This window comes from Podarcis bocagei (genome assembly GCF_964188305.1).
Source record: "Podarcis bocagei genome assembly, chromosome: 2".
Taxonomy (NCBI): domain Eukaryota; kingdom Metazoa; phylum Chordata; class Lepidosauria; order Squamata; family Lacertidae; genus Podarcis; species Podarcis bocagei.
This window is the reverse complement of record NC_138126.1, coordinates 56199743-56415187: the sequence shown is the minus strand read 5'-3', so window position 1 is coordinate 56415187 and position 215445 is coordinate 56199743. Positions and strand designations below refer to the sequence as shown.

Here is a 215445-nt window from a genome sequence, read left to right as displayed (position 1 = left end):
AACAGCCAATAGGGCAGTGATTTACAACAGAAGCATAATTATGTTCTACTGTCGGAAAAGTGGTTTCCAGGGTTTTTTGGTGAGTAATTCAGGAGAACCCTCATATTAGTGCATGGGGGAGGAGAGGGGGATCATTTCATCTGGAAGCTGAAAAGCTTGTGTGGATTAAAATACTGTCATAGCGCTATTTATGAGTCATTCTATAAATGAATGTGAAAATGATAGAATGCATATAATTTCAAGAATACATTCATACGCACACTGTCCTAGGAATAATTGCCAATTAAGTGGAATTTACTAATGAGAAGTGTGGGTTAAACCACAGAGCCTAGGACTTGCCGATCAGAAGGTCGGCGGTTCGAATCCCCGCGGCGGGGTGAGCTCCCATTGCTCAGTGCTGGCTCCTGCCAACCTAGCAGTTCAAAAGCATGTCAAAGTGCAAGTAGATAAATAGGTACCACTTTGGTGGGAAGGTAAACAGTGTTTCCGTACGCTGCTCTGGCTCGCCAGAAGCAGCTTAGTCATGCTGCCCACATGACCTGGAAGCTGTATGCCGGCTCCCTCGGCCAATAAAGCGAGATGAGTGCCGCAACCTCAGAGTCGGTCACGACTGGACTTAAATGGTCAGGGGTCCCTTTACCTTTACCTTACTAATGAGAAAGCGTGCATAGATCAGTCTGCATAGCTCTTTATCATTTGAGTTTTGAATGTTTATTGCACAGGGTCAAGTTGTGTACAAGAAAGATATGAAACCCAGTTGGTTTCATTAGCTACTCTCCATATAGGTTGATTAATCAATCTTATCAATTTTTTACATTTTCTAGGATCAACCACTCCTTTGCAAGGATTATAAGTTCCTATGTAAAATGCTTGTCAAACATAAAATAAAACTACTCTTGAACATGGTGCCTGGAAAGCAACGCTTTGGAGTATATCGATTTCTCCCTTTCTTTTTTATCCTTGGAGGTGCTATGGAATGGTTTATGATCAGAGTCCGAATTGGGCAAGAGACTTTTTGTAAGTATTTTCATAACGTTTTCTGGTATTTATCTCTTAGCAGATATATCTACAGTCATTGTTAAAAGCCTAGACTTAACAGATATTTCCTAGTTTGTGTAACCCATTACCTCTAAAATAAGTTCATAATTGCTTAATCATACCTGAAGATTTGCTTTGCTTTATGTTCAGCTTTTATTAAATGGAGAAATAGCCCAATAAGATCTCAAACAGGTAACCACAATATGGATAACTTAAGACTTTATGGCTAATGGTATTAAAGGTCTCAGAACTCTTTAATGGGATGCAGTTGCCCTTGCTGCTCTTCTAAGAGACAAGTGACATATTTCACAAAGTGCAATTTCAGTGCTATGCCCAATTCGATACCTAGACTGGTCATTTAAGAAGTTGATGGTTTAGTCAGCTACTGTATATGCTCAGTGATCTTCCCCCTCCCTTGAAAAAGTTAGAATGAATGATTCTCAGCCACAGCCACCAAGGAAGCCTGTTTTTCTTAAAATGGTTTTACCTGCTGTCAACCATTGGCTGTCATCTTACATGCATGAAAAGCAACCCTTCACGGGTAAGTACCAGCAGTATCATCTCATGAAATAGGTAGCAGACTTAAGTCAGCAGTAACCTGGCTAGTTTCTCCCATGAGGCTATTTTGGTTAAACCATATTCACCTGTTTTATGATGCCTGGTTATATAATTTCTGGTATTCTGAATTGGAACATGGCTGGATCTGTTATCTTTGATCTAACCTTGGAGATGAGGGATCTCTTCTCTCTAGTCTTTGAAGGTTAGTGCTAAGATCAGATAAGCCTCTGCCTGCTCTTTGACAGTAAACTGCCAGAGCAGGCAGCCGTTCTCTGATCATAGTGCTATGGAATTACAGCACAAGATCAGAGATAAATAAGACTCTACTGTTTTCTACCATAAAAGAACAAGCAGAGGCTTGTCTCTTCTCTTGGTTCTCGTCCTACTGCACTAGGAGATGTGCCTCTACTTGCTGCTTGATAGTGAAAGGCAGTGGGAGAGGCTTATCTCCAAATTTTAGTGCTGTGGGACAAAAAGTATTAAGATCGGAGATAAGCCTAACACTTCTGCCACAGCTTAAACTTTGATTCACCATATATGTATCAGGTGATTGATAAGTGGATCGTCCCACTCGCCTATTAAAAAGGGTCTACTCGTGGGTCAGTTCTAGATCCAGTGCTTTGGTCAGATCACATTCCCCATCCTTGCTCTAACAAGCTTTGCTTCTATAAATCATTCACTCATTGCCATGGTATATTCTTCAAAATACGGTATTTGGTGCTGTGATCTGGTTTGGCATGAATCAGCCCATTCAGCTGATTGTTTACATTGCGGGAGGCGGGGGATAGCTGTCTAACGAAGTGACGTAATGAATGTAAGATGCATTTAAAGGATGTTTCCACCACAGTATTTTGAGAAATAAATATTTTACAGATGACGTTTACCGTAGAAAAAGGTCTGAGAGACAGCATGAGCAAAATTTGGAAGGAAGATGACTTTGACACTGAATAATTTAGATGAAGTGAAATCTGAACTTCTAAATCCTACTTGCCTTTCACATCTAAATTAAGAAAATTACAAGTGTTCAGACTGAACAATGACTGTTTCGAGTCCCATGAAGTTTTTGCTACCCAGGTTGCTGGAAGAAGATGCTGTAGTTGTCTTATTGTAGTCACAGCTACCCAGGAACTGAACAGTAAAGACCGGTTACAATACTTATATTTATTTCAGAAGCTGTAATTAATTGTACATCTAAAACATTTCATCATTGGTTTATTGATTAATCACCTGTTTTTTATAAACCCTTCCACAAATACAACTTGTAGTACTGCTTCTCTTTTCATTTTAGGGAACCTGTTTGGCATGACACTGGGCTGGTTCAGATGTAGCAAGCAATCATGAGCCTTGTCCATGCATGGCCGCAGAGAATTCTGGAAGCTTTGCTCTGGAAAACTTTAGTACATTTCCCCCTTTTCAGCTTGTTCCAGTCGCTCTAAACAGCTGCTGAATCAAGGGAAGCAGTGAGTGGTTCATCTGTTATTAGCCTTTGCAGGGTTGGCTAATGTTTCTTGAGCCAACGACCACATTGATCCAGGGTCAGTCTTCAGAGGGCCGCATGTCATGGCCAAGTATAGAAGTGGCTTTATTATTTAAATAATAAAATGTGTGTGTCATTGTCATGCACCCACCGTCTCTTGGAACTGGACGCAGCCTGCACATTAGCCACACCTGCTTTAATGGCTTGAAATTGTACTGTATAGTCTTTGGTATTTAGTACAAATTACTTTTGGGGGTAATTTAACCTAAGTTAACCACAATATGCCCCAAGAAATAGACCTCAAGCTTGTATAAACTTACGCGTTACTCACATCAGAGTCCTAATGCATGAACACACAGGTGCCTATAATTTGTAAAAATAATGTTTTGAGATGTAGAGTGCACTTTGCTGGTATTGATTATGGTACAAGTAGATCTAATGAAATTAAGGACGTTTAACATTCCTTCTATAGGTCACATACTATATAAGCCGTACATGTATGTAGGAATTAAGCATTAAGTGAATTCAACAGTGATTTTCCAGACAGGCAAAATGTGTGACCACCATCATACACCTAAGATTCAGTGGATCTGTGTATTGATTTGATACAGCTCTATATTAGGACAGTTCAGATAGTTTCATATTATCCTAGGATTGCTTTTTGGGGGAACTGTGACAGTATGTATAGCTTGCTTATCCCTGTGGTTTTTTATAGGACACGTCTAGATTTCCAGGAAAACTAAGAATAAGACATCAAACCTGGCTAATCCAAACTGCAAGCTATTTTTATTCAAATTAAAAAGCCTCAGACAAACTGATAGTACATGCACATTGACTAGTTATCACTTTACTCAATGGAGTATACAACCAGGAGTAAAAAATGAGGCATGGATTAACCAGGTCCAAAAAGCATATATGCTGAAAAGTATATTATAAAACATCAACTTGAATTATTACATAAACACATTTGCTCTAAGGGAAGAGTGGGGAATATGGAATAGGAGATGAACTGCTGATCACTTCCAAACTGGTTCACTGAAACATGTTTTCCACTCAAGCCAACCATTTCCCAGACTCTTATTTGAATAGTCAATGTCCTTTTATTCTAATACAGTGCATGGCTGTAGGAAAAAAAAATAATGGGTCCAAATGGTCAAAAAAAGACATGGTTTGCTCTTCTTCTCAACAATTTATAGTTAGAAAAGTTTAGTTAGCTGGTTGTGCAATACTGGATTGTAGCCATCAAACTTTAATCCTACATGTTACTGAAATGCCCCCAGTAAACAGAGACATGATTTTGGAATAAATTAAATTTAAAATAATTAGGGCCAGCCTAATGGTCTAGGAGGAGTGCTCTGCACTGCCATAGAAAAGGCAAAGGTCTCATTTACAGTTCTAATTGTTTACTCCTGGATTATTAGAAATAGTGAAGCTGCCCTCTTCTTAAATGTATGGGAAAAACAATGCTGCATATTATTCAACACTGATCCTCCTGAATTATACAGCATTCAAAGGGTGTCTCCTGTTTATTTTTTAAATAAATAAAAATAAATAAATTCCAGGTTCTTTGGTGTAGTTTTTGCAATACCTAAAACAAAAAGTGATTGTATTAGTAAAAGTCTATGGTGTTTCCAAGTACTAAAGATCTAGGACTTGCTGCCTCCTTTTGACATTGAAACTGAAATGTGAGAGGTAATTTCAAACACACTGGCCACGATCCAGAAGAGCACCCATGCACTCGCCTCAGTAGCTCCCAGTGCTGAGCTGATTTGGCATTGGCAGCTTCTGCTAAGTCACCCAAGGAAAACTCCTGGGTGCATGCAGAGATCTGTGAGGTTTTTAAAAATTGCAAAGGCCATATACTAAGATGTGTGCCACATATGATATAATGATAAGGATACAAAAATCTCTGTAATATTAATATTGTATTTTGCATTAGTACCTCATCTGAAGAACCAAAACTTTAATAGTATATTTTTCACAGGCTACTTGCTGTCATCTTCATAATGCATTGTATCACTGAAACAGATCCAGAAACATCAACTAAATATACATTTTTCTGGATGTGTGTTAAAATAGGTAATGGAATGTAATTTTCATTGGGTGAACTAAAGTTGGTCCAATAAGACAGTTACTTATCCTGATGAACCACTCATTCTCTGAAGCCAGCATGGCAACAATTCTTCGTTAAAATCAACCTCGTAATTAAACATGACTTCTAACGTGCCTCCTAACTGATATTTGTGCAAGCTTTGTCAGGTGGTGGCCTCCTGAATTATTTCTTTGAATCCATGCTTGATAAGCATTCCTTTACTTGTCAACATTCAAAGCTGTTTTTTCTAAACTTATAAATCTAACTTTAAAGATGAAGAGGGAGATCTAATTGTGGCAGCCCATCTTTGCAACAAGGCTCCATCCTTCCCCTCCAGTCCCCCAACCCTCTGGAGCATATTTTGGGGGTGCACATGAAGGAGGTGCTCCTCTTTCTACAAGTGGATGCCCCCTTGTGCTATGATGGATGTCACCCAAAGAAGGAAGGCTGCTGAACTAGAAAATCCTAGTATCAGGGCTATACTATTACACATGATGTTTATCAGAGTTTATGTGCAAACCTCTCTGAAAAATGACTAGTATTGGGGACAGGGTTCTACCCTTGATTTGAGGGGCCCATGCCTACAATTTGCACGGGAGAAAAAGCTCTTGAATTCGCTACCCCTGCCCCCCCCTGTTTTATGGAAGAAAAAGTGTGCAGTGAAAAGCAGGCTATGCAATTAATGCCATTGGTAGTCTGGCCCTCAGGCAACAAAACAGAACTACACAACTAACAACTCCAACTGGTTTCACCTAGGACTTTTTACATGCCTTAAGGAACTCTCTGCTTTGTGACTACTGTTACTAGTAAAGACAAATGCTGTATTGTCCTATAACTGTGGGAACAAAAATTAGATTAACTTTCTAAATAAATTTATGTAGGTTCAGGACACCAATTCCTACATATGATGATCTGCTGTGTTAGGCTTATAAGCAGTGCTGTACAGCTAGGACTATGTGTATAAAAATTATCAACAGTAGGACTGCAGTGCTTTCATCAGAGCAACCTTTAAAGAAAAAGTGTCAAAATACCAAGTCCTGAATAGAGCACTTATTTTAAGCTGTTAAAATACATATGCTCCTTTTGCATGCTCTGTTACTTACCTTCCAATATTAGTTATAAACTGCATTAAATTTGCAGTGGGAACCTTAAACTACAAGAAACAAAACATCCAATTCTGATTTCGAAGTGAAGGTCTTGGAAACTAAAGCTTTGCACCTTTAAAAATACACATGTATAAATGTTCTGATCTGAGAATTCAAAGATATTATGCATCCTTCATATTAAGACAGCAAAGTAGAAATCCCTCCCCCTTTATACTTAAGCTTACTCAAGTATTTCCCAAGGAGGTGGTGCTGGTGGTGATGAGCACAGGTCTCATCCTGGAGAAATAAATTAGGTAGCACACTATCATCAGGCCAATGTCTACTGGCATCACATGCAAGCCTTCATGTCTGCAGATCTCTTAAAGCAGACTCATCAATACAAGCCCCACTTTGAACTTATATGTGCCAACAAAAGGTGGTCAAATCAAAAGATACAGTCTTGCTTATTTCCTTTTATCAAGTTCTGGGAACAAATAAAAAAGGCCTTACATTTACCAAGTTGATTCCATCTTCTCCCTACCCTAGTAGCTTTATTTAAAGGAAGGCTTTAAGTTCTTCTGATGTATCTGCCAAAAGTCACTACCACACAAGCACATGGATGCTCATGCTGCTAAGATGCAAACTGGGATTAACTTCACATTTCTCTTCGCTACACACTCTTGCTGCTTAAAAAAAAAAAAAGGCATGAGAACCTCCGTGTAAGGCCAAATGATGTAACCTTATTTTGCATTTATAACAAAAGTGTGAGATCATCTTCCAAGTTAAAGAACCATATGCACAAGTCTGTATATTTTTAAAAAAGTCAACATAATATAACAAAAAGTGAAATATGCTTATTAAAAGTGTCCTTATATAAAAAAACAATCTTGCAATGTACAGTAAGATGCAATAAAACCAGTTTGCCCTCCCCCACCAATAACAAACAGCTATTGTTCCACAAAAATTTTATATGTTGGTATCGAAAGAGGATTAAACATTTTCTATATTGTATGCTTGACGGATATTAAGAGTATCTCTCAGCATCAAGTCTCGAAGGCGCCATAAGGCATCTGCCATTGTGGTGTGGGCCCCTTTGCTTTTCAACCAGTGTGTAGGAAGACGGCTCTCTTGTTCTTTTGAGAGATGGACATCACGTCTTCGTGCTGAAGAAGGAAAAGGGCATTCAGTTACATTTCTGTACAGCTTGACAATATGAATGGAATAAAGTTCATAAGTAAAATCCACACCATGGACTTCAGCGGGAGAACGCACTCAATTATGAACACGAAATCACAGAAATCAAAAGGATTTGACAGAGCTAGCTGATAGAAACTTTTAAAAACTTTCTGCTGAAAAAAACATGCACACTTCTGATCAGTTTTTTAAATAATCACTTAACAGCCCAACTACATGAAATTTCAGATAAATCCATAAACTGAAATAAAAACTAATACAGTGGACCCTCTAGTTATGTCCCGCTCTGGATATGTATCTTTCGGGTTACGAACACGGCAGACCCAGAAGTGTATACTTCTGGGTTTCGCCACACAGGCGTGCACAGAAGCGCTCAATCGCACTGCATGCATGTGCAGAAGCAGCGCCTTTGCCTACGGACTTTTCAGCTTGCGGACGGACCCCTGGAACGAATTTAATTCGTATCTGGAGGGTCCACTGTATTCAAATATTCATACAAAGGGTTAAAAGCAATGGGTGGACTTCAACATTGCACTGAATTCAACACTGCCCCCCTTGCAATATTCTGGGATTCTCCTGCCCCACTGTAAGTTAATTTCGGGGAGCGTGTGGTAAGAGGAGAGTGGGGAGAAGCTCCATTTTATAAGCGGAAGCCCTTGTGCAGGGTAATAGTGAACCTCTCCTTAGTGATTTCAACAGATTGCTAAAAGGCACTGTGAATAACTTATCTGCATTAGTGACTACCAACAGGGGTGAAGGAGCTGTCTTCCCGCTCCCTGTGGACTTACTATACAGCATTTGCTGAAACAGGCTTACAATAGACGCTCCACAATTATAGAACTCCCATCTCATGGAGGAGTGCAGATTTCTGAATGCATAAAACATTCTCATTTCAGCTGTTTTAAAAGCTGGAGAAAGGAGAGTTGGCGATATCAGTCAACATGACCAATGGTTGGGAATGATGGATGAAGGGCTTTATACACAGATATGCTACTTCCACTTTAAGGGATGGGGAGGCACAAGCACAGGTCGGGGCTGCACAGCACACCAGCAAAGACAATCCAGCACCCCCACTTGTGTAACCCAATCTTATAGCTACTTTGCCCCTCCTCCCAGTAAATGGCAGCTACAGCTCTGCCACACTGGGCAAGCCACTCATACAGTATAGTACTGTACTGTACAGTAAGGGTAGAATTAAAAGGCCAGCCTCAAAAACATTTTTTTCTAGGGTCTCTGTGTTTACTGCAAGTAGACTTACCTGAAAGGGTCTGGTCCCACTTGCTAATACTACTTGAATCAGCACTTAGACCCTCAATGTATTTCAGATAAGCCTCAGAATGAAGAAGCCTTTGCGTCTTTGGTGGAGGGGAGACAAACATAGGAGTTGTTGGCTGCTGCATAACTTGCTGGGCTGCTGGATTTTGTCCAGGATAGGGAGGTGGGGCCTGCTGACCTGGTGGACCAAGGATACCCATCTGGAATAGTAAAGAACAATACCTTAAAAGGTCAAACATAGCCTGACGATTGTAGTATCTCATTGAACCAAAGATAAGTGGCGAACACTGTGTTTCTATAGACAGTTCCGTGAAAGGGAAGAATAAGAAAGGGTATAACAGCAAAAGCATCTGAAACATCCTTAAGGGAATAACGGTTACCCTCAGGTGTGGTGAGAAATGTGCCCGTGCCAAAAAAATAAATCTAAACAAAACCTGTTTCACGTTGTTATATCAAGACAGTCTGAAATCTCCAGAAAACAAATGGCTTTCACTTCCATGCACAACACATTCATACATATCACATTTTTAACTGTTTGGCTATCTGGAATCTTACTTATTGATTTTTGGCGAAGATTACAGGGAATGGTATTGAGAGCAAAAGGAAGAAAGCAGGGCAAGAAATCAATAGTCATGAAAAAAAAGAACAAGGAATTGTTTGGAGCAGCTTTCCCCAATGTGGTGTCTTCCATATGCTTTGAACATTGCTTAACATTGGTTGTAGTGCAAAGTATTTGGAGGGCTGGAGAAGGATGCGGTCTTCCCACCTGTTCTCCCTCACCAGCACCTGTTGCCTTACTTAGCTTTTCTTATAGCTGAGGGGATAGTTTATATCCTCTAACTCCTACATCATTAAATCACATGCCAGATGTAGTAAGGAAGCAATATCAGAAAATAAGAGGAACAATAAACTCACTAGGTTGTGGGAGGTCAATTTATTAAAAAACAAAGCCTTTGAGAGTATGATTTATAGGATTTTCCTATGCCTATCTAAGTCACTTACCTGCTGTCCAAAAGGACTTCCTGCTGAGGGGGCTCCTACCATGGAGGAAACGCTTTGACCTATAACACCTGTATTTCAAAATGTAAAAGAAAAAGAAAAAAAGGAGTATTACAGATATTAAAATATGATCCCCTAAGTATTCTTATTAGAAGTAGTAAATTGTGTTGACTGACAGTTAGCTGTGTTTGGGGGGCTTACATCCAAAATTATTTCATCTAGTAATAATCTCTTCTATAGTCTCTGAGAATAGCCTCACAAAGACTGCTGCTACATCACAAATGAACTTGTGAAGTTGTACAGGCCTGCTAGCTTATTTTGATGGTGGCTGGTTCTTCATGTTTACAATTTATTCAGCGCTAGCCTTCCTGGGGATTATAAGGATACAGTTTGGAATTTTGATCAGATATGCAGTCATTTCTATCCAACAATGACAGGCTTTCCTTGTTGAATAAATGGGTCTACTTTGTTGGGGTTTTAGTATTGCTTTTAAATGGATCTCGTTTTGTGCTTTTAACTATTTTAAAAATCTTTTACATGCAAATAGCCTTGAGATGGTTGCTTAGAAGGTGATTAATACATCCATGATAATCACTGTTTCTGCAGCTAAGGAGACAAGGTGTTTTTAAAATAGAGAAACCTGGCAATGATAGTGAACATCCACAAGCACTTTATGGCTGTTCAAAGTTCAACAGCACAACAAGCCATAAAGAAACTATGGCACACATCTATATTCCAAAGCTATAGTTCATTTCTCACTGCAAATCCTCAAATTCTTGATTGCTGGATGTTAACTGTATACCCTAGCAGGCTTGAAGAAAAAAAGGGATCTTAAAGGCAATTATTCATGTTCACAGATTTTAGGGGAACACTACTATGAAATACATACTTAGAAATAAAGAAGGCAAATCACATTAGTTTTTGCCCACAGATTAACAGCTGAGCTTATCCACTGCATGCAGAAAAGGAGTATGATGTACCATGTAAAAGTGAAAGAAAAATTAGCAGGAGCAAAAAGGAGAAGGGGGCAATGAACAAGGGTTCCATAACAGCCCCTGTCTCCCTATAAATAGAAGGTTAATAATTGGAAAGAAAATATCTGCTTCTCTTAGTTAATGTTTCATTCATGGTTTTGGATAAATATTGATCCACATCACAAGGGAGCATTTACTTTTAAGTATTTATCAAACCAGGATGAACTGTATGTTAAAGAACAAGCTTGTACCCACATTTCAACCTCTCCAGACACTAATATTCCCCTTGGCCGAAGCTTCAGTTTGGTTTGTTTAAAAATCAGGCTATAGGGTTTCATTTTTTAAAATGATCTGCTGTTAAATGAAGTTGTTTGAAATCAGAATGTGTATATTTGAACTAATGGTGCACAAAGAAATAAAAAACTAACAGTGTACTGGTTTAAGATCCATGCCTGGTAGTGAAATTGTCCAGTTCAACAAACAACATCACCTTCAACAGTTTCAGAAGGACTAGGAATTATGTGTCTTCAATACTTCAATATGTTCAAGCCAGATCTATTTGACACTTTTTAAAAAACTCATGCTAAAAATACAAGGGTATTTCCATGGTCAACTCCTTTGCTGCTGGATCAGTCACATTTGTTGCTCTGCCAACATGTATCATACATGCCAAGATGTTTGGCAAATATACTTTGTATATTTCTCAATGCACCTTGCACATCTAGAGAGCTAGACATACCTGGAGCATTCGACAGAAGTCAAGCAGTTAAGCTACAAATGCACAAGCTGCAAACATTTCCCACGGCAATTGGTTGAATGGGGTGAGAACAGAGAGGCGAGATAATGAATGAATGAGGTCATTCTTACCCGGTGGTGGGATGCCTGGCATGCCTGGTGGAAGTTGGTGGGGTGGAGGCACCCCAGGGTGAAGTGGCGGCATGCTGCCCATGCTAATAATGCCATCAACTGGGCCCTGTAAAGTTGGCAGCCCTGGTGGATAGCCACCTAGCATGCCTTGAAGGACACAACAAATTTCAAACATGCATCAATGACATGCAAAATGACCAAAATAATAATTACATGCACTACCCACATATATGCACCTTCGGTACTGCCATACAACACTACAATTAGTACCTTGCAAAAATGAACATTGTTACAATGCCAGATACCGTATTCGGAACAGATTAGTATTTAGCCTTTTGGCATATTCTTCAGGAGGAAACCAGCTGAGCATTTAGAATCATTAAGTGGTTATTATTACAAGCAAATGCAAAACGTTTTGTCAGTCATACGAAAGTATATCACATTGCGACATGCACATTCAAAAATTCACGGGACAGCAATGTAGCTTAACAGAAGATGTATGTATACCAGGCATTCAGGTTGTTTATGGATTTTTCACTTACACAGGATGTTAACCACTTACACATATGGGAAATTAATTTAACAATACTGCATAGATTGAGCTGCTTCCCATCTCTCACCTTCATTAAGGCCAAAAGACTACTAAAACAGAAGGTATATTAAAGAGAGAGAGACCTTATCTTTCATGTGCCATGACAGAAAAAACTTCATGGACGTTTTCATCAGAGAATATTCACTGCACAATCATCTTAAGTGCTCACATAGCTTATATATTGCTGCAAGTTACACTACTGGTAACTATAAAAAGCAATGTATTGCACAGTACAATTCTTCACCTTCAAGGCATGTTAATTTTAGCATACTATAGCAATGTAAACAAGGAATCATGTATTGTACTGAACAGAAGGCAAAATGGACAAGTCTCTTGACAGAAGAGAATCAAGGGCACCGGAAAAGAAAGTAAGGATTGCTGTGTTTGGGTGCCTTGAGAATAATCATGGAGAGTTAAGCGCGGGGGGGGGGGGTTAATATATGTAGGGTCTTCAACATAGAAAATTGGGAAAGGGAAGAGATAGGAGGTAATATTAGAGGTAGAATAAGAGGTAATATGAGAGATAAATGTTGGTGGGTGGTTAATGAGGGAAATGTGGGGGTTGTCTTTGACTGGAAATAATGGGGATTGTTGGGTGAGGGGGACAATGAAGGTGACTGAGAGAAGTATTCTGAGATATTATGGAGAGAGAAGAAAATAAGGATTGGTGGAGAGGAGTTCCGAGAGATATAGGTCAGTGCCCTGTGTGGGTGGGTTGGTGGGTTTTGGGGGAGAATAATGGAAGATCACTGAAAGTATTCTGAGAAAAATATGGCAGTTATGTCTGTGAGCTGCTTTGGGGGCTCTATATGAGGTCAAAGGTGGTGAAGAAATACTTTTTCAAGCATCACTTGATTATTTGCAAGGCTGGAACCAATATTGTGGATAATTTCAGGTAATGATTTATACATATTCAGACCTACCTACTGGAGGAAAGTTAAATTTGGAAGTAATAGCTCTAATTTTATGCCTGTGTAACCTCACTTAAGAAAATTTAAAATAAAATTAGTAAAATGAACAAGAATAATATCAACCCAAGTGGAGCTATGTCACAAATACAGGTTTATACTGTAAAAGCTCCAGATCTAGGAATGCTGCTGCCCTGTTATAGGAAAGAATGGGCATCTCCTTGAACCAACACCAGAGAGACAGATTTTCTTCTACAATGGTGCTGGCAATCCACCTGACAGCAAAGCGGAGGTCTGGCTTCTAAGGGAACCATTAAAAAATACAGATTGCTTTCTGAAAACTTTGAAATGGCTTAATATTCAATCTCTACACAACATATGCAACAAAAACTGAACTGAAAAGGAATTTATTTATTTTTTTACAAATGGAGCTGAGATAAAATGCAACATTTTTGGACTAGATTTTCAGCAGCCCTGACGAATCCAATTCACAGCAACAAATTAAAAACTAAGAACCAAGCTGTGTAAAATTTATTTATCTGGAAACATTCTACTGTAAATTGAGATTTCGTGTTGAACGGTCAGGTGAAAACAACACTGGCTGCCATTCAATCACAATGATACTAGTGACTATATTTAGCATTTATATCACACACTTCAAGCGTTCAAAGCATGTTGCAAACATTGTGCCAGTAATGTTTATAGCAGCCAAGTAAGTAGGATAGTATATGCAGAATGGGGCTGTGAGCAGAGGATGAGAGGGAGTGGTTTCCTTCTCCCATCCTTCCATGGTTGATGGGAGATTTGAAATGGGGACTTTGGCTCACAGCCAAAAGCTCACTAGACAAAATGCTGCTCCAGCTCTTTAACTGATATACTTCACTCAAGAAAACAAGAGGTGCAGTGAAACATGTTTAGCAAACTATTCGTCATATCATGTAAATCAGTGGGACAACTTTCTATTAAAGACGAATAGTTCCCTGCCACTTATTCTCCTTTCCTTTGCAGTCTCCTTACCACTTCTCAGTCTGTTTCAGGGGGTCCTTCAATCATCTGGAACAGGTTTTTGGGGAGTGCAAGGGAAAGTGGAACCAAAATCTTATAGATCCCTGTTTCATGAGCAGAATGAACCTCTGAGTGCGTCCCAAAGCTGCCCCCCCTTTTTGCTGCGCTTACATTACATTGCCCTGCAGAAATGTTGCAACTAATTACATTAGTTGCTGATATCTGAAGATCTTCCTCAGACAAAATAAGTGTTTCAAGAAAAGCTGTTTATAAACAGATCTGGATCAAAGTGAGGTATAAGTTAAGATCACGTGGTGAGAAAAACTGGATATAAAACGGCATATTGGGTTTTTTAATGAGATGGTGATACTAAAAGAAAAATAAATTATATGCTAGGTCCTATTAACAGACAATTCTGCCACATTAAATATCATCAGAATAAAATGCCTTGCAATTTGTTTGCTTATAATGAAATACAGAGTGCCTCAGAAAACACCTATTTAGATCCTGGTAAAGTTAATGTATTTATTTTCAAATACAGATTCAGAACATATGGAGACGTAAACTAAACCAAATCTACATACACCCTAATGCAAAATATTTATTCCTGTTCTTGTATCTGTTTTGCTCAGTTACAGAACTAGATAAGCTTGGATGCTTAATACAGGTAGAGCCTTGACAAATTTGAATACCCAAAACTAGGTTACATGGTTTGATAATCAAGTCCTATATGTAAAATTATCTAATAAAAACAGCTAGAGTTTAAGATGGAACCAAAAGCTTCCCAGCTCCTCCTCAAGGCTATGTCTTAGGAAGAGGAGGGGGGGGACAGCATAAGCTTGACACTCATGCACAAAATACTAAACTGTCTAGTTCAGCATTATGCCTGAACAATAGAATTGCTTTTGAAATATCACAGTTATGAAACTGGATTGAAGTGGCATGGAAGGGTTTGTTGCTCAATTCACACAAACCCAAAATCCTGCAAAAGAAAAGAAAACCGCTTTGAGGTTTTCTACAATCAAGCGGTATATGCATTTTATGAAATAAATAAATGTTTTCCGATTCTCACTAAACGCTGCTGCCAAGAACCCTAGCCAGTTCAACTGAGGGATAAAATCAGTTCTCAAGTTTACCCTCACGTTAAGGCATCATATTACATTTTCTCACAGTCGGAACGTGTCTAATGTTACTGATGACGTGCCACCTGAGAAAATCATCCACTCTTTCCCAAGTGTCCAGATTCTGCAGCGTTCAGAGGAAACAAAATAGAATTAACAGTACAAACCAGGAGCAAGTTTGCTGACCAGGGAATGAGCTGGCAGAGACTTCATCGGGGTAAGACGGCATGCTTAGGATTAAGGGGTGCTATTTCTACCAGTGAGGGAAACATCTGTGTTTGTTTTGAACTTAAGGTTTTATGAGGTAAAGTTTAATAGTTATTTTTTCTTTCTTTTTCACTACAAATAAAGTGACCCAAGAATAGCGTTCAGAGTTATGAAGGAGTTTGGTAAAGTGGATGAAGGGGAAAAAATGGTCAGAGCCCCTATTTGTTTTTTACCTGCAACAGGTGTCAACTGCGGATTGAGCATCCCCATTGGTGTTGGTGGCGGCACCACCCCCATTAGAGCCCCGACAGGAGTGCCTGCCCGGGGGGAGGAATTCTGCTGCTGTTGCTGTGCTGCGCGTTCTCTCTCCTGCTGCTCAGCAACCTTAGCTGCCCGCTCTGCAAAAGTTTTAGATTTTAGACTTTCAGTTCTGTTTTGTAACCCAGAATTTAAAAAAATAATAATTCTCTAATCACTGAAAAAGGACTAGTCAACATTGGCAACAAGTTTAGGCTTCAGTTGTGGGTGGGTGGGGGGGGAAATACAGGCTATTTTTGAAAATGCAATACATAATTTTGTCTTAGTTTGGCTGCCAACAAAAAGACAGTTAAAGAATCTATGATGAAAGGGCCTCAGAAGAGTCAACGAAATGTGGGCCTGGATCCCGAGAACCAAGGCTTCCTCCAGCCTGCAGTCCTCTGTGCCCCCTAAAAGCTTCTGCTGAGGGTCGGGGGACCCTCTGATTGGAACAGAATGTGATGCAGGGAGCTACAGGAGGAAGTTGCCCCCAAAGAGGTGAAGGTTTTCGAGGAGGACGCAAAGGAGGGGAGGGTGGAATGGGAAAGTCTCCTTCCATTGGTGGTTCTCAGAATCCAAGCTATGTGGTTTTAGAGCTGATGACCTTTTTAAAAGTCCCACCATCAATGGTACCATCAGATAGTAGCAGCTCAGAAGTAAGAAATACGCATGCCAGGACAGCTTGGCATAAGATACTACGCACCACATTTGCAATTCACAGCCTGTTAGGTCTAGATTCATTCTGTACATGCCAGTGGGCCTGTTCCAGAGTAGGTGAGCTACAGAGTACAGTACATGTCAACGGATTTGCTCTGATCCAAAACAAGTATCCAGTTAGACTTTACTAGGGCCAGTGTTGTCCCAATTTTTACCTCCGTATTTAACATAAAGCCCAGTGATTAGGAGGAGGGAAATTCTATTTTCCACCCATCTGGGTTCTTCCAAACAAGTGTCTTCAGCTACCATGAGAACAATTCATTTGCTAAACGTAAGAAAATCTGTTTGAAAGGCATTTTTTCCATCTATAAAGGAATTGTTCTAAATGTACACTCAAGGGGCTTGGCAAGCATAATGGTTTATCCTGAACTCCTGGGGGAAACTATCGAACAAATACAGCATCCCTTTCCAAGTTATTTCCCAGATCAAAAATGTAAATTTTGTTAGAAAACAACAAGAATGAGACAATTGCACAATTTGTCCCATCAAAAAACTAGTTTCCTAGCACAGCATTTCATATATCCCAGTTGCCCAACAGACTTAATATTTTATGTAGACAAACAAGAAAAGCATGATTCTTTTTGCACCTTCTTTGATTTAGGAACAGAAATAATGCATCCAAACTTATATTTGGGGGACGTGAAATTACAGGCATGATCAAAGAGCACAAGAGAAAATACACACAGATATGCAACTGCAGTAGACACAAATTATGTCTACTGTAGTATGTCTACTAGTAAGGAACAATCTAGATTACAAATGAAGGCTATGTCATAGATTCCTGTGTGTGTGCATATGTATAAAGTTTTAAGCATACAATATATGATTAATTTCATAACACAAATTCCTTAAAAGAGATCAAAAGGCAAGGAGTTACTATATCTTCTGTTTTAACTATGAAAAAGACATTTTGATTATCAAAATGAATTTTGATTATTCATAGTAAATTCAAAAAGAAAACATCACACTGAATTGGTTCTTAATATATACTCATTGGATTAATATTTCTTTTATCACGTAAATTCTAGAGACTTGAATTAGGACTACGTTCAGCAAAACAGCAGCCAATCTTTCAGCAATGGTTTTATTCTAAATGATTTGTGTCAGATGCTAGCAGACAAGAGAACAAAAACTTGTGATATTGACAGAGCAATTCAACAGTACCAAGCAGACACAGGAGCTGAGCTTTGGAATTTCACTGTCAAATCTAGCAAACCCAGCCCCCAAACCTTCAAACCTCACCTTGCAATCACTGGGTACAGTGAAATGTTAAGACACGAACCTTAATTTCTCATGTCAAAAAATTCTTGATTGTGCATATTTATTAATTACTTTGCTTATCAGGGAAGTTTGTCATGCACAGCTTTTGACTGTTTAGTGCTTAAACATTCTGTTTTGAATTTGTGGTGGTTTAAAGCTCAAAGTTCCATTAAAATCCATTTTCATTGCTTACTGAATGGCACTTATTCAGTACATAAACCCTGTATGAGTCTATTCTAAGATGCTCATTAAAAGCACTTAAGGAAAGAAAATTCCTTCTAATTTTTAATGCAGCTTCATACCAGATACTTTCCCTTTTGTCCATAAATCTATTTAAACAAAACATACAAAACAAAATAAACAACTTTGCTTTGTCTGCTATCTCCATCCATGCCCTCATCTACAAAGAAAGAAAAATCTGCCTTTTGACAAAAATGGCTGATAAAATGTAAGTCTGAGAACAGAAATTTGTAATCAAATTATAAAGGACCAAAGTAGAAATACTTAAGAAAACTTTAGCACAGATGTCAATACCAAAGTGTAGTCCCAAGCAAAATAAAAAGGGATATAATCATAATGGATAGGAGTGAACTTCAAAACGGCATGGTTTAAAGGGAAACTCAACATTATTGCTTTGAAAAATGTCAGAGACATTGCACTGGCTCAAAAAAATTGTATCTCAGCTTAATAAACTGAGGTATGAACAAGCTCATGGGTGCATAATCAGCTCCTTTGCAGTTTGAATGAACAAACAAAGAATTATTCCATTCACTGTAGGTTAAATGGGAAACAATGCTTAATAGCTTCAAAATGAACCATGGCTTTATCTTCTAGCTTGTTCTGAACCCATTAAACATAGTTCTCCAATACAAGCATGCTGTGAAACTTCAGTCAAGGAGACTTTCTGGCTTGCACATTCGTGGAAAGGGACTGCAGGAACAGCCAAACAACTTGTTCATATCTTGGCTTATTAAACTAAGATATGATTGCCTGAACGTGTCCACATTTCTATGTGTCAGTACATGTAGGAAGGAATGAGTTTGAAAAAAAGGAAATGAAATGGAACCATCTATCATTCTAGCTCTGCAAAGGAATGATACAGCAAGTCCAAAGTAAAGGAAAGTGAGATCCAATGACCAACAGCATTTAGTCTGAATATCAAACTTGCTTAAAAATGACTTCGCATCATCTTCAGAGCTTAATAATTATTCCTAAATTTTCTTTTCCAATGCTGCAATAAATACCTGAAAAACATTCTAGCCTACGAGTTTAGGATGATAAACATTTGGAAACATGCATCCCACAAAAGACATGCAGGCTTTAATGAAAACCTACCTGTGAGTACATGAAAGAGCTTGACTATTATAAGCTGGCTATATTATTATGCTGCTCAGGGAGCAGAATAACAATTTGAGGTAGGGAAACAAAAGCACATCTGTTTGGGTTAAGTAGGCAAAGACATTCTAATAAATGTATTTTAGTTGATTTATTAAGGACAAACTACATGTTTCTCTGCTCTGCTTTAAACTTCTTTCACTGCTTTAAACTCTCTGTAGTCCTTTCATTTTGCTTCTATGTATCTTCACTATGCAGCATGTACTAGTGCCCTGATGTTAAATGCTGGGCTAGTTATCTGAAACCAGTATTTGAACTTCACTCTTGCAGCTCCTGGCTATAGGAATCATAGAATTGGAAGGGCCCTTGGCGGTCATCTAGTGCAACTCCTTGGTTCAATCCAGGATGAAACTACAACTTTCCTGGCAGATGCCTGTCCAGCCTCTGCTTAAATACCTCCAGAAAGGGGAGAGCTGGTCACCCCTCCAGCAATCTGTTCCACTGTTGAGCAGCTTGCACTGGTAATATTAGTCAAAACCTGCTTCTCTACAATTCCCATCCATTGCTCAACTTTTCACTCTGCTACTTCTCCTTTCCAGTTTTTCTCCTTCTCCCTATTCCTCTCTCCTCTTTAAGCCCACTCGCTTCCTTTAGATCACTGGTCTTCAACTGGTGGGTTGGGACCCACTGGTGGGTCGCAGTCTGGTCCAAGGTAGGTTGCAAGCAGGAGCACTACTATCATTGAAACATATGGTAAAAGATTAAGAAGTGGGTCTCCAAATAAATGTTTGGGTTAGATGTGGGTCCTGGGTCTGAACAGGTTGAAGATACCTACCTTAGATGACTTTCTTCTTGGGCTCCTGGCTCCTCCCTAGCAGGCAGCTCAGTCGGTCTGTTTCAGAGGCATCATCACCACTACCAATTCCCTCAAGTACAGTGGTTCTCAAACCCCCCCACCCCCAATAACCACTTGAAAATTGTTGATGGACCACTTAATGATTTTACTGCCTCTTGCGGTAATTTCAATGTGGTGTGCTAAATGCCACAATGTAGCGTATCTTTATGCTGTATTTTACTGCCTTATAATTTGCATTCCATAGAACTTCAATGCAATGAAATAAAAGAAAAGAAAAAAGAAAAGAAGCAATAAAATACCATTAAAAATCAGTAGGAATATTTAGCGTCAACATGCCATGGGCCACCTGTATGGAACTTGCAGCCCACAGTTTGGGAACCCCTGTCTTATTGTATTATAAGTTTCTATGGGGTGAGCGCTTATATATTTAAAGACAGAAATATATAAAGACAGAAATATAAGTTGCCTGCCCTCAAAAGGACACGGAGCCTTTTCTGAAAGGGCAAAAAGGTTTCACATCATTACACCTTTAATTTACCTTCATATTCTGCTTTCTTGGTTGCTTCCAAGTTTCTCCACTCTGTTCCAACAAGTCTACTGAGCTCTCCAAATGAATAATCTGGGTGCTGAGCTTTAATAACTGCTCTCATCTCACTACTAAATAGAATGTAACCACTCATGTTGATCTTCCTCTTCGATCCTTCCTTCTTTACACTGCCCTTGGCAGACTTGGGAGTGGACTATGGATAAAAAAAACACACCTATGGTCATAAATGCGTAACAGAAAATTCTCAAGTTAGAAAGTGAAGGCTAGAGAATCTAATCCTCAATTTCTGACCTTTTTGTCTTCATGATCATATTTTTAAGCTGATAATGGTACAGTCGTACCTTGGTTTTTGAACAGAATGCGTTCTGGAAGTCCATTCAACTTCCGAAACGTTCGGAAACCAAGGCGCAGCTTCCTATTGGCTGCAAGAGCATCCTGCAGCCAATCGGAAGCCACAGAAGCTGTGCCGGATGTTCGGCTTCTGAGGCAAAGTTCGCAAACTGGAACACCTACTTCCGGGTTTGCGACGTTCAAGTTCTAAGTTGTTCGTGAACTAAGCTGTTCGAAAACCCAGGTATGACTGTATTGGATCACTGTCAATGAGGCAAGTGTATCTGGGTGGGCAAATCTGGGAAGATGGCTGCCATACCTAGGAATTGGTGGTTGCCTCTAGGGTTTACAAAACCTGGGCAGCACTGCAGTATATCTGCCATTAATTAATATTCTTCCAAATTACTTTTAGAACTTTCTAGAAACTGCAAACAATCCAAAAGCGACTTATTTCTTATTTGGTTACCCAAAAATTTTCATTTACATGAGTTGCTGCACCACAAATCACAATTTCCCCAGCGTTAGATGGCATTAAATGAAAGACATAACTTGAAATCACATGAGTTACAAAATTATTTGTTCTCAGTATATTTTAATTCATTTTACAAAAGTATATAATAATATGCATTTGATAGAAGATCTCCAAGCAGTTTTTTTAAAAAAAGAAAATAAATTTTATATTGGCAAAGTAACACTGAAAATTGCATTTCTGGTATATAGCTCACTACAGCCAAAGCACACATCTTTTCAGCAGAGGAGGAAGAGGAGGAGGGAAAGGTCTCAACTATGTGATTTTGTAAAAGACGTTACCTGTGGAGGAGTGTATGGCATTATATCCAACTCATTAGAAAGAGGACTCTGAAGTTGAGGCATCGTTGGCGCTTCTGTAACTTCACCTTCCTCTTCTGCAATCTCTTCAATCTCTTCATCACCTCCTTCCAGCTCAGCAAATTTGGCTTCTAGCTGCTGAATCTTCTTTTCCAGAAGGGGAGATGGCTCCTTCTGAGGAATTATGGGTTTCCTAAGAAAGTATTCCATATGAATAAAACCCCTCTCTGTACAACATAGGATAGAATTCAACGCCACACTAAGGGGGATCCATTTGAATGCCAAGCAAAAACACTTGTGCTGTTGGAACAAGCTCTCCTCTCCCCCCACTGTACCCTGTTCTGGGAGGGGGGGTCTCCTGACCCTGCTAGGATTTGGGGAGAGTGGTGGAGAGGAGAGGAAAGAATATCCTGTTGCACTAGTGGGACTCATGCTGGTTTCCGTTAGGGTGACAGCTTAGTTGAATCTGGCCCATAATTCCTAAATTCTGCTTTACAGTAAGTGTTGCATCAGGAAGAGGTAGGAACATATTAAAAAAATAAGTGGCATGTTTGAAAAAGGTAAGCAACTGTTGTTTGAACCCAATTTTGAAACTGCACAGAATAATTATTTAGAAATCTTCCATGCAGTAGGTGCACACCACAAAGAACAGAATGGCTTTGGTAGCCAACTCTAAAATGTTTGCTAATGTTAAACTTTTCTAGCAATGAAATCAATTTTTCTAATTGCAAATCCTTCAATGAAAAGGATGTCGTTCTCTACAGCCCTTATCTAAAATGATAATATGCCTATTTTTGTGCAGTGATATTTTAAGTAAGAAATACATATTGGCAGAAAATAAATGACTATATTCAAGTTCACCATTGCCTATTTAAAATACTGTTGTGAGCTGTTGCTTTGGCCGGAGGGAGGGGGATGGCAGGATGTACACCTGAGACCCTTCTAATTCCTGGACCCAATACAAATTGGATTTCTGGAATAGCCAAGCTAGCTTCCTGGTAAGGTAATGGCCCTCTATGTTCAATGGATCTGAAGATGCTTCAGTTTTTATAAAGGACATTTTTTCCTACAGTCAAATCAACTTAAAGATCTCTACCCCATTATCTCTGATAATACTTTAAAAGCAAAAACATCGTACCTAAAGTAGTAAATTTCATCATCTACTACTTTTGCTGAAAGGGAAAACCTTTTCAATCCCTTAAATTTCTTCATCTGTTTGTCACTTTCATTATAGCGGCTTTCACAGAGGAGAACATCATTTTCAGAAATCTCAGTTGGCCTACAGGAGAGGAAGTCCTTGAAAGACAACACAGCACACTTTCCTGAAAGAGAGAAAAATAAAGTAGCAGCGTTTTCCACACTAACAGTTTGAAAGCGAATTTTTGTTAACAGGCCTGCATATTTTTTAAACCACCAAAAAGTTCATGACAATATACTGACTCATCACACATAGCCTACAATGGAACACCTAAGCCTCATTCCAGTTCACATGTTGCATGTGACTCCTGCAGGGAATGCATCTCCTATGCACATTGACACATCCATGAAGTTAAATGGATGTGATGACAGCATTCATACATGGATCTCCTTTGCTGGACTGCGACAGTGCTTCCTTGCTGGATCTCTTCATGACAAATACAATCATACCTTGGTTTTCGAACAGCCTAGTTCTCCCGAATGATCGAAACCCAGAAGTGACTGTTCCAGTTTTCGAACGTTCTTTTGGAAGCCGAACGTCCCACGGGGGTTCCACGGCTTCCAATTGGCTGCAGGAGCTTCCTGCAGCCAATAAGAAGCCGTGATTTGATTTTCAAACGTTTTGGAAGTCGAACGGATTCTCCTCCACTTAACAGAGCCAATTTAATTTCACACGAACAAGAAAACCATTCACTTAAGAAAATTTAAAATAACTGTATGCATCATTCAAGACTAGTTAATTATTTTGTTCAAAGCCTTTATACTTCTAGTAAAGTAGGCAATAATGTGATACAGGTAGATTGAGTCAGCAGCAGCAGCTGCTGTTTAGGATGACCACAGTACTGCCAAGGGCCATACACAACACAATGAGAATGCCATTATCCAGTAAACAACTTACTGGATTTCAAAGCACATTTATTTTCCTCTGTTACTAGTTCTAGAAGAATGAAAAGGGCTTAAAAACCCCCAAATAAATTTATCACACAGAATTTATTATGTACTAGATACTCAGGTTTTATACCATAGCCTAACATGAAACATAGCAAAAACATGAAAAAGAAATGGAAATGATAGAATTGGAGTGATTCCCCCAGCCCCCAACTGTACTGTTCATTCAAAACACAAAAGTTATAGCAAAAAACATCAATACTATTTGGTTACCTAGAATGCATGTCATGGGGCAGGTCTCTTCTAAGTTACTCAAAAACACTTCCTTCTTGTAGAACATTTTAGTTGGCTCATGTTCAGTTTCCTCTGGGTGTATAAAGATCGGACCAAAGAAATAGGCAGCTCCATCTCTTACCCACATTTTTTCTATTCTGAAAAACAGAAAAAGATTTGCTTCTGAGTATCCCAAGATAATCGCCAAGTCAAAAAGTGAGCCATTTCCCCCAATTACTTTACGGTTTTATTCATCTTTTGCTTTTGTACATGAAAGACCTGAATCAGTTTTCAATGATGCAACTATATTTATAGAGAAAAAGGGTACCTGCCAACTCGCGGTCGGACTAGACCGTGTGATTTTATGAAGACGCAATCCCCAACCTTCAGCCACATGTCATTGTAACAAAGCTGTTCATAGTAGTGACACCCAGGTTCTCCATTTGCCATTTCTACTGGAACATCTTCTTTGTCCTGTAAAATAAAGGCAGACTTAAGAAATGGGGAAAGTTGTGCAACTCTTCTTAAATAAAATGGTACGTTAGGTACTCAGCCTCATCCAGAAGCTACTTGCATAAGCAGGGTCTGTGACATCCAGACCCCCGGATCTCCTTTAATATGCCATTCAGCATAGCAATATGGCCACTGTTTGATCAGTGGGTGCAAACTTTTCAGCTTGCCAGACAGAACAATCCTGACTCCTTTCCCTCCCTCACAGTTCTGGGGATTCTCCTGAATATGAGAGGTAGAGCTGAGTGTCATCCACATACCGGTGATGCTTTAGTCCAAACCTCCAAATGACCTCCTCATGTGATTTCATGTGGCTGTTAGATGTGTATATGGGAGACCCATGTACAAATCAGAACTGAAGCAGGTAAAAGCATCAGCTATTCACTCCTAAACTGATAAACCATTTAAAATACCTACAGACAAGCACAAAAGTCAAAGCATTTAATGGCCAGCTCTTCAAACATGCATACCTTTTCAAGGCTAAGGGTGTGGTCTCCCACTTTGATATCCTCAGACATTTCAGTGTGCTTTTCCTCATCAATTTTGTCTGTATTCGCAAATACCGAGGCAACACGAACCACAGGCAAGGGCACATCTCGAGGAACAAATCGTACAGAGCTAATTGGCATGGTCCATAATTTAATCTTCTTAAAGGACTTGGTCTTTGCAGAATAACGTGATTCGCAAACGTAAACGTCTTCATCTCTAAAGTTTTCTGGGCATAGCTTAAAATACTCCTAGTTAATGGGGAAAAATAATCATTCAGAAAAAAATAGCTCATCTTGCAGAAACACGTAAGTTCAAAAGCCATTGTTTGTGGTGTTTTCTGGAGCAGTGTCCAGGCTCAAATGGCCACCAATGTCCTGTAAATCTGGAAGCCCACAAGTTCCTACCAGGAACAAATGCCCTTCTTCTCTACTTTACATGCTCTATAGACCTGCAGACCTAGGTAGTCACCCAAGGGTACAGAAATCATTCCCTTATCTTTCAGTGGCCTCATTTTATTTCCCAACTGATAAGCATTTGACTACTTGAAGAGGGCATGATGGGGAGAAATTTAACAAAACAGAAAAACGATCTCTACCACAACAAAACGCTAATATTTGATCAGCATAGTGTTCATCCAGATACATAACAGAACATCTAGCCTATTCTCACCTTAACAAACATGACCACACATTTGCCAAGAATTTTGTTCACGGGGACTTTGTTGTAATAATCACTTTTAAATACTTCTTTCTCCAAAAACTTTCGGGTTGCAAGATGGAATGTTTCATTTGGTCGATAAAACCAGCAGCCATACAACCATTTTTCTCCTAAAAACAAGAAAGTTTTGTGATACAAAACAACTATAACAAGTTATAAACTGATCCGCGGATCTTCTGTGGCGATAAAATGGCTGAGATAGTACTAGTTTGTGTCTGAATCTTTGTTCAGGGAAAGTGCATTTCAAAGTCTAGACCTGCAAAACTGTGGGACAGTTTCTCTTTGCATATTGTGATTGCGCAAATCAAAGACAGACCGCAACCCTTAATTTTTTGAAAACTGAAGTTCACAAAATAAGACATTTGAGAAAGGATGAGATGCTGGTTGTCATTCATGCTGCACAGAACAGAATGGTGACTGTGCCACCAGTTAACATGGTAATCACAACAGCAGTGCTGTGGGGGGAGAGAAACGTGACTCTTTGTTCTTAGTGAGAGGTGTCGCACTATGCTTGGGGTGCAGATGTGGCCTTGAGGCATTTGGGCATAGCATGGCTCTGCGCTTGTAGCTCAGCCACAACCACCACCTGCGTTCCTCCCTCAGGTTTCCACTAGTTGTCCTGGGGGCGAAGCTAGTCAGAATGAAGCAGAGCTGTCTCCTCTCTAGTCCACTCGTACTGCTGTATCAGGCAGGAAAAAAACCTCAGGGAAATGGACCCGCTTTCTAAAAGTTTTACTCCCACCTGTGTCAGCTGACGACACGTGACCCGTGTCATTGGCTACAGTGTCCCACGAAATGAATTGTTAGGGATCACCCTACAATCAGCCAGTGATGTCCTTGCATTGAATTATTTCAATAATCTATCAGTTTGTTAGGGAAATCTCACGGTAGTGGTTCTATTACCAGTTATTGAAACATGTACTGTGTTTACAGGAGCTGGTATCTGGATATAAGACAGGGCATAGGACAGCTGCAACCACCGGCATTAAGAAGACAGTCTTTCTTACCAGCCGAATCCTCCCACAGTCGTTCAATGCAGACTATGTGAGGTTGCAAATTGGCTTCTGCGGGTTCAACATACACATAATCCCCAACATGATACATGCTGTTCTTAAAGCTGCAATCCTGGCTGTATGTCCTGTGTAAACTAGACAGTCCTGTTCCTCCAGAAGAATCTTCACTCTTTTCAGCTTCTTATTCAACATAAAAGAAAACAGTGGGAATGACTTACAGTCAGTTTAAAAACACAGGACTGCTCGCCTTGTAACACTTTACACACCAAGAATCTTTCCTGTAAAGAGTGACCATTTCCTTTTAGAAAGAATTCCTGGCACCAGCCATATCAAACAATATCCCCCATCATCATGCAATGCAAGGGAAAGGCGCTATTCTTGCCACACAAGGAGTAAGACAGATTCCATCCCCCCAAATAATAATAATAATAATAATAATAATAATAATAATAATAATAATAATAATAATAAAAATTTGTATTCTGTCCATCTGTAGCTCTCAGGGAAGTTCACATCACAAAAATACAAGATAGAAAACATAATAAAACAAAACAAAAACAAAAACCAACCAATAAACAACTCTCCCACAATGCATTTAAAAGGGTATTGGGTGTTAATTAGCCAAAGGCCTGGTTAAAGAGGAATGTATTTGCAAGAAGCATGCCCGCCCTGATCACTGAAATGGGCCTCCAAAGAGGGGTGAGGAGGGGAGAATGAGCAGGAAGAAAGCATTTCAGACTTGGCAGTGTATTCAAAATGGTGTGGCAAGGTGGGAAGGGGGCCTGTGGCCAGTTGTACCATCAGGACTTTGGGCAGAAGTCTAGGGCCCCACATAGCAACACAAGCGTAAAGGTCCCCAAGTGCAGCAGGTCTGGCTTACCACATTTTGAAATGAAGTAATGCATATTACTGTTTAAAAAGCTCCCAGCTCACATGCATATAATATCAAGAGTATATAAGTTACTAGTGCTTGTGATACTCCCCTATTACAGTGATCACTGTTGCCGGTGATACTAATACAATCACTACACTGACAATATATTTACCATGTGCAAGACTTGCGATTTACCAGCTAAGTTGGCAGCTTTGAGCTCTGCTGAACAGTACTTCCCTCATGAATGAATTACACGTAGGGGCAAGCACATCTGAATAGTTCAGTGATGGCTGTGTAGGAAATACACATGTTGGCAACCATCTGACCAATTACTTTTCTACATTTGATGGTATCTTGCTGGGGAAGATGACCTAGAAGGGTAGATTGTAAATTTTGCGATTTTCCTTGTCTTCCATCAGAGAGTGTCAAGGCGAACAAGAGAGCTGAATGACACAAATGTACAAATCAGCTCATTCACGAATTCATCCTTATACTGCCCATCCTCTCTCAAGCAATGCTGATAATGCTGGAGAAGATTCACCTATGTCTCCTTTCAGTGAGTATCTGCTAAATGAAGAGTGACAATGTGCAGCCATTTAAATTAAGTACAATTACCTCTCTTCTCTTCTTCTCTTTTGAGTTTGTCTTCTTCCATTTCCTTAGGAAGCTTTTCCTTCTTCTCTTTTTCGACATCGTTATGAAGATGCTTGGTAGTGTAGCTGAGGGCTGGTGACAACAGGATCTCGCCATTCTTGCAGAGTTCATCACGGATTTTGATAAAGAACTGTTGAAGTTCCACTGCATCCTCATAAATCTCCGAATCCGTCCTTTAAAGAAAAGAGAAACTGCATGAATTGACAACATACACAACGTAACTGTAGAAGAAGCATGAATGTGTCAGGGAAAAAAAAGAAATTTCATTGTTTGCAACTGATTTTTCCCCCCTGACCCTGGTTTGGATGTCATGGAAAAGTGTGATTTAGTAAGCCAGGGTAGAAGTGCAGAAGGGGAGGAGGGAAAGGCAAGCTGAAAGTGCAGGGGCACACGGCTCATTCTTAGGACAATAAACAATGGTTTAATTGGCTAGAGATTGTGACAATTCCACTGGGCCAAAGTCTTGCTATATCACAGGCAAACTCGGCCCTCCAGATGTTTTGGGACTACAACTCCCATCATCCCTAGCTAACAGGACAAGTGGTCAGGGATGATGGGAGTTGTAGTCCCAAAAACATCTGGAGGGCCGAGTTTGCCTATGCCTGCTATATCATCTCAAAATCTGCAGTTCTCATATCATGCAGTAATATAAGTTACTTTTTTACACTTCTCTACAACTTGTAGCGCTATTTAGTATATATATGTTACATAATCATCTGGCTTTTAACTAACTAAAAACATACTTACATATTGCAAAATCAATGAAGGTACCTTTCTGAAGAAATACCTTTCTGAGACATTAAAGGTACTAAACATTGAAGGTAACAAACAAAAGTTATTTATGAGGCTGTTAATGGAAAGTGATTTCATGCCCCTAGAATAAGAGTCCAATCCCACACTAGTAACTTACAGACTCTTGTATTAGTATCACTGGCAACAGTGATCACTGTAATAGGGGTGTGTCACAAGCACTAATAATAATAATAATAATAATAATAATAAGTCCAGTAGCACCTTAGAGACCAACTAAGTTTGTTCTGGTACAAGCTTTCGTGTGCATGCACACTTATCAGTTGGTCTCTAAGGTGCTACTGGACAATTTTTAAAAAAACAAATTCCCCCAACTGCGTCAGACCAGCACGGCTACCTACCTGAATCCAGCACTAGTAACTTAAGTTACTAGAGAGGTTGATAAAGGTAAAGTTTAACTCACCGGTTCATTCTCCTTGCCCGCTCCAGCACTTCAAACATATGCTCTTGGAACAAATCCAATCTCCGGTAGCGGTTATTTTCCACATTCTTTCGTATGATATCAAAAGTCAGGGGTGGCTTGTTTGGGAAATTAGGATCAACACCAGGAATTTCAGCTAAGGAGTCACTGTAGCACCTGCCTTCATCATCCTGATGACTCATTACAGAGACAAAAAGGTTATGTATAAGTTCCTGGATCAGCAGTGTTACATTTGGGACATGAGAATCTTCATCTCCTTCTATGTCTCTTCTAGTTTCTAGCAAAACTTTGTGCAGCACCAGAGCATCTTTGTAAATCAAGGATTCTGGCTCATTATAAGTGCAGGCATTATTGAACATCATTACAAAATCTTCAACCATGGCATCAATGTCCTGATACTTGTTGGCCATCATGTGACTTCTGATCTTCTCCATATCAACCGGCTTTTTAATTGTCAGGTAGTAGTCAGGAAGCTCCGATCGAGATGGAAGCCGCAGGAAAATTGCACTAAGCCTTCTCCCTCGCTTATCTGTATAGTTCTTCACCGCTTCGTATACTTCATTAAGTTTCTGTTGCATTGGAGTCATATATTTTGATTTTTTAGGGGAGATGCCAGTCTTTCTACCTAGAGGAACAACATTTAAAGCTAGACAAAAAAAGCCAACATTCTTGTGACTTCAGTTACTCAAATACTAATCTAGGTATCTCATGTAACATTAGACACATGCAATTTGGTGTCTATCACATCACAGCTCCTTCTCAAGACTTTTGTGCTTTTTATTTTCTCTCGTAACAATATGAGAGCATCAGAATTTCTCTGTCTGCTCCTCTCTCTCTCTCTCTCACGCGCGCACACACACACACACACCATGGAAAAGTGTTCTGCAGAAGGAATCTGGAGAGCAACAGTGGACTCAGAGCATCTGGAGCAGCCTTTCTCAACCTGTGGGTCCCCAGATGTTGTTGGACTACAACGCCCATCACCCCTAGCTAGCAAGGCCAGAGCTCAGGGATGATGGGAGTTGTAATCCAACAACATCTGGGGACCCACAGGTTGAGAACCACTGATGGAGAGTCACGTGAAATAAGGCTAGGCTACAGGTTCTCCCAAGCAGCACGTAACATATTCATATTGCTTATGTCAAAATCAAAAGGCACACTCTCAAAACTTTAACGAAGAGAACTGTTGTGTGTGCACCTGGAGATTCCTTATAATAACCTTACACAGAGCACCACACAGAAAAGAATGCTGAGGCCTCTTTTCCTCACTGCCCTGTAGATACACTGGAAACCCTGGATCATGGCCAGGAACTGCTAGTCCCAGCACAAAAAACTTCCCTGCATATAAAACAGTCTTCATTTATTTAAAGTAGTTTTCAAATCCCAGAATAAACATCTTGCACAGCAAAACCATTAAAGTTTTTAGCAAAACAGCCCCAGAAGCTAACAGGGCTACCAATTGCAAGAGGTTACGGTAATAGTGGTTTACAGTACATGTGCAGTGTTCGAAACTCCCATTGTTTTAGGTGTATTTTGTGACAGGGAATTTCATTAGCGCAAGCAGTTTCTGAGCTCTGAGTGCAGTACTGCGCTTAAGATTTCATATTAAAACTGCAGAGTGGAAGGAAAGGAAGACCTTTTTCTGCCTCCCCACTTCCAGCTACTCTGAAGACTGGAGAAGAAACCCTCTTAAGAATATTAGGGGTGGGCAAGGGAAGAATATGTGAAAAATGAACATAATATTTAAGCTGCAGTTCATTCATTTTCAGCTTTGCGTTCTTGTTATTAAAAAAGCGTGCCTAGACATTCCGTTTTTGCACCCATAACCTAGGTTTAAGGTACCATTCAGCTCCTAGCTTTCATATCTCAGTTTCAAACACTGTATATGTGCTGGTCTTAGATGCTTCTATACTTCTTACTATTCTTACAACCCATAGTCAACAATACATAGTATGCTAAGCATTCGCGGTTCTTTTTTCTTTGATATACAGTTTGCCTCTTAAAACAAGGAAGCACACAAAAAATCTGCAAAAAATAACCCCACCGACCATATGATCTCCAGCAGTGGAGTAATAAAACAGAATGATTTGGGCCTTGCACTGTGCAAAAATACAAAATGAAAACCTTCCTGTATAAAATCAGTGCTCCTTTAGTGGTAATGGTAAGGGCCATTACTCTATTGCTAGTTCTGTGTTGTTGTTGTTTTTAGAAAACAACATGATATTTCTGCAGCAACTTTTGCTGAGGATCACAAAGTACTTTACATCTATTAATATCACATGGCTCAGTACCAATCTAGAAACTGGGGAGAAAAAGAAGAAAGGTATGTTGCAAGAGGCATATGTGGGGAATATATATTAACTTCTCATGCTGTTCCCCAAATCTAACAACATTTCAGCTTTTACTGTTTCTCATGTTACAAAAGCTTAGAACAGTGCTTGAACACTTCTACCCTATTCAGGGCAGACTGTCTCTTTCTTGGCATAAATGCTCTGAGACAGTTCAGTTTAGGACACCTTTGCTCAGGACTCCATTATATTTTAAAATCTAAAAAATATTTTGGCAAATTCAGTCTGTATTTCAGAAGCAGATGAAATGTTGCAAACTACTCAGCTTAATAAGACTGCAATCTGTTAACATTTTATATTTCATTTATCAGGCTTGGGAATTTACAACAGTTCCTTACTTAATTTCAATTTAGGGGAAGCAACCTCATCATCTTCAAGCAGAGGTCCCAGCTCTTTCCTCTTTTCTTTAAGAATCTTCTCCAAGATATGAGCATCATTGTAAACCTATTCATCATGAAAATATTTATAAATAACAAACAGCAAATGGCTATTAGGATTTTACTTTTTGTTCTAATTAAGAATGAGGAAGTGCATTTGGTAATCTTGTTAACATGACCCAAAGCGCCTACCTAGAATGAGCTACAACATTCACATAGCAGCAGGGAAAGCTCTATCCCTGCACAAACAAGATGTAGGAACAGGGCCATCTTTGCCATTAGGCAGAAGGTCATCCATAAATGCACTGGATTCCGGAATATGTAATGAGCCACCTAAGTGGGGCACAACCCTCTCTTCCACACGCCTCTCTTCAAGGCAGGGGAAGCTCCATGGATTAACTATAAGGTTATATATGCAAAGGCAGGGAAGAGTTTATCTCTGGCATGCCAGGTCCCAGTATTGCTAGTTCATCAGTATAAGAAGTTATTTTATTAGCTCCTGGTGCTCCACTTTGTCAAGATTGTTTAGCATCCTGGCAAAACTACACACAAAATATCTCCAACCCACAATATGGAAACCACTAACTGATAGTTCGCAAATTATGCAAAGGCATTTCTCTGGACTCATAATCCACTCCATCTCAAGGTCTCATGTTGATCATGATATGTTTTCTATGATTTCCTTTGCCACCCAAAGGTGAGTCTGAATAATATTTGGAGGCTGCTTCACCCAAAGGCTAAGGACAGATATTCATTTTTGCTCTTTTGTATGTGGAGATGGACATATTCTACAAGGTAAGCAAGGAGCATGCATATAAACAGCTCATACTTTTAGAAATCCAAAACATACAGTACTGTGAAATTCATTTAATGAAATATCAGCATAAGCAGAGGAATGCATGAGTGACAGCTATACAAATCTGGTTTGAACTTTCTTGAGAACGTACCTGTGAGCCTTCTTCATTATAATGCCTTGCGTTTCGAAACATTAACCTCATATCTTCTATCATAGACTCTTCCCCGACGTACTTGTCACTGCGGATATTGTGCTCTATTGTTTTTAAATCCATTGGCTCCAAGATGATTTTGTAATAATCTGGATAGTCTTTTTTGGAAGGTTTCACCATGAACAGCTCACAAAGTCTTCGGCCAGTGCCAGGCTCTCGTGCCTCAAGAACAACATTGTACAAAATTTTCATTCGCTGCTTCTTTATGTTCTTTTTGCTGTTAGATTTGAAAGGGGGGGAGGGAATACTTATTTATTAATTTTACCACCAATGTTCTCTAGGGGTTCACAGCCTCTTAGATTCAAAACTGAATGAAGTTTACTAATAATAATAATAAGAAGAAATCCAATAATACCAACAACAATCCATTACAAAACATTTAAAACTGTATAGAACAGGCACATCCAACTCCCAAGAGACTGCGATCTACTCCCAGTATAAAAAAACTGGCAGTGATCTACCCTTTGTCATTGGGGGAGGAGGAGCATGCGTGAGGTGGGTGGATTGCCCAGAGTTGTGGAGCTTTTTTGGGATAGAATTGCACAGAGCTCTTCAGCTTTTATTTGGTAGCTTTTGGTAAACTTTATTTAATCCCACGATCGATAAGGGTCCCATGATCTACCAGGATCAGCTGAGGATCTACTGATAGGTTGTGATCTACTGGTTGGACATGCCTGGTATAGAACAACAGCTTAAACTTTACACCAGCACAAAGCCCGAAGGGGCAACTTGACTGAGAGAGCTAAATTACCACCAAAACTACCATTAAAAGGCTATTATAAAGGTATTGGTGGGAGGGAGGGACAGGAAGCTTTTCACCAAGTGCACAGCCACCAGGCAAGTGTCTTTGGGGAGGGCATGGAATATATGAAGTGCCACCACTGAAAAGGCCCTCTCCCCGGCAGACGCCTGCATTACCACATTAAGCAGGGGAACCTGGAGAAAGGTATCAGATGAAGATCTTAAAAGCCTTGGTGGGAATACCTGGGGAAAGGTGTTCCTTCAAGCAGCCTGGCTCCAAGCCATTACGCAGAGGCAGCTGGTGACACTCACATGACCTCCTATTCACTGGGAGGTAGAGGGGAAAGTGCAAGGTCAGCGCAGCGCAAACAGGAGCACGGGATTGGTTGCACAAGAGCGCTTGCACAACGTCAACATCACCCTTCCACCTCGCAGTAAGCAGCAGTGACACAGGCGACAGGAGGTCAGATGAGTGCCACCGCCTTCTCGTTGATCACTGCTGCTGTGAAACAGACCACTGCTCTCTTAAAAGGAGTGGCAGCAAGATGTAACATGGGGGAGAGGCACTTCACGGAGAGGTTTCCTAAATCACTCTGTGAAGTGCCTGCCTCCCCCCTGGTTATAGATGACTGCAGTGAGGTTTCGCAGAGCAATCTCTGAAGCTCTCCTCTCCTTTAAAAGGGGTTATGGCAAGCGGGGAGGGCACAAGTGATGAGGTGGGCGAGTTACAATTTCTCTGCTTCATGACCACCCAGGTACCAGGCTGGTTGGTGCTACAAATAGAAAAACTGTTAATACTGCAAAGATTAATATTGAACACTTTTAAAAATCATGCTCTGAAAGATTTAATACAGGCTTCCTCAGCCCTCCAGATGTTTTGAGACTACAGTTCCCCTCATCCCTGACCACTGGTCCTGCTAGCTAGGGATCATGAGAGTTGTAGGCCAAAAACATCTGGAGAGCCGAGGTTGAGGAAGCCTGATTTAATATAATGAATTTCCTCTCCCTCCCTCAAGCACAATGATCTGGTATAAGCAGTGCTTTTTTTCTAAAGAAAATGTTAAGGGGCACTCTCATTTTCCTACTCATATTGAAATACTGCCCTTCAATGTGGCCAAACTTAGATTCACAAAATGTTTAGGGTTATGCGTCCCCCTGCGTCCCCCCAGAAAAAGAAGCACTGGGTATAAGGAACTGCTAAGCTAACAAAGTCAAAGCAATGGTGGTGAAACTAATCTCAAAAGTGAACTGTGATGTTGCATTCACAGTCATATTATTCAGAGAACCTTTCCCAGTATTATCTGAAAAGAGAGTAAAATGGAAATATGAAGCCTCCCGTCCCACCTCCTAGGGTCTTCAAAGGATCCCAACATTTAGAGGTTTCCTGAACAATCAAGTAAAGAATTTTCCAACCACACCCTAACCCCTTAATAGGTACACCTTTCTTTCTGATTTAACAGTTTACTTGAAAGTAAGAACTGTGTTCAATGGGGCATATTCCCAGCTAAGTGCATATGATTGATTGCAGCCTTATCCATCTATATGGTATTGTACCTTTTAACAGAAAATAGGAATATTTAGATAAAATACCTATGTCAAATATCACATTTAAAATTTCTTATCACCTCAGCATATGGACCAGGGTATAATATTATTATTTTTTGGCAAACTGTATATTTACATATTTGATAGATCACCTTGTCAACAAAGACACAGCTCATAACTGGCTTTAAATAACTGAAGATTAAATCAAATAATTACTAATTATTATTAACAGCAAATGCATACCTTTTTCTTTTTGAACTTCCAGCATCAGATGTTGCAGAAGAGATCATACTGTCTCCATCCTCGATATCATCTCTTCTGGCTAGCTCCTTCTTCTTTGCCTGGAAGAAAACAAATCCCTAGAGTTAAATTCAATCCACTGAATGTCCCCTGAATGCATGAATATTTAACAGCTCCAGAGATAATGTTCATTCTGAAATGCAGTAATATAGTAGTAGCATCAATAGAAAGCAATAAGATTTTTTCCAGCCATTCAAGTTACATGTATAAAGCAAAACATTAAATACTGTACACAGAATATCTAAATAATCAAGCTTATTCCAGAACAGCAAGCCTTCCATCTAAGCTTCTATTGCAAAATGTCTTACTAGCTATCAGTTACTCTTAATACATATATCTTGAAAGCTGTATACAATGTCTTCTTCAAAAACCTGATTTCAGATTACCAGTGCAGAAAATTAGTTTAGCATGATTCATTTCTCATCCAGAATATTCATTTGTATTTCCAGCCATATGGCTATCAGTTAAAAACTCTCATTCGGAAACATATAGAATAATGCTTAGAGTTTAAACACAGAAATAGCACCAAGAAGAATTACTATCACAGCAGTGTGCCAATGCAGATATAAATGCAGCAAATGCTAGCTCCTACAAAAATAACCCCCGAGACGTAGCTATTTGAGTGTGAAGTTTTACCTGCATAACCTGCTGCATTTTCAGTACTCTCTTGTAAATGGCAGAATTTGGGACATTATAACGTTTGGCATTTTCAAACATCAAGTTTAAATCGCATTCCAAATGGTCCAGAGTTTCATATTCATGGTTCTTTAGTTTTGTTCTGTAGAAGAGATAATCAGTCCCATTTCACTGGTGCAACAATTCCTGTTACTTTTTTAATAAAACATAATCTACTAACTTAAAAGTGCTGAATTAATATCCTCCCCAGTCCCCCCCCCCTTCCCTCCTCAGCTAGTGCCAGAGGAGTTAGAAAAGAAAAAGAAATAATTCTAATGTTTCCCAAGCACATGACAAAATCAAGATACAGGAACATCTCTCATGACACTAGAAGGCTTGAAATGTGATTTTAAATGCCCTGCATGGGGGTGAGGGAACAACCTGTCATGAGGATGTACACACTGCCCCTGCCTCTCATGCTCCCATCCTGGATGTTTAGCCCCAATCTTCCCAAGTATATTTTGGAGGCGTATGCTTAGAAAACTTAGGGTGATCAGGAACCGGACAGTGCAGGGTTTCAGATCACACTGAGACTTCTAGCTGAGATCACTTGACCATGGTTCACAACTAGGCCTGGGCAATCTATCAACACATCACCCTGGACTGGTTTGAGGTCCAAAGCATGATGGCGCCTTCCCCCAGTGGTATATCATGGGTGAAACCACCGCTGCCCCTGAGTGAGCGGCGCTGGTTTCACCCCGGCACCTCGTGGGACAGGGCCTGATGAGGCTTGTTCCTCCCTCCACTTTTCAACATTGCAATGTTTCACTCTATCACAATGTTTGGTTGGTGATACACTGCGATGTTGAAAAGCTGGTATCGTCCAGCCCTATTCACAACCCCGCTGCCCTCTTCACATGCTTGCTCTGAACGTCTCATGAAAACTAAAGAATGGGCATGTTAACCATATGTGAACACTAGAGCTTTACTTGAAAATAAACAGTCAGATCCTTACTGTGATCAAACATGAACAAATGTATTAGAAAAAGAATCTGGTGAATTGTACTTCTAGAGATATTTCGGTTTATCAAATCTCAATCGTTCATATGTAGATTAAAGCATAATTAAGACTAAAGTGAAAGAAGGGTAATGTGATTACTGATGAATTAATCATCTACCTTTATTTGGATCACCTTAAAGCTTATATATGATATTATGCTGGCATTCCAAGGGTTTAATATGTAAAGAGACTCTTCACTCTCAACTGCTAAAACAAGGAGCTTAAAATCTTGTACATACACACATATAGGATTTAGGTAAAATCATACAATCTATCAAATACAGTACAGTCATTAGAAGAGCTGACTCATGGTTTAAGACTGGTAAATAAGCTGTATTTGAAACCATCAAACATTATGCCGCACCAGTTTTACCTGATTTGCTGCAATGAAATAGGCATTTTGATTTGTTGGTAATAGTCAGGATACTTTTTCTTCGAAGGCAAATGAAAAAAGGGTTCTGATATGAGCTGACCCTGGTTGTTCCTGCAGTTCCTAACTATATCATAAAGCTGATAGAGAGGGTTGGAAGTATCCATAAATGAAGTTATGCTCTCGGCTTCAGACTCCCCTTCTTCATAACGGGCAGCAGCTAGAAACGGGGAGAAACAATTACACAATTTCAGCATCATTTTATCTGTTTTAAATAGTAAATGAGGTAATACTGGATCGTTCAAAGAAGAATGCAACTACTTTCTGCTACCTGGCTGGTTTCATAGTTCTAATAAGAGACTGAGACCTTACAAGTTTTCTATGATATCTGCTGCTGATTCTCCAGCTTCAAAACAATTTTATCTGCAGTTGGCTGGAAGGATCAGGTAGTTACTTATTCATTCACTATCTACAGGTAGGATTGGACATTAAAGGACCAATACAGGCAAATCCAGGAAATGTGGAAACAACCTTAAATCTACGAATGTGGCAGCTTCAAGAAACCAGGCAGGAAACCATGATGAAAGAAATGCAAAAAGCACCTGCCACATTACCCACATTTGTCTTTGCTGGCCCTAATCAAAATTAAAAAACATAAACTCATGTGGAAGAAAAGGCTATGGCCATAAGAGAAGCAAAATATAAACAGCCACTGACCATCGATATGGGAATATCAATAATATAAGCAAATTAGGGAGGAGTTATTTTTGTGCTACGTTCTGTGAAAATTATATACCTCTCAGCTCCATAAAGCTGAAATACAGGAACCAAAATTATGAAACTGACAAAGAAGAATGAAAAGAGTCAGTACAGAGCAGTGCTGGATTTACGTATAAGCTAAACAAGCTATCGTTTAGGGCCCCACTCTCTTGAGGGGCCCAAAAAAATGTAAAGAAAAAAAACCTGGATGTACATTTCCAATATATAAGATAAAAAACAAATAAAATAAAATCCACATACAGCAACAGTGTATTGTGTTGTGTAAGCTCCTATGATGTAAGTAATGGGCCCTGCCTGTAGCCTGCTCCCTAAACTATCACTGGTTTGCTCATTTCTATATATATAGGGTGTCTACATTCTGCATGGACTTTTCAACAATTACTTTGATAAAAATACATACTTTGTTATGTGCAAATGGCTTTAGATACCTATTAGGTCCATAAATTACCGTATATTCAACACATCTATTCAACACAAAAGACAGCGACAATTTGTTGTTGACAAAGGACAGCTGGACCTATAAAGGGCCCTATTACCTTCAGTAGCTTAGGGCCTCATCAAACCTAAATCCGGCCCTGGCACAGAGACACTAGCAGAACAATTGGGTGAGAGGGGATAGTTTAGCATATTTACTCTAAAGAGAACAAGAGGCATGGTTAAATAAGTGCTCTCTCATTCCTGAGATGAGAAAGTCTAAACGTAGGTATTTCCTGCAAAGCAATGTAAGATTTAAATTTAATATGCACTAGATTGTTCAAAATAGACCTGGGATTAATGTAGTTTAGGGACAGCCAATGTAGTGCCCTCCACGTGTTACTGAACTACATCTCCCATCAGCCCCAGTCAGCATGACTAATGGTCAGGGATTATGGGAGTTCTAGTCCAACAACATGTGGAGGGCTGTCCAACATGCACTTTTATTAGATACTAACCTAAAAGGTTGTCACCCATTTTAATCTGAAAGGACAGGAGGGCTAGGAACTCCACAAATGACCTTTTCCTAAAGATATTGACCTACCAGCCAAAACAGCATCTTCATCGCTTTCAGATCCATATTGCAGTGCCATGGTTATTGCTGATAAACGATCTCCTTGGACAGCTCTTTTGTTACTGTGAATTTAAAACAAAACAGCTATTGAATGAAAAATTCCCTAGGGAGAGGAAGAATAAATCTACATTTAAAACACTTTTATCTAAGTGATACAATAAAAATAAGCATATAGAAGAAGGTGTGTGTGTGTGTGTGTGTGTGTGTGTGTGTGTGTGTGTGTTTTACATTATATGAATTTGGTGACAGAATTTAAATTTATGAACCAGCTTTCTTCCAGCTAATCTCTCAGATTTATCGCCCATGAGTTCTTCTGAAAATAAACTCAAGCTAATTTTAATTGTGATTAAAAGTGCAGTTGATAATTAAACTAGTAAAGCAGTTTTAATTATCATGCATTCGTGCTGCAGAACTAGGCTCAGCAGTAGGCAGATTACAAGACTGCAGCTTTGTAAGATGTCAACTTAATGAAACGCTTTATATGGGAAGAACTGTCTTGCTGATACACTGTTTTCTCAAGCTTATTATACATTCCATACGCTGTGACTTACGAATTATTTAATGTAAGAAAATATTCTGAAACTCAAATGTTTGAGATGTGCAATGCTGCTGTCTTACAACAATACTACAGTGGTACCTCGGGTTACATACGCTTCAGGTTACAGACTCCGCTAACGCAGAAATAGTACCTCAGGTTAAGTACTTTGTTTCAGGATGAGAACAGAAATCATTCTCCGGCGGCGCGGCGGCAGCAGGAAGCCCCATTAGCTAAAGTGGTGCTTCAGGTTAAGAACAATTTCAGGTTAAGAATGGACCTCCAGAACAAATTAAGTACTTAACCCGAGGTACCACTGTATTGGCATTAAATGCCCAGGACAGCAGTACCTCAAGGAGTGCCTCTCCCCATATAAGCCAACCTGGACTCTGAGTTCATCATCTGAGGCCCTTCTTCATATGCCTCCTCCCAGAGAGGTCTGGAGGGGGGCAACAGGAGAACAGGCCTTTTCTGCAATGGCTCCCCGTTTGTGGAATGCTCTCCCCGGGGAGGCTCACCTGGCACCTTCATTATATATTTTTAGGCACCAGGCGAAAACATTCGTCTTCAACCAGGCCTTTGGCCAATTAATGTTCTACAGGCTTTGAAATGCGTTTGGGGGTGTTCTTGTTTTGTTGCTTCTGTTTATACTATTTATTTGTGCCTTTATCTTGTGAACCAACCCCACATCTTTTGACAAAGGGTGGTATATAAATCTAATAAAATAAATAAAATGAAATTATGTAAAGGAAACCCCCTCTCCCTGCTCAAAATCATTCGAAAACATACACACACACACACACACACACACAGAGAGAGAGAGAGAGAGAGAGAGAGAGAGAGAGAAATTGAAACTATTAGGCTCTGCTGAGTTGCCAAGGTTCTCTACTACGAGTTTTACCCAAATAATGAAATCTTGTTTAATTGAAGAAAGAAATTTGCTTAACGTTGCATACAAATAAAACAATAATTCCTTAAGAATAAATCAGGAAAGGGCTCTTTGCCCCAAGTCCTGCTTATGGGTTAGTCACTGTGGGAGACAGAATGCTGGAATAGAAAGGTCTCTGGTCTGATAAAACAAAGCTCTTATGCACTTGGGTCATCAAATATCACTGCCTGTTGAGAAGGGTCACTGTACTTATTTTACAAACATTTTGCTTCTAATTCAGGGATGGGGAACCTTTGGCTCTCTGGGTGTTGTTGGCCTCTAACTCCCATCAGCTTCAGTCAGCATGGTCTATGGTCAGGCATGATGGGAGTTGTAGTTCAGAAACATCTGGAGAGAAACAGGTTCCCCATCCTTGCTTTAAATGAATTTGTCACTGAGAGTTCTTTTTGCATTTCACTGTACTCTCCTTCGCTGCTTACAACCACTACCACTAGTGTGTGTGTGTGTGTGTGTGCGTGCGCACACATGTACACACACACACCTGAGGATTACACTATATGTATTTGATGAATTGGGTGCTAGTCCATGAAAGTTTATGGCATGGTATATTTTGCTACACTTTTAAGGAGTCACAAAACTCTTTCTTGTTTTGACTTGTGGAAGTATATTTTGGCAACTGAGTATTTTCATCTACAGAACTATTCTACGTAATTCGATTTTAGGAAAACAAAGAGGTTGCTGCAATATTTCCAGGAACCAAACAAGCTCATTACTTATTTTTAATTTTTAAAATTTTCTTCCCCATGTAAGTTTCCTGCTTGGCAGGGGGTTGGACTCGATGGCCCTTGTGGTCTCTTCCAACTCTATGATTCTATGATTCTATGAAATGGACTGTTTTGATTTAGAGATTGGAGGAAAACAACCAACATAATCTATTATAAAAAGTGGATGAACTGAATAACATCCAAAGATAAGTACTCACCGATAATATTTATTAGCAGCATTTCTGTCATCGACAACACTGCCTTTACCCTGTGAGGAAGGACCTGTCAGCTTGGAAGCAGCCAAATTTGCAGTCCTTTATGAAGCATGAACAAGCCAGAGAAAGTGAAAAAAAGAAATCCACCAGACAGCCAAGATGATATACAGTTAGGATGAAGGTTTTTTTACAGAATAAGTATTGAAATATAAGTTAAAAAGGGTTGTGCCATTACATTTTAGTGAAAAGGGTTATGCTAAATGTTACTGAGCTTCATATCAAGGTGAGAGTAATGCATTTTAGGAGCCACTGTCTAATGCTAAAAGTGTTTCTTCATCTGTACTATGAGGTTATTCCCATTAATTTCGCACAAAGCAGATACAATGAAAACTGCAGCCTCCATTTTTAGTCCAACATACAGTAGAAGCAAAGTCGTCTAAAACTGTGCTATTTTCAAACTGGAAGGAATTACACATCCAAGTGCAATGTATTACCAAATAAAAGCACCTGTGTTAGAGGCAAAAGGCCATGTCAAGGTCAATTCTCAAGCAAACCGTGTTGCAGAAAAGCAACAAGAGAAGGTTTCTAGGTTCATAAACACAATAAGTAGTTAAAAAGTACAGTATTTTAAGCTCTGAAATATATGCAGGAGACACAAAGAAGAAAAATATACAAGAAAAACTGAAGAAAATTCCTGTCATTACCATATAATCAAAAACCAAGCAACTGCACAGCATTAATAAAGAGGGATGTTAAAGAATTTGAATGACAAGTTCTACTCTTGAGGTGCATGAGCTTTGGGGCCTTCATGCTCTCGCTTCAAAATTTTGCAACAAAAAGAAATTCATATTAAAAATTTCAAATGGACAGTTTTGAAGCAGAAGGGAATTACAAAAGTGAGCTATGTCAGAAATTTCTGCACCAGCAGCTTTGTAGCCCAATATTCTGTATGTTTTCTTGGAAGTCTTACCACTATCAATTGGATTTTCTACCACGTGTTTACAGGACATCACACTGTATTTGTGGAAACATGGAAATACGTCCTCTACTGTAATGCACCATGAAGATTTTGTCATGGTGGTCACCAAACTTCTGACTGAGATTAACTGAACTGACTTATCGCCACAAGGATGGAGGTCAGGCTAAACTGGCTCTAGATAGCACAGGCTGAATTTCTATGGTTGTGGAAAGTCTAGGCCTAGGCGAAAATATAATCCTTTGGAAAGAGGAGGCACAGATGTTCACCAGTAGCATCAACTGCAAACAAGGTTGAGATAAGATTCAGGTGGGTAGCCATGTTGGTCTGACGCAGTCTAAATAAATAAATAAATTGTCCAGTAGCACCTTAGAGACCAGCTTGTTTGTTCTGGGTATAAGCTTTTGTGTGCAGTAGGAGATGGGTGATTGACTCAATGGGTATGGTAAACCTGTTGAGGACTGTTAACTACTGCAATTAGTCCTACAGGAAAAAGCATGGGATAGTATGCAGATGACCAAAACACCACCCCACCTTCCCACTATATACTGTATAAGGGCCTGGTGACTTCTGTTTCAGTGTACAGTATCTGAAGAAGTGTGCATGCACACAAAAGCTTGTACCCAGAACAAACTTAGTTGATCTATAAGGTGCTACTGGACAATTTTTTTTATTTATAAGGTCAAGATAAGTTGATTATGGGGCATATGGTGTCTGGCCTGTTCAGCAGAGTCCCAACACAAACCTTTCCAATGACTCAGATGGTTGTGAAAATCTATGTTCATTAACAAATGAAGAAACTGGCTGTATGATTTCCAGATCCAGCTGCTTCTCCACAAGTTAGGGTCAGAGATATTTGAAACCAAATAGAATAATATATAACATGAGTTAATTTGAGCTAATATTTCTCTGTAGATTGTTTTTCTAAAGTAAAGAGAAAACTTGAGTAACTTTCATTCTGCCCACGGTACCTGATTCGGAGACTTGATTTGGTCAGTTCAGAATGCTCAATTTCTGCTTTCTTCATATTAAATATTTTCTTTATTGCATTTGCATCCTGTTAATAAATTGAAAATGTATTTTATTTATTTATTCTTAAAGGCTAAAGATGACATCATCAGTATTTACGGACGAATGCTCCTTGAAACTGTATTTAAACAATATGTAAGATAAATTCATTTAGCTAAAAACTTTTCATAAAGAAAGGAAAGGAAAAATATCAATATTTATGTTGCTTCTCTGTTGTGGGAAAGGCCACACCTACAGTACAGGCTCCTGTTAGGTCAACAGAAAATTCCACAGCATGATTCTTCCACGGCATGAATCTTCCACTGGCAGTATCCTTGCCAGCTATAGGTGACATTAACCCCCCTAAAATGGGGCAAGCCTTGGATCTGTCAGGCGCAACCCCTTCAATCTCCAGAGAACCCCCAGAAATGTCTCCCACATCCCTACAGACTTGAAATTGGCATTCAAAAATTTTCCCCTTTGGAACTAAGTTTTGGAGAGTGGAATGAGATAAAAAATTAAGTGGGGGCAAAAACAGAGGTAAAAATCCACCCCCTGCATTTCAGCCTGGCTGGTGCATGGCACCATGATTTTGGAAATGGCAGCGAATCCACCATTTCGTATCCTCCCCTGTCCCTAACTCAGAACTGCACTGATCATTACAGATCTTACTGTTCCAAAACCTGATAAATGCATTTGAATAAAACACTTCATATTAAAATGCTAAGTTACTTTACCTTGAATACTTGAGACCCAGGTTCGTTGTAAGTTTTGGCATTCTTAACTAACAGGTCTATGTCCTTGGCCATTGCATGAATGCTTTTATAACTTCCATTCTAAGAACAAAAAATGGAACATATTATGTATCCATTAATTTTATTTATTATTGTAAAAGGTTGCAGTTCAACCTCTTTGTGGTTCTGTCAAGTTTGTCGTCGTTATCACGTGGGAGCAACTACTGTGTGGGAAATCATGGTACACAAAGCAGCGCGTAGATTAGGTCCAATAAATCACATGAAATGACTACTGTCTGAAGCAGCCATAAATGAACTGTTGTACCAAAACCAGTTCAGATGTAATGACCTTGGCTTAATAAGTAATGGTTAATTTAACGAGAAAATGAGTGTCATGCTCGCAAACCTCATTCCGCTTGTGTACAATTTTCAGGGTGTCTACTGCAGCTTGTTTAAACCATAGTTTCCTACTCTGTGCGATGCCAAATACTGGGAAACTGTGGTTTAACACCAGCTATCCTGGTTAGTAAATAAAGATTAAATGAGTTAAAAAGGAATGCAAAACAGTGGTGTAAAAAAAAAAAGCTATGACAGAAGCACCAACTGCATAAGATGAGTAAAGGACAATGATCACGTGGACAAAACATTCCTTCTCAGCTTAAATAAACAATGGTCTATTAAACCTATACTGCTTAGTCTAAACCAGTCTACTTGATCAGTGATTGTCACTACTCTAGTGACATAAATGAATAATTTCAGTTAAGTCCCAAAATGCACAAGTAATACCATTAACCTAAACATACTTTTGCCCCCAGAAAACCAAAATATTGCTTTAACATTCATTTCCATATATATTTACTTTTAAATTTGCTAAATCGCTTTTATAAAAGTGACCCCAAAAGTTGTACGGCACCTGTATTCGCTGGGCAATAGTCTTCAGATCTATGGGCTCTTTAATTATTGCATAATAGTCAGGATATTGCTGAAAAACAAAATTAATTCCATCTGAAATAAGCATAAACAGTGATCTATCAACCATCCTATCACCAGTTTCAACAGAACCTTCCCAACTAGGGCTACTGTCAGGGAGTTGCTATCGGAACAGGGGAGTGAGGCATGGGAAAACAGAGAGCCGCCCACGCTTCTGAGAAGCATGGGGAAAGCCACATCTCCAGTGGAGCAGAGGCAGAATGGGAAAGCCAAGCGAGGGGAGGGCTCAAAGATGCTACTGAGAGCCCAAGCGCCTCACCTAGCCCAGCCGGCCACCGTCGCTCAGTTTACGCCGAGGGGTGAAACACAAGGAGGGAAGGTGGAGATTTGGGGTGCCTAAGTTCTTATGCTGGAGGGGAAACTGGAAGGGGCCACTCCCGGAATCTGCAAGTGATTGAGACGGACATGAACTTTCTGGTCCTGCACTGTAAATAGTTTGTACCAATAAAAACATGCCAGAGACAGGTCCGAGTCCTGCCTGGTTACTCGTCAGCAACCACTACACCGCCTGACAGCTACAATCCTAATGACATTTACTAGAAAGTAAATCACACTTAAACAGATTTTTTAAAAGCAAAATACTTAGTATTATATTGTAAGAAAGGGGCTTCCTAAAAACAGTGTAGGCACACAATCTGAACTACTATATGCGTGGATAATAGTTCTTGTACAGCATAGTGTATCATTTAAACAGTTTGTGTGTGCGATATGATTAGCCATCTTCACATATCTTAAGGGCTGCCCCATGGAAGAGGGAGCAAGCTTGTTTTCTCCTGCCCTTGAGGGTAGGACTCGAATCAATGGCTTCAAGTTACAAGAAAGGAGATTCCGACTAAACATTCGAAAAAACTTTATGACTGTAAGAGTTGTTCGGCAGTGAAATAGTCTCCTACGAGAGGTGGTGGACTCTCCTGGATTCCTCCATTGCAGGGGATTGGACAAGATTACCTTTGGGTCCCTTCCAACTCTAAGATTCTATGAATCTAAGATTATATATGTGTGTATACACATATACACAGTTTCTCATCTCTGATCCCAACACTTTTACTCGGCAGTCCCAGTGAAACCTCCTTGCAAGATCCTGTACCTGGGATGCACAGCCTCTGTACAGTAATGATTTCTTGAACTGGTATTATGAGTTGACAGTGTGTTATTCTGGTTTTGCTGGCATAGACTGCTTTACGACTAGTCTGTATCATTAAGTATATAAGACTCATGAGCTTGATGGTGCAGCCCAAACAGAACTACTGTCCAACTTTAATTTGAATGGGGAAAGCCTTCGGTTTACATTAAAAGTTCAGCATTATTACTCACCACTTTAGAGGGAAGCTTCTGAAAAAGCTCACTGATGAGATGGCCTGATGGGTTTGTGGCTACAACTACGGCTCCAAGAAGCTGTTCCAGAATTTCTTTTAAATAACCTGGAGAAGACTGGCACAAAAATGATATTGTAAAATGATTTAAAATGCTTAGGACCGGGTATTTGCTGCTGGCTTCTACTGGTACTGGTTGAAGAAATACAGGTTTTTTCTTTTACAAATTAAGGAAAAGCAGTAAAGACATAAACAGTTACTAATCTGCTGTTAGCTAGTCTGGCGGGGGCATACATTTTAGAAAAAATAAAACAAGATCGCAATGTGTTTTCAACCAGGTTTAATAATGTATTAATACTTAAATGTTTACAAAAAAAGTACCTTAATGTTTTAACTTATACTGTGCGTACAAAAGGAAACTATCTGGCAGCATGCTTTAATGTATGATTACATTTACAGCTGGTCACTGAAGAGCAGGATATAAATGGAAGAGATTAATAAAAATAAATATATAAACATATACTGTATAACATAATCCTTTTGGTAGACAATTTAGTAACTAAGGAAAAAACAATATGCTACTTATAGCATGGCTCTCTTATTACTGATGCAGTGCCACCAGTGTTCATAACAGATTACTGAATACCCAGTCAGGGAGTTTACAAACTAAAATACTGGCAGATTCAGGGGAATGGCAGGGGCAAACAGGGAAATAAGGGAAGCAATTTGTTATCATTTGAGTTATGCTACATTTAGGTATTGTTACAGGTTTAATTGCAATAGGGCAGGTGCACTTTTGCATTTGAAATGCTTATACGTAGCTGGTAAAGCTCACACTTACTATTTCAGAAATTGTCCCTTGATTGTCATGGCCCTCGTCGTCATCATCGTCATCGTCAGGATCTCCCTTCTGAACAAACTCGTTTTTTGTGCGTATATATAAATCCCACAATTTACAGGCAGCCTTATATTCAGGGGAGTCTGGCTGTGTTAAAAAACCCCAAAAGAACCTTTGTTAATCAATAATTTTTATGTCACTTTTAACATTTATCAAATGAAAGAACAATTCCATCAGTTAAAACTATGCTACAAATGAGAACAAAGGCAGAACTTAAAAATAATTTCCGTAAAGTATATATGGTATACACTATGAGGAAACTTCACAGAATCAGCAGTACAGTAGAGAAGGTAAATGAGTTTTGGACTCCATTAAAACACAACTGAGGGACACAATGTGCAAATGATGACTTTCAAAACAAAAGATTTTGTCACCTTATAATATGATTTTGCATTATTAAATAACAGCTGGAAGTCAGCAGTTAGCACGTTCACATCATCATATTCCTCCATTTTTAGCTTCTGTTGGATTTTCATTAAATCAATAGGCTGAGAAACCACTTCATAGTAATCTGGCTGGTTTCTATTGTAAGAACAGAGTTATTGAAAATGCAGTTAATGTAAGCAAATGTGCAGCATCTAGCAATACCCAAACTTTCATACACGCTACTGCAAATTGATAGTTAAATACACTATGAACACAATTTGAAAAACATTAAAATACAGTTAAACAAACACCACTTCACTCCAAGGTGGCTAACTTGTGGCTCTCCAGATGTTGTTGGTCTATAAACCCTGACCACTGCCCATGCATCCTGGGGCTGATAAGAGCTTTATTCTAAGCATATCTGGCCATTACCCTATATTTTTCACAGCAATGCAACTCCGTCATAATACACCTTAAGGTTTTATGCAAAAATTCAAAGTTAACACAGTCACAAAAGCCAACTTTTTCTCCAATGCAAGTATGGCTAATCTGAAGCCCTCCGCACGTTGTTGGACCACAACTCCTATCACCTCCAACCACTGACTATGCAGGCTGGGGAGTCCAACAGCATCTGGAGAGCCAGAGGTTAGCTGCCCATAATCCAATGAATTCTTCTGGGTAACAGCTATGTCGTTAATTTTTTGCTCCCCCCCAAAAAATTGCACTGTCAAAAAAGCTGAAACCACAAAAGAAACAAAATCTAAATTCAGCTGTACATCAGAAGCTTTGAAGCACATAGTACAAAGAGTTAAACGTATTACTATACAGTATGCTAAAGGATGACACAACACATAAAACTTTCCAATCTTTAAAGTGAGTAGTAAACTGAAAAGGAAAGGATATTTGCAAAAGGAAGTCCTCTGCCCTTTTCCGCATTGCAGACCCTGATACAGTACAACAAAACATGTTCTGGGAGCTAAGTTACACTCAGAAATGACCTGGGATGTGGAGTGGAGGCAGCTAGTGTAAAAGGTCTTCTGGGGAGCAGGGGGCGCACTGGGGAGGATGGGGTAGGCATTTCCACACTTCTAAGTATATGATTGTACTTGCACAAATTAAAACTCAATAGCTCTTGCAATGGCAGCCTTACCTTAGTTTTCTTATCAACAAATCTTACACGCTTACCTTCGTTTGGGGGCCCTAATGAAAAGCTCACATAGAAGCCTCCCTTGTTCATCTTTGTAATCTCTGATTGTGTTGTATAATTCATGGCATACAGCGATCTAAAACACAAAGCCAAGGAATAATAATAATAATAATAATAATAATAATAATAATAATAATAAAAATAATAATAAATTTATATGCTGCCCAATCGACTGGATTGCCACAGCCACTCTGGGCAGCTCTCAACAAGTAAGACCCAAATTGCGGTAAAACTAAATATTGATACAATGCTTTTTCCGAAGTGGTAAAAATGTTTAATACACATCCTTGGTCTCCTTACAAGAACCCTATACAGACTGCATTAGATTCTCCATATTATAGATGAGAGGCTGAGGATGAAGGGCAACAACTTGGATTAAACTACCTGGTGAATTCAAAACTGAGCTAAGATTTTAAGTGGTAACACTAGTCTTACAGCACATGTTCTTAGCCACTCTACTTGCTTTGGGCTATGGAAGCATTGAGAAAAATCTAGGAGATAAGTTATATTTCAACTTCTTTGTAAAAGAATAGCAGTCGTGTATTCAGTCTATTTCCATGGTAGCATGACATTTAAAAAATACTTACAGGATCAACGGTAGGGAGGTTGGAGAGTCTTCTCCTCTTCCTGCTTGGGCCTGGTGTAGTTGTGGAGTGGTGGCCATCATCAAAATCTCCACTGGCACTACTGGAAGGAGAGGTAGCCCTTCGCCTCTTGGAACCCATGGAATCCAACTTCTTCTATAATTAAAAAAAGCGCTCTTAAACATGAGGCTTTCTATCCTGTCACTCACAGGGTGACAAGAAGTGGAACCTAAAGTTCTTCTGAATTCTACATAATTGAGATAGTGACACTTTTTGATGCTACACAGCTAAACTCTTGACCAACATTCTGCAAGCTTGCCCAACAAAGCAATCCATTTAGTGTGGTTTTACTTAAGCCAAGTCATCACTGTAATATCAAGGTGTATGGATGACAAAAACATAATGAAGTAATGAGTCAAGACATATGTGAGAGTACCAATTCTGATGCAGCGTTCCTATATGTAATACAGATTTTATTGCATGTATCGCTGATACTCTAAGCAGAAGCAGAGATAACCATGAAAATCTATTTTTGTTTGCTTTTTTACTTAACGGTTCAGACAAGGCTGCAAAGTCAATTACAAATTTTACTGTGGCCTGCAGCCTTTGAGAATGCTAGAGAAGATGTGAAGGCCCAGAAAAAGTACAGAACACAGAGGGAAATCCAGCTCCCCTATTTCCCCCTGCCCCAACCGCTGGGCTTTCATATCTCTCTATACTAGAGAATGGTCCCAAGCTGCAGCAGGCAGTGTGCTGGGTCAAAGGCAGAGGCACTTACCTAACCTCCTGGCAAGTGAGTCACTACTGCTTATCTGGAGGGAGAGGGGCAAGGCAGCAAAATGATTGATTCACTTTGAATCATGCCATCTACTACTGGTCCCAAGACCAAATAGCTCATAGGGTAGCCACAACAAAACCTCTCTCTTCTTAGTTACTGATCCAATGACAGCATCAATTCTGAATGAAAAATGTCACACACCCCCAACTTAAAAAGAATGTAAGAAAAATGTGTAAAACCTATACAGTCGTACCTTGGTTCCTGAACGCCTTGATACGCATATGTTTTGGCTCCCAAACGCCGAAAACCCAGAAGTGTTCTGGTTTTCGAACGTTCTTTGGAACCCAAACGTCCAACGCAGCTTCTGATTGAGTGCAGGAAGCTCCTGCACCTATGTTCGAGAACCAAGGTACAACTATACTACCACAATTTTTAGTGCGAACATTTTTTTCTAAACAACTACATTATGGCCCACAATCATTAGTATAAACATTTTTTTTTCTAAACAACTACATTATGGCCCAATTCTGTTTAGACATTTTTTAATATTAATAATAATAGTAAAGTGAATATACACAGTTTGTGGGTCACTAGACATCATCTCAATCTGGCAAGAGCAATTAATCTATTTTTGCAGGTCCAGGCAGGTGTCTCTGACCACAGTACATGATGGTGACTTCAAGGACCACAACTTTTACAGCTAAAAGTGTTAAAAAATCAGAAAATTTACAATGAATTTAAAAAATACTGAGTGACATCCAACAATGTCGCCCTCCTCTCCACCCTCCTGCACCCCCCCGGCCTAAATCTGTTCTGGAGGGTTGGACATAATAATCCATTATCTAAACCTGGAATGTCCAACAGGTCAATCATGATGTGCTGTTCAATGGGGGGGGATGTTCTAGGTCAATCACGGGATCCGGTTTCTGTGGTTCTCCTGATTCCCCCCCAAATCTCAACAACTCTGACCTCCCTCCACAAAAAAGTTCAACAGCTCTTGGCAATGACAATGGGTAAATCACTGCCAGTTTTTTTATAGTGGGAGTAGATCGCAGTCTCTTTGGAGTTGGATGTGCCTGATCTAAACTAATCTAGTACTTACAAAAAGCTCTCTCAAGATCTTGAAAAGAAAATATTATTCAAAATCACCAGTATTGTTACCTTAGTTAGTGATAGTGGAATAACGCAGAATAAGATGACATACTACACCCAAACTGCATCCCCATGGCCTTTCCCATCCTTTCAGTAATATCTAAAGCGCTTACCACACGAAACCACATCAAACGGCACATTTACCTCACCCACCATATATAGTCAGCTATATGGACTTGGGGTAGAGAAACGTGAGAATGTGTCACATAGTAAGAACTTCTAAATGTTACTGCAGGAAGAAGGAGGTCTTACCAAGGTAAGCCCAAACAACATGTAACCCGTCCCTCAGGACTATTTTTCACATAAGTCCTGATCAGGACTATTTTTCACATAAGTCCTGATCTAGAAAAAGCACTTAAGATCCTATAAAATCAACAGAGGACAAGTGAGTCATAATTATCTCACACTATTGATTTCAACAAGATTTAGGCTGCAATTCTAATCCTGTTTACCTGGGATTAAGACCAGTGTTAGAAACTCAGATATATCAGCTAATTGCTAAATGGCACCTTAAACCTGGGTTACAGTCACTACAACAGAATAGCTAGGCACCTTTTTTGCGGTGGGATTTGTTGTTGTCGTTGTTGCTGTTGTTATTAATTTCATTTCTATAATACTTTATATTTTAAAGAAAGAATCTCAAAGTGTTTTACAACACCTCAAAACATCCAATAAAACAATCCAGGGGAAAAACCAATCCAGAATAAAACAAATTCAAGCTTCAAGGAAAATATTTCAGATCCTTCTCTAAGTGACATTTTGCTTTCCCTATACAGTGGTGCCTCGCAAGACGAAATTAATCCATTCCGCGAGTCTCTTCGTCTTGTGGTTTTTTCGTCTTGCGAAGCACGGCTATTAACGGCTTAGCGGCTTTAAGAAAAAGGAAACAAACTCGCAAGAACTTGCAAGACGTTTCGTCTTGCGAAGCAAGCCCATAGGGAAATTCGTCTTGCGGAACAACTCAAAAAACGGAAAACTCTTTCGTCTTGCGCGTTTCTCGTCTTGCGAGGCATTTGTCTTGCGAGGTACCACTGTACTTATTTACCTACTTAATTTATATAGCTGTCCCTTAGCAAAAGTAGAAGCCAGTGTGGTGTAGTGGTTAGTGTGTTGGACCTGGGAGATCAGGGTTCAAATCCCCACTCAGTCATGAAGCTCACTGGATAACCTTGGGCCATTCACAGCCTCTTACCCTACCTCACAGGGTTATTGTAGAGATTAACTGAGGAGGGAGGTGAACCATGTACTCCTTGGAGAAAAGGGTGGGATATAAATGCCATAAACAATCTCTTATGCTTACCTGCTTAATAAAGCTGGAGAAGCTAGCCAGATGGAGATGTCAGTCACCAACCTGGTATCCAGAGATCTCCATGTGGTTGGAACTGGACCCAGGCCTAGGGGATTTCTAACACTGATTAAGACCCACTGTATTCAACAGAACATACAGTACTTCTAAGAAGACATGGTTATGATTGTGCTGACAAGTATTACTAACTTTCTCTGGATTGGAATAATTATGTCAGACATGCCACAGAAAGCCACGTCAAATGGAAGTTTCCTGGAGAGTGCACCAGTCAGGAGAACCCTGCCTATTTAGTGCAAAATTTTGTTCTCACAGTGGCCAACCAAACAAAGCAGGACATGAGCACAGTAACACTATCCCACTTCTGACCACCAGCAACAGAAATTCAAAGGCCTATTTACTGCCTCCAATACTTAAAATAATATGCCTTCAAGACTTGTGGGCATGGCTAGCCTTATCCTCCACAAATTTGCCTAACAGACAAGGTTTTTAAAAATAGAAGCACTGTGGCTTTATGTTGAAAACAATGTTGGAAGGGTCTATCTATACATATTTCCTTCTTAACTTCCTCCAAATGCTAAAACAACTAATTTTTCAAAGAGTATTAATGGTTAACATGAAGAATGCACAGTTGAAACAGAAGGAACAACCTCCACGTTTAAAGAAAGCAAAATCTATTCTTTTGTAGTCTTTTGATCAAACTGCGGACGCAATACATATAGAACTAATTTCCCTGAACTGTTCAAAGAGTCTGAAGAACAGATAACATGAAAATCATTCAGACTACAATGAACTTAGCCCAATGTTTTTACTTCTGCAACGTATAAATGCTATTTTGATGCTCCATAAAATACCAAAACCAGCCTTAAACAAGCAATCAACAAAGGATCCAGAGGCATTATTCCATATTCATTCGTTAAAAAACAAATAGCAGCACTCTCAATGCACAGTGCTATTCTAACTCTAATCACTAATTTTGGAAATGACAAATAAAATAAAATAAAATAAAATTGGTTTCCAAAGTGGTAACTAACACAAAATAAACTGCACATTCAGACCTACAACATCCCCCTAACTACCGTATTTTTTGCACCATAACACTCACTTTTTCCCTCCTAGAAAGTAAGGGGAAAGGTCTGTGCGTGTTATGGAGGGAATGCCTACGGGTGGCATGCCTACAGATTTTCCTCCTCTAAAAACTACGTGCGTGTTATGGTCAGGTGCGTGTTATAGAGCGAAAAATACGGTACATTATCCATTCCTTTTAAAAAAGAAAAGAAAAAAAAAGATTGGGCTCTAGTCACGGTTAGTCCTACTCATAGTAGATCCATTGAAATTGATAGGCATGACTAACTTGTGTCCACTAGTTTCAATGGACAGGATTCAACTAACAAGTGCCACTAGCAAAAGCCCACACCAGGACTTCCATTAGCACACTGGGCCTCTGTGTCTTCTGCCAGAAATTTGTTTTGTGGTAGTTGAGAGAACCCCCAGAAAAGTGTGCAGGGAAAGGGCGACTGTTCTATCTGACAAGTAGAAAGACTTGCATTGAGAGAACTATTGCTGCAGCACAATGCTGAATTTCTCCCAATGAGTCTACTCTAATTAGAACTTAGTTGGATACCGCTCATGATCACTACTCTAGAGTAATTTTGTTAAACATTTGCATTCCCCCCCCTGAGAGCAAGGTTAATTAAAAACTCATGAACGAGGTAAATGAACAAGTATGATCTGTCATGCCAAATATGAAACAAAAATGCCTGAGATGTGTGAAAGAGACAAAATGGCACACACATTAGCAGTAAATTACCAGATTTACCAGAGTACAACCAGCACCACGAAAAGCCAGTCTCCTCATTATGTCTGATAGGCAAGTAAAGAAACTGAGAAAAGGCAAATCCTTAAAGCACCAATTCAGCAGTTGTATTAGTACAGGCAAAACTGAAAGAGAAGACAACAAAAGGAAAGAAAAACAAAGGGAAAACAAAGGGAAGAATAGGTAAATTAAGGAATCAAGAAGAATGGTTAAGGAAAGATATACCACAAAACAGAGAAAATGCAGTAGCTATATTAGGCTACTGCCATTTCACAAGGACCCCATTTACATAACATACCAGGGCTGGGGAAACTGTGGCCCTCTAGATATTGTTGCACTACAAATCCCATCATACCTACAAATTCAAGTTCAACATGGGTTCCTGAGCCCTATTTTAAGCTCAGAACTAAAAGTGCATTCTTTTAACAAGTAAACAAAGGGTGCGGTCCTATTCCCACGAAAACTGGAAGGGTCATATTCAATGCCACTGTTCCAATATCGCAACAGACTTCCACTAGCACCATGGAACTTCCCCCTCCTCTCCCCTGCAGCCCACCCTTCAAAATTTGAGCAAGAGGGTTGGGGGGTCCTCCAGAGAAAATTTGGATGGCACTCAAATGAGAGGAGAAAGGAGAACTCCTGTTGAGCAAGTGAAACTCCCCATGCGCAGTACAGTATTAGATTACGATCTTAAAACTCCTATTGTTTTTCATAGGGCAGAACTGCAATAATCAATTCACATAATTCCAAGAATGAGGCTATAATTGTATGGGATTCACTGCCCATATAGCATTAGCAGTTCACAAATCACAATAGTTTAAATATTTTTAAATACTTCATTATAAAGAATATGTTGATTGGTTTCCACAGCGCAGTGTGATCAAAAATAGAAAAGTCTAGTACTGTCCGCAGCATCAGAAACATGCACCTGTGTTTTATTACAAGGTCAATAATTGTATTTATTTTGAAAATGCAAAAACTATACAAACACGCCTACATATCAACCACTTAGCATCTATATGGAGTACTGAGACATATCACTCATAGTTTTGAATCATTACTATATTGGCAACACCCAACTTTGTTTTTATTGTACATCCAAGCCAGGTGTGGATTCCATGAGCCAATGCTCAGATGAAGTTATAAGCTGATACTGAAAAATGAAATGAACCCAGAGGAACTGATGCTTGAAGATTCAAATGATCTGGGATTTACCTGTTGTATCACACCTCCTGAGAGAGCAGGTATGCAGTATATAGGTACTCCAGGACCTGTTTTGTTCCTGGTTTTCTGAAGGGCAGCAGTAGTCAGGAATGCTATTTACCATCACACAGCATAATCCTATGTTTTTTCAGAAGTTCATCACACAAACTTAATGGGACTTTCAGTTTAATCCTATACCTGCTTATTCAGAAGTAGCTATCAATGAGTAGAAAGAACTGAAACCTGATTCTCTAAGTAGAGTTCAAGATTGGAAACTTAGGGCAGTATTAATTGGGGTTTCACCCACTTCTCCATCTATCCCACTCCAAATTATGTTCTAGAGTGTTGGTGAAACCTCCAGAACAGATTTAAAGGGCCTCTGGGAGAAGAGCAAGACAATGTTCTGTCACACAAGGAGAAATCCAAGCACTGATGAAACGTTTCCCTTAGTGTTGCTTTGAATGCCACCTTTAATTCTGTAAATCATCTACAATGTTTTCCCGGTATTACATATCTTCCTATTGTCAGTCATGAATTGGTAAACTGAATATAGGATTATTATAAGACAGTATATGTGCAACTTGCTCTGTATCCCTTCAGGTTAACTAGATGTTACCTTTATATCAATGAACCCCTTTTTTAGAATTCCCCACATTTTTTTAACCCAAAGCACATGAGCCCACTTCCCTAACCCAAATCAGAATGACCCGACCCAGATCAGGCTGGGAGAAATTCTTTCCTTTGTGTCATTTTCTTGCTTAACTTTCACACCTACCTGCAGATAGTTAAGGGATGAAAATTTTCAGCAGAAAAAAAGTGTCAGGGAAACAAAACAAAAACAAAAAAACCCTCATAGCGATTTTAAAAAAAAGCTAAAATAATAAAATTATACAACAATAGTTTAAACCATATCAAAAGTTAAAATACTAAAACAGATTAAAATTTATATCAGCTTTCTAATCATCTGGGTAGGCTTGTCTAATTAAGAATGTTTTCAGCAGCCTGCCAGCCCAGCCTGTCAACAAGAGATGCAGCCCATTTCAGATTTTGTCAATAAGTTAGATATGGAAATGCCACCTGATAGTAGCATCTCAAGGCTTTTACAGTTTGTTTCAAACAAATGCACCAAAGAATGCTTCCCTAGCAATGAGAAACATAGCACTTCTTGTGTAGGAAACACCGTATTGGATATCTTTCTAAAATACTGTATATGTTCCACCTAAATGTAAGCCTTTCTGAAATTTAAACACAGAAAACCAGCCCTTAGAAATGCAATAGCCTTTACATCAGATAGTAGCACTATCTATATTTGCTGAAGTACCATGTGCACAATTCCTACATTTTTCATTCATCCTGTTTGTCACTTTCTCAACAGTGTAACTCTTTGGAAAGGAGAAGAACTCCACTTTACGCTTTAAGTCATGGTCTTAAAGGACATGCAGTGACCACCCTAAGTACTAACATTATTTTTCTAGACGGTATTAATATGGGAAATGGGGGGCCAGCCACCTCCATATGCTTAAAATTCAAAGCGGGGTAGATCTCTCAGAGAAGAGACCGTGTCGCTTTTGACAAGTGCAGTGCGTCCTGCTCCCGTACCACTGTGAAAACTTCAGATCATTTTCTCACATGCGGAAGTTCATGCTTGCAATTTCGAGAGGGAAAAGTTAAAAGTTATCCAAAATCGCAGTTGAAAGAAAATAAAATAAAACAAATCAAGCCAATATATAAATTGGGGGGGGGGGGTAAGGTTTAAGAGGAGAAGGAAAACCAGCTGCGAACAAGAAACAAGCAAAGTGATGTCGCGTGTGAGAGAGGCGTGTGAATTCAGAGTGGGGGGAAAGGGGGTTAGGAAGTCAAGAGGAGTTCATTCAGGGTCTCCCGAGGGCCAAGCTCTTGTTCCATTTGGGGGGCGAATGGGGATGCGTGTGGGGAGCGAGCGGGTGGGTGGGTGGGCGAAGGGGGAAATGAGGAGGCGGTGAGGCAGGGCGGGCAGGGGGTCAGGGGCGAAAGCGACCCGCCAGCAGCTCCGCAGCCACACAAAGGGAAACCCGCCGCGGCCTCCTGCCTGCCCTGCCCTCCCCGCGAGCGCCCTGCTCAGCCCCGCCTCGCTCGCTCGCCCGCCGCCTCGCCTTACCCAGCCGCCGCTGCCGCTGCTCCCCCGCCTCCTGCAGCCGCGGCCGCGCTCAGCCCCCGTCGCCGCCACGGCCCCCCGCGCTGTCGGCGTCGCCGCCACTGTTGCCGCTCAGCCTCGCTCGCTCGCTCAAAGGGGAGCCCGCCGCTGTCGCAAAAGCAGCCAGCCTCGGCCGCCAAGCGCAGGCCGGGAGCGCGACAGGGGGGGGAGAGAGCGGGCGGCGCTTTACGGCCGAGCCTCGGGTTTTTCTCCTTTCCACGTGGAGCGCCGGGCAGACGAGGCGGAGGAAGGAGACGAGCGAGGAGTAGCTCCTGCGAGGCAGCCATGAGACGACCCAGTAAGCGCTGCTGGGGAGAGGGCGGGGGCGAGGGGAGAGGGTCGGCTGCTGCTTCTGCCGCTGCTCAAGGGCTTCGGGCTGGAGGCAGAAAGGTCGCCTCGCAGCCTCTCCCGTGGGCGGCCAGGCCAACGTGCGCCTTGGCGGGCCACTTCTTTGCAGCCCCTCTTGCGAATCGCGGCCTCCATGGAGGCGGGAAAGTGGCCTGGGCTCTTCGGCCGCGGCTTCGGGGGTCTCATGACTCGAGGTGCTTCCTGTATTGGAGAGGCGCTTCTGGGTCTAACTCAGGAACTTAGGTTTCCTAACTCAGAAAAGGCCTGCCTGGATCAGGCCAAAGGTCCATCCAGCCCCCCGCGATCTCCGCCTACAGTGACAGGCCACGTGCCCGCGCGGCGAAACTCGCCAGCGGGATTTGAGAACTGCGCCCAGTGGGGGACGCAGACCCCTGAACATTCTGTGAATCTAAGTTTGGCCCCATTGAGGGGCAGTATTTCAATATGAGTAGGAGAATAAGAGTGCCCCTAAACATTTATTTTTAAAGCACTGATGCGCCCATCCTCTTGCTCGGGGCTCTGAAAACCCCAAACCCGCTTTTGGCCTTACATTAAAAGCTCAAGCAACGTGAAGAGGAGCCCCTTTGCTGTTCTCTTGCTTCTCCTTCGTGTGCTTCCCACCTCGCTCCTCGGGCCGTTTTTCCACCTTTCTCCAGTCCACGGGCCCGTTTCTCTTGTAATATTTTGGTCTCCCGGTGTTTTTTCCCCTTGATCCCAATCTTTCCGTGTCCTTTTCGCCGTCTGAAACCTCACTCACTGCTAAGTTTTGCCCTCTCAAAACGGACTGTTGATGCTCCCCTATATAGAGCACCGAAACCCTCCCAGGTGTTTGGGAAAGACTGGGCAGAACTGATATCTCAGAGAATTTTTGGCCTACTTACACTGGCTGGAGCCAATGGGAGTTGAAGGCCGCAACATTTGGAGGCTATAGGGCTCCCTTCTAACAACCCTAACGACATGGCAAATTGTGGCTGCTACTGAAGATGAACTTGTCCGTCTGTCTTTGCTCTTAATCTGTAAGAGAGGGAGGGGTTAGCTGTCTTTCCACTTTTGGCGAAGACTTCCGGCTGTTTAAAATGTATGCTTGTAAACCCGGAAAGGTTCTCAACAGCAAGAAGCTGAACAGTGAAGGACAAAACCTTCCCATGCAAGGATTTCAAAATCTTGGGCATGTGCCATCCAAACACCTTTCCTGCTTTTACTTCAGCGTATGTTTAGCCTGCAGTCCTTTGCACACTTTAACTCCCAATGAACTCAACCAAACTTAGCATCTGAGTAAACATGCGCAGCAAAGGCTGTAGCCATAAATACAGCTTCCAGGAGGTAAGTTCTAGAGATGGAGGACCCTTTCATTGGCCTGCAGGTTGTTTAATTCTACCTAGGTATATCAGCCTTTCCCAGGCTGGGGTCTACAGATGTTGTTAGATTATAACCTCCCTCATCTCTAGCCAGCATGGCAGTCGGTCAGGGATGTTGGCATTTGTAGTCCAACAATATTTAGGGACCCAAGGTTGAGGAAGGCTGACGCTATTAGGCAGATGTCTCTGCTCTTCTGCATATGTACTGACTCATTTCATTGTATGATTATATTATTTCCATTAGTAGAAGACCCCCGGGCCTCCCCCCCCCCCCGGCCTATGCCCTTAGAACATGCACAGACAAACTCCAGCCCTCCAGATGTTTGGGACTGCAATGATGATCCCATGATCCCTGACCACTGGTCCTGTTAGGTAGGGATGGTGGGAATTGTAGTCCCAAACATCTGGAGGGCCGGAGTTTGCCTATGCCTGCCTTAGAAAGCATGTCTCATTGAACACTATAGAGATTGGCATAGGGTTGAATCAATACTGACAAAGCAGTCATGACAAAGCAGTTTCTGAGGATGCGATGGATATGGCAATGGAGGTTGAAGTCTTTAATTTCTGCTCCTGTAGTGCAATCTAAGGCTGTGCTATACATGCAGCACAGAACACTGAGTATATACTTAAGGCTGCAGGTGGAGATGCCACTTTTGAATGCACTTCCACCTTAAAAACAAAACTTGTGGATAGAATTGCATACCGGGAAGGAACAGCCCTTTGCCTGGCATGCTGGTTTCATATTCGGAATGATTTTTTGGAGGGTGGTGTTAGAAATGTAATGATGTCTATAAGTGGTATGATGTCTATATGTGGTATGATTTTATACTGTATTATGTATGTTGTATAGTGTTTCGGATTATATTTGTGGATGAAAAGGTTGCGGCATGCATTTAACCTGTTATTGTTGGCTTGGATCTGCAGACATTTATTTACCTTTGGACTTTTTATATTTCAGAGTTGAAGAAAGCTAGTAAGCGTATGACCTGCCACAAACGGTTTAAAATACAGAAAAAGGTGAGTTACTCAGCAGTGTGCAATCTACTACAGTCGTACCTTGTATCTCGAACGCCTTGCGAGTCGAACGTTTTGGCTCCTGAACGCCACAGCCCCGGAAGTGAGTGTTCCGGTTTGCAAAAGTTCTTTGGAACCCGAATGTCCGACGCAGCTTCTGGTTGGCTGTAGGAGTCTTTTTCCTGAACGCCTGCCCGTATTATTATTATTATTATTAACCAAGCGTATAAAGCTAAATGCATGTAAGTTGTGAATTACCTGTATACAAAACACAGATCACAGTGTAATGAAGAATCTATATGGGTGAACAGCTACAATGAACAAATGTTAGCATCTTTTAATAGCAAAATCTGCCCATTGTTGGTTACAGGTGCGAGAACACAACAGAAAAGTCCGGAAGGAAGCCAAGAAACGTGGGCACAAAAAGCCAAAGAAAGATCTCGGAGTTCCCAATGCAGCACCTTTCAAGGAGCAGGTTCTTCGGGAAGCAGAACAAAGGAAACAAAGGGTAAAACAACTTGCATATTCATGGCATATTGTCATGGAACTCTGGTGAATCACTGTCTACTTTCAGCAGTCAGTGGTTCACCTGTAACAGGATGAAGAGCCTTGGGTCCAGGGAACAAATACTGGCCTCCAGGCCTCTCTGTCCAGTTCTTGGAAAACTTCCCAGGCCACTTCCCTGACAAGCCCTGTTTCATACCCCTAGTGTTTTTGCCTGGCTGGGATGTGTCCTTGAACTCTGAGAATGCCTCTCTTTTCTGGGCAGAGGATAAAGAGAGGTATCTGTATGAACTATCCTACTGTACAAAGACACCGGTTGGGCTAAAACAGATTCCCCACTTCTGACCTACCTAGTACTTGCTAGCTTTGATTTCTTACTGTGTTTAATTAGTCCAGCAACATTTGTGGTTAATATTCTAATTTGAGTAATTAACCTGGGCTGCAGCACTGGCATTTCTGCTGCACTTTCAGCACAAAGTGTTGAAACGCTTCGGCATTTGCTTCTGTGTGACTTCACAAACTCTCAGAGGGAAAGTGGAACTTAGCAACTGGTTCAGCACTGACATGGCGTTCTCCCGCTGTCCTTTATTAATATGCTTCATTTGCAAGATTGTAAGGTGGTGTTTGCAACACAAAACACAGTCGAATTCTGGGTAGCTGTGGTGCTTTTCTGAATACAGTAGGAGATCCTGCATATAACTTGGTGCCTTTGTGTGTTTGTGCATGTGAGCAGCGTGAAGAACTAAAGAAACAACAGAAGCTTGATCGGCAAAAGGGGCTAGAAAAGAAACGCAAACAAGAAGCTAATAAAAAGGATGCTGCTAAAGTAAAGCTTTCTGAAAAGGTATGCATTTCACTTAAATCAGAAATACTCCACAAAACATGAAAAAAATCATTTGTGACATTTGGAATAATGGCATCCCAATACTGTGCCAAACATCTGTGCCAGTTGAGGCTTTTGCAGTTCCCTTGCTTTCCAGTTTGGCAACATTCCCCTCCATTTGCCTAAAATGGCCAGACGCCAAATCCATCCAGAGCCTTCCAATTGTGGGCCACCCCCCACCACAAGCACACCCTACATGGTATGCTTTGATACAGAGTAGATGGGGGAGGCCTCAGGAGGAGGGAAGGAAAGAGAAGTCCCACTGCATGAGCAGAAGTTTGTTTTATTCAGACAGATCCAACTGAACGTTTCCCCAAAATGTAGGCTAATACTTGGGAATTTATTTATTTATGTATAAATTTTAATTTTTTCCCCATTCCAATTATGACGTTTTGTGGGGCTGAAAGGAGTCTCTTCCAAATACATGCACAGAGCACTTACCATATTGGCCTGAATAAAAGCCGCACATCCCCCCCCCCCCAAAATGACTGTGAGAAGTAAAGTGCGGCTTATATTCGTGATCTTACACTGCCAGCAAACGGTGGGCTCCGCCCCCACCAGGAAACAGCCTGGGAGTGCAGGGCAATGGCGTGCTGCCCACCCGCTGCCAGCAAAGCGGTGTGGCTCCTCCACCCCCCGAGAGCAGCCCAGGTATTGTCTTTTTTTCTCTCTCCCCCCCCCCCACCCTTAAATTTTAAAGGTGTGGCTTATTTGCGGGTGCGGCTTATATTTGGGCCAGTGCGGTAATTGTCATGTCATTTTGTGTTCTTGTTGCTTTAAAAGATTGAAGTCCTGATGATCAGTTTTTCGGTTCTAAGTGATGTTAGGTTCCTGTATACTAAATTTTCATATCTGTATCTACTTTATCTTAGAAATCAGCAGCTAAACAAAAAGCAAAGGCAAGCCGGCAGGCAGAGAAAAAGACACCGAAATTCTTTTGCAAGGAGCTTATAAAGGTAATTTTTTTTACAGTCATGTGAAAAACACTTTCACTGTGGCCATTTACCATCCAGGGAACCTAACGCCTTCATTTCAGCTGTGTGACAGCTCTTTTACTGGGGACTCCAGCACTGCCCTGTTTTCCAAGTGATCCCAACTGGTTTTGAAAATGGTTGTGTTTCTCTCTTTGTATTTTGACCATCGCAAAAGAAAGATGTCATTAGTTTTGTACGGTTCTAAAAATAATGAGATGGTTGCTTTCAAACAGATGTTAAGATTCAGTTATATTAGAGAAAGTGCCCTTATCTTAACTACTCCTTACAAATGCACACGGTGACAACATTTCTGTGCAGATTTTGACTCTGGAATGTGCACCTTTCCCCTGTTGCTGTTTAGGTGATTGAAGCTTCTGACGTAGTGCTGGAAGTCTTAGATGCTAGAGACCCTCTAGGCAGCAGGTGCCCACAGGTGGAGCAACTTGTTAGTCAGATGGAAGGAGATAAAAAAATACTGCTGGTTTTAAATAAAATTGGTAAGTGGAAATAATATTTTTTTTAATTCTACAAATACATATTAGTTTAGTTAAGCCCAAATGATTAGTGGTTTCATTATAACGTGTGATGCCTAGGAATGGAAGTAAATGTTTGTGTTTACTTAGAAGTAAGTCCTCCTGTGTTTAATAATAAGCTATATTACAAGTAATGGCTTTTGTTTGGTATCAAGATACTTTTCATCTGGCATCAGTAGGGTGAAATTGACTTAAATCCAAGCATCCAAGTTTCACTACCAAGCAGACTTGTACAGTCAACCAGTTAAATAACATTCCAGTGGGATGTGAGCTATGAGGAAGATACAAAATGATACTGATGTACCTCTGATGACTGTCAGATCCAACTCTGAGCTCACTGTTCCGGTTGCAATAGGGTAGTTTTAGCAACAGCCACAGCAGCCACTTTCCCACATGTCAGCTGTTCGCCGGGAGCGTCAGCAAAGCTCCGCTGCGGTTTTCAAAGAGACCTTCCCTGCAGCCCAAAGAGGGCCTTTGCTGAGGCTCTTCAGGACTATCCCCCAACTTCTAGGTTTCCTGGGCGGTGCGTATGCACAGTCGCATGTGAATTAAACGTGCATAAATGGGGGGTGACTGTATTGGGGTTTTTTTAGCATTTGGATTTTCCTCTAAACCAAGGGAAATAAAGCAGTTCCTCACACCTAAAGGGGATGGGATACAGTCATCTTTGAATTTGCAAAGCATCTTGTGGCATGTTTTCATGGGTTGGAATATGCTTCATCCATTGCATCAGTACCTAACAAATCCACTGAACAGACTTAACGCAGCTGCCTTTCCTTGAAACCATTTTATCACCAGCAATGTGATCACTGCCTAATTTTTGCACATTGGGGTTTGTGGTGATGTTATCTTTCAGACCTAATACCGAAAGAGAACTTGGAGAAATGGCTGGATTATTTAAACCAGGAACTGCCAACCATTGCTTTTAAGTCTGCGATGCAGCAAAAGGACAAAACTGTGGTAAGAACAGCCCACCCTCTTTTCAACAGTGCTGAACTATGTGTTGATTGCATGGAATGTTATTGGGGGGGGGGAGAGAGAGAGAGAGAGAGAATCCTAATACAAAACTGCATTCCCTCCATTCTAACAGGTTGCAACAGTATATTTACCTGTATATGTATGCTTGGCCGAGACCCTTTAGCCAATCGGTGTTCTTGACGTGAGTGGGGGAATTCTGTGTGGGTGCAGATTTACATGCGCTGGGGCTATTCTTTTCCCGCAACAAACATGCTCCCATTAATACATCAGTGTGGGAACGGTGCTCCCACTGCCCTGGTTTTTGATTAGTTGTGGATAGCTTAACTCCATTGTTTTTGGTGGGTCTTTTGTTTTATTATTATTATTATTTTAAAAAATTGTGTTTTCCCCTCAATGAGAAGTCTGGTGGGCAGCAACTCGAGAAAGTGACTTTTCTGCAGTGGCTCCGATTGTGGAATGCTGTCTTCAAAGGAGGCTCGCCTGGCGCCTTCATTACATATCTTTAGGTGCCAGCCAAAAACATTCCTCTTCTTCCAGGCCTTTGCAAAATTCTGTGGCCTTTTAAACTTAGAGGGGTATTGCTCTTGTTTGTTACTGCGGTATGTGCTAATGTGTTTTTATATTGTAAAGTGATCCTCGGATGAAGGGTGGTATGAAAAATGTGTTTTCCCCCATTTGGTGCACAGGATCTGTGTTTTTTAAATGTGTTCCTGTTTTAAACACATTGCCTTATGAAATCATTTCCTCTGATGCTGACGTACCCGGTCTTAATTTAAATCTACAGCAACAGAAGAAGCACACAAAAAGACGTAGTGCATATATTGATTTATCGAGATCCAGCTTATGTTTTGGGAGTGAGTGCCTGCTAAAACTCCTTCGGGAGCACAGTGTAACTAAAGAGAGAGTTATTCAGGTTGGTGTGGTGGGTAAGTGCCCCATTTTTTGTCTACATGGAGTTCCTTGGGTTGCAATAATAATAATCTGTTTGAGCACTGCAGTTTTAGTGGCTATGTGGTATCACATGGTGGCAATTCAGAAGAGGCCCCCTATCTTTAGCTGTAGCCTTTCAGGGACGTGCTGTGGGAATGATGTGCTTGAAAAGCCCCAGCATGAGCTCGAAATACCGTGTGCATGCCCAGGAGATTATACTGTTGTTGTTGTCACTGGAGTGAGAAATGAGGATAATATGCTTTTGTCTTACATTATTGTGAAGACTTCAGATCCAACTCTGATCTCGCTCCGCAGGCAGCTTTAAAATGGGTGTATCTCACACGCCTATAGGTGAAATATTTTTAGAGAACAAATCAAGGCCAAAAATCAGAAGGTGGCAGTGCCACCTACAGACATTTCTCTTGCGGTCTGCATACCACGGCCCTCGTGGCTCCCTCAGCAATATTGCAAGGGATGGGCAAAGAAAACGAAGTGGAGATTGAATATATACCACAATATTCCTCCCAAGTAAGCAGTCTTCCTGGAGGATAATTTAACTTGAAGATGACGTTTCTACTCCTGGGTGTGTTTTGAACTTGGGATAGAATCCCACCTAAATAAACATCTCATTTGGGGGTGGGGGTGGGAGAGATCTATTGACACTCACTCTACCAAGAAGGGGAAGGAGCCATCTTTGCATGTAATCTTCCCAACTGCACTTTTTTGTGGGGGTGGAGATTGTCTGTGAAATGTTCTGGCTCACACTTGCTCTGGCCATTTCTTCTGGGGTCGATGAATGGAAAGGAAGGTTGCTCTTAGAATTATTTGTACTAACAGCATGAACAATCAATCTCTTCCCAAGATACTTACAATCCAAAGTTGGGTGGAAAGAGAACTGGTAGAGGAGAGGGCAAGGGATTCATGCGAGGAACTGCAGCTGAACCCACTTAGACTTCACTGGGAACAAAGAGCTTAAGAAATGTCTTCAGCAGATTTCTTTCCCAAAAAAATGAAAACTTTCCTCTTCAGATAGTACCTAGCATGCCAAATTTGGTTACTAATGCACCTTTGTTTTTATTTTGTATCTTGGCCTTCAGGTTTTCCTAACACAGGGAAAAGCAGCATAATCAATAGTCTGAAAGAGGTGCGTGCCTGCGACGTGGGACCAGTCAGAGGCCTCACTAAGTTAGTTTGCTTTCGTGGTACAACATTTTTCAAGCATTGCCATTCAACTTCACTAAGATCCCTCCTGTGGTTCGACTTCTTCTCTCTATTTACACAAAAGAGATCCCATTAGGGAGATGAATTGTAGGACAGGGTGGGGAACCATTCTAACAATGACATATTTCATTTTCAGCTTTCCCATTGCATAGCCGTTTTCAAATTGGCAATCAGATGGATATAATCTTCCATATTGTTAAGCAGAGTGCTATAAAATGTTTAATTAAATTGTGTCAGAATTGCTAGTTGTGAAACTAGACCAGTTGTTTTTACTTCATTGGACCAGGGCTGTCAGAAGAGATCATGGGAATTGAATCAAGAGTAAAAGGGCACATAGTGGAGAATAACCATGCATATCCCAGTAATTGCAACCTGACATGTTCAGATTTGTGTTGTCTTCAGTATTTAACATTTTGCTTTCTGGAAAGACTCCCATCTAGCCCAGATCTAATGCTTTGATTCTTTATGGCAAGGATGGGAAGCCTTTGGTTTTCCAGACATTGCTGAACTACAACTCCCATCATCCCTCACCATTGCTGGCTGATAATGATAGGGGTTTGGGAGTGCCACACCTTTTCCACTCCTGCTTTATGATTTGCTTATTTGTCAAATATTTCCTGGAGTTTGTTTTTTCTAAACAAAACCCTAATGCTCATTATGTGTGTGTTCTTTTAAAGGTGTCTACAAATAGTTCACATCAACAAACAGATCAAGATGTTAGATAGTCCATGTATCATTGCAGCACCTTCCAACTCTGCTCTTGCTTTGGCACTGAGAAGTACTGCAGACATTGATGCTGAAAACTTATTCGGTTCAGTAGGTGCTATTCTGAAGCATTGCAGCAAGCAGCAGGTAAAGCTATTGTATAGTTTCCCAGTAATTTATTGGCCTCGGGTGTGTTTAGCTTGCACACTTGTTGCACTTATGGGGAACCAGTGGCCCTCCTGGTGTAGTTGGACTAAAACTACCACCATCCCTGTTCATTGGCCATGCTAGCTGGAACTAATTGGAGTTGACATTCACTAGCACCCAAAGTGCCACAGGTTCTCCATCTGTTGTGTTGCTAAAATAGCTGTTGGTTTGCTTTCTGGCAAGGTTCAGTAGCAGTTGTGTAGCATCAAGTTCACACAGATAGAATCATCTATGTTTGCCCATCACGTCAGACTCTTTAGATTAAATCAGATAAGATTCAACAAGTTAATGCTCTTGTTTACTTTATTCCTTACCTGCTCTTCACTATGAGGTCCCAGCACATACTGTAATTATTGAAAAGTGCAGTCTTTAAAAAGTTTAAACAGATCACAACTGAGAATTTGGTTGGGTTATAAAATATGAATTTCAAGTTTTATATGCCCCATCATTGAACAGATTCATGCTTATTACTGTATTAGCCAAGTGAGAAATGAGGATATTTGTTATGTCTTACTGTTACAGTGAAGACATCAGATCCAACTCTGATCTTGCTTTGTGCTTAACGGTGCTTCCTAAGGAGTTCTGACCCACTTCTGCTTTCTGCCGTGGTCTAGATATGTAAATTGGAGCAAGAAAATGCTGCTCTTGCCGTTAAAAGGCTTGGGCTTACGAGTGATGTTGGAGAATCTTGTGTACACATATGAGGCTCTCTTTTTATTATTATTTCAGATTATGCTGCACTACAACGTCCCAGACTACAGAAACTCTCTGGAGTTCTTAACTCTGCTTGCTCAGAAGAGAGGAATGCTGAAGAAAGGAGGTCTTCCTGATACAGAAAGTGCGGCCAAACTATTTCTGTACGATTGGACAGGGTAAATATGTTCTCATTTGTCTGCATGAAAGATTTGCTGCTGAGAAATAGGTGCTGTGCTTAAAAGAACATGGTGTGGTGAAGGAGAACCGCTCTCTCACACCTCCTTGCCCAACTTCTGCACTTCCCTGAAATGCTGCTACTTGAGTCTTTCTCTCTGCTAGTTGCACCCCCCCTTTTTGGGTCAGCTACAGCCCCAGAAACAAGGTGGAAAATTGGGGGTGTACAATTAAATGCTAACTCCTGGGAGGCAGGACCAGAGTGCCTTGTCTGCTAGCCAGCCCCTTGCAATTTACACAAATTGTCCAGCCCTCTGCTGTCCAGCTCTCTGCTTCTCCTGAATAAATAGGGCAAATTCCTGGTTTTTAGATCCTTTGTAAACAATTTTCTTCCCCACCCCCCTCTTAGGGCCAAAGTGAGTTACTATTCACGGCCTCCTCCAGCATGGACTCTGTCGCCACACCTGTCCCGTGAAATTGTAGCAGCAGCACAACAGGCTTTTAATCTTCAGGATCTGGAAGAAGATAACAAAAGTACCATAAAAGGTGATGCTGGTGTACCAAATTATCTTGGGTCTTTAGGATGGGTTTCAGAGCAGTTGGGTAATTGTTGTTTTGCTATGTTATACCACTTAGTTTGTTAGTGGGCAGCATTACTTTATACATCTAAGAGCCATCTCCTGAAGCTTATTAAGCTTCTAGCATGAGTGGCCAGACAGAGCTATGCAGTTGGGAGGTGGCTCAGTTTTCAGGGGCTGCTACTGAGTTCTGTGGGTTCAAACAAGCAGTGGCATCACTGTGTTAGGTGCCATGGAATCTTGATTATAGCGAGAGATGTAAACTTAACGCTCCTGAGTGTGCTGTGCTGACAAATACATACAACTAAAACTAGAAAATGAATTGAGCATCTTGCACCTTTGATGTTTTCTGCTGCACAGTTCACTTAAAATGTGAAAGCATTTTGATAGAAATCGGACCAGAGTATTTGTCCTTTGGGAAAGCACTTTCAAGAGTTCTGCCCATATAGCATTAATGGACATTTCTTTTACAGGTAGCAAATATCCTAATGAGGCAAGCAGCATCGCCTTTCAATCTCTTGGCTTCACCGAGGGCATAATAGAAGAGAGTGAACTGCCAGAGGAAGTAGTGGACTTGGAGAAGACAGAAGCGAGTGAAGATGAGGAGGAATTAACCGAAGAAGAAGATGAAGAGGAGGATGAAATAGAAAGTGATATTGAAGAGGTACATCTGTGAGCACCAAGATTAATATATTGAGAGTCATCAGCAGAGTGGAGAGGGTGGAGTTCTTGGCCTCAGTCCTTATCCATGAATAAAAGGGTACACTGTCGAGACAGGACAACCTACACTTGCAGGTTATTTTTGAATTTGCATGTGTTGCCTAATAGCTTCCTGTTTGAAATACAGTGGAACCTCTGCTTATGAACTTAATTTGTTCCAGCGGTCCGTTCTTAAGCTGAAACTGTTCTTATCCTGAGGCGCACTTTCGCTAATGGGGCCTCCTGCTGCTGCCGCGCCGCCGGAGCATGATTTCTGTTCTCATCCTGGGGCAAAGTTTGCAACCAGGAGCAGCAACTTCTGGGTTAGCAGCGTTCGTAACCGGAGGTACCATTGTAATATGCAGTGCCTTTGGCTTTTAGAAAAATGTTTAATTACCATCAGTGCTGTCATGTTGACATTTTGCATTCCTGTCACCTTGTTTCAGGAAAGCAACAGAACAGCAAGCGGCAAAACAACCTCTGAAGAGCTAAAAGCAAATAATGCAGACTTGGGGAAGTTACCTACAGGTACATTTATTATGATTAATGAATTTCAAAAGACTAATGTCACCTTGAGCAAGCAGATGATTTCAGACTGACATTTTTTCCTCCCTTCTGCAGGTAAGCAACTCAACACAGAGAAGACTGGTGACCTGGATGATGCTTATGACTTCAATACAGATTATATGTGAAGAGAATATCAAAAGGACTTGAGTGCTGCTTTGATTTCTGGGACCAATACCAGGACTTTTGGAGCCCCTCAAGTTCAGGCCATGTGAATACTGTACAGGACTATTAAATAATTTAGTAAAAATAGTAAAGAAAAGAAAAGAATTTGTTTTCAACTGAGTAAATCGTATTGAATAATGATGATAATTTATTACTTATACCCTGTCCATTTTTCTTACTTACTTGGTCCCACTTGTCAGCTGAAAAGGCCCTTCCTTGCCTCTGTTATATATAAATGAACTAAAGCAAAGCACTGCAAGTGGCATGCTGAGGATAAAGGGTTATTTGCTGATTTACAATAATAGAATAATATGTTCCTTTTTTTGATGGAGCAGCAGTGGGCTACGTAGGAAGGGTGGTATTGAGAAAGATGTGCTGCTCTCACTTCAGTGCAGTGACCGCTAGGCTCACACAAAGCACCCCTTTAAGGAGAGATGCGATACATGAAGAATATGTCTCCTTAAGATTATGAATACCACCATTTCTCCAACCCTGATGTTAGGGGGGGGAAGCATACACATCATATACTTTTTACTGGTATTTGGACAACTGGGTAAAAGAGAGCACAGACGGGCTCAAAACACAGCTTATTAAATCTCCCCTTCATCTGAGTTTCCGGAGAATACCTTCCCTGGCCAGCAAAATAGTCCAGAAGAAGGTGGAAGGGCATACAGAGAAAGGATTAGTATCAAGAAAACTACAGACACACAGAAAACTTCACTTTTTAATATGCTTTTAACTGAGATGTGTGGTTCTTCAATTAGATACAAAAGCAGCAAGGGTTTTTTATTCAGCTTGTCCGCCAGGAAGGCATTATACAATTAGTAATGCTGTTCATAAACCTCCATGTTCTTTTTCATTCAGCGAAGCAAGCAGCTATCTTGCCATAACTTGTAATTGCACATACAACTGAACCAACGACAGAGGAACGATGATCATTTAGTCTCAGGCTCATGACCACCAAGCTCATGGGCTTCCAAGCTTAGAATGTGCACATACAGACCATAGGTTCGAAAAATAAGAAAATTTAAAAGGTCCAAGGACAAAGAAGGGATGCAGGTCCCGTAATACTTGCGGCCTTTTACACCAATGGGCCCTCGCTCAGTTTTCAAGAAGTTGAAACACTATGTTTGGGCTGTTCTCACCTGCTAAAGTGGGCAGCAAAATGACACAAGTTCCTATTGTTTAGTACAGTGGTATCTCGGGTTAAGAACTTAATTTGTTACGGAGGTCTGTTCTTAACCTGAAGCACCACTTTAGCTAATGGGGCCTCCTGCGCTGCCGGAGCACAATTTCTGTTCTCATCCTGAAGCAAAGTTCTTAACCTGACTATTTCTGGGTTAGCAGAGTCTGTAACCTGAAGCGTATGTAACCTGAGGTACCATTGTATTTAATATGAATGTGTTAAGATTTTTTGTATCTGTTGGCTCACTATCAACCTCAAGTCCTGGAAACTCACAGATCCTTAGCTTGGTGGCAGTGGGCATTCCCCCCCCCTTTTAGATGTACAGATGTTTATAGATCAGCATATGCGAGGAACTCATTGAACACATAAAAACCACTAACTTTTGCAGGGTGGGATTTTGCTTCCAAATTTATAGGAACTCAAGCACAATTAATTTATTAAAAGGTAAAGGGACCCCTGACCATTAGGTCCAGTCGTGACCGACTCTGGGGTTGTGGCGCTCATCTCGCTTTATTGGCCGAGGGAGCCGGCGTACAGCTTCCGGGTCATGTGGCCAGCATGACTAAGCCACTTCTGGTGAACCAGAGCAGCGCACGGAAACGCCGTTTACCTTCCCGCCGGAAGGGTACCTATTTATCTACTTGCACTTTGACATGCTTTCGAACTGCTAGGTGGGCACCGAGGGAGTGATATATTGTGAAGCACAAGTTACCATTCACATTTCAGTTGCCTGCACACAATCCATAAATCTGAATATAAATCAAATCATAAATTTCATTTTTTTAAGAAATAAGGGCTGCTTTACTGTTGATGGGTAGTTTTATTAAAAGAAACTTTACTATAAAAATAGTGTTTGGAACGCAGATTTTTTTTTAAATCCACAATCAAACTTCAAATTAGCTGTAAGAATCTGAATGGATCTTCAAGCAATAGGAGGGATCCACCAAAAAGCTTATATTCACAGGTTAAGTAACAGTAAAAAATGGTAGCAGCTTTTTAGTACATCAAGTTGCTGTGCAACACGAGACGCTCCCCCAGCACCAGCTGTGATAAAGTCTTGGGTGCAGTGTCTACTGAAACATTTTATCCCTAGAAGGTCATTCTTTAATATCCCATCTGGTTGAAAATGCTAGTTTCGTGGAGGTTCCTCTGCTTAAAGAGGCTTCCTCTCTTAAGCATGCATTTCAAGTACTTAAGTGTGTCTCCATTTTAAAACAATCTGAATGGACGTAGCATTACCAACTTCACTCTATGGTCTTGTCTGGTTCCTGAGAAGAATATGGGGTGTATCACTTCCGTCTTATTTTGCCTCATAAGTGTCAGTGTGCCTCCGAATCAAGTTGAATTTGCCACTAGGGTCAGGAATGTACCATTTTTCCCAAACATCTGCATAGGATGCGGTCCTTCCCCAGGGTTTGAAGTGTCCATTCCAATGGAGTAGTTTGGCAGCTTTCACAAACTGTGGAGAGTATCTTTTGCCAGCACTCGAACCTTTGAATTGAATAAAGAAACGTGAGTGGATTTAGATTCCTATCCTGTCTTCTCTCAAAAGGCTCTAGCTGGGTTCTATTAAAGGCTAGCAAGTCACATAATCAAAGTTCGCAGCAGACTCTTAATTTTTAACCATTGTTAAAACACTGATTTATCTTTCAAATATCCTTTCTTACCCCCATTGCAACTGGGATGGGTGGGAGAATGCAGCAAAGATACCTGAATAGCCACCACCAAAGTATACAGTCATACCTCGTGTTGCGTTAGGTTCATGTTGCGTCTTTTCAGTTTGCGAACGCGGGAAACCTGGAAGTGTATACTTGCGGGTTTCACCGTGTGCGCAGAAGCACCGCTCAGAACAGGTTGTGTCCACAACTAGAGGTACCACTGTATCTAGAAATCTTCCTGTGTCCACATTTAACTGACCACTGAATTCATATTCAAACACCAGAGCCATTTCACATCATGGTCAAACTTTTCAAAATGTAGTAAAGAGTTCAGAGACAGGAAAAGGAAGAAATTAAAGAATTTTGGGCAGACAAATCCACAGCTTCATTACCACACTTCAAAGGTCCTGTGAAGAAGAAAATGAGGCCTACAGAAGCAACCACTTCAACCAGCTTAAGTCTGGCAAAGGTATCACATCCTCTTCCATTATACTTACCAAGATGGCGCACATTCCACATAGGATCAAGGTTTGAATGTCTCTTGTAAAATGCAATGAGCAGAGGGGGTGTAGTGATACTGCCTGCAAGAGTCCGACTGTATATTTCCTCTCTAGTCAGGGATAAGAAAGAAAATTTAACCAGCTAAAGACAGAAGTGCAATTCTTAAATAGGGTAAATATTCATTAATCCAACTGAGTGTTTCTCTTTTCAAATCGTTAATCATCCTATTAAAGAACAGAACGCTTCTGTTTTTGTGCAATGTCTTATAAAACATTTTGTTTACAACCTTCCGTTAGGCACTATACAGCAACTGACATACTTTGCAATGAGCCAGAAAAATAAATGGAGAAATCATCTGAGTGTAGGTGTAGCCCAGCTAAGAAACGCAGCTGCAAATGCGTATGTACCTTCTCTCAGTCACTGTCCACCACTTGCAATATGAGGAAAACATTTGCAAGGCAATAGGAACAAGGATTTCAGAAAGTGTGTGACATGCTTTGGCTATTCAAAAAGCTCAGTATCGAGAGTACTGAATAGTATTTCCTACGCAAAAGCCTCAAAAAGTAACAGGCAGAATAGGAGCAGAAGGAAGAGCCTGAGAAAGAAATGTGGGTGGACCACCTAATAGCTGATGGTTAAGGTGATTGTTCAGGACAACCTTTGTAACAGTGTTGGTAGAAATAAATAAAGGTGGTTTCATGGTCTGAGATTGGGGCAGCGGCGTGTTAAAGAACAAGACAGGATTTTAACTGAAAGATGACAGACCTGAAAACAATATATATTCAGGGCTAGTAGGCTGAAGTAGATGCAGAAAGTAGCCTGGTGTCAGTGCAAAGATGATCCATGCATAGAGAAAGATTATCATCAACATGGTAGAAAGACCTGAGAAATACTTCTGGCAGTTCATCACTCTCCATCCCCACCGGCACACACAATGCTGTATGAGGCTCAGTCCCCCAAGGGGCAGTGTTAAGCAGAAATATGGGCACACTCACACCACATTAAGCGCCATCCATTTCTCCAGTTGCTGAGTGATGTTCTGTCGTTTCCATTCAGTTAGATTTGCAACAAAGACGCCCGGATTGAAAGAGCAGGTACTTGCTTTCATGGACAGCTTCCGAATTGCTTCTTTTTTATAATCGAGAAATCCAATGTAATTGTACTGAAAATTAATAGAAACTGGGTCTCTGTTTCAGTTACAAGAATCCCCGGAAGTCTTTACTGGTTACACACATCTCTCTCTACAGAAAGTTTCACTGCCCAACCCCTTTATTTGCAGAGGAAAAGATACCCCATATGGAGATGCTAGCTTCACCAAAATGTGATGATATTTAGCAGTTTTATTCGTTTTTGTTTATTAGCTATTACATTTCAAATAACTTAAAATAACTAGACTGTGGCAAGTTGAGTTAAATACAAAAAGCCATCTGCGCCTTTCTGAATCAGCCACATTTTGCTTATGGCCATTATGTTCCATTGCCCATTTGGGAGGGGGGGGGAATGGAGGCTCCCTATGCAGCATACAGATTCTGAGAAGTAAGGAACCATCTACATTTACTCAAAGATAGCCTCCTCTTCCTGGCTGTTCAGCATACCAGAGAGGACAACCTGCTCCTCCTCGGTGCTTAGAACAGGAAGTTGAAAGCGTTGCTTTGGATTACCATAAGGGAGAAGCAGGTCTCCTCAAGACATGAGGAAGAAGACCACAGTCCCTGGTATCCTAAGACCACTCCACCACATTCTGTAGCCTTCCCATGCAGACAGGTACAGGCATTTACCATTCCCTGAAAATTATACAGGCTACTGACTGCTAAGGGCCAGGAATATATAGCATGCCCAGGAAGAAGCTAAGGTTCCCAGTCCTATAATACAGGTAAAAAGGGGGGCACTTGGCTTCATTCAATGCTTTGGAAAACCCAAAGGCATAAAGCACTCCTGCAAAACAAACGCAACCACAAGGGTAGAGGCCACCTCTAAGAACTGGGGCCTGTAACATTCACTTTCTTCTTTTAGAATTATTTGCACCTGGTTTCCTGCTCCACGAACTGCAAACTTATTTGATGTAGAGTCGCAGTCATCTGAGAATGCAGCTGCGTGACCCTGTTGCAGTGGAGTGTTGTAAAGTTCAAAGATATCATCTGAAAAAGCAATCCAAGCAAAGAAGAAATAGCGGTTCAAAACAAATTTTAAAACCCCGCCTGCCATCCCGCCCCTGCCCCCCACAATCATTTTCAATAGCTGCAAATACTGGAAACAAGTGTTATCTTTCTGATTATGATGGTTATATGGGCATATGCCACACACAAAAAACTCATTTGATAAGAAAACCCCGAAACCTGCCTAAAGCAGCTCTTTAGATCCCAGATACAGTCTTGCCTCTGAGAACTTCATTTCATTAAAAACAGGGCTTTATTCTCATGTATGCACAGAAGTGAAGAGCAGTGTGGAGATTAAATACATATTTTGCAAATATAAACCATTTCATCTACAAATAAGTTATTACTTAAAATGCCAAATTCATTCCAACATGCTCTAGAGAAGCCTTACTTCAGTATCTAAAGCTGGGAAGAGTACAGATTTCATGGAAAGCTCAAATCAGGGTGCAGAGTTCATAAGTCAATTTCATATTTCAAGTTAAAAGAGCAGTTTTAATTGCACTAAGAAGATACTGCACTAATTAATTTTGCGATACTGTATTCCCCCCCCTAAAACCAGTATAACTCCCTTGGAATTCTAACGTAATGTGTTTCCTGCATTACAGGAGGTTGGACTAAATGATCCTTGGAGGTGCCTTCCAACTCTAGAATTCTATGACTTCATCCCATTTCTTTAGGTGGGCTAAAATCTGTCCCTCGCCCTGAGACAGGATAGGTCTACAGAAAGATGCTTCCATCTCTGAAAGTATTTGCAGGAAGAAAAGTACCTTGAACAACCACATCATCATCCAAGTAAATGGCCTTTTCTGCATTAGGGACCCAAGTAGGCAGATAGAATCTTGCAAAGGTTAGCTAGGTAGAAACAAAAGGGAAGAAGAAGAAGAAGAAGAAGATGATGAATGAATAAATGAATGAATGAATGAATGAACAAAAGAAAGAAAATCTGACATGCCAGACACTGGTTTCAAATAACCATAATCTCTCTTAACAATATATTTTGGTCGCTAACAAAGCTTATAGTAAATAAACAATTTATTGAAACTTCAGATGCTGGTAGAATTTTCAACCGTCCCAACTTAATTTGATGAATACAATCAAGTTCTTCTCAAGTTCTTCTATTAGAGTTCTTCTCTAATAGCATCAGTAGCTACAAGTCAGATTTTTCAAGACTGCCATATCTAAGTATATATTATCAGCAACCTAAAAGGAAGTTAAAATAATATAAATCAGTGCAAGTACTCACAGGTTTAATTGAGTCTGGCATTTCAGACTTAACCTGCACTTTTCCATCCAGCATACGAGGGTCAAAATCCAGTATTTGGTATTTCACATTTTTCAGACTAGTTTTACTAAGCCATGATCTGTACAGGGAAGAGAGCAGTAAAAATGTCACAGGTGGCTGCAGTGCCTATTTCCAGCTCAGGTTGGTTTGCCAGCTACAGACTGGGATAGCCTTTCCAGTGATTGTAATCTCACATCTAGACTGCTGTAATTTGTTTTACGCGAGGCCACCGTTGAAGACAGTACAGAAGCTTCAACTGGTACAAAATGCTACTGCCAGATTACAGTGGTACCTCGGGTTACATACGCTTCAGGTTACACACTCCGTTAACCCAGAAATAGTGCTTCAGGTTAAGAACTTTGCTTCAGGATAAGAACAGAAATCATCTCTGGCGGCGTGGCAGCAGCGGGAGGCCCCATTAGCTAAAGTAGTGCTTCAGGTTAAGAACAATTTCAGGTTAAGAACGGACCTCCGGAGTGAATTAAGTACTTAACCTGAGGTGTGTGGCATATCAAGTTGGAGTCACATTACACCTATGGTCCATTATCTCCACAGGCTGCCCGTAAGCTTCCAGCTCAGTTCAAACCATTGATGTTAAATTACAATTCCAAAAAATGATTTGGGGCCCAAATACTTGAAGGCAGTGCTTTTTTCTGGGGGTACGCAGGGGTATGCATACCCCTAAACATTTAAGAAAAAAGCACTCTTTGAACGACCACTTCTATTTTTCAGAGGAGCTAGATGAGGATCGTGAAAGAGGAATATTTAGTTTTCAATACCCTGCAAATCAGTTCTGAAACTGGTAATAGTGAGCAGCATCTGCAAGAGTAATTCTCTGAGATGTCTCTTCTTGGTCAATTCTATTTCAGTTTGGCTATATGAACGTTCTGCTTGGCTATACATAAGCAGTACTTTATTATCTATAGCTTCTTGCAGAGAATACAGGATTACAAAACAGAGGACGGAGTATGTTTGCTTCTTCAAAGTAATCATTACTAAGCCTGGAAACCTTTTGCAAACGAAAACCAAGGAAGAAAATTTCTCAAACATACTTTACCTCAGATGGTCCACTGTGTCATTCAAGGTGACAATATGGAAGGCCACATTGGACTTGGTGTTCTGCTGAATACTGTTCACAGCTGCAATTACCCCACCAAGCCTATCATCAGATGCTGTAATGACCACAGGAATCTCCTTGTCATTCCAGTCCTCTGTTAACCTTTGAGGTGCCTCAGGTATAAAATCTATCGGTTGGAGGCCTAATGGACTTGAATCTGCAGAATAAGGGTATGGTGTGCACAGGTTTATTATATAAACATCATTCTGGGCATGCTCAATCTAATGTCACTCACTCTTAAGTCCTGTTAAATATCAAGGACAAAGTCAATTGCACTCTTTGAAGAATTTAATTTTGGCTAGATACGCCTTATATAATTTTTACACATTTCTTTAATTCCTCCAGTTACTTCCATTAGCAGGGTATTTTATCAGACTTTAAATTGGGTGGCTAATCTGTGGCACTCCAGATGCAGCTGAATGTCAACTGTCATTAGCCCTAGTTACCATGGCTAAAGGTCAGGGATAATGTGAGCTGTAGTCTAATATCTCTAGGTGATCACTGGCAAGCCATCCCTTCAAATCAAACTTTTTATCTCTTCCTAATGATTGACCATGATATTACAATGAGATTAAAGTTACTTTCAAGTAAGATGACCCTTAAATTCTATGGCTTGATTTGTTTATTTGGGATATGCAGCTATGTTTTGATTTTAATCTACCTACAGGTATATTTTGAGTTATCGAATGTTGTTCTATTTATTGTTTTTAAGTAAATCACTTAGAGGTTTTTTTATTATATTAAGCAGTAAAAGTAAAGGTACCCCTGCCCGTACGGGCCAGTCTTGACAGACTCTGGGGTTGTGCGCTCATCTCACTCTAGAGGCCGGGAGGCAGCGCTGTCAGCAGACACTTCCGGGTCATGTGGCCAGCGTGATGAAGCTGCTCCGGCAAACTGGCACCAGAGCAGCACACGGAAACGCCGTTTACCTTCCCGCTATAAAGCGGTACCTATTTATTTATTTGCACTTAAGGGTGCTTTCGAACTGCTAGGTGGGAAGGAGCTGGGACCGAACGACGGGAGCTCACCCCGCCGCGGGGATTCGAACCGCCGACCATGCGATCGGCAAGCCCTAGGCGCTTAGGTTTTACCCACAGCGCCACCCGCGTCGCCTATATTAAGCAGTATATCTTTATAAAGAAATAAAATTACTCTTGACATGATAGCCGCACTTCAAATGGTTTGATATTTCTGTGAAATAACTGAGATGCAAGTGTATATTACAAAAACAACCTATGTGAAGGACATAATTTCACCAACGCAATGATTTGTTACCTCCCAAATAAACATTATTACTGAAGCCCAGACTCATAGAAATAAGAGAGAGACACCATACCTGATAATTCCCTTTTCAAGAGATCGCTGAGACCCAATATGTTGTGATGCAACACTAGCAAAAATATAACAACAGCAAGCACCAAAATGAAAATGTTTACTGAAAGGGAACAAAGAAAAACATGATTAGAATAATAATAATGGCCAAGTATGACTCAAGTATACCGATTTTTAAAATGTGCCATTTGGGGAAATAATACCTTTTCTGAACGTCATTTCTTCCTTTCACTCTGGATGAAGTGTTGAGCCTCTTCAAATGTCTACAAGAAAAACACACAACAGAGAATCATTCTGCAAACTTACAAAAAGGCATAACTGAGAGTGCCACATTCAAATATAAAAAGTATTGTTCTAAGGCGTGAATAAAGATTTCAAGTAAATATCCACCTAGGATTCCACCATGCACACAACAAGGAGCATCTTCAGATATAATTTCCCATACATCTTTGTCATGGCATTTTGCCACCTCATACCTTTTACCCAATATGCTGAAAGCTATTTATGGGGAGAGTAAAAGAGTAGACTTGCATGTGTTTTCCTTAGAAGAGTACCACACAATAAGCTAACATCTATACATAAGCTAACAGAATGCGGCAGCTAGACTGGTGACTGGAAGTGGCCGCTGAGACCATATAACACCAGTCCTGAAAGACCTACATTGGCTCCCAGTACGTTTCCGAGCACAATTCAAAGTGTTGGTGTTGACCTTTAAAGCCCTAAACGGCCTCGGTCCTGTATACCTGAAGGAGCGTCCACCCCCATCGTTCTACCTGGAAACTAAGGTCCAACACCGAGGGCCTTCTGGCGGTTCCCTCACTGCGAGAAGCGAAGTTACAGGGAACCAGGCAGAGGGCCTTCTCGGTGGTGGCGTCCGCCCTGTTGAATGCCCTCCTGTCAGATGTCAAGGAAATAAACAACTATCTGACTTTTAGAAGACATCTGAAGGCAGTCCTCTTTAGGAAAATTTTTAATGACCAATATTTTAATGTATTTTTAATCTTTTGTTGGAAGCCACCCAGAGTGGCTGGGGAAACTCAGCCAGATGGGCAGGGTAGAAATAAATTATTATTTTTTTTTTTATTATTATTATTATTATTATTATTATTATTATTATTATTATTAGAATTTTAGCAATTCAAAAACTGAAGTGACAGGGATAGGTTTGCTCACAGGGGCAAAACCAATGGCAGTGCTTAAAGCCACATCTCTCCCAGGTCTTAGACCCTCACTAAACCACCCATTTGCAAAGTGAGACAAATACAAAGCATTTTTGTCTACAAAGCAGGCTGCAATCCAGTTAAGGACAGATGACCTGGCATTCAGACAGTCCAGGTTTACTAAACCCATTCACCTCCTAGAATATTTTCACTGTGTGGTTTGTTCCACAGTCAGAAATTTTCATTGCTTGTCGCTACACTGTCTTCTTTAAAACATAAGCAACAATCTGTCAGTTTTCATGTGAGCTGAGCTCCACCTGCCTTCTAGTCATCTATACTCCTGCTTCTCCTACTTTTGCAAAAAGCAAAGAGATGCAAGCTGCTTAAGGTGTCAAAGAAGATTCCCGTGAACAGACTTCTTGATAATCAGAGTCAATCTGTTGTTCCACAGTAAAACTAGTAATTTAAAATCTAGTAATAATAATAAAAAGTTTTTAGCTATTCCTCTTCTATCTGTTGTCTTTGTCCATGGAGTTTGACAACAGACAGAAGCTACCAGCATGAGTTTGACCAAACTGCGGGAGGCAGTGGAAGACAGGATTGCCTGGCATGCTCTGGTCCATGGGGTCACGAAGAGTCGAACACGACTAAACGACTAAACAACAAAATTCTATCTGTAATCCATCTTAAGTCCCTGTCAGGGAAAAAGGTGGGGTTCAAATAAATAAATAAATTCATTTCATACTTCATCAATTATTGATATGTGTCCAGCAGACTTGAACATTTTTATACAACTTAACCATCCCTCAAATAATTGGTCCCCTTTTTGGATTTATCATCCAAGGATATCAAGACCAGGGCTGGGGAACTGCCAGTCCATGAGGCTTCCTCTCCCTTGTTCCTCATCCCTTCAACTCACAGTAACTAGGCTTGAAAATACTTCACAATGGAGTCAACAGGAGGATGTTTTCAAGCATAAAAAATCCACACAGAGAGTGCAATCATTCTTGAAACCCCATAAAGGGTTGTTTGCAAGCCTAACTGCCGGGGAGATGGGTTGCCAGGGTCCAGGCGTCCACATTTTCCCCAGGTGATGAAGCAGAGGACTCTGAAACAAAAAGGGGAAGTCACACAGGGCTTGCCCCACAAGCCTTGCCACCCAATAAGCCTTCAAGGGCTATGAAGTGGAGCTACCATATTTGGACTCCATGGAAGGCTCAGCACGGCCAGAGCTTTCCATCACAGGAAGATGGAAGAGGAGCTGGGTCCCTGTAAGAAAAACCCTCTACTCGGGTTGCGGACGTAATCCATGACAGAGGCATGTCCGCAACCTGCAGCGTTCGCATCCTGAAGCGCCGCATCTGCGCAGCCGCCGGTGCAATTTAGCACTTCTGTGCATGTGGCGAAGTAACCTGTTCTGGTACTTCTGGATTTCCCGTGGTCCGCAACCCGAAAACACGTAACCTGAAGCATCCGTAACATGAGGTATGACTGTAATGGAGAATGCTGGGTCCCTGTAAGAAAAACAGCACCTTCCAGTACAGTTCACATGTAGGAGACAGCAGTGTAGACTTTGCTTTCACAGAGCACAGCCTGAGTGCTTGTATTCAGGGTATACCCTTCTCTACCTACCTCCACTCTGCCCAGTTTGTAGCCAGAACTTCATAATACACATATGGAGCGAGGATCACAGCTGGCGAAGGAAGGGTTAACTCTCCCCTCCCTATGTACTGCAACCACCACCACCCTGCAGCAATTAGCCTTGAAACCACCTTCTATTGGTGCCAATCTTTGTTAGCCCTTTCCCTACACAGCTGCAAGTTCACCCCCTCCTCCATACGTCAAGCGAATGGGTGTGCATTAGGCAGCAAAACAGACAAGTACGAATGCGTAGGGTGTGCAAATGAGAATGAGTTTGCATGGGCTAGCAGTAGCCACATCCACCTCTAACATACGCCCTCAACATATGCTCCATGCAATGCGCGGCTCTGTCAATAACGCAGGAGACCCTGAATCTCAGGGTTGTGGATTCGAGCCCCACGCTGGGCAAAAGACCTCTGCATTGCAGGGGGTTGGACTAGATGACCCCCGTGGTCCCTTGCAACTCTATAATTCTATTATTCTATGGACCCTGGAAGATCAGCCATGAGGAGAGAATGTAGCCCTTGGCTTGAAAAGAGATTTTATTCTGAAGAATTAAAGGCAGGCAACTTCTTTTGCAGCGCTCCGTTGGCTGTTCGCTGTTCTGTCACCTACGTGCGTGGCCTGCAGCCTTTCCAGACCTTTTAAAGAAACTGACATTTAATTCGTTTTGTCTGGCTCGTTATTTCTAACCTTCGATCTGCTTGGTTCTGTCCATTGGCAACAACAACAACAACAACAACAACAACAACAACAACAACAACAACAACAATAATAATAATATTCTGCCCATTCGCTTTCTCACGGTGCAGTCCAGTGATGCCCCCCCGGCTCACACACCAGTTATTTTGCACCCTCCCAAACGGGAGCAGCCCGAATCCTCAGAATACCAGCGGAAAAGCGGCGCATCCGAGAGGATCTGCCCCTCCATGAAAGTGGACGGCCAGAAAGGATGGGGCGTGGGGGATTGCGCGGACGGGTTGATCGACGCAACCGAGACTGTTGTTACCGTACCTCTTTCCCTGCTTCTTCTCCAGAAAGCGAGCGACCTTCCCGCTCCTGCTTCCCTCCGCGCAGTCTGGCACCCGCGAGAGAAATGCCAACTCAACAGCGCAAAGTTGTCAGCGGCTCAAGTAGCTGCCCCACGCGGTGCCTGATCGGAAAACAAACAAATGCGCAAAATAGGCGCAGCCGCGCAGGGCAGCCTTATTCACCCGATGCGCTGAAACGACAAGTTCTGCCCTCGGTCGGGGGAAAAAAAGCGCGGCAGGCAGTCGGTTAAGACCCTTCGGAGCGCTCGAGGTCCCCTCCTCCGCGCGCGGGTGGGGAATGTTGGGGTCCTCGCGCGTCTGTTGCCATGGAGACGCGGCGTCGGCGGAGCGCTCTGTAGGCCGCGGAAAGCCTGCCGCTGTCATAAAGAGGTTGTCGCCGGACCAAGAGGCGGGTGGTTCGGGTCGCGGGGCGCGTTTATGTTGTGGTTGTTGGGTTTTTTAAGCGCGTTTGAGGGACCGGTCAACTGCGCGACGCGGTTCCCGCCCCGGAAGTCCGAGCAGGATGAGGCGGGGCAAGAAAGCGGAAATTCTGGTGAGCTCTGTGGCCCCCGCCTTACGGCGCAGAGCCTCCTCGTCTGAGGATCCGGAAGCGCCTTTTGCCGCCGCCGCCTCCTGCTCGCTGGGCTCTTCCGCTTCGCAGGGCGACCCTCTTCTGCTGCCCGAGAGCAAGGGGACACCCGGCTGTGCGAAGGAACCCCGCCTGCCCGGCGCGGACTCGGCCTCCTCGCCTGTGGTGCAGCCCGAAACCAGCGAGCCTCCTTTGCCCCGGGAGAGAGTCTGCGACGGCTGCGGAGCGCAGGACGTGGCCTTGCAGGCAGACATCATGTTCGGCGTATTCCGATCCATCCCGACACAGATGGTGGGTCAGGCGGGGAGGGAGGGGGCTTTGGGGGAGACTCTCCTGCGGACACCCCCCCCCCCCGCACCATTAGTGAGAGCTTTCCTCTCCGCTTCCAAGCCGGGCAGGAAGTGGGGATGGGGGAGCTGCTTGGCCGCCTGCCACAATAAAGCAGACGTGTCCTAAGCGGAGCGCGGATGGCTTTGATGCCCAGCGATAGGATGTTGGGGGGGGCACTCTTTTCTTCTTCGTCCCTGGGGGCTTGGAGAAAAAGAGAAGAGCCAGAACGCCTGAAAACACTTGGGGCTATTGAACCGAGATCTCGTGTTTACTTAAAAGCCTAGCCCCTTAGATTTCCGTGCGCCTTGACTTCCAAGTAAGCTAAAGCGTGCTGAGAATTGTAGTCTTGAGGTTGAAGTCGGAGCTTAATACAGTGGTACCTCGGGTTAAGTACTTAATTCGTTCCGGAGGTCCGCGCATTAGGCATAGTCAAAGCATATATTGAGTTTAGGGATCAGTAGGGGTTCATATTTGACCTAAGTACAGTAAAGTGCTAACAGCAGCCATGTGGAAGCTGCCCCATGAATGATTTTGCCTTGATTGCTGTGACGTGGATAATTGCTTCCCGCACGACTGTTCTGCACCTATTTAATGCAGAATCTCAGTGCCAGCACAACACGTTCACCCAACTGTGTGGAAACATTTTCTGATGCTTCCACGTTGTTAGGACATTTTTTTCAGAATATTCACAAAAGTGAAGCCATGGAAATATGACAGCAAACAAGACAATGAATATTCCTACAAAGCTGCTATGGCAGTGATGGCACAGGAAACTAAATCAGGATCTTCTTATATCTATATGCCATCATTACGGAAACTGTAAGCAGCATGGGGGGAAATACTGGTGCTCACAAATCTTTTTTCCATCCCCACAGGACTATAAAGGCCAAAAACTAGCAGAGCAGATTTTTCAGGGAATCATTCTTTTCTCTGCTGTAAGTATAAGTAAACAAAAATGCCATATATTTTAGTCTTATTTTTTAAAGTATTTGTTTTTGTGCTTTTAACAGTTAGAAGGCGATAAATACATGATACCTGAAATTAAAGCATACATATAGCAATAGTGCAACAATTGTGTTCATTTGGATTGCAGCCTGTATGTAGCATACTGAGGCTAAGTTAATGATTGTTCCTACAGAACTAAGTTCTACTGCGGTTAGTTGCCTTAGTATGTTTAGGGCTGCAGCCTTTTGTCTTAAGTACTGTAAAAAATAGCTCTTGAGTAACAAGGTCAGTATGTCGCAGTAACATTAATCTTGTTAAGTTATTGATTTATCTTGTATATGTTTATAGTATGTAAGTTGAATTAATAATAATATTGCAGTGGGCCAAGTCCAAATGAATGACAGCTAAGTGCCCAATGTTCTGCTGCTATCAGTTCCCTATATTAACCCCCTAAATGAGTTAAAATGTTTGCTAAAATGCTCATTTAAAATTCTCTCCATTCTGGGTTTGGAGAGTGACCTGGAATTCTCATTGACCTATTGTTTCTTGCAGGTAATTGGCTTTATTTATGGGTACATCACTGAACAGTTTGGCTGGACAGTTTACATTGTAATGGCTGGATTTGCTTTATCATGCTTGGTAAGAATATTACTTATTTTTGTGTGTGTAGCAAAACAGTGAATTCTGCAAAGCTTGTGATAGAATGGAGCTGTAAGGAAAGCTCATACCATGCAAAATAAGTAAAATATGTGTTTCTTTAGGACAATGTGTTAACATGATTCTAATCTTCAACAGTACCATTAGCTTGATACTCTTGTTTTATTTTGTGCTCTTTATGCTGCCCCCCCCTTATATTTGAAATAACTGCACTAGAATAGGACTGCTATACGCCCTGATTTTCTAGGACATGTCCTGGAATGTGCCTTTGAAAATGGCACCCTGGATTATTTTTTGGAAATTGTGCAGATGTCCTGGAAAACTGGCAACTGGGGTTAAATCATACCAAAAATGCCTTAAAAAGCTCCAAAACCCAAAACTTCTTGTAGTTTTTGGGGTCTTCCTAAAAAAACACCCTGGTTTTTACTTTTTGATATATGGCGCCCCTACTAGAAACAGAAACACTGCTCTTTTGCTTTGTATATACTCTAAAAGTTAATATAGGCAAAGCTCAAACTTTTACAAAAACGTTGTCAAGGAAGTTTGTATTTTTCGTTTCAGCTCACACTTCCTCCATGGCCCATTTACCGTCGCAATCCTCTGAAGTGGCTACCTGTCCAGGAATCAGCAATAGATGATAAGAAGCCAGCAGACAGAAAAGTTAAAAGGCACACTAAAAATTGAAAAAATACATATCTTGTATCATTTTCTGTCATTAAATTTGATTTAAAATCTCTTATTCCTCTTCCTTTACTTGGTTTGCTGTTTGAGAATACCTTGACAGTATTCTAAAATTGGCCTTGCACAGTTTGAGTTTTAATAATGTGATAGTGATTTACAGCAGCCTGGAAAAAAGATGTTTAAAACGGAGTTATTACTATTAAAATGCTAGAGTGGCCTATCTTTGATAGAGATGTTGATTAGATCATAAGATTCTAATCCAGCATTTTATTTTATCCATTGCCAGCCTGATGCTTTAGGAAGATCACAGCAGGGTGTGGCATAATTGTTTTTGCTTCCGGACCTAGTAATTTACAGACACTGCTTTTAAACATGGAAAACTTCAGGTTTTTATCTATTTTCACTGTGGCCCAAGATAAGTAGATTTAGCAGCCTGTTAGAGACAATGTAACATCCTGTAGTGTAATTCTGAGCCTGAAGTGGTGGTGGTATTGGAAATGTTAAACATTGAAACATGTCTTTATTTTTTTTCTATTTAACCCTTTAGCCATTGTACATACCTACAGCTCCCGAGGGTTAAAAGTACCATGGTTTCCAAATAGGTCTGAGGTACCGTATTGATTAAAATATCCAAAAGCAAAGGTTTTTTTTGTCTTTGAATGACTCTTTAACTGCTTGAGAAAACTCTTCCATCCTTTTTCCACATGGAGTCTTTTTATTGTCTTTTCCTAACCCCAATTTATTCCAGGTTTTGCAAACTCTATATTGAGTATACAAGTCAGTCATGTGAAAGGTTATTAAAAACTTTAGAAATGGACATTAAAAAGTAGACTATAGCACAAGCATGTACTGTGAATAGTGTGTGTATACTTAACTCCAGGGAAGAGGAGAAAAATGGAGCCAAAAGAAAAGCAAGCAACTGATTCGACTGTGTACAAAACAGCTATGTAATGTACTCAAGGTACATCTATCTTCCATGTCATACTAAGGTACTAAACAGGTAGCCAAATTATTAGCCCATGGCTTTATCTAGCCAGGAGTCCTTCAAGACACATTTGCTGTGTAATTATAGCTGAAGGAAAGTACCATATGAACCATTCTTTTTTTAATTGATAGCAGGATGAAAACCAGCTGGGTTTTTCCTAAGCAAGGAAAATATTTTGATAAAAGTACTTTATTTTACCAAAAGTTAGCCTCACTTTTTTAAAGTTAAACATTCACACATAAAGCAACAATACAGTAGCAGGAAAGGGTTATTTTCTGTCTTGTTGGTCCCAAGGGAGATTATCATTTTGTAAGACCCAATTTATGCTGTTGCAGCAAAAAGCAAGCGGGGCAGTGGATCAACCAGAGATAGCTTCCTAGACTTCATCAGAATTCCTGGGTTTCATCAGTTGTAGGACATTTTATGACAATTCATTCTACTTGAGTTCTCTGCAACTTAGAAGCTTGCTTATACCAGTCTAAATTGGGTTGTATCCAGAAATCTGCCCACATAAAATGAAGGGCAGGGCCGGTCCCTAAAGAAAGTTTGAATGGGGTGGGGAAGGGGCAGATCACAGAAAATTGGGCAAAGTCATCTTTTGTCAGGAAATTCTTTTGTGACCTACCAGGGAAAGGAGGTGGTGGTGAAGTCTTCTTATGCCTATCCCCCTTGGTGGGCAAATCTCTTGAGTATAGCCCATCATACAACATCCTTGAGGAAGGCCTGGAGCTCAGTGGTAGCACTTGTCTTTCAAGCAGAAGGTCCTAGGTTCATTCCCTAGCATCTCCAGATAGGGCTGGGTGAGACTTCCTGCCTGAAATGCTGGAGAGCCACTGCCAGCCAGTGTAGCCAATACGGAGCTAGATGGACCAATGGTCTGACTCTGTATAAAGCAGCTTCCTATGTTCCTCTCATAGATAAAAAAGTGAAAAGCAGCAAGAGTCTTCTCTTTCTTGGCCCTATTCTTTCAAATGAAAATCCTAACTCACTGCAGTTGAGCACTAAAAACGAGCAAAGAGGCCATTTTTAAGGACATTTTGCTTAGAGTGCATAGAAAATATTGTAGCTACAAAAGCTGGGTGTTTGTTTTTAATCTGAATTTTAATAATTACGGTTGCAACAATAGTAAATGCTTCCAGTATCTACATATAAAGAACCTGTTCCTTAGATGGCTTATTCAAAGTATGGGATACAACAGGCTTACTCTGGTGTTGACTAAACATTTTTGGCATTTTCCTAATCTTACTACACTTGCATCGAAAGCCGGGATTAACGACATGCAAGACCTGGTCAAATCAGTGGGGATGGCTATTTGTGATTCGGCAGGATTGCAACCTTAAAAAACATCATTGATGATGTTTGATATTTATAGTAATAATTTAATATGTAAAAAACTGAAAATATTAAGATGTACTACCTGTATAAAAAAATCCCTAAACGCTGTTACTCACTTACCTGGAAGAAACATGTTGCTATTTGTAAAGCTAAACAAGCTCTACAGCAGGTAACAAATCAGTAAAGTAAAAATTGTACCCCACAAATCAGTTGTGTACAGGAAAATAAAAATCCACTGGGGTAAAAATTGTTGAATAAAGTCTTACTCTTTTCTTCATAAAGAAATAGCTGAATTGAGGTTTCTGTCAAAGCTTCACATTTTCTTCCAAGAATTTTAAATGGCGGGCCTTTATGCTGTAAGAAGTATACTTTTCTCCCATGAGCTTCCGCAAATGCAGCTGTTCAGGGTAGGGGGGAAAAAAAAGGCTTTTCTGTGTTGTAATTCAAAACACAAATGATTCTAGTGTGAAATATTCAGGCTACAGTCTTATGTAAAGTTAAATACTGTATTTTTCGTTCTATAACACGCACCCGACCATAACACACACGTAGTTTTTAGAGGAGGAAAATCTGTAGGCATGCCACCCGAAGGCATTCCCTCCATAACACGCACAGACATTTCCCCTTACTTTTTAGGAGGAAAAAAGTGAGTGTTATGGTGCAAAAAATACGGTAACTTCCTAAACATTGATATCCATAGGTTCAGGAATTCCTAACACTGAAACAGGATCAGATAGTTAGGCAGAACATCCCAAAGTGAACTTTTGGAAATGGCACAAATTTAGAGTAACAGTCAATTCATGTTTGACATTCAGTTAGCTATGGGTACTTTAATCCATCAGTTACAGTGAAGTTAAACATGTTTAATTACATTGGTTTATGTATAGCATCTAATTTCAAGTAGTGGCACTTCTCTGAAGTGCACATAGATGGAAAGTATTCAAACTTTAAAATGGTGGCAGAGAGTGAAGCCTGTTCCAGAGGTTATCTGCAAAAGCCCCTTTGCAATAAATAGGACTCTGTCGCTATTAATTTGCAGTTTATTCAGAAGGAAGCTCCACTGAGTTACCGTAAATGGTAGGAGGAAATAAGATTACACTGTGTCCATTAATTTCATTCACTGGAATTTAATAATGACTAATGTTGTCTGGATTAGGAGTTGATCTGCATAAGAATTGTAGGACAAACAGGCTTGTTTTCAAAATAGTACATTATTTGGAGTTGTGCAAGGAAATATATGGTGGTTATTGGGAAATACCTGGACTAGCTGTTTTAAATGCTAGACGAGAAAAAAACAGTGTTGAAGAGAGTTGCCAAGTGTGCAATATGAAAGACATACTTCTCTTTTCTGTTCATCTTCCTCATCCATGACATCATACACCTTCTCTAGAAGCTTCACTCCAAGTCCTTGAACCACATCTGCTCTTAAGATCTCTACCAATCTCCTAACCTTTTCATGACCAGAGAGAACATCTAAAATAATAAGCAGAAACATATTAGATATCCTTAATTGTCTGTTTATTATTTTGTTTTAGTTGCCAGAAATCTAAATTGTAATTGTAGGAGTCCTGGTGAAGCACTTTTCCTTTTATTCTGGTGCAAACAAATATCCATCTGAAGGACTTCTCAGACTTCAAATCTCAAATTTCCTGCTTCACTATACAAACAACTTTGCCCAGTCCAGCATCAGTACCCTATTCTCACATGAGGCTTGGAGTTTATAGTCTTGCTAAAGAGGGCATAGCTTTTTGCGATTTAAAGTAAGGGGATGGATTAGAGGGCTCAATTGTGCACTTCTAGACAGAAGAGGTGGAGCAAACAGCCCTATATCCCCTCTTTATAAGCAAACATTTTTAATTGAAATAATGTTCCTGCAATTCAATGGTACAGCAGAATACCTAATCTGGGAATGATTCCTTTCAAACATGATACAGACCTGAAGGAAACTCCTGCAACTGGAATTCATCTGGTTCTTCTGTTGCTTTTCCATGTAATTTAAGGGTGTCTTTGTATTTCCTATTAAGCCGGAACTGCGATTCGGGAGCTAGTATTGCAGATTGTGAACAATTTTCTTTATTATCCATTTTTAGCGTTTGGGTCATTAGCTGCACCAAGTCATGCATCTCATTTGTTTTTCTGCAAAAGGTATAAAAATCTTAAGTTTTTAATGCACAATTTATAGGAACTTACAGTGGGTTTAAGGCTACACAAAGAACTCTTTAATACTGATGGGGTATTAGGTTATTGTAATGGACAATTCTTATAGGTTGCTTGTTTCCTTGATCTGTTTCTATTCTGGTCGTCCTCCTTTTTCCTTAATTTGTCCTTATTTCTTCTTCTCCCCACCTTAGAAAGCCCCTCCTTTAAGAAGCCCACATCAAACTTTGAGGATACCAGTCCCTCACCCCACCCCCAGTGAGCAGGAACAACATACCCTGATCATTGGTTTAGCATTACATCTGAAGTGGAATCTGTCATTGAAATTCTACTCAGTATTGATCCACAGCAGAACTCCAACGTATAGTTAGCAGAGTAAAAACTTAAACATGTTGCAGAATTTCCAGAAAACAGACCAAAGGCAATTACATTTCATCCAGCAGAGCTTTACTGCTACTGAAAGCAAATGAGCATAATGATCACTAATCCAATATATTCTGGATTGGCACTGTCCATAAGAAATCCAGTTGCAGCAGACTTAACTTAAACTTACAATAACTTATAAGTCTAAACCTTAACACTAAACATACTATGTACAGAACACCACACAAGAAGAAAACGAGATAAAGAGAGAAAGTGAGATAGAGAAAGGCTCCTTCTGGCCTCTTATTATAGTCAGCATGACCTTAAAGAAGAGATAACAGAACCAGTTTAAGCCAGCTGTACTCAGCTGCTCTGAAGGAATAACCCAAACATCATGAAGTTTCTTTCACACAGGGCAGCTGTTAATTAGAATAGGAAAGATCTCTACACATCAGAGCAAAACTTTCTGCACTAAGAAATGCAAACGGGCAGAATCATGGGTTATTTAACTCAACCAAACAACAGTTGGGAAGCCAAGTGCAAGCCTTGGCTCCAGTTTAGACATAACGCTAAGTCATACTTTGTTGCTCATATAAGGAGGAGTGAAATGGGAGCTATCTTCCCTTTGGCTTGCTGCAAACTTGCTGCTCTGCACACTTTTGCCTCAGGTCCCAGCCACCAATGGCATATGGCCCTCAAGCCGCAAAGTGTTCCCACCCCTGGTTTTACTGTGGCATGTAAATGGGGCCAGTATCTTAAAGAGAGGATATCTGCGGAAATGCAGAGTGTGTCAAACCCATGGGAAATTATTTGCTCAGTAAGCCTAGATGCAGAGAGTGTAACAGTTAAGTAGGACATGGAAAGAAAAAGGATACTGAATAAATGGAATGTACCAGAACATTATTTCTCTGAAAATAGATTTGGCTTGCATGAACTATGATAGCCTTTGTGAAAGGCTGTTTTTTTCTGACTGAAGAAGTACTACTTAACATTTCTCTAATGCTTTTTTAAAGTTCAAAGCACTTCACATACACTGCTAGTAATGCTTACAACCTTATATAAAGGTCAAACAATATAGCAGATGTAGGGAAAAGCAGATAAGGGGATAGGGAGTGTGGGCAGCAAAGAGGAAAGAATGACTTGCTTAAGGCTGCCTAATGACTTTATAGGGAAGATGAGATTCAAATCAGGAAATTCACAACTGCTTTAATAACACCAGTTTGAGCTGTCTAATCCTTAGATCCCAGCGATGCGTTTGATGGAGTGTCATACTGGGGAAAGGGTTTTCCCAGGATTAAGAGGGTTGTGTTTAAGGCAAAGATTACCAAAGCAGATTGAGTTAATAAAAATAATAATCTCAAAAACATTTTAATACTAATTTTTTTAAATTAATCAGCAGAAGAAAGTACATTGGCAAGAAGGGTCTTAATTCGACTAGCAATACGCAAAATTATGCTATTAAATCAGGGCATGTATTTTCTTTAATGTATGTATCTCACTTATACTGTACAACTTTTTTGTCCTTTTGTTTTAAAAAAACAACACTTGAAATGTGTTCAAAAGCATTTTTTGAGAAGTAGGTGAATGGCTGCAAGAAGTGGGTCAGTCCTTGTAAAACACTGACGTGCATGATCAGGAGCTGTGTGATAAGCATTGGAATTCTTATTTAAAGAACAGCAAAAAGAATGATCTAAAAATCTTTTTTAAAAACCATTTTATATCAAAGAATCTTTAATGCTTCCTGAAGCTAATTCAGAGAAACATTTCCCTGAGTCTTGAAGGGCAGGATGATCTGCCATCTGTGTAGCTGTGGTACGCAGATGCACAAATTGCCGTGAAATTCTACTCAATATTGATGCAGAGTAGCTTCCAATGTATAGTTAGCAGAGCAACAACTTAAACACATTGCAAGATTCCCAAAAAATAGACCAGAGGCAATTGTATTTCATCCAGCAGAGCTTTACTGCTATTGAAGGCAAATGTGCATAATCCAATACATTCAGGATTTGCACTGTCCATAAGAAATCTAGTTGCAGCAGACTTAAACTTACAATAACTTATAATAAGTCTAAACCAGGCTTCCTCAACTTCGGCCCTCCAGATGTTTTGAGACCACAGTTCCCATCATCCCTGACCACTTGTCCTGCTAGCTAGGGATCATGGGAGTTGTAGGCCAAAAACATCTGGAGGGCTGAGGATGAGGATGCCTGGTCTAAACCTTAACACTAAGCATACTATGGCCACACCAGAAGGAAAAGAGAGAAAGTGAAAATCCAGGCTCCTTCTGGCCTATTATGATAGTCAGCATGACCCTGACAGAAAGAGATAACAACTAGTTTAAGCCAGCTTTACTCAGTTTCTCTGAAGGTATAACCCAAACATGAACCTTCTGCTTGTTTCTTTCACACAGAGAAGTTTTCAGAACCCTCTTGAATTAATTAGAATAGGAAAGATCTCTACACATCAGATCAATATTTTTGGCACTGAGAAATACAAACTGGCACAAATACACTGAATGCCTACAGTTAAGGGAGAAGCCTTACCCTTCTTTACTGTCTCCATCTGATCTCTCTGTGGAACTGGTGGAAGAGCTTAGTTCATCTTCAGTAGAGCAACCAATTAAGCTCTTTGTCTGTTGAAGGCAAAACATGTATTTCAAGCACAAGAAACTATAGACAAAACAGTAGCACAGTCCCCCAATATCTCTTCTTGCAAAAGGGCATTGATTTCAGGGGGGTGTATACAATTCTTGCCATATTCCGTAAAGTAACACTGGCTTGGAACCTATTTAGATGCTAATAACAATATACATTTGTGGAAAGCTTTTCAAAGCAGGTGCACAAAATCATTGTGATAATGGAAAAGGCTTCTCATTTTTGTAGATGCTACTGCTACAAGAGCAAGTTTTCTTCTTTGAGCTGCATTGACATTTCCAAAACCGATTGGGCCAAACTGTGTCACAAGTCGCATGTGCCAAATCATCTAGTGTATTTTTCAGGATAAGGTTGTTTTGCACAGGTTTTTAAAAGTGAGTTTGACAGCAGTCAATGGCAATAGAATTCAACATTCCTAGCATGAAATGCTTTCTAATGCAATCCAGTCTGTTTGGAAATACCTCCGTGTGGAAGGACATTATAGTGCTGTGAAGCATGTGAGTGACAACTTTGAAAGCCAGCAACTTTGAATGTTGCAAATGCATGATTTCTGCTTACCTCACAGATTGCAAGATCTGATGGAAAGTGAGCAATTTGGACATGATCACCTTCTGGAACTTTTGTTTCTGTGGCTGCACTGTGAGAAGCTCTTCTTGCAGCAGGCCCTGAAAAGGGGTAAATTAAAAGCATTTAGAATCTACTCTTATTTTGATTGTTCACATTCATTCACATGCTATCTCTGCCAACACACTCAAAGTAGTTTATAACAAAAATGGAAAATAAAAAGTTAAAATAAGACAGCAGCATACTTGGAAAGCAAAATACACAGCACAAAGATGTTAACTTATGAAAACCTGGGAGGCTTTAAAGCAAATCAGCCCATTTCTTTAAAAAGAGGCAAGCAAGGTAGACCACTGGACTTCAAAAGGTAGGGAATTCCATACCTGAGTAGTTATGGCCAGTTATGTTAAATTCTGAGCTTGAACCTGCTTAATTATTACAGTCCCAGATCTTCACAGACATGTGCCTGGATTTCATATTGATGATATGCAACAGAGCCTAGTTCAGAGTCTTTCAAAATCACCACCATTCACTGATTTAAGAAGCTAAACTCTTGGATACACTTCCTGTATCTGACAAAGTGGTTCTAGTCCACCATGCCACAACAAATTTGCTAGTCTTTTAAAAATGCCACCAGACTCTTTTCTTCCTTCCTTTTCTGCTGCAAACAGACTAACATGGCTGCACCTCTGTCATTTATCCTTTGACCAAATGCAAATTTGGATGTTTGATCCCCATCCCTGCCAGTTATGACCTGACCTCTCTACCTTTAAAAACATACCGTACTTATAACTTTGAGCAGCCATGAAAATTTGGTGGGTGAGTGTTCTGTCTCAGTTACAGCCATTTGTTATTTGTGAAGATACATTTTGGGCAGTGATTGCAATGAAAATGTGTTATAGCTAAGAAATTGCACCATATGCTTAAAAGGGGCAAAGAAGTTAGTTACCAAAAGGAAGCATGTCTTCCTGAGATTGCTTTAGTCTCCTCCTCTCTCGTGCCGACAATGGTCGATCCTTTAAAATAAGTAACAGTGATATCAGAACCAAGATATGTGGCTTTGTAGTCTGTCATAATTGACCCGTCGATTGACCCGTTGAACAAAGACATTGGATTCTTATCTCATTATACATGACTAAGCCATTTTTCACCTTCTCACCCCTTGCCTTTTCCTGGAAGACCTATTGCAGTCGTTAAGAGTCGTCAACAGGCTCATCTCAGCTATCTGCCAATCTCCCATTCCCACCACCCTACTGAGTAATACCCCTCCCCACCTTCTCACTATATAGAAGGATCTGGCAACTTCTGTTTCAGTGTATCTGAAGAAATGTGCATGCACACGAAAGCTCATACCAAGAACTAACTTAGTTGGTCTTTAAGGTGCTACTGGAAGGAATTTTTTTATTTTGACCCGTCGATATGTAAAACATAACTGAAAACTGAAGTTTCCAAGACAGTCAATAGTTCGCTACCTTTTCTCCACTGACTTATTCTACAAGGTTGATAAAGCCTTTCAGGAAAAGAATCCCCCACCTTCTTTACTATAAAAGAAGTTTGCCAACCCTGTACTAAGCAGCTTTATAGATCTACGATGGCAAAGTAAGTACACTTTAGTCTATGCATTGAAACAATACTGAATCTGAGGCTTCAAAGAAAAACAGATAGCATTAATATGCCAGAAATGTGTCTGCAGCAAACCTTAGAAACAGCCACTTCGGTGCTTCCAGATCTGTTTATAGCCCTTGTAACTGCAGCATCCTGCTTGTCTGTGTTGTCTCTTCCTGTCTTTGCATTCATGTCAAGAGCAGCAGGCAATGGTCGAGGACCTGTATCCTTAAAGGGAGAAAAAGCAGCTATGTAAAAACATTTTTTTTGCTAAGAGGTTAGCTATAAAAGCACTCATCCTTCAATACTACTTCAATACAATCCTTCTATACTACAAACACCAAGTCAGTACAAATAATCAGGCAGGTAGTTCAGCTCCACTTTTTGTACACCAACAATCTAATTCTGTACATTGCAGAAAGCATAATATTATTTACTGTATATTATCAGCATGGGTATTCTGTTACTCAGTTGTCCATAGCAACACTTCTAAAAAAGTTCAGACACCTCTTTGCCCTTTGAAAAAGCATACTCTTTTAAAACATAATGAATCTAGAGGTGCCAATAGAAAATAAAAAGATGCTGCATTTTAATTAAGGAGTGTTTTCTCTTTTTCACCCTCTCTGAACATACCTCAAATTGCTCTCTTTTCTTCTGCCGTTGCTGTCGTGACAGGGAAGGCTCGTGAACAGATCCCTGGGGCTGAAAACGGGGGGCGCTTTCATTTTGAACTGCACTGTTAGCTCCTCCCAAACTTCTGAAGGAGGCTTCAGCCTAAGAATAAACCCAAAATTTTTTGTATATGCTTTCCAGATTCAAAGTGAGGACACAGCTATCAAGGACTACTAACTATGACAAGTATACTCTGGCTCCACTGCCAAATACAGCATGTATCTCTGAATACCAGTTGCTAGGAATTGCAAGAAGGGCGAGCGCTGTTGCACTCCTGTCCTGCTTGCAGGCTTCCCAGAGGCATTCAGTTGCCTACTGTGAGAACAGGGTGCTCGACCAGATGGGCAACTGACCTGACCCGGAAGGGTTCTTCTTACAATCCAAAGTATACACATGTTTGAAAAGTGCTATCATGGACCCATAACTATCACCTTTTTCTCATCCTCATCACCAAACCTACAAAATTCATTTATGTAGTCAACAGCATTTATGTAGCCACCCAGACATTTTACATTCATTTGTAGAACAATTTTCCAAAAGAAGCCACCAGTTTAACTCCACATGCCTTGCAGAACCAAAAAAAAAATGGACTACTTACCAGAACTTCTACAGGCACAAATGGTGCTAGAAGTTTGTCAGTAGAATCCAGACTCTGGAAAGAGAATTTACTTCATTTTCATTAACATCCTCAAACAATATAAACCATTTCACTTCATTGTTTTCCAATGGCCCAAGCCAAGACACTCTGGATCTCCAGTTCCAAGGGAAGTGTCTCCTCTCTCCTCCCTCCCCACATACATACATACATGCTTGAACCCCAGAAAGTGGGGATGAGCTGATGTTCAAGGGAGGACGACGAAGAGTAAAAAAAAAAAAGACCATATGAGGTATGGCCAAGCCCATAAAAGGTAAAGGGACCTGGGACCATTAGGTCCAGTCATGACCAACTCTAGGGTTGCGGCACTCATCTCGCTTTATTGGCTGAGGGAGCCGGTGTACAGCTTCTGGGTTATGTGGCCAGCATGAGTAAGCGGCTTCTGGCGAACCAGAGCAGCACACGAAAACGCCGTTTACCTTTCCGCCGGAGCGGTACCTATTTATCTACTTGCGCTTTGATGTGCTTTCGAACTGCTAGGTTGGCAGTACCAGGGACCAAGCAATGGGAGCTCACCCCGTTGCAGTGATTCAAACCGCCGACCTTCTGATCGGCAAGTCCTAGGCTCTGTGGTTTAACCCAAAGCGCCACTCGCATCCTCAATCCCGGTTCAAGCCCTTATGGTCACCTAAAAGAGCTATTTATAGCTTGGGTCATGTTGATTGGTTGTATCTGGTGCTGTTCCATCACAACGTGGGACTTCCTCCTCTCCCCATGCACCTTCAAAATCTGCCCTGGAGAGTTCCCCAACGCTCTGGAGCAAATTTTAGAATAGTGGCACTGGATACATCCCTACATGACTAAAAGAATAACAAACTAAACATAGCAACCTCTTTTCAGCTAGATCTGTACGTAAGGCTTTGGACTGAGGCCCAATATAAAGGTCACTCAGCCCTTGGATCTGAACCCTCAAGTCTGATGACACAGCTGGTTTGTATATCTGACGGCTTCAATCATTTTCAAAATAATGCCTAAGTATGTGTGACAATGAAATGTAAATAAACAGAACGGTGCACTGTATTGTGGGGGGGGTGTCTTGAAAAAAGCAATCGCCTTTTCAAAAGGCATCAGATTAGTGAGAAACGGTATATAAAATGATGATAATAAATGGTAGCACAAATGTAAAGTCATTCATGGTCACTAAAACATTTTGTCCTCAGTTCCACTTCCTCCAACCACCATTGTGCTCTGAAGTGCTTTCTGAAACAAAGAGCTAGTGTAGATCAATTACCGACAAAAACCCAGTGCCATTAGTTGCTGATCCTATTTCCAAAAACTTTGCAGCTTCTATTACATTCCTCTGTATTATAAGATAAAATAATTACTTTATCACTCGTGTCTGGAATCTCTGAAACAGGTTGCAGAAGTTTCATGGTATCATCACCATCAGCTGTGGTATCAATAACACCCTTTTTAATAGCTACAGTTTCCAGACATGGATTTGTAATGCTCTGCAACCTTTCTTCCTTACACTGTGGTGCGTTTATTCCTATTTCAGACTCTGCTTCACTGGGAATACTTGAGCTACGGGGCTTTTTATCCCCTGTGAACGTTCCTGCAAGCGTCTGTTTGCTTTCAGAGTTCCTCTTTTCCAACGGAACAATAACTATGTCCACTTTGCTCATTGTTGCCACTGACATGTCCGCGCTGTTCAACCCATTTGTGTTTGTGCTTTTTTCAGGCTCAGGTGCCAGTTTGTTCAAGGAAGAAACCTGAAAGGTTTTATTATGGATTAAACATTTCTCTTCATTCTGTAATTAAAATGAAGGGAGGGAAAAACAGAATTAATATACCAATCCCATTAACCATTTTACTCAAATGGAATTTCAAGAGCCCAATTTTTTTATTTTTATCCCATGCAAAATGGCTGGATTCAGAAATGCCTGAAGACGACAGGAGAGCCTGCTCCAGCTGCTGAAAGATGCCTTTGTCCAATTTTCAAGCTGTACCGCCCCCCTTATATTCAGCCCCCTGCACCATAACTCATCCCATCCAGCAGTGTCTCCATTTAACTCTGAATCCAGCCCTCCAAGTCGAGTTAAGAACTAAAACCTAACTCACCCTTTTAGATTTCCTGGAATGTTCATTAGGAAGCTTCTGGGGTGTTACATTTCCATTTTTCAATTCAGCATCTCCTGAGGAGCTCTGGGGTTTGACTTCAGACATTTTCTTATGATTTTTGGCTGTTTTCCTTCAAGGCAAAGGTAGGAAATGCAAACATTAAGGAAACTACAGAATTAAAAGATTTGAGGAAGTATTGTCTTGCAACAAATCAAGGTTGCCTCCGGTCCCTATGTATGCTTTTAATTTAGAGTACTTTCTGAAAGAACGACACATGCAACAAACGCCTATACTTCTTGCTGTATATCCATATCAATATATGGGTGTAGATAAGCTTTAGGTAGCCCACCTATAAGAATGAAAGAATTGCCTTGCTGGATCAAGACTGCAACCAGCCTAACACCCCAACAGTGGCCAAATAGATGCCATGCATCAAAGGACATGGCTTGTTTGTTCCTGACATCCAGCTATCAGAAGCAATCAGAACCAGTCACAAATACATTTGGCTTGTCATTTCTAATATCCTTTGACGCATCTATCATCTATGAATATTTCTGTTCATTTCAGCCACATTGCTACATATTACAGATTACACATTACCCTGTGCTACACATTACAGAAACCCAGTAATCAACAAAAAAACAGCTATTCCAACAACTGCACTGAACTCCTTGCACAACGTAATTTGTCATTTAAACATTTCTTACGCCTTTGTAGCTTCCAAAAACAGAGAGATTTGGTGCTTGATGTAGGGTTGCCTTAGGATGCTTCTCACACTGGGCCTCTCCTCTGGCTTTTTACTAAGCATCGTTCTTATTAGCTCTTTCAAGTGCATGCTGTAATCTTTTGGCATGGGTGGCAGCTGTTAAGAGAAGCAAAACTAACTTTATGGGACTTCTTTGGCTGGCTATAAAGTCATGATGGGAAAACCCCCATGATGAACGTCCATTCATGCCATTACATCAGTCATTCAGCCTTGGATATGCTTTTCTAAAAGGCAGCGTTTCTTCAGAAAATGCACGTCACATGCATCAGGCAGCCTGCAAAGCAGGGCTGGAACGCTCCAGCTGGCTGTAGCAACCATTCAATTTGTTTCTTAGGGTAGGAAACTTCAAAGTTCACTCACACATGCACATGGATTACTGCTGATTCTGTCACTGCCTGTAGGCTGCTCTTTCGTACTTTTCTGTCTACTGGGGCACAATGTGTACTGTATTATTGTGCTCATGTGGCACTTATCCTTTGCATGGTGTGGGCCACACCTTTTAGTGCGTCACATTACAAAAATATTGGAGCAGGGAGGAGCACATGCATTTGAAATATGCACTGCCAAGATGCAAGATCTGGGGAGCTGCATGGCAAAAGACCAGAGTAGCTCAAGGCAGCCGTTCAGCCTTCTAAAGCAGATCTGGCTGGCTATTCTCCACTATTCCTCAATGATATTTGATGATTAGAGTATGTATGAGAGAGAAAACAGCCAGTCTACGAGAAAACTGTGTTGTTGTTCTCCTAACAAAACTGCAGGCAAGCAAAATTCTGGATGGTTGTGCCTAGTGGAGATCAAGTTTTGAACACTTAGGATAGTATGCAGAGCATGAAGGCGAGGTCTAGAGTGTAAATGGGAATTTTTACAATGGTTCCAGTGAATATTCACCATGAAAACCAGAGTTGCTACACTCCTCTCTTGGTGCTGCTATGCTACCCAGGCTAAGCCATGGTTTGCATCATGTGCAAACCCATGCTCTTGGCTTGTCACATTTGATGCTTGTAGTTTGTTTGAGGGAGACAAACCAGGAACCTGGGCATGAACCTAATAATAAGCCAAACCATGGCTTAGCTCAGAGTAGCACAGCAGCACCAGGACCAGGAGACAAGTGAAGCAGCTACAATTTTTGTTCTGGGGACCTATGCACTTGCTTCTTCTCACTAAGCCACAATTTGACATGACACACATTTTAATGCACAGACTATTGCGTCTATTACTATTTATCATTAAAATCTTAAAAATTATGTTCTTATGCTTATCACTTTCATGCTAGCAAGGTAACTTGGGTATATGTGGGTTGCCTCAGGTGACTGGCATCACTTAAGAAAACCATCTGTGTTCTAAAAGGTTCAATCTTTCCTGCTTATTCACATGATCTGTGTCACACATGAATAGTTAGGCGAGTCACTGAAAAAGAATTATTACTGAATGTGGCTTAATAACAAGAGCTAGACTCCTTGTACAGCTTCCCTGAGAACATTCCTGCTCTTAGCAGACATTCTCATGGTACCACAGGCAGTGAGGGTGAGCAGAATCATTACTGTGCTGGCTGGACTCCTCAGTTACAGTCAAAGGCAGCTGGTATTGCAACAGAAGCAATAGTGCCTTTGCTCCTCTTTCTCTGCACTGCAGCCTGATAGAATGACTACCACTAAATTAATGTTTTAAAGCAGGGATGGGGAACCTGTAGCCATCTAGATGCTCTTGAAGACTACCGTATTTTGCGCCCCATAGGACGCTCCGGCCCATAGGACGCACCTAGTTTTTTTGGAGGGAAATAAAGAAAAAAAAATCCCCCCCCCAGGTGCAGGGCTGGAAAAACCAGGTCGGGGAACAGCGGGAAGGGCGGGACTTCGCGCCCCGCTCCCGATGGCCGCACAGAGCTGCGCTGATGCCGGGACTGCAGGCAGCTCTGCACGGCCATCGGGAACGGGGCGGGACTTCGCGCCCGGCTCCCGGTGGCCGCGCAGAGCTGCGCTGATCCCGGGACTGCAGGCAGCTCTGCGCGGCCATCGGGAGCGGGGCGGGACTTCACGCCCGGCTCCCGGTGGCCGCGCAGAGCTGCGCTGATCCCGGGACTGCAGGCAGCTCTGTGCGGCCATCGGGAGCGGGGCGGGACTTCGCGCCCGGCTCCCGGTGGCCGCGCAGAGCTACGCTGAGCCGGGGACTGCAGGCAGCTCTGCGCAGCCATCCGGAGCTGGGTGGGACTTCGCGCCCCGCTCCCGGTGGCCGCGGAGAGCTGCGCTGATCCCAGGACTGCAGGCAGCTCTGTGCAACCCTCGGAGCCGGTCTCCCAAGGGTTGCGCAGAGCTTCCTGAAACCTGGAGAGCGAGAGGGGTCGGTGCGCACCGACCCCTCTCGCTCTCCAGGCTTCAGCGAAAGCCTGCATTCGCCCCATAGGACGCACACATATTTCCCCTTCATTTTTGCAGGGGAAAAAGTGCATCCTATAGGGCAAAAAATACGGTATCATCAACCCCAGCCAGCATGGCCAACAGTCAAGCATGATGGGAACTGCAGGCTAACAATATCTAGAGAGCCACAGCTTCCATCCGCAGCATGTCTTAGAATAAGTTTAATAGACCCGTTAACATAGCACTACTGGTGTATTTAAAAAGACGTTAATTTTCAGGTTTCCTTAACAACAGCATGCATTCATATCACACACCAAACAACAAGAAAACACAGACACTCTATCCTTACACTTAAGACTGGGTTTTTAAATCAAAAGGGGTTTTTTGTTAAACATGCTGAGAACTTACTGCACATGTGGTGCTTGAGGATATCCCAGGGATTCTACACTGAAAAGGAAATCATTTTCCTTTCTTCAGCAGTACAGTTTATATCCATTATGTCCTTAGATAATAGCCTATTACCTAGTCTACACACAGTTTTTTGCAACATACAAGGCGACAGGGAAATTCTTGCACATATGGATACTTCAGCAAGTATGAATAATGGCCCACAATTAGCGTAACAAAAATGATAAAGGAATGTTACCTTTCCTTCAATAATTCGATATACTAAGGAGTTCATATCTTTAGCATTGAAGGCATGCTTCAGTGTGGCCATTTCATAGGCACAACAGCCCAAAGCCCAAACATCAGACTGAAAGCAAAAGCAGAGAAAACATGTGTTCTAAAGGTCCTTTAAAACAGAATCAGACAACACATTAGCAGGCCATTTCACAACTTGGAAAGGGAGCCACAAGCACATGTAGGCTTCTGGATTGTGGTCAATTTGTTTCACTAAGCTATCTTCTAACAGAGAGGTACAGTTTATGGACAAATGGAATCTTTGTTTTATCAAAGAAAATAGATAGTGGAGGAAGGAATTGCTTTTGCTTAGCTGGGAAAGGACACTGGATTCTTGTGAACACATGACGCATACATCAGCAATTTTTTAAATGGCATGTAAAAGTTTTAGACAGCTAAACGCTTTGCCTGAACTGTACAGTATTTCTCATACAAATATAAATGGCAATTAGTGTACTACCTTGAACATTAATTCAAGCTCACATTCATCAATTTAGATATGAAGACTTAGAATTCCTGTGGTTTTAATAGCCACTCAATAGAAGAACTAAGTTGGTTTTCAATTACATCTCTTAGCTTGCTGTCAATTCCAAAAGTAGAAGCAAGCATCATTGAATTCATTGGTCTACTTCTGAGCAAACTTAAAACCATGTTGCAGCTTGGAAAAGGAGTTCACAACACATAATATACTTTACCTTATAATTGTAAGGCTTGTTAGAGAACAGCTCAGGGCTCATGTAGTAAGGTGTGCCAATGAGAGTACTAGCCATGTCATACTGATTTTCCAACACTCTAGCTATTCCCAGATCTCCCACTTTGATGATATTTGAACGTGTCAGGAATACATTCTGAGTTTTGAGATCTCTGTGCAGAATGTGCCTTTCATGCAAATACTGAAAAAAAACATAACAGTATTTACAAATCTCTAACTCACAACCTAGGTTACCTCACAGAGTTACTGCATGCATAAAAAGAAATTCTCTTGTGCGTACCACTCTTGAGTTCTTCAGGGGGGAAGAGCAGCCTTCCCCAACTGGATGCCTCCAGATGCTTTAAACCACAACTCTTTCTTCAGCTGACCCCTGCAGGTCTGATAAGGAAGGAGTTATTGCCCCATTCTTTCTCATCCCCATCAGTGAGTGTGGCTCTCACCCCCTTCAGTAATGTGTCTACTAAAAAAAAGAGAAAAAGTGATGCCACGACCAATTTTTTTTGCATGGTCTAGATGACTGACCATGCTGGCTGAGGTTAATGGGAGTCCAACATCTGGAAAATAATTTAAAGTAGACGCAGCACTGAAGTGGGTGGAGAGGTTTCAACACCTTTGCACAACTCAGCTCCCTAATGTAGAGGCAAAATGCTTCCCCACTGGTCATCAGGCCCATCATTTGATGAGTGGGGAGGGAACAATAAGCTCCTTCCTCGGTTAATCTGCATGGATCAACTGAGAAGACACTGTGTGCATGTGACTGGGGGTGGCTCAACCTAATGATGGCTTGTGGCCCTCAGAGGGTTGACAAAGGCTGAATGTGGACCTCAAGTAAAAAAAAAGAGTTAGCTACGCCTGGTCTAACTGGATCAAGACTATCCAAGAATATTTGAAAGACTCCACACTTTTCTGTTCTACACACATACTACTAAAACAGCCAGGATGTTAGTTATTGCATGCATAGGTGGCAATAATACATTTACCTACTACGTTGCTATATCTTATTAAAGGATTACAGTCTAAAAGAGGTTCAAGTCATGCCAAAATTCTAGGAAAGGTTTATTTAAATTTAAGAGAGAAAGTAAGAATCAACTGTTTCATTGCAAAGTTACGTTACCTCTGAGGGTCTTCTGCTGGTTCCCTCACTTTGAGAAGCAAAGTTACAGGGAACCAGGCAGATGGCCTTCTCGGTAGTGACACCCTTCTTCAGATGCCAAGGAGATGAAGAATTACACAACTTTTTGAAGACATCTGAAGCATAGCTGTCAACTTTCAGATTTGAAAATAAGGGATCAGCAGCCTCACTTGTCCCGGGGACAGTCTATGGGATATCTAACAATCCAGGATAACAGTGGGAAATGGCGCTGGAATAAGGGAATTTCCCGCAAAAAAGGGAAGGTTGACAGCTATCATCTGAAGGCAGTCCTGTATCGAGAGGCTTTTAACGCTTGATGTTTTTATTAAGTTTTTAGATATGCTGTAAGCCACCCACAGTGCCTGGGGAAACCCAGCCAGAAGGGCGAGGTATAAATAATAAAATTATTATTATTACCTGCAAAGCCATAGCAATCTGAACAAACCATTCCACCACCTGACTTTCAGGCAAAAGCTTTCCTTTCTGTTCTTTCAGCTTATGATATAGGTCCCCTCCTTCACAGAAGCCCATGACAATGTATAGGAGGCCATCTTCCCCTTCCCAGGACTCCCTATAGGTGACTATATTAGGATGCTTTAGCTGAGACAGCAGCTGGGCCTCTTGTTCTGCTGATTTTCTCTCACGACTTGAGGCATGTTTAAGGTTCAGCCTTTTGATAACATACTGCAGAAATGAAAAAAAAGTTTTGAAGTTAAAAACAATCACAAGTATATTTAGTAGGTTTAAAAATCCAGCATGTAAGTCTACTCTGTAGAAGTCCAACTAATTTTAATTGAACCTTTATCCTCATACTGGCCTCAGTCCAGAAAATCTAATTACTTTTACTATTACAATCAATGGAGTTTAAGCTAACTGCAACTAAGTTGTCCAACTAACATCAACATAACTTGAAGCACTGCTAACATTTTCTGGATTGAGGCCAAAGTGTTTTGGATCAGAATGTTTAAAAATCTGTTTGTACCCTTTGATCCCAAAGTTATACTTGAAGGCAGTGGTCCCAATCCAGTTGCACTGACTCTAACATAGGCTGAAATCTCATACCCTTGTGATGAAGCCCCACTGAATACAGTCAGACTTGCCTCTGAACAGACATGCATAGGATCGCACTGTTAGAATCCGTGTAATTATTCCATAGGCTAGGCATTTCAGGAAAAAAATATATTTTTGTAACTGACTTAGAATATGTTTCCTGCTTGGCAGGGGGTTGGACTCGATGGCCCTTGTGGTCTATTCCAACTCTATGATTCTATGATTCTGTGATTCTATAAATGAATGCTACATTCATTTAATAAAGCCCTGTGGTATCATCAGATCCAAGAAGGTCCCCAAAAGCAGCTTATGCTGAGGAGACGTTTTTGCAACTTAACCAACAAGGTGCAAGATGGAAATGAAAGTATAAAAGAATATCAACGCAGCACCCTCAAAATGCAACTGTCAGATTTTCAGCTGCTTAACTCCTGCAAAATAATGAATCACAAACGCTCAATATCACCCTAACACAACAACCCTCTTCACTGGGGTTTCCCCTCCCTTACTGCCCCTCTTGTTCACCAACTATCTATTGCCTGATTGAGGAGCGAGGTTATTACCCCTCTACCAGGTCGCTCAAGCATTGCTACAGTGTTCTTTCTTTCAGCAGATCAAGATGACAGCAAAAACTGCAAGGTGTTGTTTTTTTTTAGCGGGGGCAATTAGAATAAGATCTAATGTATTTTCTATAGTTAAGCTTTTACCACTATCTTCACTGTACGTTTTATTTTATCTTATCTTATTGCTATGGCTAGTGGCTGATGCAAATAAAGATTCTTTTTCCATCAGTGCCTGACGGGTGGGAAACCTGCGGCCCTACAGGTGTGTTGGGCTCCCAACTCCCCTCAGTCCAGCCAGCATGGCGAGCGGGCACGGAGGGCGAGAGCGAGGCAGCCCGACACCTCCTGGGTGTTCACCTGCGCTGCTTTCGCAAAGTCATAGCAAAGGCTGCCCGACCCCATTTCAGACCCCCTCCTCTCCAAGCAAGCAGGCAGGCAGGCAGGGAGGCAGGCAGACCCTCCTCTCGCGCCGCCGCCCTCCGTACCTGTTTGTTGTCCTGCCGGTGCCTCACCAGGCTCACTTCCCCGTAGCTGCCCTTCCCCACGGCCCTCACGAAAGCGTACTCGCCGACGGGCATCCTCGCAGGGCCCCGCGGCCAACACGGGGGGGGGGCGCCTACGGAAGCCGCCCCCCGCCCTCCAACCGCAAGGACGCGGCAGCCGATGCCATAGAGATAGAGCTACAAAACCTCCGGAGACCATAGAGAGCACCCTCGTTCGGTGGGGAAGGGTAAGGAAAAGACAAAAAAGAGCGCCTTGCTGTCTATGGTAGTGATCCTGGTCGCTGCAGCGGCCATCTTGGACCCGGGCAATCTTCCTTGACTTGCGCATGTGCCCATGCTATGTACGGGTCTCTCGCTGCTCTTTTCAATTCGTTGGCGCCTGTCTCGCGCGGGTGGGTTGAACCCGCTTTCGACCCGCCAAAAGTCTGACGTGCCGCTGCTGTCTCTGATTCGGGCAGATCAGGGGTTCCCAAGCTTTTGTTTCTCACGGATCACTTGAAAGTAGCCGAGAGTCTTGGCTTCAGTTCTACTGAACTAATTTGTTTGACGTTGCTTTTTGTAGCGATGGAGTGTAACGATTTCTTCGATTGCAACGATTCTCAATTGTTTACATTGCTGCTTTTGCTGCTTATGTTATTTTATTGCATTACAACTTTAATTCCATAGAATTCAAATTGTAATGCAGTAAAAAGAAGCAATAAAAGTGTAGCTTTAAAAATCAATATGGATATATAACGTGGACGTGTCACAGACCACCACAATGAAATTTGAATATTAGTGCGGACCAGTTTGGGAACCACTGCCTTAACCTGAACCTTGGCAAGGGGGATGGGATTAATTTGGAGCATGGTTGTTTTTTTTAAGTTCAGGGCACATGTCTCCTTTGCTTTGAAAGGGTTGCTCTCTTGTTCTTTGACATCCTGTGTGCCTTTAGATTCTTGTGTGCATTGGATTACACTCCAATCCTGCATAATGTTTACTTCAAAGTAAATTTTGCTGCATTCAGTAGGACGTGCGTCCAAATACTTAGTAAATTTATTTGGGATTAACCCACAATTACATCAAAATTCTATGTCTTTACTAGGTGGGACTTGTAAGCAATAGTGTAAATTGGATTTACGACAAAATCCAGATGAGTTCACTGTTAGTATATCACAAGTACAAACCCAAGTGCTCTTGTTTGGAATGCTAGCTAGCCAGTGGTGCCATTTTCTAGAATACTCCACTGTACAGGCACGTTCGGTTTTAACTTACTGCTCCATGAGGAGGGGAATGTGATGCAGACATTGAGTCACTACTTTAATATGGATTTCTTTTAAATGATTTTTTTAAAGTATACCCAGGAACTTTGCTCCCCATGTGTTCTTGGGGAATCACCTAGTTTACCTCAGCATAAACCTTAGGTTCATAAATACTTTGAAAAAGGAATCATAATTCTCTGAGAGGAGATACAGAAGTCCAAACCAGTCAGAGCTAAACTGTACTAGAATATTAAATAATTTCTTTAGTTTAATTTTGTGTACAGTGACACTTATCCCTGGCTATATTCTCAGGTACTTCCTTAACTCATCAATGCCTCCAATAGTTTCCCTATAATGTGAATATCCAAATGGGGTATATTATACAAAAAACAGTATGTCTCATGTTCGTTAAGTATGCCTGAAAATGAGAGCTTCTTAACATGCTTTTGCACATACTTGTGAGAGTACTATATGATGAAGTATATGATGTAGTATGTAGTATATGTATGTAGTATATGATGCCAAAGGCACCATTGGGCATGCAAAAAACCAGCACTGAGGGTTGGTTAGGCCACTACAAGCTGAAAATCCAGGATCTTTTGACCTGGTATCACCTGAAAGGGATAAATGTGGAATCTGCTTCAGCTATTTGGTACATATATATTTTTACATGACGTACCAATCGCCTGACCAATAAACATACAACATGCTCAGCAGATAGAACATGCAGGAGTGCAACCTTCCATTTGTACCAAAAAAACCAAAAGTTTATGGGTTGTATCCAACACTGCCATTCCACTTGTGCAACAGATTTCCGTTTGTACAACAGATCTTTTCCCCTTCTCTCCAGCACCCCGTGCGCCTTCAGAGTCTGTTCCAGAGGGTTGGGGAACCCCCTGGAGCAATTTTTGGCAGAGGGGATTGCAAGCATGCTGTTATACTAGCTAGAGGCTAGAGAAAACACACATTCATTCATTCATAGCTTTAATGGTTTGCCACTTTTCCACAAAAAGAATCATGACCTTGAAACTGAAATTTTAATCACAGTTTTAATCACAGTTGGAATGATTATACAAAATGAAGTGCTTTGATACCTTTGCTTTGAACTTCTTCCTATCAACACTACATTTAAATGATGAAAATCATGGATGCATTTAATATGAAGAGAAGAAATCAGAATGAGTGCTCATAAAAGAAATGATTGTACTACCCACCAAAGCAGTCTCTGCTAATAAGAGAAAACAGCAGCCCCTAGCTTTGTAGAGTACACATCCTACTTCTGATAATATTTTGTAGCAATTTAGGGTGCCTGTGTTGTATGCAAGCAGGAATCACAAAAAACCTTGATCTGTGGTGACATTTTTGGGGTGTGGTTGGGGGTGGTAATTAGTGGTATAATACTGAAATATTCTGTCACTTCAAAGTGCTGCAGCCAAAGATGAATATATCTTGTTCTAAAACAAGCTAGGAACAATGTAGTCTGTGTATATGCCATCAAGTAGACCTTCTCCGTTGTTGTGAATAAACCAACAAGGGACATTTGTACCATGCTTTACATCTTCTGTGTAATCTTTCTGCCATCCCCTAAAAATAAAAGAAAAAATACATAGTATTAAAATTAAAAGCCAGAGCTTCATGCAGGCAAAATACTATTTCTCAGATACCTGAATTGCTGTTTACCTGGTTACTGTCAGCTGGTTATTTTTCACAATCATTGTAGCATCTGGTTTCTGAGGATCAGACCCAGGGTGGACTTCAAGTATATTAAAGTCAATTGGGTGGAAAAACTGCCCTAAAGGGTAAAAAAAGCAATAGCAATTATCACTATGGGTTTGAGTTGCTTCCACACTAAGATCTTTCAGCGGTGCTGAGGCAATTGTTCTTTCACAATCATCTAGAACTGGAATTAAAATAGTAGTTCCTCATGGCACTTAATGTAATACTAGATTCTGCACCAAAAATGTATTTAAATATGTGTTTTTAAATGCATTTTCTCTCAAAATATGCATTGTATATCTAGTGCATAGACAGATCTATCTATAGTGCAGTCCTATAACTCTATTCAGACGTCCCACTGAATACAGTGCAGCTTGATTCATCCAAAGTATGTGTGAATAGCATTGCTGCCTAAATACATTTTCTCTTAAAACATGGACTTTTAAACTCATTTTGTTAAAATAAAAATGCAAAATTGGGAACCATGTCAGGGACATTCAGAAAGCAGGAAAGCTGATGCATAACTAAATTCCAGTCTCCATTAGAGCTGGAGCTACAGATCAGGTCAATTTATATCAGAATCTACAAATAACAAATTTCTCAAACATCCCTAGTTAGGAACACGGTCTCTTTCTTAGTTTTATTTAGTTTGTAGACTGGTCAAATACAATTGCTCTAGTGGTAGCTGTAACATTATGGACTGTTAAGAGATATAGGTATCCACTGGGATATTTTTCATGGAATGAGGCCAAATATATGGATGTCCAGTGGTGCTGTTAGGGCAGGACCGGGAAGCAGAAGGCCAGGGTCCCGCTCTTTAGAATGAGTAGGAAGCCCCTAGCCATGGCGAAACTGAGTTACTACATTACATCTTAAAGAGTTTCTTCCAGACCATTATGTCCAACGTCTAAAATTGTGTAACTATCACTATGAATGGCATAATGATAGGAAAACCTGGTCATTATGCACATTTAAGCTCTTGTTTCCTAGCCTGCAAAATGAGGGCAAGGCAAAAATTTCCAATCCTTATAAGACACTTGAGAGGGGGGAAATTAAGGAAAAACACTGCACTGTTTACATTTTTAACGTTCAGAAGCTGCATCCACATAAGAGGCCCCAAACTTAAAAACAAACAAATATACAGCCTAATCTTATTAGGTTTACTGAAAAGGGTGCTTTATTTTGCTCAGCAGAACTTACTAAGAAGCAAATATCTTATTTCCCCCATCCTTCTCCCCCTCCCATCTATCAAACTTGTTACTTTCCTCCTTTGTTTAAATATTTGCACATTGTGGTTTACTCCTTGCCCCAAAGGTTTTCAACTCAAATAAGGTTTCCATACTTCTGGAAAACGAATATTGCTTTTCATGTTCAGCATATCAGTCATTTCACAAATTCATACCTAATAAACCATGGGTACGCCCAGACAACCTGTGACTATCCAACGTGTAAAATCCTAGAAAATTCGGATGTACTGCATGTTTGCTCCATGACTGATGCAAAACCACTATAAATGTCGCTCCTTCTCCCATTGAAAATTCCAGGCTCTTTTTGCGAATGATTTTCAAAGTCAAACTAGTTTGGATAAAGAAATAGAGTATGAACAGGTGCATTCAATGGTTAACACCACAAATCGCTACAGCAACTCGAATAAAAGACTTTGGGGAAGTGTATTTAAGAATAGGAAGCTGCCTTGTGTTGAGTCAGGCCTGTGGTCCATATAGCTCAGTATTGTCTACATCAGCCTTTCTTAACATTGGGTCCCCAGATGTTGTTGGACTACAACTCCCATCATCCTTCACCACTGGTCTTGCTAGCAAGGAATGGTGGGAGTTGTAGTCCAACAACATCTTGGGACCTGAGGTTGAAAAAGGCTGGTCAACACTGACTGGCAGCCTTTCTCCAGGATTTTAGGCAAGGATATTCTCTGCCCTACCCATACATACTGGGGCTTGAACCTGAGTCTGCGTGCCAAGCAGATGCTTTGCCACTGAGCTACAATCCTTCCTTATCTGTTACATCTTCTGTTATCTGTGTTTCTTTGCTTAAAAAAAAAATATATATTTTAAAACATGCTTGGTGTGTGAATTTTACCTAGGATGTAGTAAGGTGACTTCATCAAGCCATGTGAACATCATTTGCTTTGTGCCATTGTGAAGAGTGATACTCTCAGGAGTTATTTCAAGCTTTACATTCAACTGTGTATTTCGAATCCCAAGTCTTCCAATATAGGTATTGTGTATTGACCCTACATCATTACTTCTCTTCTTTTCACCAATAAGTTGCCCATTGACAGTAATACCTAAAAAGAGAAGGAGGGGCATAAGTTAATAAAAATTCTTCAGAAAAATAAGCCTTGGTAGCTAAAAGAGCAGTTTTCTATGGACAACTAAATATACAATATAAAAAATTGCCAGAGGGCTACCTCTCTAAGGAACTCCACCAGAAGGGGACAGGATAAAAGGCCTTAGCTGAACCCCAGATTGCTGTTGGAGAAAACTCTCAGTTTGAAACTATCGAAGATCCTTTTATTCTAGCCTGGCCTTACTGACTTCCCACCCAAGCCACCTTTAGGCATCTGTCAGATCCTGCAGGTTCCCTCTTGTAGTGAAAACAGAGATAACAGGCTCCAAGTGCATCTAGCTATTGGAAAGTAGAAGAAGAAGAGTCTGGATTTGATATCCCGCTTTATCACTACCCTAGGGAGTCTCTTTTCCCTTCCTCTCCCACAACAAACACTCTGTGAGGTGAGTGAGGCCGAGAGACTTCAAGAAGTGTGACTGGCCCAAGGTCACCCAGCAGCTGCATGTGGAGGAGCGGGGAAGCGAACTCAGTTCTCCAGATTACGAGTCCACCGCTCTTAACCACCACACTGCACTGGCTGAAAACAATGCTGGTGCATGTGTGTGTGAGGGTGGGTGGGTAGCTGTAGGTACCAGCTGGATGGGACTGCACAGCAACCAAGAGGTGAGGAGGAGCAGCCCATGTCCTTATGCAAGGGTGTTACTGAGGACTTTCATAGCTACATGGGGCTCAAGGCTGCAGGCTGTGCATTCCGAGAGTGGCAAGTGGTGCTCAGCATGTGTGATAAAAGCTTACCTGTAGTTGGGTCTCTGATTAGGTTTAACACAACGCCTGGCTCTTCATTAATGTTAAAGCAAAGAGCATCTTCTTTTGGGGGCACATCAATAATGAAGTGTGGATCTGCATCGACTGCAAATGGATATTTACAATTAGATCACTGATCATTTTCTGAAAGCACGAGTTCATTTCACATTTAAAGAATACAGAAGGAGTCCAGAAATGCGGAAAGAAATTATCTCTGCCTGTAATGCCCTTACTGTGCTCCAGAAAAAGTTCACAATCCATTACAAAGTTTGGATGACTAAGCCATTTCTCACCTTCTCACCCCTTGCCTTTTCCTGTAAGACCTATTACAGTCGTTAAGAGTCGTCAACAGGCTCATCTCAGCTATCTGCCAATCTCCCATTCCTTCCACCCTTCTGAGTAATACCCCTCCCCACCTTCTCACTATATAGAAGGATCTGGCAACTTCTGTTTCAGTGTATCTGAAGAAGTGTGCATGCACATGAAAGCTCATACCAAGAACTAACTTAGTTGGTCTTTAAGGTGCTACTGGAAGGAATTTTTTTATTTTGACTAAAGTTTGGATGGAACTACATGTTACTGCAGCAAATGTGGGTCCTCAACATGAACATTGGTGAGGCTGGGATTGAATCTTTGTAGGGCAGAAATGAACTGATATTCAGGTGCCTAACCTGAATAAATTCTCCTCCTAGGCTGTTTTCCTCTCAACTAGTCTTACTTCCAACCTCAGAACCTTGCAGAAGGGAAATAGTAGGAGTATGGAGTGGATTGTTGAGATTTGCAGGGATAAAGTAGTTCTGAAAGGGTTAGGTGCCACCCTCTCCCGCCTGCCAATTCTCCCTGACAAATGCTCCTCCCCAATTAGAGTTAGGAGGCAAACAGAGAGTTAGGAACCACCTGCTTGTTTCATAGTACAGTATGTAATTCTGCCTTAAGCATGCTAGAACCATCTATGCTCACAAAAAATAGCTTTACTAATTGGGATCAAACACATTCACACACACCCCAACATAGTCATAGCTTAAGAAAGAGAGTTGCATTTGACAATGATTTTAATGTGATGTAATAATGATTTAAGCGTTATTGATTTAATTATTACATGAATTATGAACTATTGTGTATGACACCTGAGTGTACAGGGTATGCAGGGATGATATCGGATGCCTATAACGACCCAAGCGTTAATGCCTATGGGGGTCTAACAGGGCTGATTATTTATTTATTTATTTATTAAATTTCTATCCTGCCCTTTATCCAAACTATGGCTTTATGGCAATGCTGTCCAATTTGAATGTCATGGCATACCAAGGTTAGAGAAAACCAGAAAGTAAAGAAGGAAACTTGAAGACGAGAGGAGAAGAGGGAGAGCAGGAGCCTTCCAGCACATTCCTAACTCTTCAAACCCTGGCTCATCATGAAATCTGAACTGGGAACTACCAATATGTCTCTGTGTTATGATGGAAATTGGTCACAATATGGAATGCTGTCGCGGAGACTGTAGAACTTAAGTGTTTTAGACCACAGATCTCACTATCCATTATCTGTAACAATTCAAAACAAAACTCACCGCTGGTATATCTGTGATAGTATTGTGGTGCACTATATGCTGGAATAACAGGACGTGATGCTATGTAGAAATAAGAAAATGTTACAGTAGAGGCAAAACAGAATGCATATATATAGAGAGAGTCAGAGAGAGAGAGAGATGAATTTTCATACCAATTTTAAATAAACTTAACTTGATTATATACTGTTCCTGATCAGAACAGACAAAAGTAAAGGTTCAGTGAATCTTATACTACTTCACAGTTTCATTGAAAAAATGTTGCTATTATTACGGAATAAACAAAAGAGGTGAAATAACCATGAAACAGGCAATAAAATAAACACAGATTATTATGGATTGTATTTTAGCACAATGGTAAATATTCCATTTCATGCAATGAGGGGTCATCCCCCTCTCAGCACCCATGTGTTGTGGGAGTTTCTCCAATCCTCCAGAGCAAATCTGGGTGGTACTCTACTAAGCTTTACTCAGAGTAGACCTATTGAAATCAATGGACCTAGCTTAATAGTGTTCATTAATTTCAGCATGTTTACTCTCAGTAAAACTTAGTGGCATACCACCCAGGAGAGCTGGTGCCAGCAAATGTTGTTGACAAGACTGAATTAGAAGGCCTGATGTTGTATAAAGCCAAGTCTATGTTCCTATGTACCACAGATGTCAGTCTTTGTAATGTGCAGTTGGTTAGATACAGGTCTTACTAGATTTCTGAATGGTAGCTGGAGTTCTTGGGGTCTATGGGGTCTATTAGGGGAAGGGTAGTACCTCTGGTGGGAGACATTTTCTACTCCTTCTGGGGTAGCTTGCCACCCTGCACACTGCTCTCTTGCTGGGCTCATGTTCTGGGGCTCTGAAACATTGCACCCTATTTTCCCTATGGTATCTTCTCTAATTGTCTTCTAAATGGTTATCAGAACATAGGGATGTTTACGTGACTTCCTATAATGTACTGAAATGACATTTTGGATCAATGTGCAGATCAAAAGATAGCTACCCTTGTTTTGCAGTTCTTTAAATGTTGTGACACAGTTTTTGCAGTTTAAACTTGTCAACTGTGCAATAGAATATGTATCCTGAATGAAAATAAATGTTTAAATGTGTGTTGTGAGAGAAAACATGCATTTAGATACATATTTTGAGCAAAATAAGTATTTTATATGTGTTTTTAGAGAAATGCACATTTAAAAATGTATTTCAACAAGCATTTAAATATGTATTTAAGAAGAATTCTTTCAAAAATTTTCATGGAAATGAAACATAAATATGGGGGAAATTGTGTCAGAGTGGCATGGACCATAATAGATATGTACTGCTGTCCAGTTAAAGTTATACCTATGAAAAAATGTTATTAGATTCATTCTGTTCTTAGGGTGGACAGATACAAAGGAGTGCATAGCTCCTGTACCTTTAACAGTTTTGTAGCAGAGTGATTTAAGCAAGTACACCTTATATTCGTCTGTTCAGCGCCTATATAGTAGCCCAGTTATCATTTGGCTATTGTATTTGCACACTATTATTATTATTATTATTATTTCTGAGATCTAGATCTGACATCACAAACATAACTAACATTTAAAATTGCAGTAGCAATATTAACCATATGTGTGCTCAGTTTAGACTACTAATTCCAAAAACCTTCCTTATAATCCTTACAGAGAAATCGGGGCACTTTTCTTTCCATCACCAAAGCATCCAAAGCAATGAACAGCATGATACACAAATTACTTGGTACACTGTGTGAAATCTGTCCCTGCCAGGGACAAAAGCCCCCACATGATAGCTATTTAGTATACACTTGCTCAATAATTAAAGTAAAATAATAATTAACAGTAAAATGATCAATGCAATAAAACTTACCATCAGCTGTTTTCAACATGAAAAGAAAAAAGGAAGAAGAAAAGGGAGAGTTAAACATTTAGAAACATTCATTCTGACATAGATTACTTCAGCCTAGGACATTTTGCCACTTGAGGCAAAACGGAAAATACCACATGCACCCTCCTCACCTGCCTCTTCCTCCTTCTTTTGCTCAGTGCCCCCTAGCACCGCTGCCGCCACCACCTCTTCTGCAGCCGCTGTCCAAGGTGATTGGAGGCAGCCTGAGGAAGCCCTGGCACAGCAAGGGAGTAAAAGGAGGCCATAGAGGAGCAGGAGCTGAGCAGGCAGCGGAGAAGAAGGTGGCGGCAGAGGCTGCTAAGCGCATGAGGCACCGAGTAGTGCACAAAGAGGCCAGATCTGCCACCTGAGGCAACTGCCTCACTCCACCTCATGGGTGGGCTCGCCCTGAAGTACTTTGAAAGCTAACGAACAGTAGAACATTCTCAACAGAATCTGGATACATCCAAAATATCAGATATATAAAGGATTGTGGAATAACCACTTGCAGTCCCAGGCGTTGTGCTCCCTAGCCCCCAATCCCAAGAAATCAAAGACTGATATTGGATCAAAACAGGCCACAATATATTGAATACAGATGAAAGAGGATTGGCTTGGGCATGGGGCAATTAAATACTTCCAGCCCGTCTGCCGGAAGTCACACTATGGTCAATCCAAGCAGGGGTTCCTAACAGGGTCATAGCTAAGGGGTGGTGAGGAAGGCCCGTGCCAGGGGCGCAGGCGAGGGGGGGGGGAGAAAACCAGCTAAAAATGTTTCCATAAATGTGTTCATAAATAAAAATATTGATTCTTGCCTCATAAGAAAAGGTTTTAAATAAAGGGTCTTTGTATGATATGTGGGGGAATTGAATGGGTGGAGGGGGTGGGTTGGAAGAGAGCTCTGTCCCCCGTCCCAGCCCACATTCGAGCTTGCACCCCCATTCGCCAATCCTGGGTGCAGGCTAGGATCCGTCTCCCAATAGGTGGTGTGGGCTTAGACCCACGCCACCCATCAGAACAGGAGGCCGATCCTGGGATTCCTTGCTGGGGCCTGGAAAGAGTCTCTGCCATCCACCAACGCCACCACACCACACGGGTGAGCAGACTTCTACTGCTACAGACTGAATCAAGCATGGTAATGACACCTGAGGTGTATATATGTATCAGCCGCCATATTCATTTGACACTGTGTTGTTTTCACTGATTTTAATATTGCATTTTGCTAGTGTCATGTAACTCACCCTGGAGCTTTATGCTGAAGGGTGGGTAAGAAATCTAATAAATCAAGAGGAGAGCGCAAAATATGGTCTGAAGCTCAACATAAAAAAAATTATAAGATCATGGCCACTGGTCCCATCACCTCCTAGCAAATAAAAGGGGAAGAAATGGAGGCAGTGAGAGATTTTACTTTCTTGGGCTTCATGATCACTGCAGATGGTGACAGCAGTCACGGAATTAAAAGACGCCTGTTTGGGAGAAAAGTGATGACAAACCTAGACAGCATCTTAAAAAGCAGAGACATCACCTTGCCAACAAAGGTCTGTATAGTTAAAGCTATGGTTTCCCCAGTAGTGATGTATGGAAGTGAGAGCTGGACCATAAAGAAGGCTGATCACCAAAGAATGGATGTTTTTGAATTATGGTGCTGGAGGAGACTCTTGGTCCGAGAGACTGCAAGAAGATCAAACCTATCCATTCTTAAGGAAATCAGCCCTGAGTGCTCCCTGGAAGGACAGATCGTGAAGCTGAGGCTCCAATACAGTGGTGCCCCGCAAGACGAATGCCTCGCAAGATGAAAAACTCGCTAGACGAAAGGGTTTTGCGTTTTTTGAGCTGCTTCGCAAGACGAATTTCCCTATGGGCTTGCTTTGCAAGAAGAAAACATCTTGCAAGTTTGTTTCCTTTTTCTTAAAACCGTTAATACCCAGGGTGCATTGCTTGAAGAGGTGCAGTTGCGACTTGACTTCGAGGAGCAACTCATAGCACGTGGTGTGGTAACCTTTTTTGAGGTTTTTGAAGACTTTGGTGATTTTTGAAGCTTTTCCATAACTTCTTTTGCAGCCATTTGGTAAGTTAAATTTTCAAAACTTTTTTGGGGGTTTTTGGATTTTGGGTTGGGGTGTTTGGAATTCAAGGACTTGGTGTTGGGGAGGGGTTTGCAAGAATCTGGAAGCTTGTGTGTTTTTTTCCTGCATTTTTATGATTTTCTGTGACCATTGGACCACTCTGCTGTTTTTTTTTTAAAAAAATCTGGGTTTGAATTTCTGTGTGGTGGGTGGCTGGGCGCTTTTGAATTTTTTGGATGTGAAGCACTGATTTTTTTGGGGGGGGGGGTTGCGAAGGTAGGAGCTGTGCTGCCATGGGACCCAAGAAGACTGCTGCTGCAGAGGCCGGCGAGGGGAAGAAGGCGAAGGTTACGCTGGAAATGAAGAAGGAGATCATCCGGAAGCACGACGGTGGGATGCGTGTGACAGACCTCGCCAGGGAGTACGGGAGGAATCCATCGACCATTGGGACCATCCTGAAGATGAGGAAGAAGATCCTTGTGACTGATGCAGCCAAGGGAGTCACCAGGATCGTGAAGAACTGCCCAGCTGTTCTGGAGGAGGTGGAGAAGTTGCTGCTCATCTGGTTAGAAGAGAAGCAGCGTGCAGGGGACACAGTGACTGAGGCCGTCATTTGTGAGAAGGCCAAGGCCTTGCACGCAGACCTCGTCCGGGAACAGCCAGGAACCTCAGGCAAGCCAGAAGTATTCAAGGCAAGCAGAGGCTGGTTTGACCGGTTCAAGACAAGATCTGGAATCCACAGCGTGGTCAGGCATGGAGAGGCTGCCAGTTCTGATGTTCCTGTGGCTGAAGACTTTGCAGCGGAGTTCCTGGAGGTTGTAACGACGGAGGGCTACGTTCCACAGCAGGTCTCCAAAGAACTGAGGGACATTTGCCAGAAGTGGAAAGATGTGCAGGCTTTTGCACAGCGGCACCACCCTGACAATGACCTGACACGTGACCTTGCGAACACTTTTGATACGAGGGTCATGTCGTCTTTCAGGGAGGTGCTGAAAAGGCGGATGAAGCAGCAGACCATGGACAGGTTCTCCAGCAAGAAGCAAAGAGTGGAAGGGGAACCTTCTTCGAGTTATCCCCCAGAGTCTTAGAAAATGTACTGTACACTTTGTTCATTTTTAAATGTTTTTCTGTCATGTTTAGAAACTTAATTTATTGTTCCTTCAATTTTTGAAATGCTCTTTACAGTATGTGTGACTTTAAAGAGCACTTAAACTCTTGTTGTACCAAATTTGGCTTTGTTTGGACTTTTTTTGACCATAGGAACGCATTAATTGAATTTCAATGCATTCCTATGGGATTTCGTGCTTCGCAAAACGAAAAATTCGCTAGACGAAAAAGCTCGCGGAACGAATTAATTTTGTCTTGCGAGGCACCACTGTACTTTGGCCACCTCATGAGAAGAGAAGACTCCCTGGAAAAGACCCTGATGTTGGGAAAGATGGAGGGCACAAGGAGAAGGGGACGACAGAGGACAAGATGGTAGCTTCTTGAAGCTACCAACTTGAGTTTGACCAAACTGTGGGAGGCAGTGGAAGACAGGAGTGCCTGGCATGCTCTGGTCCATGGGGTCACGAAGAGTCGGACACGACTAAACGACAATAACAATAAATCATTATCCTAATCTAATGGCCTTTGCTCTGAGGTAGATTTATTTCTTATTCAATGCTCTCTCCTTATTCCACTTAAGGCTTATACCCAATTGTGTTCTTCTGCAGATGGAGGCTACTTTGATCCAGCAGAAGATTCTGTAAGTAGAAAGTGGAGGTGCAATTTTTGCTGAACCCCCCCCCCCCATCTGCATCTCTTCTGCACACACACGGAACCTGTGGTTGGGAATAGGGAGTGTAAAAGCACCTCCTTCCCCTCTGCACTTATGGAAATCTCTGCTCTGGATCAAAGAGCCTTCTGCCAGCAGGAGTGAACCAGATGGATGCAACCCAATATTTTATAGTTATTCACCTAGGATGGATATGTTCTATACAAACAGCTGTTCTGACTATGAGGAGTCATGTCACCCAATCACCAGCTACTTAATGCAACCAGATGTAATCTCAGATTGTTGCCACAGGTTCTTTGTCACTCCTACTACTCTGCTTTCAAACAAGGTGTGAAGACAGACCTTCTACATCAGAACCTAGTCAAATACCAACACCAGTCTTAACTTTCCTTTTCTGGGTATCAGCAGAAATACTGCTGATATTCTTTCCACTGCCAGTTATTGGCCAGGAAACTTTAATTTGTGTGTGTGTGTGGACTTACAAATCTCTTTCCTTCGGAAAAAACAAGTCAATTTGCTATTTTTGTAGCGAATAAAATCTACACTGCAGTGCCATGTACTTTTCAAACTTTATCTTTACCTTCAACAATGAAATTGGGAGTCAGGATCACAACCCCCCGGGTAAAATAAAATAAATATGGTATAATATATCTCTACCTTCCAGAGGCTTGTCAGCAATTGCAGTCTCATTCACGGTGTCTTCTGGCTTTGTAACTACCATCGATGTTAAAGGAGTCACAAACTTGTATTTCAGAGACATGTCCAAGATTTCAGCAGTCAGATTAGTCTTTTCGTCTCCCGTTACTACATTGCTGGATGAAAGGACAGCATCAAGTAAATTGGTTGCCCCCATATGTTGTACTACATCAGAAGTGGCTAGGCTGGGGCCCTCCAGATGTCACTGGGACTCCAACTCCCATCAGCCCCATCTAGCACAGCCAGGGATTTTGGGAGCTGTGGTCCAAAACATTAGGAGGGCCACCCTTGAGCCACCTCAGTGTTGCAGTCAATGACACAGATGGTTAAAAAAGAATTAGAGTACTCCATGTAGGATAGGTCTGGCTATGGCTATTGACCATCATAATAGCTAAAAACAGAACCTCTGTGTTTTAAATGCAACATAACTGCATAGAAGTATTTGTTCCTTGATGGGAAATAAGATATAATTCTAGAAATGATAAAGGGTGTCTGCATTCACACTGCTTCTGCAATAAATCTCTGCTAGAGACAGAGGGCCTTTCATATGCGCAGCAGCTGAAAGTGCAAATCCTGCACCCAAGTCTGGCAACAATTTTGAAAAATTTGGTGGGCCAATAAAGGGGAATATATTTGACAACATCAGCTGAGGTTGGAGAACAGAGAAGGCAGAGTTCTTTGTTTGTTTGTTTGTTTGTTTGTTTGTTTGTTTGTTTGTTTTTTAGGGAACTGCCATGTAAGATGATTACATGGCATTAATTAGGGCAAACCATTCTGAAACATGCACAGTAGTACGGTTGAAAGAGAACACAATTCCAATGGCTTCAAGAGAACATTGGATATATAGGGTAGATTACAATCTTTAATCAGATGCCTCTTTGGTAGCTTGTTGGTCAAGACACTATTTCCTCCCACCTCGGAAAAGGAAGACTTTTAATCAAGTGAGGAGACCTCTCTGTGTCACAAGCATTTAAGTTTTCGGCTACAGGAAATGGCTGAAACTGAAGAGCTAGATTTAGGGTTTAAGGTTCATTGTACTTGAAATGCCTTCACAAAGCAGAAGACCAGTGCTATTTTTATAGAAAAGATAGGTGTCGGAACTCACCCTTGTTCGCTTATAATGGCAATGGTGCCCACCTGAGAGGTGCCAGAACTGAGTTCCGGCTGAAAAAAAGCCCTGCATAAGATTGATCCATTAGAAGGGTGCTTTTATCGCACTTAAGACAAATGCCCTTCTTGAAAAATTGCCCCTTCTAAAAAAATGGGGGCAATTCCAGAACAATCCTATGTATGTACAGTCCTACTATGTTCAATTGTCCACACTCTAGGAATTTTGCATTGGATTTCAGCCTTATTCAATTAGATGTGGGTTATTTCTCCAAATTTTTGATCTTATTCATGACATCAGAAAGCACCGCCCAATACCGTTTTTCCAGAAGCTGTTGAATGGTGAGATAAGCCCAAAGTCTCTCAATAAAATCCCCAAATATGTATTTCTGTTCTTCAGTAGCTTTAGCTGTTTCTTCAACATCTGCTTGTTCAGCGTAAGTCACGTCTTGTTCTGCCTGTTAGGCATTTTAAAGAAATACTTCATTTTATTCATTAGCTTGCTTGCAACATCTGTATACTACCTTTTTCCAAAGCAACCAAGGTAAATTACAGTTTAAAATAATAGCTTGCAAATAAAAGGCAAAAGACAAAAGGCAGCAAGAAGGGAAGCGAAAAATAAGCAAGGTTGGGTTCCAAATATTTCATACCTCTGCATAATATCTATGGGAAATGGCTGTTCATGAAGGCAGCTATGGGAGGTTGGTTAGCCAAGTGGCCTTTGGCTCTCGTTTTGGTAAGTTTTCAGACAGAAAGCTGAAGAATATGGATCTAAACGGCAGTGACTCACAGAGTGAAAATTCTGGACAAGTTCACTTCCATGTTGGTCAGGAATGGGTTAGGGGCAGGCATAATGGGAATCATAGGCAGCTACATGATCAGAAGCAATCATCTTTCTCTCACACACAAGGAAGCATGAACTCACACACAACAAGAAGCTCCTAACTTTATCTCCAGAGCTATAGTCCTACCGTTTAAAATGGCAAGCGCTGGCAGGAAAGAAAGTTTAACCACACACACACACACACACACACACACACACACACACACACACACTATAATTGCCTGACCTAACAAGGCACTTACCCCATGAGCTTTAACCTCTGCAGTAATACTGTTTAGGTCATTGTCTATAATACGTCCAGCCACAACAATTTCAGAACCAGCATAATAGTGCTTAAAATTATTTTGAGTCAAGTCAGAGATGGCATTTTCAGGGTACTTAAACTCTACTTCTGTAAGTAAGGGATTGGCCACCTCATTATAAAAGTCCTAGAAAATAAAAATATATAAACCAACACTTAAACACAGCCTCGTTTCAGTGCATATTTTTGTAAAGAGAAAAAGAATGCATATATACATATACAAACATGTAGATAATAAAATTATCTCCTGGTGATCTTGGTCCATCAAATGTTTTGTGCCTGCTTCAGAATAGTATCTGCTTTGTTTATTGTGCCCCACTTTGAGATTACTTACTGACAAAGGAAATGTTTAAAATGCACTTATATAAAAATAAACAAATTAACCGTAGGCTTAATCTGACTCATAGACTTGTGAGGGTTTTGCGATAAGGCCAAAATGCTGCTTTAATTTCCTTGGAGGAAAAGCAAAATGATAAAGAAATCCAAACACAGAACAAGGCAAGCTCTCCAGTACAAGATTGCTACTGATCAATCTCTGCACATTAGAAGTAGGAGAATTTCACCTCTGCATGCTGAACAAAGGCCATAAAACCATAAAATGTGGAGTCAGCTGGAATCTCAATGGTCATCTAGCTCAATCCACTATAGAAGGTCTGGGTAGCCTTTGGCCCTCCAGATGTTGCTGGCCTACAATTCCCATCAGCCTCAACCAGCATAGCCAAAGACCAGGGATGAAGGAAACTGTAGTTCAGCAACATCTGGAGGGCCAAAGGTTCTTCATACAGGCACTAGAGCATCCCTCTTAGGCAACCACCCTCTCTCTGCTTAAAAATCTCTACTGAATCGAAGGAAATACACAACATTATATTCTTGGTATTCCAAAGCACATGTTGTTCCTAACATTCTAGCTGAATTTTGCTTTTGTCCTTATGAACAGGAAGAGTTGAGGAGAGGTGGCCTTGCCAGGGCAGATTAGGGACAGTTATTCTCCTGTTTGGCCCCTTTCTATAGGGCTGAGCAAAGCAGAGCAGGGTTGTTGTTTTAGCAATACTGTTATGAATTTGCCGGGGGGCGGGGGGCGGTGCAGACTCCTCATAATTTCTGGATTTAGTAAAAGTTTGAATTAATCAAGGTTTGATTAAATTTTGCCAAACACAGAACCCCCCTGGTAATGAGTAATGAGCCAAGCCAGCTGGGAATAATAATAATAATAATAATAATAATAATAATAATAATAATAATAATAATAATAATAATATCTTATTTATACCCCACCCATCTGGCTGGGTTTCCCCAACCACTCAGTGAGGGAACCGCCAGAAGGCCCTCAGAGCTGGACCTCAGTGTCCGGGCTGAATGGTAGGAATAGAGATGCTCCTTCAGGTAAACTGGGCCGAGGCCATTTAGAGCTTTAAAGGTCAGCACCAACACTTTGAATTGTGCCCGGAAACGTACTGGGAGCCAATGTAGATCTTTCAGGACCAGTGTTATGTGGTCTCAGCAGCCACTCCCAATCATCAGTCTAGCTGGATGGTCCAGTAGCAGTCGACAAAGGCCAGGGATCACCCATCAAGGAAACCATCAGAGGGCAAGACTGCCAGGTAAAGAGAAGTGGGGGCCCTTATTTGCTGGGGTGCTAGTGGGCAGAGGCAAAGACCAGGTTTAGGGTTTCAACTTTGAATGACGTAGGCTGTGGGGTGGTCCTGGGAGTCAGTTAGCTGTGAGAGGGAGAAGGAAGGGCAGAACTCCATGTGAGATGGGGATGGCAGGGTGGAACTAAGGGACACAGTGGGTGGTTTTTTTGCTGTCCTTTAAATCTAGGGGAAGCCAGACCCTCATAGGATGCTCTGAATGCTCTGCCATCTTTCATTCTAAATGCAGGAATCCAGCCTCCAGCTTGACAACACAGGAAGCATACTTAAGTAGAGAGAATGATTTATTGATCAAGTACACAGATAATGCCGGACGGCATTAACCCAGCTGCCGCCCTCATGAATTACGATGACTCTTCTGCCGAGTCCCTCCCCTTCCTCCAGCTTAAATGTGATTTCTGCCCCTTACGTTTCTGCTTCCGCCTCCTATCACACACCTTCCCCCAGCGGCGACTCTGTGGGCTCATTGGATCCCCTCCAACTTCTTCCTGAGAAGACAGACTTGGCAACCTGCATTCCTGAGGGCGGGGAAGTTGGCCCTCGGCTAGGCACCTCTCTACTGTTAGTTAATCCTATTTCTCCCTGCCTACTTCCTCCACTGAAAGCTGGCTGGGCTGGCTCAGTCGTGACACAGGTTGTACACATGTCTAAATCAGTATCTGCTGTGCCTCATTGTCCCAAAAGGAAACATAGACCCTGGTTAAATATTCCTGCAACCCCTGGAATCTTGTACCATTTGTGGAGATTGGGGTGGTGTGTAACAATACCATGCTGAGGTACTAAAGTGGATGAGTCTTCATTCTGAAAATAACAGTAGCTTATTTGTTTTAACCTTTTTTTAAAAAAAAATCAATTGTCACCTAATGTTATCATATTTTACCTGTAACTGTAGGGCTGAATCGGAATCTTCATAGATACGACGAGCCACTCCATTGTTCTCCGTGGCCAACTTTTCTAAAAAGCCATAGTCAAGGTCATAACCAAACCCAAGATTATATATGGGGAATTTCCCTTGAGTTGCATTTTTGGTTCTGAGTAAAATTTCTTCGGTGCTACTCACTCCTGTATGAAAACACAGACAATAATTAATGTTCAATAGGTTTCTCATGGTTACACACATTTATAGAAAAAAAGCAACAAAAATCCTGTTATCCTTGTTTCTGTGATACCAGTATTAATGTTTTTCTCTTCCCAAATAGGAAAAAAGTTTAGAACACATTCAGCAGGATCATTCATCTTGTAGATAGGAATTCAAGGTGGCCACTTATAGAAACCATGTGACTATGTTTAATAAACGTACTTCTTGCCAACTCACATGATCTATACACTGAATTACTATTTTTATAATACATCACATAACTTGTATAGATAACAATGAGCAACTAAATGTGCCCATACACCAGGGAAGCAGTGGTTCCCAATTAGGGGTCTGAAGACCCCTGGGGGTCCGCGGCCCCATCCCTTGCCTAATTTTTTGTCATTTTTGCATGGTAATATCACAGATATATGGACTGTTTCAGCACTGTGAGGTTTTTCGATATATTGGCCAAGATCAGTTTTGAAATCACACCGCAATAACGATTTTGACCCAGCAATACGCAGCAATATATCGCTCCTCACATAAGGGAGAGCAGGGCAACCAATTTCAAGGTACTGCTGATATCGCACGATGACTTCAGCCAATAACACTGCTGATCTGAGCTGCCTTCCTCTTATGCTGATGCAGAACAGGCCATCAATTGCCCTCACTTCAAGGCACCGTGGCATTACCTTGCCTGGGCACTGAGGCAGAGCAGCTTTTCCCAGTCAGCAAGAAAGCAGCACCAGCCACAGTGGACGTGGATCTTCACTGGTTGCTCTGCTGATGCACCCCCCCCATCCCCATCCCCTCCCACTCAAACCATGCAGAGGAGGTGACTCCACTTCCTCTCCCCCCCACCCAATCTCTGTGACTGCTCTTTCCCTCATCCCCATGCCTGATCTCCAATTTAAGACATTGTGATATATCAGAATATTGCAATGTTTAGCTGCTGATATATCACAATGTTGAAAACCAGATATCGCTCAGCCCTAGTCTGTTTTTTTAGTATACTTAAAATCTTTTGCTTATTATGGGCTACCCCACATTTAGTTCAAAAAATTGCTTTCCAGAGGTAACTAGTGCAGAGTTGTCAAAATGTTCAAAAGTAGGGGGTCCATGGCTTTGCCTTTTTTATATAAATGCTTTTTATTAACTTATTATTACAGCAGATACACACACAACACTTAAAAAACAAACTACAAAAGAAAACACAAAATAAATGATAAACTGGATCAAAATAAATGATCCATAAATCCGCAAGTTTGTGCACACGGACTTATGTTATCCAAGCTTTAGTTCTTATTCTATTCTAATACTTCCTTCCTCCTTAACGCGGGTCTGATTTTAAACTTGATAAACTGTTTCTTTCTCATTTCATCTTTTCTACCCTTCTCCATATGTTGTATTCGTGAACCATACTTTGTTTTGCAAAAATTATTTGAAGCAATTTTTTAATTTTAATTTGAGGGCACTGGGTTTTTTTATCCGTCATTTTTGCAAATTCAAGGTAATCAAATAATCTCTCTTGCCACTCTTTTTTTGTTGGTACTGTTTCACTTCTCCAGTTTTTTGCGTGTCAGTCACTTCTTCCTGCCCGCCTCAGAGATGTCTCCAACAGATTCCAGTTTTCTGTACTTCAATATCCTTGATTCGCAAATTAGGAATTAAGTCCTTAAGTTCTTCTTTTCGCAATATTTTAGAGCACAGTGTCTTTTTAAACCATGTTTGAGGGTGACCTCCTTCCTCCCCCTTGTAACATTAGACTCCTTTTTTGCTAACAAATTGCCTGCCGATCATTGTACGTACCTTTTCTTTGTTTGCCAGCCAGCAGTCTTATTATTTTAGTCTCGGATTATGGAGAGATCTGTCGCTGAATCACTCAGGCTTTCGAGGCATCTCATAGAAAGGGAAGGCACTGTATTTAGTGCTGGAGTTCTCCCTCTCTCCCTGCCACTTTACTAATTGCAGGAGCTGTTGGGAAACCCCTTTTTGTGCAGCTTGGCTGGGTCAGAGCTCAGAACCCTTTTCTGAGCCTTTTTATGGGTATTGCGTTGCCTTCGCTCCCCTTTTACCCTTTTCTATGACTGAGTCGTCCCAACAAGCTTGCTGGATGAACTCATGACCTGAACGTGATTGCGACCGATCCGGAAATCCCATGGCTTTGCTTTTGAAAAATAGGGGGTCCTCAGTAATTAGCTAATTGGGAACCACTGCCCTAGAGAAAATCCCTTCAATGAAGAAAGGCTTACTTTTGGACTCACACTAATAATATTGACATAGCTTCAACAAAGTATCAGACAGAAAATAACTATTAAAAATCATTTTGAAATACACACATTTTCACAATGCAGTATTAAATGTATCAAAGAGCAGGCCTTTGAATGTTGTGAATCTTGACCTTTCTACTGAAAATTCCTTACTCCTCTGATCTGCAGCAATTGAAATTTGAAATAACACCTCTGCTATAAATTTCTGTGAAGATTTATCATTTTCCATAGCAATCTTATCACATGTCAAAGTTATTTGCTTGTCAGGAAACATACCTACATTGGGTCGGCCATCGGATAATATCATAATTAAAGAAGCACTTCTTTCGGGCAAAGTTCCAGCTTCCTGAGCTTCCTTCAGCATTTCAATTCCGGTTATTAATCCATCAAAAAGATTTGTCGCTGGAACATAGAGGAGCAAATTGTAAAAACAGAGTGTGACTAGAAAGCTCTTTTGATCACTAACTGTGGATTTTCTTCTGTAGGATGAAAGAGAAGCCACAGTAATATGCCAGAGCCAAATAGACTTTTAGAATGAATATTACATTAGCTGAAGGATCGCATTTCCTGTACCTGTCTACCTCTTCAGATAATCTGAATAGTGTAACATCTGAAATACACTTCTTTGGGAATATGGAGAGGACTTTTTCTGTGGCAGGCTGTGAAGCTCCACCCCAATGAGGCACAGCTCACTTCTTCTTGCCTTCCAGACATTATGCAAAACCTTACGTTTGGGTTGCAGGCAACTGTTTTATTAAATGGATTTCAAACTGCAGAATGGTTCTTTTTAATGTATTTTTTATTAAAGATTTCTTGTGCAACGTCTCTTTTTTCTTGTTACATTTTCTACAGGTCAGTTTCATTTGTTGAGACATTAGTATTACATTAGGAAGAAAAGGGGGGAAGAGGTGGAGAGGGCCATGGGAGTGTGGTGGGGTCGGGGGGCGATGTTTCTATTTTACTTAATGTATGTGTGGGGTTTTGTGTCAACGTCGCTTGTGCAGGTTCTCTTTGCTATTCGCTTGTGTTCCTTGTGCTTGTTTGTGATTGGCTGTGGTGAACTTTGTTTTCATGTTTGAGTGGGGTGGGTGAGTGTTTTTGAATCAGGTTAGCCATATTGATTTGTATGCTGTTGTTGGGTTCTTGTCGTCTTGTTGAGGTGTGTATGTGATAAAGGGGAGCCATAGCGGGGTGAAGGCATTTTCTATTTGTCCCTGTGTCAATTTCAGTTTATTGGTTAATTTTTCTAGTGAGGCTGTTTCCCATACTATTTGATACCGCTGGTCCATGCTTACTCCTGACAGGTCTCTCCAGTGTCTGGTTATGATGTTTCTGGCTGCTGAGAGTAGGTAATAATAGTAATAATAATAATAATAATAATAATAATAATAATAATAATAATAATAATAATAATAATAATTTATTTATACCCCGCCCATCTGGCTGGGTTTCCCCAGCCACTCTGGGCGGCTTCCAACAAGACACTAAAATGACCTATTAAACATTAAAAGCTTCCCTAAACAGGGCTGCCTTCAGATGTCTTCTAAAAGCTTGGTAGTTATTTTTCTCTTTCACATCTGGTGGGAGGGCGTTCCGCAGGGCGGCTGCTACTACTGAGAAGGCCCTCTGCCTGGTTCCCTGTAACTTGGCTTCTTGCATCGAGGGAACCACCAGAAGGCCCTAGGTGCTGGACCTCAGTGTCCGGGCAGAACGATGGAGGTGGAGACACTCCTTCAGGTATACTGGACAAAGGCCGGTTAGGGCTTTAAAGGTCAGCACCAACACTTTGAATTGTGCTCAGAAACGTACTGGGAGTTCTTTGTGGGGTAAGTGGGCATTGTTGTCTTGGAAGATGCTTATGGGGCCAGTATTTTATTTAGCCATTTGTTCCTTGCCTTTCTACAATGAAAATCAAACTCAGTACTCCAATAACTGCCTGAAATGTGGCATGTGTGTCACGTGCCAAGACCCCGTTACCCAGTCACTCCCTATGTAATGAAATAACCAGACGCTATAGAGTTTTGGGGTTCAAATAGGCCACAACTTTATTGGTTACCGTTGTGAAAGGTTTGGCATAGGCACTCGGTGAAGCCATTTATTTATGGCTCTAGCCCCTGTCTGGGGGTTGGGCAGAAGCAACATGGATACCATTAACCAAGGAGGGGCAGGCAGAAGCTACAACCTTCCCTCCAACCAAGACTAAGGCTTACTCAGTGCCCAAGCTCAGAAAGTTGTGGTGATTGTTATGAGGTAGGTGAAAATCAAGTGGCCAGTGCCAATTTGCCAAGTGGAAAAATTCCTGCCTGACCCCCAAATATGGAGGCCAACAATGTTCATAGCAAGGTCTCAGCATAAAAGAAGCAGCATTTGAAAAAAAAGGGTGGGAGACCCAATGGAGAAACAGAGGAGTGTTGGGCAGCCTTAATTTATTTTCCCCAGGGAAGGACCCAATGCCCATTGGCCGGTTGGGCCCACCCTGTGGGGAATCCCCAGACCTAGGCCTGCCTGCTGTTGGCAAATCTGCAGGCAGGCCTACAGTCCTCCCCAGCTGGCTGCCAAATCTCTCTGATGTGGGGCTAAGGCCAGGCCACAAAGCTGCCTGACTGTTTAAGGTAAGCAGACATCTCACAGGGATGGGTAGCAGAATACCTGAAAATGTTATGTAAATTGCAAGGAAAATGCATACATTACAGGCAGGGGAAGAGCAGCAGGGCCATTCACTGAAACAAATGGGAATAAAAACTTAAGAAAAGCCTACCCATCACTATTGTGTCAGTGACCTGCTTTTCAGCAGAGGGTGTGTTTTTTTAAGCAGTTCAGAGCCTCCATAACCCTTCTCTGTGCTGGCATAGATTAGGCAACTATAGGCAACTATAGACTTTTTGTTGTGGCAACCTATCTCTGGAATATTGTCAGCATGGAGGTTGATCTTACACCAAATATTACAACCTTTTAAACCATGTAATGATATTTTCATTTACTTAGGCTTTTTAAAAATGTTATATTTTTTATTATAATACAGCTAATAGAACTACTGATAGAAATATTAGAATCATAGAATCATAGAATCATAGAGTTGGAAGAGACCACAAGGGCCATCGAGTCCAACCCCCTGCCAAGCAGGAAACACCATCAGAGCACTCCTGACATATGGTTGTCAAGCCTCTGCTTAAAGAGGCTTTAAGAATAATTATTTTAGTGTTTTATTTCCGAATATTGTTTTATTTTTTTATTAACTACAAGCTGCTCTGAAGTTCTTCAAAGGGAAGGGCGGAATATTACATTTGTTAAATAAATAAAACCCCATTCCTCCTGCAACGTACCTCCAAAAGTACCAATACTCTGAACATAGCGTCTTGCTTTAGCCAGGTTTTCAGGAGTAGCTTGTATTAAGGTATCGTTCCATTTCTCTACATCACTCCCAAACAACACAATATTGAAGTAGTCTTCTTCCTTTATGTCTTCTAATATTTTTAACAATGCCTCCTTTGTCTAAAGTACAAATAATGAAGGGCAAACAATTAAAGCCAGAGCACTGATGAAGAAACAGAACCTAAAGGGGCTCAGAGTCAAAAGCCATTATAGGAATATAACTGGGACATACAGATGGATGACGAGCAGAAGAAAGGTCTGTGGGCCAAGTCTCCATTCAGCTCAAACTTGAGAGCTCTCTCAAAAGTTAGTACATGACAGGTACCCTACTCTGTGACTGCTCTGTTTTCTCTAGCCTGATACATCTTCACTGTGTTGGAGGGACTGTCATGTAGTTGGTACATATAAGCACATATGAAGGGACTGTTCAAAGGTGGCTGAATTTTGGTGTAAGCTGATTGCTGAGATCTCTTTGGTATCTAAACAAACTATTACTCCCTCTTCCCACCTGGCACTTTTGAACCTGTATACAGATATAGAATGGGACTCCCTCAACTGGAGGACTCAGGGTTGCCTCCCTCCTCTGAATCAGAAGAGGAGTCTCTCATGTTTCCCCAGCCCCCAAAGGCTGCATAACAAGCTAAGATCAGTTAGCTCTTTTGGAGAGGTGGCATTTATGGAACTCCAGGTCTAGAAAACATATAAGGCTTCATTTGGAGCTCAGTGCTTGCAGAGACAACAGCTTGCAAGGCATGACCCTGGGAGCTCTCAAGGGTTCTGTGGGAGCTCTGGATACCCAGGACTCTTATATAGAGTCCTTGATGGGAAACTGTGAGCATTGAGCTCTTGTAGAATAGGAGGATATCATCAATCAACTGTTTCATGGGCAAGGGAGAGTTGCAGTGGGGAACTCCCTTCTTTCCACCTCTACTGGACAATCAGTGATTTTTAAAAAATAAAAAAATGCTTATCACATCTTTAACAATAAGAACAACAAATATTTTTCCACAATAAGAGTTATAAAACACCAAGATTGGAATTTCCATAAGAGTAGCATGCTCAATAACTGATTTGGTGTTACACCAGTATAACATACAAAAAAGAAGAAGAATGCAACAAACTAATCAAACTACAACTAATATATAGTAAATCATGATTCACATAAAATGAAAAAAATCAACCCAAAATATAGTGCAAAATCTTAAAATAAATAATACTTTGAGATTAATGGAAGTAATAGAAACCTTAATTCAAAATAGTAATACGGCTAGAGCACCAGTAGTATAAGTGATGTTATGATAAAGAGGTTTTATAAAAGAAATTTTTCCCTTTCCCCCAGTTCACTAAAGGAAGGGGAGGTTCTACAATATGAAAAGCTGCTGCCATAAAATTACCAATTGTGGCTGTGCTCATAAAATCTATAAAGTCAACTCAAGTTGCAGTAAAATTGTCTTTTTAAATTTGTCCCCGTGGAAGTCTCAATCTATTTGTCAATTTTTTTCTAATAGTGCAGTCTGCCATACCTTTCTATACCAATTTATAACATTTACTCCTTCTAGGTTCTTCCAGTGTCTTACTATAATAGTACTCGCTGCTTGCATAAGCAATCATATCAGGTCATTATTAATGTGGACAAAGTGTTAAAGTAATTTTGCCAATTTCCACAAAGATGAAGAACCAAAATTGCTGTATTAAGGGGTAGTCTCCCTCCTAAAATGATAATAGGTACCAGCTAACTGACACCCTCTCCAACTTATTAGTGAGGGATGTTAGGATTCATTCACTGTGTTGCAGTCATGGGATTGTTTATATCACATGACGGTGTAGGTTTTCATTCCACATTGTGGGAAGTGACAGAGACAGGGTGTTTTTATTACTGTGTTTCCATGATGTAGGATTTTTGTCCTCTGTTCTTTCTCTTTGCTGTCTGATGCTGAAGAGGAAGGAGCTGAGTTATGATGCTCTGAGTGTATATATGTAAATAAACGTAGATTAGCCAAATTGCTGCGCTACTGAGTCTGAACACTGACTGCCTATACTCTGCTGATCCTGAAGTGTGCGGATGCCTCTTGGTGTTAGTCGCTGTGATGTTTGGACTGGAGAAAGCTTTTGAATCTCCCAGAAGACCAACCAGGAAGGAGAGAACATGCCAGTCGAGCATGTGCCTCTGCCGGACTCCTACTCATGTGTAGGACCTCCTGACAATTAGGTGCATCATCAGCAGTCTTCTGGGCATTAAATAAAATCTATGTAATTTTTAAAGAATATCTCCCAATTCCTTGCCAAAGTTGAATGGAAAGGAGGTTTTGTCCAAAGACTGTTCATCTTTCATAATGTTGTCCCACTGCTATTTCACAGTGTCTATAGGGGACAGTTAAAAGGGGACAGTAATAGTTTACAAATTAGTAATAGAATACCTTGTCTACGGTTTCTCCAGAAAACAATGGTTTCTCAAATAAGGTGAGTTGTCTACTAGCAATTTCCCTAATTGCCCTAATCACAAAACCTTAAATAATTGTGCAGCCAGGCTCTAAATGACTTAAGTATATACTCAGCAAAAGCACCCACTAAACTCTGCAGGCATTCTGTCTAAACTGCTTGGAGTAAATGATTATGAGACACCCTCTCTCCATTAACTTAAGTGTTGGTTACATTTCAAGTTCATTTTAGAGTATTTGGTTACCTGATCTAGTTTTCGTCCGGACATTGAGCCACTGATATCTATAATGAAAACAACATTCTTGGGCAAATGTGAAACATTTTGTGGTGCAAAGAAATGTACAAAGTACCCATTGACCATCTGCAAAACAAAAACAAAAACAAGTGTTGGATGACATTACAATCACATCCACTGGCACATCAGTTCACATCAGTTCTGTTTACCTGTAAATTGCCTGGGGTTTCTCTGTTCACATCGTATTTTATGACAAAATCTCCACTCAACAGTGTTGTTTGACAATCTACACAAGTTCGCTGTTGGTCCATAGTAGGCTTGAAAGAAACATGACCCTGAAAGCACAAGCATCCATCCATGTGAAATTTTAACAAACAGTTATGAAAGGTTTTTTGTTCTTCACCTGGCGTTACTGTTGAAAACATGAACAATAACATTGCAAGAGAGTAAGTACCTTGAAGATTAAATACCCTGAAATAAACATCTAGCCCACAAATAAACATCTAGCCCAGACCTCCCAATTAATTATTGCTGCCTCAAGTTTAGTGAACATTTTTAGTGCTGTGGAACTGTCCTTATGTATCATTGTAAAACATACCTTTTTCCCTGAGAAAGACTTATATATGACTGGTAACAAGTCATTGGTGATGAAAGATCCTTCTGCGTCCAGAAAGCTGATGCCCTGGGGCTCAAATATGTTTGCCTCAATCTGAAATGTTAATTTGAATAATGCTGAAATTGACAAAGTCACAGATACTACAGTTCGGATGGAGTTAAGCATCTTAACTCCAAACACCCTTGCAGCAAAGAGAAGTAACTCAGAACCAATCACCCATCTTCTTTAACAAGATGCATTCAGTTCTTTGAGCTTTCGTCACTCATTTAATACAATTTTGGCAAGCTTTTACAACAGTTCCATTTGATATAATAGGTACATTACCTCAAATTTATTGACAAGCTGCTTCGGGTTTACTTTTAGAAGCAATTCATATTTTCCAAAGGTTCTCTTCAATAGCTCCTCATATTGCAGCTCAAAAGTGACTTTGCTGGCTGCTGCAATGTTGACTGAAACACTGAATTTTTCAGTTTTTCTTCCAGAAGCCCTTCACAGGTTAAAAAGAAGTTTGTTACAAGATTAACAGCATTAATGTTACAAAAGTAACAATCCCATTGAAACCCTTAGATCTGTAAACTTTTTTTTAAAAAAATCCCAAATCTCCAGGGCCTGATGAGCTTCACTGAAGGAGCTTGTGGGTGTTAACACAGAGGCTCTGTCTATAATCTTCTTGGATAATTCTTGGAGCACAGGTGAGGTCCCTGCAGACTGGAGATGGACAAATGCGGGGGGAGGGGGAAGGGAGAAGACCCAGGTAACTATCAATCAGTCAGTTTGACATTAATATCAGGAAAGGTCCTGATAATTAAACAGTCAGTCTGTGATCACTTAGAAAAGGATGCAGTGATCGCTAAAGCCCAGCATGGGTTTCTCAAAAACAACTTGTGCCAGACAAATCCAATTCCTTTTTTTGAGTCGAGTTACAAGCTTAGTGGATTAGGAGAATGCTGTGGACATAGACCTCAAGGAGGTTCACAAAATAAGAATGAAAAATATAAACACAAAAACCACATAGATGACCCTCAGGGTCCTTCCCCACTCTATAATACTATGATTCTATGAGTGTCAATAAACTATCAGGATATGGAAGGGTCTCACTCTCACTTTACAAGACCTGCAGTCTGTCCTCTTGAAACTGCCTTTTGATACTGTTGCTGGGCAGCCTCTTTTTCCTTTATTGTTCCAGGGTAGGTGACACCATCAATAGTCCTAGAGAAGAAACAGCAGGTAAATATCTGACCTTCTATTCAGATATCTGAAAATAATTTCATTGGCCTTCTTCATGACTTATCAAGTAAATCACATTGCCTCCCTCCACATTACAGTTTACAGGACTTTGTCTTTTTCTGGGTACATTGTACATTTGTTTAAACAATGAATGTTTTCAACTGTCTTAAGCCAGGGGCGTCCAGTGTGGTGACTTTTCAATGTTGCTGGATGCCAACTGTCATCATCCCTGACCTTTGGCCATGTTGTTGAAGTCTGATTGGAAGCTGAGACCAACAACAATGCTATTAATACACCCAACACCCCTGGGTTTGGTGTATTAAATACCATGTAGTAGAATATCAATTGTTTTGCAGTCAAAGAGGAAGGGTCTGAGCTCACAGTACTTGCTTTCCATGCTTAAACCCCAGGCTCAATCCCTGCACTGAGACAGAGTTCTGTCTGAAACCCTAGAAAGCTCCTACCAGTTAGTAGACAACAGTGGGCTAGATGGAAAGAAGCTTCCTGGGTTCCTCTGAGAAGGAAGGGACGGCTATTACCCCAAAGAAGACTTTTGATAAACTCATGTGCCAATGCAGCTGAGCAGTAGCAGCTGGTGTGATGGGACAAACCCACAGATCCACCCTCCTAACACTGGCACAGCTCTCCTGAACAGTGCAAGGCAGCGCAGTGGCAGAGTTTTGCAGCTGAAACAATAAAATGCATTGTTCTGTTATTGTGCATAAGTGTCTTTGTTCACAGGAAGCTTGAGGTAGAGCAGCCTTCCCTTCAGAGGTTTTTTTGACTACAACTTCCATCATATTGGATCATTGTCCGTGCTGGCTGTAGCTCATGAGAATTGCAGTCCAAAACCTCTGGAAGGCACCAGGTTGGTAAATGTTAGGCTAAGTATTGTATGAGGAAACTGTAGTTTTTACAAAATATGCAGTCCTGAGGAAAACTCACTCCACAAAGAGGGCTCGTTGTTAAAACAGTGTTGGGTCAAGTATTGTTTTTTTTTTTAAAAAAAATGATATTTATTGAAAAAAGAATTTTTAAAATCACAAAGAAAAGAAAAAGACAAAATTACAGAAAAAAGACAAAAACAAGAATAAAAAATAAAAAAATAAAACCATCATTTTCAAATTCTCCACTTTCTTTACCTTCTTTCCATGACCTCCTCCTCCTCCCATCTCCTGTATCTTAATTAATAATTGTCACAGCAAATCCTTTCCATAATTCATAATATTCTGTCATTACATTACCTTGCTCTATTTTCATCTTATCTTATAAAAAAACCTTAAAACTTAAAACTTAAATCTTATTTTTACCAGCATCTCATAACTATTACCTTTTTACCTAATTCTTTAAACATTCGTACAAGAGCCAAGTAATTTCTTTTCAACATTTTTGCAACTTTCATAAAAACATTTCTGACGATAAAAAAAAAGAGAATAAAATCAGTCCAATCTTCTTCCAGTGTCCCCTCCCCCCGGGATTATCAGTCCTTTTTGTCCCATTAGTCTGGCCCATTTAACCTGGTGATCTTATATCTGAGGCCATCAAATCTCTTCCATGTCCCGTCCGCAGTTCTTCTTCATATCTTCCTTTCACTCGTGGGAACTCCAGCTTAGTAGTGTTTTTGACCCTTTTCGACAATCAGCCCCTTTCTCATAGTCCAGACTAAACTCCGTGTGGTCTTTTAAAACATGTTTCAAGCAGTAAACACGTTTCAAATTCCCTCCAAGATAAGTCCCAACAGCTCCAAACCTCTGACGGCCCATTTCCAGATTCTGAAGGTCCACACATCCCTGCATAGGGGGGTCAGTCCAACCCCCCATTTCCAGCCAAACTTTGTCTTTCCAAATCTGGTTTTTTCCAAGTTCATTTATCAAATCCAAAGACTCATTTTCTTGCTGGGCCAAAAGTCTCTCCATCCCTGGCGCCCAAGATTCAGCAAGGTCCTCTTCTTTCAGTTGTTCTGTCATGGCACGCTCCTGTTTTGGTTCCTGGGTGGGCTCCATATAATTTCCCACTACCTGTTCAAAGGTTCTGGCCGCATTAGTCATAAAATCCATCTTCTGACTTAACTGATCCAATAGGGCACTTATTTTACAGAAAGCACCCAATAGTGCTTCTGAAGGCATTGTCCTACAAGGTCACAAATCCTTTCCCACAGTTGTAATCAGTAACAGCTGCAAGTTCCCAGGATTTAGTTACAATCTCACAGTTCCCCTCTAGGGGGAAGACTTCTGGTAGTTCTTTTCCTTAGAAACAATAACAACAAAGTTTCTTTTTTAAGATATTTTGTTCATATTGGGTCAAGTGTTGGGTCAAGTATTGGACAAGTTGAAAGAAAAGTGCAGAGGAGGAAAATTTAACCCACCAGCTGAGCAACTGCAGACATTCACTCAACACATTTACTGCAACAATTTTCCTATCACATGTGAAATCCAAGTTGCAACATGCCTTGACCAGTCATTGTGAGGGGAGAAACATCACAGATATATTTTCAGGGCCACGGAGCCTATTTGTAAACTAACCATCACCCTTTAACTAAAGAAATCAGATGGAAAGCAAAGAAAATAATGAAACACCAAGTATTTTAAGTCTCTGAAGACTGAGTTGTATTGTGCTCAATTCCTCAAGACAGTTGTTTAGAAAGTAAGTTGTACTCACATGGTGAAGTTGGTGATGAAAGCCGTCTTTGGAAGCTCCACATCAAATAAGGCTTCCTTGGACACATTGGCACGATTGACAGCTCGACTAGTGATGACATTGTGGGAAAATCGGGAGGTAACGAAGCACTCAATTTTCAGGCTGTAAATATCTATTCCATCAGTGATCTGGAGAGACAGAGAAACTAAAAATCACCACCATTTGTTTGATGCAATAGTGAAACAATAACCAATCGGAATTTGAATGAGTAATATATGTATAAATCAAATACTTATTTCAGTACACCGTTTTAATCCCTCAACGTGGAACAGAAATGAAACAGTAGATAGAATTACCACTCATTTTCTTGATATTTTTGATACAAAAGATGGAATAACATTATCCTCACTACTATATTGGCAAAGTGCTACTGTTATATTTTATTTATTTATTTATTAAATTTGTATACCACCCTATACCCCTAGATCTCAGGGAGTCTTTAAACCTCCTTTGTTGACCACTAGCATTACGCTTTCCATTTTTATGTTCAGAATAGAGTAGTTGCTTTGGAAGATGATAATCAGGCAACCAAACAACATGACCAGTCCAACAAAGTTGATGCTGAAGAATCCTTGCTTCAAAACTAGTGATCTTTGCTTCTTCCAGTACACTGGCATTAGTTCACCTGTCTTCCCAAGCCAGTCTAGCCCCTCCCCCTTTTCAGGGTGAACAGAGTGGCTCCTGCTGAGGTACTCAACTGCCTCATGCCTTGAATCAGAACAACTGAATCTGTATCCACTGACCATGTGCTGGTTCATGACTAGGGGCTTCCAGATTTCATGGATTGGGGTTTAGGATGGATTTTTGGAAGACACCTGTGCGTGAATTTGTTTTATGTGTGTAGATCAGTTGACCAACACACAGTCTTTGCAGTGCCACAATGACAGGTAGATTCTTATCTGCTGCAGCCTTTATCCACCTTCACAGACATTGTAACATACCACTTGCTATCTTTCGCCTGTTCTGCCATTGAGGACTTCTTGGATCATTCTTTGTCTAGCTCTTTCCCTTTGACCTTACTGCCTTGGGTGACCCTGCTGGGAGTACAAGACTCTTGACAGCTTCACTCACAAGGGTCGTAGGAATGGGCAATCCCACTCACCACAACAAGTTGATGATCCAGTGAGTGAGTCATTATTGGTGCCTGTTATTGGACCCACCCAGAAACATTACAGTGTGAAGTAGCTCTGAGAAGGAGAGGTATTTCTTGATTGTCAATATTGCTAACTATTACTTCAGAGAGGAATTGTAGAGACTACCAGGAGTCAAGTGACAAGTTTAACCTTGCTCTTGAGTGCTTATTCTATCTAAGGAGAAAAACTCTCCTAGTATAGCAGATCCTTCATTTGATTCCCCCCACTCCACTCCACTCCATTTTATTTTTATTTTTGTTGCTTCAAAACCATTGTAGTGGCTCAGATTTTGATAAGAAAGGGGGGGTTGTTGTTAACCTTTCATCACTTCCCAGTTGCCCAATAGGCATAATACACATGTGTACTTTGGGTCCTGAACATGCAGCAAACCCCCAACCTATCCCCAAAAGAAAAAGGAACTTAGTGCTGATTTTTTGTTTGTTATTCCTGCTTGTTTATTTAACCCCTTATTTCTACATACCCTTTCCCCTGTCCTTGATTTATTAAGCAACTTAGGCAAATATGCTGAACAAAGTTTGATTGCAGCATTACATTTCAAAAACATGCATTCTTTCTACAATTCAGGGAAACCCAAATTGACTGAAGGCATTGATTCCCAATCTCTAGATACTGTTGGACTACAGCTGTCATCATCCTTGACCACTGACCACGAAACTTTCCTATCTTGCATTGCAAATTCCATATCTTGAAATAATTAGCAGGGCTAAGAGCATTAATATTTAAAACAGAACCAATGTAATAATAAAAGGTTTTGTCATTAATGGGATGTACCTATAACTAAGGGGTTAACTAGCCTTTCTTTGTTCAAGGGCCGCAATGCCAGCAGTGGGAGTATCTCCACATACATGCACGACACATGCCACATACATGCAGACCACAGACACTCAGCACACATACAACACACAAACTCAAGAGGCATGCAGGCATAGAGCACTCCACTCTCTCACAACACACACTTATACATATACTTGGCACACAAACATACATGCACATACAAACAAACAACCAGCATTTTCTGCCGTCCCTACTGGGGTGGAGATGGCTGAAAAATGCTGCCAAGGGCAAGCAGAGGGCTTGTCTCCAATATGAGTGCTGTGCTGCTTAGCACTGAGATCAGGAGACAAAATCCCACTGCTTGCTCTTTAAGAGTAAAAGGCAGCACCTCCCCCACTCTCAATGGGGTGGTGGTAAAGATCAAGCAGAGGGCTTCTCTCTGATCTAAGCGCTGTGGTGCTTAGTGCTGAGCTGGGAACCCCTTTGTTTGCTCTTTACAGAGGATTTCTAAGGAGTGTGCAGATGGATATTTTTATTTTTATTTTTAAAAAAACCTTTTATTGATTTTCAGACTTGCATCCTAGGACATTATCTCCCCTCAGGCTATCCTCCCCTATACGCCAAGAACAACCTAAGTTTAAAAATAAGATGAGTACTTACAGTATTTGCAACATTTCTTTTCTGTAAAGAAAAAACAAAATAATAGCTTTCATTATTACCATATTCATTTGGAAATGCTCACACTAATAGGCGCATTTCAGTTTATTAGCCCTCATCAAGCCCATCACTGACTCCAAGCATTTGTCCACTTTATTCTGAGGGTTTGTTCTGGTCATTCTGGAGACTAGGTGCAGAAGAGATGGGGAAAATAGGAAGCTGTCTTATACCAAGTCAGACCATTGGTCCATTTAGCTCAGTATCGTCTAACCTTACTGGGAACAGGTCTGCAGGGGTTCAGACAGCAGTGTCTCCCAAGCTTTCACCACTCAACATGGAACATGGGCATTACAAGACAAGCAGCGGGGCCTCTACTGATCTGACTTACCCAGTATCTGAATTGTAACCTACAGCGCAACCCTATCTTCTCAGAGGTAAGTCCCATTGAATTCAATGGGCCTTACTCGCACAGAAGTGTGTACAGTGGTACCTCGGGTTACATACGCTTCAGGTTACAGACTCTGCTAACCCAGAAATAGTTCCTCGGGTTAAGAACTTTGCTTCAGGATGAGAAAAGAAATCGTGCAGCGGCGGTGCAGCAGCAGTGGGAGGCCCCATTAGCAAAAGTGGTGCTTCAGGTTAAGAACAGTTTCAGGTTAAGAACAGACCTCCGGAACGAATTAAGTACTTAACCCGAGGTACCACTGTATAGCATTTCAGTCCTAGATGCTTATAATGCCAATGGACACACCTGGCATCTAGAGATCCTTTGAGTACAAGAGATAATATCTAGGATATCTAGGAGTCTACTTTGATACAAGGAGAAATAATTCATACATCACTCTGTTTTTGTCCTAGGGATATTCATGCACTGGAAGAAATACATTTACACTTGCAGAGCCCTGCCCCTGAAGCCTTTCGATGGCATTTCAATGCCAACATGGGATTGTTTGTATCAATCCTATTATTTCAATCGCTGCTTCTATGTATTCTTACCTTGATGTTTCTGATATTAGAGATTAAAAAATCAGATGTTCCAAGTGCAGGAATCAGTGCCAGCAGTGTAAAAAACAGGAGCTGGTTCCCCATGGTCAAAGAATGAATAAGAAAGCAGGAAGGATGAGCAGCCTTATAATCCATTTTGCAACAAGTTAATAGGTAACCAAAGCCGCAAATATTTATATACGGTTTTGTCAAGGATTGCTGGGTCTCCAGCATCGCAAGGTCAGAGGTTCATGTCCTGAAGGCAAAAATTTGAGTTGGTGCTGAGACAAAATTTAAGTGTAGGATCTTGAGGTGTCTTTTCAGTGCAGATTTTTGGGCTGTGCCCACACGTCTCAAAATTTGGCTGTCTTTCCAGCTCAACCCCACAGCCTCCTCATCTTCAAAAATGAAGCAGGGAAAATGAAGAAAAGCCAAAGGGGAGGCAAGTGCCTGTACCTTTGGTATTCTTGTTTGCTCCCAGGCTGAGGGAGGTAGTTGAACCTAGCTGCAGAGTGGGCTGTGGAGAGGACAGTGGGGCTCACTGGCTGATGACTTGGGCTGCATACACGATGCGCTCTTTGCCATAGGCCCACTGGACAAGGCTGTTTGACACATTTTCAACAGCTACCCTGGGATCTCACCTAGAAGTTCCCTTCCATAGGCAGCTAAGGGAGCTGAGGGCCACGTGGCTGTGTTTCTGGGTGTCTCTGGTTTACATTATTTACAACTCTGGAAGCAGGAGAGAAAGAAAGAGAAAAAAAGAGAAAGAGAGAGACTTGCAGCAGCTCTGCAACCACTTTGAATATGACAGGTCAGAGGGGTGGCTGAGACTAGCTTAGATTTCCCACCCTCACTAGTATCAGAAGGTCTCATACACCACTGATTTGCATTCAAATAGGTTCTGCTTTTCAGAATCTTCCCCCACATTGCCCCCATGTTTTGTTCGTTAAATGGACCAGTGGAACCTAGGAAGAGCAGAGGTCCCTCTCTCTGCTGCCGTTGTGGGGTGTGTGTGTTTTTAGGGGGGGAAATCTGTTGCCAAATCACAAAGTAAGAGAAATTTTAGATTTGTCCCTTGATTTCTATGGACAGCTTTTAAAAGGTCTATGGACAATGGACATTAAAGTGTGTGTGTGTGTGTGTGTGTGTGTGTGTGTGTGTGTGTGTGTGTGTGTGTTTTCTCTGGAAAAGAAAGGGGACAATGGGGAAGAAAGTTTGTGTGATAAAGAACACAAGATTGCTAGAAAGAAGAAAAAGAAAAGCCAGGAGGGGAAACCGTAGAGGCAGAACATAACCATTTTGGCTAGGTAAAGGTAAAGGGACCCTGACCATTAGGTCCAATCGTGGCCGACTCTGGGGTTGTGGCGCTCATCTCGCTTTATTGGCCGAGGGAGCCGGCATACAGCTTCTGGGTCATGTGGCCAGCATGACTAAGCCGCTTCTGGCGAACCAGAGCAGCGCATGGAAACACCGTTTACCTTCCCGCCAGAAGGTATCTACTTGCACTTTGACGTGCTTTTGAACTGCTAGGTTGGTAGGAGCAGGGACCGAGAAACGGGAGCTCACCCCGTCGCGGGGATTCGAACTGCCGACCTTCTGATCGGCTAGTCCTAGGCTCTGTGGCTTAACCCACAGTGCCGCCTGTGTCCCTACCATTTTGGCTAGTAGCCATTTATTGCTTTATCCTCCATGGGAGGATTTAAATATTGTTATTATTTGCCTGCAACAATGGGTTGACTTTATTTCATGGGGGGGGGGTAAAGTTGTTGAGCTTTTGCAGAGCCAACTAGCCAACCTTTCTTCGCGGGGGGGGGGGGGGAACACATCACGTGCCTTGTGGCGAGGAGCCTGCCGGCTGCCATACACCTAAGGGAGAGCTGCTGGGCAGACCGTTTTGGCAGCGGGAAGCCTGTGCGCTCCAAAGCAACAGCGTCTCTCACAACCGTTGACTGCCGCACAGCATTTTGTCACCCCCTCAGAGGTGGCACCCGGGGCACACCGCGCCCACCTTGCGATGACTCTGCTCCTGCAACCTAGCAGTTTGAAAGCACGCCAGTGCAAGTAGATAAATAGTTACTGCTGCAGCGGAAAAGTAAACTGCATTTCTGTGCGGTCTGGCTTCTGTCACGGTGTTCCGTTGCACCAGAAGCAGTTTAGTCATGATGGCCGCATGACCCGGAAAGCTGTCTGTGTCCATCCATGTTTATAGGCATCACTGCTTCCTGTGTGAGTGAGTCCATATGACTTTCAGCTGCATGAAGAAGTACTTTTAAAAATATCTGTCCTGAAGCTTTAAACGTTCTGCTTCATTGGATATCCACAAGATTTAGTGTTATGAGGGGGAAAAACTTTTCTCTAGCCACTTTCTCCAGGCCATGCATAATTATATAAAGGTCTACCATGTCACCTCTTACCTTTTCTATAGTCAAGTAAGTCCCAAATGTTGCAAACTTTCCTCATAGGGGACTCACTCCATCCCCACAATCTTTTTGGTTGCCCATTTCTGAACCTTTTCCAACTGCTTTGAGGTGAAATAACCAGAAGTGCACACAACATTTGGCAGGCAAACATCTTGCAAATGTATTATCTATTGGCTTTAGATAAACAGACATTTGACCTCCTCAATGTTCCTTTAAAAGAAGCACAAAGGTCTTCACGTGTAGCTTTTCAGAAATACCATTCATCAAAAGTGTGCTTCGGAAGAGGAGCTGTGTGGGGATTGTTTGGAACTCTATGTGAGTACAGTCTTGGATGAGGACGACTCTTTTGTATATGTAGTTTTGCAAGCCTAATGCTTTGAAGGTGTTCCAATGGGTTAGGGCAAAGTCTTTCTTAAATGTTGATTTAATGGCTCCTTTGGCACCCATGAATGACTGTAGCTTGGTGGCAGAGTGCCTGCTTTGTAGAATGTCCCAAGTCCAATCTCTGATACCTGCAACTAAATGGATCAGACCTTCTTCCAGAGACCCTGGAAAGACATTGCTAGCTGGAGTAGCCATTACAGAACTAGATGGATGAATATTATTATGACCTAATCTAAAAAACAGATTTCCATATTTCTAAGTCTATACTTTTGGAAATGAATGGACAATACTGGTAATGTGAATTTGAAGGCCCTTTGGGGTGAAATGGTATGGTAAAAATGAAGTTTAAGTCAACTGTTTCTTATCCTCTTTAAATACAGGGTGCTTGAAACTGGAACTTAGAAAGATTGTTGGGGTATTTCTGAGAGGTGTGTGTTGCAATACTGTTATTGAAGTGAGCTAGGCACCCTAATCACAAATTGGACTGTGAGTGTATTTGAGTTAATGGAGCAATGTTTAACCCCTCATAATGGAATAGGAATACAGGATTTCCTGGGACTGTCTGTAGTCCCCTTCTCATGTTACACTGGTGGTATGGGAGCTGATAGGACATGGCATCATCAGGATAGCATGGCCCATGCTAGTGAAAAAGCCCATTTCCCCCAGTGGTAGCAGGGTGACCCTCCTGCTGGAAACCTAAGGATTCTTGAAATGTTGTTTAAAAATAGCATTAATCATATATACATGGCAGGTGTTTACACTGTGATTTGTTTGTTCCAAAATCCATCTAGAATCTCTGTACCACCATAACTGTATTTAATACATGATATAATAGCACATTAAGGTGAAGGGGACTTTCTACAGCACTTTCTTCCTTAGGAGATGGTGTTTTTGTGTGAAATAAAAGTGAAAACAAGAGCCTGAACAGCAGATTTCAGAATATTTTTAGTAACTGTATTATAGATCGTATACAACCCCACCCCACACAGTGTCTTTGTCAAACTGGTTCCCTCCCTTTTAGTAACCATAAATGATAATTTTTTGTTCCTTGTCTGTGTTGCCAAATTAGCAAAAAACAAAACAAAAGCCTGCCCTGAAATTTGTCCAATTAGATGATTAGATTTAATGGCTCCACATTTAAAATTCTGCATTAAACATTTACAATTTTAATAGTTATCACTGAAATGAAATGTAATAGTTACACTTAATACAAAAGATGGACATTTTTACTGCTTTAAATGCTGTTCTTCAAAGAGTTATATCCAGTGACCAGCAGGTAAAATTGACATTGGCTCCCTGTTCAATCCTGTAATCTTTCTTGTTTTGCCTTAAAAATGAAAGAGAAAAGAACAATAAGTGTCCATTGAAAGTAAAAGCCCCATTGAAAGCTTCTCGGTTATCCCCCTGCAAAAGATTTTTGTTTTAACATGACTGCATTTATAGCCATTCCCCTGATTTTTGCTAGCAAACCCCTTTCCTTTGCAAATGGGATGAAAGGATCTGCCAATTTCACTTATCTCCATTTCTCATTTTTCCCATCTTAAATTCAGCCTTCCACATTTATGCAGCAATTCACAGTATAAAAACGAAAAATCCTCATGAAGATTCATCAACATTCAATGCAAATTTTTCCTAATAAACACATTTTGGGATGTGTTTTTTTACTAATGAACGCATTTTTGAAAGCAACTTCCTCTAATATAATGCATTCTGTATGTCATTTTCACTAACATTTGTATGCACATTTTCCCCTAATATATGTATTTTTGTAAACATTGGTTGGTTGGAGAACTGCATAGCAAAATTCATTTGCCCAGGCAGGCGCATTATGTGACCCATGAGAGCAGCAAAACAACAAGACTGTACAATGGTGATGGGATAAAATGAGGCCAAATCTTTCTTGACAGCAGCAGGCAGGGTAAGGGTTGGCATAACATTGGGTCCAAGGACTCAATAAGCCCTCCTCACTGATGTTAACCCCCCGCTCCTTCACAAAGTGTAACTTTTTTTTGTTGGCAAAGACTGGGGGAACTGGCCGAGGAAAGCTAGTAACAAGGGAGAGGTTAATGAATGTGCTGAAGACCTGAAAGGCATGGGGATGACTCAAAATTTTTGAGTGGGGGGAAAGTTGCATTTCAAGCATAAAATACCGTATATATTTTTATGTGCGTAGAAAAGGTGTGGGTTGTTCCTTGAGGTTCCTAAAGGGCCACAAATACTTTGCTGATATGAAAATTCATGACAACACTGTTTTGAGCTGCATTTGCAGAACAACACTTCCAATTTTAAGGTATGTGGTGAAAGAGAAGCTCAGGGTACCTGGGCATTTTTAGCTAGAGAAAAGAAGACAAAGTATGGATATCTTAACAAGTTTCTCATACACACATACATTCATATAGTCTACAACAAGTGTTTTTCTGTGGCTTTTACCTTGTGAAACTATACGATTGTCCTTGTACAGTCAACATCTTCTTTCTATTGCTGTGTCTTTGAAGACGTTTATTAGAGTAAAACTGACCTGGGGAGCACAAAGAAAAACACAGGAAAATAACTGCAGTTCTCAAAGCTATGCTGGAGCAGCTGCAATACGCGTCTCACCCCCCTTCCAATAAAGGCTAAATCCTGCTTGATTTTAGGATACATTTGACTACTGTCTAGTCTAGTATTTATCTTGATGGAAGTATTTGGGGGGGGGGCAGCTCACCATGGCCTTTGACAGGCCTATAGCAAACAAAATGTAAGGACTGAAGTACACTTGCGTCTACTATGAATAATAATCAATAATTCAACATGAGAAGGTAGTTTTACTCATAAAACAACAAGCTCAGTGTTTCTCCGAGTTTTCTCTAGACATTTATTCAACACTTGTCCCTTTTCTGAGGTGGAGCTGCCTTGTACGTGAGGAACGGTGAGCCCCAGGGAGGAGGCAGCCATGGCCAAGAGCCTGACATGGGTTCCCTCTCCAAAGATAGGAGTAAGAACATCAGGTTGGGCCTGGAAACTGAGGAAGATCTTCGGTGGCTCTCCTGACAATCATGTCAGCACCACCACCCCAACTCTCACAAGTATTGGTGTAGTGACGGAGAGATTGGGCTGTGAACCAGACAGTTGCCAGTTGAAACATAACTTAAGGTGTCATGAACTGACTAGGTGACTTAGGAAAGCCACTAAATCAGGGCTCCCCTTCTCATCCCCACCCCATCTGAAATGTAGAGGCAATCATGCTCATTTCTTTTTAGTGTTGTTCCAAGGATATAAGGTATACAGTGTTAAGTTATAGTGCTACATCAAAACCAAGCTTACTGGTAAATAGCATGAGGATTGCTACTTCATTGCAAAATCTGAATACATACCAAAAAGTCCAGCAATGTTGTTAGAAAAAAGTTCACTATTCTTGAAGTGCAATCCAAGGAAATTAAGAGGGTTGTTCATATAGTAAACTTGTATTGTGATACCGTCTGGTCCTGATAGTGAAAGACTCCTTTCCTTTTCAATAAGAAAGCTCAACCTAGGAAGGAAGTGATGCTGTTATTTCTAAATATATACATGTTGAAATAAATCAATAAATATTAATATATAGAAATATATACATTATTACTATAGAATACCAAATGTTTGTAGAGTTGTGGCACTATATGTATTGTAACAATTCAATATTCCCTGAATTACTGTATTTTTCGCCCTATAGGACGCACTTTTCCCCCTCCAAAAATGAAGGGGAAATGTGTGTGCGTCCTATGGGACGAATGCAGGCTTTTGCTGAAGCGAAGTCCCGCCCCGCTCCGGATGGCTGCGCAGAGCTGCAGGTGCGTTCTATGGGCCGGAGCGTCCTATGGGGCGCAAAATACGGTACCTCTTGATCTGCAATCCCAATTTCAAGGTGGCATAATTTAATAGGTATTTCTGCATTTGGTTCTTGTTGCATTTCTTATTTTTAAAAAATATTTACACTCCTCTTATGACACAATAGTTACCAGCAACAGGTAAAAATTATTACAATCAGAATAGAAAATGAACACCAAGGAAAAAGCAATAGACGCCTGTATTAGAGTGAGAGGCTTAAACATTGAAAGACAAAGTCATCATTAGGGAAAGCTTAGAAAACTAAAAAAAAATTAAGAGACCATGTAAAAACAACCAAAAAATGTGTCTTACAAAGATCTTTGAGGAGGAAATTCCATTGATGTGGGGCCACTACTGAAAAGATTCTGTCTCAGGTGGCTACCATCATGCTTTAGCAGGTTTGTAGGGTTCCTGCAAATAACTTGACCCTAAACTATTTAGGGCTTTACATTTAAAGGTAAAATCAGCTCCTGAAATTGAAATCATTTGATTTTGATTAGGACACTCTCCAGACACCAATTCAGGGTTCCACTGTCTTCCTAAGATTAGCTTCAGTTGTTTCGCATTGGTGTTAAAAAGTATGGGGGGTAAGATATAATCTCATGATCGGTGTCACTGTGACTCTATGCCCCCAACACCCCCTCCAGTAAGGCTGTCCAAAATGGCACCACTGCCAATTGTATCAAAAGCTGCTGTGACATCCAAGCCACAAAATACATCAGAACAAAGCTCAGTGGGCAGAATTCACTGAAACATTTCAGCTTGAGCTACTGAGTCAATTTCATTATTTTCTGGCCAATTAACTGCTAATCACCAGTCTAAGCTAACATATATTATGAAGCACCTACCTCAGTTCACAGGAAATTAAAATGCTTTGTTCAAAGAGAAAACCAATATTTTTTAAAGTCCCAAGGTAAGGGAATCCACTGAATTTCACATGAAAGCTGTTGTTTGGATGCATGAACAACAAAGGCTTGTGCTTTGAAAAATTATGTAAGTTTAGGAGTTCAAGAATGTAAAAGTAGCATTAAGTATAGCCTTAAAGTCAGACCAACCAACACTGAAAAGAAACTGAAAATATCAAATTTTACCCTCTAGTTGTTAAAGATGCATTCTTTGTCCATGGGAAAGAGTTCACATTGCCCTGATCATTCAGTATAATTTCTCCCATTGACACGTTGATTTGCACATTGGGTGTCTGATAGATTACATTGAACTCCACAAACTTTCTGTTTTCTCCAAGCTTACCAGTCACTTGGATCCCTGAAAATATAATAGTCAAAATAAATATGAGGATCATACGCAAGTGTCAGGGAACTGCCATCAGAGGGAAGAGGAGAGGAAAGTCGCTCCAGTGATGCAGGGGAGGGAACTAGCAAGGAGAGAGAGATGGTTCCCACAGGGGAAAGAAATCCAGGGGACACCAGGGAGAAAGGGGAAGCCGGGAGCAAGGCGGAGGGGAGGCTCAGAGACTCTTCCAGTGAAATCAGCGGAGAGAGCACAGGACCTCCGCTTGGCACGCCCACGCTGCGCAGAAGGCTTCCACGCAGGGAATCGAGGCGGAGACTTGGAGTCAAACAACTCCTATGTTGGCGCAAATTTAGGTCCCGCCCACTGACGGATTCTGCCAGTGACTAAGACAGTCGCGTTTCAAAGGCTGTCAGCCGGGGAAAGTTTTAGCTACACGGCTAGCTTGGAGCAGTTTGCAGTTTACACACAAGCAACCCCAATTCCCATTACAGCAAGAAACATATTGCTGTTTACTAAGCAACAATTTAATATAAATAAAACTGTGATATAAGCTCAAGAGCTACAAATTCCATGTGTTGCCACCACTTCTTGTCACCTTTTTTGAATGCCTCCTGGAATCACACAATTGGCCAGAACTGCAAGGGCTACAGCGAGAACCAGATGACGCAACTAGCTTGTATTTGTTGGTTAGTATTGACAAATGTACATAACTTACCAAAGTAAGCCATGTGATGACAGATAGAGAGAAGATACAGGCAGGTATAAAAGAAGTAAACTCTGAAATTGGACCCTCAACCTTTAAAACAAATAGTACTGATTAAGTACTATGTTGGCCTATGGACCATGAAATAATAACAATAAATAACAATATTAAAAAGTGAAACATGTGATTCAATGTTGCAGGAAGGATTTCTACAATAAATATGTGAAACACTTTTAACACCTGGAATGAGACATATAAAACCACGTATTCTGACAAATGCATGATATTAGCAACAGAAAACCATGTCACAACATTTTTTAGTGTAAGCTCTACAAGACCAATAGTGTTGAGATTTTCCGGGTCAGCGGTTTTAATATATTTCATTGTCAAATAAAATGCACTCACACAGATTTATGGAAGCAACCAAAATGCTTGACATGAAAGTTAGGGAGTTGACAGCAGCTTACATTAGAAGGCTTACCTTTGGCTGTATCAGTTAGCAGGATTATGGGTGTTTGCAGTTGTCCATTGATATTTAAACAAATGGGATTTTTTTCATGAGTCAGTTGAAGAATGAAACTTGGATACTCATTAACAGTGTCTGGGAGAGACTGAACGTTGCCTAGGAATCAGTAGAAACCAAAAAATATTGTCATTTTTAATAGTGCAATTTGTGAGTTTGGACCTGCCTTGCCAAACCTTCAGTGAAGTCATGTCAAAGCTATATTTGGGTCTTCCATATTGATTCCAAATGGTGGCTGGTGGCCTAAAGTCATCCTGCTCATATATGACAAAGCCCTCGTAGAGTGGACTTAAAATTAAGCGATAGAGACAGGACAAGCACTAAGGAAGGTGACACCTTGAGTTTTCTCAATTCCCAAATCACACATGCTGCATATTACACACACACTCTTAACAAACCTGAAAAGGTTGTGTGGGGGGGCTTTTTTATATAAAAAAGAATAGCAACCTCAGAAGGCTGCGGATTTAGGAAGAGAGGAGCTGCTTTATACTGAGTCAGGCCATTGATCTATCTGTCTCAGGACTGTCTACACTGACTGCAGGGTTCCAGGCAGAAGTCCTTCCAAGTCCCACCTGGGGATGTTGGGGGATTGAATTTGTTCTGAGGAGTGGCCTGGGTGCTGCATAACCTGTTCCTCACCAAACATTTCCCCACTTAGTCTTGAATGTTGCTCCCCTCCACCTTACCAATGGGATTCCAAATACATGTACCCATATCTGAAACACCTCATGGAGGGGAAAATATATTAATAGAGAACAAAGTGTGAATTACTCACCAGGGTGACTCCCCAGCAACCTGTATGAATAATCCTCATCATCTAAATAACCCAAAAATATATAAATTGTTAATTTGCTGCTGTTATACTACATAGGTATATACATAGGTAGATCAACCTTCCATAACCTGGTGTCCACCAGAGATTTTGGACTATGATTCCCATCATGTCTCATCGCTGGTCATATGGACTGGGGTTCTGTTTTTTCTTTTTCTTTTTCTTATTTTTTATTTAACAGGATTCGTATTTTTTATTTAGCAGGATTCTTATTTTTTATTTAACATGTCCCATTTAAGGTATAGGGACACATTGCTACCCCTAAAAATTTGTCCTAATATATTTTTTAAATCACAATCACTATGCAGCAAACAATATTGCCAAGTGGCTTTTAAATACTGTATATCAATTGCCAACTACATTTGGCTGAAAGATTCATCTAGGAGAAATGCCACTTGATGTCCCTGAAACAGGGCAAAATCTGCCAGGCAAAACACTCAGAAAGTGAACACTGGCAGCTTTGTGCATATTTATTCTCAAGGGGAAAAAATAAGCATTCCTCCTTTCCCAAGAACACTGAACTTAACATTTTGTGGGTGTCATGCAATTTCACACTGACAAATTCAGGTTGCACAACTAAAGCATATTTCATGCTCTTGCACACAGAGAGAGACTTTTTGCAGTAAAGAATGTGGCAGGAAAAAGCACTGGAAATTGCGAGATAACAAATGTTTGATGCAGCACTGTACAACCTCCCTGCAAACAAATCAGAGTAAATCTTCAATAAACCAGAGCCATTATATATAACCTCCCTGAAAACATTCTGCAGAAAAATGAGGATGAACGCTCAATAACTTATCACCTGGAAGCAACGCTAAGCCAATTATAAAGCAGCTATTCACAATCCCTTACCCATGAAGGGAAAGCAAAACCTGGAAGCTCTAGTTGGGAGCAAGGACCTCAGGACCCCATACAGAGACCCTCCCCACTTGCAATCCTTCCCAAGGCTATCTCTGCCTCAAGTTGCGACTAAGAAAATTACACAAAAACCAAAGTCTCACAAAACTGATTAATCATAGAATCATACAGTTGGAAGGGACCCCAAGGGTCATCTAGTCCAACTCTCTGCAAAGCAGGAATCTTTTGCCCAACACAGGGCTCAAACCCATGGCCATGAGATTAAGAAAGACAAAAGGGATTATTGAATTAGTGGTAGTTTTCCTCTGCCTCGCATACCCACCTGTGGGGAGCAGGGAGAGGAAAATGGTGAGTGTAGCACTCCTCCAAGAAAACAAAAAAACAAATAATCTTTAATTCTTAAATATTGTGCATTGAGTGTGCTAAGAGTGTTTACTCCATTGGTTTGAGAGGAAAGGTCCAATTCTTTGAAATCACCAAATTACAAGAACACTAATGTTGTCCTGTCTGCATACTTGGGGCCAACCCCATAGCACTGGCACAGAGAGGCTCATACATGCAAGTAGGAGGCTGGCCCAACCATCTGTGGAAACAGAAAGCTGTGATTTTTACGTCCATTATAATATGCCACCAATGGCTCCCAGGGACCAACTGTTTTACAATGGCTGCAGAAGAAGGAACACAGAGTGCAAGATAAGCCTAAACCATACAAGAATGTGATGGAGCATTACCGGTATCTTGAAAATCGGTTAGAAATTGTGGATGGAAATCGAAACTGGTATGTATTGGTGCTGACCAAGATGTTCTTCCTGAAAAAGAAGGAAATGTTTTAATATGTGTAAGTATGGAAGCAAAGCACATTGTACCCTAATACAATTTGTGTCCATACTACCCCTGACATAAATATAATCCTTCTAGTTCCCTCCCCTCCTTTTTCCACCTGCATACATTGTGTTTCCAACTTCACATGGCTGTGTCCAATGGCACACGAAGAGAAACCCTCCTTCAGGCTCCGAATCTCCAGAGAGAAACAGAGCCACTCTAACCCCATATGATTTCAACATTGATTTAGTGACACTGCAACTTCTGTATAGGAGAGAGATAAGTGCCTCAATTCTCAACACTCCAGAAAACAGACTGTGGAGCTGTAGCAGTAAATTCATGAAGATTTCATACCGTAACTCCCGGAGTTGTCAAGAGGATCGCTACCTCCTACGATTCTAGAAGCTTTCATCATGCCTATGAGAGAGTCTCATGGTTAGATCATTTTTCTCACAGTATAGAAATTCTTAGGAATAAGTTACTGGTATTTAATTGTTGAATCAGATTACATACCAAATGTTCGATCTGCAGCAGTGTTTAAATTCTCATTATCTGGTCAAAGAAACAAAGACAGCTTCAATGGACTGTAAGCTCCATCTCAATTTTTATTTCTCCTGTGTTTGCCCCCTCGAATTATGCCATAGCCTTTTGGTGCTATTGGGAAGTAATGTGTGCTAATCTGTCACCTTTCTCGATTGACCTTTTTGAGAAAACTATTTCACAACAATAGTACGATTTCACAGTTTTGGCGTACCTAAATTGCTCAGTGGAAACCAGAAAAGATATGTCACCAATGTTCCTCATACTCATTCTAGATTCATAGAAATCAATAGACTTAAGTTACTTATTACTGAAGTTATTGGATTTTAATGGGTCTCAGTATGACTTAACAGACAATCACTCACCAAATTCTATTGCTGAAAACCACAAACCAGATCAGGAATAATGCCAAAGAGTCTGCCTATTATATCATTCTAAGCATTTCACACTATTTTCTATTGTCAGACCAAGGGAAGTAATAAAGGTAAAGGGACCCCTGACCATTAGGTCCAGTTGTGTCCAACTTTGGGGTTGCCGCGCTCATCTCACTTTATTGGCCGAAGGAGCTGGTGTACAGCTTCCGGGTCATGTGGCCAGAATGACTAAGCCGCTTCTGGCGAACCAGAGCAGCGCACAGAAAAGCCCTTCACCTTCCCACCGGAGCGGTACCTATCTTTCTACTTGCACTTTGACGTGCTTTTTGATCTACTAGGTTCGCAGGAGCAGGGACTGAGCAACGGGAGCTCACTCCGTTGTGGGGATTCGAACCGTCGACCTTCTGATCGGCAAGTCCTAGGCTCTGTGGTTTAACCCACAGCACCAACCGCGTGCCCAAGGGGAAGTAATAGTCCTACTCTATTCTGCCTTCGTCAGACCACACCTGGAGTCCTGTGTCCAGTTCTGGGCATCACAGTTTAAGAAGGATGTTGACAAGCTGGAACATGAGCAGAGGAGGAGGGTAACCAAGATGATTAAGGGTCTGGCCACCAAGCCTTATGAGAAATGATTGAGGCTATTGGGTGTTAAGATGGGAGAAGAGAAGACTAAGAGGGGATTTGACAACCATTTTCAACTATCTGAAGGGCTGTCACGTGGAAGATGGAGCAAGCTTGTTTTCTGCAGCTCCAGAAACCAATGAACCAATGGATTCAAATGACAATAAAGGAGATTCCAAATAAACATCAGGAAGAACTTCTGACAGAAGTGGAATGGACTCCTTTCGAAAGTGGTTGACGTTCCTTCATTGGAAGTTTTTAAACATAGGTTAGATGTTTTGCTTTCTTTGTGCTTTCTGGCATCCCTTCCAACTCTACAGTTCTATGATTCTATGAAAGGTATATTCAGCACCAGTAACATACCAGTGCTATCACATCAGTGACTTCACCTTTCTTCACATAATTATAAGCTACATTTATCATTATCCTTGTCTCAATAGTTATCCTTCTATCTGACTGTTTTATCACTCTCCCAACACGCCCGCATAGCCAGAGCTCTCAACTCATTCTTCTAGCACTGAACTCAAGATTCAAAAGATAAATGCATGTGCAAACTGTTTTAATCACTTCAGTTTGACATGGGAGCAATTTGTTCTGATTTACCTGCCTCTGTAGGCTTGTTTGCCACCTCTTGAGCATCAGGTTTAGTGACTACCATGGAAGTGAGGGGTGTAACAAATCCAAACTTCAAGGAGATGTTCAAAACTTGAGCTTCCAGGTTTTCCCGCTGTTCTCCATCAGCTGAAGCACTAGGATACAGAGGCAAAATCTGCACTGTCTGCTTTCTACACATGATGCAGTGAAACAAAATACAGAGACTTACGTATATGCGTTGGGTTTTATGTTAGGAATGACCGCTCCCCGCTTAAAACGGGGGGGGGGGGCGGCCTTTGCGTGGACGCATGCAGCCCCTAGATCTGGAGCGGCCCCAACAGCATAGGCTTGGCTTTGCCTTCCCTCAGGTGGGATACCTGGAGGTCTCCGCCTACCTCAGTCAGTTGTCCAATCCCACCTGGGGGAAGCGTTGCCAAGGAGACCAGGCCAGGTAGGGGAGGGATTACCTGCCCACACAATAGAGGGAGGATCTTACCTAGGAATCCTCACTTGGCTCCAGAGCTTCTCCCACCCTACCCACCCTCAGTTAATGTCTTTTTTGCAGGTTAACTTTTCTTCACAGGTTTTGCAGGTTAACTTACGTATACGCATTGGGTTTTATGTTAGGAATGCTGGCTTGTATCCAACTAGATAACACCCACATTTATACAGTCATGGCTTCTCCCAAAGAATTCTGTGAATGTAATTTTCCTCACAATTCCCAGAAGTTATAACTAACTATATTCCTGGGATTCTGTTGAGGAACTTATGTGCTTTAAATATATATTTACATTAGTATTACGATAACAATATCAAATATATAAAAGAATGTATGGGTTAGAGTATTTTTGTAAATATTCGTATAATTTTTCCCTCTCCTTTACACAGTTGTGTGTTCTTTGTTCTTTTTTCCCTTTTCGCACCACTTTATTGCTTTGTGGTTGAAAAAATTTCAATAAAATATCAATTTTTAATATATGGTGTGGCTGTGACTACAATAATGAAAGCCAAGGAATTATCAGCATGAGCCTTGCAGAAGAAAGTGTTTCTCAAGTCACTAAGCAACTATTACTCACTTTACATTGTGTTATGAGTTGCGAGGGAGTAGGCTGTATGCCGAGACCCTTCTAATCCCTGGATCCAGCAAGTGTTAAAAATGAATCAAGGATTCAAATTCCTGGAATAGCCAGGCTAGCTTCCTGGTGAGGTCATGGACTGTTAAGGTAACAAAAGAAGTGGATACGTGCCAGATAGCAAATGGGTGCCCCCCCCCACTTGCTGGTAGTTAGAAAGATAAAGGCCAGGGTTGGGGGTTATGGGAGCTAGAATCTGGAAGCAAAGCTGTGGGCCGGGTAGCCAGAGAGAGAGAGAGCCATGCCTGATTTCTGTTGGGATCCAAGGTTGTGGCTATAGGAGAAGAATAATCCTCTTGAGGTGTTAATGCTGTGAACCCCTCCATCAGAGGCTGTGTTTGTATGTACGTGTAAATAAACCATATACAGTCATTCCTTGGATCCTGAACGCTTCTGAATAAACATAATATATTTGTTTCTAATTTGTTTCATTTTTTCATCATAACTTACTTTATCATTTACCTAAATAAATTGCAGAACGCTTCTGTAGCCGAATGTTTTGGCTCCTGAATGCTGCAAACCTGGAAGTGAGTGTTCCGGTTTGCGAACGTTCTTTGGACCCAGAACATCTGACGCGGCTTTTGATTGAGTGCAGGACGCTCCTGCAGCCAACTGGAAGCTGTACTTTGGTTGTTGAACGTTTTCAGAAGTCGAACAGATTTCTGGAACTGATTCCATTTGACAACTAAGGTATGACTGTATCATAAAGACACCATAGCCTCATTCCAAGGGGAACATGCACCCTAGATAGGCACATAGAACCCCTGTAATCTCACACTGCTTAGAGATTGGGGTAGCTTGCCACACTATTATTAGCTTACGATTTTTCTAGTAGCTGTTGAATTGTCAAGTAGGCCCATAATCTCTCAATGAAATTTCCGAAGATGTATTTCTGATGCTGAAATACTTGCTCCTTTTCTCTTATATTTGCCTCTTCTTTAAGAGTAATTTCACTGGCATGCTGGAAAGCAAGCGGGGAGTGCAAGTTATTCAAAGTAACACTCAATCTGAATACAGTGGTACCTTGGGTTACATACACTTCAGGTTACATATGCTTCGGGTTACAGACTCTGCTGACCCAGAAATAGTACCTTGGGTTAAGAACTTTGCTTCAGGATGAGAACAGAAATCGTGCTCCTGCGGCGCAGCAGCAGCAGGAGGCCCCATTAGCTAAAGTGGTGCTTCAGGTTAAGAACAGTTTCAGGTTAAGAACGGACCTCTGGAACGAATTAGGTACTTAACCCGAGGTACCACTGTATAAGCAACACATACTGTTTTCTACACAAACTGATGTTAGAGGGGAAAACCTATTTAAGCAAACTTTTAAAATTGGAGGGGAGAGAGAAGAGTAGGCACCTATTGCATTTATAAAATGAACAAATGATGAATAAAACAATAGAAACAAGACAATTGTGAGCTCATGTTTTTGTGTAGAGGCTGGGATTCAAGGGTGCATGACTGCAGTGTCCCCCTCATGCTGCCCTCCCTGAGGGGTCTTGCAAAGCAGTTCAGGGCTGGCTCAGGGAGGGTGGCTGGAGCAGCCCCCCCCCCAATGTGCCTGGAGTGATTGCCCCATCAGCCCCCTCCCTGCTACGCCCCTGGTTGCATATCTTTAGGCGCCAGGCAAAAATGTTTCTTTTCAACAGGCATTCGGCTGATTAACCTTCTATGGCTTCTTAAATGTGTTTGTGGGAGGGAGCGTTAATGGTTTGTTTTTATATCTGGTTTATTATGTATTTTGTATTCTCATTTTGTATTTTTCTATTGTGAGCTTCCCTGGGATATTTGGATGAAGGATTTTTTCCCTTTAAAGAATTTCAAATACTTTAAAAAAACATAAAAGGAAAAGAATAGAGCAGGGGTAGCCAACTCCTAAGAGACTCAGGTTCAGGTCAAAGTTGCTGAGCTTTTTTTTAGGGTAGACAAAATTGTTGATGAGCTTCTTTGAGGGGACATACCTCGCGCAGAGTTCTTAGTTTCAAAGCAGGATATACCACAGAATGTTGGGGACCCAACATTGTATGCAGCCCAAAGTTGTTCATACAAAAGAAGCCACCCCCCCGCTCAGTACTTACTCCTTTAGCCTTAATTTCCACAGGAAGATCGTCAACGTCATTGCTAAGCTTTCCAGCTACAACAATTTCAGAGCCATCAAAGAGCAACTTGAAATTATTCTGAGTTATTTCCAGTACGGCATTGTCTGGGTACTTCATTTCAATCTCTTCCAGGATAGGCGTAGCTACCTCTTGATAAAAGCCCTTGAATGAGACAGACAGAAAAGGTAACCACAGGAACAAATCCCATTGGCAGAAGCCTGCACAAATGCTTCTGTTAATGCAATGAGACTCTCCCCCACTCTCCTTCCTCCGTGTGCCCCACACCCTCCAAAATTGGCTCTGGGGTGGTCAGGAGAACCCCCAGAACAGCATGCATAGGAAGCAGAGAAGGGAAGGCTCCGTGTTGACGGAACGTTTTCCATAGCACAACAAGGGACACAGGTGGCGCCATGGTCTAAACCACTGAGCCTCTTGGGCTTGCCAATTAGAAGGTTGGCAGTCTGAATCCCTGCAACAGGGTGAGCTCCTGTTGCTCTGTTCGAGCTCCTGCCAACCTAGCAGTTCAAAAGCACACCAGTGCAAGTAGATAAATAGGTATCACTGCAGTGGGAAGGTAAACAGTGTTTTCGTGCGCTCTGGTTTCCGTCAGGGTGCTCTGTTGTGCCAGAAGCGGTTTAGTCATGCTGGCCACATGACCTGGAAAGCTGTCTGTGGACAAACCCACAGCCTGAAAGTGAGATGAGCGCTGTTCCCCATAGTCGCCTCTGATTGGACTTAACTATCTAGGGGTCCTTTACCTACCTTTTAACTTATAGTACAACACTGAATTCCTTTCCATAGAGAAAGATTTTGGCCTACCTGAAGACAGTTTTGAGATTCTTCATTTAAAATATATGTATATGTTTTGATTGTTGTTTCTCCCCTACCTGGAGCTGCAAGGCTGCATCTGAGTCCACGTATATTCGGCGAGCCACTCCCCCATTTTCTAAAGCCATCTTCTCCAAAAATGTGTAGCTGACGTCAAATCCAAAGCCAAGGCAGTAGATGAAGTACTTCCCCTTATTAGCTTCCCGTATGTTTCTTTGAATCCTATCAATTCTTGTTTCACCTGTCATATATGGGTATAAAATGTGAACACACCCCAGCCACTGATAAAATAATTAAATATGCTGCATTTTGAAAGAAACAAGCAGATGTTGGGAGTATAAAAAATATTAATGAGTTTACAAACACCCACTGACTTTTCAATTAAAGAAAAAACTTAGAAGCAAATATTGGATATTTGTGTTCAACTATAATACATATTTCTTCTGTACCAAGAAAAATGTTTTGTATTTAGGATTTCCTGTTTCTTATTGAGAAACGGCAGGAGTACTATATTGTAGCCAGATAAAGGCTATATTTCCCCCCATCTCACACTCATGAGTAGAACTTCAAACAATCTAGTGAGTCCGAAGTAAATAAAGTTATGAAAGAGAGTTATAAAACATGAGGAAAATTTGTAGACTTATACGGCAAGCCGATGTCTGGAGGATATTCTGTGTTTCCACTTAGGCTGTAACTGCTTGAAGAAAGTTCTGCTGAGGATCAGTCTGTGTGTGATTCTTCAGCTCCTCTCTGTTTAGCATCCTCCTCCCTCTGTTTAGCCTTTTTTGTTTATTTGATTATCTCTTTGTCAGTTGTATGGATATGTTGGATGTTTAAGAGGCTCGTAAAAACCAAATCCAAAGATACTGGGAGAATCTTTAGTGGAAGGTTTGAAATGGCAAATTGTTAAAGAGAAAGGGAAGTAGGAGCTTGAAAAGGGGGTCACACACACACACACACAGAAAATGTCTAATTAAAGTAATTGTTGATAACTATGCATTAAAAATAAAAATAAATAAATGAAAATAATAGCAGAATGTGTGGCTTTGCTGTTTCTAACTCACCAGTAGTAGGTTGACCATCTGTCAGCAGAATTATCATGGAAATGCTTTGGTCTGGTAATAGCTCAGCTGTGGTGTCTTTGTCCAGTGAGTGTATTGCCTTCTGAAGAGCACCATTAATATCTGTTGCTGTAATGGGAAAGAAAACAGGTCAGTGGATTTGAGCAGAGATTTATATTGTTCTTCAGAGATCTAGTGAGGAGGCTTCAAAGGTATGGAGGGAGAGAGACAGCCAGGGCCATCCCAACAGTTAGACAGTCTTGAAAAGGCAGCCAGTTACTGGTTATTTCATTTCTTATTTGCAATATTGTGAAATCCAGTCCATGAGTTTTGAACATACAAAGAAGACAAACACAAAAGAAATAAATGCAAAGTTACTGAAATCACTGGGTACAGTCAATAGTTTCACAACTGAATTAGGAGAAACAGGCAAATTAATTTCATTCAATCTTAATGTTGCTGTTATATTGTTTTTTATATATATAGGCTTTATTTTCACCCAGCCCATGTTTTATGTGTGTTCCAGTCTGCCAAGGTCTGGCGGAGTTTTAACCCAGGCCTTAGAAAAATGCTCTAGAAACTAGGCGCTAGGGTGGATAATGCTATGCAATGTTTAATTGCTGGGGTGGGAGGAGAGGCCCTTGTGGGATAGTCTATTTCTTGTGCCAAAATATCTTGACTTGACACCTTGGTGGGCATTTGCTCCTGCATCGAAGGCAAGATGTTGCCCTGGGGATATGGGGAAAGAAAGCAAAAAGACCTAGACTAGTAGAAATCTATGGCTTAAAGAAAATAAAATAGCACTAAGTCCACAAAGAAAAATCAAGAGACCAGCAAGTTTAGACATACAGTATGCAAATGGGAGTTAATACACTGAACAATTATAGAGGAGGAATATGGCCATATATCTGAGCATAAAAAATAAGAAGCTGTTGAATGGAAAACCGAACACCTGAGAATTAGGTATGGACTTTAAAAATATACTGCAGTGAGCATTTCTGATTAAAACTCTGCTGAAAAACTTGACAAGTCTGTTCAGTTGACAAACTTACTTCCTCCAGCAGAAATGGTCTCAACATGTCGTTTAGCCCGTTCCACGTTGTCCTCTGTAGCTTGCAACAAAGATGAAGTCCATAACCTCACAGTTCCACTAAAGAGAACTAAGCTAAAGTAATCTTCAGGATTAAGGTCTTCCAAAATCTTTTTCATTGCCTCTTTTGTCTATAAAAAGTAATAAAGCAATGTAATTTCCAGTCACAGAATCAGAAACTTAACATTAGACTTATATTTAAATAAATATTTCTGCAGAGTATGGGTCTAGCAGCCTAATCCTTGGCATGTCTTGGCATGCCTTGGCATATAGAAGTCCCCCTGTATTTAATGGAACCTATTCCCCAGTAAGTGGACACAGAACTGCAGCCAAACAACTATGTATTTTTCTTCCCCCCCCAATATGGAAGTGGTTTTGTGCAGGAAAAAATTTAGCCCATGAAGCTGGTTGAAGGACCTTGCATGTAGAAGTTGCTGTGGGCAAGGTGTGTCCCAGAACAACTGCTTTGGTCTGTGTTGTAACTGATTTGGTTCCCATTTTAAATTTCATTCTAGGCCATTAACATCCCTCTTTAATATCATTTGCTAAGGTCTAGAAAAAAAAGACAAGACAAGGGACCATGTCCTCTTTAAACAGCATGCTTGTAGCCTTCTCTTAAGTAAACTGACATGTCAGAAAGCAATTTATCTGGGAAATTTACTTGATGAGGTGGTACTGTGTGGCTGGTTTCAGACTGTAGTAGAATTTACATGCTCTGCTGCTGGTCTTCTAAAGTAAATTCAGTCAAGAGAAGGTGTGGCAATGTGTCGTTACACCTCATGCACTGCTGTACCTCTCTTGCCCCTTGAGATTCCTCCCAGAAAGGCAATTCTAGGGTTGTAGCAATAGGGGTGATGCATCTCCAGTGCTTTATGCACACGCAGACCCAACTGATTTCCAGAATGTGGCCTAGCTTTTCCTGGGAGTTGCTTGAGGTGCTACAAAAGCCAGCAAAACCTATTGTACCAGTGAGAGAACAACGGAATGTGTGGACCCTGGGAATTGGCAGTCCTACAATACTGCTTTCCTTACTTTAAAGGCTATCTTGCATAAACAGCCAAGGAGGCAGTGGGCTTGAAAAATAGGACAGGGACTAAGTCCAAACTACTGTAAATGAGCAAGGCTCTAAGGAGCTAAAACACTTGTTCTTATGTGCCTCAGCTCTCAAATCTCAAAGAGAGGAGCAGTTTGGTCCTGCTGTGGGATAGCAGACTCCATAAGGATTCATTGTGACTGTCAAAGAGATACTGCTATTGTCACTGGTAATTAACATACCGTTGGCATATGTCAGGGAACTGCCATCAGAGCATCAGGTGGTGGAGGGACTCAGGCAGGATGAAAGAGACTCAACTGCTGAAGCAGGGACCAGCAGGGGGAGGAGTGGGTCTCTGAGGGAATGCGAGCAGGAGGGAGGGCTCAGGGAGGCTTCCAGCGAGAACAGTGGCGAGGTATCGGAGTCTCCCATAGGGAGACCCATACCTCGCAGGAAACTGTCACGCCGTGAGTCCAGGAGACGCGTTTCCGTTAAGGAACTTCTTTGTTGGAAACGCTTCCGCAGACAGCCACTGTCGGACTCTACTAGTGACTAGAGCAGACATGTCTGAGGAGCTCCGTCACACACGGAGGTTTGTGGGGGCGCACAAACTCTGAGGGAGCACGTTTTCACGCACAAGCAGCTAATCAAACCCTCACAGCAGTCCGACAGTCTTTGTACGCTGCCTGTGCAAGAGAAGGCATCATGAGCGAACCAACCGGAACCGGAGGAGCAGGGGCTGGAGCTGGTCCAAGCTTGGAAGATAGATACCGAGCGTTGGAGGTTCAACTGGCCCTGCAGACGGCGAGGCTGGAGGAGAGAAGGGCTCAGGATGCAGACAAGAAGGGGAGAGCCACTCAATTCCCCAGAAAGGTACCAGGATTGGTGCAGAAATTTGGGGGGGACCCCAAGGACTACCATGCTTTTAGGACAGAGATGCAATATGCCCTTAATGTGCAGTTCGATGAGTTCCCTGATGAGGAATCGCGAGTTGCTTTTGTAATTGGGCATCTTGAGAAAGGGGCTAGAGACTGGGTGCGACCCCTAATGGCAACGCACAATGACATACTAAAGGACACAATGAAGTTCTTTCGTGCAATGGATATCATGTTTTCCAGCGATATTGAGGAAGGGGTGGTGCGCAGACAGCTAATGGCTTGTAAGCAGGGGAGTCGATCTGTCCGTGAATATTGGACTGAGTTTACCATGCTGATTCACAGACTGAGTTGGGATTTATCGGCGGCACCCGTTCAAATGCTATTTGAAGAAGGTCTTTCTTCGGGGGTGAAAGACGAGCTGGCACGGAGCCCCAGGGCGGAGTCTATGGATCAGCTGACCAAATCTGCGCTGACCATAGGAGCGCGGCAGGAGGCAAGAGCCTTGGAGAGGCGGGAAGGGAGAGGGGAACGTTGGAAGGAGTTCCGCATTCCAGACATTCCTGAGCCAGCTTTCCCGCCGGCAGAGCCGATGGAAATCGGAACAGCGCGCGCGCGCGCATTTTCAAAAACCAGCGAGGGAGCTAAGAAGGAGGGAAAGGGCCCCCGGAAATGCTATCTCTGCCAACAGCCAGGCCACTTTGCCAGAGTCTGCCCCCAGAGGAAGGAATGGCAAGGGATGGTGGGAGCTGTTGAGGGGGGAGAAGAAGGGGGAGCGGAGCAGGTAAAAGCCAACGCCTGGTTGCCACAATTGGGGCACTGCAGCCAGGCCAAAGAGCAGTGAAAGTGCCCGTGCCAGAAGCTCCTCGACCTGCTCTAGTGATTGAAGTGTCGCTAGAGCTGCAGAATGGGCACCCCCTAAAAATAAAGGCGCTATTGGACTCAGGCAGCTCCTGCAATTTTATGAGCAAGGAGTTTGCTGCTGAACACCAGATACAGACCATCCCTTTAAGCAACCCCCTGCAGGTGACCACGATTGATGGCAGGGAGTTGTTGGGAGGAGGAGTCCGCTTGCAGACTGTCCCAATGATAATGAGGGTGGCAAGGCACACAGAACTGATAGCGTTTAATGTGGCCACCCTGGGAGGCGCTCCCATTATTTTGGGAATGAGCTGGCTAGCTCTACATGATCCGCTGGTTGGCTGGCATCAAAGAGTGGTGTCCTTTGGTTCAGCACATTGCCTAGAACACTGCAAAGGGGAGAAGGGTTCAGTAGGGGCCCAAGCCACCCTAGCAGGGACTGAAGTAATGGGGAAGGTGAAGGTACCACCACAGTATGCAGATCTCAGCGACGTGTTCAGCGAGAAGGAAGCTGACCAACTACCACCTCATAGACCCTTTGATTGTCAGATCAATTTACTCCCTGGAGCACAGCGTCCCGTGGGCAAGTTGTATGCCATGTCAGACAGGGAAATGCAGGAGTTGCGAGGGTTCATTGACAAGAACCTGAAGAGAGGCTTCATCAGAGAGTCCAAAGCAGCAGGGGGGAGCCCAGTGTTCTTTGTGGACAAAAAAAATGCGGACAAGCCGAGACTTGTATGTGATTTTAGGCGGCTGAATGCAGTGACTGAACCGGTGGCGTTCCCTATGCCCAGAATTGATGATATTTTGACCATGGTGAGGAAGGGAAAGATTTTCACAAAGCTGGATCTAAGGGGGGCGTACAACCTGATACGCATAAGGAAAGGGGATGAATGGAAAACCACCATGTTTACCCCTTTGGGGGCGTTTGAATACCTCGTTATGCCATTTGGATTACAAGCAGGCTCCGCGTGTTTTCAATCTTTTATGAACCACGTGCTGGGCCCTTTGCTCTACAAGAATTGCGTTGCCTTTCTAGATGATGTGTTGGTGTATTCTGAGAATGAGGAGCAACATGTGAGAGACGTCAGAGAAGTGTTGAGCAGACTGCAAGCCAACAGGCTGTGGGTCAAACTGGAGAAGTGTCGGTTCCATACCAAGGAGGTGGAATTCCTGGGGTACCGCCTGTCAGACAAGGGATTGGCCATGGATCCCGGCAAGGTACAGGCAGTGCTGGAATGGAAAACACCCAAAACCAAGAAGGATGTGCAGAGGTTCCTAGGGTTTGGAAACTTTTATCGTAAGTTCATCCGCAACTTCGCCCATCTGACGGCGCCCATCACTGACTGTCTCAGCAGTAAGAAGAAGTTTGTATGGACGGCGGAGGCGGGGCGAGCGTTTGAGGAACTGAAAAGGGCCTACGCCTCTGAAGAACAACTTCTGCATGTGGATTTACGAAAGAAGCTAAGGGTTGAAACAGACGCATCTGACAGAGCCATAGGGGCGGTGCTTCTTCTGCAGCCGGGGAAGGAGGAGTCGGAGTGGCGTCCGTGTGCCTTCTTCTCGCGGAAGCTGAACAAATCCGAGAGGAACTACACGGTGTACGACCGAGAACTGCTTGCTATTCATGAGGCGTTCCGGAGATGGAGGCATCTGCTAGTTGGTGCACAACATAAAGTGCAAGTGTGCACGGACCATAAAAATCTAGAGTACTGGAGAACGGCGCGAGTGCTCAACCAAAGGCAGTTGAGATGGGCCCAAGAGTTCTCCAAATTTAACTTTGAGATTTGTTATGTGCCAGGCCCAGAGAATGTTAGGGCGGACGCTCTCTCACGCAAGCCTGAATATTTGGAGGGGGAGGGAGCACCCGAAGAAACCCATATCATTCCAGAGGACCGCTGGGTGTGTGGGGCGACTTTGGTGGGGCAAAGGGAATTGGTAGAGGGTACGGTGCAGGATGCATACGCCCAGGGGAAACTCAGGGATCTCAGAGGGGAGGAAGACAAACCCGGTGGTTTTGAGGAGAGAAATGGGGCATTGTATTATAAGGGAGCGTTATATATACCGGAAGGGGAATTGAGGGAGAAAGTACTCAAGCAGCTGCACGATAGCCCCACAGCAGGGCACTTTGGGCAACACAAAACCATGTGGCTGGTTACCAGGGAATTTTGGTGGCCCAAGGTCAGGGAAGATGTGCGGGAGTATGTGAGAGGGTGTGAACAATGCCAAAGAGCCAAGGGGGAGAGGCAGGCGCCGGCTGGTTTATTAGAACCACTGCCCACACCTGAGAGACCGTGGGAAGCAGTGGCAATAGATTTCATGACTGATCTGCCAAGGTCTAGAGGGAAAACAGCCATCATGGTTGTAGTAGACCTGTTAACTAAAATGGCCCACTTCATAGCCTGCTCACATGCGGTTACAGCAGAAGAAACCGCCAAATTGTTTGTAGAGAATGTGTTTAGGTTGCATGGCGCCCCCTTGAGGGTGGTTTCAGACCGAGGGAAACAATTTACTTCCAGGTTCTGGAGGAAGCTCATGAGCTTACTGCATGTAGAGGTTAATTTCTCGACGGCCCGTCATCCTGAAACCAACGGGCAGGCGGAAAGAGCAAATGGGGTTCTCCAACAATATTTGAGGTGTTATGTTAATGACAGAGAGAATGATTGGGTGGAGAAGCTGGCGTTGGCAGAATTTGCCTACAACAATGCAGAGAACGTGTCCACGGGGATGAGCCCCTTTTTGGCTAATCACGGGTGCCATCCCAGAGCCTTCCCAGGGGGGGAGGGGGAGAACTGGAGCGTTCCAGCTGCAGAACAGTTCGTGGAAGAAATGGAAGCGATCCATCGCCAGCTCCAACTCAACTTAAACAGGGCTAAGGAGGAATATAAGAGGCAAGCAGACAAAAACAGAAGGGAAGGTGAAAGCATCAGGGTGGGGGACCAGGTGTGGCTGTCAACCCAAGGGTTGCCATTCAAAGGAGGTTGTAAGAAATTAAGACCCAAAAGGCTGGGTCCGTTTGAAGTCATACAGCAGGTCAATCCAGTGGCTTTCAGGCTCCGGTTACCGAACCACATGAAGCTGCACCCAGTTTTTCACAGGTCGTTGCTGTCACCGTATAGAGGAGACAGTGAGGGGAGGGTCACTAGGGGACCAGCAATGGAGGAGAAGGAACACAGCTACCATGTAGCGGAGATCCTCGATTCCAGGTGGAAGGGAGATCAAGTAGAGTATTTGGTAATGTGGGAAGGGGAACCGGAGTCGGAAAACACCTGGGTTAGGGCAGAGGATGTCAATGACGAGGTTTTAATAGAGACTTTTCATCAGAGGTTCCCACGTAAACCTCAGCCTGTAGCGAGGTTCCGAAGGGAATACTTTGCCACCACCGACGAGGAAGAGGAGTTGGAGGGGTTCCCAGATTCTGAAGAGGAGGAGGATTCAGCTGGCCAGGACGACGATCGATGGAGAGAATTGTTCGAGACGTCAGAAGATGAGGAAGATTCGTTTCGGGGTTTTAGCCCTTCACCTCCCAGGGGGGAGGAATTGGGAGGGGGTGAGGGGGGCCCTGGAGGGGAGGTGGATGTCAGGGAACTGCCATCAGAGCATCAGGTGGTGGAGGGACTCAGGCAGGATGAAAGAGACTCAACTGCTGAAGCAGGGACCAGCAGGGGGAGGAGTGGGTCTCTGAGGGAATGCGAGCAGGAGGGAGGGCTCAGGGAGGCTTCCAGCGAGAACAGTGGCGAGGTATCGGAGTCTCCCATAGGGAGACCCATACCTCGCAGGAAACTGTCACGCCGTGAGTCCAGGAGACGCGTTTCCGTTAAGGAACTTCTTTGTTGGAAACGCTTCCGCAGACAGCCACTGTCGGACTCTACTAGTGACTAGAGCAGACATGTCTGAGGAGCTCCGTCACACACGGAGGTTTGTGGGGGCGCACAAACTCTGAGGGAGCACGTTTTCACGCACAAGCAGCTAATCAAACCCTCACAGCATAGCATGGCAGAAACACTAGAACATTTTCTAATTGGAAAAACATTACCTGCCGTATTTTCTTCCCCTCCATAGATCCACTCGTGTCTATGACAAAGACCACGTTTTTGGGAAATGCTGGCATTTGACTGGGTGCAAAATAATGCACAAAATATCCATTAACAATCTGAAAACAAAATAAGTGGTATTAAGGTATTACACATTCATATCACAACACAGCAGTGTATAAAATAACTCACACTATGGAACTTGCTCACACCGGTAGCCGTGATGGCCACCACCTTAGATGCTTTTAAAAGAGGATTTAAATTCATAGACAAGTTCATAGAGGATAAGGCTATTGATGGCCACAATGGCTATTTTCAGCCTCCACAGCTTCTGAATGCCAGAAACCACAGGAGGGAAGTGTGTTCTGCTCAAATCCTGCTTCCTGGTTTCCCGCAGGCAACTGTTCAGCCACTGTGAGAACAGAAAGCTAGGCTACATGGGCCATTGGCTTGCTCCACCAGGTTTTTCTTATGCTCTTGCTTTCTTATGACCACATGTCAATTCAACTATAGCATGCGCACAAAAACCCACTGTATGAGCAGTACAACCAGCCCTTTAAATGTAGGCTAATCCAGCCTCATATAACCAGCATGATTGAATCTAATTACCGTATTTTTCGCCCTATAGGACACACTTTCCCCCCTCCAAAAATGAAGGGGAAATGTGTGTGCGTCCTATGGGGCGAATGCAGGCTTTTGCTGAAGTCTGGAGAGGGAGGGGGGTCGGTGCACACCAACCCCTCTCGCTCTCCAGGCTTCAGGAAGCAGCCTGTTCTGGGGGCTGGAGTTGGGGGAAGCTCGGGCTTCCTCTGCCCCAGCCCCGCGCCTGGGGGGGAAATAACTTTTTTTCTTTATTTCCCCCCAAAAAACCTAGGTGCACCCTATGGGGCGAAAAATACAGTAATGCATGAAGGGGTTAAGGTCATAGAGTAACCTGTCCCAGCAGGTTTAGCCTTTGTAACTTCCCCTCACCCTGGAAGGAAATAGGTAAACAAGCTTTCGTTCCTTCAGTCTACATGTGAACAGGGGTGTGTGAGGAGCTTTGAGCTGCAGCCTCTTTTGTTTGAGACAAGTATGGAGTCTGAAACAAACGTTTTCCTATACCAATAGTTTAGGACAGGCATAGGCAAACTCGGCCCTCCAGATGTTTTTGGCCTACAACTCCCATGATCCCCAGCTAACAGGACCAGTGGTCAGGGATGATGGGAAATGTAGTCCCAAAACATTTGGAGGGCCAAGTATGCCTATGCCTGGTTAAGGAGCTTTTAGCATTTTGCAAACAAGCTACATTTTGCTGCCTCTGCAACTTTTCTGAATGCTTTATAGTAGGCACATTATCTGACCCAAGGAGAGTTTGTAAGTACAGTGGTACCTTGGGTTAAGAACTTAATTCGTTCTGGAGGTTTGTTCTTAACCTGAAACTGTTCTTAACCTGAGGTACCACTTTAGCTAATGGGGCCTCCCGTTGCCGCCGTGCTGCCGCCGAACGATTTCTGTTCTCATTCTGAAGCAAAATTCTTAACCCGAGGTACTATTTCTGGGTTCGCGGAGTCTGTAACTTGAAGCATCTGTAACCTGAAGCGTATGTAACCTGAAGCATCTGTAACCCGAGGTACCACTGTAAACCATTTTTATAATTTACCAGATGTGGTCTTTTTCTATGCCGGGGAAGTGGAAAAATTTGGGAGGACATTTTAAAGGGAGACATTTCGGAATTCGCTGAAAAGGGCACATTTTAAGGATTTACATCCTATATTTTTACACTTTGCTTTGCTGCATGTTTTGCCATGTTAAATCTCTGCTGGAGTTCTCTCTTGCCCCAAACTTGGATCTTGACTTCTAGAAATTTTTGAGCAGATGAACTGAAGACAAAGCATAGGTCTACTGAAACCTACATAGGTCTACTGAAAAGTAAGTCCCATTGAGTTCAACAGGACTTTCTCCCAGGTAAGTGAGCATAGGATTGCAGCTTAAACCAGCCTTTTAGATAAACACACCCACTTTACTGGTACGTCAACAGGGTTTGTGTTCCTAGAGATACAATATTTGTCTTTTAAACTGAGATTAGAGACCCTTTGCCTTTGCAGTTAGTTTTCTGTGGTGAAATTACTGTAGGGATGTCCTTAGACTACATGAAGACTAGGAAAATGAGAAGCCAACAACTGTTCATCTAAAGGAAGTTGCTGTTCTCTTTCTTACTAAAGAACCTGGAAAACTGACTGGAATATCTAAATCTCAGGAAGAAGATTATGCTACAATTCAGTTCTGGTTCTTTTTCAAACAAAAGTTTAGGGGTTGCTGCCTGAAACTAAGATTATACAATTTCTAAATAGGCCTTTTCCTATGCCCCCCCCCTTGAATTTAGCTAAGTGATGCCTCTTACTCTGAATTCTCAGTAATTTTTTACCTGTATATCACCTGCAGTCTCACTCCTTTTAACATCATAACGTATGAGAAAATCTCCATCGAGCAGTGTGTCATCCACTCCAGGGGTTTTCCTTTGTTGATCTATGGTTGGTTTAAATGAAATGTGGGCCTAAATAAGAGCCACAAAAGCCAACAATCAGTCAAGCTAGAATAGGAGGACCGGTGATTTTTCTTTTTTTTTTAAAGCATGCTAAGTCTTGTAGTCCCTATGATGCATACCTTTGTCTCATTCTGCACCTTTGTTAGAGCATTGTTCAGTTCATTGGTGATGAAAGTGCTCTCAGTTTCCAATGCACTTATACCTTGTGGTTCAAATATGTGGGTGTCAACCTGAAGAAAATAAAAAGATGCTTCAGAGTCATAACCTTCAGCTACAACATGGGGCCAGCAACTGGTGTCATTTATAGAAAGAGCCTCTTCCAAGAATTTACCTGAAAGTGTTTAACAAGTTGTTTGGGCTTGACCTTGATCAGCAGTTCGTACTTTCCCAGCTTTCGCTTTAGAAGTTCCTCGTATGTGAGTTCAAAGTTAACTTTGGCAGCTGCTGCAACATTGACTGAAACACGAAACTGTTCTAGTTTTCTTCCAGTTGATCTGAAGGGAAATGAGGAATTTAGGCTTTATGCAAGAATTTGGCAGCTCATCCTCAAGTGTGTCTGGGAAATGAACTCTTGAGTGATATTAAGTTGTGCCCATCCACTAGCAGAATGGACTTCCGTGTGCCACGAGATGTTTCCTTTATCTCCTTCCCCTGCAGATGCTGTTTGTGTCCCACAAATCTTTTCCAGAGGATATGGGGACACTCAAGAACAGATTTGGAAGGCAAAGGGGCCTGCAAGGGGGAGAAGAAGAATGAGATGTCCCACTACATGAGTAGAAGTCAACTCACGTGATACTGGATTTCGAAGTAGTGTAGTATACTTGCACTGATACTGGAGTGGAGATGTTGAAGGCAGGCCTCTTATACTTTTAATAGTTGTGTGTAAGAGGGAATTCTGACAGGTGTGGTTTGTCTTGTAGAGGAAAATGGCATCAATGGTGTCCTTCATTCATCCATGGAGTGCTGAAATAGCAGCAGCCAAAGCACCACGGTTTCATGGAAATTTGACTGTTCTAGAGCACCTAAATAGGGATGTTAAGAGCTCTGCAAGCTACCTGTCCCTGGTCTTCTTGTGGATAGGACGCTGCTGAACTTCCAAAAACTTGGGACATGACATTTCTAGAACATCTGGTGTCTTTTCTAAATGCTAAGAGCCTCTCAGAAGTGACAGTCTCCAAGAATCCTTGCTGGGGGGAAACTTCTCAGGGAAACAACAGTCAATTCATGATGCAGCTAAACATTATCATTTGTAAAGTTCATATTTGAAATACTTGAACTTCAGTGACATCACTATGCAATACCAGTGAGTGTTTGATATGGTGTCTATAACCCTTAGCGGGTTTACTTTATGAAAGCCACCAATAGCTCTTTTAGATCGATTATAATCTAGTCAAATCTACACTCTTTAGAATGTTATAATTTGGGCATACTGCTAGGACTGTAAAATGGAGATAGAGTGAATAGAGACTTAGGTTCTTAGAATATTGGGTTGGATCTGCAACTGTGTGAGCAAATTGCCACTTGCATGATGGAATCTTTCACCTCCTTTGCTCTGCAGCCCCTGAAAGCCCTTTCTGGGATGTGAGGAGACAGTTGTAAACAGTACAGCTGCTACACAGTAAACTGTAGTGGGAAATGGAGCCCTGTGATCGCAAGGTCCCTTCACTTCATTTCCATTGCTGCATTCTCAAGCCACAGCTTACACTGAGGGCACCTGACATTTAGGAGAGGCTTCTGAGCAGGTGCAAGGCAAGAGAGACAGAGGCAGAAGAGACCTAGTAAATCAGCAGAACTTTGGCTCCAACCCATCTTGTCCTTAATGTTTTGCTTAATGATCACAGTTGGCCTGCATTTAGGGACAATTTTTGCTCACAGCATCAGGTTTGGTGACTATTTCTTTTCGCCTTTCCCTTTGGTATTGTTGTGTGATTATTTGATCAACCCATTTGGTCTAGTGTGCATTTTCTTGACCCGCTTCAGCTTTGGGGAATGATGTCAGTGGTGCTAAGAAGTAGTGGCAATGTCTAGTAAAGTACTTGGTGTAAACCACTTTCCAAATATTCCTATACACTTCTATCCTCTCTATGGCTTTACCCATGACTGCAATGGCAGCAGCGGGGGGAGTTGCTTACTTGACCAGTCCAGCACTCTGTCCTTGTGAAACCGCAGCGTCATACTGATCTTGTGCAGATTTCTTCTCCTTGATTATTCCAGGATATGTTTTTCCATCTATTGTCCTTAAAAAACAGTGTTTTGAACAGTTAAAGTCATTAGAAAAAGGTAATATCCTCTTATGCCCCTGTCCTCTTCTGTAGCCCACCTATTCCTCCTCAAAAAACTGCTCTGAAGGGGGGACCCTTCAGAACCATGTGGGAGGTGATGTTGGGGGAAGGTGAATTCAGTTTCAGTAAGATTCTGCTTTTATAAATTAAAAGGTGAAAATTGCCTCCTCCCCCAACTCATTGGGACGTTCGGTTGATGGCACTGGAACAGCTTACTGGTTGCAACTCACTTCCTCAGCTGGAAGAAGCCCTTCCATTCACAGAATAGCTGGGCTGGAGTAAGTCCTCTATCTTTTAAGAGGCCCCAGACATGAGCTTACAAAGCCTTACATGCTAAAGTTTGTGATGAAAGCTGACTTGGGTAACTCCACTTCAAAAAGAGCCTCCTTGGATTCATTCGCTCTGTTGACAACTCTGCTGGTGATTACTGTGTGGGCATATCGTGAGGTAACTTTGCAGTCCACATGCAGGCTGTAGATTTCGATGGCATTCTGGAGAAGAAGAGGAAAAGATTCTCTGAATTCAGACAAACTTCTTCCACACCAAATGTATTATTATAAAGCAAGATTTCATCAGCTCATTTAGTTGTCAGAGCAAGGAGAGAGTGCATTCATTAGGCTTCCACTCTGGCAGATGATGTTCATGCTCCTGCCCTAAAAAATAAGTCCACCTAGCTCACTGTTGTCCTACACTGACTGGCAGGCTCTAGAAAACCTGGAACCCTTGGCATGCAAAGCAGATACTCTTATCACAGAGTTATGCATCCTCCCAGATTATAAATTAAATTAGTAGTTTATATACTCCCATCAGTATTTAAGACAACCAGTTCAATTGTAGTATTAACTAAATTAAGGTTAAAATCATACATGAATTAGATTCCCCTCCCCCTCTTTTTTCATGTTTCCGAACTGCATTCGGTAACATGATAAAAAGAGGGGGATGGGAATCTAATTCATGAGTAGTCTACTGATGTGAATAGTGTAAGGTCAGGGAAAGTAGTCATGGAAGTCTGCTGCCCAAGAATAAGGACTTCCCATTACGTGCCATCACCCTAAACCCCACATGAAAATAAGTTTTAAAAAATTGGATATTGCAAATTCATGTACATTTCCCCGATATTCTAAAGACAAATGAGACATGTCTAATTCAAAAAAAGGGACAATTACCTCAGGTGCCGCAGGTTCCACAAATACTTGTAGTGAAGAAAAAAACAGCCAAGCGACAAAAAAATGCCTGTCCATTTTGGATGTGACAAATCCACAGAAGTGAAGTCTTTTATACGAAAGAGTTAATGAACAACTAACGTCTGAGGGACTTTGTGGACTGATGAAGCCTAATATTTACCCACTGAATCAGAACAATATTCTTGAAACAGAACATCCCCCATCTTGCCGATGTCACCAATCTTGTCAAGCAAGTGAATGGAAAATCTGTGTTCTACCCAATATTTACCCACTGAATCAGAACAATATTCTTGCAACAGAACATCCCCCATCCTGCCAATGTCACCAATCTTGTCAAGCAAGTGAATGGAAAATCTGTGTTCTACCCAATATGTTTGCAATACCAAAAATATATGAGTGGCTTCCCCCTTTCCTGTGGTTTTAAGAAAGTCCTGTACTATAAAAAATTGCAAAAGGTAAGTCACAGTATATAATAATGTTGTTGTTTTTTTTAAAAAAAAATAATTCCATAAAGAAAATTTGATAACACATGTACAGTATACAGTCAAAGCTCGGTTCTCAAACGGCTCGATTTTCGAATGTTTCAGCTCCCGAATGTCAAAAACCCAGAAGTAAATGCTCCGGTTTTTAAATGTTTTTGGGAACACGAACATCCAACGCGGCTTCCGCTTGAATGTAAGAAGCTCTTGCAACCAATTGGAAGCTGCGCCTTGCTTGTCTAATGTTTTGGAAGTCGAACGGTCTTCCGGAACGGATTGTGTTCGACAACCGAGGTTTGACTATACAGGAAATTTGATCCTTGGATCTTGGCAAGATGTCTTTCACTGTGCTGCTGTGTGAGCTAAGTCAGTCTCCTATCCCAGACAACAATAGCACTGGCTACCAGGAAATCAAATCCAAAACCTACCAAGTCATGAAGCAATGTGGTGAGTGTCTACTGCTATCCTTTCAGTGATATAATGTAACCTTGAGCTGAGAGCTGAGAGAATGGGTGCTTGACCTTTAAACAGCAGATTGCCTGGGCCAGCTAGGGCCATCATATTACAAGGGGACTGGTTTCCTCTTGTATAGGCCCCAGTTTTGTAGACGGTTGAGACTCCCAGGCACAATGAACCCCTCAGTTCTATAACAATATAAGGGTATTTGATTAACTACATAGTGGAACATACAGTTCAGAATATTGTACTCTGTAAAGCAATTCAGAACAATTATCCTAACATTACTGTTTGTTGAGCACTTGACCTTCCTGTGACTTTTTTATGATTTCCCTTGCCTCCTTGCAACCCAACCCCACCTCCCAAGCTATTTTGAAGGATCTCCTGACCCTCCAGCGCAGACCAGGGGAGTGGGGTGGGGGCTGCAGGAGAGACTGCGTATTGGAGGGTGTTCCACTCTCAGAAGGCTCAAACAGTCTTCCATCAGTAGAGGGACGCTAACTGTATATAATTCTCTGCTTTCAAATGCAAGGGGTGAAAAAAGAGCATGGGGCCACAAAGGGATGATGTTGTCATGTTATTGACTTGTCATGTTACTGAACTCAGCAATGTTACTGAACTTGTAATGTTACTGAACTCCGGAGTTAGGTAATTCTGGGTCTTACATAATCGGAAATTGAGTAAGTTACACAGACACATTTAAGAAAGTCCTGCATGCTGCTACAACCTCCCACGCTTGTCAAGGGTCACTACATTTTGAAATATGATGAAACAGAGGACAAACATCCCTTGTAGTCAGTAAAAGTCAACCCTTCCCCAAAAATCATTTTTTTATCAGTGCAGGTTCTATCAGTGACCATGTTCAGTGTCTTGGGCAAAGGATGGGATCGGTCCTAGAGGATGTTAGACTTGCCAGCCACTATGTGTACCCAGACATCTCCTGCAACTTTATTTAGCAGATATATTTCTATCCTACCTTTCAACATTTTTTGGAGTTGCTTAGAAAACAAGCAAAGTGTTAGCAGAAATGAAACAGTGAAAGTTAGGGTTCCTTAAAAGGATGGGATGCACACACCCCAAATAAAAATGGTTTTGACATGGCACCTAAATCTCATAGGAAGGATGCACCTGGTAAACTGCCCTGGAGTGGGCATTCCAAAAGGAAGCCACTAGTAACAAGCATTTAGTCACTGCCAGCAAGACAACAGAAGAAGAGACTTGCCCTATGACTTCAATTACCTGGTGGGTCTTTATGTAAGCAAGTGGTCCTTGTGATGCAATGTCTTTCAAGGATGAAACTAGCACTTTCAAGTGTGCCCAGAAATATGCTAGGGATTCTATTTTGAAGCTGGTGATGTTCTGAGAACAACATATGCCCTTACATTTTTCTATTACAGAATAAACTTGTACATGGTGTGGATGTCAGTTGTTCACTGTCCTGAAATGTTGGTTGTGAGTTGAGGCTCCGCTCCCTGCTTTGTGATGAAATAAGACACATGGGATTTGATTTAGATTGTATGTTACCAACCCAGTGGTTTCTCCTACTTTCTTCAGTTTAAGCTTGAATTTTGCTATAAGAAGCTGATGATCTGAGCCACAGTCAGCTCCAGGTCTTGTTTTTGCTGACTGTATAGAGCTTCTCCATCTTTGGCTGCAGAGAATATAATCAATCTGATTTTGATGCTGCCCATCTGGTGATGTCCATGTGTAGAGTCGTCTCTTGTGTTGTTGGAAAAGAGTTACAGATAGGTAGCCGTGTTGGTCTGCCATAGTCAAAATAAAAAAATTCCTTCTAGTAGCACCTTAAAGACCAACTAAGTTAGTTCTTGGTATGAGCTTTCGTGTGCATGCACACTTCTTCAGATACACTGAAACAGAAGTTGCCAGATCCTTCTATATAGTGAGAAGGTGGGGAGGGGTATTACTCAGAAGGGTGGTGGGAATGGGAGATTGGCAGATAGCTGAGATGAGCCTGTTGACGACTCTTATTGCAGTCGTTAAGAGTCGTCAACAGGCTCATCTCAGCTATCTGCCAATCTCCCATTCCCACCACCCTTCTGAGTAATACCCCTCCCCACCTTCTCACTATATAGAAGGATCTGGCAACTTCTGTTTCAGTGTATCTGAAGAAGTGTGCATGCACACGAAAGCTCATACCAAGAACTAACTTAGTTGGTCTTTAAGGTGCTACTGGAAGGAATTTTTTTATTTTGGAAAAGAGTGTTTGTGATGACCAGCTTGTTCTCTTGGCAGAACTCTATTAGCCTTGGCCCTGCTTCTTTTTGAACTCCAAGGCCAAACTTGCCAGTAGTTCCTTTTATCTCTTGACTCTCTACTTTATCATTCCAATTTCCCATATTATGAGAAGAACATCCTTCTTTGGTGTCATTTCTACAAGGTGTTGTAAGTCTTCATAGAATTGGTCAATTTCAGTTTCTTCAGCACCAGTGTTTGGTGCATAAACTTGGATTACTGTGATGTTAAAAGGTCTGCCTTGGATTCGTATCGAGATCATTCTATCATTTTTGAGATTGCATCCCAGTACAGCTTTCGCCACTCTTTTGTTGACTATGAGGGCCACTCCATTTCTTTTATGGGTTTCTTGCCCACAGTAGTAGATATGATGGTCATCTGAACCGAATTCACCTATTCCTGTCCATTTTAGTTCACTGATGCCCAGGGTGTCAATATTTATTCTTGCCATCTCATTTTTGACCACCTCCAACTTACCAAGGTTCATGGTTCTTACATTCCAGGTTCCTATGCAATATTTTTCTTTTACAGCATTGGACTTTCCTTTCATTTCCAGGCATATGAACTTATGAATACACAGTGGAAGTGAGGAACAGGTTTAAGGATTTAGATTTGGTGGACAAAGTGCCTGAAGAACTATGGATGGAGGCTCGTAACATTATACAGGAGGCAGCAACTAAAACCATCCCAATGAAAAGGAAATGCCAGAAAGCAAAGTGGCTGTCCAATGAGGCCTTACAAATAGTGGGGGAGAGAAGGCAAGCAAAATGCAAGGGAGATAGTGAAAGATACAGGAAATCGAGTGCAGATTTCCAAAAAAGAGCAAGGAGAGACAAGAAGGCCTTCTTAAACGAGCAATGCAAAGAAATAGAGGAAAACAATAGAAGGGGAAAAACCAGAGATCTGTTCAAGAAAATTGGAGATATGAAAGATTACCATAATAAAGGACAAAAGTGGTAAGGACCTAACAGAAGCAGAAGACATCAAGAAGAGGTGGCAAGTATACACAGAGGAATTATACCAGAAAGATATGGATGTCTCATAGAATCATAGAGTTGGAAGAGACCACAAGGGCCATCGAGTCCAACCCCCTGCCAAGCAGGAAACACCATCAGAGCACTCCTGACATATGGTTGTCAAGCTTCTGCTTAAAGACCTCCAAAGAAGGAGACTCCACCTCACTCCTTGGCAGCAAATTCCACTGTCGAACAGCTCTTACTGTCAGGAAGTTCTTCCTAATGTTTAGGTGGAATCTTCTTTCTTGTAGTTTGAATCCATTGCTCCGTGTCCGCTTCTCTGGAGCAGCAGAAAACAACCTTTCTCCCTCCTCTATGTGACATCCTTTTATATATTTGAACATGGCTATCATATCACCCCTTAACCTCCTCTTCTCCAGGCTAAACATGCCCAGTCTCGTACACCCCAGGTAGTGTGGTTGCTGACCTTGAGCCAGAAATCCTGGAGAGTGAAGTCAAATGGGCCTTAGAAATCATTGCTAATAACAAGGCCAGTGGAAGTGATGATATTCCAGCTGAACTATTTAAAATTTTAAAAGATGATGTTGTTAAGGTGCTACACCCAATATGCCAGCAAATTTGGAAAACTCAGCAGTGGCCAGAGGATTGGAGAAGATCAGTCTACATCCCAATCCCAAAGAAGGACAGTGCCAAAGAATCCTCCAACCATCCCACAATTGCACTCATTTCACACACTAGCAAGGTTATGCTTAAAATTCTACAATGAAGCTTAAGCAGTAAGTGGACTGAGAACTCCCAAAAGTGCAAGCTGGATTTCGAAGGGGCAGAGGAACCAGAGACCAAATTGCAAACATGCGCTGGATTATGGAGAAAGCTAGAGAGTTCCAGAAACACATCTTCTTCTCTTTCATTGACTACGGAAATGCATTTCACTGCGTTGACCACAGCAAACTATGGCAAGTTCTTAAAGAAATGGGAGTGCCTGATCACCTCATCTGTCTCCTGAGAAATCTCTATGTGGGACAAGAAGCTATGGATATGGAACAACTGATTGGTTCAAAATTGAGAAAGGAGTACGACAAGGCTGTATATTGTCTCCCTGCTTATTTAATTTATATACAGAATTCATCATGCGATAGGCTGGACTGGATGAATCCCAAGCCGGAATTAAGATTGCCAGAAGAAATATCAACAACCTCAGATATGCAGATGACACAACCTTGATGGCAGAAAGTGAGGAGGAATTAAAGAACCTTTTAATGAGGGTGAAAGAGGAGAGCGCAAAATATGGCCTGAAGCTCAACATCAAAAAAACAAAGATCATGGCCACTGGCCCCATCACTTCCTGGCAAATAGAAGGGGAAGAAATGGAGGCAGTGAGAGATTTTACTTTCTTGTGCTCCATGATCACTGCAGATGGTGACAGCAGTTATGAAATTAAAAGACGCCTGCTTCTTGGGAGAAAAGCAATGACAAACCTAGACAGCATCTTAAAAAGCAGAGACATCACCTTGCCAACAAAGGTCATAGTTAAAGCCATGGTTTTCCCAGTAGTGATGTATGGAAGTGAGAGCTGGATCATAAAGAAGGCTGATCGCCGAATAATTGATGCTTTTGAATTATGGTGCTGGAGGAGACTCTTGAGAGTCCCATGGACTGCAAGAAGATCAAACCTATCCATTCTTAAGGAAATCAGCCCTGAGTGCTCACTGGAAGGACAGATCGTGAAGCTGAGGCTCCAATACTTTGGCCACCTCATGAGAAGAGAAGACTCCCTGGAAAAGACCCTGATGTTGGGAAAGATGGAGGGCACAAGGAGAAGGGGACAACAGAGGACGAGATGGTTGGACAGTGTTCTCGAAGCGACTAACATGAGTCTGACCAAACTGCGGGAGGCAGTGGAAGACAGGAGTGCCTGGCATGTTCTGGTTCATGAGGTCACAAAGAGTTGGACACGACTAAGCGACTAAACAACAACAAGAACAAGACACATGGGATAAGTATTTTAGGTTAATGGGCTAAAAAAGGCCACAACTTTATTGGTTACAGAATGTGACTGGTATTGGCTTAGGCACTGGGTCTGAACAGACTATACTTGACTCCTGTCCACCCTGCAGGGAGTCGCACAAGGGTTAAAAACCTGTAGGGGGAGCTTGTTGATGCAAATCAAGTGGAAGCTTTCCCCTAGAGTCACCAGAGGGTTGTTCCATGGCCCTAGCCACTACCTGGGCATCGGACAGGAACCACGACCACCAGATTCCTTTAACGGAATACCCTTCAAGGGATGGGTAGGTGATGGCCACAACCTCCCCTCCTGCTGTTCTTGAGTATTTTTGCTAGGAGATGTCCTTGACCTGTGTACCATGCCTCTTGCTTGCCTAGATGGAAAGATGTGGTTGGAACGTTGCCTTTGAGGGAATGTGGCCCGTGGCCTGCAAAAGGTTCTCCACCCCTGCTATACACATTTACCTGGGAGTATGTCACATGAGCTCAACAGGGCTTACTTCTGAGTAGACATGTATACAATTGGACTGTGACTGATGCAATCATGATGCGGTTGGTCACATGCTGCCTAGTGCTTCGTTTACTTCCTTGTTAGTCTGCTGGGTGAATGTTCTACAGATGGTGAGCAGATCTTCATTTAATGTGGACATTTGGACACACTTGTTAATTTGAGTGCTATTGTTGTCTGGGATAGGAGACTGACTTAGCCCACACAGGATCCAGGATCCAAGGATCAAATTTCCTGTACAGTCAAACCTCGGTTGTCGAACGTAATCCGTTCTGGAAGACCATTCGACTTCCAAAATGTTTGACAACCAAGGCGCAGCTTCCGATTGGTTACAAGTGATTCTTGCACTCAAGCGGAAGCCGCGTTGGATGTTGGATGTTTTTTGTTCCCAAAAAATGGAAAACCGGAGCATTTACTTCTGGGTTTTTGACGTTCGGGAGCTGAAACATTCAAAAATGGAGCCATTTGAGAACCGAGCTTTGACTGTATACTGTACATGTGTTATCAAATTTTCTTTATGGAATTATTATTTTTTTAAAAAAACATTATTATATACTGTGACTTACCTTTTGCAATTTTTTATAGTACAGGACTTTCTTAAAACCACAGGAAAGGGGGAAGCCACTCATATATTTTTGGTATTGCAAACATATTGGGTAGAACACAGATTTCCCATTCACTTGCTTGACAAGATTGGTGACATTGGCAGGATGGGGGATGTTCTGTTGCAAGAATATTGTTCTGATTCAGTGGGTAAATATTGGGTAGAACACAGATTTTCCATTCACTTGCTTGACAAGATTGGTGACATCGGCAAGATGGGGGATGTTCTGTTTCAAGAATATTGTTCTGATTCAGTGGGTAAATATTAGGCTTCATCAGTCCACAAAGTCCCTCAGACGTTAGTTGTTCATTAACTCTTTCGTATAAAAGACTTCACTTCTGTGGATTTGTCACATCCAAAATGGACAGGCATTTTTTTGTCGCTTGGCTGTTTTTTTCTTCACTACAAGTATTTGTGGAACCTGCGGCACCTGAGGTAATTGTCCCTTTTTTTGAATTAGACATGTCTCATTTGTCTTTAGAATATCGGGGAAATGTACATGAATTTGCAATATCCAATTTTTTAAAACTTATTTTCATGTGGGGTTTAGGGTGATGGCACGTAATGGGAAGTCCTTATTCTTGGGCAGCAGATTTCCATGACTACTTTCCCTGACCTTACACTATTCACATCAGTAGACTACTCATGAATTAGATTCCCATCCCCCTCTTTTTATCATGTTACCGAATGCAGTTCGGAAACATGAAAAAAGAGGGGGAGGGGAATCTAATTCATGTATGATTTTAACCTTAATTTAGTTAATACTACAATTGAACTGGTTGTCTTAAATACTGATGGGAGTATATAAACTACTAATTTAATTTATAATCTGGGAGGATGCATAACTCTGTGATAAGAGTATCTGCTTTGCATGCCAAGGGTTCCAGGTTTTCTAGAGCCTGCCAGTCAGTGTAGGACAACAGTGAGCTAGGTGGACTTATGATCTGACCAGTGGCGAAGTGGAGGGGGCAAATTTTTAGGGCAGGAGCATGAACATCATCTGCCAGAGTGGAAGCCTAATGAATGCACTCTCTCCTTGTCCTGACAACTAAATGAGCTGATGAAATCTTGCTTTATAATAATACATTTGGTGTGGAAGACGTTTGTCTGAATTCAGAGAATCTTTTCCTCTTCTTCTCCAGAATGCCATCGAAATCTACAGCCTGCATGTGGACTGCAAAGTTACCTCACGATATGCCCACACAGTAATCACCAGCAGAGTTGTCAACAGAGCGAATGAATCCAAGGAGGCTCTTTTTGAAGTGGAGTTACCCAAGTCAGCGTTCATCACAAACTTTAGCATGTAAGGCTTTGTAAGCTCAAGTCTGGGGCCTCTTAAAAGATAGAGGACTTACTCCAGCCCAGCTATTCTGTGAATGGAAGGGCTTCTTCCAGCTGAGGAAGTGAGTTGCAACCAGTAAGCTGTTCCAGTGCCATCAACCGAACGTCCCAATGAGTTGGGGGAGGAGGCAATTTTCACCTTTTAATTTATAAAAGCAGAATCTTACTGAAACTGAATTCACCTTCCCCCAACATCACCTCCCACATGGTTCTGAAGGGTCCCCCCAACTCCAGAGCAGTTCTCTGGGAGGAATAGGTGGGCTACAGAAGAGGACAGGGGCATAAGAGGACATTACCTTTTTCTAATGACTTTAACTGTTCAAAACACTGTTTTTTAAGGACAATAGATGGAAAAACATATCCCGGAATAATCAAGGAGAAGAAATCTGCACAAGATCAGTATGACGCTGCGGTTTCACAAGGACAGAGTGCTGGACTGGTCAAGTAAGCAACTCCCCCCGCTGCTGCCATTGCAGTCATGGGTAAAGCCATAGAGAGGATAGAAGTGTATAGGAATATTTGGAAAGTGGTTTACACCAAGTACTTTACTAGACATTGCCACTGCTTCTTAGCACCACTGACATCATTCCCCAAAGCTGAAGCAGGTCAAGAAAATGCACACTAGACCAAATGGGTTGATCAAATAATCACACAACAATACCAAAGGGAAAGGCGAAAAGAAATAGTCACCAAACCTGATGTTGTGAGCAAAAATTGTCCCTAAATGCAGGCCAACTGTGATCATTAAGCAAAACATTAAGGACAAGATGGGTTGGAGCCAAAGTTCTGTTGATTTACTAGGTCTCTTCTGCCTCTGTCTCTCTTGCCTTGCACCTGCTCAGAAGCCTCTCCTAAATGTCAGGTGCCCTCAGTGTAAGCTGTGGCTTGGGACAGCAGCAATGGAAATGAAGTGAAGGGACCTTGCGAGCACAGGGCTCCATTTCCCACTACAGTTTACTGTGTAGCCGCTGTACTGTTTACAACTGTCTCCTCACATCCCAGAAAGGGCTTTCAGGGGCTGCAGAGCAAAGGAGGTGAAAGATTCCATCATGCAAGTGGCAATTTGCTCACACAGTTGCAGATCCAACCCAATATTCTAAGAACCTAAGTCTCAATTCACTCTATCTCCATTTTACAGTCCTAGCAGTATGCCCAAATTATAACATTCTAAAGAGTGTAGATTTGACTAGATTATAATCAATCTTAAAGAGCTATTGGTGGCTTTCATAAAGTAAACCCGCTAAGGGTTATAGACACCATATCAAACACTGGTATTGCATAGTGATGTCACTGAAGTTCAAGTATTTCAAATATGAACTTTACAAATGATAATGTTCAGCTGCATCATGAATTGACTGTTGTTTCCCTGAGAAGTTTCCCCCCAGCAAGGATTCTTGGAGACTGTCACTTCTGAGTGGCTCTTAGCATTCAGAAAAGACACCAGATGTTCTAGAAATGTCATGTCCCAAGTTTTTGGAAGTTCAGCAGCGTCCTATCCACAAGAAGACCAGGGACAGGTAGCTTGCAGAGCTCTTAACATCCCTATTTAGGTGCTCTAGAACAGTCAAATTTCCATGAAACCGTGGTGCTTTGGCTGCTGCTATTTCAGCACTCCATGGATGAATGAAGGACACCATTGATGCCATTTTCCTCTACAAGACAAACCACACCTGTCAGAATTCCCTCTTACACACAACTATTAAAAGTATAAGAGGCCTGCCTTCAACATCTCCACTCCCATATCAGTACAAGTATACTACACTACTTCGAAATCCAGTATCACATGAGTTGACTTCTACTCATGTAGTGGGACATCTCATTCTTCTTCTCTACCTTGCAGGCCCCTTTTCCTTCCAAATCTGTTCTTGAGTGTCCCCATATCCCCTGGAAAAGATTTGTGGGACACAAACAGCATCTGCAGGGGAAGGAGATAAAGGAAACATCTCGTGGCACACGGAAGTCCGTTCTGCTAGTGGATGGGCACAACTTAATATCACTCAAGAGTTCATTTCCCAGACACACTTGAGGATGAGCTGCCAAATTCTTGCATAAAGCCTAAATTCCTCATTTCCCTTCAGATCAACTGGAAGAAAACTAGAACAGTTTCATGTTTCAGTCAATGTTGCAGCAGCTGCCAAAGTTAACTTTGAACTCACATACGAGGAACTTCTAAAGCGAAAGCTGGGAAAGTACGAACTGCTGATCAAGGTCAAGCCCAAACAACTTGTTAAACACTTTCAGGTAAATTCTTGGAAGAGGCTCTTTCTATAAATGGCACCAATTGCTGGCCCCATGTTGTAGCTGAAGGTTATGACTCTGAAGCATCTTTTTATTTTCTTCAGGTTGACACCCACATATTTGAACCACAAGGTATAAGTGCATTGGAAACTGAGAGCACTTTCATCACCAATGAACTGAACAATGCTCTAACAAAGGTGCAGAATGAGACAAAGGTATGCATCATAGGGACTACAAGACTTAGCATGCTTTAAAAAAAAAGAAAAATCACCGGCCCTCCTATTCCAGCTTGACTGATTGTTGGCTTTTGTGGCTCTTATTTAGGCCCACATTTCATTTAAACCAACCATAGATCAACAAAGGAAAACCCCTGGAGTGGATGACACACTGCTCGATGGAGATTTTCTCATACGTTATGATGTTAAAAGGAGTGAGACTGCAGGTGATATACAGGTAAAAAATTACTGAGAATTCAGAGTAATAGGCATCACTTAGCTAAATTCAAGGGGGGCATAGGAAAAGGCCTATTTACAAATTGTATAATCTTAGTTTCAGGCAGCAACCCCTAAACTTTTGTTTGAAAGAGAACCAGAACTGAATTGTAGCATAATCTTCTTCCTGAGATTTAGATATTCCAGTCAGTTTTCCAGGTTCTTTAGTAAGAAAGAGAACAGCAACTTCCTTTAGATGAACAGTTGTTGGCTTCTCATTTTCCTAGTCTTCATGTAGTCTAAGGACATCCCTACAGTAATTTCACCACAGAAAACTAACTGCAAAGGCAAAGGGTCTCTAATCTCAGTTTAAAAGACAAATATTGTATCTCTAGGAACACAAACCCTGTTGACATACCAGTAAAGTGGATGTGTTTATCTAAAAGGCTGGTTTAAGCTGCAATCCTATGCTCACTTACCTGGGAGAAAGTCCTGTTGAACTCAATGGGCCTTACTTTTCAGTAGACCTATGTAGGTTTCAGTAGACCTATGCTTTGTCTTCAGTTCATCTGCTCAAAAATTTCTAGAAGTCAAGATCCAAGTTTGGGGCAAGGGAGAACTCCAGCAGAGATTTACCATGGCAAAACATGCAGCAAAGCAAAGTGTAAAAATATAGGATGTAAATCCTTAAAATGTGCCCTTTTCAGCGAACTCCGAAATGTCTCCCTTTAAAATGTCCTTCCAAATTTTTACACTTCCCCTGGCATAGGAAAAGACCACATCTGGTAAATTATAAAAATGGTTTACAGTGGTACCTCGGGTTACAGGTGCTTCAGGTTACATACGCTTCAGGTTACAGATGCTTCAAGTTACAGACTCCGCGAACCCAGAAATAGTACCTCGGGTTAAGAACTTTGCTTCAGAATGAGAACAGAAATCGTGCGGCGGCGGCACGGCGGCAACAGGAGGCCCCATTAGCTAAAGTGGTACCTCAGGTTATGAACAGTTTCAGGTTAAGAACGAACCTCCAGAACGAATTAAGTTCTTAACCCAAGGTACCACTGTACTTACAAACTCTCCTTGGGTCATATAATGTGCCTACTATAAAGCATTCAGAAAAGTTGCAGGGCAGCAAAATGTAGCTTGATTACAAAATGCTAAAAGCTCCTTAACCAGGCATAGGCATACTTGGCCCTCCAAATGTTTTGGGACTACATTTCCCATCATCCCTGACCACTGGTCCTGTTAGCTGGGGATCATGGGAGTTGTAGGCCAAAAACATCTGGAGGGCCGAGTTTGCCTATGCCTGTCCTAAACTATTGGTATAGGAAAACGTTTGTTTCAGACTCCATACTTGTCTCAAACAAAAGAGGCTGCAGCTCAAAGCTCCTCAAACACCCATGTTCACATGTAGACTGAAGGAACGAAAGCTTGGTTACCTATTTCCTTCCAGGGTGAGGGGAAGTTACAAAGGCTAAACCTGCTGGGACAGGTTACTCTATGACCTTAACCCCTTCATGCATTACTGTATTTTTCGCCCCATAGGGTGCACCTAGGTTTTGGGGGGGGGAAATAAAGGGGGAAAAATTATTTTCCCCCAGGTGCAGGGCTGGGGCAGGGGAAGCCCGAGCTTCCCCCAACTCCAGCCCCCAGAACAGGCTGCTATCCGCAAGCGTGGGAGAGCTGCGCAACTTTGCGCAGTCGCGAAGTCGCGCAGCTCTCCCACGGCTAGTGGAGAGCTGCGTGAAGCCTGGTGTGTGCTGAGCTCAGGGCACCCCAAGCTTCTGGGTGCCGGCAAGCTCTCCGCTAGCTGTGGGAGAGCTGCGCGACTTTGCGCAGCTCTCCCAAGGATAGCTTCCTGAAGCCTGGGGAGCGAGAGGGGTCGGTGTGCACCGACCCCCCTCCCTCTCCAGACTTCAGCGAAAGCCTGCATTCGCCCCATAGGACGCACACACATTTCCCCTTCACTTTTGGAGGGGGGAAAGTGTGTCCTATAGGGCGAAAAATACGGTAATTAGATTCAATCATGCTGGTTATATGAGGCTGGATTAGCCTACATTTAAAGGGTTGGTTGTATTGCTCATACAGTGGGTTTTTGTGCGCATGCTATAGTTGAATTGACATGTGGTCATAAGAAAGCAAGAGCATAAGAAAAACCTGGTGGAGCATGCCAATGGCCCATGTAGCCTAGCTTTCTGTTCTCACAGTGGCTGAACAGTTGCCTGCGGGAAACCAGGAAGCAGGATTCGAGCAGAACACACTTCCCTCCTGTGGTTTCTGGCATTCAGAAGCTGTGGAGGCTGAAAATAGCCATTGTGGCCATCAATAGCCTTATCCTCTATGAATTTGTCTATGAATTTAAATCCTCTTTTAAAAGCATCTAAGGTGGTGGCCATCACGGCTACCGGTGTGAGCAAGTTCCATAGTGTGAGTTATTTTATACACTGCTGTGTTGTGATATGAATGTGTAATACCTTAATAACACTTATTTTGTTTTCAGATTGTTAATGGATATTTTGTGCATTATTTTGCACCCAGTCAAATGCCAGCATTTCCCAAAAATGTGGTCTTTGTCATAGACACGAGTGGATCTATGGAGGGGAAGAAAATACGGCAGGTAATGTTTTTCCAATTAGAAAATGTTCTAGTGTTTCTGCCATGCTATGCCAACGGTATGTTAATTACCAGTGACAATAGCAGTATCTCTTTGACAGTCACAATGAATCCTTATGGAGTCTGCTATCCCACAGCAGGACCAAACTGCTCCTCTCTTTGAGATTTGAGAGCTGAGGCACATAAGAACAAGTGTTTTAGCTCCTTAGAGCCTTGCTCATTTACAGTAGTTTGGACTTAGTCCCTGTCCTATTTTTCAAGCCCACTGCCTCCTTGGCTGTTTATGCAAGATAGCCTTTAAAGTAAGGAAAGCAGTATTGTAGGACTGCCAATTCCCAGGGTCCACACATTCCGTTGTTCTCTCACTGGTACAATAGGTTTTGCTGGCTTTTGTAGCACCTCAAGCAACTCCCAGGAAAAGCTAGGCCACATTCTGGAAATCAGTTGGGTCTGCGTGTGCATAAAGCACTGGAGATGCATCACCCCTATTGCTACAACCCTAGAATTGCCTTTCTGGGAGGAATCTCAAGGGGCAAGAGAGGTACAGCAGTGCATGAGGTGTAACGACACATTGCCACACCTTCTCTTGACTGAATTTACTTTAGAAGACCAGCAGCAGAGCATGTAAATTCTACTACAGTCTGAAACCAGCCACACAGTACCACCTCATCAAGTAAATTTCCCAGATAAATTGCTTTCTGACATGTCAGTTTACTTAAGAGAAGGCTACAAGCATGCTGTTTAAAGAGGACATGGTCCCTTGTCTTGTCTTTTTTTTCTAGACCTTAGCAAATGATATTAAAGAGGGATGTTAATGGCCTAGAATGAAATTTAAAATGGGAACCAAATCAGTTACAACACAGACCAAAGCAGTTGTTCTGGGACACACCTTGCCCACAGCAACTTCTACATGCAAGGTCCTTCAACCAGCTTCATGGGCTAAATTTTTTCCTGCACAAAACCACTTCCATATTGGGGGGGGGGGGAGAAAAATACATAGTTGTTTGGCTGCAGTTCTGTGTCCACTTACTGGGGAATAGGTTCCATTAAATACAGGGGGACTTCTATATGCCAAGGCATGCCAAGACATGCCAAGGATTAGGCTGCTAGACCCATACTCTGCAGAAATATTTATTTAAATATAAGTCTAATGTTAAGTTTCTGATTCTGTGACTGGAAATTACATTGCTTTATTACTTTTTATAGACAAAAGAGGCAATGAAAAAGATTTTGGAAGACCTTAATCCTGAAGATTACTTTAGCTTAGTTCTCTTTAGTGGAACTGTGAGGTTATGGACTTCATCTTTGTTGCAAGCTACAGAGGACAACGTGGAACGGGCTAAACGACATGTTGAGACCATTTCTGCTGGAGGAAGTAAGTTTGTCAACTGAACAGACTTGTCAAGTTTTTCAGCAGAGTTTTAATCAGAAATGCTCACTGCAGTATATTTTTAAAGTCCATACCTAATTCTCAGGTGTTCGGTTTTCCATTCAACAGCTTCTTATTTTTTATGCTCAGATATATGGCCATATTCCTCCTCTATAATTGTTCAGTGTATTAACTCCCATTTGCATACTGTATGTCTAAACTTGCTGGTCTCTTGATTTTTCTTTGTGGACTTAGTGCTATTTTATTTTCTTTAAGCCATAGATTTCTACTAGTCTAGGTCTTTTTGCTTTCTTTCCCCATATCCCCAGGGCAACATCTTGCCTTCGATGCAGGAGCAAATGCCCACCAAGGTGTAAAGTCAAGATATTTTGGCACAAGAAATAGACTATCCCACAAGGGCCTCTCCTCCCACCCCAGCAATTAAACATTGCATAGCATTATCCACCCTAGCGCCTAGTTTCTAGAGCATTTTTCTAAGGCCTGGGTTAAAACTCCGCCAGACCTTGGCAGACTGGAACACACATAAAACATGGGCTGGGTGAAAATAAAGCCTATATATATATAAAACAATATAACAGCAACATTAAGATTGAATGAAATTAATTTGCCTGTTTCTCCTAATTCAGTTGTGAAACTATTGACTGTACCCAGTGATTTCAGTAACTTTGCATTTATTTCTTTTGTGTTTGTCTTCTTTGTATGTTCAAAACTCATGGACTGGATTTCACAATATTGCAAATAAGAAATGAAATAACCAGTAACTGGCTGCCTTTTCAAGACTGTCTAACTGTTGGGATGGCCCTGGCTGTCTCTCTCCCTCCATACCTTTGAAGCCTCCTCGCTAGATCTCTGAAGAACAATATAAATCTCTGCTCAAATCCACTGACCTGTTTTCTTTCCCATTACAGCAACAGATATTAATGGTGCTCTTCAGAAGGCAATACACTCACTGGACAAAGACACCACAGCTGAGCTATTACCAGACCAAAGCATTTCCATGATAATTCTGCTGACAGATGGTCAACCTACTACTGGTGAGTTAGAAACAGCAAAGCCACACATTCTGCTATTATTTTCATTTATTTATTTTTATTTTTAATGCATAGTTATCAACAATTACTTTAATTAGACATTTTCTGTGTGTGTGTGTGACCCCCTTTTCAAGCTCCTACTTCCCTTTCTCTTTAACAATTTGCCATTTCAAACCTTCCACTAAAGATTCTCCCAGTATCTTTGGATTTGGTTTTTACGAGCCTCTTAAACATCCAACATATCCATACAACTGACAAAGAGATAATCAAATAAACAAAAAAGGCTAAACAGAGGGAGGAGGATGCTAAACAGAGAGGAGCTGAAGAATCACACACAGACTGATCCTCAGCAGAACTTTCTTCAAGCAGTTACAGCCTAAGTGGAAACACAGAATATCCTCCAGACATCGGCTTGCCGTATAAGTCTACAAATTTTCCTCATGTTTTATAACTCTCTTTCATAACTTTATTTACTTCGGACTCACTAGATTGTTTGAAGTTCTACTCATGAGTGTGAGATGGGGGGAATAATAGCCTTTATCTGGCTACAATATAGTACTCCTGCCGTTTCTCAATAAGAAACAGGAAATCCTAAATACAAAACATTTTTCTTGGTACAGAAGAAATATGTATTATAGTTGAACACAAATATCCAATATTTGCTTCTAAGTTTTTTCTTTAATTGAAAAGTCAGTGGGTGTTTGTAAACTCATTAATATTTTTTATACTCCCAACATCTGCTTGTTTCTTTCAAAATGCAGCATATTTAATTATTTTATCAGTGGCTGGGGTGTGTTCACATTTTATACCCATATATGACAGGTGAAACAAGAATTGATAGGATTCAAAGAAACATACGGGAAGCTAATAAGGGGAAGTACTTCATCTACTGCCTTGGCTTTGGATTTGACGTCAGCTACACATTTTTGGAGAAGATGGCTTTAGAAAATGGGGGAGTGGCTCGCCGAATATACGTGGACTCAGATGCAGCCTTGCAGCTCCAGGTAGGGGAGAAACAACAATCAAAACATATACATATATTTTAAATGAAGAGTCTCAAAACTGTCTTCAGGTAGGCCAAAATATTTCTCTATGGAAAGGAATTCAGTGTTGTACTATAAGTTAAAAGGTAGGTAAAGGACCCCTAGATAGTTAAGTCCAATCAGAGGCGACTATGGGGAACAGCGCTCATCTCACTTTCAGGCCAAGGGAGCTGGCGTTTGTCCACAGACAGCTTTCCAGGTCATGTGGCCAGCATGACTAAACCGCTTCTGGCACAACAGAGCACCCTGACGGAAACCAGAGCGCACGAAAACACTGTTTACCTTCCCACTGCAGTGATACCTATTTATCTACTTGCACTGGCGTGCTTTTGAACTGCTAGGTTGGCAGGAGCTGGGACAGAGCAACGGGAGCTCACCCTGTTGCAGGGATTCATACTGCCAACCTTCTAATTGGCAAGCCCAAGAGGCTCAGTGGTTTAGACCATGGCGCCACTGCGTCCCTTGTTGTGCTATGGAAAACGTTCCGTCAACACGGAGCCTTCCCTTCTCTGCTTCCTATGCATGCTGTTCTGGGGGTTCTCCTGACCACCCCAGAGCCAATTTTGGAGGGTGTGGGGGCACATGGAGGACGGAGAGTGGGGGAGAGTCTCATTGCATTAACAGAAGCATTTGTGCAGGCTTCTGCCAATGGGATTTCTTCCTACGGTTACATTTTCTGTTTGTCTCATTCAAGGGCTTTTATCAAGAGGTAGCTACGCCTATCCTGAAAGAGATTGAAATGAAGTACCCAGACAATGCCGTACTGGAAATAACTCAGAATAATTTCAAGTTGCTCTTTGATGGCTCTGAAATTGTTGTAGCTGGAAAGCTCGGCAATGACGTTGACGATCTTCCTGTGGAAATTAAGGCTAAAGGAGTAAGTACTGAGGGGGGGGGGTGGCTTCTTTTGTATGAACAACTTTGGGCTGCATACAATGTTGGGTCCCCAACATTCTGTGGTATATCCTGCTTTGAAACTAAAAACTCTGCGCCAGGTATGTCCCCTCAAAGAAGCTCATCAACAATTTTGGCTACCCTAAAAAAAAGCTCAACAACTTTGACCTGAACCTGAGTCTCTTAGGAGTTGGCTACCCCTGCTCTATTCTTTTCCTTTTATGTTTTTTTAAAGTATTTGAAATTCTTTAAAGGGAAAAAATCCTTCATCCAAATATCCCAGGGAAGCTCACAATAGAAAAATACGAAATGAGAATACAAAATACATAATAAAACAGATATAAAAACAAACCATTGAGGCTCCCTCCCACAAACACATTTAAGAAGCCATAGAAGGTTAATCAGCCGAATGCCTGTTGAAAAGAAACATTTTTGCCTGGCGCCTAAAGTTATGCAACCAGGGGCGTAGCAGGGAGGGGGCTGATGGGGCAATCACTCCAGGCACATTGGGGGGCGGGCTGCTCCAGCCCCCTTCCCTGATCCAGCCCTGAACTGCTTTGCAAGACCCCTCAGGGAGGGCAGCATGAGAGGGACACTGCAGTCATGCACCCTTGAATCCCAGCCTCTCCACAAAAACATGAGCTCACAAATGTCTTGCTTCTATTGTTTTATTCATCATTTGTTCATTTTATGAATGCAATAGATGCCTACTCTTCTCTCTCCCCTCCAATTTTAAAAGTTTGCTTAAATAGGTTTTCCCCTCTAAAATCAGTTTGTGTAGAAAACAGTATGTGTTGTTTATAGTGTGGTACCTCGGGTTAAGTACCTAATTCGTTCCAGAGGTCCATTCTTAACCTGAAACTGTTCTTAACCTGAAGCACCACTTTAGCTAATGGGGCCTCCTGCTGCTGCTGCGCCGCCGGAGCACGATTTCTGTTCTCATCCTGAAGCAAAGTTCTTAACCCAAGGTACTATTTCTGGGTCAGCAGAGTCTGTAACCCGAAGCATATGTAACCTGAAGTGTATGTAACCCGAGGTACCACTGTATTCAGAGTGAGTGTTGCTTTGAATAACTCGCACTCCCCGCTTGCTTTCCAGCATGCCAGTGAAATTACTCTTAAAGAAGAGGCAAATATAAGAGAAAAGGAGCAAGTATTTCAGCATCAGAAATACATCTTTGGAAATTTCATTGAGAGATTATGGGCCTATTTGACAATTCAGCAGCTGCTAGAAAAATCGTAAGCTAATAATAGTGTTGCAATCTTTGAAGCATGTGAGATTCCAGGGGTTCTATGTGCCTATCTAGGGTTCATGTTCCCCTTGGAATGAGGCTGTGGTGTCTTTATGATACAGTCATACCTTGGTTGTCAAATGGAATCAGTTCCAGAAATCTGTTCGACTTCTGAAAACGTTCAACAACCAAAGTACAGCTTCCAGTTGGCTGCAGGAACATCCTGAATTCAATCGAATGCCACGTCAGATGTTCAGGTTCCAAAGAACGTCGCAAACCAGAACACTCACTTCTGGGCTTGCAGCGTTTGGGAGCCAAAACATTCGGCTACAGAAGCGTTCAGGATCCAAGGAATGACTGTATATGGTTTATTTACACATACATACAAACACAGCCTCTGATGGAGGGGTTCACAGCATTAACTCCTCAAGAGGATTATTCTTCTCCTATAGCCACAACCTTGGATCCCAACAGAAATCAGGCATGGCTCTCTCTCTCTCTGGCTACCCGGCCCACAGCTTTGCTTCCAGATTCTAGCTCCCATAACCCCCAACCCTGGCCTTTATCTTTCTAACTACCAGCAAGTGGGGGGGGGGCACCCATTTGCTATCTGGCACGTATCCACTTCTTTTGTTACCTTAACAGTCCATGACCTCACCAGGAAGCTAGCCTGGCTATTCCAGGAATTTGAATCCTTGATTCATTTTTAACACTTGCTGGATCCAGGGATTAGAAGGGTCTTGGCATACAGCCTACTCCCTCGCAACTCATAACACAATGTAAAGTGAGTAATAGTTGCTTAGTGACTTGAGAAACACTTTCTTCTGCAAGGCTCATGCTGATAATTCCTTGGCTTTCATTATTGTAGTCACAGCCACACCATATATTAAGAATTGATATTTTATTGAAATTTTTTCAACCACAAAGCAATAAAGTGGTGTGAAAAGGGAAAAAAGAGCAAAGAACATACAACTGTGTAAAGGAGGGAAAAATTATACGAATATTTACAAAAATACTCTAACCCATACATTCTTTTATATATTTGATATTGTTATCGTAATACTAATGTAAATATATATTTAAAGCACATAAGTTCTTCCACAGAATCCCAGGAATATAGTTTGTTATAACTTCTGGGAATTGTGAGGAAAATTACATTCACAGAATTCTTTGGGAGAAGCCATGACTGTATAAATGTGGGTGTTGTTCTGTGTGTGCTGTTATCTAGTTGGATACAAGCCAGCATTCCTAACATAAAACCCAATGCGTATACGTAAGTTAACCTGCAAAACCTGTGAAGAAAAGTTAACCTGCAAAATAAGACATTAACTGAGGGTGGGTAGGGTGGGAGAAGCTCTGGAGCCAAGTGAGGATTCCTAGGTAAGATCCTCCCTCTATTGTGTGGGCAGGTAATCCCTCCCCTACCTGGCCTGGTCTCCTTGGCAACGCTTCCCCCAGGTGGGATTGGACAACTGACTGAGGTAGGCGGAGACCTCCAGGTATCCCACCTGAGGGAAGGCAAAGCCAAGCCTATGCTGTTGGGGCCGCTCCAGATCTAGGGGCTGCACGCGTCCATGCAAAGGCCGCCCCCCGTTTTAAGCGGGGAGCGGTCATTCCTAACATAAAACCCAACGCATATACGTAAGTCTCTGTATTTTGTTTCACTGGATCATGTGTAGAAAGCAGACAGTGCAGATTTTGCCTCTGTATCCTAGTGCTTCAGCTGATGGAGAACAGCGGGAAAACCTGGAAGCTCAAGTTTTGAACATCTCCTTGAAGTTTGGATTTGTTACACCCCTCACTTCCATGGTGGTCACCAAACCTGATGCTCAAGAGGTGGCAAACAAGCCTACAGAGGCAGGTAACTCAGAACAAATTGCTCCCATGTCAAACTGAAGTGATTAAAACAGTTTGCACATGCATTTATCTTTTGAATCTTGAGTTCAGTGCTAGAAGAATGAGTTGAGAGCTCCTGTTGCTCAGTCCCTGCTCCTGCGAACCTAGTAGATCAAAAAGCACGTCAAAGTGCAAGTAGAAAGATAGGTACCGCTCCGGTGGGAAGGTGAAGGGCTTTTCTGTGCGCTGCTCTGGTTCGCCAGAAGCGGCTTAGTCATTCTGGCCACATGACCCGGATGCTGTACACCAGCTCCTTCGGCCAATAAAGCGAGATGAGCGCGGCAACCCCAAAGTTGGACACAACTGGACCTAATGGTCAGGGGTCCCTTTACCTTTATTACTTCCCTTGGTCTGACAATAGAAAATAGTGTGAAATGCTTAGAATGATATAATAGGCAGACTCTTTGGCATTATTCCTGATCTGGTTTGTGGTTTTCAGCAATAGAATTTGGTGAGTGATTGTCTGTTAAGTCATACTGAGACCCATTAAAATCCAATAACTTCAGTAATAAGTAACTTAAGTCTATTGATTTTTATGGATCTACAATGAGTATGAAGAACGTTGGTGACATATCTTTTCTGGTTTCCACTGAGCAATTTAGGTACGCCAAAACTGTGAAATCGTACTATTGTTGTGAAATAGTTTTCTCAAAAAGGTCAATCGAGAAAGGTGACAGATTAGCACACATTACTTCCCAATAGCACCAAAAGGCTATGGCATAATTCGAGGGGGCAAACACAGGAGAAATAAAAATTGAGATGGAGCTTACAGTCCATTGAAGCTGTCTTTGTTTCTTTGACCAGATAATGAGAATTTAAACACTGCTGCAGATCGAATGTTTGGTATGTAATCTAATTCAACAATTAAATACCAGTAACTTATTCCTAAGAATTTCTATACTGTGAGAAAATTGATCTAACCATGAGACTCTCTCATAGGCATGATGAAAGCTTCTAGAATCGTAGGAGGTAGCGATCCTCTTGACAACTCCGGGAGTTACGGTATGAAATCTTCATGAATTTACTGCTACAGCTCCACAGTCTGTTTTCTGGAGTGTTGAGAATTGAGGCACTTATCTCTCTCCTGTACAGAAGTTGCAGAGTCACTAAAAATCCGCCAACAGCAATGTTGAAATCATATGGGGTTAGAGTGGCTCTGTTTCTCTCTGGAGATGCGGAGCAGGAAGGAGGGTTTCTCTTTGTGTGCCATTGGACACAGCCATGTGAAGTTGGAAGCACAATGTGTGCAGGTGGAAAAAGGAGGGGAGGGAAGTAGAAGGATTATATTTATGTCAGGGACACAAATTGTATTAGGGTAGAATGTGCTTTACTTCCATACTTACGCATCTTGAAACACTTCCTTCTTTTTCAGTAAGAACATCTTGGTCAGCACCAATAGATACCGGTTTCAATTTCCATCCACAATTTCTAACCGATTTTCAAGATACCGGTAATGCTCCATCACATTCTTGTATGGTTTAGGCTTATCTTGCACTCTGTGTTCCTTCTTCTGCAGCCATTGTAAAACAGTTGGTCCCTGGGAGCCATTGGTGGCATATTATAATGGACGTAAAAATCACAGCTTTCTGTTTCCACAGATGGTTGGGCCCGCCTCCTACTTGCATGTATGAGCCTCTCTGTGCCAGTGCTATGGGTTTGGCCCCAAGTATGCAGACAGGACAACATTAGTGTTCTTGTAATTTGGTGATTGCAAAGAATTGGACCTTTCCTCTCAAATCAATGGAGTAAACACTCTTAGCACACTCAATGCACAATATTTAAGAATTAAAGATTATTTGGGTTTTTTTTGTTTTCTTGGAGGAGTGCTACACTCACCATTTTCCTCTCCCTGCTCCCCACAGGTGGGTATGCGAGGCAGAGGAAAACTACCACTAATTCAATAATCCCTTTTCTCTTTCTTAATCTCATGGCCATGGGTTTGAGCCCTGTGTTGGGCAAAAGATTCCTGCTTTGCAGAGAGTTGGACTAGATGACCCTTGGGGTCCCTTCCAACTGTATAATTCTATGATTAATCAGTTTTGTGAGACTTTGGTTTTTGTGTAATTTTCATAGTCGCAACTTGAGGCAGAGATAGCCTTGGGAAGGATTGCAAGTGGGGAGGGTCTCTGTATGGGGTCCTGAGGTCCTTGCTCCCAACTAGAGCTTCCAGGTTTTTGCTTTCCCTTCCTGGGTAAGGGATTGCGAATAGCTGCTTTATAATTGGCTTAGCGTTGCTTCCAGGTGATAAGTTATTGAACGTTCATCCTCATTTTTTTGCAGAATGTTTTCAGGGAGGTTATATAATGGCTCTGGTTTATTGAAGATTTACTCTGATTTGTTTGCAGGGGGGTTGCGCAGTGCTGCATCAAACATTTGTTATCTCGCAATTTCCAGTGCTTTTTCATGCCACATTCTTTACTGCAAAAAGTCTCTCTCTGTGTGCAAGAGCATCAAATATGCTTTAGTTGTGCAACCTGAATTTGTCAGTGTGAAATTGCATGACACCCACAAAATGTTAAGTTCAGTGTTCTTGGGAAAGGAGGAATGCTTATTTTTCCCCCTTGAGAATAAATATGCACGAAACTGCCAGTGTTCACTTTCTGAGTGTTTTTGCCTGGCAGATTTTGCCCTGTTTCAGGGACATCAAGTGGCATTTCTCCTAGATGAATCTTTCAGCCAAATGTAGTTGGCAATTGATATACAGTATTTAAAAGCCACTTGGCAGTATTGTTTGCTGCATAGTGATTGTGATTTAGAAAATATATTAGGACAAATTTTTAGGGGTAGCAATGTGTCCCTATACCTTAAATGGGACATGTTAAATAAAAAATAAGAATCCTGCTAAATAAAAAATACGAATCGTGTTAAATAAAAAATAAGAAAAACAAAAACTAAAAACAGAACCCCAGTCCATATGACCAGCGATGAGACATGATGGGAATCATAGTCCAAAATCTCTGGAGGACACCAGGTTATGGAAGGTTGATCTACCTATGTATATACCTATGTAGTATAACAGCAGAAAATTAACAATTTATATATTTTTGGGTTATTTAGATGATGCGGATTATTCATACAGGTTGCTGGGGAGTCACCCTGGTGAGTAATTCACACTTTGTTCTCTATTAATATATTTTCCCCTCCATGAGGTGTTTCAGATATGGGTACATGTATTTGGAATCCCATTGGTAAGGAGGAGGGGAGCAACATTCAAGACTAAGTGGGGAAATGTTTGGTGAGGAACAGGTTAAGCAGCACCCAGGCCACTCCTCAGAACAAATTCAATTCCCCAACATCCCCAGGTGGGACTTGGAAGGACTTCTGGCTGGAACCCTGCAGTCAGTGTAGACAGTTCTGAGACAGATAGATCAATGGCCTGACTCAGTATAAAGCAGCTCCTCTCTTCCTAAATTCGCAGCCTTCTGAGGTTGCTGTTCTTTTTTATATCAAAAAAACCCCACAGACAACCTTTTCAGGTTTGTTAAGAGAGTGTGTGTAATATGTAGCATGTGTGATTTGGGAATTGAGAAAACTCAAGGTGTCACCTTCCTTAGTGCTTGTCCTGTCTCTATCGCTTAAGTTTAAGTCCACTCTACGAGGGCTTTGTCATATGTGAGCAGGATGACTTTGGGCCACCAGCCACCATTTGGAATCAATATGGAAGACCCAAATATAGCTTTGACATGACTTCACTGAAGGTTTGGCAAGGCAGGTCCAAACTCACAAATTGCACTATTAAAAATGACAATATTTTTTGGTTTCTACTGATTCCTAGGCAACGTTCAGTCTCTCCCAGACACTGTTAATGAGTATCCAAGTTTCATTCTTCAACTGACTCATGAAAAAAATCCCATTTGTTTAAATATCAATGGACAGCTGCAAACACCCATAACCTTGCTAACTGATGCAGACAAAGGTAAGGCTTCTAATGTAAGCTGCTGTCAACTTCCCAACTTTCATGTCAAGCATTTTGGTTGCTTCCAGAAATCTGTGTGAGTGTATTTTATTTGACAATGAAATACATCAAAACTACTGACCAGGGAATTCTCAACACTATTGGTCTTGTAGAGCTTACACTGAAAAATGTTGTGACATGGTTTTCTGTTGCTAATATCATGCATTAGTCAGAATACGTGGTTTTACATGTCTCATTCCAATTGTTCAAAGTGTTTCACATATTTCATTGTAGGAATCCTTCCTGCACATTGACTCAAATGTCTCACTTTTTAATATTTTTATTTATTCCTATTTATTATGATTTCGTGGTCCGTAGGTCAAAATAGCACTATTTGTTTTAAAAGGTGAAGGTCCAACTTCATAATTTACTTGCATGCCAAGGTACCCAAACCACAAAGTTCCCAGAAGATCAATAAATCACTCTGACACAGGATATTTGGTTTATGGGTTCAAATAGGCCACAACTTTATTGGTTACAGATGTGAGTGGTTTGGCTTATGCATTGAGGTGAAGCCAGGCTACATCTTGACTCCTGCCCATCTGCAGGGAGTCCACGGAAGGATAAACCACTGACAGGAGGTGCCCTATAACTTATGTCAGATAGCGGCACCCCGAGGGGTCCCAGTTGGCTGTGACATGGCCCTAGTCCATGCCTAGGCTTCAGACAGTATTCATACCCCGGATCCCTTTAACAGGTGACCCTTACTGAGGAGGGGCAGGTGAAGCAACAATCTCCCCTCCAACCAAACAAAGGCTTACCCAGTGCCTAACCTCAAAAAGCTTGTGACAATAGCTACTAGGTAGGCAAAAACCAAATGGCCATGCCAATTTGCCACACAATTTGCAACTCTGGAGTTGTGGCGCTCATCTCACTTTATTGGCCGAGGGAGCTGGCGTACAGTTTCCGGGTCATGTGGCCAGCATGACTAAGCCGCTTCTGGTGAACCAGAGCAGCGCATGGAAATGCTGTGTACCTTCCCGCCGGAGTGGTACCTATTTATCTACTTGCACTTTGACGTGCTTTTGAACTACTAGGTTGGCAGGAGCAGGAACCGAGCAACAGGAGCTCACCCCGTTGCGGGGATTTGAACTGCCGACCTTCTGATCAGCAAGTTCTAGGCTCTGTGGTTTAACCCACAGCGCCCCCCGCGTCCCTTGGAGAGATGAATAAATAGCTATAAATACAGGCTAGTTGTGTCATCTGGTTCTCGCTGTAGCCCTTGCAATTCTGGTCAGTTGTGTGATTTCAGTAGGCATTTGAAATGGTGGTATATTATAATGTTGCTTAGTAAACAACAATATGTTTCTTGTATATGATCCTCATATTTATTTTGACTAATATATTTTCAGGGATCCAAGTGACTGGTAAGCTTGGAGAAAACAGAAAGTTTGTGGAGTTCAATGTAATCTATCAGACACCCAATGTGCAAATCAACGTGTCAATGGGAGAAATTATACTGAATGATCAGGGCAATGTGAGCTCTTTCCCATGGACAAAGAATGCATCTTTAACAACTAGAGGGTAAAATTTGATATTTTCAGTTTCTTTTCAGTGTTGGTTGGTTTGACTTTGAGGCTATACCTAATGCTACTTTTACATTCTTGAACTCCTAAGCTTACATAATTTTTCAAAGCGCAAACCGAACTGTTCATGCATCCAAATAACAGCATTAATGTGAAATTCAGTGGATTCCCTTACCTTGGGACTTTAAAAAATATTGGTTTTCTCTTTGAACAAAGCATTTTAATTTCCTATGAATTGAGGTAGAAGCTTCATAATATATTTTAGCTCAGACTGGCGAGAAGCAGTTAGTTGGCCAGAAAATAATGAAATTAACTCAGTAGGTCCAGGAGGACTCCCCTGTGAAGCACCTAAGGGCCCTGTTCCGGACACTCACCATCTGCCCTAGGGCAGGGCCTGACAGGCCTCATAAGGACTGTTGCTGCTGCTACTGCCTGGGACAGGGGTCCTCAAACTTTTTAAACAGGGGGCCAGTTCACTGTCCCTCAGACACTGTTGGGGGCCAGACCATAGTTTGAAAAAAAATATGAACAAATTCCTCTGCACACGGCACATATTTTATTTGTGGTGCTCAAAAAAAAGGAAAAACAATACAATATTTAAAAGGAAAAATGATTTTAATCAACACAAACTTATAAGTATTTCAGTGGGAAGTATGGGCCTGCTTTTGGCTAATGAGATGGTCAATATCCGGCTCCATATTGGTCACTGCTCGTTGTAGCAAGTGATGCAAGATTACCAAAGAGTCTTCCCCTGGTCTTTTCAGCTTCATGAAGAAGGGGGAAATACCTCACAATGTGGAGAAAATTGTCTATGTTGAGTATAACCTTGTTTGATTTCTTGTGATGTTCAGGTTTCTTGTTTGCTACTTCACAAAATACTAATAAACTGCCGCACTGGGGGGGGGGGGAGAGATAAATGAGAACGCGCCTCGGCTGAGGTAAAAGTAAAAGCCGTCCCTCCCAGCGCAGGCTAGGCTTGGCCCACCCCAGTCTCCCTCACCTCAGAGTGCGGCCACCACAAGCCCAGCCAAGCTTGTGGTAACACTGTAGTGATACAACTCTCCAAACATTTGGTATTCTATAGTAATAATGTATATATTTCTATATATTAATATTTATTGATTTATTTCAACATGTATATATTTAGAAATAACAGCATCACTTCCTTCCTAGGTTGAGCTTTCTTATTGAAAAGGAAAGGAGTCTTTCACTATCAGGACCAGACGGTATCACAATACAAGTTTACTATATGAACAACCCTCTTAATTTCCTTGGATTGCACTTCAAGAATAGTGAACTTTTTTCTAACAACATTGTTGGACTTTTTGGTATGTATTCAGATTTTGCAATGAAGTAGCAATCCTCATGCTATTTACCAGTAAGCTTGGTTTTGATGTAGCACTATAACTTAATATTGTATATCCTTGGAACAACGCTGAAAGGAAATGAGCATGATTGTCTCTACATTTCAGATGGAGTGGGGATGAGAAGGGGAGCCCTGATTTAGTGGCTTTCCTAAGTCACCTAGTCAGTTCATGACACCTTAAGTTATGTTTAACTGGCAACTGTCTAGTTCACATCCCAATCTCTCCGTCACTACACCAATGCTTGTGAGAATTGGGGTGTTGGTGCTGACATGATTGTCAGGAGAGCCACCGAAGATCTTCCTCAGTTTCCAGGCCCAGCCTGATGTTCTTACTCCTATCTTTGGAGAGGGAACCCATGTCAGGCTCTTGGCCATGGCTGCCTCCTCCCTGGGGCTCACCGTTCCTCACATACAAGGCAGCTCCACCTCAGAAAAGTGGACAAGTGTTGAATAAATGTATAGAGAAAACTTGGAGAACCAATTCAAAACCACTGAGTTTGTTGTTTTATGAGTAAAACTATCTGCTCCTGTTTAATTATTTTTTATTATTCATAGTAGACGCAAGTGTACTTCAGTCCTTACATTTTGTTTGCTATAGGCCTGTCAAAGGCCACAGTGAGCTCCCAAACAAAAAATACTTCCATCAAGATAAATTCTAGAGTAGACAGTAGTCAACTATATCCTAAAATCAAGCAGGAATTAGCCTTTCTCGGGAGTGGGGGGGACATGTGTTGCAGCTGCTCCAGCATAGCTTTGAGAACTGCAGTTATTTTCCTGTGTTTTTATTTGTGTTCCCCAGGTCAGTTTTACTCTAATGAAAGTCTTCAGATACACAGCAATAGAATGAAGACACTGACTGTACGAGGACAATCGTATAGTTTCACAAGGTAAAAGGCACAGAAAAACACTCTTTGTAGACCTTGTTTTGGGCAGTGCTTTGAAAGTTATTTTGGAGATATATCTGCAAACACACTTTCAGCTGAGCCAGATTTTATATAACATCATGGGTCGGGAAGGTAGGTATGGCTTGCCTAAAATGGCCTGGCAGGTCAAATAAGGAGGCCTGACGTCCATAGACCGGGCATTTCTCACCACATACCCTACACTGTTCTTCAGTTTGGGAGGGCCCAGTATTTTACATGAAGAATGATTAAAGTGGTAATAAAATATAGTAAATTGGAAGTGTTTCTCTGCAAACGCAGCTCAGAACAGTGTTGCTATGAATTTTCATATCAGCAAAGTATTTGTGGCCCTTTAGGACCCTCAAGGAATAATCCACATCTTTTCTATGAACATTAAAAAATATTATTTTATGCTTGAAATGCAACTTTCTCCCCACTCAAAAAATTTGAGTCATCCCCATGCCTTTCAGGTCTTCAGCACATTCATTAACCTCTCCCTTGTTACTAGCTTTCCTCGGACAGTTCCCCCAGTCTTTGCCAACAAAAAAAAAGTTACCCTTTGTGAAGGAGCGGGGGGTTAACATCAATGGGGAGGGCTTATTGAGTCCTTGGACCCAATGTCATGCCAACCCTTACCCTGCCTGCTGCTGTCAATAAAGATTTGGCCTGATTTTATCCCATCACCATTGTGCAGTCTTCTTGTTTTGCTGCTCTCATGGGTCACATAATGCGCCTGCCTGGGCAAATGAATTTTGCTATACAGTTCTCCAACCAACCAATGTTTACAAAAATACATATATTAGGGGGAAATGTGCATACAAATGTTAGTGAAAATGACATACAGACATGCATTATATTAGAGGAAATTGCTTTCAAAAATGTGTAAGAAGCACATCCCAAAATGTGTTTATTAGGAGAAATTTGCATTGAATGTTGATGAATCTTCATGAGGATTTTTCATTTTTATACTGTGAATTGCTGCACAAATGTGGAGGGCTGAATTTAAGATGGAAAAAAATGAGAAATGGAGATAAGTAAACTGGCAGATCCTTTCATTCCTAGCTCTTCCCATTTTCAAAGGAAAGGTTTTTGCTAGCAAAAATTGGGGGAAAGGCTGTAAATACAGTTACATTAAAACAAAAATCATTTGCAGGGGAGTAACTGAGAAGACCATATGACTTTCAAGGGGGCTTTTACTTTCAATGGGAACTCATTGATCTTTTTTCTTTCATTTTAAAGGCAAAACAAGAAAGATTACAGGATTGAACAGGGAGCCAATGTCAACTGCTGGTCACTGGATATAACTCCTTGAAGAACAGCATTTAAAGCCGTAAAAATGTCCATCTTTTGTATTAAGTGTAACTATTACATTTCATTTCAGTCATAACTATTAAAATTGTAAAGGGATGTTTGTCCTCTGTTTCATCATATTTCAAACTGTAGCGACCCTTGACAAGCGTGGGAGGTTGTAGCAGCATGCTATACTTTCTTAAATGTTGATTTAAGGGCCAATATCTATTGGAAGCCACAGTCTCTTGATTGGGAAATATTAATTTTTGGAGGGAGGCTTAGGTGGCAACTGGAGTGCCTGTGTAACTTACTCAATTTCTGATTATGTAAGCCCCAGCATTACCTAACTAACTTGTCAGTAACATGACAAGTTCAGTAATATTGCTGAGTTCAGTAACATGACAAGTCAATAACATGACAGCATCACCCTTTGTGGCCCCATGCTCTTTTTTCACCCCTTGCATTTGAAAGCAGTGGATTATATGCAGTTAGCGTCCCTCTACTGATGGAAGACTCTCCAATACACCCTCCAATACACAATTTCTCCTGCAGTCCCCACCCCATCCTGGTCTGCAATGGAGGGTCAGGAGATCCTTCAAAATAGCTTGGGAGGTGGGGTTGGGTTGCAAGGAGGCAAGGGAAATAATAAAAAAGCCACAGGGAGGTTAAGTGCTCAACAAACAGTAATGTTAGGATAATTGTTCAACTGAATTGCTTTGCAGCATACAACATTCTGAACTGTATGTGCCACTATGTAGTTCATCAAATATTCTTCTATTGTTATAGAATTGTTCATTGTGCCTGGGAGTCTCAACCATCTACAAAACTGGGGCCTATACAAGAGGAAACCAGCTTCCTTGTAATGTGATGGCTCTGGCTGGCCCAGCTAAGTATCCCCATTTGCATTACCAGGCTCCATGGAGAGGTGACCATGTTCCATGGAGACAACTGAGGGATTATGTCCTTCAGGAAAGGGGAGGCATTTTCCCCACCTCCTCCCCTCACTGGAAGTGACACCATCTTGAAAGGAAGAGAACAACAGCCAGGAGTAGTCTGCCTGTTAGTGTTAACTGGGAATGGCTGCTTACCCTGCTGGGGGAGGACAGTGGTTGCGGCCCATCACAGTCTTTCCCTCCACCCCTGAGGAGAGGGGTAAGAGTCGCCTCTTCACAGCCGACCATTGGGACCTCTCCCGCTGTCTGCTTTGGATGGCAGGTTAGATTTCCAACACACACACAAATTGAACTGCCCAACCAGGAGCAGGCAAGGAGCTGGAGTCTAGATGATGGACCAGAGTCAGGAAGTCTTCATTCCGGTCCACTGCCTGGGAAAAAGGCTGTGCTCTTGCCACTCGGCGCAGTCGGATAAAGCATTGGGTGGGATGGTAACCCATTAAAGGGTTTGGGGTGAATTGGTACATCATCCCAACCTAAAGCAGGTACGATATCAGGGTACTGTGTTAGAGGGGTCTAAGTGGAAGTCTCTGTCCAAAAGCCAAGTCTGGGGCAGATAGACTATAGAGCTTCCACCTAGAATTAAGGTAATTTTCACGCTGGGCACCAATGGGTGAAAACACAAATTCCTCCAGTTATTTGTGGGAGGAAGTTGTTTTTCTGTAAGGGAAAAAAGGTACTTAGACAAAACCAGAACTGCCATGCTTTATTGGTTTTACAGCTCAGAATGATAACCACATTTGGAACTGAGACACTGTTCTGGAACATAAAATAGAAGAGATCCATGTATGTTTGTAACAAAATTGGTCATTATAATACCAGCCTGCGCCCAATAACTACTGCTCTACTCGAATCATCCACTATGCAGCTAAGAAAGGTCAAAAAGCAAACAAGCCCCCCCCATATAAAAATAAGTGCCTTTCTTTCAAGACAAGTTCTCTTCTTGTTAATTAGGAATTAAAGGAATTAACAGCGCAAGAAATAAGACTGGTGCATGTGAAAGCAAAATAAGGGGTTTAGTATTCCATGTATATTTGCTGCAGATCTTGAAACTGGCAGTCAGCCAAAGACACTCTTCGGAGGCTCTTCTTTGGGTTTATCAAATGCCGTTTCCCCCCCTGTGCGGTCCCGGCTGAATATGGATGGCGCAGCAGAGCCAGCTTGCTCTGGAAAAAGAACCGGAGACAATTAATACCACAGCAAGAATGCTTCACACTCAACAGCAGCTGTGAAAAGGTTCCCTGAAATATACATAATGTCACACACCCAGGGGGTCAGTGTGCACAGAAATGCTGGATACTTGGACCTCATTGGCAGATGCACTTTTTAAAAAATGCAATACATTTATCTACAGAAGGACCTATCCTCTCCATCTTGAAAAGCTTCCCCTGAGAAGATAAGGCCGGAATATTTACCATTTAGTATTTAATGCAGATGGCCAGTTGTATTTTTTTGGAGGGGTGTGTGCCCTGGGAGCATAGTGTTATGGCAAAAGTAGCGTGATCCTGCAAACAGCATTATGATCACAGTATAAAACCTATCAGGGAGGGGAGAATCTTGCTGTCATGGCTGTATCTGCTAGGAAAGAAAGACCTTGTGTGGGGTAGGGGATGTTTCTTTTAATGGGGAAAGAGAAGGCCTATACTCAGTTGGCACATGTTCTGGAGAAAACGGAGAGAGAGAGAAAAATGCTTTTGTAACCGCCAGTGGCGTAGCGTGGGGGGTGCCAGGGGTGCCGGCCGCACCGGGCGCAACATCTGGGGGGGCGCGCTCGCTGCCTCCGGAGTCGCTGAAGAGCCTCGGGCGCAGGCTGTAGCGGAGCCGCATGTCTCGCGGAACCGACGAGCTGTGCGCGCATCCGGGCTGAAGGCGCCCGGCAGGCAGCGGCTCTCAGCGCTCGCCGCGGAGGACGCGCCAGGCAGCCCCTCCTCACAGCCCCGCCTCCGCCGGTGCTGCTGCAGCTGCTGGGCCGTTGCATTTTCCTCGCCTCTCTGCCCCCCTCCTCCTCCGGGCAAGCGGCGTCGTTTGGGCGGCAGCGCCAGCGGCAACTCACAGGTTAGGGGTTAGGGGGGGCGCAAATTACTTGCCTTGCCCCGGGTTAGGGGGCGCAAATTACTTGCGTTGCCCCGGGTGCTGACAACTCACGCTACGCCGCTGGTAACCGCAAGACACTGTTGCATAAAAGGGGCAGCCGTTCATGGTTTATGTTTCATTTCTAATGCCTAGGTTTCCAAACTGTGTGTTGTGACACGTGAGTGTGTCAGCTGCAGTGTGTAGGTGTGTCGTGCGAATGCTCACCGCGCTCCTCCCAGGGCTGGAAAGGGGTTAGCTTAACCTCCTGTTTGCTAGTAAAACTGAATTACTGTATCGCAAAATGATGCATGTTTAAAAGGTGCGTCACCAACTTGAAAACATTTGTATTGCAGCAACGGCCTTGTAAGCAGAACTTTGATTCACATGCAGTTGGAAACATGTGCCCCTAGTATCTACTTAGCGTTGGATGTTGAGTAATCTGCAGTTTAAAGGACTATTCAAACATCCCTTCTTCCTGCTCTCAGCTCAAGGTTACATTATATCGCAGAAAGGATTGCAGTAGACACTCACCACATTGCTTCATGACTTGGTAGGTTTTGGATTTGATTTCCTGGTTGCCAGAGAGCTTCCCTCTAGCCCCTTTGAGATCTTCTTCCTTTACCGGAGGGCGCTTCTTCTTCACAGGAGCTGGCTAAAAAGGAATACATTTGTATAAAAAGATGGAGCAGCATAACTGCAACAGAGGTAACTTGCTGCCTTATCCATTTTAAGCTACTCCATCCTATCGCCTGGCCACATTCCTTCAGGTAACCACATGAAATGCTTAACTTTTTTTTTGCATTAAATGTGCATTAAATGTACATTCTGTAGTTGACCACCTTTGTAATGTTTTATTTAGAAATCTTTAAGATAACATTTTAGTTTCCTGTTAGTTATGTTGCTTTGGATGTATACCGTATACATTATTCAGTAATGTTTTATTCTTGATTTATTTGATGTTTTAATGTAGGTTGTAAACCACTTTGAGATTCCCTCCCCCATATAAAGTGGTATAGAAATGAAATGAATACTAGCACTAACAACAACAACAACAACAATAGATTTAAGCTCATTGGGCAAGGAAGTTTATGTAAATTTGGGGGACTATGTCAATTGATAGTGCTGTGTAATGAGGAGAAGGTGATGTCAATGCACAAGAGTAGCTCCTGCCCATGTCCTGTCCTTAAGGATGTGTCTCCAGATTGGACACTGTGTTCTACACACTGGGAAGCACCTAATATAAAAATAAACTTGATGCATTTTAACTTGCCCCAGTTCAGCTTTCTAGTGTAATTGCTTTGGAAAACAGAAGAAAGATGCCACCACTTTGTGTGCACATTTTTGGGAAGTAAATTCTATTTTTGGTTTTGTTTAACTTGGTGGTCCTGAACATATCCACTTTGAGATTTTCTCGAATGCAAAATCATTTCTCTTTGCCCATGATAAGTGGGAGGTACTCTTTTTGCTAAATCAACAATAAGGATGGCAGGTTCATCTTGGTAGACATAAATTGGTATGGGCACAAAAACCCTCAAATTAATTGGCTTACACAATAATGCCATTTAAATGCAGCAAAGCAAAAGATTTGTAACGATAGAGATGTCTGCATATTTAAAGAATGCGTGGGAATAGCTTGCTTCCAGTTTACTGTGGGAACCAAATAAAAAAAAAGTAGAACTCAGACCCCTAGGGAAGCAAAGAACAGCGCCAGGCAAAGAACAAATTAAAGGCTGACTTTTAAAAGCTTGCTTTTCAAAAACTGTCCAGCAGCAATGGGCAGACAGTGACGGCATTCAAATATTTTGTGTTCCCCTGAACCAGGAGGACCTATTGAAGGCCTGAACACTTGGGGAGGAATACGTTGTCACGCTAGTAGGATAGTTCCATCTGGCAAGCAGAAATGCTTAGGCTAAGAGAATTATTTCCCCTTTCCTCTCCCACATGCTGTTCTAGGGGATCTCCTGACCCACATGCAAGCCAATTTGTGGGGGCTCATAGGGGGAGGAGAAGAGGAAGCCTTGTTGCACTAGCAAGACCCAGTTCATGGATTCTGCTAGTGTGTCTGTTTAGTTGAATCTGGCCCAGAATGGGGAGCAGCCTATTTCACATTATGGCTGTAGCTCAATGGTAGAGCATTTGCTTTGCATGCAGAAGGTCCCAGGTTCAAGTCCCAGCATCTGCAGGTGGGGCTAGGAATTTTCATTGCCAGACAACCACTGCTGGCCAGTGTAGAAAGTGTACTGAGCTCGATGAACCAGTGCTCTGACTCAGGTCTAGTCTGCCCTTTAAAGTTGCCAAATGGTATCTCTTTTCAAAGCACTCGTGTGACAATTATCATGTGACTGACCATTACTGTAGAGTCTTGTGGCACCTTAAAGATGAATAAATCATTGTATAAGCTTCTGTGGACTAGGGGTGCTTTCAGATGGTCAGTTTACTGAGTATTCATCCTGATCTGTTTGCAGAAAGGTTAGACAATATTGGCTGTTTAACAAGCATTTATTCTGATGTGGTTGTGGGGAGGTTAGACAATGCTGTATCAAAACAAGTGTTTTCTCACCGTTCTCTGGGCATTTTCCAACTACCTTTCTTATTGCAAAAGCTTGCTCTTTCAGGGAAGTGAGATTGTGGCAGAAGACCTACCAATAATTGTGGAAAGTGAATTTGCCAGTATGTGGCTGAACCCCCAAAATAGCGACAGCCTGGAATTGCCCTAGAGTCCACTTCACCAGGCGCATGAAGTGGGATCCTCAGTTGATAGTTAACAAATGCATGCATCCAATAGTGTGCAATCAATGAACTAGGGGGGTTGGCTAGTCTCCTAAATGTTCCTGGTAAATCAGAATATTAAAGTCTGGCTCCTCCTTTCCAAAGCCCAGGAAGCTTCTGCCTGGATTAGGGAAGGAGGTGCGATGCCCACATGCAGGACAACAGGACATATCCCCCCCCCATTGCCCTTAGAAGCTGGGGCCTCTGGCCCTGTCCCCCTACAAAAAAAATCACTGCACGCCACTGCATGCATAATAATAAAAAGTGTGTATTTTATAGATGCCATGAAACTCTTTGCTGTTTTCGCTATCACAGATTTATAAAAGGTAAAGGTAAAAGTAAATGACCCATGGCGTTGTGGCGCTCATCTCGCTTTCAGGCAGAGGGAGCCGGCGTTTGTCCACAGACAGCTTTCCTGGTCATGTGGCCAGCATGACTAAAGCGCTTCTGGCACAACAGAACACCATGATGGAAACCAGAGCACACAGAAACGCAGTTTACCTTCCCACTGCAGCGATACCTATTTATCTACTTGCACTGGTGTGCTTTCAAACTGCTAGGTTGGCAGGAGCTGGGACACAGCAACGGGAGCTCACCCTGTTGTGGGGATTCAAACTGCCAACCTTCCAATCGGCAAGCCCAAGAGGCTCAGTGGTTTAGACCACAGCGCCACCACATCCCCACAGATTTATAATGCCTATAACTGAAGTACCGTACTTTTCTGCAGATCAGCCAACACCTGGTTGTGTCATGCTGGAACAGCCATTCCACAGGAGCAACTCACCAAGTTATAAACAACCAAATGGGTTAAAAGCAGCCCCCATGAGATCAGGGAACTTGCAGACCTAGCCCTACCTCTTCTCCCCCATGATAGAAAAGCAGTCAACAAGCACTACAGACCAGAGCGATCAGCAGCTCTGCTGGCATCAAGAGCATAATACGATTCCTGCCAGTGAACACATTATTTCCAGTGTTAATGAAGTGATAAATTTAGTCATGGGCAAAGCTTTCAGCCTGTAACCATTCCTGTGCTTGCCATACCAACAATCTATCCTACCATTTATCTGAAACTGTGGCAGGGAAATGAGTGCTTGTTTAGAACATCTCTAGTATTCCTTCAGTGAATATTTACTTTGAACAGACACTAAGCAGAACAAAATTCCTAGGCACAGCCTCCTAAAACAGCTTCTGAATAGTTGCTGCCTGTGTGCCTAATCTGCTCCAAAATTCCCTTTCGTCCTAGCCCTGACATAATTGGTTCCATTAGGAAAGCATGGTTTGCATGATGAAAACTCCCTATCTTGCCATATTTTGAAGAGCAAAAAAGAGGATGCTATGACTGCCAATCAAAGCAAGTAAGTGCAATTTGTCTCAAATTCTACTCTTGAAAAAGGGGGTGCGTCCTGGAAAAATAGAACACATGGCAATCCGACATACAAGGCAGCTCCACACTCTGAGCCCTTGTTAGCATAATGTTCCCCTGCAAAAAACCGCCCACCTCATCTTGAAAGGTGGACAGGAAGAAAAGTTCAGCTTTACAAATTGTCCAACCAACTGTTAACTCAAGTATTGTAAAACATTTGCCTCAACAGCAAACTTTATTCTGTTGTCATAAAGACTGAGCTATCATTGCTCAAGCAAAGCTGAACACGCACATAACCTAAGATTCAAGAATTCTATAAAAACATTAGCATGTATTAAAACACTAGACCTTAAATGTATTCACTGATACTGGAAGGGGGAAAGCAGGATAGCAGGAGAAAGCTAAAAACACATTTTTCTTAGTCCCCAAAACTTGCTAGAATAGTTAATTGCTGAACCCCAGATCCCAAAGCTGTGCAGCACCACCTTTGCCAATTCAGTTTGCAGCTATAGCATTGACAGGGCTGCAGATAAGCACAATGCTAACCAATATTAATGCTAGAAAAACAAAGGAAAAAATAAAAGCTATTTATACCTGTGACATTGCTGCAGCACTCGCACTAAGAGTACCAGTAGTCTCCTTGTTTAAAATCCAAAGGCTGAAGTAGTCGGCTTTCTCTAACTTTTATAGACTCTTGTGTGAGGTCAGTCTACTGGGTCATCTTCCCAATCTAGTTCCTGGAGTGTTTGAGGTTGACACAGCCTTGATGTTGAGAGGTTTATTCTTAGCGGTGACTGAGGTTCACAGCATTTACTGAGCTGCGTGGCTGAAGCGAGAAGAACCACACAAGTGACAAGAAAAGACAGCTGGGCCAGCAGAACTATGTGGAAGTCTTGTCCTTTCTGCTTGAACAAGTAGTTGCTCTAGTTGCTCTAAGGGAACCCTCTGAGCCTCTATTTATAGCCTTAAAGGGCAGTGCTTTGTGTTGCAGATGCTCAATTTAGGCTGCAGTATTAGGCATACATACATAAATCTCATGGAAAGCCAGTAGGGCAGAACTAGTTGTAATGAGGGTTAAAAGGAGTCTTTCCCCCACTGTTGGGGTAGGGACACTCACTGTGGAGAAAATTTAAGTGGGGGAAATGAGGTGCTTGAACTTCCCAGTTGCTAATTCTCCTCAGCAAAAAGTCAATCTTCTGGGTCATTTTAATATCAATTTCCACTACTCTCTCCAGCTAAATTCCAAAAGCAAGAAGTAGGCCTTGCTGAGATAAGGACAGCTGAGGGGAAGGGGATATGGATGAAGGCCAACAAGATGAAACTTCATCTAGACAAGCCGTTGATTAGGAACTCTAATTCTGGATGGAGATATTCAACCTGTCTTAGATGATGTTATACCTTTCCTGAAGTACCAAGTACAGCTTTGGGGGTTATCCTACAACTGGCACCATCTCTGTGTACACCCATGGTCTCAGTGGCTGGGAACGCCTTTGCCAGATTCAACTGCTTTGCTGACTGCAGCAACCCTACCTGG

The 215445-nt window shown here is 41.8% G+C and overlaps 10 protein-coding genes across 27 annotated transcripts; 4 read left to right on the top strand and 6 right to left on the bottom strand.

Moving 5' to 3' along the window:
* Positions 1-794: 794 nt before the first annotated feature.
* Positions 795-2854, top strand: UQCC5 (ubiquinol-cytochrome c reductase complex assembly factor 5). Its single transcript, XM_081185173.1, has 2 exons — positions 795-1017; positions 2470-2854. The coding sequence occupies exons 1-2, from the start codon at positions 867-869 to the stop codon at positions 2529-2531; spliced, it is 213 nt and encodes a 70-aa protein (XP_081041299.1). The 5' UTR covers positions 795-866; the 3' UTR covers positions 2532-2854.
* Positions 2855-3837: 983 nt separating this feature from the next.
* PBRM1 (polybromo 1) lies at positions 3838-55220 on the bottom strand. 15 transcript variants are annotated; one of them, XM_081185134.1, is made up of 31 exons: positions 55131-55218; positions 50082-50234; positions 49473-49570; positions 48296-48443; positions 47865-48008; positions 47025-47141; positions 45634-45702; positions 44724-44822; positions 43950-44035; positions 42006-42101; positions 39570-39661; positions 37775-37991; positions 36363-36504; positions 35670-35767; positions 33081-33357; positions 32095-32200; positions 29391-30054; positions 28139-28350; positions 26644-26829; positions 25589-25746; positions 24901-25167; positions 24249-24394; positions 23921-24078; positions 22701-22884; positions 21545-21755; positions 20396-20597; positions 15626-15790; positions 11560-11706; positions 9722-9789; positions 8703-8919; positions 3838-7413 (listed from the first exon to the last, which is right to left on the bottom strand). In XM_081185134.1, the coding sequence occupies exons 1-31, from the start codon at positions 55167-55169 to the stop codon at positions 7241-7243; spliced, it is 5139 nt and encodes a 1712-aa protein (XP_081041260.1). In that variant the 5' UTR covers positions 55170-55218; the 3' UTR covers positions 3838-7240. The 15 variants fall into 15 exon arrangements, with proteins under 15 accessions (XP_081041260.1, XP_081041264.1, XP_081041252.1 ...); XM_081185138.1 differs by having other exon boundaries at positions 29391-30033; positions 55131-55217; XM_081185126.1 differs by having other exon boundaries at positions 50082-50231; positions 55122-55184.
* A 3482-nt stretch (positions 55221-58702) lies between these two features.
* On the top strand, positions 58703-71192 carry GNL3 (G protein nucleolar 3). The gene is made up of 15 exons (XM_081185154.1): positions 58703-58801; positions 61168-61226; positions 61594-61731; positions 62461-62571; positions 63483-63566; positions 63946-64081; positions 64974-65077; positions 65880-66021; positions 67123-67210; positions 67924-68098; positions 68888-69030; positions 69438-69574; positions 70080-70270; positions 70752-70833; positions 70927-71192. Exons 1-15 carry the CDS (start codon positions 58789-58791, stop codon positions 70995-70997), a joined length of 1674 nt encoding a protein of 557 aa, XP_081041280.1. The 5' UTR covers positions 58703-58788; the 3' UTR covers positions 70998-71192.
* A 548-nt stretch (positions 71193-71740) lies between these two features.
* Positions 71741-84277, bottom strand: GLT8D1 (glycosyltransferase 8 domain containing 1). Of its 2 annotated transcripts, none has more exons than XM_081185162.1 (10): positions 84082-84277; positions 80470-80529; positions 80271-80369; positions 78875-79091; positions 77779-77896; positions 77303-77387; positions 76405-76517; positions 75375-75541; positions 74376-74488; positions 71741-73711 (listed from the first exon to the last, which is right to left on the bottom strand). In XM_081185162.1, exons 2-10 carry the CDS (start codon positions 80483-80485, stop codon positions 73521-73523), a joined length of 1119 nt encoding a protein of 372 aa, XP_081041288.1. In that variant the 5' UTR covers positions 80486-80529; positions 84082-84277; the 3' UTR covers positions 71741-73520. The 2 variants fall into 2 exon arrangements, with proteins under 2 accessions (XP_081041288.1, XP_081041289.1); XM_081185163.1 differs by lacking the exon at positions 84082-84277 and adding an exon at positions 83857-83880.
* A 204-nt stretch (positions 84278-84481) lies between these two features.
* SPCS1 (signal peptidase complex subunit 1) lies at positions 84482-87358 on the top strand. The gene is made up of 4 exons (XM_081185170.1): positions 84482-84978; positions 85893-85952; positions 86515-86601; positions 87181-87358. Exons 1-4 carry the CDS (start codon positions 84622-84624, stop codon positions 87301-87303), a joined length of 627 nt encoding a protein of 208 aa, XP_081041296.1. The 5' UTR covers positions 84482-84621; the 3' UTR covers positions 87304-87358.
* Positions 87359-89367: 2009 nt separating this feature from the next.
* NEK4 (NIMA related kinase 4) lies at positions 89368-108422 on the bottom strand. 3 transcript variants are annotated; one of them, XM_081185147.1, is made up of 17 exons: positions 108089-108421; positions 106411-106677; positions 104845-105042; positions 104115-104222; positions 103877-103915; positions 101056-101210; positions 100349-100478; positions 99613-100038; positions 98231-98284; positions 97594-97734; positions 97054-97188; positions 96305-96371; positions 95353-95459; positions 94684-94772; positions 91557-91756; positions 90960-91093; positions 89368-90018 (listed from the first exon to the last, which is right to left on the bottom strand). In XM_081185147.1, exons 1-17 carry the CDS (start codon positions 108179-108181, stop codon positions 89926-89928), a joined length of 2436 nt encoding a protein of 811 aa, XP_081041273.1. In that variant the 5' UTR covers positions 108182-108421; the 3' UTR covers positions 89368-89925. The 3 variants fall into 3 exon arrangements, with proteins under 3 accessions (XP_081041273.1, XP_081041275.1, XP_081041274.1); XM_081185149.1 differs by lacking the exon at positions 98231-98284 and having other exon boundaries at positions 108089-108422; XM_081185148.1 differs by lacking the exon at positions 103877-103915 and having other exon boundaries at positions 108089-108420.
* Positions 108423-110377: 1955 nt separating this feature from the next.
* LOC308581476 (inter-alpha-trypsin inhibitor heavy chain H3-like) lies at positions 110378-179920 on the bottom strand (the record flags this gene model as incomplete). The annotated part of the gene is made up of 38 exons (XM_081183886.1): positions 110378-110931; positions 111028-111139; positions 112466-112638; positions 113158-113365; positions 114163-114276; positions 115739-115806; positions 122068-122265; positions 123575-123714; positions 124343-124528; positions 126934-127115; positions 129678-129803; positions 132725-132893; positions 135457-135573; positions 135657-135782; positions 136046-136156; positions 136388-136550; positions 137168-137272; positions 139949-140115; positions 142576-142596; positions 143569-143781; positions 151414-151466; positions 152639-152779; positions 155102-155179; positions 155547-155609; positions 155706-155744; positions 157331-157476; positions 159276-159415; positions 160530-160712; positions 161438-161619; positions 162443-162568; positions 163492-163660; positions 170335-170451; positions 172740-172868; positions 172979-173089; positions 173191-173353; positions 174992-175096; positions 175472-175675; positions 179907-179920. 38 exons carry the CDS (start codon positions 179918-179920, stop codon positions 110802-110804), a joined length of 4992 nt encoding a protein of 1663 aa, XP_081040012.1. The 3' UTR covers positions 110378-110801.
* LOC308582233 (inter-alpha-trypsin inhibitor heavy chain H4-like) lies at positions 147290-153560 on the bottom strand. The gene is made up of 6 exons (XM_081185171.1): positions 153456-153560; positions 152639-152779; positions 151295-151466; positions 149714-149868; positions 148791-148878; positions 147290-147687 (listed from the first exon to the last, which is right to left on the bottom strand). Exons 3-6 carry the CDS (start codon positions 151372-151374, stop codon positions 147609-147611), a joined length of 402 nt encoding a protein of 133 aa, XP_081041297.1. The 5' UTR covers positions 151375-151466; positions 152639-152779; positions 153456-153560; the 3' UTR covers positions 147290-147608.
* Positions 179921-183951: 4031 nt separating the features above from the next.
* On the top strand, positions 183952-208606 carry LOC308581475 (inter-alpha-trypsin inhibitor heavy chain H4-like). The gene is made up of 21 exons (XM_081183885.1): positions 183952-184041; positions 184749-184909; positions 185287-185391; positions 187026-187188; positions 187290-187400; positions 187510-187638; positions 190117-190233; positions 191436-191604; positions 192528-192653; positions 193473-193654; positions 194388-194570; positions 195686-195825; positions 197534-197679; positions 198519-198557; positions 198654-198716; positions 199087-199164; positions 201490-201630; positions 203022-203193; positions 204369-204523; positions 205361-205448; positions 206703-208606. Exons 1-21 carry the CDS (start codon positions 183967-183969, stop codon positions 206773-206775), a joined length of 2616 nt encoding a protein of 871 aa, XP_081040011.1. The 5' UTR covers positions 183952-183966; the 3' UTR covers positions 206776-208606.
* MUSTN1 (musculoskeletal, embryonic nuclear protein 1) lies at positions 208394-214787 on the bottom strand. The gene is made up of 3 exons (XM_081185172.1): positions 214506-214787; positions 210311-210431; positions 208394-208872 (listed from the first exon to the last, which is right to left on the bottom strand). Exons 1-3 carry the CDS (start codon positions 214512-214514, stop codon positions 208766-208768), a joined length of 237 nt encoding a protein of 78 aa, XP_081041298.1. The 5' UTR covers positions 214515-214787; the 3' UTR covers positions 208394-208765.
* Positions 214788-215445: the final 658 nt, after the last annotated feature.

Excerpts from the sequence above, each read along its gene's own strand:
- MUSTN1 (XM_081185172.1), bottom strand. Across the intron at positions 208,873-210,310 it reads CCAAGTCATGAAGCAATGTG|AGCAAGCTGGCTCTGCTGCG; the intron begins GTGAGTGTCTAC and ends TTCTTTTTCCAG.
- GNL3 (XM_081185154.1), top strand. Across the intron at positions 63,567-63,945 it reads TTTGCAAGGAGCTTATAAAG|GTGATTGAAGCTTCTGACGT; the intron begins GTAATTTTTTTT and ends GTTGCTGTTTAG. Across the intron at positions 70,834-70,926 it reads CTTGGGGAAGTTACCTACAG|GTAAGCAACTCAACACAGAG; the intron begins GTACATTTATTA and ends TCCCTTCTGCAG.
- LOC308582233 (XM_081185171.1), bottom strand. The coding sequence starts at position 151,374 with ATGGGAGAAATTATACTGAATGATCAGGGCAATGTGAACTCTTTCCCA. Across the intron at positions 149,869-151,294 it reads GCATCTTTAACAACTAGAGG|GTTGAGCTTTCTTATTGAAA; the intron begins GTAAAATTTGAT and ends CTTCCTTCCTAG. Across the intron at positions 148,879-149,713 it reads CAACATTGCTGGACTTTTTG|GTCAGTTTTACTCTAATAAA; the intron begins GTATGTATTCAG and ends TGTGCTCCCCAG.
- LOC308581475 (XM_081183885.1), top strand. The coding sequence starts at position 183,967 with ATGGACAGGCATTTTTTTGTCGCTTGGCTGTTTTTTTCTTCACTACAA. Across the intron at positions 193,655-194,387 it reads ATGCAGCCTTGCAGCTCCAG|GGCTTTTATCAAGAGGTAGC; the intron begins GTAGGGGAGAAA and ends GTCTCATTCAAG. Across the intron at positions 201,631-203,021 it reads GCTAACTGATGCAGACAAAG|GGATCCAAGTGACTGGTAAG; the intron begins GTAAGGCTTCTA and ends ATATATTTTCAG.
- NEK4 (XM_081185147.1), bottom strand. The coding sequence starts at position 108,181 with ATGCCCGTCGGCGAGTACGCTTTCGTGAGGGCCGTGGGGAAGGGCAGC. Across the intron at positions 103,916-104,114 it reads ATCGAATTATTGAAGGAAAG|TGTAGAATCCCTGGGATATC; the intron begins GTAACATTCCTT and ends TTTCCTTTTCAG. Across the intron at positions 90,019-90,959 it reads AAGATGAACAGAAAAGAGAA|CTGCATTTGCGGAAGCTCAT; the intron begins GTATGTCTTTCA and ends TACCCTGAACAG.
- PBRM1 (XM_081185126.1), bottom strand. The coding sequence starts at position 55,169 with ATGAGGAGACTGGCTTTTCGTGGTGCTGGTTGTACTCTGGTAAATCTG. Across the intron at positions 50,232-55,121 it reads GTTGTACTCTGGTAAATCTG|AAGTTGGATTCCATGGGTTC; the intron begins GTAATTTACTGC and ends TAATTATAGAAG. Across the intron at positions 44,036-44,723 it reads CTGGGTCTCAAGTATTCAAG|GATGCAAATGCAATAAAGAA; the intron begins GTAAAGTAACTT and ends ATTTATTAACAG.
- GLT8D1 (XM_081185162.1), bottom strand. Across the intron at positions 79,092-80,270 it reads CTTGAAAAGGGAATTATCAG|ATTCAAGTCCATTAGGCCTC; the intron begins GTATGGTGTCTC and ends CTTATTCTGCAG. Across the intron at positions 77,897-78,874 it reads GACACAGTGGACCATCTGAG|ATCATGGCTTAGTAAAACTA; the intron begins GTAAAGTATGTT and ends TTCCCTGTACAG.
- UQCC5 (XM_081185173.1), top strand. The coding sequence starts at position 867 with ATGCTTGTCAAACATAAAATAAAACTACTCTTGAACATGGTGCCTGGA. Across the intron at positions 1,018-2,469 it reads AATTGGGCAAGAGACTTTTT|ATGACGTTTACCGTAGAAAA; the intron begins GTAAGTATTTTC and ends AATATTTTACAG.
- SPCS1 (XM_081185170.1), top strand. The coding sequence starts at position 84,622 with ATGAGGCGGGGCAAGAAAGCGGAAATTCTGGTGAGCTCTGTGGCCCCC. Across the intron at positions 85,953-86,514 it reads GAATCATTCTTTTCTCTGCT|GTAATTGGCTTTATTTATGG; the intron begins GTAAGTATAAGT and ends TGTTTCTTGCAG. Across the intron at positions 86,602-87,180 it reads GATTTGCTTTATCATGCTTG|CTCACACTTCCTCCATGGCC; the intron begins GTAAGAATATTA and ends TTTTCGTTTCAG.